This window comes from Cryptomeria japonica, chromosome 10 (genome assembly GCF_030272615.1).
Source record: "Cryptomeria japonica chromosome 10, Sugi_1.0, whole genome shotgun sequence".
NCBI lineage: Eukaryota > Viridiplantae > Streptophyta > Pinopsida > Cupressales > Cupressaceae > Cryptomeria > Cryptomeria japonica.
This window is the reverse complement of record NC_081414.1, coordinates 309403089-309691446: the sequence shown is the minus strand read 5'-3', so window position 1 is coordinate 309691446 and position 288358 is coordinate 309403089. Positions and strand designations below refer to the sequence as shown.

The 288358-nt window shown below is 37.1% G+C and overlaps 2 protein-coding genes across 2 annotated transcripts; one reads left to right on the top strand and one right to left on the bottom strand.

Annotated features, from left to right (window-relative positions):
* Positions 1–28836: 28836 nt before the first annotated feature.
* LOC131858947 (uncharacterized) lies at positions 28837–29493 on the bottom strand. The gene has a single exon (XM_059212444.1). It carries the CDS (start codon positions 29491–29493, stop codon positions 28837–28839), a length of 657 nt encoding a protein of 218 aa, XP_059068427.1.
* A 76435-nt stretch (positions 29494–105928) lies between these two features.
* LOC131078956 (uncharacterized) lies at positions 105929–235468 on the top strand. Its single transcript, XM_058016809.2, has 14 exons — positions 105929–106250; positions 110296–110364; positions 110597–110645; positions 141614–141765; positions 150463–150564; positions 150676–150735; positions 150857–150960; positions 151107–151188; positions 212313–212405; positions 213882–213946; positions 218328–218340; positions 218543–218623; positions 234563–234671; positions 234968–235468. The coding sequence occupies exons 1-14, from the start codon at positions 106131–106133 to the stop codon at positions 235063–235065; spliced, it is 1197 nt and encodes a 398-aa protein (XP_057872792.2). The 5' UTR covers positions 105929–106130; the 3' UTR covers positions 235066–235468.
* Positions 235469–288358: the final 52890 nt, after the last annotated feature.

Genomic DNA, 288358 nt, shown 5'->3' with positions numbered 1-288358 from the left:
GGGTCACCTAACATAGCACAATTTGCTAGACTGTCGATTCCATGACCTCTCTCTTCTTCTCATGGCATCCATGTTCTTCCCTTTCTCTTCCCCATGACCTCAGAGCTTTTTTATTTGTGGATCATCATCTGATGCATGTTCTTGCTCTTTTTATGTGATTGCTTGTGTTCTTATAATATCCTTTTGAGAATGATATTAGTGGCTAAGACATTTTATATTGAGGTCTCTTCAACTAGTTGACTTAGAGCCTTTTTTTTTAGTAATAACCCCTTGTGTTGTATTTATTTTTTCTTTGTTTGTCTTTGTTTGACTTTTTTGTGTTTGTCTTTTTTTGTATGTCCTTGCATGTGATTATATGAGTTAATATCCTAACATTGTGGGATTGGTTCCTCAAAATTAATAATGTCTTATGTCCTTGTGATCCTACTCTGAATTGCTCCTCTCTCTCATCTTTTTAATTTATTGTGAGTATTTTCATAAGCTCATACTCTTGTTAAAGTGGGGGCTAAATGTAGTGTCATAAATTATAATTGGTCCAATTTACACCTCATGTTTGTGCTCCTATTTTAGTGTGTCATATCCCCATCCCCTCTTTGAACACCATTGAGTGGACCCCATCTTGGAGGTCCCTTACCTATTTACAAGTTGGTAGGTCCTATTTGTTGGAAGACCAAAGCATGGAGCGCGTTGTTTTGGACTAGGGTTCCCCAAAACACCTTGGTCCCTCTTAAGTAGGCCCCAATTTGAAATGGAGTAGGTTCTTTATCTCCTCGATGGCATTTGGTCCCTGTTCCTACACTTGACCATTGGAGGTTGGCTTAATCGATAATTCACCTAGGGAACACTATATAAAGACATCCTATCAATTCATTTTGACATCCATCACATACTTAAAGTATTTTTGCATTCGCAAAGCATTCATCATCAAGAATTTTCAAATATTGAAGGCTACATTTCATCTTTCGAGAATCATGGAGCAAAGTTACATCAATATTCATGGAAGCCCGGTGCTTCACCTCTATGAGCATCACCTAGATGCAATGAATTGTAAGTGGAAAATTCATTCTCATGATAGATGGGTTCTTTTGAACCACTACCCATGAAAAATGGGTTAATGAGTTTGACTCAAAAACTACATAGTTGAAACATGGGTTATTGTGTTTGCCTTAACACTATCTGTCCTTTATCAAGATACTATTAACATTGTGTCTAGATCAAAAATTTAAACATCTTTGGCAAGAAACATTTGTGGCACGAGGATTTCATTGACTGGTGGTTTTAGGTCTTTGGTTTTTCTTTGATTTTATCTTTTGGTGACATGGTTTCTATGCATCTCAAGGATGTCTATAGACTAGAGTGGTCAGGATGGGACATTATCACTTGTTTGTTGCTTATGGATTATTCTCTAGTAACACTATGGGTTGTTAGAGGATATGGTGGCATATGATTATCGAGGACATCATGAATCTATTATGAACAAGAACATTCCTTATTTGTAAGTGTCTTTTTTCCATGCAAATGGTATGCCGACTATCTAGGTCTAAATCATATCTAGATTGTCACAATCATTTGCCATAATAAGCTCAATGATGATAAATGCATAAGAGCTCATCAACCTCATATCTTCTACATTCTGCAATTTCCATAGATTGCCTCCCTTTAGCCTTCATTTCATGTAGTTATACATTATTTTACTGAGTATAATGACACACCAAAAATACTAGGGGCATGCATCACATTAGCGTGCATCCCGCATCATCACATGCCAGTCATGCATATATAAACATATTATATAAATCCTACATCCACATAGTTTAGCACTTAATTATCATATTGCATCATCACCATCCATACATATTGCACATAGAATCATCATATGTCAATACATACGCATCCACATAAGATCATTATGCATCCATCATGATAGTACATATATGTAGATATCATACATTACATAAAATCATCATGTACAATCACAACAAAAATGCATCTTATCACAAAATTAGAAAACAAATCATAATTGCATCACAGAGTACATCATGCATAATATATCTTATAATCACATAAACATCATAGGAAGCACATAGAATCATCGCATCATATAAAACATAATATAAAGCATCGCATATTACAAATGTATTTAGTCATTGCCAAGACTAGATCTCATTTCATATATATATAAAAAAAACAATGTGTTGTATACAATGATGTCAAAATAATAATGGCTACTAGGAGCCCCAAAATCACCCTATGTGTATGCATATCATCATACAAAACTGATACAAAATCTGGACTGAATAGAGCTATGATGAGTTCCCACCCTTAGAATTAGTTATTCTTGAAGGTCTCTAGGCCCTAGAAGTTCTTGTGCCTCCTATCTTAAGGGGTGGTGGTCTCCCTCCTAATCCTCCTAATGTTCTCTAGGTCTCCCCATAACCCTCCACTATTGGTCTACTATCTTGGTGACCTACCCTATGAGCTCATGGTGAAGCTCCTTGCCCTCTACCTAGTCGATAATGTAGCCTCATATAATTGCCTCTAGTTACTTATCTCCTAAGATTCCTTGAACACAAAATATATCCTTGAGTTGATATCTCCCCTATGTATGCTCTCACTTGCTTCATTACCTCCTCTACCTTATTATATTGCTAAATAGTGACATCTCTCTCCCCCAAAAAATTCTCCACCTGTTGTCTTAAGGATACTTTCTATGTGGCCTATGCATGTATCTAGGAATCTCTCATTTGTACCTATATCCATAGTGTTTCCATATCCTAATCTTGTAGTACTTGTCCCCCAACACCCTTTGGTCTTTTTCCCTACCCATCTCCTCCTCCTTGAGGATCCTATTGTCTCGGTTCCTATAATGGTACTTATACCAAACCTGGTATTTGTACCTATCTTTGCCTCTACACCTAAGCATCTTATGCTCCCCTATCCTATCCTTCTCTCCCCTTACATGGTCATCCTCGTCTAACTCTATCCCCCTCATCATTTCTCTCCCCTACATCTCCTCCTCTTTTGTGGAGCCTCTCCATTAGTGTTATCATCTATATGTGGGTGTAGCTCACCCGTACCTGTCAATTGTGGGAAGGGCGTGCTTAAAAGTAAGCCTAAAACTCAAATGTAATCTCGGTCTCTGCCACATCTTTGCACAAGTCCCACCATACTAGGACTAGAGCCTTGAAATTTATGACCACCATCTCATAAGAGTGCCAACCCCCATAAAGGTACCTCTTGTCATTTCCTCGCGAACTTGGTTGATCCCACTAGTTGTCCATGTATGTGGCCAAATTGTCTGGATACCTTATCAAATAAGTGTCTCTCAATAAAATATCGTATCCGCATAATCAAACATTGGGTTTGATAATAGTAAGGTAGTACCTCCATGTCCTCCTCTCACTTCTCACAGTCATGGTACTATCTTCATATAATGGTTTCTATATCATCTATCACTTGTCTCTTGTAGTCCATCTTCCCTACCATGGTTGGGAGATGATCATGCTATACATGTGAGCATATGACTATCCTACACCACAAAACTTGTAAAACTCTATCATGGTCACTATAATATGCTCATAGGGCCACACATAGAATAGTGTAATTGCTACAGATAATCCACATTCTCCTAGGTACACAAACTAATGAAGATCATGATATAGGTGAACGACTAGGCATGAACCCCATGCGTACCGTGTCTCCTTAGTGAGCATCATCTCCATCACTTGTCCCTATCTAACTGACAAAAAATGTGTCATCCTATCTGGGTAGATGTATCCACTGATCACCTCCCCCACAACTGCTTATAGTACTACACCTGAGTCAACAATCTTATGCCAACTATCATGCACTCCTCAAATCTCTAGATCATCATCATCGAATACTAATGGTAGAGAATCTGCATCCTCGTCCCTATCATAAACAACTAGCTCTCCATGTATAAGAAGGTGAAAAATCTGATAGACATCCTCGAGTGTCATTGACATCTCTCCTATGGGTAGGTGGAAGGAGCTAATGTAGGAGCATCAATGGTTCTTAGCAATCTTGCATCACCCAAAAAAGAATTTACATTCTAGTTTGTTTTCTATTTTGTTTAGTTTGGATTTGCAGTTTCAGCATTCCACTCTGCATTTTACCACATTTTTTCATCGAATGTTGTGGAGATGGATTTTGTTTGTGGACATGTTCATATACCCTATCCTAAGTTCTCGAGGTATTTTGATCTTTTTCTGGAAAGTTATCACTTCCGGAATGTGAGACATTTTTATAACTCAGAGAATTGGAATCGCTTGGACCTATCTGCTAATGGAGAATCTTGTGGATCATTTTTGTGGCTTGTGAAGCCTCATTTAATAGTCTTTGATGTTCCTTGGCTTATGGTCGAGCTTCCCTTAGGTCTACACCTCATTCTATGTATTTTTCAGAGGGATTCTTTTGGCGGAGGCCAACCTAGTTGTTCTACATATTACACCTTCTTCATCGGCAATTATTTTTCATCTTGGGTCAATGTGGATCATCCTAAAGCTATGAATATCATATAAATCAATGTAACCAAGCATTTTGGAGGAAAAGGGAGAACATGGAAGATTAATCAGAAGATTAGGAAATCCAAAGTTGGCTCGCATTCTTGTTTGAGCCCGAATATTGTATTTTTAGCATTTTACTAATCAAGCCTGGGTGCCAAATCTGCAAGCCCGCATATTGGCAATTGATTTGTATTTGAATTTCTTGATATAATAAAAGTCTGAACCCAATTCTACCATCCAAAAGGTCTTCAATCTGGTTCAGTACCTTCTGGGGTATCTGCTTCTCTAAGTCTGTTGCATTGTCTTCACTAAATTCCACCTTGTGATACTGATGTAGATCTGCAATGTTGAATATAGGTGAAATATCCAAGGTATCAGGTAACTCCACTTCATATGCATTTCTGGAACTAAATTTCCTCAAGATTTTACAAGGTCCAAATTTCCTCGTCTTCAACTTATTTAGGTACCAACTGGAAATCTTTCTTTTCTCAGATACACCATCACTTCATCTCCAACTTCAAATTCCTTGTGTTTCCTCTTTTCATCTACTTTCTCTTTATACTTATTGTTCATGTCCTCCAAATGTTGTTTGACCTGATTATGTACTACCTTCATATGTTATGCAAGTTCTTTCGCTTCTGTACTCCTTTTATACTCATTACTAATGTCTCTTAACTCTGATATGCCTCTAGGGTGTGCTCCGGTAACAATCTCAAAGGGTGTTTTGTTGGTACTCCTATTCACTAAATTGTTGTAGGCGAACTCTTCTTGTACAAAAACCAAGTCCCAACTTTTGGTTTTCTCTCCAACTAAGCATCTCAACAAATTTCCCAAACTCTTATTTACTACTTTTGTTTTCCCATCAACCTATGGGTGAAAAGTAGAATTGAATTTCAAATCCGACTTCATCTTCTTCCAAAGTGTTCTAAAAAAATACCCAATAAATTTAGTGTCTCTATCAGAAATTATGCTCTTAGGTAATCCATGTAGTCTCACCACCTCCTTAAAAAATAGGTTAGTTATATGCATGACATATGTTGTCTTTTTACAAGGTATGAAATGTGCCATCTTTGAGAATCTATCCACCACCACACATATAAAATCATTTCCTCTTTGTGTCCTAGGCAATCCAAGTATAAAGTCCATGCTTATATCCACCCAAGGTCTCTCCAGAACTGTCAAAGGCTTATACAATCCAACATCCTGGTTGCTACCTTTTGCAAGTTGATAAATTCTACAACTTTGAACAAATTTCCTAACATCCTTATGAATCTAAGGCCAAAATTAATTCTCACTAATTGTCTTATCAACACCAAAGTGTCTTGCTAGTCCTCCACTATGCTTCTCTTTTATTAGGTTCTCCCTCATAGATCTCCTAGGTATACACAACTAGATTTCTCTAAACAATATCTCATTTTGAATGAAATAATATAGCCACCTACTCCTATCCACCACAACAGGTTCCTTACAAGATTTCCATGGTTTTTCAAAATCAAGGTCATTCTCATACAAGTTCTTTAATTCCTCAAAACCAAATACCTCCACTCTCATCTATGTCAACAAGTTCCTCCTTCTACTCAAGGCATCAACAACTTTATTTGACTTCCCACTTCTATGCTTCAAAACAAAGGTATAACTCTGCAAGAACTCCACCCATCTCATCTGTCTTTGATTCAACTTACCTTGACAGTTCAAATATTGCAAAGCTTGATGATTGGTATACAACACAAACTCTGTAGGTAGTAAATAATGTCTTCACTTCTTCAATGCTTGAATTATTGCATAAAACTCTTGATCATACATAGGATATCTCCTTATGCATCATTCAAATTTTCACTGAAATAAGCTACTAGTCTTCCCTCCTGACTTAACACTACCCCAATTGCATTCCCACTTGCATCACAATCCACTTGAAATACTTTGCTAAAATCTGGTAAAGCCAACACAGGTTTCTTTGTCACCTTTTGCTTCAACAACTTGAATTCCTTGATATAATAAAGGTTTGATTTTGCATCGCCTCCATCACATTGTTTTGCTTCTATTGTGTTGCATGGTCTGAAGTGTTCTCTTTAAAGACTCTCCCCTGTCATGACTGCACCAAGAGCTCATCTCATTGTACCATCGCTTGGCTAGTGCAAAAAGTAATCCTAGATTTTCCCTAATATCGAGCATCAATGTTGCATACCATAGTCCAAGAGACCCTGGAATAGCGTGATCATCATCATTCCTAGTCATCCTACTTGTTGCAATTGTTTATCACATTTGCAGCGTTCGTAGCCCCTAGACTACACTTTGACCATATATGCATTGATATTTGTCATACACATATCATTAATCCATATACGTAGCTTTACACTGCACATAAGTGACAACAACCCTTTATGCACTAGCATTGACCACATACGTGCTCAAAATGATATACATGTCAAAAAAATGCGTACACACTTTTGCATGCCCTATACATGCACTAAAGACCATATATGCACCTATATTTTCCATATACACGTTGTCACACCATATACATAGTTTTACCTACCATATACACAGTTGTAGCATAATCCTATCTTGTCGTGTTTTTGGTTACCTAATTTTTGACCCCAATTTATGATACATTAAAATGCAGACCAATAGGAAAGTGAAGGTGTACTTACGTTCTCTTTGTACTCCTATGACCGCTCATGCCTTTATACCAGCTCAAACCTATGGAATCACTTTGCCATCTTTCTATATGCTCTATACTCCTCTACTTTTCTCTGCGCCTTGATCTCTAAATCTGATTGACTCAAATGAAGAGATCGTTCCCCCAAGTTGCTATTTATAGACACTGTAACCCTAATTTCTTGTGTTACACCTTTGTGATCCCTGTGATCCACTACAACCTATTATTGGTCTATTTTTCACCAAACTAACCTTGTATTTACCTTTTTTCATCTAACCTATCCTCTCTCTTGTCGAGATTGTCTACCCTTGCCTTGGAGCGTCTTTTCACCAAATCTCTCAAGGGGGAATACCACCTTTGTACTGAGGCAAATCTTGTGTCGATTAATTTTCTTCTTTGAAACAACGTGATAAACTACATTGTCTCAAACAGGGGCAAAATGTAGACACCTAAAATTGTCCTAGCCTATTTAAATAAATACTTTTATTTATTTAATTATCCCCTTTTTCTACTATTAATTAAATGAATATTTATTTGTTCAATTAATTCACTGATCCTTTTCTAAGCCCTTTTTATATCCTATTTTAAATAAATATTTTGATTTATTTAAATTCTCTTTTTTCCAAATTAAATAAATATTTTATTTATTTAAATTATGTGGCCCTTCTTCTATTAATTAAGTAAATTCTTTAATTTATGTAATTAGTTAATTTACCTTTTTCCCTTTCATTTATCCAAATAACAAGTGGACCCTTATCCATCTTAACCACTTTATTTTACTATTTCCTCTATCTACCCTTCAATCTTAGTCGACCATCTATTGTTTCACCTCTTAATCTCAACCCTCCATTTCTAGGATGTTTTCTATAAAAAGAGCCTTCCTCCTCTCTTTTCCATAGTCGGATCTTGGAGCATAGTTACATTCTATTGGATTGAGTTTTGCTTATATCATCACAACCAAATCCATTCTTCATTGAGCTCTTGCACAAGCAATTAATATTTGAGAGAAATCATATAAAATACAAGATCAATTTAGATAAGAGAATAGTGAAGATCAAACCCATTTGAATTTGTGAAGGTATCATTTGATTTATTTTATCCTTTTGCATGTTTGATGGTTCTTCATTGATGTGTTATTGAATTTTATTGTAGATCTAGGATTTTATGGTTGGAACTAGGGTTTGCAATATTAAGGTTCAAATTTGGCATATACACCACCATATATTGTTAGATGTCACCTCAAACTCTTAGCACCATTACTTAGTGCATGCTCTTTTGGCTTCTTGACATAAAATTCACTAGTCTTGTTTAGGACTATGCTAGTCTTTTTTTTTAAAGATATTTGCTTTACTTGAGATGAATCTTCACTTGATTTCTATATACTATTATCTTTCTACTCGTTACCTTTGCCACTATGCATGAAACCAATCTCTTAGGGTATAATCCCCTTGGAATGTCATAAATAGTCTATCATAGAACTTGCTATGACACTATTTGCATGATATGATTGTCCCCTTTTCAAATGTCCTATTGGTCACTACACTATCCATTTCTAGCATTGTATGAGTATCCTTTATGCAAGTGACCTTGCCATTGTTGGAATTTTGATAATGTTTGTAATTAGTTGATGTGGTTGTTGGCATGTTTAGTTGTGATTTGTCATTAATGGACACACACTTATTTTATGTATGAGTTATTCTCAATCAGTAGTATGTGTTGTATTGTTCAAACCGGTATTATATGCCACTATATGTATAGTCTTTGTTTGTAGAAGACTTTCGGTGTTTTGCAGAAGAAGCCTACCAGTCATAGCATGACTGAAGACCTCAAGCAGAATGAGGATCCCTAGCGGCAGTTAATCTTTTTGATCAGAACACTATGTTGCAGTTTACCAGTCTTTGTTCGTTAAATGGTATATTGTGTTAAAACAGTAAAATTGTAAAGTGTGATGAGTTATCATCTACCGATACCGATAGGGTGATTCAACCGGTAAAACTATATAGTGTGATGAGCTATCATCCACCGACACTTTGGCAATGTTTTTGTGTCGTGTTACCAAATGTGTCTAGATGCTTTGAACCTAGGAAATTGTAATCCAATCTTATTGGACCGACATGAAATCAGCTTCCTATTTAAGGACATCAAGTCTAGGGTTTTAACGCGTGTGTATGGATGTTGTAGAGTGAATTTGTTATAGAAGCATCATGCGATAGAGATTGAACATGCAAAGGATAGAAGACTGAAGTAATGGTGCAATGCATTAACAAAAGAGAAGTCAAGGGTCTAATCAAGCATTATGTGCTACTTTATAGATCATTCACTTGTTGATTACTAATCTCTTCGTCAAGTCTAAAACCCTTAACCGGGTAGGCCCAGTCAATCCTATTGTAAATCCTCTAACAAGGTGGTTCATAGGTTGTGGATCTGAAATCCTTTAACAGGGTAGTCTTTAACAAGACTTATCTCCTAACAGAGATCTGGATTCCTAACAGAATCTGTTCTGGTGAAGAACATTGTAAGGCCTTAACCGGTCTTACCTTATCCGGTCTGGTTACTATTCTGTAGATAGTTGACTTGTGAGTTTTACTCACCGTGGTTTTTCCCATTTGGGTTTCAACATCAAAAATCTTGTGTTATGGTGATTGTGCTTGTGTGGGTGAATGCTTTATTTGCTATTTGTCTTATTTGTGTTTTAACTGGTTTGTTGTTTAAACTAATATACCGGTCTACAATAAAATTGCTTAAGTGTTCAGTCAAGTTTTTGAGCATACTAACTCACCCCCCCCTCTTAGTATTCATCAATTGGTATCAGAGCCAACCTTTCTCTAAGTCTAACCACTTGAAAGGAGATATGGGGGAATACAACATGAGGGAACTCACTCACCATTTGGCTGAATCTAAGAGAGCCTATGATGAATTTAAGGTCAAGTATAAAGCCTCTTTAGCCAAAAGAAGAGAGCTTGCTGAGAAAATGATGGAAATTACTGAGAACAACTCTTCTGATGAAGCAGACATGGATGCCCTAGTCCAAGAAGTGGAGAAACTGAATGAGTCTAAAGCTAACCTAAGAAGGGAGCTAGAAGGACTAACTATCAGGATGAGTCAGGAGCTAGAAAATAGAAGAAAATTTGAAGATCTAGTGAAGGACAAGGAGCGCAAGATCTCTAAGCTGAAACAAGAGATTGGTACCATCACCGCTTATCTATAAGAGAGTAAGGAAGAGAAAGAAGAAATGCAAGCAAAACTGAATGCAACCATTTCTTAGAATGAAACCTTGATGAAGACCAATGATGATCTTTCCAAGGAACTTGTTGAGACAAAGGAGATACTTGCAAAGTTCAACCGGAGTGTTGTGAAGTTGGACCAAAAGCTAGAATCAATGAAGCCATCAAAGGATACCTCTGGACTTAGTTTCTCTGCATATGAGGAAGGTGAAACCTCTGGAACCAAGACTGATGCACCAAAGGAGAAATCAACGCCTAAGATCAACCAAACCAAAGGTAAGCCCAAGTTCAAACCTATATGCTTTAACTTCCACAAGGAAGCACATACTGCCAATGTGTGTAGGAGTAAGACTTACAATAATTTTCCCTACATGCAAAACAATGCTAGAACCGGTAGATTTAATGGTCATTGTTATGCATGCAACAAGTTTAGGCATAGATATTTTGAGTGTAGATCAGTTATGAACAGCCCTGGAAGTTATGCACCAAGATCTAAAGGAGCTGTCCTGGAACCTCCTATGAACCAGAACCCAAACCAATACAGAACCTATGACAACCGGTCAAATGGTTATGGAGCAGCAAATAGTTGGAGAGCAACCTATTTGATCTGTCATGGTAGTGGTCACACTGTTGCAACATGCAGGAGGAAGAATGGAAATGTGAACACCAAACCATGGAGAGAACCTGGTATGGTATGCTATCATTGTCACAAACTGGGACATATTGCCAGAACCTATAGATTGAAAAAGAATCCATCGGGAGACATACGGGTCGACCCAGAAGGAAAGGTCGATGTTGAAACCGTTCAGGCCGATATGGATAAAATCTAAAGAGAAGCCACAAGATCTACCAGTTTCTGCACCCAGTGTGGAGACCCCTGAATTGACAAATTAAGCTTTGAAAAGCTTAAGGAGGAACATATCAGTAACAATGTTTCGGACCCCCGGTGTATATTGGTAAATTGTTTTTATCAATATTGGTTACCTGTCAACCGACAAAAGAAATGAAGTGGTAAAGTTAGGGTTTGTACCCTATCGGTGATGCATTTATTATGGTAGGTAGGAGCATGTTTAAAAGTGACTCTTGTCGTCATTTTTACTTATCAATTTTCGAAGAAGAATTTTTCTAGCTTGTGCAGTGCAACAAGAGCAATTCATCTTGCATTCGAAAGAATCTAGAAGGAAATATTGGACAAGATTTTGCAGCCATTTCAAGATATCAATGTGGAAGTCAGATCGGTAAAGTAAGCTCTTGGAAAAGTGTGTTGTGCTCAACATCGGAAAACCCTAGTTCAGAGTGAAAAGGTATTTTTCGTCGATTCACTCTTATCATTCAAAATTATTTAGACACGGCTTCTCCATCCAAAGCCTCTCCTAGTTCTACTGAACCTGAAGAGTAATCCGAGTTTCTTAGGAAGAAGGTGAAATATAATGCCCTATCTCAAATTCCCGTCAGTGTCATTGTCTAAGGGGATATTTTTAGTTATATTGATTGCAAACTAGAAGACCTAAGGTCTCTAGTGATTCACTCCCATTTAAGTTTGTTCTATGGGAAAGACAAGAAGATTAAACAATAATATAGTGTGATCGAGAAAAAGAAATTTCACAATTTAGTGTATTTTCTCGAAGAATTCACAGATGATCAAATAAGAATCATTCTTAGCAGGGTTCATGGTGATAAAATGTATCTTGAACGAACTCATGATATCACACCGGAGGCAATCTATGTTGTGACCAGTTTCTGCAATGTTGGAGAAGTCCATGTTCTTCGTAAGATCACCAAATCCAAAGTGATAGAGCTCACCGGTTCTATGAGTGACAAGCGGGCAATGATTGTTAACACCATAAGAGATGACTTGGTGAAGTATGCGTGCATGGTGATCGGTTACAGAGTATTTTATGCTAGCAGGATGAACTTTGTTCCTACAGTTGCGATGCATGCTGCTTATTGGATGATCCAAGGATGATGTTGAGTATGACTTGTGTACCTGTATGCAAAAACAACTCATGGAGAATTTGAAATCTATCAAAGAGGGTAATTCTCTAAAATTCAAATTCGGTCAACTACTGGTTGGGTTGTTTTTCTACTTTCAAGGGTATTTTCTGGGAGTTGGTGATGTTCAATGGTCAAGTGACCTACCGGTTTCAAGGCAAATCAAGGAGAGACTACAAGCAGTAGAACCTACTTATTCAGAGACTCTGAATAGGTATTTTGATGAGTTTAAATTGAATATGAAGTAGAGAGTAAGGATATCAGGTGAACTGGTCAATAAGTATGAAGATGACATTTGTTTCATGATCAAAGTGGATCACTGCATAATGAAAGTGATTGATCCCAGAGAAGAGGAACTTGAGCCTATGGGCTATGAAGTGGTGAATGATATACTTACTGGGTATGCCTCTACCCTACTTGCTTTACCGTTGGATCCAAAGAAGAAGAGGATCGGTACTTACTTAGAGAGGATCAAACCTACTGAAGTACCAAAGTAGAAGAAGGGGAAAGTTGTGCCATCGGCATCAACACCGGTTACATCTGATGCCAGTCCTAAAGTGACTAGGAGGTCACCATCCAAAAAGAAATCAGAGGCTATTCTGCCAAAGGTATTGGAAACGAAGAGGAAAACTAAGAATGAAGCACGGGATTTAGGAGACACTAAATCAGAAGAAGAAATAAAGAAGACAAGGCAACCGGTTAAGAAGACCAAGCTTACCAGCAATGTATCTGCAACTTCTACACCAGTAAATATAGATATTTCTTTTTACAACCCTATGACACATTGTCAAAGGACCATAAAGAATATTAGAAGGAAAGTTCTTGATGATTTAAAAGAATATTTTGATGATTTCAATGATAGTGAAAAGGAGGATGTTGAACAAGAACTTATCAAATACTTATGTGATAATGATAGGTCACCTACCTATATTAAATCAATTACTTCTAAATCTTTGTATGATTCTTTGGACAATAAATGTCGCATTGCCATTGAAAAGGAACAAGAAATCAGGGAGAAATATTTTGCTCAATATTTTCTTGATGCTTCTAATTCAAAATTGTTTGAGATTCTTAATCGGTACAAAGGCATCTTTTTCATACGAAGAAGAAGACTTCAATTACTCGGAGGTAAAACCTCTGAAGTGGAAAAAGACACCCATCTATAGGCTAAAGCAGTTATCAAAATGCAGAAAGTATCTGAAGGTAATCGACCGGCTGAGCAAGAGCCTGACCTATCTACATCTAAACTAGATGAAACCTTCAACAATCAGAGTGAAAGACAAGTTGAGGAAATTGTTCCTATTGATGTAGATTCATTAGTTATTGCACCCGTGGATACTGCACTTAACATTCAAGCAGAGAAAGAAAAGAAGCAAGAAGAAGAAAAAAGGAAAGCGGAGAAAGAAAAGAAGGAAGGAGAAGAAAAGAGGAAAGCAAAGAAAGAAAAGAAGGAAGAAGAAGAAAAGCAGAAAGCAGAGAAAGAAAAGAAGGATAAGGAGGAAGAAGAGAAGAAGAGAGTGGAGAAGAAAGAAGAAGAGAAGAAGAAAGCGCAGGAGAAGGAAGAAGAAAAGAAGAAGGAAGAAGAGAAGAAGAAGGAAGAAGACGATTAAGGAAGAAGAGAGGAAGCAAGAAGAAGAGAAGAAGAGAGTGGAGAAGGTGAAAGAGGAGAAAGAGAAGGCTAACAAGGAAGCCCAAGAAAAGAAGAGCAGGAGAAGAAAAGACAAGAGGAGATCAAGGAAAAGGAAGGAGGACAAACTCCTAAGACAACCGGAGATCAAGCTAAGCAGGTTGATCCCAACGGTCAGACCAATTTGACTCTTGCCTATCTTACCCAATTAGTAGATGAAAAGGAGCTACTAAGGAGCATTCAACTAGCTCAAGAAAGATAGGAAGAACTAAGGAAAAAGAAAGAACAGGATGTCATTCAACTTGCTGTTGACACTCTTTCCAATGTAATCCCTGGTACGAACCTCCCTAGTACCGATTCCTCGCTTGCCAAGCTAAAACTATTATGCACAGTAGTGGATGATCAAGTTCAATCACTAGAAGATGTTGCCCATGCCACTGCAAATAAAAACCATGAAAAGGAACTGAATGTTGCATTGGTAAAGAAAATTGAGGAGGCTAGAACTATGTTGATCCATCAGAAAGATGATATCAGTCTAGCAATGGTTGAAGGAAAAAATCTTTTGAGCAAGATATGCCAGCGTGATCTATTCTATGATGATGCTTTGAAGAAGAAGGGTCAACTCCAATCAAAACTGAAGTAGTATGTGGAGACCTTTAAAGTACCATATGATTCTTTCACAGTGTATGGGTAGACCATTCAAAATCACCGACAACAGATTGCAAAGATTGAAGCAGAGATATGCAAGCAAACTCTAAATCTACAGGAGCTATAGCTACTCCTATTACCTAAGTTGTAGGTTATTTAGAAGTGCTTTCTGAACTTGGAGGCTATTACTATCACATAGGAGATGAGCACTATTGATGCCATGGAATAATTAGGCTTCCAGATGAAGACCGAGAGTGAAATTGCTGCCTCACTTCTCGATTCCTGGTCTTCGAACATGAAGGATTTTATGAAAAACTTTAAATTCCTTTTTGAGAAGTTTTACTCTATTGTCATGACCATATACTCTGTTTTTATGTTATGCAATAAAAATTTGGTAAATTTCTATGAAAGAGGGAGTGTTTGCATTACTTTGGTAGATCTCAGTCCATATAGTCTAGAAAACAAGTCCTCTAGTTTGTAGTTCATCACTAATTCTCAAACGAGGGCACGTACAACACCTTGGTCCTACTAGTCCAAGCTTATTTTTTTATTACAAGTGCACATCAAAATTCTATTCTCATATCTATACTTGTTGTCTCGGTTCTATTGATTATCAGTCTACTATTTTGTTGTTTTAATCACTTGTAGTGTTTTTTTTGCTTAGTAAAAGGCCTAAGCCATATTTTATTAATAAATAGTATTACAATCTCCGCTCAGTGCGAGCACGGGTAGGAAAGAGCGGAGAGGAGAAAACCTTTGGCCTTTCCTGGGACCATAGGTCCAGTCAGTGACTAATAATATTTAATGATTTACATATAATCTTTTACAAATTTTACATTCTGGCTGATCAAAAGCCCTTCATAGGTAGCATCTATGATTTACATGAAGTAGTATATTTCTGCCAAACTTCCTAGTTCATTGTTGCCATATTTGCCATCTTCTGATTATCCTGCAAAACAAATTTTCAAAACAATCCCTCTACAAAACCACTTTGTTAAGTGTTAGTGCCAAAGAGAAGAATAAGATCCAATATTATCTCTACATACTTACCCCTGTTGTTATTATAGACTAGGTTTCTTTCATATTAAGTCAGCATCAAAAATTGTTGGCTATACTATGAAAGATTACCCAGTCTACAATAATATTAGGGGTATAAACACTGGTCAACAAAGGATTGATACTAACACAACCTATCTAGCTTGTACTTTAGGCTCTTGCCATGATATTCGAGACTTATATATGTTTAAATATAAATGCTAAAGTAAACCAATATGCCATAATTACTAAAGTACTCCTTGTTACTGTATTTTAGTATATGCCTGATTCAAAAAATATCTTCATTCTAAACTTCACTTAATTAGTATAACTATATGTTTTGAAATTATCATCAAGTGAGTATCTTACCCTTCGCTATTTATGCTATATCAAAGTATTTAATAAAAAGTTCAATATGTGCCTTGTACTAACTGCAAATCCTATATCTCTATGTATAAGATTAGTTACAGTAGTAATAGCAAACAAAACTATGTAATGAAAACTTATTCTTCCTCCTTGTCATATGTGGCTTCCATGCCAGAGGCCTGTGTTTCACTGGGATTGTCAGCCTGGAATGGGGTCCACCCCTCTTCTACCATATAACTCACCCACCATTCCCCTTTTGGTTCTTTTACCACTCCAAGCCATTGCTTAAGGAATGCAATGCTCCTTTCAATCTTTGTTTGTCTTTGACGATAGAGTTTCTGATCATTGCTACTCAGAATAGGCCTTGTGAACTCTATATTGAGCACCTCTTCCTTATCTATAGCTTCTGCAACTTTGGAGTAATCTTTCGGGCAAGGTATTTGAATCTTCTCATGCACACATTTTATCACCATTTCCAGGTTGACCAAGTATTCTTCTTTGAAAATCAACCTGCATAGTGTGATTGTGACTACTTTTTCTTCTCCCATTGTGAGTAGTATTGTTGCAAACCTTGTTGGGATGCTGCTATTAACTCATTTCCTGTGTTTCGAGAGTATAATCTCATCACCCAAAATCCTTTTGGTCACATGTATGACCAAATCATCTTCAAATCTCAAAATAACCGACCAACGTTTGTTAGAGATCTCTCCGATGAAGGATATTTCACACTTCTCAGGGCAGAGACAAATACCGAAATCCACTTTTAAACAAAGCTAAGTGTTGAGTGCCTATACTTAGATATACTGGTTATGTCAACCGATATTGTCGGTAATACAAGTTGTGACCCCAGTTGTGCCAGGCTAATCTCATGATGTTTTCCTATCCGCCTCTTTGTGTGTGTGTGTGTGTTATATATCTCTGTGTAAGTATATATTTACTCTATTAAATTTATGTCCATGTACGTTAATAGAGTAAATATATACTTACACGGAGATATAGATATATATGCCCACACACACACAGATATATATGTGTGTGCACGCCTTTATGCATATATATCTATATACATATTTATATATCTCTGTATACATGCATGTATATGTGTATATATGTATATTTATGTATACATATATGCACCTATATGCATATATCTATATATACATACACATATATGCATATATATACTGTAGCGTCCTAAAATTGTGACACTTGCAATTTCGACTGCATTTTGGTCTTCACGATGGCGATGCAACACGCAACCTGAATGGAGACCCTGAAACTTGCTCACAACACTGAAAACTGCATTTTTCAAGCACCCTGGCCTGAACCTCCTTGCACCCTGCTGTCCCGGGAGGTGGGACCAGAGCGCCCAGCGCCCTGGTCCCCAGGACCATGGCCCTGGGTCCTATTTTGGGCCCGGTCTCCTAAGGGGTCTCGGGTCTTTTTGTTTGCAAATTGGAAATTAACTTTCCTGGTCGGCCTAAGGTTGGGAAAATCAGTCTATCAGCCCTAAATGACAAGTATATAAACTACATTTTTCTCTCTCATTTGGGAGGAGGAGGATGAAGAGGATATGTATGCAAGCGTGGAAACTATACTCAAGCATTCAAGCATTCAAGCATTCAAGCATTCAAGCATTCAAGCATTCCTTCAAGTAATTGATCATTTCAAGTCTCCATTCAAGGCTAAGTGTTGCATTCAAGACAAGGATTCGACCATTGAAGAGGAGATCACATACTTCATGCTATAACATACAACATACAACATCTAAACCTTCGCACATAAGGATACAAACATCCTTAGAACAAGGTATTAGTACTTGTTTTACATACATTTACATTTACAACACTTGCTCATTTCTTGGTTAATTCCAAAACTGGGGTTTGACCTAAAGGCAAACCCCTAATCCCTAACCCCCCAATCGTCTTCACTTTTCTATGTGTAGGTTGCAGGTACGCGGCTGAAATTGAAGATCTGGAATCCTTGTGCAGAGACGAACAGATCCCCCTTCGTTTCGCAGATTTTTCGGAGGACCGTGGCGCCGGGCGCCATCGTCCCGACAACTTTTGCTCAAATTTGCAGGACAGCGCCGTATCGACATTTTACTGCTAATTCCAGGTCCGCAGCTTCATACTGTATTCCTAGCTCAGTTTATAAGCGAATCTTTATCACTTTCTATGCATGCTTAGCTTAATTCTCCTATCAACATTCTTTACGAAAGAGGGTAGCCTTGCTGTCTTAACCCTTGAAACACATTTAGCATCCAATCTTGCATTGCGTGGGATTGGATCTTGTGGGTTTCAACCCCTCTTTTGAATGTAAAGTCTCTCCCCTAAGTGAAAACCATCGAATCCTAGCGAACCTCCCTTCTCTCTCCTCGGAGTTGGAAGAGGGGAGTGCAACTAGGGTTCGATTGCGATTTTCCGCTTTACATTTTGGTGAACCCGACGTGAACATCCTTTCTGATTTTTCATGCTTAGATCTGAAAAAAAAAAAAATTGATTACATTTCCATGTTTGATCTTTTGCAAAATTTTATAGGTGATTGCATAAAAACCCTAAATTTTCTTTTTAGTAATTGAACCTGCGAAATGTCTAAATGTTAATGCCTGTTTCAGATCTGCCCTTCTATTACAAATTTTTAATTCATATTTGTGCTTTAATTCTGAAAATTAAGTGGTTAAGTGTCAAAACCCTAATTTTTGAAACCCTCTTGATTCAACCTTTGTCCGACAATTTCACTGATCAAAACATCTCCAAATTAGCTGTAACTTTGGATTCCGCAATAAAATCACAATATCTTTCATCCCTGAAAATTTGGAAAAAAGTTGCGAGGACCGTGGCGCCGAGCGCCATCGTCCCCGACATTTTTCCCGAAATTTCGGGAGCGAGATCTTACTGTATTTTCCTGCTAAAATCCAGAATTTTGGTTGATTTTATCAATTTTAACACCTTCAAAATAACAGTCAAAGTTGGTCTTGTGATTTCTTGGATTAAGGCTTCTAAACATTTAAAAATCATTGAAATTGAAATTTTGTGTCAAAATTGTGTTCTTACTGTCCTAAATCTGAAAAGTGTGTTATCATTCATTAAAAATTTCAGTGCTTTATTCAAATTCTTGCATTTTGTGACTTTGGAAATTAAGTGCTTAATTACAACAACTTTGATTTCCGCTTTCAAAATTGAATTTTGCATGAAATTGAGTCAATTTTTAAATTTCAAAATTTGCATTGCTCTTGACATTCCCTCTAAAATCATAACATTCAAAATTTTAGTTTCCCTCTCTTTTTCAAAAATTCAAATTTTGCATTTTTCGACAATCTTGATAGGGTTCAATTTCGAGATTACAACTTTAATTTGGCCTATCTACAGATCGTAAAATCACTCAATTTTTTCAGATTAGCTCTAAAATCATCATACCTTTCATCCCTGCAAATTTCGAAAAAAGTTGCAAGGACCGTGTTGCACTCTGAGCGCCACAGTCCCGGACATTTTTTCCGAAATTTCGAGAGACTGTTGTGATTGCATTTAACAACTTAAATCCAGAAGATTGGCTGATTTTATTGAAAATTGCTACCTCTAAATTCAAAATCTTCTCTCTCTTTCTAGTGCATGAGTTTTACAACAATAAGCCCTACTTACACTATTCCCGTTAGACGAAGCCGTAGAATTAAGTCTTTCCAAGGTTTAACTACTGAGGAGATGGAACCTAATTTGAATAGCCTTTTTAACGAGGACATGGGTAATTCCTCTAATCCTCCTAATGATGAAGAAGCTCTCCATGAGGTTTCTGAAGAACAACTTTCGAAATTGGATAACCAATTTGACGATTTTCGACAATGGATGTCTCAAGAATACCCTGATAGTCAAGCTCTTCATTTAATTCAGGGTCTAAAACGTATGCTTCAAAGTGATAAGAATGGAATTGATATTTTGCGTGGTATTGCACACATTGTGGATTCGAATGTGATGCCTATGAAAAGTTGTGCTGAAAATTTAGGTTATACACAACCTCCTACTCAAGTCAATCATTCTATTCCTTTGACAACTCCTATTGCTAGTATACCTACCTTTACATCAAACATCATGGCTACTTCTATACAAGACATTCCTCCTGTGATTACTAGTCATGGGGGCAACCCTTCTTCTTCAATTAACCCTCTTCCTTCATTCAATCCGACTTCTTCATTCATTCCTTCAATGAGTGTCCCTATTATATCTCCACAAATGAACATGACGCAAGGGGGCAATTCATTTAACCATTCCATTCCTCCTTGTAGTATTCCTCTTGTCCAATCATCTCCTATGACTAATTATCATAGAGTCCCACCACCTTACTCTTTACCTTCTTTCAATAACATAACACCTCCATCTCAATCTAACACATCTAATATGAACTCTTCGACTGAAGCGACCATTAACAATCTTGCACAAACTGTCTCTTCTTTACAGCAACAAATTGCCTCTATGAATCAATCTAAGTTTAGTGTGCCCACATTTGATGTTGCGAGCCCACTTTCTCTTGACATTGTTCGAGCTATCCCTCCTAAACATGTTGAAATCCCGCATTTGGAACTTTATAATGGTAAAGGAGATCCTCTAACACATGTTAAGACTTTTCAAACAATATGTACCGATTTTGCTTATGACCAAAGGTTGCTTGCAAAACTGTTTACTAGAACATTAAGAGACAAAGCCCTACAATGGTATTGCTCGTTGCCTTCTTATTCTATTACTTCTTTTGAACAACTTGCAAATGCTTTCATTCAACAATTTCAAAACAATATAAGTCCTAAAGTTACTTTGATTGATTTAATGCATTGTAAACAAGGTGTTAAAGAAAAAGTGACTGATTTCATTGGTAGATATAAGCATTTGTATGCTCAAATTTCTTTTCCAGTGCCTGACAATGATATTCAAAGAATCTTTATTTCTAATTTACAAAAAGATATTCGAGACAAACTTCTATTTTCTGAGTTTACTTCTTTCCAACAGTTGTGTGCAACTCTTCACAATTATCAACTGACTGTGAGTCAAATGGAACAATCACATCCTATGGCTCCGAGTGATAAGGGTGATACCAGTCAACAACCATTTGGGAAGTTTAAACCGAACAGAGATTCCATCAAATTCAATGAAAACATCATCAACAACAATGTGAATGCAGCATCAGGTGTGCCTCCTATTTCTAAATTTTTCAAGAAAGAAAGAAAGTATACTCCTTTGAATGAATCATTGCATAGTATTATGAATAAGTTATTGGAACAAAAAGTGCTTACTCTTCCTCCTATAAGACAAATTGATCCTGCAAAGATTACTTCACCTTATTTCGATAATAAATCTTTTTGTCAATTTCACCGTCAGCCTGGGCATGATACTGAAAAATGTTTTTCTTTAAAGGGTAAAATTCAAGATTTGATTGATAACAATACTATCTCTGTTTCTGGAGTGAATGATAAAGGCAACACATCTGTAGCTCCTCCTAACCAAAATCTTCAGATTTTTACTGATCCATTGCCTTCTCATACCTCTAATGCAATTGAGGCTAATGATTCCTCTCTCTCATCTGATGGTCTTGTGTCTATGACTCTGAATGTGATTAACTTTGTAGAGCAGCAAGAAATCCCTAAAGAACCTTCCATCACATTTGATTCCAATGAAACCATTAGGGCACCTGATGGTCCTTTATACATAGTTACAAAAGTTAAGAATACACCTTGCCATGGAGTGCTTATTGATCCTTCGTGCATGATTAATGTTATTACTGAAGAATTCCTTTTTACTTTGCAATTGAATCAAGTGATATATGACAAAACAGATGTGATTGTGAAATTATTTGATGCATTTTCTTCTCCTGCAATTGGTTCTATTACCTTGCCTATTGAGGTCCATAACAAATCTCTTGATGTGAACTTTGCTATTATTCCATCTTCCGAACAATTTCGTGTGAAGCTTGGCTATCCTTGGCTATCTTCCATGAAAGCTATTGCTTCTCCTATTCATAAGTGTTTGAAATTTCCCCATAATGGTGAAGTTGTTACTGTCAATCATAGTCTCTTTAAACCAGCTGAAAGAACTTCTAGCGTTCCTCTTGATTACTTTTGGCCTAAACAATTCCAATCTCTTCCTCCGCGAAGTGATCATCTTTTCAAATCTTATCAAAAGTGGAAAACAGATATGATCCTATCTCTAAATGAACCTAGAGCACCTAAACTTGATATTCCTATCATTCTTGAGAAGGAAGTTCTTCCTTTGAAAGATAAAACTAATGTCTTTCCTCAAGAACATTCTCAACCCATCCCTATGGATGTGACTATGTCTATGCCTAATAAACTTCCTAAGAGTGGACCTATACCTCCTCGTCATGATGGACTTGGTCTTCTCCCTAAACCAAAAATTCCTCCTTTATATGGAGCAGTTCCTCCTCCTTCTTTTTATAGAGAGAAGAGACCTTCTTCTTCTCCTATTATCCAGCCTAAGAGACCACAACCTAAACACCCAAGTGCTAAGGATGAGAACATTCCTCCTCCTTAGTCTTCTCCACTTCCTACTAAGACTAGACGAAATCGTTCTGCACGTGAACGCCGACGAAAGCGTCGTCTTAGAGCTCAGGCAGCTGCTTCTCAAACTTTGCAATCTCCAAAAACATCTTCAACAAGCATTATTCCATTTTCTCCTCAGCCGGACATTGAGCCTAAATCTCCTAAACATAAGATGCATGATGGTCTTGATCCTGTGCGAGTTAAAGATCCTATTTTTATAAATCTTGATGATGATATAGATGAAAATGTTATTCATGATGAAAATATTACTTCTCTTGCTTCTGATAATGAATATGAACTTGTTGATATTGATAACCATTTATCTAATGAATTTTCTAAAGCACTTATCCTAGCTCCTAGACAAGAACAACGTGGCTCGGAACATGAACATAGCCCTTGTTTGGATCTTGTGATAGCTCCATCTACTGTGTTGAATGTTCCTCCTCTAGCGTGTTCCCTGCCTTCCCGAAACATTGATCAGCAAGATCGGGGGGTAGATGACGTGCTAGACTAGTTACATTAGCATAGCAGATTCTCTCCTCCTCTCTTGTGTTACTTCTTCTATATGTTATTCTCATTCTTCTATTTGTTGTCCTTAGTGTTGTCTACTTGAGGACGATGCAAAGCATTGAGATCTCTTGATCTCTCTCATGTTGACTCAAAAGACACATGTGTTCCCTTCTTCTAGGTGACCTTCCTTGATTGGGGAATGAAGAACAATTATGCATACATACATATGATATATATACATGAATTATCATACAGCATACTGACCCCGAGGAAAGCGAAGTCACCTCGTGCTTTGTGTTTTGTGTCTATTATCCTTGGGCTTATCTCACACTTGGGGGCTAAATCCTGGCGATAACGTGCTCCTTTCTCATTTCTTATATGTATCACTACATTAAAACAATCACCCCCGGTGAGGCGTGTGCGATCGCTTTAACGTAGGGGGGCATACATCCCGTTCATATCTTTTCAAGATACTTGAAAATTTCTTGGCAAATTTAGCCTTGCCTTGAAAATTTTTGATATCTTTCTTGCATGACTCATAGTGAGGGAGCCTTACTACTGACAGTCATGGTTCTCCCTCGTGATCTTCCCTTTTACTTTGTCAATCGAAGTCGTAAGATCCTTAGTCCACTGGGGGCTTGGTGTATCTTGCCTCCTTGACGTGGTGAAAGTCTTTCAATGTTGTTTCCTTGTACTTTACCGGAAGTATGAGCATACATACTCCCGCTAAAGTGGGGGCTAAATGTAGCGTCCTAAAATTGCGACACTTGCAATTTGGACTACATTTTGGTCTTCACGATGGCGATGCAACACGCAACCTGAATGGAGACCCTGAAACTTGCTCACGACACTGAAAACTACATTTTTCAAGCACCCTGGCCTGAACCTCCTTGCACCCTGCTGTCCCGGGAGGTGGGACCAGAGCAGGACCAGGGCGCCCAGCACCCTGGTCCCTGGGTCCTATTTTGGGCCCGGTCTCCTAAGGGGTCTCGGGTCTTTTTGTTTGCAAATTGTAAATTAACTTTCCTGGTCGGCCTAAGGTCGGGAAAATCAGTCTATCAGCCCTAAATGACAAGTATATAAACTACATTTTTCTCTCTCATTTGGGAGGAGGAGGATGAAGAGGATATGTATGCAAGCGTGGAAACTATACTCAAGCATTCAAGCATTCAAGCATTCAAGCATTCCTTCAAGCAATTGATCATTTCAAGTCTCCATTCAAGGCTAAGTGTTGCATTCAAGACAAGGATTCGACCATTGAAGAGGAGATCACATACTACATGCTACAACATACAACATACAACATCTAAACCTTCGCACATAAGGATACAAACATCCTTAGAACAAGGTATTAGTACTTGTTTTACATACATTTACATTTACAGCACTTGCTCATTTCTTGGTTAATTCCAAAACCGGGGTTTGACCTAAAGGCAAACCCCTAATCCCTAACCCCCCAATCGTCTTCGCTTTTCTGTGTGTAGGTTGCAGGTATGCGGCTGAAATTGAAGATCTGGAATCCTTGTGCAGAGATGAACAGATCCCCCTTCGTTTCGCGGATTTTTCGGAGGACCGTGGCGCCGGGTGCCATCGTCCTGACAACTTTTGCTCAAATTTGCAGGACAGTGCCGTATCGACATTTTACTGCTAATTCCAGGTCCGCAGCTTCATACTATATTCCTAGCTCAGTTTATAAGCGAATCTTTATCACTTTCTATGCATGCTTAGCTTAATTCTCCTATCAACATTCTTTACGAAAGAGGGTAGCCTTGCTGTCTTAACCCTTGAAACACATTTAGCATCCAATCTTGCATTGCGTGGGATTGGATCTTGTGGGTTTCAACCCCTCTTTTGAATGTAAAGTCTCTCCCCTAAGTGAAAACCATCGAATCCTAGCGAACCTCCCTTCTCTCTCCTCGGAGTTGGAAGAGGGGAGTGCAACTAGGGTTCGATTGTGATTTTCCGCTTTACATATACATATATACAAGTATGGATATATATATATATATATATATATATATATATATATATATATGTATGTATGTATGTATGTATGTATGTATGTATGTATGTATGTATCCATACTTATATATTTGTATATATATGCATATATGTGTATGTATATATAGATTTGAGTATATAATCCTATTGTATGTGTCCAGATGAGTATATGTATTTCTGTCACATCTGTGAAAGTTCCAACCCTATTCTATCTTGTCATATCGATTGTGAGATTGTTGATTGTTCTTTCATTTATTCTTTGTTTGTCTTATATCCTAGTATCTCTAGCTTGCTAAGGGTTCGAACCATGTCTAAATGATAATGTCTTGTCATATGATGATGTCTATGCATATCTATATATTATATAGATCTATCTATATATAGGTATGCATATATGTCTATATGTATGTTTGCATATTTCGGCCTCTCTCTATATATATGTCTATATATACAGATATTTATGTATATCTCTATGTATGTATGAAATATGTATATGTCTATGTATGTATATACATGTATACTTGTATTTTTTTTTTTATAAATGCATATACTTGTATGTATATAACCCTATATGCCTACCAACATACTTTGTGTATATTCGTTTGCATCTATAAAAGGGAGTAAGCTCTCCTCTAAGAATACTATTGATAGGTATATATATATATATATATGATTATATGAACATATATGTGTATATGTGCTCATGTATATCTGTATATATAGTTATATATGTATACGTGCATCTATATATGTCTCTGCTACCATATATATGCACGTGTACGCATATAATTATATAACTACAAATATATACGTACATATATACCGCTATCTGTGCATATACATATGTATACCTTCCAATATGTATGTGAATGTGATGTGAATGTGTTGTTTTTAGGATTATGTCTAAATCTTTGCCTACCTATGAGTATCCTAGTCTAATTTCCTATATGTTAATGATGTGGTTCTATTTGTTTCATCTGCCCCTAAATTGGCTAGCTTATCTGCCAATGTGTTAGCTTCTCTATATATGTGATTGAGCATGTAATCTGAGAAACTTTCCATTAGAGAGAGGGCTCTATCCAATAAAATTTTGAGCTCCCATTTTGGCATTATCCTGGTCCTCATTGCATTAGCTATGATGGCAGAGTCCCCTTCTATTTCCAATCTGGATATTTTTAATTGTTTGCATAGGTTTAAACCTTCTATTAGGCTCAACAATTCTGCCTTATTGTTAGTGCAATGCCCTAGATATCGGGATCTCGATACAATACATATCCCTTCATGTGAATGGATTATACATCCTACCCCTGCCTCCCCTAGGTTGCATCTGGATACTCCATCAAAATTCAGTTTGCACCATCCAGTCTCTGGGGGCACCCATTTGCATGCTTTTCTACCCCTAGTCTTATCTTTGTTCCCCTTCCCAAAGAAAGGAGGGATTTTAATCCCCTTCCACTATTTTCTGATGTACTTATCCCAGTCTATAAATGTCTTATCATATTGTGGAATGGTCGTATTCCTATTATTGGAGGTTTTTGTGATGGAGGCTTCTATTTTTTCCGTCAAATTCTCTACCTTCATTTCTGTCTCTTGGAAGATTCTCCTGTTCCTCTCCTTCCAAACCTCCCAGATTACTATTGTTGGGCTACATATCCATGAATTATGGAAGATGCTATTCCTTTTGATGATTGGCCAATTTTTGAGCCAATCCTTTAGTTAAGGGATGAGGGCACTTGACCAACCTAATTGTGCCATCAGCCAATACCAACATTTATGTGTGTAGTTACAGGTTGTGAATATGTGATCATTTGTTTCCTAATCTTTCTTGCATAAGACATAATTGAGGGTCCTTCGTAACCTCTATGTTTAAATTGCTCTGCAGTTAGGACCTTCCCCTGAAATGTCACCCAGGCAAAGAAGCCAGATTTTGGGAGACCGAATTTGTCCCAATAAATTGTGTTAGGGATATAGTCCTTGATATTGTTTGCCTCATCATATATGGTTATGAAACCATCTTTGCAATTGTATTGTCCATCCTTTGATCTTGACCATATAAGCTCATATGGCCCAGGTCTAAGTGTTATTATTCTTCCCTCAAGAATTTACAACAATTCTTGGTCTTTGTTGTCCACCAAGAATGGGAGCATGTTTTTCTATTTCCATCCCATTGTCGATTCTGGTGCCAATGTCGTATAATCCCTTATATGATTACCCTATAAAGATTTCATTTCATTTTTTATGTCGGTTGTTCATTACACTATCTATTGAGGGGTAACCCTCCTAGGAATCCTTCCAGAACAAGGCGGTTTTACCATCGTGAATATCCCAAGATAGATGGTTCACTATGAGCGATCAACTTTCTTTTATAAAGTTCCAGATTCTAGATCCCTTGGGTGGGTTTGTTTCCCTAAATAATGCCTCTCTTTGATTTTGTGATATGTATTTGCTCCTAAGGATTCTGGCCCATTTGGCTTCTGAGGATGTGTACATTCTCCATGCCGATTTTGCCCCTAAAGCCTTATTTTGCCATAGTAATTTTCTTATTCCCGTGCCTCCATCACTCTTTTCTCGACATATTTTTTCCCATGATATCAGTTTCATTTTATTTTTATCCTTTGTACCATTCCAATAGAAGTCTCTAATTATTTGAGTTAGTTTCTTATAGGCCCCTTTTGGAAGTGGTATACATGATAGACAATAGATAGGCATTGCCGCTAATACTATTTTTATGAGGGTTGATCTTCCTGTCCCTGTCAGCCATAAGGCTTTCCAAGATGACAGCTACTTCCTTACTTTTTCAATCAGGGGATCCCAAAGTTTATTGGTTCTGATACCTTTGTCCAGAGGCATCCCTAAATACGTGAATGGTAGATGCCCTATTTTGTACCCTAGATACGAAGCTATCTTGTATTCCTTCTGTGCTTCCATATTAAAGAAGAATATTTTTTATTTCTCCTTGTTTGCCATCTCTCCTAAAACCAGCCTATAAGATTGTAATATGTTCTTGATTTCCTTAGCTTCCTTTAATTGTCCTTTCCCCAAAATCATTGTATCATCAGCAAACTATTTATGGGTGCATGGTTCTACCCCACCAGTCATATGAATCCCTGTCAGTCTGCTAGACCTCCATGATGCATCCAGGCTTCTACCTAAGGCTTTAGACATAATTATAAATAAGAATGGGGACAAAGGGTCACCCTGTCTGAGTCCCCTGGATACTTCAAATAAACCTTCTGGTTTCCCATTTAGTAAGATAGAGAACCTAGGGTTTGATATGTAGAAGTAAACCCAATTGATCCATTGTTTGTTAAAGCCAAAGGCCTTCATGCAACTACAAAGGAAGTACCAATCCACTTTGTCATAAGCCTTTTTTATATCTAATTTTATCATCATATTAGGCTTGTCATAAGCCTTTTTTATATCTAATTTTATCATCATATTAGGCTGCCCTTGGAACTGACAGGAGTGGATGACTTCCTGAACAATAATAATTCCATCCAAAATTGATCTATTGGGTACAAAGCCTATTTGTTCTTTTGATCTTATGGTGGGCAGTAATTTTTTTAGTCTATTCGCCATGACTTTAGCTAGTAGTTTATAAGTCATGTTACATAGAGAAATGGGTCTGAACTCTTCCCACTTTGAGGGGTTCTCCTTCTTTGGAATTAAGGCCAAAAAGGTGTTATTGATCTCTTTTAGGAATTTCCCTACATTGTGACGGATTCCAAGGCATTAGTAACCTCGTCCCCTAAGATGTGCCAGTATTTCTGAAAAAACCTAGCAGGGAAGCCATTCGGTCCAAGGGCTTTATCTCCCTGAAATTGTGCCAAAGCCGTTTTAACTTCTTCATGGGTGATTTTAGAGTTTAACATTTTATTATCACCCTCTGTTATCAGTTTGGGCATGTTATTTAATAAGATTCTATTGTTAGGGAGGTCTGAGTGTTCCCAATTGTTGAGGATATTTTCAAAATACTTGATTGCATCTTTTGCTATCAGATCTTGATCCGTTATGATCTGATCACTGTCATTGGTGATTTGAGTAATCTTATTTGCTACCCTTTTCATTTCGACACTGTTGTGAAAAAAATTGGTGTTTCTATCACCATCTTCTAACCATGTCTCTAGAGATTTATGTTTCCAGTATATCTCTTCTCTGGCCATAATGCCTTCATATTCAAATAAAAGCATTTTCTCAGCCTCGTATGTTTCAGAGGTCATCCTGTTTTGCATCACATCAGTGTTTATTGTCTCCAGCCCTTTCTCAATTCTTGACTTTTCCTCAAAGATGTTTTTAAATTTCTTTTTGTTCCAATCTAATAATTTGTGCTTAATCTCTTTCAGTTTAGAGACCAGACAATACATTTTTTATCCTACAAAGACACTATCCTTCCACCATTTTTGTATGTTGGGGAGGAAGTCTTCATGTGTAAACCACATTCTTTCAAACTTGAAGGGACACCCAGTTTTCTTTGTTTCCCCCATAAGTTCTAAACATACCGGGTAATGATCAGAGCCTGACCAAGGTAATACTGTAGTTTTTAGTTTTGTTTGAAGACCGATTAGATCTCCTTTAAATAAAAATCGATCAAGTGTTTCTGCAATGTTGGAGAAATCTTTTTTTATATTATTCAATGTGTGAAAACCCGTTTCAGTTCTGATTTCAAGTAAGTTATTGTTATTTATCCAGTTTGTGAAGTCTCTTTGTGGTTGTTTAATGGTTTTTATACCACCACTTTTATCAGATGAGTATAAGATGGCATTGAATTCACCACCTATGATGATATGTTTTTCATCTTGAGTATTTAAGTAGTGTTCAATTTCCTGCCACACTAATCTCTTTTTATCTGTTGGAATTGGGCCATATACATTAATAATAATAAACTCAAGATTTAGACTAAGGGCTCTTACTTTGCTAGCCATCCAATTTTGCATCTTGGTTTGACATGTGAATGCAATTGCATTTTTTCTCCACATTATACCCAGTCCCCCTAATGCCCCTGTAGACTCCACTGCTTCCATCTGCCATTGGGTGAGCTTTTTGCTAAAATTATTCATACCAGTATTGCCTAGTTTTATTTCTTGTATCATAACTATATCCATAGCAGATTTTAGTATGCTTCACTTAATCAGTCTATGTTTGTTAGGGGCTCCCAAACCCCTAACATTCCATGTAAGTATGTTTATACCTCTAGGAGGGGGTGGGGAGATTTTCCTTGCCCCAACAATGTTGTGATTTTGGCCTACCCCTCTGCATCCCCGTCCATCTTCCTTTTGTCTAAAAAAGACTTCCGACCTCTTTTGTTGCTCATGGATTTGCCACAATCAGGAGTTGATTTCTCACCTCCCATCTGGAGGATACCTCTATTTTGTGGGTTGATTGGGCTATTGTCTAATACTACGTTATTTTTCATTTCCTGCATATATCAATTCATTGATAATGAATTCTCTTTCCTCATTTGCATTCAATCCTTCCACAACAAGGGATTCCTCCAGAGTGGGAGAGGTTGTGGTTGTATCCTCTTGAGCCACCTCAGTTGGGTTGATGATTAGTGAGGATTTTTTTTATTTTTATTTTTTGGGGGGGTCTAAACCTGTTCTATATTGGAGATGTTGACATTAGCTGCCATATTTGTCAAAGTATCAAGGAGTACCTCCTCGACACATTCTTCTGCTAGTTTCCCCATTATCTTTTCTATAACATTGTTCAATTCTGCTTGGATTCAATCCTCATTATCATAAACCTGAGTATCTATGATGTTATCAACTCTATCTGGACTATTACTCAAAACCGGGAAAGGAGGCGGGGTTGGGATAATATCAACCTCTTGTTGACCAGTGTTTATAATGAAGCCGCCCCTGTCATTATTAAATTGGATGTTTATTTTATCATTTGAAGCTCTATGGTTGGAATTTGTTATTTCCTGTGGCTTCTACAGATTAGGGTTTGGCCTTTTGCAGAAAGCTAAATCTTTTGCTACCAGGCCAGTATACCAGACCGGTTTTAGGATGTAACTACCATCTATTGTTTCTATGATAACGTTTTTCAGGTCTTCCATGCCCTTGTTTACTTCTATTAGCAGTTTTATGTCAGAATTATCCAACCAATTTTTTTCTCTACGGCTATGAATTTACCCAATTTATCCCCAATTTCTATAAGAATTTTAGCATGTATTAATTCTACAGGATCATTGGGGATTTCTATCCATTTTGATACCCTTTTAAATTCATATCCATTAGCATCAAATTTAGGTTGCCAATCAATGAAATTGAAATTTGCACCTTTGTAAAAAACATATTCTTCATGCAATAGTTTGGCCTTCAAAGATTTTTTGTAGAATTCAATGTATAGGAAATTATTTGCTAGGGTTGTGATACTTACCTGGTTGTGGAATGTAGTTTTCCACCAATCCATTATTACGGCGAGTGGTTGATTATTCCCTCTCCATTCTGCAAAGAGCTTATGCCCTCTACAATATTTATTTAAATCCATGGCTTCTCTAGGGTTTGAAATTTTGATGAACTTCGGGTTCGGTTTTGTCATTGCTAGGGAACCCTCTCTCCTTGCACCATGATGGAGTGAGACCCCCAACTTTGAGACCGACATGTAATTGGCTGATTTATGGCCATGATATAGCAATGCCCTTCCTCCATCCTTAGTGGGTCTTCTATAACCCTCTGCTCTAAAGTTATGTGGATAGGAATTATGTTGTGGCTTTTGAAGGGGACGTCGAGGCTTGGAGAATTCGCTCGAAAACCCAATGGTATGCAGTTTGCTTTGGTGGCGCAGTTGGGGTTTCAAGAAGTGATGGGGATCACCCACATGCTTTCCAGAGAAGCCCTAGCTTCCCTCTTCTCTTCCATAGCAGCTCTTTTGCCCAATACTAATTACCATAGGTGGTTAAGTAAAGGAGTTTCCCTTTCAGATGGAGGCTTGCCAACCATGTCGCCATTCCTGCCATGGTGTGGAAGAAGATCGCCAAAATGTCGATGTGGAGAGCTCCTCATTATTCGTAGTTATTCTTTTTTATTTTTAATCACTTGTATTTATCTTCTTTAGATAGTTTCACATTCTCTCATATTTTTCACATTCCCTTCATAAAGATTAAGGAATAGAAACCCTAAAAGTATCCCTTAACTCTCTTTCACAAGAGTTAGTCAAAGAAGATCACTTCTTTATGTGCTTTTGTATTTTAATGTATGAATAGAACTGGAGTTAGGTCCTAACACTACCCGATTCCATTTTCCATCTGTTACACTCTTCTTGTCATATATCCTTATAAAAACCCTTGTATAATGGTTAGAAGACTGTCATACTATCATTGCAATTTTTAATGGAGATATGTTTTCTCATTATCATCCTTATGATTGTGGGATCTATGAAACTCAGGTATACATGATGAATTGTCCTCTTAGGAATATTTTTAAAATATATCCTCATTGTCCATGTTTGACATACAAGTATATTGACCACTTCCTTTTTTTATTAATCTAATAAATATCATAATATTGAGTGAGATAACATTATGATTTATACAAGGTAATGGTTGACTGAAGGTAGGGGTATCCATTCTCAAGGAGGTTGTTGTCAGCCTGGCCAATTAGAACAATAACTAGACTTACAGTCTTAACTCAAGGATTGGCCATCCATTCTTAGTAGCTATCATTTCCATGACTGAGGTTCATTTACTTGTCAACCCAGGGATGTATTACTTGAAATGGGCATACATTTTATATGCACTAAGTTCATGTAAGAGTCACTCTGTACTACTACAACAACTAAGTCTAACTAAAATAAACAAGTGGAAATATGAAAACTGAATGGCTATAGGAAATCTTAACATTAACAGATGATCCCAGATAAATAATTGTTAACTAAGTTAAAAGCTAACAAATAGGGATTACTATGTTTGCTTTGGTTGCAGGAACAATCACGGGATCTGGTTCCAGTGGTTGCTGGAACAGTCAGTTGCTAGAACATCTACTGTAGCAAAAGAAAACTTAATCTAACAATCACACATGAATACTTACCAAGTGGGCCCCCTTGGTTGAGTATATCCAAACTTCAAAATGGTTCTATATGCTCAAAATAACATAGCCTTTACTGATTATTTCCAAAAATTGATACAATGCATAAAAATAAGAGAAATGCTTCTAATTATGGAAAATGTTGTCTAACCTCTACGAAGAGGTGCAAGCCTTTATTTATAAGAAATTTAAAACAAAATTTCAACTACTTAGATCATGCCCATGAAATTAGGCGGAAACTTTTATTATAGCAAGAAGAAGAAGTCAATCCACTGAGAATGTGGGACTTTACTAACACGCAACCAAGAATATAGCATGGCAGTTTTTACTAGATCGATGCTTGCCGGAGACAACCATAAATGAGTCTGGTACTGCCTTGCTATTACTTTGTTGCTTCAATCGAACAACCTCTTCTCCACTATTATAAATGCTCAACCGCCCCGAAATATCTCCAACTATTTGCATGGTGTGATTCTCCATTTGGCTCTACTCAACCGCTTTTACAACAACTTATTTAATCTTGCATTAAAGGTTAGAACATACAAGCATATATATATATATATATATATATATATATATATATATATATATATATATATATATATATATCCACACATGATATTACCATAATAATCCGCATAGCTATAGTAATATTAAGTCAAAACAATATAGAGTTCAATCGGTTTAGCTATCATTCAAAATGCACATAATCAAAACTCTGATACATCACATGACCTTCACATTATTCCAATATGGAACTTAAAACACGGGAAAAACTTATCAGTCATAGAAATAAAAGAGCTATTATCACTTTTCTTCTCATGAAGTCATTACTCATTCAATAGTGACCCTCACTATCTTCCTCTTTTCATACTCACTTTCCTAGCCTTAGGTCTATTTATCCATGTATTATGCCTCAAGGATCACTCGCTATCTTATTATTCTAATAGCTTAAAACCTTATCACCTCCCTTTTAATGAATTTGCATTGTATTACTAGGGTTGTCCCTATACTTGCATTTCACAAAATGACCATTTATCTTCGATGTTGTGTCATCAAGACTATCTTTTTAGGTCCTATGGAAGATGTAATTAACATAACATTGAACCCCAAGACTATCTCCGTGTCTTCTATCTATTTTTTGTTCTCTTTGGAGTAGATCTTTGACATCTTCAATGACTAAATTTTGCTCTTAATACCTCTTATTTGGTACTTCGTCTTCCTTGTCCTTACCTTACCCTCTACAAAGACTAAAGTTTCTCCTTGTTCTTTGTGGACAATATACTTGAGATCATTTTCACATGCCGAGGAATTAAAGCTAAATATTCATTGTTTCATGGCCATGCCTATTGCTTTTTATATTGTGATGGACTCAAACTTTTAAGAATACTCTTCTTTGACATTGTAGATTTTCTATCATGGGCTTCATGAGTCATGCATTCCTTCCCAAAATACTAATATGTTTGTGCTTTCCCAATGATTGCATTATATTTTTTATACCATCTTTAGTGTCCTTGCATTCATTATCCATGGCAAAGAATATCCTACTATTTCTATGATTGTCCATGCATTTGATAAATTTTATTCTTGAAAACTCATAACAAGATAATATTATCCCTCACACGGTCAACAACATTTTCACGTGACAATGATTTCATGAAAGAACTTATATCATTTGGTTTCCTATCTTGCTTGAAGATCTTTGTTTTTTTAAAACTAAACCCATTTATGTGTCACACATTCCCTTACTCTTTGACAATCTCAAGGTCTTTTATCAAAGACTTAGACAAGATCTGGTTCTTAGTACCACCATAGATTAACACAAATGCATGGTTAAGATGATAAAAACCTCATGAACCTTCATGAAATGTATCCTTTTAACTTATTGTAGAGGGAGGAAAGTGAACCACTCTAACAGGTGGATATCAACCTCTTGGGGACTCACTAACCAACCTCTCCTTTCGAGATAAGCACAAAGCACAAGGGTTATCAAGTGCAAGTAGATAACAGTGAATGTGTTGTAGAAATCTGTTAGGGTTTCAAGCAGATCCGAAGCAAATATGAACTAACAATTATATGCAGATTTAAATACAAAAGATAAAGAAATAAAACAAGACACAGATAACACAGAGATTTAATGTGGTTCACCCAGAATGGGTTACGTCCACCATACACAGCCGTCCAATCTTTCTTATTATCCAGCAAAAAAAAGTACATCAACCTTACAATGCCTTAAGCATCCCAGCCGCTTATAACATGTGTTTTTAGGGCAACAAACAAAGTTGGCCTTTTTAGGGTTTTATTACAATATCAGTTTTCATCAACGAAAAATGGCAAAAAAAAATTTCTCGGGGGCTGCCGCCCCCGAACCCGTACCCGGGGCCCGGCCCGGCCCCGGACCCCAGCGAGGATACATGCTGAGTGTACAGTACTTTGCTGATCAGTCACCACATTTCAACAATCTCCCACTTGGAGACTGATCAGGCTCCACACCAAACAATCTCCCACTTGGAGACTGATACTACACGACACCATTGTGCATGCAACATCCGCTGGATAAAACACTAAGACTTGACTGGTATAAATTCCACAATTATCAATCAAGAAGACCAACAGAAACTGATGAAGAAATTAGCTTCTCCTGTGGAACTGCCTTTGTGAACATATCGGTAGGATTCCCACTTGTGTGAATCTTCTCAAGCCGTAACTGACCCTCCTCCAAAATAGTCCAGATGAAGTGGAACCTGAGCTGAATGTGCTTTGTCCTTGAATGAAAAGTAGAGTTCTTCGCAAGATGAATGACACTCTGGCTATCAGTATACAATGGGCGATCCTCCTATGTCTAACCCAATTCCTCCAGAAAACATTGTAACCAAATCATCTCCTTGTTGGCTTCTGTAGCAACAACATACTCAGCTTCAGTGGTTGAAAGTGCAACAACCTTTTGTAGCTTAGAAACCCAACTGACTGCAGTTCCCCCTATAGTAAAAACATACCCTGTAGTACTCCTCTGTGAATCAATATCACCCGCCAGATCAGAGTCAACAAATTCACTTAGAGCAGCATTAGATCCTTTGAAACATAATGCCTTCATAGTAGTTCCTTTCAAATACTGAAGAATCCATTTCACAGCATTCCAATGTTCCATACCCGGATTACTCATAAACCTGCTCACAACTCCCACTGCATGTGCAATATCTGGCCTTGTACATACCATTGCATACATCAAACTGCCAACAGCTGATGAATACGGGATGTTAGACATTTTATTAACCTCTTCCTGTGCCTTTGGGCACATCTCCTTAGTCAATTTGAAATGACTAGCCAAAGGTGTACTAACTGCTTTTGCATCCTGCATGTTAAATCTTTTCAACACCTTCTTTATATACTCACTTTGGGACAAATTCAAGGTTCTATTTTTCCTATCCCGTGTAATCCTCATACCGAGAATTTGCTTAGCTTCACCCAAATCCTTCATAGCAAATGACCTGGCTAATTTTTGTTTAAGATCATTTATATGTTGCATGTTAGACCCAGCAACAAGCATGTCATCAACATAAAGCAACAGGATGATATAATTGCCATTATCAAATCTCTTAAAATATACACAATGATCAAAATGACATCTATGATAACCGTGTTCAGCCATGAAACTATCAAATTTTAAATACCATTGTCGGGGTGCTTGCTTTAGGCCATACAGACTTTTCTTCAACCTGCACACCAAGTTCTCCTTACCTTTGACCTCATATCACTGTGGTTGCAACATGTAAATTTCCTCCTCCAAATCTCCATGGAGAAAAGTTGTTCTGACATCTAATTGTTCAAGATGTAAATCATCTGCAGCCACAAGACTAAGTACAGTTCTAATTGAAGTCATTTTTACAACTGGAGAAAATATTTCATCATAATCTATACCCTTTTTCTGTGCAAAACCTTTTACCACAAGTTTGGCCTTATATCTTTTTTGACCTCCTTCCTCCTCCTTCAGCCGATAAACCCATTTGTTAGGCAAGGCTCTTTTTTCTGCAAGTAAAGGGACTAAGTCCCAAGTCTTATTTTTCATCAAGGAGTCCATCTCCTCTTTCATGCCTAGCTCCCACTGTTGTTTGGCATCTACCTGCATTGCTTCTTCATATTCTTCTGGTTCACCAGAATCCGTTAATAAAATAGAATACAAAGAAGGAGAAAATCTTTCAGGGGGTCTACTTGTCCTCGTAGAATGTCTAACACTTGTAGGAGTTTGTGGGACAATCTGTTGTTGCTGAGCATTAGGTACCTGTGGCATTTCATTTTCAGGAATCTCATCCAACACCACATATTCTTGTTTGTCCTGTTCATGCTTCTTTTCCTGCATCTGTTCTTTATACATAACCTTCTCATTGAATATAACATCTCTACTTCTAATTATTTTCTTATTTTCAAAATCCCATAACCGATAGCCATATTCATCTATCCCATATCCAATGAAGGTACATTTCTGAGATTTAGCATCAAGCTTGGTTATGTTTTCTTTATCAACATGGACAAAAGCTTCGCAACCAAAAGTTTTTAGAAAAGAATAATTTACCTTTTTACTAGTCCATGCCTCCTCTGGAATACCACTGTCCAAAAGGGGTTGAAGGTCCTCTATTTATCAAATAGACAGTAGTATGTACAACATCTGCCCAAAAATGTAAGGGCAATCCAACATGCAATCTCCTACTCCTCGCACGTTCCATGATGGTCCTATTCATTCTCTCTGACACACCATTTTCTTGTGGAGTTCCTGGAACTATCTTCTGCTTTCGAATCCCATTTAAGGAATAGTAATCTTCAAATGCTTTGCTGCAATACTCACCTCCATTATCCGATCTGAGACACTTCAACTTTTTTCCTGTCTCATTCTCAACCAAAGCTTTCCATTTCTTAAAAGTTTCAAAAACATCTAATTTTTGTTTTAGGAAATATACCCATGTTTTTTTGGTTGAGTCATCAATAAAAATAACATAATAACAAGAGCCACCAAGAGATGATACCTGAGCCGGTCCCTATACATCTGAACGTACAAGCTCTAACTTCTCACTCTTCTTCTCTTTCCCAACCTTGAGAAATCTAACTCTTTTTTGTTTACCATAAACACAGTTTTCACAGAACTCTAAATCAATCTTCTTTAGTCCTAGCAATAGATTTTTGGAGTGAAGGATTTTCATCCCTTTCTCACTCATGTGCCCAAGCCTATGGTGCCACATTATCGAATCTGTTCTTGCAACATTTATTGTTGTTGTCCCTGCAGTAACTTTATCTATAGCAGCTAAGGTAGAGTAAGTGTTACCAGTACACAGATATAATATGCCTACCTTCGCACCTTTAGCTACTACTAATGATCCTTTAGTGACCTTCCACATACTGTCTGAGAAGGTAACTATGCAACCTTCACTACCTAGTTGCCCTGCAGAAATTAAATTTCTTCTTAAATTAGGAACATGTCTTACCTCCTGCAGAAACCAATCATTACCATTCTGCAACTTGATCTTTATCTTTCCTTTTCCAACAGTTTGACAGGGCTCATCATCACCCAAATATACCTGTCCAAAATCACCTTGAACATAATCTAGAAAATATTTTCTATGGGGTGTAGCATGAAATGAAGCCCCATAATCTATTACCCAGGAATCATTAACATTATCCAAACATAAGATTAAAGCATCTTGTAAAGTATTACTTGCAATATTAGCTTCCTTACTATCATTTTCATTTTTGTCTCCTTCTTTGTTTTTCCGAGACCAACAGTCTTTCTTTAGATGACCAGGCTTTCCACAATACCAGCAATCTTTCTTTCCTCTAGATTGAGAGCGTCCTTTCTTTGACTTCCCTCGTGACTTCTCATTCCCAGGGCCTTTTCCTCTTTCCTTTGATCTTCCTCTGTTCTCCACATTCAAAACACTACCCGATGATGTTGGAGTCTCACCTATGCTTTTCCTTCGCATTTCCTCGCTTAGGATAACACCAACAATATCATCAATTACCAAAGTATTTTTACCAGAGACAAAGTTACTTACAGCCATAACCAAGCTATTCCAACTTTCTGGCAAAGAACATAAAACCAAGAGAGCCCTAACCTCTTCTGCAAAGGTAATTTTTACCGAAGACAATTGACTGGTAATTGTATTAAATTCATTTAAGTGCTCTGCTACAGATCCTCCCTCACTCATTTTCAAATTAAACAAACGCTTCATAAGAAATACCTTATTCTAAGCCGAGGGTTTCTCATACAACTTAGCCAATGTTGCCATCAAATCTATAGTTGTTTTTGCTTCTGTTATATTGAATGCTACAGACGACGCAAGGCACAATCGAATGGATCCCAGTGCCTTTCTATCTAAAATGTCCCACTCTTCATCTAATATTGTGGTCGGTTTCTTTGCCTTTCCTTCCAATGGCCGCCACAAATCCTTTTGATACAGGTAATCCTCCATCTACATTTTCCATAACTAATAATTCTAGCCATTAAACTTTTCGACCTTGAATTTGGAATCCTCCATTGCTCCCACTCAAATCTGAAAGTCCTACCAATTTACAGAAAACCTCGCTCTGATACCAATTGTTAGGGTTTCAAGCAGATCTGAAGCAAATATGAACTAACAATTATATGCAGATTTAAATACAAAAGATAAAGAAATAAAAAAGACACAGATAACACAAAGATTTAACATGGTTCACCCAGAATGGGTTACGTCCACCATACATAGCCGTCCAATCTTTCTTATTATCCAGCAAAAAAAAAGTACATCAACCTTACAATGCCTTAAGCATCCCAGCCGCTTATAACATGCATTTTTAGGGCAACAAACAAAGTCGGCCTTTTTAGGGTTTTATTACAATGTCGGTTTTCATCAACGAAAAACGGCAAAAAAAAATTTCTCGGGGGCTGCCGCCCCCGAACCCCTGCCCAGGGCCCGGCCTGGCCCCGAACCCCAACGAGGATACGTGCTGAGTGTACAGTACTTTGCTAATCAGTCACCACATTTCAACAAAATCTTCTAATGACCTCTACCAATACTCTACTTGAGGATGCATACGCAGGTCATGGATGATAGCGTGACGCGTTGGCATCCTATACAAACATAGTACAAAGTTTCATACAAAAAATTTAGTGTGATAGGATGGGTGTTTTTCGATGAAATACACTAATGCATTTGACTCCAATTCCGATGAAAGTTCGTCTAAATTTCGATGAACGTTTGTCTCTTTTTGACGAAACACCCAAAAAAAATTCATCGCATTTTTTTCATCGCTTCTTTCGACGAAATTTGTTTCGTCAGATAGTGGCACTATGTTTTCATCGATAAATCGATAAAAATTCTATCCAAAATAATCACAAAATATTGTCATTTATTTAGTCATTAATTGTTGTTAACTGGTCATTTATTTAGTCATGCAAGTCATTGATTGAGTTTTGGGTTTGTGGGTTTGTGTTATATATTTCTTGATTAATATCTTCTTTCTCTTTTAGATGGATAGAAGCTAAGCTTTGGATTGTGTATATATATGTATGTTTTTAAAAAAATTAAATTTTAAATAAGTTTCAACTTAAACTATTGAAATTTAATATAAAAAATTAGACTTCAAATTTTAAATTTGAATTTGAATTTGAATAAAATATGCTTGTTGTAATAAAGAAAGCACCTGTTCATCTAGAGAAATTTTGACCTTCAACATGTGAATATGAATGCTTATAACATCAAACTCATAGATAAATTTAAAACACACACACACACATATGCAAATAATTTTTTTTGAATTTTGATCTAGTTATTGTGTATATGCATATATAGTACATATACATATATACAAACATATATATATATATATACATATATACAAACATATACATATATACAAACATATATATATATATATATATATATATATATATATATATATATATATATATATATATATATATATATATATATATATATATTGTAGTGTCATAAAATTGTGACCCCTGCAATTTTAGCCATATTTTGGGTCCTCACCTTGGCGACAACATCTCCTTCCCTAATCGAGACCTATTTTTGCATTCTCACCCCTTCACGCTTCCTCCTTCATGTCCTATGTCTGCTCTAGACCCTGTCCAGGCCCCAAAATAGGGCAACACAGGGGCATGGCGCCCCTATCCCCCTTTCCTCACCCCTTAGGATGGCCCTATGTCAGCTCTGCCTGATCTCCTATGTACAATTTGTCTTCGGGGTTTGCAATTCCTCTTTGTCGGCCTTCAGTGGTTGAAAATTCATCCTTGAGGCATGTATAAAAAGAAATTCAATTCCCGACAAATGGACAATGCATAAACGAATGATAAGGGACAAAGAGCATAAGGAGGAGATACAATATTTCAAGGTCATCATCAAGCATTCAAGAATTCAAGTCTTCTTCATTCATCCATTGGAGCAACATTACAATATTTATTTGCAAGCATGTGTGTGTGTGTTAGGGTTTTGTCATGCTACATGCCATTTCATATGACACTTGTGATTACATTAAAGAAGCAAAGCAATCATTATCAACAAGTTGCAGATCTACAAGGTATTCATCTCCATTGTTTACATTCAAGCATTTGCAATTACTTTCTTTCAAGGTTGATTCCTCAACCAAGGTTTGACTGAGGCAAACCCCTATCCACAACCATTCTCCCTCTCTTTTCTATGTGTAGGTTGTAGGTGTGCAACTGTAATTGTAGGTTTGGGCTTCATTTGTAGAGACAGAAGAACCCTTTTCATTTCGCGGATTTTGTGGAGGACCATGTTTGTTCCCGCCACGATCCTAACTACTTTTCTCCAAATTTCCAGGGCATATCCGTATCAGTCTAATTGGCTCAGATACAAAGTTCTAGTGCGATCCCGAACTGTTAGCTCCTCATTTTACTTACTTCCCCTCTCTTTTCCACATAGTCAACAAGTCAACTTTCTCATTTACAAAAGAGGGTAAATCACACATCAACCGCTTGCATTTACTCAAAATTCACATCCTTGTTTCCCTCGAATTTGGATCTAGCGGATTCAAGCCCCTCTTTTGAATGTAAAGTTTCATTCCAAGTGAAAATCATCCTAGTGGCTTCCTTCCTCTCTCCTAAGTGGGGAGTCACTAGGATCCAATTTTCCACTTTACAAATATTAAATATAATAATATTGTATATTGTATATTATTATATGTAATATTATAAATAATATTATTTATATTATATAATATTATGTTTTATATATTATATAATATTATATGTAATATTATATATAATATTATTTATTAAAAAAATTAAAAATAAATTAAAAATAAAAAATATTTTAATTTTTTTGCAAACGATGGACTGCGGCACCCCCATGGGGATGTCATAGCTCCCATGGGCTGCAACACCCCCATGGGGGATGTCGCAGCCTCCATGGGACTACGACACCCCCATGGGGGATGTCGTAGCCTCCATGGGACTGCGGCACCCCCATGGGGATGTCACAACCCTTTCAAAATAGAAAAAAAAAATGAAAATAAGTAAATAGCTACCATTTTTTTGCAGATCTCATTTCTTCCATTATTTTTTCTTCAGATCTCATTTCTTTTGGATCTATACTTGGATGCATGTAAAAACAAAATAAAACAAAAAGAAGAGACACATTAGATCTAGGGTTTTCTTTGAGAAAAGGAAATAAGAAGAAAACCGCATGCTTCATACGAAATAAAAAGAAAACTACAACTAATAAGAGGAAAACAAGAATATTCAAACTGCAAACAAAACCCTAGAAAGAGGGAAAGCAACCTGCAAACAAAATCCTAAAAAAAATTATTAGCATATGCATTTGAAAATAAATTATGAAAAAACAATCTCCAATGAACTTTGCATGAGCAAAAAATTACCATGACTCTCTTCTTAGATCAATCCCTCTTCAAAACCCCAATCATGCCTCCAAGGAGAGGAATGTTGCTACAACCTGCAAAAATAAAGTTAGGTTTTGAACTCCTTTCCCTTTTTGTTGTTTGATTTTAAGTTTCTTTGTAGCCCTAGAATCCAACGGTGGAGATTGAATTCATCCTATAGAATGCACATCCCATTAGTGGGAAAATTTAGCGGGAAAATTGAATGCTAACTTTTGTAATTTTTAGTGGGAACATTTAATGAAAAAATTAGTGGGAAAAGTCAATCCTAACTTTTTTGTAATTTAAAAAAAAAAATAGTGAAAAATTTGTTAAAAGCATAATGTATTTGAAACAATAAAATGTAACCTTTGAGACAATTATATATATAGATTAAATATGTATATTTAATTAATTTATATATAAATTAAATATGTATGTATGTATGTGTATATATAAACATATATATACATGTATTAGTTAAATAGATATATATATTTAATTAATATATATTAATTAAATATATATATATATATATATATATATATATATATATATTTAATTAATATATATTTACTTAATACATACATACATACATATTGAACTTGTGACATCTCTTTTAAGAGCACAAGTTCTCTACCACTAGGCCAACTCAGGTTATACAATCTTTTTAATTTTTTTTATTTTTTTTTAATTATTTTATAAAAGCATTGAGAGTTTTTTTATTTTATATATATATATATATATATATATATATATATATATATATATATATATATATATATATGCCATCGAATTAAAAAACTCTCAATGCTTTTATAAAATAATTTAAAAAAATTAAAAAAAATTAAAAAGATTGTATAACCTGAGTTGGCCTAGTGGTAGAGAACTTGTGCTCTTAAAAGAGATGTCACAAGTTCAAATCCCAAAAGGGGGGTGAGGTATGTACAAAAAAAGAAAAAAAATTTATTAAAAAACTTTTCCGACGAAAGTTCATCGAAATTTCGACGAACTTTCGTCGGAAATGTTTGTCAAAAAATTTCGTCGAGAAATTCATGCTTAAATTTAAAAAAATTAAAAGGAATCCGACAAAATAGTAAATTCATTCACTTTCGTCGGATTTTGAGCTCAAATGAGCTAGTGAGCAATTAGCAACTCATCTTGGATATTGAACCTAAGACCACCAAGGTACCTAGCCACCTTTTCAACTTCATCTTCATCCCTTCCTACTCTTATAATCAACTTATAAAATTCATCAGTATAAGTTTTCACATCTAAATTCCTCTATTTTAAACTTTGCATTCTTTTAAACATTTGAACCTCATAGTCTCTAGGGAGAAACTTACCTTTATATGCTTAACAGGAATTAAATTAACTGTAACTAGAAAATAGAAAGATAATGAAGGGGGAGAAAATACTCACAATGGGTCCATGATTGAAGCCTGCAACAATGATTGACATTCTTAGTAACCTTCACACAAAATAGAAAGCAAAATTTTGGGGTTCTATTCTAGAGGTCTACCACAATTAGACCCCCTTTTTGGTGTTTCCACCTCCTCAGATAACCAAATAGATAGATAGATAAACCAATAGATGAAATACAAAATAAAAAGAGACAATAGATATGCTATGAAAATAAATAAAATGGTGAGTGAAAAATAAGAAGAGAAGAACTTTGCTTCCACACCCAAAACTGAAGAGCTTGCCAAATGGGAAAAGAAATATGGTATCCTCCATGTAACAATGAGAGTCGCAAACATGAAGTATATCAATGAGAGCCAAGAGAATGCTTCATAGATTGCTTAGAATGTTGGAAAGAGTGTTTAGAGGGCTAACAAAGTTTCTAGAAGGTTAGAGAGACTCATTCAATTCGTTATAAAGGCAAAATGAAGCTAGAAAGGCAAGATATTTAGCCTAGAAGAAAAACTGATGCTGGTGTGCACGATAGGAGGTATTACAAACTCTACCAATCATAGTCATATTGCTTGAATGACCACCTTCAGACTGCATATTCATGGGATACTAATGTGGTGTGTTGGTATCCACGAGTCAGACAATTAATAGAGTTGAGAAAAGAACAAAAGCAAGGGTGATGGGGCAAGCCAAGTGGATAAAAGGACAAGAAGATGAAGGAATTATCCAATTGACTTTAAACAAATGCACATATGTAGTGTGGAATTGTATGGGGTTCAATTTATGATGTTATACTTATGAATGGAAAAGACCATTCAAATATAAAATATAATAAAGGATTCATAAAACTTCCATACAACAACGAGAGTTCAAAAGAACATAGTAACCTAAATTTTGTTGGTTTATCCCACATGGGTATCCCTGTATACTATGGTGTGATCTTGAAAGACATGTTGTACAAGATTTTTCAACCTTCTCTGTGTGCTTGTAGCCTCCCATGTTGTCTTATTAATGCCTTGGCCACCATTTTAGATTAGTAAAAGGTAAGGGAGTACATAAAGCATACAACCTTGACAATAGTAGACCTAGTCAAGAGAAAACTTAGACTTTTTCTCAGAAGTTATGCACATAATATTTGGAGACACAAATGAACGTTGAACACCTTGTTGATATGGAAAGACCCTTTCAAAGGAAAATTATTCATACAAGATCCTAGGAAAAATGTAAGAATAACTTTTAATTATAATTAATCATTTGTTTAAAAAGTTATTTTAGACAAAAAGGGGAAAAATAAACTACAATAATATTAGAAGTGTTCAAATATTTTAATGCCTATTATTTAAATACCAAATTTTAATATATTTCTATCTATATTTTAGTAATTAATAGATATCTAGTATTACATAAAGAATATGACATTTAATTTAAACATGGAAAAATATTTTAATATCCATTGTTTTGCATCCCAATACCAAAAAAGCCTCACATAGATACCTATAATGTTAAAGTAAATGTCAAAACATGTAAAAGACTACAACAATTTATTACTAGTCAATCATCTCAAGATTCTAGTACAACGATTTTTATTCAAATCATTAATTATATTATTTGATCCATTTATGTACATTTTAAATTTTGTGTCCACTATAAATGAATTAAAATATATTAAAGAAAAAAATAATATCAGAACTTTTTTATTATTATTTTATTATAACATTATTTCTCATTAATATCATATATTATTTTTTATCGGTCTCATTAATATCATATATAATTATTAATAAATTTGCTAAATTTAAGGACAATCCTTTCTATTTTACCCTTACGATTAGTCCCAAACTATATTTCCTTTCAAAACCATGAGTTGTAACAAAAAACAAAATTTATTCACTTTTGAAACAAATCAAAACATAAATAATTTCCTGATAATAATAATTGAAAATAGTTATTATGCAACACATGAATAACAATTCAAAAATCAATTTGCATCTTTTGAATGTAATCAATTCCTTATCTTGCCATAACACAAGATTAAATGTTTCCTTTAATTTTGAATATTTGAACATTTGATAACTTAAAGTCTTTCAAATCAATATGATAAAAATTTATTCAAGCATTATCCTCGGTAGGGAAAATATCCATTTTTTCATCCTCCTTATCTTAAACTGGAGATGAATTTGGGACTAGGGATTGTGACACCTATGCAAGGACTCTAGCCTTATAAGCACAAATTGCCTTTACAATAGCACCCAGTTTCATGATGTTTGTGGATAATGACATTGCTAGTCCTTAGCTTCCAAATTGCTTTCTTATTTTGAATATTTTCTATTTATACTCGATTGGGACATGGCCAACATAATTCATCAAAGAGAAATCATTTTATTTCTTCTACATTGAACATTTGCTTATCCAAAGATATTTTCATCATTGTCTTTAAATTATCTTTGATACGCTATTCATCAATAATTTAATAGTCATCCTCAAAGTACATGTATGAGTTAGCAGATATGAAATCGTTCTCTATATCTACCTTCATCTTCCCATATTCCTTTGATAACCTACTCTATTTTTGGAAACTATGTCTAACAACCACCATTTTTCATTCAATCATTTTTCTCCACTTGATACACTAATTTTTGTTGGTGTCTTGAAAGATTTGTTTTGTAATGAGCTTATTGTTCCCCATTTTAATAATCTATTTGATATTATTATCCACTCTTAACCAATTTTTCTCTTCCTATTTTAATACATTTATTTCATCATCAATTTCCTTCTTCTTGCTATAGATCTTGTAGTCACATAAATCTGTCCATTTAATTAAATGAATATTTACTATTTATTTGATTAATAAACCCACTAGCCAACAGTTAATTAAATTAACATTTAATTAAATCATCTTCAAACATTCTCCTATTAATTAAATAAATTACTCAATTTATTTTAATTAATTCATTAAACCAAATTCACAATCAATTAAATGATTAAATCATATTTATTTAATCTAAAACCCCCTTTTCTCTTTTAAATAAATAATTAAAACATCTATTTAAATCACTAAACTACCCCCCACTTGCATTCTCTTACAAATGCAAGTTGCAACTACAATTGAAATAAATTAATTTTATTTTAATTTAAATCATATTTTCCCTCACCAACCAAACCCACTTGCAATCCTAAATCCCCTTCTAGACCCTTATAACCACTTTCTAATCATTCCTAATTAGCTGGTGCAGGAGCACCTAGTTTTGCTTATACTCTCCATTTTTGGTATTTTTCATGCTTAAGTGTCGTGTTAGTTTTAAAATGTTGTCATATGTTGTGTTTTAGTCATTTCATAAGTGTTTGATCTCATTTTGTGCTGGAGAGATAAAGTTTTGCTTCTTAGGGCTTGAATTGTCAATTTTGTGCTTCTAGGCCAAAAGGGCTAAAAAGGGGAAAATCACCTTATAGGATTAGCAATGCTTTGGAAAGAATTGGAACATGTTTAGAAAGTGTTTTTAGTCATTCCTAAGTGATTTTGGAAGGTTGGTTGAGTTAGGTTGCTCAAATTATCACTTGGAGCAACAAAAGTTGTCATTTTTGCTTGTAAAAGTTGTCATTTTGGACACTTTTTGTAAAAAGAAGTCAAAAAAATGCCTTATGTTTGTACAGGACTTGATAACCACTTTCAAATTATATATATATGCCTCCCTATTCTTGGTATAGGGTTGGATTTTGTACTTTCTATCATAATTAATCAAAAGGGCAGCAATTTTATGTTTTTCTCATGTTTTGAGCTTCATTTTGTACAACAGTCCGTACTGCGCTTATCATTTCTGAACTGTACCTTTTGGAAAGTTATCTTGGTGTATATTCAAGTATATTCAATGCACTTTATGTAATTTCTTTGCAGGGTGTGCATTTGGAAGTTGGTTTTGTAAAATTATTTCATTTTTGCTCTTGGGCTGCCCTATCAAGGGTTTTAGCCTCCAAAATGCATCAACTTGTCTAATTCCAGGTTTGGGCTCCCATGGATGGAATTAGACAAGTTTTATTGCTCATGTATAGTGTAAATAATTCATTTTTTTGCCAGGGTTGTGCAAAAGAAGTGCTTTTGAGTTCGTGCTAGGCAAGTTGGAGATGGATTTGGCTAGCAATGTGAACAAAGACTCAAACAAGTTTGTGCTCAAAGGTCAATTGAGTGAACAAACTTAAGGAAGAGGTCTACACTAGTTTCCTTGGAGTTTTATAAGTATTTGGAGCTCCAAACAATGTGTATTTCACCTTGCAAGTGTGTTGAGTTATAGTTGGCAGCAAGTACCCAGTTTTGGGGAATTTGATGTATTTTTCATTCTAAAGTTGATTGATGAACATAACCATGCTTGGGAATCTTGTAACAGGAGCTAAAAATATTTTTTATAGGTTTATACATGCATTGGTGAAGTTTCCATGAAAATCTAACCTTTCAAAGTGCAGAAAAACAATGAATTAGAAGCGAAAGTGAATAAAACAGTCATGTTTCAGTTTGCATAGCAAGTGTTTGATGAAATGTCATGTAGGGCAGAGTTGGAGTATTGTTCTAAATGATGGGGCAGAGGTTCTACAAGAATTTAGAATCTTGGTTTGTGGTGTAAGAGTGGGTTCCTTTGTTACATGAGTAAAACCCTCTCAAAACCCTCCTTTCTTGCCTAAAATTGTGGACAATCATTAAACCACCTTCTCAGGAGCTAAGACCTCAAAAATCTTTGATTTTGGACCTATTAGACACCTTCCAAATCAGGTTCCAAGGTTGGTTTAGCCATCATTTCCCTATTCAAGCAAAATCCATCCAATTAGGCCTCCACGAGCTAGTAGCCTTTTAGCCCTGTTTTACTAAAAAGTGAACCCAATTGCCTTGATGATGTTAGAACCTTCCAAACTCTTGAATGATAGTTTAAATACACCTAATGGACCTAATTAAATCACTAATGATATTCAAGACACCATTTTTGGGGTGTGGACCTATGGTGGAGGATTTGAGTAACTTTGAGGAATAGAAGCTTGAACAAAGTTGTATAACACACAATAGGGTGGTTGTTTGAGGAGAGGTGTGGGTGTTGAAGTTTGATGTTTCCAAACACTAATTGAACACAAAATAAAAGCATATCCTTGGGTCCACTTGACAAATTAAACCAATTTAGGCTTATTGAGTAACTTCTCACTCAATCTCCCTATCATTAGCCTAATCCATCTTCTAAATATTGTCACATTCCTAAGCAACTTGAAGTCACTTCTCAAAGCCTTCAAAGTCTTTGAAAAGCATTTAATGCTTTATATGTTCAACAAGCTAACCTCTAAAGTCTTTCAAACCACTAATGGCTCTTACATGACCATTAATGGCTATTACATAACCATTTATGGTTAAATCCACTTGCCCCTATGGTTAGAGACTTTACCTCTAACTCAACCCTCATTTAACCCATGGGTCTTTTCAAGCATTTATTGCTTTGACCATGGTTATCCTCACTAACTCTTGAACAAGATTTTATCCATTGGATAAAGACATTATTTATTGGATAATGGCTTTATTCTTTCAACTCAACATTAACCTTACTTCCCAAGTTAACCCTCAAGTCATGTCAAGCATTTAAACCTTATTCCCTCTCCTCTCAACCCATCTCTTGTTGAAAATTTTCATTCTGGGATTGGGTTGAAAGCCCCCACATGGATTATAAACCCATCAATCTTGGCCCTTGTTGAGATTACTCAATCTCAACCATCCATTGCTCCATTTTACCTATAAATAGAGCTCATTTCTTCACAATCCAGATCCTGAAATCTTGTATGCATCTAATTTATAGTAAAATTTAGAGAGCATTTAGCATAATCATCTACATTTGTCTTTTTGAGCTAAAATTAACATTAGATAATTAGATAATATCTTGTTTTAGCTTGTTCACATTTGCATTCTCATAATCATCCATTTTACAATATTGAACTTTCATAAGACATCCAAAATAGTGCAAAAAGCTACTGAGAGCTACACTCATTTGGGAACTTGGAGAGGTGAGGAACAAGGGAGGAGTAGCTACAAACATGGTGGAGGGCATTTTGAGATGCCTTATTTCATTTCTTAGATTTATCAAGCTTTCTATTTTATGTTTTTTGTCTCTCTTGATATGCTTGCTTAGGATAGTGTTTGATTTGTGATTTCTAACACTAACACTTGGTTTGTTGCTTGTTGTTTTGTGTTTGTCTTGACAATATCCTAACCATCCTTTTTGCAGAGCATCAGATCTCATTATACATTTCTCTTGTTATTTTAGTGAGATTTGGCCCTTCTGATACAAATTTATTCATCCAATCTTCAATTACTCTACCATAACATTATTGCATGTATATCATCTCAATCACTTCCTTCAAACTTCCTAAACTAGGTTTGAAAGAGAAATTAATCTTCTCCAATTGTTGAATTGAGCTATCCATTATTGACTTAAGACAAGCAATCAATGTTCTTACTTAACTTTTTATTCTTGTCTTTCTCCATTCTTGTGACAAATACTAACAATCAAAACTTGGAGGTTATGAGCATCTTCATTGTGAAATGGGGGCCTAAATTAATCCTTGGATATGAACAAAATACATGGTATCTACTATATTAGACTCATCGTCATCTATGTTCTGGATATCTTGATTTATTTGATTTTTATTCATTTGTTTTTTTATTGGTGAGTTATGGGGTGAGAGCCCAATCCCTTTTATTAATCATATCCAAATACAAGAGGATTTAGACCTACCAAGCAGGGAGCAAAGTGAAAAGAGAAAAGAGGAGGCATTAAGAACTCATGAAGGGGAAGTGTGGTTTAGAAAGAATTAATAAGAAGAGACAAAAAGACTCAAACCCATAAGATGAGTTTTAAAGCTACAAATATTAGCTAAAGGCCAATCAATATAATCTCTTTTGCTTCATTGTAAATGGAGAGCATCCATAGTCCACTACGAACCCTCTTACACAACTTCACTTCCTCCAATATGGTTTTTCTTTTGACTTATGTCCTATCTTCTTGTTTGAAGAGCCACAATATGGTTTAGATTTTTTGCTCATTATTTATGCAATTGAACATTTTCTTAGAGGATCCAACACTAAATTGTTATCAAATAAATTAGATGACACATTATCAACATCCTCCATAAAAACAAAGTTTCCTTCATAATCATAACCTTCATCCTTTGCCTTATCAATCATATTATCTTTGACAAGAATCGTAGGGGTAAGAATGGATTCTGAGGGCATTACTAGATTAGGGCTAAATTCATTTTGAGAAACCATGAAATTGTCATGATTACACAAAATGAAATCAACATCTAGAGACCCAAGATTCTTGATCCAATTTTAAGACTAATACTCCTAGTACTAGGCAATGTTTTAGAAGTGCAAGCCTTTATTTTCTATCCCATATTGTTGTAGGAAAAATAACTAAAATGAAGGCCTTCAAAGTTTAAATATTGAGTCCAAGTGTTGAAAGAAGAATGAATTCTAATGTTGTGAGGGAGAGGTGAAGTGTCCCTCTTAGACTTGCATTTTGATTTGCATACTGATAAACTTATTTAGACTTATGATGGTTATTTGGATGGTTGTTTATGACTCTTTTGTTATTTAGAGATGGTATCTGTGATACTAGGACCTTATGTGGATTCATGGTATTTTCTATGACTCTTTATGATTGGATACTTTTATGATTGATGATTCGAGACATATTATATGATATTTGATTCTTGTGGATGTTGATTTGGTATCTCCTAGATGGATGGATTTATGACTCATGGATTTACATATGGTTATTGTTTATATGGATTATGAGATCAATGATGATAGTAACCGTATTTCATGGTGATGATTCTATGCATTGTTTTGATATTATATTGCATCATTGTCTTTGTGAGTAGAGACAATGCCATATCACTCATTGCGAGCGGGATATGTCATTGTGATTCTCTATCACTTGTCTATTTATTGTAAGGTATATGCATTGTATATGTCATGTTGGCTTTTGATGCAGGTTTGTAGGTACCAGACATCGACTACACCTAGCTCCACAAGTCTGAGCGTGTCTCTATCCCAATGCCAAGTTGTCGGAGATGACATAGTTTCCCTCACACACTCTTGGTCTAAGATGTATACCTTGTTAGCTTATCTTGATGTTCTTTTGTGGTTGATCTTCCTTTAGGGTTCACTAAGAGATGTGGTGTATTGGTTAAGTCTTTTCCACCTTGTTTCATAGGTCTTGAGGTCAAATCTCGCATGATTGGATTATTTATTTTAATTAAGTATCTAATTAAGTAATTAATCTATTTAATTTTATTTATTGAGATTTAATTCAGCTTTATTTATTGTTTAATTATTTTATTTATTTTATTTACTATTGAAAATAACTTTCATTTATTTATTGTTTTTAATTTAATTATTTATTTGAGATTTTTTTATTTTATTTTATTCTATTTATTTATTGGTTTTGATATTAATAATGATAATTAATTATAAATCATAACGTGGGAAATTATTTAATTAAAATATGGAATATTATTTGTAAATAATATTATTTTTACCTACCGTCTAATTTTGAGGAAATATTTGTATTTCCCAATTAATTGTCATATCTGTACTAAAGTAATTGAATTTGATTTATTTCTACCTACCTTTATTTTTGATTGGTTGGCATGATTGAGTAGGTAAGAAATATATATTTATATTATGCCTTCTTCGAACTTTGTAAAGGTAAGTAAGATATATGTTTTTTGGAATTTTTCTATTGGTCAGTTGAACTATGGTTTATGAGTTTAACTTTTTTTGTATTTATTGGGCTTCCTGGACTGTTGTCGGGTTAATCCTCCCGCAAATTATGGAAGTAGTTTTTGGGGAATTCGATTGAATATTTGGCTTGAGGATTTTGGATTGTTTGAAGATTATTCTTCTTCAGATTTCTACACCATTTTGGAATGTGATTGCAGGTTGGTGGATTTCTCTCTTTGAAGTTTTGTTTTCCGGAAAGATTGTCTTCCCTATGACTGTGCAATTTGGATTCCTAGATGATTTTAGGGGATTGAAATGAGTGACGTTAATTGTGTTGGTATATTTTTAACTAGTTTTGATAATGAATTTGGGAAAAAGGGAAATGCATATCACTATTTGCAAGTTTTGGAATGAAATCTACCATATATGTTTTCTTGTTCATCCCTGTGAATGTTTGTTTTATTTTTCCTCTGAATAGAGATGATGGTATTTATGTTTTAGAGTTTTATGGCTTCCTTTTTTGGTCCCTTTGTATCTCCTTTGTCTCAGTATGCCTATTGTGAGTTTTGGGCTTCCTGTAGCTTGTCAGGAGCCTTTTCCAACTCTCTATGTTATTTGGATATGACCCGTTGCGAAGAGTTTACTCTCATTATTGTTTGGTCCTTTGGCTTTTGATATTTTTTGCATATATAATTGTAGTGTTTCCAATATCATTAGTGGTCTCTATGATTTTCTAGCCTTGTCACAAGTTTTGTCGTCTACCGCCATCTGGTATCGTACTAGTCTACCATACTAGTATCGCACTAGTCTATCATACTGGTATCGTAATAGTATCGTTTTGGTATCATACTAGTATCGTACTATCCTACCATCTGGTACAGTACCTATCTACCATTGTACCACCTAGTACATCCTGAATGTTTGTCGTCTAGCAAGTCAGTTTTAAGCTTGTTTGAGTGCAACTTTGGTCTATTTGAGTACTCCAGAGTCTTGTGCAGTATGTATTGACTTTTTTAAAGTTTATTATGATGTTTTTTGATCCCTTATGTTTTTTCATGTTCTCCGATAAGAATGCTCATGCCTTACTGATAAGGTGATTCCTATGCAATTTGACGCTTCGACGAGAGGGAGAAGGCCTCGCTGTTGAGGGATTGAGTTTATGACTCTAGTGGGATGTGATATGCCTCACTATTGAGGATTTGATGTTAGTTGGACCTCTTTTATTTTTTGCATCCATTATTGGCTTATGTTGATGTTTCATTTGTGAAGGTCTCCTTCTTTGAGTTGACCCTTGAGCCCTTGTTGCTCAGTTTGTATTTAGTTGTTGTTGTGGCTATTGTACCTTCATGATATTTCATGATGGTGTTATTTGTTCATTTGATTTGTATCTTTACCCTATGGCCTTGGTTCATGGATGGGGGAGTGGGCTCTTGCATGTGTTGGTTTTAGGTTGTGAGTACTAGACCTCTAGGAGGGGGGGTCTAAACCTAGGATACCACATGAAGAGTTGATGGTGTAATTGCAAGTGATAACATAATAATAATTGATTAGAGAGTTGGGTATTAGGAATACATCTAATCAAGATAAATAATATGATTTTGTATGCCCCAATTAGACGGACCCAAGGAGATATTTTGGGATCCTAGATTGGGAAGACCATTGGAGTGGTATACCCGATATCCCTTGAGTTACTCCAAGGTGGAGAAGGATGCCACATGAGGTTAGCATGTGATGACACTCTACCCCACATCTATCCATTGTCCATATTCCTTGTTTTATTGATTTGCCTCTAGAGGATGATTATATTGATTTAGCCACTTATACTTTCATATTGTATCCTTGTGTTTGGATCTTGTGGAGTCATGTTGTATCCTTTGGTTGATAGGTGTCATCTTAGGTCTCGAGTGTGAGTTGGAATCTTTGTCATCTCCTAGCACAGGGGTGGTTCCTTCATTGGTTGCACATGGTCAGGTGGTTGATTGTATTCTTCCATTAGGATACTCTCCTTGGTGATGCGTGCATGGATTGGATTCTTCATGAGATTGCGCTATTGGATTCTTATGTTCATGAAAAGAAGACATTGTATCATGATGTAATCTTATGTTGTACTATCATGTATTTGAGAAGAAAATTGTATTAGGACTTGATGTTAGATTTAGGTAAAGACCTATGGTTATTTCATGATGTAAAAAGGTGCTTGTTATGAGCTTAAATAATTATGGGAATGCATTGGTTTGTTTTTAGTTGAGTTGTATTACATTCGTGCAGTGGATGATATTATGATAAGCTATGGAATGATTGATAGATGAGTGAAATGGTTAGCATTGATCTTTATTTGAGTAACTAGGTGATCATGGACCCTTAAGGTTAAATGATTTGTATAATTCTCTAATATGCCATATTATATGTTTGGGACTTTGTATAAGATAATAATGATGATTTGATTATGTAAGAGATTATGCATTCTTGGTGTTAGGTTTCTATATATAAATGTGGAAGGATATGTTGTAGAGGTTAGGAAGAATGCTTTGATGTGTCCTTAATGCATAGAATGATGAATATGTAAAAAGTGCTTATGGAATCTATGTGTTTGTGAAATGGAATAGACATATGATTTTGGGTTGTATTTATATTCATGCTTGGGCTTTGAGTTACGTTATGCCTTAGGATGATAGATGGAAAGAATATAATAATTGCATTGAAGCTTTACTTGAGTAGTGGGAATTTGATCTTCTTGATAAATGGATGTTATGATATAATGTTGCTAGGTAGTGACATTAAGATACCCTAGGGAATAATAGTGTTGCAAGAGTATATTTAAAATATGATAATGTTAGAAGGTTTAATCCGCTTGCATATAATGGATTTATGATGTTTCTACTCAATGTTCATGTGTTCTCGCAATTGAATAATGTTGTTTTGATATATGTTGATGTTGGAATAATGTAATGGATGTTATTTAAAAAAAAAATTGTTAGTAGTTTTTAGGTTATTTCTCTAGGGTATTTTGGCGGGCATCACATCTAGTATCAAAGCCCATGTTCATACACTGGGTACTCTGGTTTCACATGAGCCCATTATGTGAGTTAGCATATGTCACAATGGGGTAGCCTAGCGGTGTATCCCTGCTTGTTATTCTTTTGCTTATTTGCCCTAGATTTCAGCTCATAGACTCTTTTGCACCTTGGATAGACAAGATGTCTGCTAGATGTAGAGGTCATGGTCAGGTTCATGGTGGTTGCATGGTACTTGTTGTAATCCTCATCTCGAGGTTTTTGAAGAGGCACAACATGAGGAGCGGCAACAGGATCAACCCCACAAGAAAGAGCAGTAATAGGATCATGGAGGTGGTGATGCAATTCCACAACAAGTTATGACACTTCAGAATCTTCTTGATCGTCTAGGTCCAATGCAGCAGGAGAATCTTTAGGAGGAATCTCATCATTTGGGTCATGAGAATAGAGTTGTGTATCAAGAGCGTGAGAGGGAGCGTTCATGATCACCTCATAGGAGAGCAGATATTATAGTGGATCAAAATGTAGCCACTGTTGGTCATATAAGATATCTCCTTAGGGCTCATCCCCCTACTTTTGATGATTTTGGTGGTGGATTGGAGGCAGAGACTTGGTTGCTTGACTTGGGTAGGTTCTTTTCCATGCATCTATATGGTAGTAACACCAAGGCCAAGTGTACGATTATGCATCTTCAAGATTTTGCTTCCACTTGGTGGCGTACAGAGGAGCAGAAGCTCCATTTGGATATTGCGACAATTTCATGGGAGTTATTTCTTGAGCATTTTTGTGCTCGTTTTCTATCAGATCTTTGGAGACAACATAGGGTTGATGAGTTCCATGATTTGAGGTAGTGGGGTATGACAGTTGAGTAGTATGAGAAGAAATTCTTTGAGCTTAAATAGTACTCTAGGATTGCAGATGATGATGTGATTCTTGTGCAACATTTTATCAAAGGTCTTAATGACCTCATTGGTGGTGATGTTCGGGTTTTCAAACCAAATACTATGGAGATGGCAGTGGAGAAGACACGATTGGTTGAGGAGAAGTTGTCAGCAGGAGGATCAACAGTTGAGAGGTTTGTCAGTACTCCTGTTGCACGAGCAGATGTGAGAGGTGCTCAAACATAAGATCTAGGTTTTGCTAGGAGTTATCCTTTGACTTTTGAGGGTAGACAACGATCTTGGAAGAAGTTTGTTCGGAGTTAGAGTGTCTCTCAAGGTGCTAGATCTCAACAGAACCAAGATCACGCTAGATAGTGTGATAGGTGATCAGTTCTTGATAGGCAACCAGTTTCCTCCTAGCTAGCTCAGAGTGTTCAACAGTCTAGTAGAGGTAGTGTGCAACATTCTAGTGCCCCACCAGTTGCATGAGGTTTCACATGAGGGAGTTGTTTCACTTGTGGCCAGTTGGATCACTATGCATCTTAGTGTCCTCAAAGGCCCACACAGATGTCTAGATAGAGACCCGCAGCTTCAAAGCCCAGATTTGGTGATGCAGGTATATCCCATCGTGTGTTTGTGGTGGTTGATAACCATCAGGATAAGCATCAGAGCACCGTTGTTGAGACTACAAGTGAGATAGGTGGTATCTCTTGCTCATTATTGTTTGATTCTGGTGCTACTGATTATTTTATTTCCTCTTCTTTAGTAGAGAGATGCAGGCTTGTTGTGGCAAAGCAGGCTGATAGGTGGCAAGTTGAGTTGGCCATGGGATCCAAGGTGGTTGTGGATTCCCTTATGCATGGTTGTGTTTTGGAGTTAGGTGTGCCCTCTACCACTATGGATCTTCATGTGATATCTTTCAAATCCTATGGAGTGGTGTTAGATATGGATTGGCTTGAGTTCTATTAGGATAGGATTGATTGTCAAGGTAAGAGAGTGTAGTGTTTGGACGATAACAGGAAGAGTGTAGAGATAGTAGGCATTCAACGATCTATCTCTCTTCGCATGATTTCAATGATGCAGATGAAGCATTGTGTGTGCAAGGGTTGTCATTTCTTTGCAGTTAGATTTGATGAGTTGGATGAGGGTGAGGGTAAGGATGATGTCTTTTCTCATCATCCTATTTTGCAGGAGTTTGTAGATGTGTTCCCAGGTGAGATTCTAGGTATGCTGCCTAAGCGCGACATTGATTTTAGGGTTGATTTGATTCCAGGAGTAGAGCCTATATCTAAGGCTCCTTATCAGATTACCACTCAAGAGTTGAGTGAGTTGAGATTGTGGCTTGAGGAGTTATTGGTAAAGGGATTCATTCATTCTAGTGTTTCGCCTTGTGGTGCACCAATTTTTTTTGTGAAGAAGAAGAAGGATGGGTCTCTTCGGTTGTGCATCGACTATAGACAGTTGAATAAGGTGACAGTGAAGAACTGTTATCCTTTGCTGAGGATCGATGATTTGTTTGACCATATTAAGGATGCGAAGGTTTTCTCTGAGATAGACCTCAAATCTGGGTATCATCAGTTACAGATTCATGAGGCAAACATTCATCGCAAAATTTTTTGCATGAGGTATGGCTGATATGAGTTCACAGTGGTGCCTTTTGGGTTGACGAATGCTCCATTGCTTTTCATGAGCTTGATGAATGAAGTGTTCAGGACCTATCTTGATAGATTTGTTCTCATGTTCCTAGATGATATTTTGATTTATTTGAGGACAAAGGAGGAGAATGAGGAGCATATGCAGCTATTTTTACAGTGTCTCTGTGAGAATCAGTTGTATGCCAATGCGGCAAAGTGTGAATTCTTCCAGACCGAGGTGAAATACCTTGGCCATGTCATTTCAAGAGAGGGTATCACAGTGGATCCCTCTAAGATTCAAGCGTTTGTGGAATGTCTAACACCCACTAATGTGGGTGAGGTACGCAGTTTTATGGGTCTTGCAGGCTATTATCGGCGGTTTGTTCAAGATTTCTCCAAGATTGCATATCCTATCACTTCTCTTTAGAGGAAAGGGAAGAATTTTATTTGGTCATAGTGATGTGAGACAACTATTCAGATTCTAAAGGATCGGTTGACCAGTGCACCCATCTTAGCAGTTCCAGATCCCTTGGGTGACTTTGTGGTTTGCACAGATGTGTCTTTGGAGGGCCTTGGATGAGTTCTCATGCAAAATGGACGTTTGATTTCCTATGAGTCACATAAACTCAAAGATCATGAGTTGAACTACCCTACTCACGATCTAGAGTTAGCGGAAATTATTCATGCATTGGTTAGATGGAAACATTTCCTTCTTGGGCATCGATTTGAATTGCACAGTGATCATCACAGTTTATAGTATATCTTCACGCAACCGAATCTAAATCTTAGGCGGCGACGTTGGATGAATTTATTGTGTGAGTATGACTTCGAGGTGAGGTACATACATGGTAAGGAGAATGTGGTAGTAGATGCATTAAACGACAGGAGACATGAGGTATCAGCAGTGGTTCTTAGTGTTGATTTGAGGAGTCATATTCTTAGTGCACTTCTAGCAGATGCTTGGTATCAGGAGGTTAGAGAGGATATTGCTTCAGGGAGGCCTATGGATGGCAGGTATGCAGGATATTTGCTAGAGTTCGATAGCCTTCTTCATCATTTGGGACATGTCTATGTTCCACCATTGGATGGTCTTCAAGCATTGATTCTATCAGAGGCTCATCGTGCACCTTACTCGACACATCTAGGTGTGAAGAAGATGCACGCAGATTTGTGACAACTATATCATTGTGTAAGCATGAGGAGAGACATAGCGAATTACGTATCATGTTTCTTAGAGTATCAGTGGGTGAATGCAAAGCACCGACATCCAGTAGGTTTGTTGCAGTCAAACCTGATTCCAGAGTGGAAATGGGACATCATATCTATAGACTTCATCGTTAGTTTGCCTATGCCTTCATGAAATCATGATGTTATTATGGTCACTGTTGATAGGTTGACCAAGGTAGCTCATTTCTTGCTAGTCAGATCTTCCTAGACAGTAGAGACAATGACACATATCTTCATGGAGCAGATAGTGAGACTACATGGTATTCCTCGACTGATCATATCAGATCGAGATCTGGTGTTCACTTCAGCATTCTGGAGAGCCCTTCAACATGATTTGGGAGCATAGCTAAACTTTAGTTCAATGTATCATCCAAAGACAGATGGTCAGACGTAGAGGGTTAACCAGTGTTGGAGGACATGTCGAGGATGTATGTCATGGATCAATAGTATAGATGGGAGGAGTACATTCATTTGGTTGATTTTGCCTATAATAATGGGTATCACAGTTTGATTGGTATGTCTCCCTTCCAGGCATTATATGGTTGCCTGTGTCATACACCCTTGAGTTGGGATAGATTAGAGGATAGAGTGCTCCTTGGATCAGAGATGTTGCAGGATTTGGAGTAGCAGGTGCAGCATATTAGAGAGCATATGGTAGCAACATAGCATAGACAAAAGAAATATGTGGATGCTCGTTAGTTTTTAGTAGGTGACAAGGTGTTTTTGAGAGTGCGTCCATGAAAGAGCCCTATCCGTTATGGGAAAGGCTTTAAGTTGGCGCATTGCTTTGTCGAACCTTTTGAGATTTTGGAGCGGATTGGCCCTGTAGCTTATCGCCTAGCCTTGCCACCCAACTTGTCCCGCATCCATGATGTGTTTCATGTATCAGTTTTTAGACCTTATTATCTTGATGTGACACATGTTTTAGATTGAAATTCCTTGCAGGTAGAGGATGGACAACTTTCTCTGGAGCCCATATGCATTCTTTAGTGTCGGGGATTAACCCTCAGGGGTCGCGACATAGAGCAGGTAAGGGTCCTATGGAACCCGAACAATGATTCTTCAGTGACTTGGGAGGATGTTGCGCGAATGAGAGAGTTATACCCCTATTTGTCCTCAGGCTTCCAGGAGTAAGCCTAGGTAATGGGGGGGAAGATGTAGTGTCCCTCCTAGACTTTCATTTTGATTTGCATACTGATAGACTTATTTAGACTTATGATGATTATTTGGATGGTTGTTTATGATTCTTCTATTATTTAGAGATGGTATCTATGATACTAGAACCTTATGTGGATTCATGGCATTTTCTATGACTCTTTATGATTGGATACTTTTATGATTGATGATGCAAGACATATTAAATGATATTTGATTCTTATGGATGTTGATTTGGTATCTCCTAGATGGATGGATTTATGACTAATGGATTTACACATGGTTATTGTTTATATGGATTATGAGATCGATTATGATACTAACCATACTTCATGGTGATGATTCTATGCGTTGTTTTGATATTATAGTGCATGAATATCTTCGTGAGTAGAGACGATGCCATATCACTCATTGCGAGCGAGATATGTCGTCATGATTCTCTATCACTTGTTTGTTTATTATAAGGTATATGCATTGTATATATAGTGTTGTCTTTTGATGCAGGTTTGCAGGTACCAAACATCAACTCCACCTCGCTCCATAGGTCTGAGCGTGTCTCTATCCCAATGGCAAGTTGTCGGAGATGACATAGTTTCCCCCACACACTCTTAGAAAGAATAGAATAATTGAATCAAATTTTTACTTGAGTAGTGGGAATTTGATCTTCTTGATAAATGGATGTTATGATAAAATTTTGCTAGGTAGTGACATTAAGATACCCTAGGGAATAATTGTGTTGCAAGAGTATATTTGAAATATGATAATGTTAGAAGGTTTAATCCGCTTGCATAGAATGAATTTATGATGTTTTTATTCAATGTTCATGTGCTCTTGCAATCGAATAATGTTGTTTCGATATATGTTGATGTTGGAATAATGTAATGGATGTTTTTAAAAAAATAAAAAAATTGTTAGTAGTTTTTAGGTTATTTCTCTAGGGTATTTTGGTGGGCATTAAAAGAGGTTTAGAAATGTCTAACATGGCACAAGCCCTGATGTATCTACATGAAGAAACCACCTCTTCCATGTCTAGCCTGACAAAGATACCCACTTGGTTGATCAAGTTGTTGATAAGATTTGTATCCCCCATAACCAAAGAAATATTATATCACTTGATCCAAATACAAATGATTGCAATTTTGGAGGGGCTAGATCAAAAAGGGGTCCATGGAGTGAGGAAGATACTTGATTTCCCATAGAACCAAGGACCATTATACACCACAAATTTACTATCTATAATATATTTGAAACAAATAAAAAAGAAGCCAAAATCCATAGTTTCAATTACATGGGTAGTCAAGTTACTCCAAGTAGACTTAGACTTAATCAAGAATCTAATCATAAGACAAGTGTTTCTGCATAAATATGAGAATTTGAGAATGACACTCAATTTCAACATAAATAACATTAGCACACTCATCTAAAATGTCAAAATCCATGGGCTCATCCAATGAACAACCTCCGAATCTACAACCAAGAAGAAAGTTCTTCTAGGAGAAGGGGTAGACTCCTTAGTCGAAGAAGGTGGAACTAGCGATGAATTGGGAGGGATAGATAATGGCTTTGCTCATCGCATCTTTTCCAAAAAAAACTCTTTACATCCATGACAAGGGTTGGCTTTGTTCTTACATGCTAATAGGGTTTGAGGATCAGAGTTAGGAGAGATTAGCCCAACCATTTGCACAACATCAAGAGCCCTCCTTAGTGGATCAAAAGAAAGCACTAGTACATTTGGGGTTGAATTCTGACGGTAATTCGTTGGATTTTTTTACTACATTTCGTTGGACAACCAACCAAAATCATCATCAAAAACTTGTTGTCGGATGTTCCGACATTACTCTAGGCCATTGAAATTCCGATGGAAACCAAGACATGTCCGACAGTGAACGTGATCGCCATTTTGACAAGACAATGTCGTCGGGCATCGCCCGTCAAACGTGTTACTCTTTGCCATCAAAATTCCTACAGTATTCTGCCACCCATCCAATGAGCCAATATTATTGGGCATATAGCACGCCCATCAGACGTGTCGGTCCTTACCATCAGAATTACAATGGTATCTGCCACCCATCCGACAAGCCAATGTCATCGAGAATATAACACGCTCGTCGGACATGTCAGTCTTTACCGTCATAATTCCAATAATGTTCAAATTATTTATTAAAAAAAAAAGAAAACTACTAGATTGACACCCATTTTTTCATGGATTATCCTAGATGAGATTCTAGTGCATAGGGGTTCAATGAGGAGTAGAGAATCAACAAGAAGGGGAATCTAGTAGAGGAGAAGCCTAGATTATAACCTAGATTAATAGCACTATCTATATTGGCAAACATGTTAACCTAGATGGAGAGAGGGGGGGTCAAGTGGTATGACCATTGTGAGATCCTCTACTCTATCATCCATGACTACCATTGTAGCTCTTTTGAGGCCACCTTTTACTCAAGTTCCAAACTCTTAGATCAAGGAACTATGTGATATACCATTTATGATGTTTTTGTTTACATACATGGTATGTTTTGAATATAATTTCTTTCATGCATTGTTCTTCTGATACATGATAATATACTGATACAAATATTTATTTACATTTTATAATTAGGACATGAGAGTGACTCAGGTTTATCAATTGACTCATCACTAAGATGGTCACCATTATATAGTTGAAGAGAGCAGTGCAACTTGAATATACGTCACAACAAATTGTTGGTCGATACCTAGAGATTTTTGAACCCATCTCACATATTTGAGTGACATATGCGGAGTCTAGGGTGTGATAAAGTCAAAGGACTATAAATCTATCTACACTCATTTCTAAAAAAGATCAAAGAGTATCAAATGTGTAGGCAATGACTACATACAAATATCATCTCACGGTGAAAGTTATTACATTCAAGGGAGAGTGAGACCAAGTCATGATGAGAGTAGAGATTGTTGAGATGACACATGAAATTATATAGAGCCAGTTTGATTAGATGTGTGGATATTTTTAGAGAGCATAGATTGCTATCCCCACTTACCTCAATCTTCCTAAAGTATAGGAGTTGATAGATCATGTTGCAACTTTTAGAGAGTAGGAACTAGGCCCTAAAGAAAATATCAGATTGCTATCCCCACTTACCTCGATTTTTAGAGATCGCAACCTCTCTACTAATGAATTATAGATTTGTTTGAAGAATAAAGAGTATTCATTCTTTTAATGAAGTTAGAGAGTCTACGCCTTTATGGTAGAGGCAAGATGAAAGTCCTCTAGAGCCTTTCCTTCAAGATCCTATGCTTCCACTCCAACCTCCATGGGGTCCTTTTATTCTTTGTTGCTCCAAAGGACTTGGACTAGGATGAAAGTCCTCTAGAGCCTTTCCTTCAAGCTCCTATGCTTCCACTCCAACCTCCATGGGGTCCTTTTATTCTTTGTTGCTCCAAAGGACTTGGACTAGGATACTTGCTTGATAGTTCCCTACATGCATTGCCTCAAAAAGTATACTCCTATGCACTCTTAAACTTGTTGGCTTCAAGCCTTCACAACCACTTTGGTCACGCTCTTTAGTGAAACACCTCCTCCAATAGTTTTGCGACCATCTACTCCCACTTTTGCATTCATTCCTTACCTCTACATGATCTCCCCTCTTAGATATCCCTCTATCCTTTTGCTACACCACCACACAACATCCTCTTCATGAAATTTTACTTTCTTTGTGTCTGTGACCCCTTCTTGAACAAAGTTATTCCCCATTACCAATACCAACTTCATCAACTCCTCAAGTCCCCCCCCAAAGTTATTCCCCATTACCATTACCAATACCAATACCAACTTGACTATCTCAAATAAATTATTTTACCTAACTATCCCAAATCAGGAATTTTGCCAATCCATCTCAATTCAACAATTCTACCAATCTTCCTCGACTCAACAATTCTGCCAATGCCCTCTCTGCAACCTCTCACACACGTGCCAAATTGCCTCCCATTGATATTTTTGTCATCACCTCCTACTCGAGCAAAAGAGCATATAAGATAATTTTCATGCATACAAATGCACCATGACATAACTATAGACCCATTATTTCAAGAGATGAATGATAATTGATCAAATAGTTTCTTATATAAGCAAACTAGGAACAATCTTGCATATTTAATTGCTAACTTCCCAAGACTATGAACAAAGATCAATCATAAACAGTCCTAAAAGATATACACAACATCAAAGTTACTATGAGTTGGTAATAAAGACTGAGTTAGTGAATATTCTACTGCAAATATGAATTTTAAGGCATCATTTATTTCATAAAGTTAATATTAAACATAAATATCACCAATTTATTAATGTATAGGAGGTATTATTATGATATTTACAGATGCTAAAAAACAAACTAGATTCAATAAAAAGTATAGGACTTCCCACCTATAATCCAAGATACTCTTCTTATTAGGTTCAACGATTACTGAAATAGATCCCATCCCTAGATAAGCTCTAGAGAGCTCAATCAATAACCATTGAAAAACATAGGTACTATCATATAAATGCAAGCTTATACACCAATGTGTACCAATAAGAATACTATACAATCCCATAGGCAACACAATCTAACAACTATGCAAGAGGATTTTATAATAACATCATATTAACAAACCACATAGTAACAATCATTTAACTCCCCTTTTGATGACTAACATACCATATTATATCTAACCTAATGTTTATTCAATTTATAATTAACCTCAAGAATCATTACCTACTCAAGAGTTTTCATATTCATAACAATTATAGATCCTTTAAGGATCTCATATCTAGTATGAGTCAACCAATATTCAAATCTTTGATTCTTTAGTTATGTAATGCACAAATTTACTTAATTTTTCTTAAATCTAATGATCATAATTGCATGTCATTTGCACCAAGGGATGTCATGAAGCATTAAAATAAGTATAGTTTATGGAGATTTGGATAATATAAGCATTATCGACACTATGCACCCAATATTACGTTAATTTATCTATAAATAAAGTATACTGCTATATTCAACATACTATATGTATCTATACTTTTTCTTTATGACTATAATTTCATATATAAAAATAGCAATTATATAATATACTTTGAATCGCCTCAATTTTATGAGAATAAAGCATCCTACTCCATTATTCTTTCTAATATTGATCTTAAAACTCTCTATATGTGTATTTATAAAATGATTGCTTTAGTCAATCGATATGTATTAAAAGAAATGAAAGTAGATAAGACAGTATCATCTGATAAACAATGAACTCTATAATAAACGTTGCAAAAGGATTCCCTTGGTGGTCATACATCTACTTCACCATTATAAGCTATTTATAACTAACAGTCATAAGCAATGTGCCAAGGCCAATAAAGTCAACTAGGGGATGGAGGAAAAGGTACAAATCCGAACAGTAATTGCAAATGAAATGGTTTCCTAAATAACTAGATTTCATCTAATTTCCCTCTAAGCTATTATGAGAAACAATCTTAATATCATTAACACTGATAAAGGGATCCAGACACTGGTATGCATGCAAAATATGATAACAAGGAGAGCAAGTGTGAATTGTTTGACAATATTCCTCAAGCTAATGTGATCGTCGGTCATGCATAAAATGAATTTGTTGAAAAGGCTTTAGAAATTTCAAGAAAATAGATTTTCCAATAACCATAATATAGAATGAAGCATGAGGATTCAGAAAAGGCATAGATCTAAGTTATAGACTCTTATTAGTTCTAAGAATTATAGTTTAAGATGGGTAATGACCAGTATCAAAGACATGGAAAAGAACTAAGTTCATGGAGCAATTATAACATCATCAAGGATGACCATACTTATCTCATTCGAACTGAGATCGCTCTTTATCTTACTTTGGATCTCTTCTCTCTCCCCTCACGTCCTTGCATTCTTATTTACTTCCTTTCTTCCCATGTTGAAGGATCAACTCCACTGATCTGTAACATATTCTTCTCATCTTACCGCCAAAATAATAATGAACCCCAAGCCTTCTCCCAAAATCATTGTTGAGGTCCCCTACAATCCTCCCCCCTATTCACATGATATCGTTGCCCTTTTATTTCCTCCCTTCACTACTAATATTGGCTTCTTATCTCTCTTATCGTCTTAACACAAGATTCACTTGTTTCAAAGTTCAAGCTTTTGTAAGTCTAGTAAGTCAGGTTTCTAACCAGATTTGTTGTGTTCATAATGGTGTTATCCTACATTGAATATTACAAGATATTTATGGTTTTCTTTTCCAAATTGTACTCTCAAGGAATGCTCTCACAGTCCTAAGGATAGCATATTGTACTCTTGTGGGTAAACTTGTTCAAGGTAGGTTTTAACCTTGTGTGTCAATGTGGTTTAATACCAAATTAGTAGATTAAAAATTCCCAAGAGTAAGGTGGTATGAGGTCATTGTTTCATTACACTCTTATCCCTTTGTTGTAAAAACTCTTATCCTTGCAAACACTGTCCATATTAGTATTCATCAAGACCTATCATAGTCATGTATTGAGTTCAATTAGGCGATGTTCCACCAAACCATTGGAGTTGAGTATTTATGAAATTCATTGGTTCAAGTCACTCAAGGAGAGGTAGAGGCCTAATCTCACCCTTATGCCTACCTACTTATGTGATGAAAGACACTTGGGGTCATCCTTTATCAAAATTTCAGACCTCCTAATGTTGTCTTTGGTTGAATCAAGGATTGGAGTCACCAAAATTGTCCTATCTTGTTATTATTGAATATTGCCCTGTCATGAAGAGTTGAGTATTACACCTATCTTTTCATCACTAAGGCATCAAGTTTGCGACCAACCCATCTGGGAACTACATCATGATACCTTGAAAACACAATACGCATACCAAGCCACGGTAGTTAAGGACAAATATAATAAATCTTGGAGCAGCTAAGAATTTGTTTGGCCTTCAAAGCTAGAGCAGTCTTCAAGGGAGATAATAAGGCTCATATAATTTGATCATTGTCTTTCACAATTCCAAATAATGAATAAGAGTACTATTGTATTAAAGAAATCATTAGCAAGAAAAGATAAAATTGTGTGGTGAGAAGATTTTGATAATGGAAGAAGAAATATTCTCAAACCTTCACAATGACAAATATAATCATGAGCCTTTCACCAGTGAAGAGACATCCCACACAAAAACTAACCCCCTTCACAAGGCATGATTAGGACATATTGATAGGAACACTTCACATAAAGAGTTCCCAAAGAGAAGACTTGATGATAGCAATAGTGATAGCATAATCCATTCTCCATTTTGAGTACAAGGATACACATATACACAGTGAGAAACATCGAACATAGTAAGCCATAGGAAGATAAAGGTTCATAGTACTAGGTCTAGACATGTTTGATTAGAGGTAGATTTGAAATTATTTGCCAGTATTAGAGTAGAGGTTACAAGAATTTAAGGGCATAAACAACTCAAAATGAAATAGTATTAGAGCAACATCAAATGCAAATCTTCAAGGCTTCAAATAAAGTGACAAGATCGAAGAAATAAGATTTTGTTATCGACCATCAAAAGACTAGTAATCAACCATTAAAATATTAGTGATCGACCATCAAAAGACTATTTTGTGGCTCTAGTACCAAGGAATTTTCTAGTAAAACAATCTTGTCAGTGGTTCCTACTATGAAAGTATGGTTTCTTTTAACAACACCAAGCTTGGTGATTGGTGTACAAGCAAAGGCAGGTCAGTGGCTTTTACTAGCAATGATTGATAACATATAGGACAACATCAAGCATTATATTAAATAGGTAGCAATCAAGAATCACTATTATATACAAGAAAGAAACTTATCAGCAAGAGCTAGATTCAATAGGTAGCAATCATAAATGGTCATCAACAACACAATGATGTTTGTGATTGAAGAGAATCATTATAAGGATCATTTATAGAGCTAGAGATCAACAATCACATTGGATGGAAATGAAATGAACCATCAAACACAAGAAATAACTAATGAACACCATTTGTAGACAAACATAAGATAGTGATTGAGGTTATTTCAACATAAGAGAAAACATAGTTTGCTACAACGTATCTAGAATAGTAATGAGGTGCTAAAGCCATTTGGAACAATCAATTGAGAGCAGTCCCTCATTGGTATCATTGAAGATAATATTCAATAGGACTATTAAGGTCATGTGAGCATAGAGAATAAATCAAATACAATGCCATAGAATGCAGTGGCAAATAAAATGATAAGGAAAATTAAAAAATGCTAAAGAAAATGTTAACTAATAATTTGTTTTACAAAGGATGAGGCATATTCACAACTTTTTCACTCGCACCATGGCCGATATCAACACTAGAAGTAACATCATGGTGCTTGTATATGTATAGTTACCTCATTACAGATATCCAAGAGTACCACATCATAGATCAACTCACCTTTGAAGAATTTGATAAAATAGGATAGATAACACTATCAACTTCCATAAATGTCTCTTCCTTGACTCACCCATCTAATGACATATGGATGCAAATGAGGTATTGTTTGCAACTTCAACCTCTCGGTTGTCTCAACAAAGATCATAATCTTCTAATTTTCACTATTAATGATGAAACATGGGGCCTTCCCATCTACCCAATTTTGCAGGTGGAATAAGTGTTCATTTTCCTCTAGTGGCGGGACCTTTGCAATGGCATGTGAACCTATATCAATGATTTGCTTTGCTTATCTCTACTCAAATGGATCTACAAGTAATGATGTAAAAATATGTGTCCAACTCTTGTGACTATGCTAAGCCAACCTTCTTCCTATAGCAAGTCAGAATTATGCATGGGCTCTTTTTAGTCCTGCACTACTTGTATGTGTCCTTTTGGGTCTTCTTATCAATCTTCTTTTATGATTGTTGTTGTGACAAGACATCCTTACTCTATGGCTCGACTACAAACCCATTGTTGTTGTCTCCCTTTGCCTTGACACCCACAAAAGGGCCTTTCTTACCTTTGGGGTTGAGTTTATCTTCAATCAATATTTTGAGGTTTAAAGATGTCATTTTCATCTAGATGTACTGATGACAGATGCTAGACATTACAATTTGTAAAGAACCAATGATTCTTAGAGTTCTTGATGCCAAGTTTTGAACACAGTGTGTGTTAATTATTGATGTAGTCAAATACAATTTTTCTCTCATAGTTGCCACAAAATTTACTTTTCTTCATTTGTATCTTTTGAAAAAATCTTCCTTGATGACCTCCATGAAACCACCCAAACTGAAATCCACCTTCATCACTAAATCAAGTGGAGTTCCTTCAACTCCTCCTTGGCTAGCAAGATAGCAATCCAACATTGTTGAATTGGAATTCTAATTTAAGTAGGGCAGAAATAATTTTCTCTAATCTAAGAAATTACAAAGAAATACATCTCCAATTTAGAAATATAATCATCAACAACATCTACATCAATTTCCCTGTCAAACTTAGGGATGTCACAACTTACCTAGGCTCTAAAGGGAGTCTAATTGACAAATGACCTTTCCAATGGGGCCCACTACTTATTTTGGTTACTTCGAAGCATCAGCACAAATTGGTTCATCATCCTTGATCTTTATTTTCCTCAAGCCACCTAGATCAACAACTTGAAGGAATTCGAGGAGTTAGTAGCTAGTTCTTCAATATCATTGAATCTCATCTTTAATTCAAATATCCAATATCTGAAAACATTTGATGGTACATGCAAGAGCAACTAGGTTGTGATATCACTTATCTAAATTAGGCTAGTAATTTGGGGAACAATACAATAGTTGAGAAATTTATTGTACCAAAAGTAAAAATTGAACAAAATAAAACACAAAATTGATAATTACAATATAGCTGAACAAAATGATCTTTATTTTAATCGAGTGTGTTTACAAAATGGGTAAACTTTGTAGTAGAGATTAATGCCTTCTATTCTTGTTACATGATTCAAATTCAACCACTATATAGCTTTCAAAAAAAAGGAAAACTTACTAAAAGTAGTTTATTAGGGATCTTGGTGGAACCAAAGAATCATCACACCTAGTACTAACTAGTGTCCTTGGAAGTTGAAATGAGCATTCAAATAAGGACAAACCTAATGGAAAATTGAAAATGTTTGTTGGAAAATTATTTATTTGGCACCCCCATTTGTCAAGGCCATAACTCTTGTCTATAACTAGCATTAAGATGACTTGAGATGTTTTCTACATTGCAACACCACTTCCACTTTAAGCTATCTCTAGAATAGTTCTACTAATGATTGTGGATCGTTTTGTAGAAAGAATTAAAAGAAAATCCAAATTAACATGAAACCAATAGATAATGTCTATAGAATGATCAATAGATCTCTGGCTGAGACAAATGCCTTGGTCAGTCCTATGATAAGTAGGGACCCTCTCCATAGCAATATGGATATTCTCAGCAATTGATTGAATCTCTTGAGCTTGGTGAATAAGACACTAGTGGTCCAAAAGAGAGAATAGGGTCAAGTGAATTCCTTCTCCAATGGATAATTTAATTTTAACATTTGATAGAACATCTAAGAGGGTTGTTAATTGCATTTTAAGCTCAATGTCTCAAGGGAAGGAGCACATATGTAACCTATAATTACTCCTTTGTCCAATTCTTTTACGCATTTGTAACCTTGAATGATGCTTTTGCACTATTTTTCTACACTTTTGTGCAATCTAGTTGTGCTTTTGTTCAATATCATTCATTTTTAGAAAAATTCCAAATCAGACATACAATCATGACTTCACACCTATAAAATAGGAAACTTTTGGATAAACTAGACTTGAAACGACACTTGGAAACAAACTTCAAACTTGCAAACTTGAAATTTATACTTGATGACCACACAATTAAAACATAAGAAAAACTTGGAGGTAAGTCAAGAGGAATTTAAGTGTGGAATGCCTTCACATTTACTATCTCTAGAGGAATCTCAAAATATTTTGTTTTCATCTTCAAAGGTGTTGATAAAAGATCTTCGTCAAGTTGCTATATTGGAAGACATATATGAATTTGTACAATATACTAAAGGGATGCAAGTAATTAAAATGGTCCTTGATTCAAATCCTAATTATTATCTTCAGTCTCTACTTACCAAGGGTGACAAGTTACCTCTAGTTTTACTCTCCCTATCCACAAGGAACAAGATCTCATATATTTTAGTACATCTAGCCAACCAAATTTAGTTAGTGTGTCCATCCCAAGCACACCATTGTTTGACATATTGACTCTGCAATATAACACCACATTTCAATGACAATCATATAGAGAAACACATGATCAATTTTATGAGCCTATTTTAATGACTCTTTTATTTGGCTTAATAGAATTTTATACTCTAGTTACTACAAATCTAAAACCATGATACTTTCTAACCGATAAGAATATTTTATAAGTACTAAAGTATGCCATCTTATGAATTATAGATAGTATACACTTGCATAGTTATGTGTGAAAATGTGTTGTAATTTTATGGTTATCATTATGGAGAGTGTTTTTGTGTACTAATATGTTATTGTAAAAAAAATAGTTGAAACTCCCTTTGTGGGTTGCTTGTTGTTGTTTGAGTAGAGCCAACAACAATTCTTGCAGTCAACCCAATGATCTCTTGACTATATTTCTTTGTGAACTTCTATGGTTTGTCTAGGTATAGGAATTTATCATGCACGTGGCTTAGAAACAAGCGGACTCACTCATATCCTTGGGTGAAGTCCAAGAAATACTTTAAGACATCAATCTTCTTCTCTACAACCCTTGCATATTTTGGCTTATACTAATTATTTCTCTTTAAGAGCTCTCCTCGGAGTGGCTCAAAACTATTGTGGTTGATTTTCTCCAATGGTGCATGTATATATCCCTCGATATTTTTGTGTAGATCACATCTCCTGAGACCTTCGACAAAGATTCACCTAGGTCTATTTGTAGGGATTTGTTATGTAGGGATTTGTTAGGAAATTTGGAAAATATAAGTTGTGGTTTGGCAGAGGCATCTATTAAGGTGGGTGTATCAGAGGAAGCCATGGTAGGTGGATGTAGCTAGATTGACTAAATTGGGCACCAGGGTTTGTATATTCAAGATAGAAATCTTAAGGCATACGAAGATTTAATTTAAAATGAAAATTTGTATGAAGTAGAGCCTAACCTTTTAGGAGATCGCACCCAGTGTTGCCAGAGGTCGACGCCAAGCTTGCGCTGGATTGCTTTGGGTTAAAATGAATTGCGGTGGTTTTTTGTTTTTTTTAAGCAATGCCCGTGTTCATCGGGATTTCGATGAATGCGGGCATTTTTTTTCAAAAAAATCAAATTTCATTAGTAATTCCTTCTCCATCGAAACCAAATGTGAAATTATCATTGGAATTTCGACGATAATTCGGGCATTTTTAAAAAAAAAATCAATTTTGGTCACAATATACCTTCTCCTTCGGAAACCTCTGTCGAAATTTTAGGCCAAATGTATTAGTGAAGAGTGGGACTAGGAGTGGATGATAGGCCCTATAGCACAAATGGAGACCTACCTGGGTAGGAGTGAAGAGAAGACTACTTCCTCCCTTTGTCATCTTCAACATAATCCACACCCTTCTTTTCCCCCACACTCTTTTTGACCTTTTTTGTGTCATGATCTATCACATCATTGTTCAAAACCTTCACACCCATGCCAAAAACTTTTGTGTTGCTATGGTTCTTCACACCATCACTCCCTACACGCATCATAATTTATTGTTTTTTCTTGAATTATTGTAATCATTACCTCACCTGCTTCCTTTTTCTCATCTCAATTCATTATTACAATCAAACCAATTATATTCTAATGCCAAAAGATGATAGAAACTAGATCCCAATTGTAGATTGTTTCTGATATAAATTTTGCCAGAAAAAAGATTTGTCTCATCTCAAATAATCTCATGATATATTTGACTATGTCTTTTTCAATATTTGGTATATCAAAAAATAAATTGTATGAATAGTGAGCTGGACCAATTGATAAAGGAAACCCTTCCTTCTTTATTTCCTTTCACCTTTTAAAAACCTAAACTATTTGTCTACAAACCTCAATTGGAACAAATATGTCACTTACATAAAGGTAATTTCAATGAGAATCTATCAAAGTATGCAATTTGGATATAGGCGAATCTTTAAAATTGAATGATATATCTCACATATCTATTAATTAATTGGTTAGCTTATATAGACATTCTCATGCCTGGATATCATCATATAGTGCCTAAACCACATGCATTGTGAACACATCATTCATCCACATGAAGCTTCTATAAATGTTCTCCATTTGCAACTATGGGTAATGATTATATATTTGAGGAACCTCATCATAATTACCATCTGCAACTACCCTTGGTCAGGCTCTCATACCAACAATAGCTAAAGATAAATACGACATGTAAAAAGACTTACCTAAATGAAATTGGGCTATATGCCAGTAAATTTGTTTTATTGATTATAGTTCCCCAATCTCTCAATTTCTCTTTATATGCTAGTGGACTTATTTTATTGATTTTGGTTCTTCCTTTTTTATGGTTAATTTCAAATGGAATTGTTTAAGTTTGAGTAAATATTGATTCACACCTCACCTAGTATTTTTGTTGTGTTCAACAATTGGCATTAGAGCAAGGTTCCTTGATAATAGTTTAACAATCGAAGTAGATCTGACACTTGAACACATGGGAACTGAAGTAGTGTTTAATAATATGGTTTCTATAAAACCAAATCTAGAGTCAATGGAATTAGAGGGCACATGGGACATTAATCTAAATAAGTAGATCTTGAGGAGAAATCCAGTATGCTCCTGAAGACATGAATATTGCAAGGTCGGAGTGCCAAGAATACAAAATCAAATTCAATAAGATGGAGAAGATAATTGTCAAACTGAAAGATCAAATTGAAGGAAGCAAAGAATGTGAAGACAAACTCAAGTAGGAAAAAGATGAAATTGTCAACCTAAAATTTAAATTTGAAGAGGGCAAGAAGATGTTGACTGTTTGGATTCCAAGATTTATAGGAAATTTGTTGAAAGCACTATTTTTAAAGAGGTTTTTTCCCTAGGTAAAGAATTAAAAGAGATCAAACCTTAGGTGAACGAAGATATACAATTTAAAAAGAGCACTGACATGCTTACATTTTATGTAGGGAAACTAGGGCAAATGTTTAAAATATGTAAGCCCTGCTTGATCAAATCAGATCTGATTTGAAATATATCAAGTATGTGCAAGAGCTAAGGAAGAGAAGAAGTTTTTTAAAGAGGTGTGTAAACCCTAACAGTGTATTCATAGGTCTTTTCAATTTCTCTTGTAAATACCATCGTTTTAAAAAAAATTATCATACCAGCACCAAGGGTTATTGGTAATATTGATAATCCAATGCACAAGTTCAAGAAACTTTCATATAAATCTACTAAGGTTGACAAGGATGATGCATTCTCCTAAATACTAATCAATGTGCTACATACTGAAGATATTCGGATCTATATTCACTCACATGTAAATTAGTTCAACCATATGAAGTTGCAAGAGTTTACAAGGAATCAGTTGTTGGATGACAATTTTCTGCTTAAGTCGAAGTATGCAAATGTAGAGGAAAAATGATTAGACATGTGGAATGAATTTCCTAACTTCTTCTATTAAGATGAATAGGTTAGAATAATTTTGAGCCAGATTCATGAATATTTTATATACCTTGATCAACCCTATAGAATCACGATTTTTAATAAATTATATATCGGCTTTGACCTTTTACTAAAAAAACAAAACAAAACAAAAAACCCTATAGAATCACAAAGGAAGAAATTAGAGATATGACTAGGTTGTGCTCTACCATACTTGTACTTGCACTAAAGGCCATGAAAAATGATGAGGTTATAAGGCTTATTGGAGCAAGATTTGACAAGAGAACCCTAACTATGGATGACATCACTAACCTAGGAGTTTGGTATGCAACAATGGACATTACTTACAAGATTTATTATACAAATAGAGAAGGGTTTTCTACCACCATTTCCATCTATACTGCTCATCAAATGGTGAAGGAAGGAAAGGACTATGACCTTTTCGAGTTCATGTGGCAATAGTTGATGGATAATCTACTAAAAATGAAGGAGACATGCCACAACTTTTGATATGGTACTTTAATCATTTGTCTTAAGTTCTATTTCTTGAAGAAATTACCTGGTTTCAAGGGTGTGGTCTCGAAAAGACACATTCTAGTTACCACTCATATTAAGAGTCACATGCAGAGGTTTCTTGATAATGAACAATGTAGCACTATGCAATAGAGATTCTTTAATACCTTCCAAATGATATAAAAACAAGGTATAGTATACCTTCCAAAGTGGTGGAGAACTATAAGAGTGTTATTACTGTCATGGTGGATATAGATAATTGTTATATGGAGGCAGTCGAACCTAGGATAGTGTGGATTCCTAAGTTTCCTTATGAGGTTTCTAGACCAGATTGGATTGCATATGTTGATATCTTGCTCAATAAATCCAAGGATACCATTTCTAAGAGGTTTGGAACTTATGATAAGATTATTCAGAAGCCAAACAAGAAGTGTGTAGAGGAAAATGTTGAGAAAAATAGGAAAAAGTTGCAAAAAGAATTGAGCATTCTATCAAAATTCACATTTGAGGGCCTTGTGATAGTACCGTAAGCCACTTTTACCACTCTACAAACACCACAAGGACCTATAAGGACAAGTAGGTCCACCTATGCCACCACTATAACTCAGTCTTCTAGACCTTCAAAAATACCTCCCAGTAGAAGAAGGGCAGCTATTAAAGTATCGACATAGACTAAGACTAAAAAAAAATAAGAAAAGGCCTAAGTAGTAGGCTAAAAGTGATGAATAATGATGAACAAATAATACCCTAACTGGTATTGAGAGGGGGGGGTGAATAAGTACAGACAAAAACTTTCTCAACACTTTATCATATTAAAACAATGCTGACTAGTTTTCTTCACCACTGAACTTAACCATGGGTATACCATTTAAACATAGATACTTCAGACAACATTTGACAAATCTCAAATCTTGATGACTACTTCCTGATACAATCAAGCATGAGCTGTATCAACAATACCATAATCATTTAGCACTGCATGCATAACTAACTTAATCGACATCTACTCAATCATCACATGAAAACTCACAACCCATAACACAATTTTTTTCACGTGGAAACCCAAATGGGAAAAACCACGGTGGGGATGAATACCCACAAGCTTGTTTTGAACTCTTTCGAAGTTCGCTATGTTAGGAGCCTAGTCCGGTTAAAGACTTTACAATAAGGTTATGTTAGGAACTGATCCTGTTAGAGATCACCCGGTTAAGGATTGGCTATAAACCCTGTTAAAGGTTACCTCGCTAGAGGATTTAAAGAACTCAATGAGCTTGATTCACCTGGTTAGAGGATTTTCAACAAGCCTATTAAAGCTACCTGGTCAAGGGATTTTCCTTCTGTTGAAATGGTTAGAAGTCAACAGGTAAATCTTTGATCTGATAACAACACTACTTGCTTAGGCAGATCCTTTTCAGCTCCTCTCCTCTGCAATCACACTCTACAAATTCCACACTCTGGTTTGGCAGGTATCTCAACATGTAGACACAAACACGTCATTTGTCAACAACCTACAATAACAAACATCATCGACCTTATAGACAACAATTAGGTTGGTAGCATAAACCCTAAACCCTCAACATTTTAGGTTTACAATTACAAGCGGTCCAATCCTGATCGTTAGCTCCATTGCATAGAATGAAGCAATCTAAAATAGATCTTAAGTCATTCTGCATCATCCATTCTTCATCGCATCTAGAAGTTAGTAACCCATCACGCACACTTCATACATCGCTCAGAACATCGTGCATTCTCAAGGTAGACATTCAAATGCATTCGATCTTCATGCTCACAAGCACATAGCTGACGTGACACCACGATCTCATCCTTATCTCTTAACTAACTCATCACAGAATGTCATTGGTTGCACTACATAGGCCAAACCGGAAACCCTAGAGCTAAACAGGGACTACCAACCAGTAGTCACACTTAGTGAACCTCGACACCGATCCACTCCATCCCAGTTGACCATAACCGCTTCCAATATTCATATGAGTTCATACCGATTCAACTATTGACATCAATGACAACATACATTGTCACTGCTTCATCATATGCCAACAATCTCCCCCTTTGGCATTGATGGCAATACTCAGTGTATCTTTGCTTAGTAACATCCGGTTCAGTTTCAAATGATCACTACCACCACCATCTAGATTGGTCACTGTGTACATGCTCAATATCTTCTCCCCAAACAATATATCTTCTTCATTAGATATATTTTCTCCCTTTGACAACAATGCCAAAGTGAAGGCACAAGCTTCCAGTCTCCACTATGCTGCTCCCCCTGTGGAGTAGCATCCTTCAACACATCAATCCTGTAAGATCTGACAAGGTAGTACCTGACTGATGTGGAGCACACAACTTTAGTTTACTTGATGAAGGGGTAGAACCCCTAATTCACCTCTCAAATAGGTAAATGTAGTCTTCGGTAAGGGCTTAGTGAATATGTTTGCAAGTTGCTCCTTACCGGAAACATGTTCTAATACAACCTCTTTATTCTGAACCTTTTCTCTCAAGAAATGATACTTGATTTCAATGTGCTTTGTCCTAGCATGCAATACCAAATTTTTGGAAATATTGATTGCACTAGTATTATCACAGAAAATACTCACTGGTTCAGATATAGGCACTTTCAAGTCATTCAGTACATGCTTCATCCAGATTGCCTAAGTGCAATTCATAAAAGCTGCCACATACTTTGCTTCAGCTGTAGACTAGGAAATAAAGCTCTACTTCTTGCTCGTCCATGAGACTAGTCTTCCACCAAGGAAGAACGCTCCATGGGTTGTGCTCTTCCGGTCATCCACATTACCTGCCCAATCTGCATCGGTAAACACTTTGAGACCAAAGTCGCCATTGTATGGATACTGTAGACATAAATCTATCCATTTTAATTAAATGAATATTTTCTATTTATTTGATTAAAAATCCACTAGCCATCAGTTAATTAAATTAACATTTAATTAATTCTCCTTCAAAACATTCTCCTATTAATTAAATAAATTATTCGATTTATTTTAATTAATTCATTAAGCCAAAATCACAATCAATTAAATGAATAAATCTTATTTATTCAATTTAATCCCCTTTCCTCTTTTAAATATATTAAATAAAACATTTATTTAAATCATTAAAATCCACCCCACTTGCATTCTCCTAAAAATGCAACTTGCACCTATTTGTTGAAATAAATGAATTTTATTTTAAATAAAAATCCTATTTTCCCTCACCCACCAAACCCACTTGCAATCCTAATCCCATTCTAGATTCCTCTAAACCCTTCCTAATTAGCCTAATCCATCCCCTAAATATTGTCACATTCCTAAGCAACTTGGAGTCACTTCTCAAAGACCTCAAAGTCTTTGAAAAGCATTAAATGCTTTGTGTGTTCAACAATTTAACCTCTAAAGTCTTCCAAACCACTAATGGCTCTTACATAACCATTTATGGTTAAATCCACTTGCACCCATGGTTAGGACTTTGACACCTAACTCAACCCTCATATAACCCATGTGTCCTCAAGCATTTATTGCTTTGACCATGGTTATCCTCACTAACTCTTGCACAAGAGTTTATCCATTGAATAAAAGAATTATTCTTTGGATAATGAATTTATTCACTCAACCCAACCTTAACCTTAACTCCCAAGTTAACTCTCAGGTCATGTCAAGCATTTAATGCTTCTTCCCTCTCCTCTCAACCCATCTCATGTTGACACTTGTCATCCTGGGATTGGATTGAAAGTCCTCACATGGATTGAATATCATTCAATCCTGACCCTTGTTGAGATTACTCAATCTCAACCATCCATTGCTCCATTTTACCTATAAATAGAGCTCACATTCCTTATTTTCAAATCCTCAAGCATTCTCAAGCATTTAGCAATCATAGTCATAATTCTGAAACTTGTATGCATTTACATTATAGTGAATTTTAGAGAAGAGCATTTAGCATAAATCACGTACATTGTTATTTTGGTCTAAAATAAATAATTCTCATTTCATAGCATCTAATATTAGTTTTTGTTCACATTTGCATATCATTTTGAGAACAATCATATTTCATCTTGAATCTCCATAAGGCATCCATAGTGCAAAAAGCTGCTGAGAGCTACACTAATTTGGAACTTGGAGAGGAGAGGAACAAGGGAGGAGGAGCTATAAGCATGGTAGAAGACATTTGGAGATGTCTTCTTGCATTTATATTCATAGTTAAATGCTTTACTTTGTTTTTAGTGTCTCTCTTGGTATGCCTACTTAGACTAGTTTTTGGTTGATTAACACTAACTCTTCTTTGTTTCGTGTGTTTCTTATGTGTTATACGACCACAGGTTTTAGTCTAAACATTAACCCCATTTTGCAGAGCATCAGATACCATAATCTATAATCAACTGTCCCTTTCAGGTATCTAAGAGTCCTCTTTACCGCTACCAAGTGGGATTCTCTTGGACTCTTCTGAAAACGGGCTACTATGCCCACTGCATGAGCAATATCCGGTCTACTGTGCACCACATAGTGCAGCTTACCGATCATCGACTAGTACTCCTTATCATCCACCAACACTGTATCATCCTCCTTTGTCAGTTTGCAACCGGTCACCATCAGTGTTCCAACCGGTTTGCTCTCCTCCATGCAAAAGGTCTTCAATACCTCTTTGATATACTTGGACTGGGTAATGAAGATACCCTCCTTCATCTACTGAATCTGTATACCAATGAAGAACTTTATCTCTCCAATCAGAGAGTCTCAAACTCTTTCTTCATTTCATCTGCAAATGCATGGCTCATTTCATCATCTCCTCTGCAGATTGTCATCTACAAATACTTCACAAATCGGAATTTGATCGCCTTTAGATTTCAGGTAGATGTTGTTGTCCTCACTCATTCTCTAAAATTCAATCTTCACAAGATGAGAGTGTAACCATTCATACCATGCCCTTGGTGCTTGTTTCAATCCATACATGGCCTTGTGTAATCTACACACCATGTTACTATCTTCTGACAAAGCAAATCCATCTGGTTGCTCAATATACACTTCTTCTAGGATTCCATTCAGGAATGCAGACTTCATATCCATCTGGTATACCTTAAATCCCTTGATTGCTGCAAATGCAAGTAGCATTCGAACACCTTCTAGCCATTGGGGCAAAGGTTTCTCCATAGTCTTCTCCCTCTTCCTGAGCATATCCCTTGCATACAAGTCTTGCCTTGCTCCTTACCACAGTGCCTTGTTCATTCATCTTATTCCTGAAGACCCATTTGGTACCTATTACATTCTTGTGTTCTGGTTTGGGTACCAAGGACCATGTTACATTCTTTTCTATCTGGTCCAGCTCCTCTTCCATTTCCTTTATCCAGTCTTCATCGGTAAGTGCCTCTCTAGTGGTCTTAGGCTCAAAATCAGAAATCATGCAAGAGTTTTCTTTCACCTTTCTCCTTGTGAGTATCCATGCATCTTTATCTCCTATTATCTGCTTTAGATCATGGTGTAGTTTCACATACCTAGGAATGACCCTACCTAGTTCTACTTGCTTTTTCTCTTCTTCTTCCACTTCATCTTCTTCTTCACCTGTTGCAGCTTCTACCAGTATAGGAACACTTAGGTCTTTCTGGTGTTTGCAACTTGTTTCCTTCTTAACTGGTTCCCAGAAGGCTACACCTGGTTCATCTTCCGCTTGCTTGCTCCAGGTTTCCTCGGGCTCCTTAGGGGATTCATCAACCCTGACATTGGTACTCTCAACAATTTTATGAGTCCTATTGTTGTAGCATTTGAGAGCTTTTCTTTTAGTGGAATATCGTAGAAATATTCCTTCATCACATTTAGCATCAAACTTACTCAGATGCTCACCTCTCCTGATATAGCACTTACTGCTAAACACTTTGAAATAACTCACATTAGGAGTTCTCCCATTCCAGTACTCATAGGGGGTTTTGTCTTTACCTTTCTTGATGAGTACCCGGTTCATGGTATAGACTGCAGTGCTCACCGCTTCTCTCCAAAAAGTGTGAGCAACCTTTCCTTGGATCAGCATAGTTATGGTCGCTTCAACTATAGTCTTGTTATTCCTTTCTGCTATGCCATTCTATTGTGGTGTCCTTGGGGCAGACAACTGCCTCTTGATGTCATTCTCTTCATAGTACTTGTTGAATTCATCAGAAGTGAATTCACCTCCCTGATTAATTCTTGGGCATTTTATTCTTCTATCGCTCTCCTTTTCCACCAATGCTCTGAAGGCTTTGAACTTTCCAGACGCCTCGGACTTGTCTTTCAAGAATATGACCCACATCATTCTTGAGAAGTCATCAATAAGAATCATGAAGTACCAATCTCCCTGAATGCTTCTAGTTTTCATTGGACCACACAAATCGGTGTGCACTAGATTAAGTAGGTTCTCTGTTGAAAAAGACTTACCTTTGAATGTTGAGGAAGACATCTTCCCAAGTTGACATTCTCTGCATAAAGCATTCTTCAGTTTGTTTAGCAAAGGCAATCCTCTTACTGCCTTGATCTTACTTGCCTTTACAATATTATCAAAATTCACATGACAAAGTCTCCTATGCTATATCCAACTGTCATCAAAATTTTCCATCGGGCACTGACTAATCTTGGCATTCAGCTAAAACAGGTTTCCTCTGGTCTACTTACCGGTGGCAATAAGTTCACCACTCTTTCCAATTATTCTGCAGACTCCACCTTTGAACTCCAGAATGAGTCCTTTGTCATTTAGCTGAGCAACACTCAAAAGGTTGTGCTTAAGGCCTTCCATCCAGTAGACATCATTTGCATTGCTTTTTCCATTAAGTGAGATGGATCCTTTTCCTTTCACCATGCAAGGTGCATCGTTGCCAAACCTGACAACACCTCCATCATATTCTTCCAGAGACAAAAAATTTCTCTGGTCACCATTCATGTGGTGAGAACACCCGCTATCAATGATCCACTCATTAGAGTTGTCAATGTGAGAGACAAGGGCTTTCTGATTAGACACCTCTTCCTTTACAACTACAAACACTATGTCCTCATTCTCTTCATCCTCAGATTCTTCATCGGTAACACCTTCATCTACTGCAACAAGACAATTTCTCCTACCTCCGCCTTTATACTTTCTAAACCTTTCCGATTTATCCTTATTGTCATTGTTAAGATAGTTAACAGCTATATGTCCGATCTTATTGTAGGAAAAGCATTTTAGAGGAAGCTTACCTCTGTCATTTCTGGTGCCTTTTGGAAGTCTCTTGGCAAGAAGAGCTTCAAACTCCATCAGAATATCTTCATCATCCATGTCTCTGTTTGGCCTGGATTCATAACTTGTGCCGACTTCTTTTCCTTTTCTGGTTGGTGTGGAGGAAATAGACGCTCTAAAGGTTGACTCTATCTTCTGAACACTACCATCATAGCCATTCAATTCATATGCAGTCAACTTTGCAATGATAGAGTCTAGAGATACCTTTGTCTTGTCAATAGACCTTAACTCCTGAATAGTGGCAATCCTGATTGCATAGACCGGTAACAATGATCTCATAACTTTACTACAATGGTGGCATCATCAATTGTTCCACCAGTGCTCTTGATATCTCCAACCACAGTCTTGATCCTTATGCCATATTGTTGAATGGTCTCACCTTCAACCATCCTCATGTCTTCAAAATTTCCTCCAAGGCTTTCCTCCTTAGCCTGCTTGACATGCTCATCACCGCCATAAATGGTTTCCAGTGTGTCCCATACATCCTTAGGAGTGTCCTTATCTTGTATATCAATGAACTCAATATCAGACAGACTACTAATAAGGGCTTCCATGACTTGCCCATTTTCTTGAATCTCTCTTTTCTGATCATCGGTTAGAGTGCTAGTGGGGATTACATAGGCATTCTCAACATAGATCCAATGTTTAGCACCCAAACTCTTGATATAAATCTTCATTCTATCCTTCCATATTTTGACGTTATCCCTATTGAACTTAGGACCTTCCCTCTTCAACATTAAAGCATAATATTTTGCCTCAAGCGGTTAAGCTTATATCACTGAGGACCTGGATTCACTCTGATACCAATTGATGAATAATGATGAACAAATATTAACCTAATTGGTACTGAGAGGGGGGGTGAATCAGTACAGACAAAAACTTTCTCAATACTTTATCATATTAAAACAATGCTAATCGATTGTCTTCACCACTGAACTTAACCATGGGTATACCAATTAAACACAGATACTTCAGACAACATTTGACAGATCTCAAATCTTGATGACTACTTCTTGATATAATCAAGCATGAGTTTTATCAACAATACCACAATCATTTAGCACTGCATGCATAACTAACTTAATCAACATCTACTCAATCATCACATAAAAACTCACAACCCATAACACACAAATTTTTTCATGTGGAAACCCAAATGGGAAAAACCACGGTGGGGATGAATACCCACAATCTTGTTTTGAACTCTTTCAAAGTCCACTATGTTAGGAGCCTAGTCTGGTGAAAGACTTTACAATAAGGTTCTGATAGGAACCGATCCTGTTAGAGATCACCTGGTTAAGGAATGGCTATAAACCCTGTTAAAGTTTACCTCGCTAGAGGATTTAAAGAGCTCAATGAACTTGAGTCACCTAGTTAGAGGATTTGCAACAAGCCTATTAAAGCTACCCGATCAAGGGATTTTCCTTCTGTTGAAATTGTTAGAAGTCAACAAGTAAAGCTTTGATCTTATAACAACACTACTTGCTAAGGCAGATCCTTTTCAACTCCTCTCCTCTATAATCACACTCTGCAAATTCCACACTCTAGTTTGGCAAGTATCTCAACATGTGGACACAAACACATCCTTTTCAAACAACCTACAATAACAAACATCATTGACCTTATAGACAACAATTAGGTCGGTAGCATAAACCCTAAACCCTGAACATTTTAGGTTTACAATTACAAGTGGTCCAATCCTGACTGTTAGATCCATTGCATAGAATGAAGCGATCTAAAATAGATCTTAAGTCATTCTGCATCGTCCATTATTCACCGCATCTAGAAGTCAGTAACCCATCACGCGCACTTCATACACCGCTCAGAACATCGTGCATTCTTGAGATAGACATTCAAATGCATTTGATCTTCATGCTCACAAGCCAATAGCTGACATGGCACCATGATCTCATCCTTATCTCTTAACTAACCCATCACAGAATGTCATCGATTTCACCGCATAGGCCAAACTGGAAACCCTAGAGTTGAACAGGGACTACCAACCGGTAGTCACACTTAGTGAACCCCAACACTGATCCACTCCATCCCGGTTGACCATAACCACTTCCTATCTTCATACCAGCTCACCTATTGACATCAATGACAACATGCATTGTCACCGCTTCATCATATGCCAACAAAAAGGGAGAAGATTAAACCAATGGTTGTAGAAGGATGAGGAAGAGGAGAAGGAGAAGAAGCATTTGATATAAGGTGTTGATATAGTTGAAGAGGTTGAGGAATAATGTAGGACCAACATGATTGAGAGAGATGGTTTCACATAAATGAAAACATGGAATTAATATTCTTGATGACCATAAGACTGTTGGAAATAATACAACAAACTAAGAGGGGGGGTGAATCAGTTTGCACAAAACTTACTGCAACTTAAACCACAAAATATATCTGATAATTTACAGTTAAAGCATGAAACAACACCACATCAATAACACACATAACACCAAGATTTGGACATGAAAAACTCGGTTAAGGGAAAAACCACAGTGGGAACCTACCCACAATGAGATAATACCCTATTAGGAGTAAATGGAAATATTACAATGGGAAATGCACTTGCAATGAGGCACACTACCTAGAGCTCACTGCTCAAAATAATAAACCCGGAAAGGCTAGAACCTTAAGGGAAGGCTCACTGCCTTATTGGGAGTCTCACTAACTTACAAAAGCATTCAGACAACAATCCATATTACATGAACTATGAAAATAACATCTCCATATGCCTGAGTACAATTTTGGTTAAGCACACAGTCTGCTCTACAATAATTCTCTTCTTCACACTTCCAACTCGACCACACACTGGCAAATACAACACATACATACATCTTACATGATTATTATATTTATTTATACAAACCCTCAACCTATGAAATAGAGGTCGATTAAACCCTTAATACAGATTTCAAAATAATATCCTCACATGCTACAACAATAGATGTGGACCAAAACAATATTGGCTAAGACATAATTTGGACCCAAATCAATACCGCAAATACGCAACACCTCTAACAATTGTGCCTCGATCTTTCACAACACGCTATAACCACCAAGAGTGTCACATAACATGAAGAACACCATTGAACAAAGAAAATATCCAATAACGCAAGCAATAATCAATGCAAACCACCAATACACATAAAACATGATCTAGAGACATTCACAAGCAATGTGAATTGCACCACAATAACCGCAACAACTCAAATCACAAGAATCATCATCATCTTTCTACTGGAGCTCAAGAACACCATCACAACTAACTGTCAACCTGAAAGATTTGCTTGTGGATTTCCAAATCATGAACCAAACGAACTGAGGGCACACATCAACATCTAGAACACATCCCACACATCCACTATTAAAGCTATAGCAATTCCAAAGTAGTATGGAGCACAAACCAGAATATTGAATAACATGAACAATTACATAACATCCTCAATAACAGATCACCAAAATCGATCAAAACATCATGCAGACCTCTACAAATGGGAATGAACCATCTACAGACAATGTACCAGAAACCCTTTAATCCGCATCAACTCATCTGCAACACACGGGCTAAACCAACTCATTCCATCAAACTGCAATACTGGAATACATAGAAGAATATGTTAACAAAATTTACCAACAATATCCTCATAAAAAATCTCCACATATGTTTACATCAATGACAACATATCAACCAATATCCAACAAAGACAGCCTAAAAGACCAAGCAAATGCAATCATGACATAAGATGATAATAAGATAGTCTAAGAGCATGGTATGCACATAGTTAAGTTTGTAACACATTGTTCATACTTTGAATTAGGAATGAAATCAAATAGATTGGGAACTATGTGTTTCAAAGAGTCAAATGAATGACAATTGAATCCCTATTCATACTTGTGTATTGTTCCAAGGCATAAACAATGTATTTCCTAAAGACAAAGTCTTTGTGTTTTGGTTTGCATTCCTTTGATTTGCAAGATATAGTCTTGCAATTTTGGAGTTAATTTTTTTCAATAACCGAGGAGGTTATTTTCAGATTTTCATGTTATAAACATTTCTGAAGTAAGAGTTAGAAATGAGCGTTCACTGAATTGCACTATAATAGAGCTGAGTGCCTCAAATGTTCACCTAATTGCTTCATATTCCTTTAGATGGATAGACATGCTTATTCAGACTTGGGGATACGATTAGAGAGATATAATATTTCATCTATGCAAGTTTTAGATGATATGATGTACCACGGTACAATATCCAAATAGTCAATGAGTTACAATCAATTAGGGATGCTTTGTTTTCATCAGTTGAATATGTTTCTCTCTGTGGCATCACATAATGGTTAGATACTTCAAAATAAGGTTGTAGGGATACTGTGCATAGACTATGATGCTCGTATATTGGTCTACATGGTGTTCTTGGTCTCTCCTCAAGGGCACAAAGGTGTACGATTGATAGTTTTTGTGAAGTTATTGCTATTAGGTTGACAATATCTTTTTCCTTCTCTTGCTTTTGATCCTGATCGATTCTATTTTCTTTGGAGGACGTGTTGTAATGTTTTTGGGCTCGATCATACTTTGATATGATTTGCAACTCATTCTATTTCATTTTGCATGTGTTTGGTGTTGACCTATATAGTATCACACGTTTCATCTAAAGATCAAGCTAACCTAGTTGAAGTTTTAGGATGTTGCAAAGGATATATATAGAATTAAAATTAGTTTGTGATGGGGTTAGTTAGTTAAAGGGAGTTAGAGTGAGAAAATTAGACTACAACATCCACATATGATAGATGCATCTTTACAGAAATTCAAGTTCATTGTAATTCAAACTATCATGTATCTTGCCCCGAGATAGTGAATCTTTGCAACAAGTAATTATAATATTTACTCATATGTGAGATTACTCTCACCGTGTTTTTTTCCTTATTAGGTTTTCCACGTAAAAATATTGTTCTTGTGTGGAATGTTGCGGTGCATTCTTTATTTTCAGTTCTTCCTTTCTGATGGTTAATTTTCAAATGGAATTGTTTAAGTGTAAGTAAATACCGATTCAACCCCCTCTTGGTATTTATGATGTGTTCAATAATTCCACCATGAGAAATATAGCTATTTGCAACAAACCACTATCTAGTAGCTTTTACATAATTGGGGACATACTCTCAACATTCATTCTTCTTCATAATTAGTTGAGATTGATATGCTCTAGTTTTGTATCCCCAATTTTAAGCATCATTATCTCTAAATTGGACAAATCCTTGTATTTGAGGTATTTGTATTTCATTTTATATAAGATAAGATCATGAAGAAGGCAAACCAAATTCTAAAATAAACACCTAAACAAATCCAAAGGAATATTAATTCTCAACATATAGTTTTGCAATGCAATTTTTTTCATGAAACTAGTCTAAATGACCAAAATTTTCCCACTACAATTCATGAGAGAAAAATAACAATGTACCTTTACCTTTAAAAAGCTCCTCTACATTATATGGGACATTAGATCCTTTTTGCATTGCGCATCGGATCCACCCTATAATTTCACCTTCATACTTTTATTAACTCTCAAGAATTGCCCCTTGCAATATTTTCTTAACATTTCACTTTTGCTTTATATTGGTTGGAATTCAATGTTCTCAACGTTTAGGAGTATGTGAATGTTGGTGGATGCAAAATTCCTTTATATAAATAATACTTGGCTTCTTTTTAAATCTTGTTAAAAAACCTACTTGTCAAAAGTTTCAAAGGTATTCAAAAGCTAATTGGCCTTTGATTTTGTTTTGAAACAACTTGTGAGTTGAAACACATGGTCATAGTCATGGTTATCTATACCTTATCGAATATCCACGAGGTTGTGATAATCTTCTTTTTTTTGGCAATCTTATCGAGCCTTGAAATGGGTTTTGAAACCTTTTACTTGCATCAAGCACCTTATGAATGAATGAAGGAAGGAATTTAATGACTTCCATGAGACCCAGTGGTCTAAGGGACCAAGAACCAAAATTAGCCCATTTCCAAGTTCTTTTCCATGTTGTTTCTTATGTTATGAATCTTGAGTAAGAAACTCATTGTTTTGTGAAGCTTTGTCTCTTCAAAAAGTTCATTCAAACTGTCCACCTTTAACTCCTCCTTAAACTGATTGTGAATATCCTCATATGTTGCACACTCCTTGATGAAATGCCATTCTATTTCCACCTCCCTCTTGCTATAGAAAATGTACATCATCTCTTCCCACTCTTCTTTGGGAACCTTCCACCTGCCAGTTTCACATCTCAAATGATGAGATCTAGTCCTCAACTGAGCAAATAAAATTTTGGCCTTTTTGTTGATCATAGATCTCAAGTACACTTTTTCATCATGTTCCCCAGTATGGTTAAATTCTTTAATATAGTATGCTTTTTTTCTGCCTAATTATTTTGTCCACGTGGCATTCCTAAATTTTTCTAATACCCACTTTTTAATCTCTTCTTTAGTGCTAGGAAATTCATGCAGATTTATTTCCTCTTGTTCATCCACTTGTTGTTTTATTTCATTCATGTATTTTTCCTACGTCTTAGCTCCTCTTCAACAATCATTTTGGGCTAGAAATGCTTATCCATATTTTCAAACTTTTTTAAGTAGCATAGCAACCAAATTACCGTTGAGGCCTCAATTGGGAACATACCAACTTCTACTAAATGAATCTCATAATGTATCATTGATTTGACTTTGAGACTGTTAGTGATTAGATACTTTTGAATCCTTTCTATTTGTTGCCATTTGTAGTTTGACATGTCATTCCCCCAAACTTCACATTCATAAAGGATAACTAGCACTACTAACAAATCAAAAAGAGTTTTCTTAGTCTTCCAATCCCACAACTCAACTTTCCTACATCTATTTTGAAGAAGGTATAAGGCTCTCCATCCCCCTTGGATCCTCTTTGATCTACATGTCTCCTAATTCAACCTATTATGAAAATAAATTCCTAGGTAATTGTATTCCACTACTACCTCCAAGGGGGTGCTCTTGAAAATAAAATTAACCTGCTACTTCTTCCTTTTCAAGGAAAAAATCATGACTTTTGTTTTGCTAGTATTCACTTGCATGCCAACCTCCTGACAATAGAGCTCAAGAGCCTTCAAATAATCTCTCAAACCTTGTGTTGATTTTGTAATAAGAATAAGGTCATCAACATATAGGTCCTAGGAGCAACTTTACCACATATTTCACCAATTGGATACCTTCTCCATTGGTATTGTTTAACCACTCTTCAATTTTATCAATATATAAACCGAACAAAGTGGGAGATAGAGGACACTCCTATTTGACCTTGATGTCACTGCCAAAGAATTCAAACATAAAATCTTTAGTTTTGATTTTGGCTTTAACCTACTCATAAAGTTTGTGGATAGCAACTCTAAACTCCTCTAGTACCTCGAGTTCTTCCATTCTATGCCAAATCTTATCCCTAGAGACAGTGTCAAAAGCTTTTTTGAAATCAACAAAGTAGCAAAAGGCCTCTCCCCCTTAACTGTCCCAAAATTTTTCAATGAAGTACCTTAAAGTGATGTATTGGTTAATGGTGGAGTGTTTAGGCCAAAAACTAGTTTGGCTTCTTGCCCTTTTTCCCTCTTTTTCTACTCATTTGCTAATTCTATGCTCTATAATGCTCCCAAAAAGCTTCTTAAAGAGAGGGTTGACCATAATAGTGTGATAGTTTGAGGGGTTATTAATGTCTCCACTTTTGTGAAGAGGAATAATGACACTAGTTGTCCATTTAATCGAAAAGATGTTTTGAGTAGCTCCATTAAAGATCTTCTTGATATTTGGAGCTAGGAGATCCACTCCCCACTTAAAATTTTTTGCCTATAAACCATCAACATCTTGTGCTTTACTAGTTTCCAAATTCTTTATACCTTTTTCAATGTCTATTACTAAGAAAAGCTTAGCTAAAGTGTTAATTGTGGGTGGGTTGCTTTTCTCATTTGTTCATTCATATAGGAGTTTTGTATATTCTAACCATTGGGCATCTGTGATATTATTTTCTATTTGTTTTCTCTTAAGTTGTAGCTCCCTCCAAAATCGTTTGGGATTGTGTTTCCCCAAAGCAATTAATTCCTTCCTCCTTGAAATTATATATCTTTAAAAAAAAAAAATCAATTATTTGTATATTCTCTTGTTTTCCCTGTTTGAGTCCTTCTCTTTAAGATATTTTTTAGAAACCTTGCACTCTTCATCATACCAAGGATTAGCTAGAAAGGTATTTGAAAATTTCTTCAAAGGTTCAGATTGCTTACACACCTACAAAGCCTTATGAATTAAAGGGATCAGCATGCTACTGCAAACATATTATTTTTTCTCTCTTGTTACCCTTGCCCTCTACACTGTTTTTTGCTGACTATAGGTGCTTTTCTAGAGAAACCTTGAATATCTCATGGTTTTCTTTATTTATAAGGATTTTACCTTGTTTAACAATCTTCTTGTGAGATTGTTGATTCTGCTCTACATGCAGACCCTTGTCTTTTATGTCAAACTTAATAAAAAGAGGCATATGATCAAAGTTCAACTCTATGGGACAACTCTAAATATTGAAGTTCATCAAACTAGAAATAAAGCTCTGAGAGTATTTTACATAGTCTACTACACTCTACCTATTGTAAGTCTTGCAAATAATACTATTAGATCTTGGGCAATTCTTCATGCTATTACATATAACCATTATATATAAGCTGCAAAGGCCTAACAACTCTACTCCAAACTGTGAAACACTCCCATTCTCATCCTGAGAATTTTGTTTCCAAAGATGATCCTTATTTTCCCCTAACCACGAGGGGTTGTTGTCTTCTCCCACATCAGTGTTGAGCTGAATAGATTGATTATTTGTTGTCCTAGTGTTGAAGTCTCCAATCAAGATAATTTCACCTGCGATGCTATAAGTTGAAATGTCTTTTTTAATGTAGCATAAGGGTCTTCATTATCCAAATTTCTCTTCTTGTAGAATTTTGAGCTTTTTGGGGCAAAATAGCAACCCACCACCCAAATTGTATCCTCAAAGTCTATTATTTTAAGCCATATAAACTATTTATTGGGGTGCTCTTTCTCTAATTTTATAATATCTTGCCACATTTCTTTTATTAGGATTGTTATCCTTCCATGTCTTTTACCTATTTTTGTCTCTTCATTCCAAATAGAGATTTTAATGTATCCTTCGATGTTTGGAACCCTGCATCCATCACGCTCATGTGTTTCCATAAAAAAATAAATATCTTTCCCCTCTATTATGGGCCCCAAATCCGGTCCTCTTCTCCATGGGTAGCCTATACAATTCCAACTTACCATGTTTATATACTCCTGTGGGGCCCCAAATCCCTATTTCTTGTGTGTCCATTGATTTTTGATTTGAGCTTTCCCATTTTTCAACCATGGCCATTTTCTTTCATCTCTAGTTGATTTCACTTTCTCCCACTCTTTCCTTCGCTCTTCTTGTTGTGCAAAAGTCAAATCTTCATCCAAGTAAATATAAGTACCTCTAAGCACCCCCTATTTTTTAGGATAATAGATTTATCCTCCAAGTTTCTTAAAGAAACTCTTACATGCCTATCCCTTCCTTCTCCTATTTTCTTTCCAATCATATCCACTTGTTGAATACAACTTGTCCACTTTAGCTCATCCTTGAAAAAATCTCTTGCTAGAATATTCATTCTTTCCTTCTCTCCAAAGTCCTTCAAACCTTTGATAATGATATTTATCTCCTTGCCTTGTTTATCTTTTTATTCTCTTCTTTATCTTTGAATTTGTTTTTCTATGCTTTCCTTTTGTTCTCTTGTTGGTTCATTGACGACTTCAACCCAAGATTTGGCTTCATTTATCTGCTCCTTTAGTTTGTTTTCCACTATCGATTGAAACTCCTTCAACTGTGACATGATATCAATTTTTATTGACTATGAATTATCTTTCTCTATTGTTTTTGCTCGTTCTATTATTTGTTTTACATTATTTAACTCTTGCTACCCCCTCTCTACACTATTTTGCAAATTCATTATCTGCTATTTTAACATCTTGTTCTCCCTTTCAAGGTTCCATCCGACTTCTGTAATTTCTCTTATTTTATTGTCTTCTTGTTGCCTCTTTGCCTCCATAACATACAGTTCTAACAACCACAACAAAGGAGAGGTCATGGAGCTGTATAATTCTTTATTGCCTTGAAACCATCCTCCTTTGCCTCTTTGTTTAGAGAAAAAGTTTTAGTCTTGGCTTATTCTGTCTCATATGTCTCCTTGAAAGAGAAAACCTCTCTTTTTTTGTCTTTGACCCATCCATGGCATATTTGATCATTTGCTAAATCACACATCTTAATAGCTAGAGTGAGGTTTTGTTTAGTTGATTTTGGTAGAATCATAATGAGCCTCTGTTTCTGCAGTTGTCTCCTCTTATGGATTTGTCTATGCCTTAAAATTCCCAAATATTGTTTTTTATTTACAAAAACTAGTTTATCACTTATGTTGACCCCATTAGACTAGTGGAGGTCTGGTAAAAATGATTTCCAAGATCTAACAAAGTCACCATATTTTGAGCCTAGATATGGTTTTGTAACCCCTTTTGTTGGTTCAAAACAGTTTGGACTCCATTTTACCATCCCTACGGTTTCTGAACCCATACTTGCACCTGAGAAGAGGTTTTTAATAGTAGGCCATTGAGCCTCTATTTTTATTGATAATTGAGACCCAACAATAGTGGGTCCCTGACATGACGGGTCTAGGTTTTTAGTTACACATTTTTTATGATCTTCCATGATGAAGTTTCTTATGGGTTTTTCTGAGTTTACCAATTTTGATCTATTATAAAAAATGATACAATGTAAAGTAAAATAAACAGATACCAAAGAAGGCGATAGAAAGATCTATTGGAATGCAGCCTGGGGCCCACATTTTTGTCACTTTTTGTATTACCTATGATCAACCCAAATCTTTCCTGACTGACACAATTATCTCCAACAAACTTGGGCTTCATAATAGGCACTGCCCCAATAGTCTCTCACATTTTTTCTCATAGCACACGACCTCGAGCGTGTAGTCTCCAACCTCAAAAAATCTAACAAAATCTCCAGAGAGCCCCAAGACAACTAATCATTCTCGTCAGAGATCCCCAATGCAACTAATCATTCCAACAGAGCTAATCATTCTCCTTAGAGAGCCCCAAAACAACTTATCATTCTCCTCAGAGAACCCCATAGTAACATATTTCATTTTACTTTACAATCGAAGTCACAAATCGATGCTCTCACCAAAACCTTGTTAGGGATCAATGAGCGTGACTATGATTGAGGAAGATATTTTAGAACTTGTGATGTGAGAGACTAGCACACTACAAGAAAAATATGCCACTTGTCACCATAGGGTTTCACTACAAACTAATTCCTCAACACTTTGTCACAAAATATGCTACAAACAACTAGTGTGATATATAATCACTAATTGACACATAAACACAAGCAGGACCCACTAATGTGATGTAGACTCATAATTAGATAACCGCACACTGTATTTATTTTAGGGAAAAGGCTTGAATAGTAATGTAAAGTTATGGGCCAAAACAACAACAAAGCCCAACACATAAATAACATGTAATCCTACCAACTCAAGAATCCTTTTGTAGGTTAATCAAAACCAATTGTTTAAGAAATAATCATCTTTTTGCTTAATGTTCAATTTTGAATAAAAAATTGTAAATTATTTAGTTCAAATATTTACAGATGTATCTACTAAATATTCAAAAAAGATCTCAATTAATATCATTGTTCTTAAGATCTTTCAATTAATATTTACTAAATTTTTGACATAAACTTTATCTTTCAAATAAAAGAGGTTGCCAAAGAATAGTCAGGCTCCAACAAGGTTTTCGAGACCTTGTCGAAGGTTGATGGGATTGTCAGAAATTCTTGCCAAGGCCATAAAGGTTTTGAAAATCAACCATTTTGCTCATGAATCAACAATTAGACAAAATTTGCACAAAAATTTACAACAAAAGGTTGTGAATTGCCAATGTGGAAAAAAAGAGCAGATGAAGACTAAAACCAATAAATTTAACTAAAAATTTAAATATTCATATGTATCAATTTTAATATATTTATATTTACATTTCAATTAATAATGTGTATTTAATATTACACAAATAAATATTAATAAATATGAATATCAAACAATGATAAAACATATCTTATATAGTACTATAGAGGCAAATAGTTGACACTTGAACTCTTCTATCAAGAGGTTGGAATGCAAGTAAACACTAGCAAGATTGAAGTCGTGATTTTTTCTTTGAAAAGAAATAAACAACAAATAAACTATATATTTGAAGTGTTGGCATATGATGAACCAGTATGATGATTATGATGATAATGTATGTTGTCATTGATGTCAATAAGTACAGGTGAACCGGTATGAAGATTGGAAGAAGTTGTTATTGATGTTCAAGTTGGAGAACCGGTATGAAGAGATGTAGTGAACCAGTGTCAGGGTTTCACTAAGTGTGACTACCGGTTGGTAGTCTCAGCTCTAGGGTTTCCGGTTTGGCAATCTAACTTGTGCGATACAACCGGTGACACTTTGTGATGAGTTAGCTAAGAGATGAGGATTAGATCAAGGTACCACGTCAGTTTTGTGCACGTGAAGGATTTTCTTGAGGATCTTGCATGTGAAGATCAATTGCATTAAATGTTTACCTCAGGAATGAACATTCTTCTTAGCGGTATGAGAAGAAAGCGTGATGGGTTACTGATTTCTATGTGCGGTGAAGAATGGACGATGCATAATGACTTATGATCTATTTGAGATTGTTTTATTCTATGTAATGTATTTGGACGGTCATGATTGGACCGATTGTAATTGTAAACCTAAATTGATTAGGGTTTAGGGTTTATGATACTGACCTAATTGTTGTCTATAAGGTCGATGAGTTTTGATATTGTAATTGTTGGCAAATGTTGTGTTTGTATCCGAGTGATGAGATACTTGCCAGACCAGTGATTGGAAAATTGCAGAGTGTGATTGCAGAGTAGAGGAACTGAAAAGGATCTACCTTAGCATATAGTGCTATTATCAGATCAAAGCTTTACCTGTTGTCTTCTAATCATTTAAACAGTAGGAAAACCCCTTGACTGGGTAGCTTTAATAGGCTTATTGTAAAATCTCTAACCAGGTGACTCAAGTTCATTGAGTTCTTCAAATCCTCTAGTAAGGTAACCTTTAACAGGGTTTCAACCTTTAACAAGGTATATAGCCATCCCTTTACCAAGGGATCTTTAATAGGATCGGTTCCTAGCATAACCTTATTGTAAAGTCTTTAACCAGACTAGGCTCCTAACAGAGCGAGCTTCAAAAGATTTCAAAACACACTTGTGGGTATTCATCCCCACCGTGGTTTTTCCCATTTGGGTTTCCACGTGAAAAATCTGTGTGTCATGAGTTGTGCATTTTTCATGTGATGATTGAGTATTCTTTGTTTAGGTGATTATGCATGCAGAGCTAATGGTTATGGTATTATTGATACAACACATGCATATGTATATGGGTGAAGTAGTTATCAAGTGTTGAATGATATTTGAAGTATTTAGTTTTACTGGTTTAGTTGTTTGAAGTCTTACTGTGTTTAACCGGTATTGCCATGGTTAAGTTCAGTGATGAAGAAAATCGGTTATCATTGTTTTAACTTGATAAGTTGTTGAGAAGTTTTTGTATATACCGATTCACCCCCCCCCCCCCCCCCTCTCAGTACCAGTTAGGGTATTTGTTGTTCATCATTATTCATCATGAAGGTTGCTTGTTGGAGATAGTGGAAGAATACAAGTACTTGAGAAAATATTTCCACAATAAGATTAGTTGGGAGACTTTAGGTAAAAAAGGATTCAAGGAGGGTGGAAAGCTTCTTACCTTTTACAAAAAAGGTGTAGGAAAGTGGAGTTATGGGATTGAACAAGCAAGAAAACCCTCTTTAGTTTGTTGGTTATGCCAATTGTCCTCTATGGTTGTGAGATTTGGGGGAGTAGCATGTCAAACCATAATTGGAGGCAATTAGAAAGAAAAGCATCTAATCATTTATAGTCTCAAGGTCAAGTCAATAGTTCCGTATGAGATTCTCTTAGTGAAAATTGATATTTCCCAATTGAAGCATCAACAATATTTACTTTAGTAAGTTATTTAAAAAAATTTAAAGACATGGACAAGCAATGTTGGCCTAAAACTATTATTGAGGAGGAATTAAATTGAAGGAAGAAAACTTGGATGGAGTACAACAAAAATGGATGAGCAAGTGGAACATTGATTTGCAAGATTACGCCAACACTAATGAGGAGATAAAAAGAGTTTTTGTTAGAAAAAATTAGGATTTCCATGTGGGCAAAACAAGTTGGTCAAAATAAAAGCACATGGTATCAAAGAGTTCAACCCCCTAGGAGAGCATGATGAAAAAGACTACCTAAGGGCTATAATTGAGGGAAAGGCTAGACTTCTAGTTGCACAGTTGAGAACTGGTTCTCACCATCTTAGACATGAGATGGTAGATCGATAGTCCCAAGGAAGACTGATATGAAAGAACTTGTCTTTTTTGCAATAAAGGGGTGGTTGATGGAATGCCACTTCATCATTGGGTGTGCAATATCTGAGGACATTCATATATTGAATAACAACAACAACTAGAGGAACAAGTGGGACATCAATCTGCAAGAGTTTCCTTGCACCAATAGTGAAATAAAAAGTTATGTGATTGAAAAATTTAGAATTGCCATGTAGACAAAACAAATTGGGAGAAAAAAAGCATACTACATCAAAGAGTTTAGCCCACCAAAGGATCATGGTATTCAAAAACTTATTTAGGTGCAAATATTAAAGAGAAAGCAAGGTTGTTAGTTGCACAATTGAGGATGAGATCAGATCATCTTAGGTGTGAGAATGGTAGGTGGAAGATACCTAGGAAAACTTGGGAAGAAAGAACGTGCATATTTTGCAATAAGGGGGCGATGAAAACTGATAAAAAAACCAAAACCCATGATTTGTTTTTGAAAAATCATGTGAAAACACTTGTTGAAGCAAACCTAGGTCAAGTAAAAAATATTTTTTTTTACAAAAATGAGTAGTAAGAAACCGCAATTTAACAAAAAATTGGAAAGCCAAGATTTTGTCTAATAATTGTAAAAAATTTACTCCAAAACAACACAACAATTTTGTGGAAAAATCATCAAACCCTCGATGCAGCTTTAAAACCCTAGTCACAGATGAATAAATCCCACAATTTTGAACATAAAATGTCAAAAAAATATATCTAAAATCTCACCACACCAAAACCCTAGGTGCTTTGGAAATTAACACAAAGAAAATGCAAGCGGAAAAAGGTCAAATATAAAAACCCATGATTTTTTTTTACTAAAAATCTTTCAAAAAACAATTAGAGAATTCATAGAAGAAAAAAGAAGACTCCTAGATGTTGTAAGTAAAAACTAATTACATGGGCAAGGAACACATTCAAATAGGAAGAAAAAAAGAGAACCAAACATGTGCAGGGAAACTCTTAGAATACCCACGCTATAAAAAACATTGGAAAACTTGCAATTGTTGTATAAAACAACCCAAGATTCATAGAGGAAGCCAAATGATTTGTGATGAACAAACCCATAATTTCAAAGACACGAATCATGAAACAACTCAATTTCAAACAAACCATTACGATCTGGAAAAAAATTTAGTGGTTGCATGATCTCATACACCCTTCACGACTTGACACAACCTCAAAAACATGTGTTTTTTGAGAAAGAAATCAATCCACAATTTTTATAGTAAGAGAAAAACCCTCTCATTGTGATTTCTAGTTTGATCAGAAAATTCTCAGTAGAAGAAACCCTTGAAAAATCCCATAATTTTATCTCGCATTTAAAAAAAACCATTCAAAAAATCTTTTAAATGTTTCTCAAGAAATTATTAGGAAAAAACCACAAATTTAAATTAAGAAAATTTATCAAAAACCCACGATTTTATTGAAAAAAAACTTTTTGAAGTTTCCTCGAAATTTCTAGGTAAATGAACCACGTATTTTCTATTAAAAAACTCACCAAAAAAAGAAGCTAGGTTCTGATACCATGAAATGATAAGTGATTGTTCAATATTAACAAAGGAGAGGAATACTCCTTATATAAGAAAATACAAAAGATCTTTCCATAATGAAAATAATGGAGAACTAAAGATATAACAAAAAGATACTAAATACTAACTAATTGGCTTACAAAATACAAAGTTATTCAAAACTAACTAAACTACTTAAATGGCCATTATAAGCTAAATATTACAATGTTAGTTTAATAGAAATTGAATGAAACTTCATCATGGATTACATGACTTATGAGGATATATATACTTAGTATGAAAATAGTTTGAAGGTTGACAATATGCACCAGTTATTTTAAGAAGATAGTATTAGCTAGCAATTGCACCTTGGTGTGCAATGGGCATGTCGAAGAAGTTTGGAAGATCAATTCTGACATAAATTGATGTATTTTTGCATACAATTGTGCAATACATGAGGTCAATGGATGGGTAATTTAGAAAAAGATGCTTTTTGTGAAACAAAGGTCTAGATCGAGGATAACCATTGAAGTAGGAAGATAATCAACCTCCACTGACAAGATCATGTTATGTCTACAATAAGAAGAGAGAGATAGCGAAATAGGCTTATAAAAAAGGATAGATAGAGGGGGAAGATAGAGAGAGAGATGGAGAGGGGGAAGAGTGAGAGAGATAGGGGATAGAGATAAAGATAGAGATGGAGATGGAGATGGAGAAAAGGGATATGGAGAGGAGAGGGATAGACAAAGAGAGAGAAAGGAGAGAGATGGATAAATATAGATGGGGGAGATAAATATATAAAGAGAGAAGGAGATAGAAAGATAAAGATACAAAGTGATGTATGAAGAGGTAGAGAGAGGGAGATAGTGAGAGAGAGAGAGAGAGAGAGAGAGAGAGAGAGAGAGAGAGAGAGAGAGAGAGAGAGAGAGAGAGAGAGAGAGAGAGAGAGAGAGAGAGAGAGAGAGAGAGAGAGAGAGAGAGAGAGAGAGAGAGAGAGACAGAGAGAGAGAGATGGAGAGGAGATATAGGGAGTATGTGTACGTATGAGTGAGAGGGAGATGGAGATGGATATATAGAGAGAGGGGGGAGGGAGAGAAATATAGAAAGGATTGATACAAATATAGAGAGGTAGAGAGAGAGATATATAACTTTGGAAAGATAGAGTGGGTGAGGGAGTGATAGGAGAGGTGAAGGAGAGGGATAAATAGAGATAAAAAGAAATGAAAAAGGGGAAAATGGAGAGATACAAATATAATGATATAGTTTAAGTTATTTATAGAGTGGAGATAGGGATATAGAGAGAGAAGGAGAGATAGAGTAGGAAGAGATAGAGAGGTAATGATAGGGAGAGTGAAACATGAATTTAGAGTGTGTGTGTGTGTGTGTGTGTGTGTGTGTGTGAGAGAGAGAGTGTGTGTGTGTGTGAGAGAGAGAGAGAGAGAGAGAGAGAGAGAGAGAGAGAGAGAGAGAGAGAGAGAGAGAGAGAGAGAGAGAGAGAGAGAGAGAGAGAGAGAGAGAGAGAGAGAGAGAGAGAGAGAGAGAGAGAGAGAGAGAGAGAGAGAGAGAGAGAGAGAGATGGAGAGGAAGAGAAATCTAGAGAAGGACAATAATAGAGAGAGGGTAGAGGATAGTTAGATATATATAAACATATGGAGTGATAGGGAGAGAAATACATGGAGAGGTAAGAAGATAGAGATAGTGAGAGAGACACAGAGGAAAATATGGAGATGTATATGGAGAGGGCGAGGGGAGAGGGAGAGATAAATAGAGAGAGAGGAGAAGAAGATAGAAGTATTTATTTACTTAACTCATGTTTCTCATATCATATGGCTCTTTTGAAGGAGAAACTATCTTCTTACCATTCTTATGATGAAGGAGAAATGTATCTAGGTGATAATAGTTGCATCAGATTGTTGGTTGTAGGAAAATGCAATTGTTATTATTCTTGGTGGGTAAAAATGTTTCATGGAACATTATTATTACAATCACACTAACACACTGACCAATTACAACTAAATGCACTTTTTAGACAAAGGATCAAGATAGCTTCAATTGACTGTCTTGCATGACTAAAAATGGCTATCAATCATAGATCTTGAATACCTTGTATATAATAAATTGATTAAAAATATTCATATAAATTTATTTATTATCAATCGTAGATCCTGAATACCTTAGATATAATAAATTGATTAAAAATAATCATATAAATTTATTTATTGAAAAAGATTCATCATTAATAATACAAAAGAATATAATTAGATGTTTAATCCTTCTTTCCTACAAACTATAATGTTGATTTCAAGTTAAAATATGATAATATTGTTCTTCTCAATATGCCTTTCCTTGTTCTTTAAAATGTAAGTAATAATATATTAGATAAATATTTAAATTCATTTTAAAAACACTATAAGAAAAGGATAAAGTCTTGGACACTAAAATCATTGACACCTGATAAAGATTTTACTTTTCCTTGACCATTTCACACCTCTATTTGTTATAAACAAAATATTCTCAAATTGTTGATGTTTTGATGATTCAAGTTCCCTAGCAAGTGATGATGTCAATGGATGGAGAGAATCCCACTGGCAATTGAATGTATTTCTACTCTATAAGATGGTCTATGGAGTTTTATTTTATGCATTGTCAAGTTAGGGGCTATTATAGAATGAAATAACTAACATAAGGAAAAAAAATTGCTCTATGTGGGGTTTACATTGAAATGTAGAATATGCTTGTAGTTATACTCATTATTGTACATCATAAATTTGGATGCAAAGTAGTGTAGAGTCAAGGTAAACTATGTGTTGAGCAACCTTTGTTGTTGGAAGAAAAAAAAGAATTACTTTGTTTAAACATATAAACCTAATTTAAATTTTTTTGACTATCAAACAAATGAATTCTTCTAAAAAAAACCTTTTGAAGACATAATTTATTATGCTTTATCCTTTTTAGATAGTATAGTTTAAATCATGTTTGACCAATGTTTGAGAGCCATTATTATGCTTCAACATGTGTTCAATGTGTATGGTCATGTCACATGTATGAATAATATGTTACATATATCAAACTCATAGGGTGATAATTACATTTGGGATAGGTGCTACTATATATTTTATGTGTATGTTACAAATTGTCAAACATGATTTACTATGAAACCTACCCTAATTTCTTTGGTGTGCTTCATGACATGACCTCATGTCTTTCATAGATTCTATGTTCTATGTAGTGTACTAGTGGATTGTGACCTAGCATTGTCATGTTATTCGATCATTGTAGACCTTCCAATTATTAGGACTAATTCCATCTATTTAGGATATGTGTAATTTTTGTTGATTAGAAATTACTAGTACCAAATAAAATCTCAAGAAAGCAATGTTCATTAAAGTAGATCCGAGTTGTTCTTTTGAAGGGGTGTCATGTGTTGTCCATTTAGTGTGAGAGAAGAATTCGTCAATTCTCAAATATTATATTCATTCTATAAAATAAAATTACATATTTTTTTTTAATAAAGTAAATTATCTTAGTTATGCGAGGGATGCATAACCTAAGTGAAAAAAATCTCGTGTAATTTAAATGTTGGATTCAAATGATTAAATGTACAACTGAAAATACATAGTTGTATTAGTTGGGCTCTGATCTAGAGCAACTAGTTTAACTTGATGACTTGTCATAAGCATTTAGTTTGTGTTGCCTTGCTTTCTCATTACCAATATGTAGCAGTGTACATTGCAATAATCGTGTTCCTTGAGATGTCATCTCATTCTTCTTTCATTCATATGATCACACATCAATAGGTGCCCACCAAATTTTTAACCTTGACATATTCGTAGACGTGCTTATTTTTAACAAATTACTATTACTTTTTCATTTATTTATAATTTGTTCATTTTGTTGTGATGGAAGATAACCTAATTGGAAGGATTGGAGTCTTTACCATGACAACATTATAATAAAATTCTATATATTGTTTAATTTTATTTATAATTTGTCTTTGTGTTGTCTTAGGGCTCTTAACAAAATCACCATTATGTTTAACAATATCTTTTGTGTGCCATGTATTGATGACCTTCTTGACTAAAATAAAAATATGTTTGCATGACAAGGCTAGCTCTATTTCAATAGTTGTTTATGCTATTTGGGATCAAAAGTGCATATACATATTCATACACATTTGATAAATGTGACTTAAAATATGTTTATTTTGATAACTTTGTCAACAACTACTTTAATAACATTCTCATATACCCAAAGTCTTGTACTAATAATTAGTAACACACAATTTTTTGACATTATGAGCAAATGTATGCCAAAGAGCAAAGCTTAGAAGCTACTTGATGGGGGATACAAATTCAAGATTTTCCATTTTTAAAGAGGTGAAGTATTTTAAATGTCATAAAATAGGAATATTAAATTTCAAATATCATAAAATTATATTGAATTTTTCTATCTTATTATGGGTTTCATCCTTTACCATGGTTGCATCCCTTACATTTTCCTCTACATCATGCTACAAATGGAAAAAAATGACGACTATCTACGTGGTGGTAAAAACATAGAAAACAACAACTAAGTTGAGTAGTCTTTTCCTCTTTGGTAGCCATTGGTATTTTCCTTTTCAAAATTCTTAGCCCTATGTGACATGGTGACTTTGACATTTTACATTTTGTGACATAGTGACTTTGACATTTTGCATTTGGAATCTAATATATTTCACACATAGTTCGATACATATGCTTTCATTCATTATTCCCTATAGAAGATAGTTTCTTAGTAGAATTGAGATAATATCATCAATTAAACAAATGGAATTTGAGGATGAAGATATGAGTGTTCCAATATAGGAATAGTGGGATGTCCAACCACTTCCATAGAATGATGTTCCAAATCAAAAAAATTGTATCGTCTAGACCAATTTAAAGAAAGGCTTTAAATGCTAACTATTAAACATAGTCTAAACTATTCCTAAGTGGCATGAGAATGTTTATGAATGCTTTTCAAGCATGCATATCTTGTCATCTCTTAGATGACCAATTTATATGACTAATCATTTCTCTACGACCATTCTCTCATTATGCCGATTATGCCGAGAGACATCTACAATGACATCAACATGTCCGTAAACAAAAATTCAATTTTGAAACAATTTGACATGCAAATGACGGGTAAATGCATGAAATATGCCATCTTTTGGTTTTTGTGGAGGTGTTATTTTATTACTCCAAATAAAATATAACTCTTGCCACTTGTCTCCAACTATATGAAACCATTACATTTAAATGACAGTGGAAGAGTGCCATAATATATGAAAGGGAACAATCAATAAAATCAACTCTATTATTATCCATATTTTTGAAACTCTTGTATAATACTAATATTGTTGCAATCCTCAAATTCCCTTCGATTATAAGATATCTCTCGACATAATTTATTTATATTTTTAAATATAGATATACTAGTTTATATTTCAGCAATAATTATAAGGTAAGGGAGTCTCATGAGTTAAACAACAGTTGTAGTCAATGACTTCATAGTTAAGGTGCGTGTGCCATTTTTTTAGATGGTTGCGATTATCATGGATGGTGGGCAATTAATACAAATTGTGGCACAATTTTCTCCTTTAATCATTATAGTGCTTTTCTTTATGTTTTTCTGAGCTACAGATGTGTTAATGACAACCATTGGAAGAGAAAGAAAGTGTCCGCCGGACAAAGAACAAAGTGCCCACTCTATTTATTTATATTTTGGAATCCAAAATCAGGATGTTCCCCATTGCTTGTGAATGGGTAAATGGCAGGTGGAAACGAGAAAATCATATAATCTGCTATCAATAGTATAGAAATAGGCAAGTTGCAAGCAATAATTATCTGGATTACTATACAAAAATAGGCTTCAACTCAAGCCCGAAATGGAGGAAAAAATTACGAAATCGAACAGTAAAAAATGCTTGGATCGTCTTGCATGCCTCTCCAACGTTATGAACCCTTGATTTGCAAGTTCAACTCGTCCATCTCATATAAAGAGACGCTTTCGGTGTAACAAGATGGCTAACCTCCTAGTCAAAATTAATAGTAGGAGATCCCACTTGGAAATGAATATGGAGACAAATTAAGGTTGTTTGTTTTGGTCTTATAGACTACTTAGTCTTATAGACTACTTAGTCTCATAGACATCATTAACTTTTCTTTCTTTCTATACAATATAAAAACAATTTGAAGATGTGCGATCTAAATAAATTATTTGAAAAAACAAGACTTCATAAAACCAAAAATTTCCTTAATTAGATGAATGATGATGTCGTAGACCTCCGAAAATTTCCTTAAATATATGAATGATGGTCTCGTAGGCCTCATTAATACTCGCTCCTCCATTCCTTTCAAAGATTGATTTACAAGAGTGATATTTTGTGGGACACAACATTTTCATTTACTAGTGCTCCAACTCTTTTGGCCAACACGTCGAGTAGAGATCCATGATACTTCTCCAGAAGGTGGTCTAACCTTTTAAAGCCTAACCATTCTGCAGTATATCAGAAATTTGAAACATGGAAGCTCTCCAACGACTGGAAAGGGATCAGGCAATATTGGGATTAATGCGTAAGCACTCACTATCTGGGCCAGATGCAGCCTCGGATCGGTTCCTCGCACAATTCATGGTTTTCATGGTAGCATTTGCTTTTTTTCCCTTGTCATTTAATTCTTGAATTTGATTCACAGTTGATTTTATTTTTGCATTTTTAAGAAGATGGTACTTGCTGAGAGCTTTTAGACAACAAGTCTTTTTTTTTGTTTTTGTATGGTTGTTTCCTGTGAGTGTGAATCGAACCTGAGTATTTTCTCTAAAACCCAAATTTTTACTTGCCATTTACAGTAAAACAGATAATGTACTCAAGAACTCTTGGAGACAGCACTCTACAATAAAACAAGATAGATATATGTAGGTGAATTGACAAGGTCTATATTGGACACCAGGTAGAAATCCAGTGGTGCACAACTGAAAAACAAAACAAAACAAAAAAACTCCTCTGTAGTGAGTTTCACATGTCAACTTGGTATTTTACTTAGTGATGACCTGAACAATAAACCTTTTTAACTATAGAATTCAGTTTTTAAAGTCATTCTTAGGTGATGCCAGCAAGAGACGGCGACTGCAGGAGATTTATCAGAAGCACGACACTTAGGGCGAGTTTTTTTGACTCCCTGGACGTGTCTCTTCTTGCATTTCATGTACCTGGAATGTCTTTCTATCTTGATATGTGTTCCAGGGATTAGGAACGTAGTTTTGTGATTCGAACTCTGTTCTATCTGCACAGGCGTATTTTGTGTTAGGACCTAGACTTGGCAAAAAACCATGGCAAGTCTTACCAAATTAACAATCGTCTATTTTAATATATATTTCTTGATAGGTAAATGAGGGGTTTTGTTAGGGACCCTCACCTGAAAACATGAAAGATCACCTAAAACGGTTCCTCTGGTCGCAACCTAGACACACGGCTGACGAGAAATGGCAACTGAGAGTTGCCCTTGAAAATAATTGTCATCACACTCAAAAAATTGCATATACTCCACAAATTTGGCCACCCTAGAATATTACATAAGAACTCTTGATCAATACCAATCAAAACTAGATTATCAATCGAAGGCCATCCTGCCTAAAATTGAAATCGTTGTAGGCAAGAAGCATGACCAAACCAAAAATCAAGTCAGGGATCTAGTCCTTGGCGGTGAAGGAAGGACCTGCTTCTCCTGCTGTAGCAGATGGACCACCCCCAGCAGCATTGAAATTGCCATCCAATGCAACATTGACTCCCATTCCCCCCAAACATCTTGCAGCCAGTATTACTCGACCATGCCCTTGGTTCCCACCACCTGACTGTAACTACCATGCACAAGAGAGAACATTTGAAGCATGAGAGCTTTACACCACCTGCCTTAGCCAGGAAATTGATTTTTCTCTTGTTTCACTTTATGAGATCCCATTGGATGGCTAGAATATGAACCGTCTTAGCTGCCAATCCTGTATCCAAACCTATGGTCTACAATTCTTCTATGGTTTTCGTAGGGCATGAGGAGCTCCATGATGTTTGCAAGACCCTTGTGGCCTCCTGGTTGAATCACAGGGGATAACCACAACTCTCCTATCTTGCTTCACTTTGATGATCAAAACCAAATCAGGTGTATTTCTATAGGAAGTTGCTTGAAAAATAGGTAAGGGAATGAGATTACTAACCTATGGTTGCCATTTTCTCCAATTACAATATCATGACCCACATTGCACTTCAAGAATTTTATGTATTGTGAGTGTAGAGTTTCAAGCCTATGCCTGATGGATAACAATCGATTTCATTTCGATGCCTTAGAGCTATCCACTTGGTGGTTAGTGGTAGCCATTCCACTCCCAATCTCAATAGGTTGTTGATCCACTAAATTTTTCAGCTATAATTTGAGCTCTATGTAAGCAAGGAGAAGTCGGTCAACCAACAAAGTAGAGAGATATCCATAACTATTCTACCCAATTTTTATACGAAGCTATCAATAATCATTGATTTTGTGTGCTTTAATATAGTAATTGGTCTATCGCTTCAACAACAAAAATGTTGTGCACTAAATCCAAATTGCTTTTGTTGTGAATACATGATTAATATTAATATAATGATATAATAAAGTGTATGTTTACACCTGTATTTAATAAATTAGGTGGTTAGTTGTAGGTCATTAATAATGTTGTTATAAGGTGCTTGCAATAAGATGTTTCTTGAGGCTGTATAATATGACACTTCATGACTTGCATGCCTCTTCTCTCATCTCGTTCTTTTGTTCAGAGCAAAGTTTAGTTTTGTGAAATAAGTTGGGAAGAGAAGGTTAAGCGTGTAGAAAGTTGTTGAAAAATATGAGTTTTTAGAAGAGTCATGGATTGTGATATCCCCAAACAGGACTCTGTCATGTATCATTAATATTGAGAAAGCTCCTTGTATTATCTTTAAGGATTGTTGGAATTGTTTGTCATTGATGTCAAAGCAACGTAAGAATAGTTGTTATGCATTATCAATGAAGAGAGTTGGTGAAATAAGAAGACTAATATAGAGATATTTTGATAAGACATATGATTCAAAGAGCAGTGATTTGTATCATTGACAGTGACTTCATAGTCTAAAAGAATATTTAAAGATGACAGTCAAATTAACATAGCCGACTCTACATTAATAGAGCAATAATGAAAAGAAGGAAATAAACTTAAGGAAAATTTCTATCAAGCTGGTCAATGAATCTCCTTGGCCAACTTCAGATTAATCGTCTAAGTCAAAAGAATATTAATTTGTTTATGTGAAAGATGGGAGTGGTTGAGATAAGAATAACAGAAATCCATGTTATGGAATGCAACAAATATATTAAAAAGAAAAGCATCGATTTGAATTATAGAAGAACAATGTGAGATAAAGATGAGCAACAATTTGCATATCCATGCTCACAGGAACTTCTAATATGCTGGCAGCGCCTTGTATTAAAAAGAACAAGTTGAAGTAGCGATTAAGTAATGGAGCAACGACTTTACCAAGACAGCAATTGATCAGCGATTGGAGTAAGATTTTTAAGAAGACTTTGATGATTGACTACAGCGAACAAAAAGATAATGCACAAGTTATGCAGCAATTATTAGATTGCAGTTATTAATATGCTTTAAGAGATGCGATTTGTAGTGATTAGTCTAAAACAAGAATTGTTTATGTTCATTATAAATGAACAACAAAGGGTGCGATTAAGGAAAGAAGGTCACATCGATTTGAAAGGACATCATCCTTCAAAAGAGGTGCATCTCTCTATTAGAAATACAAAGATATAAAAAGAGACGATTCATTTTGGGAAGGCAATCAGGTAATACACTTTAGATCACCCCAGCATGATAACAATGATGTTATGAAGACGCAGTAATATGATGTCATGCAGCTTTCTTTTGCATCACAAGAATATCTATAGATAATGAAGATTTCTAGTCTTATTACATCCATATTTTCAAAGGCCTTGGAAAGCCTCCTATGAATTTATAGATAAGGGCTTTTCCTTGAGTAGTCAGAGACTTTGCATTTCATCCATGGAAAATTTCACCTTTGTCACGGTTTCCATTCTAAGTTAACATCCATTTTGCTTTTTTGATGGGGAAAGAAGCCTTGATAATCTTCTTATGGACGTGTTGCTAAATGGATTGTTGGATACAAGTTATTTGAAATTGCAATTTGGTTTTAATGGGGAGCACTTTGTGAGGAGACCATCCCGTTTCTTTGAAGGGGCAGATCTTTGCTCCAATCAGCCTAGGGCTGAGCTGCTTGTGGTCGTGATTGTTTAGGGTGAGAGGAGATGGCTGGTTTAAATGTGGAGTGGGGATGGACCTTGAAGTGCTAGGTGGGAGTTTTTGTAATCCATATGTTTAATCAGGCCATTGAATAATTGAAGTGCAATATTGATCTCAAAAGAATGATTCTTCTTCATATTGCCAGTGAATGCTTGCATGTATGAGTATCCAAGTTGACATATCTTTGATAGGTTTCTTTAGAAATGTGATAAATGCTTCTTCATCTTGATGTAGACTTATTTCACATCTCTTTTCCATTCGTATGAATGCATGTCTAGATGATTTTAAAACATTTTGTTATCCACATTTTGCATGAATGGTACATATTAAATTATTAATCATTTGAATTTTTTTGGATAAAGGTCCAATCATGTAGTAGTGCACATGAAATGAGGGGCAGGTGCAGCCTGTTAGCTGAGCAATTACCAAAGGTTTGATATTTTTCTTTGTAATTTAGTTTCTTTTGTCATACTTTGTTTCCGCAGCCTTACACTTTTTTGAAATGTTGAGATATTCCTAGGACAAGCCAAATACGTGAATTTCTTTTGAGCTTTTAAACTTTTGAACATGTTAATTATTAACAAGAGATTGTAACTTTTTATCCAATTATGATATTGAGACAAGCAAGTGGAATTAACTATAATATGCACTTATTTTTGCCAGATGTCATTGATTCTTCTAGAAGAGGCATTGTGCTGGAAAACCAAACAAGGTAATGTCTTAGCATCTTTATCCCAAATAGAATGTTAATATTGCCTCTTTAACATGGTGTGATTATTGCTCTGTTTGTATTGGCATTCAATAGTTTGCATGATATGCTTGTTAAATACTTATAGAGAAAATTGGTTCAATTATTCACTTCCACCACAAATAAGTTCACTTCAACGAGAGGTTGGGAAATACAAAATTGTACATATCTTACTCCAGGAGCAATTTTGTAAGAGATCATGCTATTGAACTATATCAGATAAATCATCTATTAATATGGTCACTTAAGTAGTATACTTTTCACCCATGTCTTGTTAACTGAGTGGCAATGTCAAGCTCTTATATAATAACATTGATGCTATGCAATTGATTAAATTCATAGCGACCAGCCACTTCTCTACAATTGAACATACCCAAATCAGTCAATTTTGATAGTATATTTGTAATTTTCTTAAAGTAGCTATGAGGTTTCCATTGATTGATTGGTTACTATTTTAAGTGCATCATTAAAGGAGCAGAAAAATTGGCTATATACAAGTAATTGGCTGACATGATTATCTAGATGCTAGTAGGTTTTTCTAGATATTTGATACTTCCACAAGCTTGCTTACCATTTTGAAGAATGAAGTTAACTTTTATGACAATTTGCCCTCTCATGGAACAGATCATTCTTTAGGGTTTTGAATCCTTATTGAATTCCCTTTGTCTAGTGCTACCAGCTAGATTCTTCATAGGCACCAATGGACAATCTTTCATATGTTGTAGGATAGTATATTAGTATTAGCTATGTGTTAGTACTGTTTGAAGTAAAATATCTGGCCTAAATGATCATGCTATGGGTTAATGTATTACTATCTGACATTTTAGATCATTGGAACTTCCACAAGAATTTTTACAAGGTTGCTTGCACGTTTAGCATAGATCATCATTTAAGGTCTCTTCCTCCAAATGTAACCATTCTAGGTTAGTCTTGGATGCATCCATTGCAATGTAACAAAGTTCTAATGGTGATCTAAGTTGTCTAAAATCTATTTCTCCCTTATGAAATTAAAAAAAAAATACTGTATAGTGATATGAAAGAGTTGAATGTCTAAATGAGGCGTGACAACTATTTTAAATTATTTGTTATTATTAGAATATTAGGATAATATTAATAATATAGTAGCGTAACTGCTACTACACTTGTTAGTTGTAGCCATATGTATGTATCTGTCTTTATTAAGGCTATTGTAACTGCCATCATTATGCCCTGTGTAATTGTCATGTACTATTAAACATTTTTCAATAATATAAGGCAGCCATGCCTCCCTGAGATAGACTTGCCAATTTCTCTAAATCTTATTTCTTCAGCTTTTACCAACATGAATGGCCCTTGTTGACACCATTAAATATTTGTGTGAGCATAAAAAAACAATTGCTTAGTGATGGATAAGGAGTGCTTTCAATTTAACTTGAGCATGCTAAACGATGCTTTGAATCTGGGTATGAATTTTGGTCATCTTTTTCGCTAAGGAAGAAAATTCGTCTTGGTCCTTTGGGAGGTGGGACATATCTAAAGGTGGAAGAATTTCTAGAATCTAATAAGGCGCCGAATGTTGGAATCCATAATTGAGTTTGGCTTGTAACAAGGCTGCTGCATGATAAACCGCTATATGTCTTCCTTGCTTGAGTAGCATGCCTATGCCAAATTTTGGGATGTTGATCTCAAGCTCTAATTGTTGTTACCAATTTGGGGAGATAAGGCATTTTAGTAAGGAGTTTCAATATGATATTTGATTACTTGGGGTGCGATTGTGCCACATTATTTGCCTTAACTTTTCCAAATGATAACATTATAAAACTTGAATTGGTTAAGTGCTGACCTGTTGGTGAGTAAAGTACTAATAGAAGTCAATCTATACACTTTACCATTCTTGTGCAGTGATTCAGTCTTTTGGAAGCCATCAATACAAAAGGACTAGTAGAAGTCAATTTATACACTTTACCATTCTCATGTGTTGAGTTGGTATTTAGGATGCCATTAAATATAATCTTGTAACTATGTTCCTTGGGGATGTGGCCCCTGGATTTTTGAAGGGGTACATATACCAGGGATGTCCTGACATTGTGGGGGCGGTTTAAGGATGCCTCCTAGCTGTTTTGATTTAATACTTTTTGTAGGAAATGTCCCGGGGATGTGGAGATAGGTAGGGGACGACTGGATGTCCTTGGAACGATTGACCATCCCCTATGGTTGTATATGAGTTTTATTAAAAAAAGCCTGCACGTTTCATATAAATGATTTGTTATTGTTGTTTGTGGTCCCCTCATGCCTCTTAACCCTAAAATAACAAAAGGAGGCCTCCATGTCTTATTTTATTTCTTTTCTAAATGCCAAAAATAATTGCAGCCAAGTTGGAGCCCCAAAAAATCGTTTTGAGTAGGGTTTGAAGGTTCAGTTGGAAAAACTAAAATTGGTGAGTAGTGAGGAGTAAGGTAGCAAGAGAAGTGAAAGAAGTAGGTGGATCTTACATTTTTTTTTCAATTCTTTCCAAAGTTTAAAGGAAGAAATGTGTGTTTTTATTTTTATTTATTCATTTTCCACTTGCATATTGTTTCACAAAACAAAACAACATGAGCAACATCAATGAGAGTAGTGGGCATGATGAGATGGAAAAAAAAAATGAAAATCAAAATGTGAGAGTTTTAAGTTCACTTAGGGGTTGATCAAGGTGTGGGATGGGTGAAAGGGGACAATCACAAAGTCCATTTGATTTCCCTTTCAAAGTTTTAAAGCCTTATGCAAAAGGCCCCTTCAATTCAAAAAAATCTCTTCTTCAATTTGTGACAGCCCTTGACAAAGGTTAAACCAACTTTTCTGGGGGACTAGCGTGTGGTTGTGTAACATTTGTAGAACAGATTTTAGAGGGACCTATGCAAGAGTTTATTGTCACCCATTGGGCTATACAGGACAAAGGGTGAAGGTTTTTAAAGAGATAAAGGAGGATGAGAAGGTAGAGGTTCATAGATTGCATATGGAGGTGCAATCAAGGTCTACGAGTGTGCCAATGCCAACACAATCCACACAATCAGCTATGCATATGCTTTCTATGGTTGTTAGTGGTAGTGGTGATGGTCCACGAGAAGAAATAGGAAGATTATTGCTAGTGAGAAGGTGGGGATACTTGCAGGTGTATTGTCCCCTTTTGTGAATTCCTAGGGTTTTGTGTAAATTCTTAAATTGCAGGAGACTTCTTTCTATTTTGATGATTAATGATGACGGTTCTGTAAGGAATATATTGCTAAACAATAATTCTGATATAAAATGGATATTATTGTTATAATATATTGATCAAATATAGAATTTATATTGATCTGAAAGTTTTATATATATGGGTTGCTGTTTCTGATATCTTCCTTTATGTGAATGTGATATGTTGGCTGCCGATCGGTCTGTAAAGATCTTGAAGAATTCTCTGATCGCTTGTCTGATGTGATATCTTTTGTAGTTGCGATACTTGGCCCTGTCTCTGATTTAAGTTGCTAATATTTTGCGTCCTTGGCTTTGCTATGAGTGGTAGAAAGCCATCCCCACTTGGCTGCTATTTGCTCTGTAAGAGCGATACAATTCTGGACTGAATAAAAAAAAATGTTCAATCCATCCCTTTTGAAATGATGGTTGATATCCCTTTAATATGGCATGAAGAGATATGAATGTGAAAGTTGCAACTCTTCATTATATTTAGCAGCTTGCATCATTTGGCTAATGATTATTTAAATCTTGGTGATCGCCCCTTCCCCTCCTAACTAATCGCTACATTAGTTAATCTTTGTTTTCTCAGGCAATGACAAAAGAATAGTAAGTCAATACTAAAGCGATCACAATGATCACTCAACATAACATACTTCTCACTGCTGCATATTTCATTGTAATGAATCACTGCTGTAAAGAATATATAATAGACGTCACTGCTTTTATTGTACCATAATTGCTATCTCTTTATTTCCTCCCATATAATGCTCTCATCTTGGAATCAATGCCATTGTTTATAAACCATTATGTTTTACGAGTGTTATAGTGTTTTTGAAGTTGCTGTTGTTGTCTAATCGTTGCCCATTATAATGTTAACAAAAGTCGCTCTAACTGTGTAATTAGATGTCTCTTTAACCAAACTCATCTTCTTCTTTAATGTCTTCTTTTATTGCTATTTAAGGAGGCGCTATTTCATCATTATCTCCAATATCATTGCTGATGTGTTTATCTGCCTTTTCTTAGTCTGTAACACTGCTTTGCTCTTATTAGACACCGACCCCTTAGCTGGGCAATTGTATGAATCGCATATGCCTTGGTTTCCTAGTTTGCTATTGTTATCGAGTTCCTTAGCTTACTGGCCATCTGCAAACTACCTGCAAGTCCTTCAAATATATATCTTTGTCTTAAGTATATGAATCGGCCAAACTATGAGCAATGAGTCAACCAGCATTAAGACTTTAAATTAGCTCATCACTTGATCAACACATCCTTGCCCTTTTATGATCATTGTCTACCCGTTGCTGCTTTATGAAGACATCTATTGCCTAAAACATTAGTTCCTACAGAAAATTGTGAAGTCTTATTAATAAGACAATTTTCTGAGTATTGATTCCCTTTTCATTCTTCTTTCAGGGCAGGGGCATGACAGCAGGTTTGTTCAATATGTAGGCATGGGATGTGGTAGAGTTTACCATTGCCATATTTCTCTGTGCTCATTACATCCCATGCCATGTAGGTTGTTCTCCTTAAAACAAATGTTCAAAGATTTAGCTTTTGTTGGTCCTTCATTCACCCCCTAGGAGAACATAAATTAGTGTTGATATGGTTAAAGTCATTTCGCCAACTCCTTCCGGTCAACACAAAATAGAATTCGTGAGCAATCCCATTCTCTCTTGCATAAGGAAGTTCCAGTGCTGTTTTAAATGATCACTGCGAGACAACCTCAAGGTTCACTTTGTCAGCTCTTGACTACGGGATAGCTCGATGGTTAATGTGTCTTGCAGCTTGCTAATAGACACAAGGGGACTTACGTTTTGGATAGAATAAGCTTTTGGCTTGCACAAGGTCTCTATGACTCTACAGGTCTTAACTTCATCAGATAAAGCATGATGCTGTTTTTGCAGTTTCAACTTTCAGATTTAAAAAAAAAGGAAAAAAAGGGAGATAAGGCAAGAGAGAAACTAATTATTCTGTCTAAAATAACACATTCAGGTAAATAGACTAAAATCTTATGATAACCAGATTTAACTTTGCTAGTAATTTTTACACAACTACTTAATATCTGATGCAATCTTCAAAGGAAACTAGATTTTCAAATTATTAAACGCAAATGTTGAATCCAGAAATTTGCCCATCTAGTATTTAACAACCAAACTAAGATTATAAACAAGTTCAGACTAACCATGCAGGGGGAATGACAATCAGCCATTCCTTAATGGTATGAACTAAATATTCCTATCAAATATAAACCTGAATATATTACTTGAAAACAAAATACATGACATAAATTTAAATGGTGAAGGAGACCATGCACTCACATGAAATAACAACAGCTTTAAACTCCATTAATTCTATACGTATTTCGACAGAGTTTCTGTAACAATTCAAGAACTTCGTCCAATAAAAAGGGAAAACCAATCCCTTTAAATAGGTTTCCAAAACTGGATGAATGGCCCAGATTTAATCATACAAGTGACCCAGGTTCATCTTGAAAGGCATGGCTGCCCATACCTAGTAAATAGGGAACTTACTTACCAACTACTAACTAACTAATAACTATCAACCATAAAGCTGTCCCCTAAAAAGTGCAATTTACGGAACCCAAAAAGTGAAAAAGCACTTTAGTGGTTGGGGAGAAATAACTAACTTTGGGAATACACTTTTTATGATTCCAAAGTAGATTCTTTCCCCCAAAAGTTATTTTCTCCATCCAAATATTCTGTCTAGATATCCCAGTCTACTGCCTGCTCTGCCTGAACGTACTCCTGAAATTGTTGTTGTCAGGAATAATCATTATGTTATGTTGTCGTCGGTAATTATGGGTTACAGCAGTCAGATAGTCTTCCCGAAGGGCAGTTGGACGCGACGGTTGGTCGCACCCCTTCGGGTATTATATATTGCATACCTTTCCTTCTTAGTAGCATCATCATAGTCGTATCTGGGTGTGATGTTATAAGCACTTGATGTACATGGACTGTTGAATTAATACAGGGACTGGTTCTTAAATATATTCTCATTATGTTCTGTGCATTTACTTTCTGCATTTAATCGTTTACCCATATGTGGCAAACATCTGGCGCCGTTGCCTAGACATACCCAGGAAAGGAAGGAGCGGATGGCGTACAGACATGATCGGCCTACCCGTTGGTGAGATTAACCCAGAGGCCGACGACGCGCAAACGGAGCTCTACGACGGAGAAGACACTGCAACGAGGGAATTCTCAATTCTGCTTCAGGTGGCCATTGAGACCTACGTTCGAAGAGAGGCCACGAAGGCTGATGTCCCAATAAGTGCCGTGTGGACCGCACTAGAAGTTAGCCCCGCAGCGAATCAGTTGATGAACCACCTCCCCCGGTTGCTTGCACAGGCATCACTGGCACAACGAACTCGCCTGGAGGAGATTGCCCATGAGGAGCGACGCCAACAGGTCCTCCAACAGTACGAAGAAAATAGTCGTCGCTGGGAAGCAGAGAGTGATGGCAAGAGGCCAAGGGGAAATTGAACCCTAAACCTCTAGGGGGAATAAAGAACATTCCATATTATAATAATGGTGTCGTACTATTGACACAAATTGTATCCGACAGGATGAATTAATAAAGAAGTGTTCTATTTTTATGTGTTGTTGCAATTTATGAAGATGTACGGGAATTAATGCCCAACTTATTAAATAAGGATAGAAATAAGAAGGCACAAAGTGAGGAGTGGGAGGCCGCACAGAGGGCCTTGATTCTGGAACAAGAAGTAGAACGTAGACGGACGCTGAGGCAACTTGCCGAAGGATGACCTGCCGAAGGGAACTAAGGAGGTGTCACGGAGAGTGCAGGAGCAGAAGCCGAAGGAGATTTCTGCATGTCGCCAGAACATCATAGGGTGAGAAACTACGAAGAATTTTTGGAAGAAACAAGGCTACGAAGAAATCTGGTCGAAGAGACCCGAGATTAGTTCAGGAACTTATCCCCTATGCCACGCACGGAGGACCACCGAAGGGAGCGAGCAAAGAATGAGGGTGAGAACGGGGGAGAGGGCAACCGTACGACCGTAGGTGCGGAGGAGGCACAAGCACACGACAGACATGACCCCCTCTTGGGACCCATCACACCAAGCACGCGGGTACAAAACACCGTACCCCCATTCACTCAAACAGGAAACACCACCGACGCGGGAGGGAGTGGCGCGGGTGCACGACAGACACAACCACCTCTGGGGACACGACCCCCATCAATGGCCAATAGGTAGAAGCTGCCAAAATTCACCGGCGACGGGAAGGAGGATCTTGTAAGGCACTACAAAACCTGCGAAACCATATGGGCGGCCAATGGTGTCACAAACCAAGACGAATGGACGACGCAATTCCCAGTGACATTACGAGGAGTTGCCATCGACTGGTACTCGGATATTGATAAAACTGGAGTGGCCACATGGGACACGCTGCGGAAAGCCTTCGAGAAGGAGTTCTGCCTACTCCGGGATGATAATGGAATAGTGGTAGAGATATACAGTACGAAACAAGGACAAAAGGAATTAGTTCGTGCCTACGGAAGGCACCTAAAGGAGCTAATTGGGAAAATGGAGAGTCAGCCGACCGACGGACTCAAGAAGAGGTGGTTCGTAGAAGGCCTAAAACCTAGTTTGAAGAAGAAAATGAAGATAGTCCCTCCTTCGTCATACGATGATGCATACAATAGGGCTATGGACTTAGAAAGTGAATACAAAACGTCCAAGAAAAAGGGGAAGTTCTCCAAGGAAAATGACTCTTCTTCTGATGAGAGTGGTAACGAGGAGTCGAAAAAGAAAGTGACGGCCCTGCAGAGGGACATGGAGTGTATGATGAGGGAATTTAAAGCAATGAAAGGCTCTACTAGCCAGACCGAAGGAGACGTGTGGTGCACGGACTGCAAGGAGGAAGGACATGCGAAGGGTACATGCCCGAAGAAGGCCTTTTGCGAAATTTGCCAAGTAATGGGACACTCCATCAAGGAGTGCCCATACAATATGAAGACTCGAAATACGCAAGTGCTGTTCACTGAGCAGGCCACAACATCCGCACCAGCGGGTACGACCCAGCAAACCAACACATCGGCATCATCTGGGGGTTACCGAGACAACAGACGCGGCGGTGGAAGGAATAACAACAACAATAACAATACCCAAAGCCGTGTCCAATATGATGCCAAGGGCTGACCAATGATCCAATGTAGGGCCTACAATCAGTGGGGGCACTTCGCCCGGGTTTGCACGAAGGAAGCCACCCCTCAGCACCTCTGTCGATGGTGTGGGCCAGGCGACCATGAGGATGCAAATTGCTTGAAGCCAGGAGTAAACCTTTTGAACATCGAACATACAAAGGCAGAAGTGTTGGCAATCACAAGGGCACAGGCCAAAAAGGCTGCATACCCAGATCCTTGCACGAAGACCGAGAGAGTGCGGGAAGCAAGGGTTGAGATCACAAAGGAAATGGCGGCACAAGGACAAAACAGCCATGAGGCCACAAGCCCGTCACGGACGAGGGGAGAAGAGAGAATCCTACGACAATTATTGCAAATAGAGGTACCCGTGAAGATTCAAGACCTCCTTGAAACCATGCCGCAGTTGAAAATGGCTATATTACCCACATAAGTGAAGACGAGGGAGGTCGTAAGCCCCACGGTCAACCCTATGTTGTTAGTAGTCAACAGCGGACGCCAACCGGCGGTGGTAGAAATGGGCATCCTGGGGACTACCTTGACGGACACCATTGTGGACAGAGGGTCAGGAGTAAATGTGCTCCCAGAAGAGACATGGAAAAAACTGGGAAAGCCTACTTTGTGGCCTCCCATGTTCAACCTACTAGGGGCAGATCAACACGGGATTAAACCCCTTGGTACCCTCATGGGCCAGTAGGTGATGATTGGCACACAGCCATTCGTGCTAGATTTTGTAGTGATTCCACTGAAGCAGAAAGGGTACGACGCCATTCTCGGACGTGGGTGGCTCATTGCAGCAAAGGCGAATAATAACTGGAAGCAGAATACGCTTTCCTTGGAAAATGTGGGGAGGAAGTACGTGATTGATCTTCGTACGCAGATAGTGAGCGAGGAGTTAGCATCCTCCTCCGACTCGGAATCTGAGGGAGACCAATTGGGTGAGGATAGAGATGGACGCCGCATGGAGCCCAGTGACAGAGGGGTGTTAGAATTGGCAGCATGCTTGGGGGATGACGGGGACTCCTTGAATGGCCTCTTCCACTGGCAAATGGGAGATTATGAATTGTTTACACCCTCGTGCAATGTATTGAGTATCGAGGAAGAACTAGATATATTTCCTCTTGAATACGAAGAGTACAAGGAAAGGGAGGCCTTTGTGAATGATACTCCTGCACACTAGTTCCCGAAGGGCGAACCTATTAAATATCAGGAAGCCAATTTGTGAAGGAGACAAATCTTGGGGGGACGAGTGACCCCAAGATCATCCTTGTCGGAGATGACTGGAATCCAGTGCGGAAGGCCGTAGCCTTCAAAATTTTCCTCGAATACAAGGATGTTTTGCATGGACATACAAGGACCCGAAGGGTGTGCCCCCAGAGCTGTGTACACCACATAACATTGGTACTGGGAGCCCAACCAGTAACAAAGCGGCCTTACCGTATGAACAAAAATTATGTTGCACGGGTGAATGACGAAATTGAGCGGATGTTGGGAGCGGGCATAATCTTCAAAGTGCAGACAAGCGAATGTGTGTCTCCCATTGTGATTTCCCTCAAGAAAGAGGCCAATCAGATCCGGATCTGTGTCGACTTCCCGTGTCTGAACGGTGTCACTATTAAAGACCCGTTTCCCATACCCTTCACCGACAACATCCTTGAGGAAGTGGCTAGACATGAAATCTATTCCTTCATGGATGGGTTCTCTGGGTACAACCAGATATCCATCGCTGAGGAGGATAAGTTGAAAACGACCTTTGTGGTGGAGGACAGTGTGTATGCATACAACCGAATGCCCTTCGGCCTATGTAATGCATCGACGACCTTTCAGCGCATCATCTTGCACATCTTCGACAAGATGTCCGTAGGCAACTTCAAAGCTTTCCTGGACGATTGGTCTATTTACAACGGACATGACATCCACCTAAAGGCCCTCGAGGAGTGCCTGGAGAGATGTCGAGGGCACGGTTGGCCCATAATCTGAAGAAATGTAGATTGTACCACAGGGAAGATTGCTTGGACACATTGTGTGCAAAGAAGGATTGAAAACGGACCCTGACAAGATTCGGGTCATAGTAGAAATGGAAGCTCCTACAGACGTCACTGGGGTAAAGTCTTTCCTTGGTCATGTAGGGTATTACAGGAGGTTCATCAAGAACTTCGCTGAGGTGTCCCACCCATTGGATAGTTTGACACGGAAAGGGGAGCCATACATCTGGACAAAGCCACAGAGCGACGCATTTGAAGAGCTGAAAATGAGATTGATGGGAGCACCCATACTGGCATACCCGAACTGGGTTAAGGAATTCCACGTTCACGTGGATGCTTCAAATTATGCCATTGGGGCTACACTAGCCCAGGTAGGAGGACACGGGTTGGACCATCCGATTTATTTTGCGAGCAGGTTGCTCTCCAAGGCTAAGAAGAACTACAGTACCACGGAACGCGAAGCCCTCGGCATGGTCTATGCCGTACAGAAATTCCGACATTACCTACTCGCTACACCATTCACATTTTACGTAGACCACCAGGGACTAATGTACTTGGTAAACAAGCCTATTATCCAAGGGGAGGATAAGCCGTTGGCTATTGCTACTACAGGAGTTCACGTTTACAATTGTGGTAAGACTAGGGCGAAGCCATGTCATAGCCGATCAGCTGTCTCGGATCAAGTCGGGGGAACCTCCGGAGGGAGCAAATGATGATTTCTTGGATGCGCACTTGTTCCAAATAGCCGTACTCCCTTCGTGGTACAAGAAGATTGGAGAGTACCTGTCTACGTCCCGATTCCTGCAGGACATGCCCCTAGGGGAACAGAGGAAGCTAGTATTAAGGAGCAGGACCTTTTCACTGATCAATGGCTTACTCTACAAAATGGGACCAGATCAGATACTAAGGCATTGTGTCATGGAGGAGGAAGTCCGTAGTGTATTGAGGGAGGCACACGAAGGACTTGTAGGCGGACATATGGGCCCGGACACTACGGCCCGCAAGGTGTTGCTAGCAGGGCTGTGGTGGCCAACTGTACACAACGACGCCAGGGAGTGGGTCGTGGGGTGCGACACTTGCCAACGGGTGGGCAAACCTTTGAAGCGGGACTTCATGCCCCTCAACCCTTCGAACGTGCAAGAACTCTTCGAATGATGGGGACTCGACTGTGTAGGGCCTCTTAAGGCTAGCCGTACATGACGGTGTTGTTACATTGTGGTCACGACAGAATACTTGACTAAGTGGGTGGAGGCGAGGGCCCTCCCGGATAACTCTGCAGTAAGTACGACTAAATTTATCTATGAACAAATTATTACGAGATATGGCATACCTATTCAGTTGACAAGTTATCAAGGGGGGCACTTTGTGAATCATGTCATACAGCTGTTGACCACCAAGTTTAAGATTTTCCACTCATTATCGAGCCTGTACTACCCACGCGTGAATGGGCAAGCTGAGGCCACTAATAAAATATTGGTGTCGGTAATCTACAAGTCCTGCGGGGTAGAAAAGGAAGACTGGGAGGAGAAGTTACCCTCCGTATTATGGGCCTACAAAACGACTTACAAGGTGACCACCGGTCAAACTCCATTTCAACTGATGTATGGTCAGGAAGCAGTGGTGCCTGTCGAATTCATGGTGCCGAGTCTGTGAATAGCAATTGAAAATAGATTCGGAGACATGGAAAGCCTACGGGAGAGGCTTACAACTTGAACAAGTTGGACGAGCGTCGAATGGTGGCGCAGTGGGCCACAGAGGCCGCACAAGCTAGAAGAAAAGTATGGCATGACAAACATTAAAAATGGGTAAGATTCACCTTGGGACAGCTGGTTTTGAAATACAACGGGAAAAACGAGATCAAACCAGGGAAGTTTAAGGTGAGATGGCTAGGACCCTTCTGAATTCGCAAAGTCGGGGCCAACAGGGCCATCTGGCTGACAACGTTGGACGGAAAACAGGTGCCCGAGGTTGTGAACGGCTCCAAATTGAAACCGTACCATGAGCGACAGCTGCACCATCAAGTCCTCAGGGAAAAAAATAATTGAAAAATAAATAAATAGAAAATTGATGAAACAAAAAAAATATAATATGGAAAAAAATATAAAAAATTAAAAAAAGAAAAAAAAGCCACTGTGGAACCACCGTACGGTGGGACCACCCATCGTGGAACCACCGAATGGTAGGAACCCCGTGCGGTGGAACCACCGCACAAACCACCGCCTCAACAGACCACGACGGCATAAATAAGACGCAGCCCGCACAAACACGCACACGCAGCCGCACATAGTCGCACAAAGCCGCCACGCACACACACAACCCGTGCTAAGCCACGCACACACAGCCGTAGGCCTTCTACCTGAAGAGAAAGGCGACGGTCCTGTGGAAGAAGGGATTCTTGGCATATTCGTCGTGGCAGAAAGGGGCCGTTGCAACCACATGGGTACGCAACCATTGCCGCAGGGAAGGGGAAGTGGTGTAATGGTTCCATGGTTAGCCATATCTCAGCTAGCACATTAAAGAGAGGCAAACTACAGGGAATGCATTCAGCCGACAAAGGCCATTGGCGAGCAAAGTTGCAGACAAACATGGACAAGACCGTGAGGGTTTTACCATCTGGAGTTCGAGTTGCAGGAGGCACCGATACAAGCACCAGCTCTAGCAAACAGAAACATAGGCCAAAGATAGCCACAACCACAGCCACGAGAAAGGTCACCGCTGACACTATTGTGTTCGAGGGTGTGAATGGAGCCGAGTGCCGCAAGTGGTGGCAAGAGAATGCTGTTGATCACGAAGTGAAAAAGAATTTACAGCGAGTAGGAGTTCATTGGGCTATCCAGATGCCTGTTTTCCCCATAAATAAATTTGAGGTACCACTGCGAATGATGGTCGACGTGTTTGATGCCACCTCTAGAACTAGTACGTTCGACTACGACAACCATAGGCTAAGGGTTTCCTTCACAGCAGCCGACTTTGCAAGGGTATTTGGCATACCAGGCTGCAATGGGAAGAAAGTGGAGTTAAAAGCTAAGAAAATGAATAAGGACACGAAGGAGCACCGGGTGAAGATGGTTTCCCACAACCTTACATCGGCTGAACTTGCCTCTGTGACCAACGCCACAAAAAATAGGGGAATGAAAAAGTCATTTGTAGCCGAAGGGTCGTGGCGCTGTATCATGGATGTCGTGAAGAGACGACTTATTGGGTCCAGCCGTGCATCAGATATCGCCCTACCTGAGATTATTTTGATGAATGGACTTATGAATGGGGTGCAGTACGATTGGGCTACAGTACTTGCTGACAAGATGTATGAGTTCATGATTCTACACCACCGCACCTTCTACATGCCGCACTATGCCATTGGGTTGTTCTTGGAGGCCATGTGTTCCCAGTTGCCGGAGGACGAAGTAGACATCAAATTGGTAGGTAGTCTGGCACCAGGGGAGCCACCCATCCTCTATTTGCGACATATGGATGTAGGGTTGACACCTACGACAGGACAAAAGAGGTGAAGGCAGGATGTTTTTGAGTCTGACGACTTCGACAACGGGCGGGAAGAAACCTCAGAAGCCTCGAGTGATTCAGACGGAGATAGTGGGGCAAGCTTAGTCGAGGCCGTACCAGCATCCACACCCCCACCCCAAGTCTTGTTCGCCACACCCATGCTGACCGCCTTAGCACATTTGAGTCTGTCTACGGGGGGCATTGCATCCATCCCGGCCTTCGGGGAGCAGAGGCCGCCGATAGTAATGGGGCTGCCATCAGGGACCAAGGAAGGGAGGACAAAGATAATTCCATCAGAAGAAGTGGGTGAATCCGTACCCACAGGGAAAGTGCAGGGGCATGATCAGACAGCGACAACAACAACACTAGGCAGGGGGATACTACACCCCTTCGAGGAGGACAGTTGGTTGAGTAGGGAGTTCGAGATGACACCCATGTTGCCTAGGCCGGTTACTACCATTTCTCCCTCACTGGCTACCCCCATGCGCGGTGACCCTCGGGAGGACTTAGATGGAGAGGTTGTGGACTTAGATAGCAAAGGTTCTCCTAGGGATGTGACACACTTGGCGGAGGTACAGGGCAGGGAGTTGGCACAGGAGCAGATGGCGGAGGTCCACGTGGACAACGAGCGAGGCAGGGTAGAGAGCCACACGGAGAGCAAGCAGCCAGGCCGGGTAGACGTGGAGGCGTACCTCCAAGATATGGTGGGCCGAGGGTAGACTTACTTTCAGGAACTGGTATAGACTTATCTGCAGGAGGAGGTCCGCCGAGGGCGGGAGGTTATCGCCTCCCTTCAATTAGAGGGCCTCGGCAACACCGTTCAAGAGTTGGAGCGGCTGCTCAGGTTTATGCGGGAGGGTTGTCCGCAGGCATTTGCTGCCTGTTTTGAGAGAGGCAGATGGCCAGAAACAGAGACGACAGAGATGTTGGCCGCATGGGCAGTGAGCACACCAATAGTGGAGAGTAGAGTGGAGTGTCTCGGGAGGCAGATTGAGCAGACCTTCAAGGAAGTGTATCACACTCTTCGCTGAAGGGAATTTGTATTTGCAGGACATCTGATTGCAAGGGTGGCCGAAGAGAGAGTTCAGGAGGAGTTGGCCACCCAGGTTGACGTCGTGCAGAGAGACTTGGATCGCCGGGAGGCGGCGTGGGAAGCCAAGAGGGCCCAGTTCGCTGCCGAGAAGGCATGGTTAGCTGCAGATTTGGAGGACGCAAGGGTAGAGCAGGTGACCTTGAGCACTAGTTTGGTACAGGCGCGAGAGACGGTGGATGCCAAGGAGAGAAAGCTCCTGGAGGCTGCTCGGATGGTTAAGTCTGCAATTGAACACAAAAAGGTTGCTGAGCAAGACCTGCAGGTGTGAACACAACAGGTGTACGATCTACGCGCACGATTGACACCATCATCATCATCAACCCTACCACCTGTTGCTCCAGGGACGCCCCCTCCGCCCCCTTCTTCTTCTATACCTTGATTCTGTTTAATGTATGAACATCATCTCTATTTTGTATTAAGTCGTCGGGAGACGACTTCTTTTCTTGGGGGGGATGATGTTGTCGGGAATAATCATTATGTTATGTTGTCGTTGGTAATTATGGGTTACGACAGTCAATTAGTCTTCCCGAAGGGTAGTTGGACGCGACGGTTAGTCGCACCCTTTCGGGTATTATATATTGCATACCTTTCCTTCTTAGTAGCATCATCATAGTCGTCTCTGGGTGTGATGTTATAAGCACTTGATGCAAATGGACTGTTGAATTAATATAGGGACTGGTTCTTAAATATATTCTCATTATGTTCTGTGCATTTACTTTCTGCATTAAATCGTTTACCTGTATGTGGCAAACAATTGTATGCACACACTACACAATTGCTTAAGGGGAGGAGTAGGAGGATTAAGCATTCTGAAGATGACACCCTCACTTTGACTACCCAGTCCTCTTAGTTGCTCGAACCAACCTATTTGATAGGTTTCAAAATGTAGTATGTCTGCGTGCAACTTGCTAGCTTGTTGGTGAATTCAATGTCACCTGTGGAGTATGTGGTCTTATCACTTTTCAACGGGCCATTCCAATGCAATTTCATTTCGTCACACTCCATGTTATCTTTCTAGTCGCTGAGTAATGCCTTGAGGGCATCCTCACATAAAGTCCTGATATTAGTCGAGGTTTCCCTGTACTCGTGCCATCCTTTGTTGATGGTATCTGCCATGTCATTCTTCATGTTAAAAATCCAGTACCATTTCTTAAAAGTGCCAATGTCATGGGGATCAAGGATTTTCTGTAGCATGGGAATTCGGGTATGAGTCTAGAACAAAGCTCTCATGATGAGTAGAGCCTTTGCAATAGCCTTCTAGAATTCGTTGTAATCTTTCTTGACATCCAACAACTTTTGGCGGGTCCGTTCTAGATCCATTATCATGTTGGCCACATCCTCGATCACTTGGTTTCCCCTTGCCTTGATTCCTTCGATCCATTGTTTGATTGCCTTGGCCGTGTTGCACACTCCCTCAAACTCAGCAGTGGTTTTCTGTGCCAGTGCCAATGGAGGAACATGGGTCTTGGTGGCATGCTGTAATGACTTCAGTAGATGATCTATGTAGCCCTTAACTTGCTCAGCACGTGCTCTATATATATTACGTTCAACAGTAATTTCATCTAGCTGTCTAAGTATATTTTGCACAGAGTCCTTGAACTCTTCCTTTTCCTGCTCTTTGGTTGCTTTACCCAACAAGATAGATGTAATGCTGCTATTAACCAAAGCGACCTCTTCTGTTGGTTTGCCTTCAAGTGGAGCAGCAATATGAATTGTCCTATTTCTCTGTTCATCTTTAGTATTCCTCGAATAGGTTCTTGACTTCTTCTTTCCTTTGGCCTGAGGTTCTCCTATTCGAGAGAATATGTCTTCCAGATTGATTGGCGGCTTGACAGTTGCCTTCCGCTGGGCTTGGGCTAGTAACCACTCATGAAGAATAGTCTATCCTGAGGTGACTACTAACTCCCTGCCTTGTTTTCTAGATGCCTCAGCGGATTCACTACATACCCGTGGCTAATCGGATGTGGAAGAAGGCAGATTAGGTGTTGTATCTTAACCTTTGCTTATAGTTGAATTTTCGCCCACCTCACTGAGCAACTGCTGAGTAGTTTCCAATGCTTGTCGCTCTTCAGTCTCGTGGGGCTCCTCATTTTTATCATCTTCTTTCTCTCCTTCAATTGTAGTATTATCTCCTGCATCACCTTCTTCTTGTTTTTCCTCATGCCCGTCTTCTTGTTGTTCCTCACACTTGCTTTCTTGCGTGTGCTCTTGCTTGTTTGCTTCCTCATTCGGCACAAATTCTCCCTCCTTGACTTGATTTTTAGGCCTATCCAAATTAATGATTTGCGTATCTGCTCCTTGCTCATTACTCTGTTGTGGATCATTTGTCTCTTGCAAGTTGCAGATCATTTGTCTCTTGGGAAACTGGATCATTCTGTGGAGGAGGGGTAGGTAGATGATCAATTTCGACTACCTTATTGTTTGAGTTAGGGTCCTTCGATGATGTGGCGACCACTGGCCTTCTTATTGGTATCTTTTCTCGCACGTAAGCTTTGGGTGATTGGTTGGGATTTCTCTTTATCCTCTTGGATACTCGCGTTCCCTTGCTAGCCTTTGCCTTTTTTCTTTTCTTTTCGGGCATTGGACGCTTCTTCGTCTTTTGAAGACTGGGACTCAAAGCCTCCCATTAGATTATATGTAAACTGGATCCCTTCATGGGTTAGTCTCAATCTGCTGGAATAACCAGGCATCCATGTACTTCTTGGGACCTTCCATTATAGCTTCTAAATTTGTGATTGGGTCCTAGGTCCAGTTGATAGATGGTGGGAGGTCCTTGACTGCCTCATAGTTCTAGGTTTGCAAGCAATCCCCATAATCAGCTATCTAGTCCGGGACTTGGTAGTACTCAAAAGTTCTGATTTGTTGAACAGTTAGCCTTGAGTATTCCCGCTGACAGACTTCCAAGTCGTCTAGGTAGTTAGTCCAATAGTCTTCTATGGTCGTCTTGTACTCGAAGTGTTTGCCATATGCCTTATTCCCTAATCTCGTGTTGTCAAAGTACTTCCTAGGGCAGTGTTCTTGTAGGCAGTATGATGCCAATTCTTCAAAGGATTGCTCGGCCTGATTGAAGGTCTTGAAGTATACGTCGTTGTCCCCTATGGCCATTGGGAACGCGACTCCTACTATCCTCTTTTCCCTGAGTATGTGCCTGACTAGATGCGCTTGTCTGGCAACCTCTAAGAGGATCATTCTATCTGACGGATAGCATGGAAGTTTGAAAGGGGCTCCCTCAAAGCTTGAGATCCTGAGATAGGAGAAACGAGGGAATTGAATGAACCATGCCCCGTACTTCCATATCAATGCATTGGCTTGCTTTGACAACCGTATATGCAACCCTCCTTACATCATTTTGACCATGCGCATTGGGAATGCATCATTTATTCTCTCATACTGGCCTACTGCATAGGCGATGTTGTTCTTTTCCCTCTGTGATATGTTATAATAATGCAACTGAGGGTAACAATCGTACACCTTCACCCGATTTGGCCCATTCCCAATCTCGCCCGTGCGGATCAATCTTGGCAGCCTTTGATGTCTGGTGAAAATGTAGCCTAGGTAGGAGGACATGGTGAAATACTTCTTCTCCGCGAGTTGGACCAGCTGTGTATGGATGTTATCACTTATAATCTATGCCCAATCAAATTTAACATTCCCGTTGAAGACCTGTTCTATGTAGTAAAACATCCACTCCTCAAACAGGTTGGAGTGGGGGAGCCCCATGACTCAGCTAAGCAGTGTGATCATGTCCCTGTATTCTTCAATAAAGTCACTTCTATAGGTCTTCGTGGTGATCCTAGTGCTCAGGGGTCTCCTCACTTTAAACCATTCCTCATTTACCATCCCCCTGCACCTATTGGGGTTCATATCATAAGCTAGCTGGGCTTCATCCATAGTTACTGCGACATCACTCTCAGGAAATGGGATATCAAATGCTTCCCCAATGACCTCTGGAGAGATCGACCATCACCATTCTGTTTGCAACTACCACCCTTCTCTTCGGCTGATAATGCTTTGCGGCCTCAACCACAAGCTCATAGTTTTGGATTGCCGGTGGGAAATCTGCAGCTTGTGCTATGCCACTCTACACCATTCGTTTCGGTCTCCCATATGCGTTTGGAGCATATACCCCGTCCTTGAAGTTTTGAAGGTCCACATGCCCGACATTTGTGTCTCCAACATTTTCCCAATTGCTCAGGACTGTTGACTCCTTTACCACCACTTGATATTGGTATTTCATCTTATCTAGCTTGCGAGGAATGTCTGTTTTGGATGCCTGCGATGTCCCTAGTGCGTCAGGTGCTTTGGAAGATTATGCCGCCTAACGAGGCATCTACCCTGCACACCCGGACATGAATTACTACGAGGCAGGTTTAAGGGTGAAAAATGCGGGTTAGCAGTGCCGGAAGACAACGTTAGCATTGAAGTCAATCAAAATAGCATGATAACCAAAACTTGAAAATATTGCAACGTTATGATGTTTGAACAATTTGAATTCTAAGGTGCGGCTGGGAATGGGAATTGTGCGTGTTTGAATTTTGGGGGATCTGAAACTTGAAAATTTGGTTGGTTGTTGATTTTGAGCGAGCTTTTAAAATAGTGCTGCTTCCTATGTAGCTGGTGAAAATTGCAAACGTCTTAGTTTAAATGCATTTGTTTCCAAACTTGTTTGCATCGTTGGATATTGGAGGGAGATTCAAATGCTTTGATATTTCGGTGAGCATTTGGAAAAGACGGTTTTAGTGTTTTCAGTTTGAGCTTAGAATCTTCAAAATTTGCCCAAGTTTGAAATTTTCCGCTGGAGGCCGAATTTGGTAAATGATAGCTTCTTGGTGTTAAAGTTTTAAAGTTTACTTTGCTTTTATTTTGCATTCAAACCCTAGTTCACAACATTCTTATTATTTAAATGGAAATTTTAAAACCAGTTTAAGGGCAATTCGAACCTACCTAGCAGGCACTGAAAGCTTGTTAGCTGCAAATGTTGAACCTGGCATTTTGAGAGCAAAACTAAAAGTTTTGACTCCTTCCTTGCAACACTTCGTCCTTTTGAGGTGATTTGCGAACTTGGGTTGGGCGCTCTCACTCTTGAATCTTGCAAGTCACCCAAAACTGCCAAGCCCTAAGGAAGAATTTCAGCGAATTTCAATCAGGCTGCGTGGCCTTTGCTGGAGCAATTTAACTTGCAACAAGACCTAAAAACATTGATTTTGCATCAAACTCGCATCTTTACGAAGAAATGTGAACTTTGAATGCCAAGTTTTGCCCTTTGCAATTTTAAATGAAATGTCGAACTTTGGTTCTAACCTTAAAATCACTTGTTTGCCTTCTCTTTGCTGAGCTCGGGATTTCTTAATGGGATGTGCAACTTTGGCTTTGATTTTAAAATGCCCTTTTGCCAAACACCAAAACTTGGCGACTTTAGAAGATTTGGGTGAAATTTTGGTTTTGCCTCATAAATGCCTCTTGACACGAAATTTGGCCTTTTACTGAGAATGGGTGACTTTATTTAAAGCACCCCCTTTGCTTTGATGAGAAACTCGGGCTTTTTAGGTGTTTTATGCGATTTTGGTTTTGATTCGGGCAATCTTCTTCTTGCAAAATGATGAAATAGGCCGAGTTTGGTAAATGATTTTAAACGCCCAATGTCTTTTGAATCAAAGTCGGGGTTTTGATCAAAGGGTGTGATTTTATTCAAGGATTTGGACGAAAAGGAGTGACTTTGGCTTTTAATTTAGAACGCCCCTTTTGCAAAACACCAAAACTCGGTGACTTTAGAAGTTTTGGGTGAAATTTTGGTTTTACCTCATAAACGCCTCTTGACACGAAATTTGGCTTTTTAACACAAAATGTGCGATTTCAGGTCTATGTTTTAAAATGCCCTTTCTACTTTTTGAATGAAACTCGGGCATTTCGATGGAAAGGAGAGGACTTTATTTCGCCCTTAAGCCTTGAAATGTTCGAATTTCATTTTAAAGTTAGACGCATCTTTTAGTTGCAACCTCGGGATTAATTCGCCTAACTTACCACTTGGATCAAACTCGGCTTTTTCAATCAAAAGGAGCAAACTTTATTTGCCTTTTGATTTGCAATTTTAAACAAATATGCTAATCCTTACCTATAAACCTCCTTTTTTTTTCTTTATCACTAAACTCGGCCATTTAGTTAAAAATGTGTGAACTTTACTCCTTGGTTTTAAATGCCTATTATGAAATTCGGCTATTACCCTTGAGGTGAGCAAACTTTTTCTTAAATCGCCCCCTTGAATGAAATTCGGGCTTTTGTCTTGAAATGAGTGAACTTCCTCTTTAAGTTTTAATTTGCAAAGTTTGAACATGGGGTGAGTTTTGCCATTTTGTCGGCAATTTCGGGCTACTAGGCGAGTTTGCAATTCCTTATTCAAAAGCATGATTTTAACCTGGCAATTTTATCTCCTTTGTCATCTCCCCTAGGTGAAATTTTGGTTTTCAACACTCTGATGCATCTCCCTTCATCATTTTATTCTTTAAAAGGAAAATTTTTCTTTGAGGGACTGGAATGCATTTATTTCAAATTTCCCTCCTGAAATCTCCAACTCTTCCTGGAATCAAAACCCTCAACATTGCGAAATTGAGAACATAAGTATTTCATTAATCTCCAAGGCATACTTGGATCAGCTCATTCTATATTGCGCTTAACTTTGCATACTCACAAAAACTCCTATTTAGGACCTCAAAGAGGCAGGCAAGAAGAGGGACCCTATCGACGACGGGGAGCGTGTGCAAGGCACAACAATTAGCACTACCCTCCTTGACAAAGAATATTCCAGGGTGAGTTTGGTGATGCACGACATGAGATAGTTGCATAACAACGACTGCTCTATTGTCATGGGTGGGTGGACCGATATTAGACATCGACCACTTATCAACATCATAGTCACATGTTCAACTAATTCTTATTTTCTTAGAGCTATTGATTGTTTTAGGAAGTGCAAGGATGCAAAATTCCAATTTCATATCTTGAGAGATACCATAGAGGAGGTTGGGGTCTCCAATGTTGTATAGGTGGTCGCTCATTTGGCATGTGTGTGCAAATTAGTTGGCATAATGGTGGAAGGTGCTTACAAGCACATCTTTTAGACCCCATGTTGTGTTCATGCATTGGATAATAGAGTGAGAGACATAAGGAAGATAGATTGGGTGTAGCAGCTGGTGGCAAAAGTTACAGATATTGAGATGTTTATTTGCAACCACCACACCTCACTTGCTCTTTTTAAGACTTTTTCAAAGATGAAATTCCTCAAACTTATGGATACAAGGTATGCTAGTTATTATATTTTGTTAGAAAGGATGCTTGAGGTGGAGGAGGCTTTACAATTGATGATGGTTAATTCAAAGTGGAGTAGATGGTCTACTACAAACATTGCGGATGAAAATGTATTAAAATAAAATTCATAATGATGATTGGTGGTCCACTATGAGGTAAGAGATTGTTGTTTTTTAATAACTTGCAGATTTTGTTAATAAAAGTATAATTTAATTGCTGATTTTATTATTAAATTTTTTATTCTAATTTTCTAACTTGTTTTTCAAAATTTTATTTGTGGATACATTTCTTCGTTCATCGCACCTATTGTAGATGTCATTAGATATGTTGATAAATACTCTCCTAGTCTTGGAGAGATTTATGAGACATTTAGCAGCATACTTGGAAAAATGAAGCAAGTAATTTGTAAGAGCTAACCTGATTTGGGATTAGAAGAGCAAAATATTAAGTCCATTGTGATGTGGTGATGGAATATTATAAACACCCTGCTTTATATGGTAGCCTTTGCTCCAAATTGCAAATAGTATGCACCAAAGGTTGGTAGGTTGCCTCCTTGTGATGACAAAGAGTTGAAAGAAGGGTTAGAAGGCCCTTTGAAAGATGTATTCAGTTGTGGAGTCGAGTTCACTTTGTGCACAATCGCTTGCCTTCACTAATTTTCATGGTACAACATTCAGCAAATGAGAAATGAAGATTGATAGAACTATATTAGCTCAAATTGATCCTATTGGATGGTGGACAGGGCACAACATGGATACGTTAGAGTTGAGGACACTTGCTATTCACCTTCTCTTAGGTTGCTAGTTCCTTTGCTGTAGAAAGGAATTGGTCAACATACAACTTCATTTACTTTATCAAGAGGAATAGATTGACCTCTAGAGGAGATATAAGTTGGTGGTTGTGCATAGTGCTTTGCAACTCTAGGATCATCAAACTTTAGAGCATTGAGAGATGCTAATTTTATGGTCAGTTGTTGATCTAGAATACATTGCGTAGATTGACGAGGAGGCACAAGAGGGATAAGTTGGAGTTCCATTAGATGAGGCGGTGTCTCATAGTTGTATTGATTTAGAGTTAGACTTTGATTTTGATTTAGTGTTGGCAAAATCCAATTACAAGAAGCCTCATACTTTCTATCACTATTTTTTGTGACTTTGTTATTTTTGACATTTGTAATTCAAACTTGCAGCCTTTGGGTACTTTGTTGTATTCCTATTTTTTGATTTTATATCATATGCATATCAACAATGAATAGTGGAAGCAATTAAATTTTAAGCTTTGACATTTGATATTTTAATTTATATTAAATTTGTTCGACTCTCATGTGAACTCTATTGTTGTTTATTAAGGATTCTATAATGTATGTGTCAATATGATGAATGCCTTGTCATTGTTATCAACATAATCATATGAATGTTTCAAATTTGAAATTTTCCTATATTTGAAATTATTTTTCCTTATTTTTATATAGCTGCCCAATTTGTCGCCCCCTACCATCGCTAAAAATGGCCTTAAAAAAATCTGGCCTGGAAATGTGGTGGACCATAGTCTTGTAATCATATTGATAATAGGTTTCAAGTATCAAACTACAACAGTGAAGTGGAGTGACATCATAGTCACTTTTAAAGTAGAACGACTAAATGAAATATTTTGACAATACACTTGCGATACACAATGATGGAATGTAGGTTCTTTGTGATTCATCTCGAATGGTATGGATGCACATATGTTGGTAGTTGAAATTTACCCACCAAATATTGTGAGCTCAAGTTCTTTTAGCTGCTATTGTCAAGGATTAGTTCCATTGATCATTGTTGGTAGAATAATCATTGGCCATGAGGATGAAATGAGGTTTAGAATTGTGGTATCTTTAGTCTATGACTATTGTTTATCTAGAAGGGTGTTTGCCTTCTTTGATTGCCAGGAACACAAATTTCTAATAGCTGTCTTTGGTTACTACTAATTTAAAAAAAATTATTTCTACTATAATTTTCATTCCACCTTGAACACAATTTTAATTAACCAAGCAACATATTGGATTGTCCACTTTAAATTGTGGCAGCAAGTTATTTCTACAAATCAATAATTTATTCCAATTTAGAAGTGCTAGCTACGTAACTTTACGAAACACACTTCCAATCATTACGAAACACACTTCCAATCAATCTCTTCCTATCCGTCTACTTCTGGGCAGTATTATCATAGATAGTGGGATGGACCTGCCCCCTCCCTAGAGATTTGTGTGCTAATGAAGTGATAGTGTTCTTATGGATCAAGTTTTTGTTGTTAGGGGCATGGCATAGCCTAGGGTATAGCAACAATGGTAGTATCTCTATGTCATAAATTCACCTTATTGCATTGAATAGGGTAAGCTCTCTATATTGGGCAAATCCTTAGACCTAGGTCTATTCCTTGGAAGTTCATTCGAAATGGCCTTGCCTATGTATCCCTTTTGAGAATTAGAGACTCCATAGTTCATACATCAATAATAGGAAGGTTTCATCCTCACAATTTGGGATGAGTTTCCATCCTCTCTATTGGCTCATAACCTTTAATTAAGCATTGCCAACATTAAACTATGAATACAAAACCACACAACAACCAGCTCATATGCACATCACATTTACACAATGACTAGTCCATGCACAAACATCACATGTACATAGTGATCAGCTCATACATACATCACATATACACATAGTAATTAGCTTGTACTTACATCATTTGTACATAGAATAACTAGTTGGCAAAAAGAAAGTGATTGTGACCCTATTGCATGCATCTTCCCCTTTACCTGTTGTGCATCCAATGCTACACCATGCATGTATCCTTATCCTGTTACACAGCCAGCTATGATGACGAGACAAGCATCTCATACTAATTGTTGCCATCACTAGCAATAGCATAACTATAACAACACAACACGTGGCCAGTAAAATATTTCCACAACCTGTTGAACCTTTTGAGTTGGTGGATTTTGATATCCATTGCCTACATGCTATTGGCAAAAGTCAGTCCAACCTAGTATGGTGTTGCTCTTGACATCTATTGGTTGCACATTACTAGTGAAAGCTAGTTAGGCCCTGTCATATTGTGGGCAACTTTTGACATCCATCACTTGTGTGTTATTGGTGAAAGTTGGCTAGAGTCTAGGATATGATGGTTAGTTCCTGGCATCCATCACCTACACGCTACTGGTGGCAATTGGATAGATCACACTAAAATCAGAATTAGTTCCCACATGTAGAGTCGTTTTATAGCCAAGTAAAAATAATTTGTGTCTTAAGAATTTACACGTAGATTGGTTAATCTAGTAACAATACCACTAAGTGATCTATAAACCTATGCACATGATTCTATAGGTTCTTGGGGTTAAATTATCAAAATAATAAAATTCAACCCACATGAGTTGGCTTCTAATTGATCACATATACTTAAAACTAATACAAATTTGTAAAATAAGTAATCTTAAAGGCCATTCATTTGCTTATAGTTCCGCAAGAAAAATAACTCAATTTTAGTACATCTATCACAAGGATTGATGTTAATATGACCTTTATCATGCATCCATACTATGTATGGGGAACCCTGAAATTCACAATCTGACAAGGTCGAATAAAGAGAGAATTAGTTGTACCCCTTTCATTCTTTTTAAACCATTAGGAGGACTGTAGAAATTTAGATGCGCAAATTCCAAAATTTGTATCTAATCATTCATAAACCAATAGTAACTTCTCTTTCCAGCCATTGGGAAACTCCGTATACTAACATATAGGCTAATGATGCAAATAAATGTTACGTAGATCAACTTTTCTTCATATTGTAGCAATTCATACAATAATACTAATGAGGCAAACGTATAACACGAGGTCAAGCATAGGGACAACCCCAAACTCTAGATCTAGTCTTCAAACTTCTCCTTTACAAACTTGGGTCATAGGGGCATCTTTTGCCCAAAGATTGCTTACATACGCACTTCCAAATAGGATAAAAGTCACATGTAGTTCTCCTCACATATTAATCTCTTAAGGAACCTACATTTTGATTCATATACCTAGAGCAAGTTATCACAGTCATAATGCTTGAAGCGAAAGTCAGGGGTTCAAGTTTTCTTATTGTCAATTTAATCATATCTATTGATTTGTACAAATTTTCAACAACACCAAAGAATACATAACACATTCGTATGCAACCGATAGAGACCATGGACATCTTATGGACATGAGGATAAAGATCGATAGGAAAACAATAAGAATATCACTAATGGGAATCAGCAATTTAAAACAAAATTCCTAGGTAGTCATGAAACTTCCATGACTTTCTCATTTCTCCATAGTGTTTGTTAGATTCTTCCCCATGATTTTCATTTCTATGTGATAGTCCTCCCTTCTTTTCTTCGAGTTTCAATTCGAAGGTCACCCTTTCATTTTTATTTTCCCTTTTCAGTTGTATTTTTCCTCCCTTTGAACTCAAATCATTGAACCTTCCCTTAGTTCAAAGTTCAAGTTCAAAGCGCACTTTAAAGATAGTTGTCTTCACGGCTTTGTTTCATGGTAAAGGTGAGCGCTTTGTTGAAAATTCATATTGAACTTGAACCTTTGAACCTTTCAAGTTCAAGGGTCAAAGTTGATCATGCGTCAGTTATGTCTTTGCTCGTTCGTTGTCCTTTGGTTGTTATGCCGTGGAGATTGTTTTATGTTCTATTTTGTGTTATTCCTCAAAGTTGAATTTGAACCTTTGAACCTTTTGGTTCTTGGTTCATGGTTCAAAGTTTGAAATTCATAGTCCGAGGCTTCTTTTAGAAGTGGTGCGTGTATCATGGAGGGAAAATGGCAGCGGGAAAGGGGAATATTCCGGGTATTTCAAAATTTTAGTTTCTAATTATGGCAAATAATCGTGGTAATTCGTGTGTCGTGTGATGGAATGACCTGAAATTAAATGCATGCCGGTTATCCATCAAATCAGGTGTCAATTCACACGAGCTTACTTAGCCAATGATCTTTTTGTTCTCTTGACCACTCATCCTTATAGTCTCACATATTTTATAGTGTCAGAGAGGATCCTCAGACCCATCTCCTGTAAACTTTGGGAGTTTCTTTTTTCAATGCTTGGAATCGTTGAGGGAGTCACCATTTTTCTTACTTGATGTGTTCCTTGTTCCTTGGACTTGATTTGATTGTTTTGACCTTTATGTTCCAGTGCCTGCCTTGCACTTTTGACCACGTACGAGTCCTCTACACGTCCTCCTCTAGTGTTGCTCGCACTCTAGTTATCTTTAGAACTGTTTTTGCACTCCTTTTATTCAAGTGTCTTTGGCTCAGTTCCTCCAATTCTTGGTTCTTTTGAAATGAATAGCTCTTTGATGCGACATATGTTATTCTCAAATGTTTCATTTAATTTGTTTTTGGGGTCTCCTTCTCCCTCCTCTTCGTTTGATGTTGACTGTACAGACAAACTTCTTGCTTGGTTAGTGGGGTCTTTATATGCTTCGTTAGGGAGCAATAGGTGTTTGGCTATCTCCTTCCGCTCTCCCATCATATGTTCTTTGGTGAAAGTTTTCCTCTCCAGTTGACTACAACTTTGGTTGACGCTTTGGCTTTTTCTTTTGATAGGCTTGGACTTTTTATCAGAGTTACTTGGATTTCTTCAGTGATTCTCCTTAGTCTCCTTTGTTGTTCTTCTTGCTCTGTTAGCTGTAGGGATCTTCTCATCGATCCTTTTGTCACTTCATGACCGCTTGGAATTCATTTCATGTCTTTGTTAGGCCGCATGAGCATTAATTCTTGGGGATACGTCCTCCACTAGTGTCACATTTCTCTTCCTCCGTTTGGTTCCTCTCTTTGTATCGTTGTAGTATTTGTTGCCTACATTGTTCTTGATCCCTCTCAACTTGAAGTTCTTGCAAGATGATGAAATGGTGTGCAATGAGCCTTGACAATTTGTGCAACAGATGACTAACCTCTTCATTGACGGTTAGGTTGTCCCACATGGTGTCTTTAGGGACCTCTCTTTTGAGAGCTTCTTGTAATGTCCCCACTTCTCTAGTTGCTATCCAGATGCTTAAATTCACCTGTCACCCATCTTCACAGGTGAAGTTCAGTGTTGGGAGATGATGGGTTAGCCAAAGGGGATCTATACTTAGACAAGTTTTAATTTGGTGGGCCATTTAAAATAAAACTTTATAATATTAAGTTATAAAGTTACTTTTTCTAAATTTAGAAAAAGTTAATAAAAAGTAAATAAGTTACTTTATGATGAAATAAGTAACTTTATATTTAAAATTACATTGCACTTTTCCCTAGGAGGTGAATAACTTAAAAAGTGGTCAAAATTTCATGATGAAATAACCCTCTTGCTGGGCGTACCTTTTTAAGAGAAGAAGATTCTTTTGGAATCTTGAAAAGATGCTTTTAGGGGTTTGATTTGGGGTTTTAGAGAGAAAAGGACTTGTACGTGCATTTTGGGCATTCATTGTTTATGTTGAATTTTTGGAGAAATCATATTTTTCAGGTCTGCAACGAAATTGCAGAGTGCTGGAGCAAGTTTGGAGACGTAATCCTCCAACAACTTGATGATAGGACGAAAACCCTTCATCAAACATCACCCAATTTGCAAGAGAAGTCTATATTTGGTCCTCAAAAGGGTTCGGACCAGGTAAATGAAGGTAGCAGCAGCATTAAAGGATACTGATTTTCAGATCTGAGTGAGGAGGAGTTCCAATTTGATGAGTATTGTGCATATTCTAGCCAGTCGTACTTCCTACACCTAGCCGTACCTCTCCAATCTGCCTGTGGAAGCCAATAAAATAATTGAGAGGGTTTCAGCTTGGTCTTACTGCTCAGAATTCATTGTCAGCAGCCTATAAGAGGAAGCCATGTGTTTATTTGGATGAATTCACCAAATCGGAGCTACATCAGCAAATTAGAGGGAAATATTGGGACAAATTGTTGCTCTCCTGGCAAGGTTTCAGAATAAGCATCAGGATTGCCTATTATTCATTCATTTGTTTTTGTTAATTATTGTGTAGAAGAATAAAGTGTATTGGAGCTGTTCCTGCGCATTGGAAGCACCTGTAGCAGTACATTCATTCAATAAAGTCAATTCAGGAGCTTCTAGGCAAGGCGTTGGATCACTGGTAGGCCAAATTTGGCATCTAGATTTAATAATTCATTAATCTCTCACATTTGTTAGTTGCTGATAATAAATCAGTTATTCTCAAACTTTAATTCAGTAGATGTATTTGCAATTGTTAGTGATTCCTATTTGCATTGTTCATTATATCAACCAAAAAACCAAAAAAAAAAAGTATAAAACTTCAAAATACACCAAAAGAAGCAAAATACCCTTCGCTGATCAGGAAAATCAGATTCAGAAACCTAGACAGTTTGAGTTAAATTATAGTTGGCATCTTTCACTTCCTTCCGAATGTGTTCCTTTAATGAGATGTACCGCAACTTCACAAGTCCTGTGTAAGTTGGTCTTCCCTTTCTTCGTTGGCTTGTATAGGTTCATCTTTGGGCTGTCCATTACATTGCCATGATTCCCTTTATAAGTTATACTTTGCCAGGGTTCGAAGAGGCAACAACACCAAATGTTTACTCGTTAACTCTACTTGAATGACTAGCAAGAAGTAAACAAAATAACAGAATATAAAAATCATCCACAACAATGTTCTAGAAAGATATGTTGTTCCATTCATTCATTCATCAGATATGCAATAGATACAAGAGTTAATACATGCTGTCCCCGACTATATGTACAATGAGAATTATATAGCATAGCCAATGATGGTTGAAAATGGGAACCGTCAGTAACTACCAACTGACAACAAATTGTCGGGGACTAACTTTTTAATTACAAAACAACTTATTTTAATTTATTTACAAACTATGGTTTTCTTTAGAAAAATGGCGGCATAATTATGACTTGACCAAAAATTCGCCCAGACTACTATTTGATTTTTTTCACGACCTTCCAAAATTGTGTCTTGATATATCTTTGCAACTTGGCTTGGATAACTTCTGAAATTGTGTTAAATAACCTGCATGAGCTGCCTTTAATTCCTCAAACTCATGACTCCTCCAAAACATGGCTCTCTTAAAACCTACGCAAAATTAGTTCTCATTTCCTTTTATGATGATTAACATCAAGGAAATCTTATTGGAGATAACGGTTGAGGTAAATCTGTATAATATCGGCCAAACATCTTGAATGACCTTTATACAATTGACTAGAAGTAAATAGAATGATTCAGATGGAACACATAATGAAACTATACCACAAAACCTAAGATATTTGGAGTATTTTCCCTTTTGATGCTCAACTTGACTGTCTAAAATTGAAGTCTTCAATTACAATTTCAAACTGCAAAATCTTTCAGCACAACAGGAATTCTTGAATGTAATCGCACAATTAGCTAGGTGGGTTTCTGTCCACAAAATTGATTACATTTAGCATCAAAGGTGATCCTTAAATGGAATCAATGTTAACGAAATGAGGGTATTCTTCTCCATTTCAGAATCCTTCATTACCAATTTTATAAGTTAACTTTTGATATAATATTAGGATCGTGCTAATGCCACTGGTGTTTTTATTCTCTTGATGATATTTTGTTTCTTAATATATAAAATTTAAATATTTGATTCTATAGGACTGAAATTTGCTATTGTTTGATACAGGCTATGAGGAACTGCAATACAAGGATAGAGATAAAGAAAGCAAGATTGCTACAAATGAGATTATCCCTCTTGTTCAAAACACTAAGGTAGATAATACACCTTTGGTTGGACTGAATGCCATGGAGCGCGCAAAGTCTACTCTAGAAGACTTTGTAAGTTTGAATGCTTTGCCAGATGCAGACTCAGTTTTTGCTTTGTCCTTATATTGTGTAATACAAACCAAATATCGAGCAATCAAAAGCATTTAATGTAACAATTGTAAATTTATTATTATAGCAAAAGTTCCCAATATGATTGAGATATATGTTGTGAATGATGTTCTAAAGTATTTTAATTATGTTCTTTGACTTTTTCGATTCATCTTTGGAAATTTTCTGCTTTGCATTTTGTATTTTCCAACAGCCAAAATACTCTTTTGTTGGTAGTCCAAACTGCTACTTTCCAAGCAATTAATCTTAGCTTGCCATTCTCTCCATAGTATAGCTTTGAAATCTTATTCCTTTGTATTAATTATGTGGTTGAGAAATCTTTGATGCTTACTTTTGTTCTATTGTATGAGGGTTGATTTGTGTGATTTTGAAAGATTTTTCTAGTCCTAATGGTGGTGAATAATAGTTTTCTATGCTTTTTTGCAAAGATTGCTTCTTATTGATCCATCCTAACCTATCATTTTCTCTTGTCAACAAGGAGAACTTGAGTTTTGGTCTTCGTCTTCATATATTGTCCAATCCTATCCTTTTGTATTTTGGATCAACAAGGATTTGTAGTTTTTGAATTGCATTGATGTTACCATTTTTTATGAGGTCCTTTTGTGAACCAATTAACTTCTTTGTTTTGTGAATCTTTTCAGTTTGAGTAGGATGACATATCTTGGTGATGTTTCCTCTCTGAGTAGTACATATTTTTTTAATTGGGGGTTTGGTAATGGGGCCTACAAACTTTGCCATCAACCTGCAGGGATGTCACTTTTTAGTGCCAAAATTGGTACCCGTACGAAACTTAACATGCAGTAAGATTGTAGTCAGGAATTATGTCATTCTTGTCATATTATCAATGCCAATTAAGTTCTCCTTGTTGAATTGCCAAGTCATTAAGTGTTGGTTTATTTTTGTCAAGCTAACGTTGTTTGCAGATTGCTGGTGGATGAGGAATTCCAACTGAAAGAGATGCAGGTTTCAATGGTTCAGGAGCTCCAGCATAGGAAGAAGGATGGATGGAAGGGGGTTTGGAGCTGAAGGAAGACTGGCAGTGATTGGTAAAGTCACAGGAGGGAAGAAACAAGCCCAAATTGCGTAAAAGGAAGAAATAAAGATCGAGTGTCAATAAGTTGCACTTTTTAGTGACTCAAGGTAGGGAATTTCATGTCAAGATTGGCAAAGAATACCTAAAGCTGCACCCATGGAAAGGAAGACACATAAGTGATGAGTGCCATTCGTGAGTTGTAAAGCCGCAGAAAAATGCAATTGCAATGGTGAAGCTTGATAAAGAGCATGACGAACATGGATGAAGATGCATGGGTTTATGTGTGCTAGCTTAAAAGTGCAATGTGGGTGGTAAGTTGTTATTGAAAACATGCCAAACTTGAAACATGAAACAAAGTCACACTTTTTCATAGGTCGAGCCAGTTAAAAATGGTGAAATAGGTGGCAGGAGATGATCAAAAGTGTGACCAGCATGAAGACAGGTTAAAATAGAAGTCACTGTTTTTTAATGGTTGGGCTAGTCTAAATCAACAGCTAAGATGACAGAAGAAGCACAAAATTATGCTCCAAAGTATAATCCAGTTATGTTGCTACTTCTAAGTGGCAGTGCCAACATGAAACCATGCCAAGGGGGGAAACAAGTCTAGTGAATCATGCCACAAAAGAAACATTAAAAAAACATAAGTGCAATGGCTAATTTTAAGTGGCAAAGCCAATAGAAAGTTGCACTCCAAGTGGCAATTGATAACTGAAATCACAACCAGTGAATAAGGGCTAAGAGATAGAAAAAGAAAATCACACTTTATCTCTAGCATAACCACTCTAAAAACACAACTCAACTGATGAAGGAACAGTAAAAGTGGGATGACGCAGTAAATTAAAAAATTTAAGTGATTAGCACTGATCCTTAGAGGCAAAACTAGTTAAAGATGCAATTATGGTGGTGAAGTTCATCTAAAACAGCTACTTGACCGAAGGAGAACCCAAAGTAAAGTATAGTGCAGTTTTTAAGTGGCATTACAACTTGGAAAAAGCGACTTAGATGGTAAATATGGAAATAAACTATGGTTAGTTCAGATACAATTCTAGAGAGGAAATCACATTTTTTTTGTTTAGCATTGCCACAAAAATATAGTGTGATAAAAAATAAGTAATTGCCCAAGTAGAATACCAATGGCAAGTTGAATATTTTAAAGCAAAAGGCATTGAATCATGGCCATTCATTGACATAGGTGACCTATTTAAGAAAGGAAGTAAATTTTGAAGTAGATGAAAGCCTATTTCTGCCTATTTTAAGTGTCGATTGTGTTTGTTAAAAAAGATAGGGATTAGGGCTGATTTACAGGCATCTTTGAAGCATTATTTTATTATTATTATTATCCTCAGAAGCTTCTTTTAGAGACTTGTAACTAAGTGCTTTGAGCACATAGAAAGTTATGAGAATTTGTGTTAGACTTATGCTGCAGAAGTTTTCATTTAGCTTCAGAGTTGTTTTATTGTGTTAAGATTGAGAAGTAATAAGAAGATTTGTGTTCAATTTTTCTTAACACTTGCCATCTATTCTTGATGAGTAGCCTTGATGCAGATAAGGTTGGAGAGTAGTGAAAGGCCACCAATTCTAGCAGATCCATTCAAACTTCAGTTTATAAATGCATTAAGACCAATAACAATATATATTAACAAGTCAATTTCAAAGTTCATAATTCACATTACAAGTTCTTAAATGCACACAACCTAGCAACAAAAACTCATTAGTAACTCAGAAATTAGATTACCCTATTACAGGCATGCAGCTTAGCCTAAAAGGCATTACAAGCAGCTTAGAGATTATTTGAAGACATTCCCTATTGACAGTTACATGGGGCCAGCTAGAATAATACTTAGCTTCTATCTTTTTCCATAATCCCTCTGCCAGATATCTGTTCTTTCTTTGGGTCAATCCACCTGCAAATGCTTGCCTCCCTACAAGAAACAATCACCTGATATTTATTGGAATTTGTTGCCTTGTCAATTAAACAATTGGTAGCAAGATAAAGCTACTACCCAAGAAAGACTGTTGAAATTATTGAAGTAACACAATCTGGGATAAGGTAACGCCTGAGAGGAATAAACAAGATTGTAGCGAGAGGATGAAACATTTGACAGAGATTCATCCACATGAACACCTAGATCGCGAACATAGGAAAAGGCATTAGTCAAAAATAACAATGATAGTAATTGCTGATCATAATTGCTGTATTTAAGATTCCACAACTTCACTAAGTCATCTAGCATGGAAAGAAACATATGTCAGCCACAATCCAAATTATCCAGCATAAATCGAGCTCCAGTCTCCAGTCAAGTGGTCCCCAACACACAAGATAACGCTTTGAGGAATAGTCACGTCCAAGATATGCAGGAAACCAAAACGAAGTGCCCATTAATAAGTCTAGCCTATGTCCAAGCACAAGACAACAAAATTGACTCAAGAAAAACAAAGAATCGGCAAACACAAAATAATTAGAACAAAGCCAAAATCGATAGCAGGATTGCAGGTGACCTGGATGCTCCTGCATCAAGCTAAACTCATATTCTTTGTGGAATGGTTCTTATGTTAAATCAATCCTATTGTTAATACTAATTCATTGGTCTTTGATTTAACCATTGAATAGTGTTTTGTTTTCAATTTATATTTTTATTTAATTACAAAATAGAAAATCTTGTGGTGAGATAAGTAATTTTAGTCTTATGTTTCTTCCTCCAAGACCAAAAAGATTGGTCTCGATTGTTTTCAAGCATTTTGTTTATATGTGAAAAACCCCAGAAGATAATTTGTATAGTGTGCATAACTAACACTCTAGTTTGTTGTTTTAGATTTTAGAAATATATTAGATCGGGGAGCTTCCCTTGCAAATTTGAAGAGAGGATTTCCCACATGCTATTTCAGTTTTGATTGTCCTAAAAAGGACAAATGAAAATGCTAACACTGCTTTTTACTACTGCTCTACTAGCAGGAATACCACTGCCTTACAATTCAACTGGTGGGAATTTTGCTTTCTTACAATTCAAGTTGCAGGGATAGTGTGCAACTTCTTCTGTGGGGTATACTACTCTCATCATCTCTTGCCTTCTCCAGCATCTCTTGCAGCCCAGCTTCTCTTTCCTCCAATTTCTCCTTTGCTTCTTTGCACTCCATTTTTTGTGCTCCAACTTTTTCATCACTTGTAGGGATATCACTTTTTTCCTCCATCCTCCAATTTCTCCTTCGCTTTTCCTATGCTCTATCTCTTGCACACCTGAAAATCCTATGTCACTTGTGGGGATATTGTAAAGGCCCCTGACCTTCTGAACTAAATAACTCAGTTTACTTGGTTTAGCATTTTGTCAAACAGTTGACAGGCTGTCAATGAAGGTCGGATTTTTCTTCTTTTCTGTAGTTTTCTGTGGTTTAGTTGTCCCTGTTGCATTTTGATGTAGATAGGTTTTCTTTCATAGGCATTTCCAACATTCAAGTCACAATACATTGTCATACATGAACATATTTTATTCTTTCATTATGCACCAAACTGGAAATTACAAAGAACTAGATCACTAATTTTCTTTTCAGAATTTACTGTTTGCATACAATTTTCAATTATTGATAATTTGATATTACCACCAATTTCCAAATTACAATATGCTAATCAAAATTTTCAGACTGAATCAATAAAGAACCTGGCTTAATATAAGTCTCCACGCCCAAAAGTCAATGTCCCACAAGCTCGACCTGCTGCAACCTACTCATCCTCCATGTGCCAACTCACAAGTGAACCCAGAATTGCTTTCTTCAGTTCGAAACCTTCAACAGCAGCTAAATATTTGTTCCCAGCACATTACGGCTCAGCGAAAAGTGCACCCCATGCTTCTCACAACTCAGAAAATCTCCTTTGGAGGTGCGGCAGCAGTAATCTTTATTCCCAGTATAAAGTTCAATGCCCAGTTTATAACTTAATGCCCCAGTCAAGGTCAAATTCACGCCCAGCAAATGTTTCTTTTATGTATAGCTAGTTAATGTCTTCATCCAGCATGAAGGTTTAATTCGCCCAGCAGAGAGTAATCGCTCTATTTGCAGAATAGGGAATTTCTGAATTGCATTAAGTGTTTGCAGACTTTGTGAACTTAATTATTCGCTTGTGCCCTGGCGGCCCCTGTACGTTGTCTTTCTTATTTGCTGAAGCTATGTCGCTCAATACCCACGACTATGCTGTGATGTGCCCTGCATGCTTAACCATAGTCTTTTCTGCAACTAGAACATTCAATGCCAAGTATTACAGTGCTAATAATAAATTCTTTCCACTTCAACGTGTTCTGCAATGTAAGACAATCCCAGTCTGAAAAAAATTGAACTTTTCCTTCAATGCCAAATTTATCTTAAAGAGATTTCCCAAACCTGGTCTCTCACAGGCAAGAGAAATGCCACACTTGAGGGATTTCGTCCCCAAATGCCCAGAAAATTTCCAGAATTAAATCCAGAAACACAAATCCCAAGAATACACAATTTCCAAGATGTCTTTTCCAGCATTAAATGCCCTTATTTAAGACCTCGTTTGGGCTCCAATCCCAATGCACCAAGAATGTGGGATAAATAACTTCCTTTTAAAATACCACTTCTCACTAAGTGAATAAAATGTACCTTTTTAAAATAAAGCGACTTTATAAATAAATGTACTTTAATTTAATAGTCACTTTATTAATTTAAACTCCCTTTTTCCTCTGAAAATACCTCTTTCAATAATATAATAATATTTTGACACTTATGGTCACTGTCTTATGCGCCCAAGAATTAAAACCTTTTGCCCCGGTTCCAACGAGCTATAACACTAAGGTTGGAATTAAATATTTTTATTAAATTTAAGCAACCTTTGTAAAATAATTAAAATAACTCATTAATGCACCAAATTTGCGAAAACTTGTCAGAAAACATCGGAATCAAGTTCCGATCACACCAGAGTGATCCTGATGACAAATAATAGCAACGAGGTCGATCGGTGACTTACTAAAAATAGACGGCTTCTCCAAGATTCTTGGAGACCAATCCAGAGGTCAGAAATCACTTCGGAAAGTGGCGTATAACTCCAATAAACCAATTGAGCTCATCGGAAACATCAAATTACTCATCTGAACAAGCTAACGTGAACCCAGAGTGTTAGCTATTACAACTTGCTAGAGAACCTGAAAAATTGGGGACATTACAGATATCACTCTACCTCCATCCTCTAGCTTGCCGTGCACTTCATCTCTAGTCCTTTGTTATGCTCCTCCATATCTTCTCCTCTTGTGCTTCTCCAACTCTAGCGTGCTCTTCTAGCTTCACTTGTGGGGATATTGCTCTACCTCCAGTGGGATACCACTCAATGAATTAGGAATATTGCTTCAAGACACTCACAGGTGCTAAATCAAAATGCCGCTCGGGGAGATTTGGACTTTGGTCTCCAACATGGAACCAAGTGCCCCTACCACTTGACCACATCCCTCCTGGCATAAACAAAAGTACATTTTGCTAGCATTCTCTGGTCTAATATTTCATGTGTTTGCATAGACTCTTTTCATTCACTCTCTATCCGATTTTAATTTACTATGCTTTCTGTCGTTATGTCCGATTGATGGTGCATTTATTAATAACAAAGCTATATCTTCTTGTTGTTAAACACTTTCTGTTTCTCTTGTTTTGATCTTTTAGTTTAATATCTGGTTGGTTCTTACCAACGAAAGAGTAAAATTCAAGTGCTCCCCCTATGCAATAATTTCCTTTATTAAATTTGTTGAATAATAGTTGTTGTGCTTCCTATTATTATAAACTTTGCAATGTTCACTATTTTCCAAACATGTAAAATCAATGTTGATATTCTTTTGAATTCTTGTCAACAAATTTCTAAATACTATTTCCTTTTCTAGGGCTGCATATAGTTTTGATACAATTTTGTAGCTTCACGTGGCTCACTTTTTCAGTTTCTATTTCTGGGGTGTGGGATTCTAGGAGTTTTGTTAGAAGAGCACTTAGAATGGATTTAACAATGATCACACTTCTTGCTTTGGAGAGTCCTTCATCATTCGTCAAGTTATAATAATCCTTTTCTTAATTTTTTTGAGATATAGTTTCAGTCCCTTTCCTGCTTTTGTTGACAACATACAGCCTCCATATATTTTTTGATTGGCTTTTCAAGTTCTTACGGTATATTAGGGCTTTGGGGAGAGATTTTCCATTATTTATTTCTTTCTTTACTATGTGATCTTATAGGAAGCTAGTATTCTCACCATTTTTTTATTGGTGGGTGATATTGTATGTTTTTCTAGTTATGTAAAAATAAGGCTATCTTCTGATTTCTGTCTCCTGATTTTGGCTAAGAGAATTGCTTCTTGGAATACACATCAAAATGGCTTTTGTCTTTTGTTGCAAATACTGTGGGCAACACTTTGATAAATATGGAGGCAAATCCCTTTGAACTTCTCAATGCATTTTGGTTTACCCCTAGGGGAGGATGTATGTTGCTCAGTTTACTATTAATTATCAGATGGACATTCCTCAATTGTCCTTTCTTAAAACTCAAGCTTTTTTTGGTTATAGCTTGTTAGGCTCTGGTTATACATGAAGGGTACAATTAGGGCTGATAGCTATAATAGGTATTATATGTTTCTCTTGCATGTTGGAGTGTGATATAATTGTAAGGCAACTCTTAATGGATTATGAGGACATTAGTTTTAAAACTAGGAAAATATATATTTCTGTAAGTTCAAACAAACATAAATATGTTTTGTATTGTCAGTAATGATCTGTTATTGCATTGAGCGTTGAGAAAGAAAGAAAGAAATTATATAATGTCCATGAGTGAGGAAAATAGGCCAATGGGACTAGAATGTACAACTGTAACAATAGCAAAGTACCTAGGCAAATCAGACCCTAGACTCAAAGTAAACACAATTAAGCAAAGTAACAATGCTTTAAATTGGATGCCCTAGGTTCATGAGTATTTGAAAATTTGAATGATCACAAACATGAGACTGTGAGGGGCATAAAAAAACTCATTGTGTACGGGGCATACCAGTAGCAAAAACACCCTCATGGAAACCTTGACTGCCATTGCTAACATTAGATTTGGCGTCCTTTATTTTTCTGGATGGCAGTAGAAGTGGATGTCCCCAGTACCTGTATGCCCATAATGATCACGATGAGGATACTTTCTGTTTTTATTTGTCTTATTCTCTTGATACCAAAGCCTAGAAACTCCATCATTAATAGTTATTTACTATCTTAAAAGTTTAATTAACATCTTTAAGGACAGTATTCACTGTGTAGGCATTGATTACTGTTTTAAAGACTGATAATTGTGGTTGTATTTAGTATCCATTGGGTGTCATATATATTTGTGCACATCAGCTAGGCTATAGCCACTTTAATTTGTTCACATATTGCTTTATGGATGTGAGTTATTCATGAGATTCTAATTTCTGTTTCAAACAGCATTTTCTTTTCTTCTTTAAATAATTGACTCAAAATGTTCTGCCATCCATCATTATTATTTATTTTAATATTGAGAGGTGCTTTTTTTAATTAAAAAAAAGAGTATTAGAAGATGTGGATTCTGCTAATCATGGCAAACATGCTGACATGTTCTTGTATTCTCTACTCAGTGCAGATCATATTTTATGTTCCATGATCTGGATGTGCATAGACTTGAAACACTGTTCAAATATCTTCCAATCCTCACATTTGTTGAAAGTTATATCTATCAGGTGTTTGCAGATTTAGTTTTCATTAGTTTAATTTTTAATCTAGATGTATGGAATATGATTACTCAAATAGCTTTCTCCAATGGCTAATTCTTTCTTCACTTTGTCTTAAAGTTGGATGGGCTGAATGAAGAAACTTTGCATCCATCTGTGAAGGGGAGATTTATTTGTCAGGTAACTATTAAAAATTCTCATGATGCATGGAAGATACAACAAGTGGTTGTAATGGTTTAGAATTTAAGCTCAAAAGGATTTTGTCCAAAAATGTAAAAGTTCAAAATCGGGGATTTTCCAGGAGTCTTTTAAAACAGGACAATTTTCTCCATTGATTGCCCTAGAGACTGACCCTTTTAGGCCATTGCGCTCTGTCTTGGAAGTAAGAGGGTTAATGACAGAGAGGTAAGGGTTTAAATACTTCACTTTTTCATATTGAATGGATTGTATTCTTCTATATACAAGGTCAAGGAATTGAATATTTTACCTATACTCCTAGCTGTAGGACTTATTTATTTTGTTATAAACATCTGTGTCCCAACATGGTTCAGGATTGACAAGGAGTTGAGAGATGGTGTACAATATTGGACTCTTGAAAGGTTTCTATGCAACTCTGTTTTAGAAAATAAAGAGGTACATTTATATTGATTGCAGAAATTGTTAAGTTATTATTTGGGGAGTTATACAAAGTGTAAATGTATGCCACTTTTCCCCTGTTTTTATAGGCACTGTTTATCTTCAAAGTGATTGACTTGCATCTTTTATTCAACAATTGATAGAAACTTAAGAATTAAGTCATTAATGGATGCATGTGATGATAACTTGCTTTAGATGCTTGCTCATTTATGGATATTGATTAGACAATGATGGAATTGTCTGAAAGGTGTTGTTCTGAACTGCTTATAGGGTTAATGAGTTGTATGCTGCAACTTGAATTGGAAATAAGCCAGATCTAGGTCTAAATTGACCTATTTTGGATGTATTCTCCTAGTTATTAATTGGTTTTTTGTTGTTTTTATCCGAGCAGCAAAGATTGTTCTTGGGAATAAATTGGCAAGCAATTTTATTTTTTTCAAAAATTCATGAATTTATAGGGGAAAACCAGGTGAGGTTTTCAGAGGAAAAGAAAAAAAATATGGTTACTGTTTTCAGGGAAAATAATTGCTGCACAGTAAAAAATGAGAAAAAATTAGAATAAAATGTAGCAAATGTGATTTTTGAATGTTTAATTGGTTATAAAATCGAAAAATATCACCTGCATGGGTTGGTTTGAAAGAAATCATGATTTTTTGAGTGAAAAACTGAGGAAATGGCTGAGCAGCAAGAAATTGTGATTTTCTCATGATTTCTGCTTCTAGGGTTTTAACATGTGTGTGGGCATGTGAGCGAGTGCGCGTGTATGTGAAGAAACATTTGTATGCATGTAAGTACACTTATTTTATGTGTGTGTGTGCTCTAGTAAGTAATCCGTTTTTGTGTTTTTAGGAAATTTGCAGTGTTCATGTATTTTCTGAATTAAAGAAATGACTGAAAACAAATGTGGAATTATATTAGCAAACCCTAAACAAACTATAATTTGACAGCAGCTGAAAGTAAAATGCAGCTTTGAATTATATTTAATTTATGAAAAACTGAAAGCAATGTTTATCAAAAACTGTCATTTTGTTCCCAACTGTGCTCAATGTTTACTTCCGAAGGGAACTGGTTTAGAGTATGCAGAGTAAACAGTAGACAAAAATGTATCACATAGCAATATAACATAACAGTAATGAGCATCAGAACATGTCCAGAAAGATGTATCTTTTATTCCAAAATGTAATGTGTACAACCAATAATGTTTTCCAAGACAACCATGAAGTACATATAGTATCTGGGAGTTAGTTAAGAGTACCAACCGTCGACAACTACCAACAGCTACTCGAAAACAAATGTCATTACATCGCCAATTATTACCTAACAAAACATTTTTTATTCACTATGGCAAAACTGCCGACTTCTAGATGACGAAAAACAAAATTGGGGCTATGTAAAATAACAATTTACTGGGGAGCAGGGTGAGAGGACGTCCTTGGATCAATAGAGGATGCTGAAATGGATGTAGTCCTGGAGGTGGAAAGCCTCTCGCGAAGACGTTGCACTAGCCCCATACAGAGCTTCAGATCGCATTCTGCCACCAGCTCTCGTTCTTGTGATCTGTTCACCATTTGCACTACCTCCCTTAAATCCTTCTTGGACTTCTCCAACTCTTAGGCCATGACATTCTGGTGCTCCTCCAGTTTTGCCAACCTGACATCCTTCCCTGCCAAGACAATTTGCTGCTGCTTGTTTACTGCTATATCTGGTAATTAATTAGGGAAGTAATAATACATATGACAATGTATACTAGACATAAGAGTAAAATATATCTTTATTCCCAAATGAAATTATTACAAAGGAAGACAAGAGATGGTCGGCTAAGGATTACAATTAATCTGACTCTATCTTACTACCTTCCTTGACGATACACAACATATATAAAGGACCCGACGGTTGCCAAGAGGAGCACAACCATCAACAAGTTGACACTTATAACTACCCGAGAGTGACAATCTACTTAATAAAAACAATTAATACATTGGCAGATAACCAATATTATCGAACATAACAATAGGCATTTTATGTTGAATACATCATTCCCCCAAAAGAAAAAGTCGTCTTCCAGATGACAAGTATAGTTCAAGTAATATTCGGGAAAACTAAAGACAAGAGTGTAGACAATGACTTATATTGGACAACCCCAACTTGAAGTGTACTTGCCAAATCAAATGTGGGTTTGGGGGCAATGCCCCAAGCAGGGTCAAGGGGTAGCGCCCCTTGCGAAGTGTAGACGACAAGTATGCCGCATTAAATAACACTTTGTTATGTTAGTTTTAAATAAATGGCAATGTAATGTTCATGTAGGGGTTAGTTGGTAGTTGTCGACGATTGGTATCTCAGCCAACCGCCGGGTGGTATATATATGTCATATTGTATCGGGAACGAGATCATTGTTGTATCCATTACATGCTGGAAATACAAATATATCATTTTGCCACATGTTGTTGTGAGTTCTATATATTGTGTTGTCCTTTTGACCCTTTACTGCCATGCTTCGCCTCTGGATGTACCTCTGTGGCCACCCCTCCCCCTTCTTGCTGCCAATCCTCTCCAACATGACCACCCTCAACTGTACGTGGTGAGGGAGGTGGGGGTGCGTTTGGTGCCACGACGAACTTGCCCAGCCAATTGTCCAAGGATACATCCACATCTTTTGCTGGTCAATCCCTTGGTACTGTTTCAGTAGATGCAACTAGAATGGTAACTGCTGGTGCGGCCAATACTGCAACTGATACAGGGAGTGCGATAGGTACAGGAGATGCATGTATGATGCCAGTCATTGGTATGGGTACGCTAGCCACTATAAATCCATTGGTTGGTACGACGCTAGTATGAACATGTTTACTCCCCCATGCAATGGTCATGGGGGTGGTCTCCTCCAAACCCTCTGATGTAGTGACTCTCAAGACGGTTGCACGAGGTGATATCAAATGTGTTGTTGCGGAGAGCTGCGTAGGTGCAAACATAACGCGGCTCCCACATCCCTTGGGTGCCGTAGGGACTCTCTCTAGTACAATCCCCCCATTGTGGCTGCCCACTCCCTTCGGCAACATCATCTCCACTCTCAGCCAATATGTCCTCTGATTCCATAGCTTCACCTTCCAGCTGCGGCGGTCCTCTTTCCTCTCAATGCATGGCTACTCGAAAAGAATTGTCCTCACTGTCACTTTTGGTCGATGCCACTTTGGCCGTATCTTGTTCTTCTTCACCTGCACTTCCTCTTTTGCGCCGATCTCTTCACACGTCCTGCAAGTCTTGCCATTCTAGCCGTCTCTTTTTGCTTAGTTGGTCCTCCCCTGAAAGGTGTATCCATATGCATCCAATAGAACACTGGAGGTTTATTGGGTTCTAATTTGCTAAGGGGTTGGAACTGTCCCCAGCCATCCAAAGGTACTTGCATACGCATGACCTCTAGAAATAACCTGATGGCATGGTGGCCCATGTAGGTGGTCTTATGCTCGAGAGTTAGAAATTCCTTAATCCTCTCTGAAAGCACAGTCGCCCAGTCATAGACAATGCCCAATGTAATGCCATTCATCAAGCGGATCATCTATACTGCGATGTCCAAAGCTCTACTTGCACCCATTAGCTTACTTTTGATTAGGTCCAGAATGCATCTCCATTCGGCTGTGGCAATGTAGCTTTTCTTAATGTCTCGGCTGAATGTATTGCTCCAAAGCCCCTTCCATTGTTCGCCCGTGAGGTCACTTTGACACACTAACTGTAGCAGTCTGCGCTTTTCTTGTTCATCTTGCTAGCCAACTTTGCTACATTCACTCCTTTGGCTGGAATGCCAAATACTCTGGCACGTAGATGGAATACTTGCATAGTACTCGGAAAACTCGCGAGTGTTTTTGCTTTGCGAGTATTTATGACTTTAATTCGCACAAAAAATTGCAATGTTTTTGGGAAAAGCTCGCCGAGTTTTTGGTGAGTTTTTCACAAAAACTCGGGGAGTCTTTGGAAAAAACTCGCTTGCATTAAAAAAAAGACCCAAACATATCAAAAAATTATCTAATTTTTTTTTTTTCCAGTCACTCTCATTCTCTTCATTAGAATATATACATGAAATATAACATTCAAGTATAAGTGAGGACTTATACTTTAAGTTATATTTCATGTATATATTGGCAGGATGTTTGAGAGTGGTTTCAGATCTGTAGGAGTTATAATGCAAATTCTAGGTTTAGAAGATCTTTTAAATTTTCAAACAGTCAAATTTCAATAACTAGTAGGCTCCTATCAGCATAAGTGACATTTCAAAATGTCTTTTTCCTTTCTTATACTTTAAGTTATATTTCATGTATATATTGGCAGAATGTTTGAGAGTGGTTTCAGATCTGTAGGAGTTATAATGGAAATTCTAGGTTTTAGGTCTTTTAAATTTTCACACAGTCAAATTTCAGTAACCAGTAGGCTCCTATCAGCATAAGTGATATCTCAATATGTCATTTTCCTATCTTATACTTTAAGTTATATTTCATGTATATATTGACAAGATGTTTGAGAGTGGTTTCAGATCTGTAGGAGTTATAATGCAAATTCTAGGTTTTAGAAGATCTTTAAATTTTCAGACAGTCAAATTTTAGTAATCAGTAGGCTCCTATCAGTATTCTCTCGCTCTCTCTACCTCACTTTATCTGCCTCGATCCAAAAAGAGTTGAGGCTATATCCAAGATAAACCTCCTGAGCAGTAAGAAAGAATTGAAGTCCTTTGGTAAGATCAATTTTGTGAGGAAATTTATCCCCGGATTTGTTGAGATAATATGACCACTGAATGAAATGTTGAAGAAAGATGCTAAGATGGAATGGACAACATAAGCAAAGAAATCATTTGAAGAAATCAAGTCCACCATCGTTGAGGCTCCTGTTTTGGTCAGTCCAGATTATGCGAGACCTTTTTTATGTGTATTCATTCGCCTCAGAACATAGTTGTGTTGCAGTCCTTACACAGAAGAATGAAGATAAAGATGAACATCCCATAGCATTTATGAGCGCGCCGTTGAAAGATGCGGAGCTGAGATATCCGAACGTAGAAAAACAAGCTTATGCTTTGGTGAAAGCAATAAAGAAATTTAGACATTACATTTTGAGGGCAAAACTCATGCCATTGTCCTAGATGCAGCAGTTAAGACACTCCTTATGCAGAATGAATTAGGAGAAAGGAGAGGAAAGTGGGTTGCCACTATCCAGGAGTACGACATTGAGATCCAACCAATGAGACTTGTTCAAGGTCAAGCCTTAGCGCAAACTTTAGCAGTTGATGGACTCGGATTAGTCCAACAAGTCTATGCAATTGAGGATGTCGGTCCAAATGAATGGTATAAAGATATTGTTTGCTATTTATTGAACCAGAAATGCCTCGCGCATATGAGCCCTGCTCAGAAGAGAGCATTAAGATTGAAATGTCAACATTTTATGTTACAAGGCTCGGTTTTATACCGAAGAAATTATGAAGGAATATATTTGAGATGTGTTGGAAAGAATGAAGCTAAATAGATTGTGGAGCATTTTCACAATAGATTTGGGACAGGTCATGGTGCAAGCTTGGCTATTGCGCACCAAATTTTGAGAGCAGGCTATTATTGGCCTTCCTTGTTCCGAAATACTCATGAACATGTGAAGACGTGTCACACATGCCAGGTTGCTACCGTTTGAGAGAAGAATCCAGCTATGTTGTTGCAGCCCGTGATCGAGTCCAGACCTTTTTCTATGTGGGGTATCGACTTCATTGGTATGATCAATCTGCCTTCCTCTGCACAACACAGGTACATTCTAACTGTGATTGATTACTGTACTCGGTGGTCAGAAGCTCAAGCTTTGAAGCTATGTACTACTGACACTGTGATTAAATATTTAGAAGAGAACATCATTACCAGGTTTGGTTGTCCACATGCTATTGTTTGTGATAATGGTTCTGCCTTTACATCATTAAAATTTTCGAATTGGGCTTTTGAATATGGTATAACCCTTAAGTTTTCATCGAATTATTATCCTCAGGGTAATGGGTTAGCCGAATCAAAGAATAAGAATTTGTTGAGTGTGATTAAGAAATTGTTAGAGAAAAATCCAAAAGACTAGCACACACAATTGAGATTTGCCCTTTGGGCAGATAGAACAAGAGTGAAGAATTCATTGGGGACTTCCCATATTTTCTGGTATATGGCCAAGAGCTTGTCTTCCCCATACAACTAAGAATTCCTACACTGAGATTCATACAAGATTACATGGAGGGCGAAGATAGAGTGCAAACGAGATTGACACAGTTGATGAACTTAGAAGAAAAGAGAGATAAAGCATTAGAGAATTTCAGCAAACACCAGGGCGTAATTAAGAGATGGTTTGACAGACAAGCACGGGTAAAAGCCTTTAGGATTTCTGACCTAGTACTATATTGGGATAAAGCCCATGAAAGAAGGGGAGATCACGACAGATTTGACAAACTATGGAAAGGCCCCTATTAGATTGCTGAGATATTGGGAGAGAATGCATTCAAGTTGAGAACCTTAACTAGTGAGGAGGTTCTGTTGCCCATCAATGGACAAATCCTCAAGCATTACTTCCAACCTTAGGTTTCTTTTGAAGCCTACCCCTTGTATCATAGTTAGAATAGGTCTGCTTTGGTTTGCCTTAGTTTAGGTTTGCTTCCAGTTTTGCTTTAGGTTTTAGGCCAGCTTTGCATAGGTGTTAGTTCCGAGGGATATCCGCTTGTGATGTGGGAGTTGTTGTCAAGACACACTCTGCGTTTCACCAGGTTTTGTTTAGTCCATTTCTTGAGTGATACCTCATGAAGTTCTTTGAATTAGATATTATTTTTGTATAGTGTATCATAGGTTGAATCCATATTTGATAGGATTGGAAAACTTTTATTGTATTTTGACGCGGACATCATTTGATTATTATATTTTACACATTAATTTTATCCGAGTTATTATAGATTCTCAAGTGAAGCTGTGACTAGTGAAAAATCTTATATCCTGCTTCAGTGCCATTGTAATTCTCGAACCCTAGTAAGTTCATTACTTACGAGCCAAAGGAATTGACGGAATTTGAAAGTACGAGAAAAGGAAATATCAAAAGAAATGTTCGAAAAAAGAAAGAAAAGAAAGAAATGCAAAGAAATGAAATATCTAAATTGGCTAAAGGGAATATGCGAGTAACTCCATCGGGGCTATAAACGCTTGGCTGACAGTGGAGCAACATTCGTGAGGTTATAATTGGCCGCTCGCGAAGTATGGACATCTTACGTAGCTAGTCTCATTGGATCCTTTGACTGTACAATATTCTCGTGAAGGTAATGAATGCAATTTCACACACTTGGATAATCAATGACTAAGTAACTTGATACAATTCTTGGATTCCATCTTTTCAAATGTGTTTTCTGACCTTTGGCTATGTTATGCAAGGATTAATTGAAGATTCTAAGAGTTGGATTGAGCTTTGTTCTTGAAATGTTCTGGAACATTTCCTCAGTGGAGTCGCCAGATGTTGTGACGTTTTCACACATCGCCCCATTGCTAACGGGGACCCCCTCTTTTCTTGCTTTCCGCGTTGTTAGGTTAGGGTTTTGGCTGCTTAGTGGGCAATTTTGTGTTTTGATTAATTAAAAACAGGTTTTTGAAAGGAACCCGGAACCTTATTACATGGCAGGAGAAAGATAAAGCATTCAAGAAGCATAAAACAACAATGCTTGATCACCCATAGAACAGTTCCCAGTCAAAACAAAAAGGGAACACAAGACAAAGGGGGCAACTAGACAGCCAAAGGAAAGCACAAAGACAACATAGAGACAGGTTAAGGACAACTAAATGTTTCTCACGAGTTCTTCAGCATGAACCACCATCTGCTTCATATTGATCGCATAATTTTTCATTTCTCCCAGCTCTTTTTCCTTGATATCAACCTATTTCCGAGTGTTGGCCCTTGTTCTTTTTTCGCGACCCTTCTTCTCCATCTGATCCTTATCCTCCTCCTTGCCTTTAATCTATTCAAATTTGTTAATCAGGATGTCAACATGGGCAACAATGGCCTTAAGGATCTGGAAGTTTTGCTCAGCAATCCTCTTCACAGTAAGTTCCATCCTATCCACTCTGTTGACCAGATTGTTAAGGTTAGTATTCAGACCCTTATCATCTCTGATCCCTTCCAGCTCCTTCACCTTCTTTTCCGTTTCCAGAATTTTACTAACCATAGCCTCAATTGCTTCAGCCTTGTTAATAGCAACCATTAATTCTTTAACGTTTTCAGAGAGAGGCTTCTCACCCATAGTAGCCTTTTTGATCATATCGAGGTCAGTCTTCAAGTCACTAATCTCTTTCGCCATTTTGCTAATGACCTCACAAAAACCCTTGATGCTGTCATTACCAATGGCTTCATGATTGTCATTTTGATTTCCCATGTTGTTCTCCTGACCCTCATTCCGCATTCTCTGTGTGCTCAGGTTCTCCCCATGATCACCCTCCAGCATTTCATCTTCCTCCTTACCCTTATTATTGTCAGTTTTTTCAACCTCAGTATCCTCATCAGAAGAAATAATAATCTTCCTTTTCACCTTGTTTATCCCCTTACTTGTCTTCTTGGTCCTTTGGGTTTGCTTACCCATACCCTTTCTCTTCTTGCTTTTTATGAATTTATTATCAAAAGACTCGTCCTCAGAGTCTGAAATATCAGAATCCACAGCAATCCCCTTGCTCTTTCCCTTGGTCTTCCCCTTGTTGCTGAAGTCCTCAGACTCACCTTCAGTTTCAGAATAGAGATTTAACCCACTATTCTCACTTTCAGTATCATCATCCCTAATTTGTTTGCCTTTATTTATGGGTTTCTCAATAGTTTTCCCCTTCAACATCTTATAAACTAAAACCATTAAACCCTGGTGGAGGGCATGGTCTCTTTGAAAGTCTTTCTGCACTGCATGAGTAGTATGATCCATAGAGCATGCAAGATAGTAAGGTAGACTAACCTTTTCCCCATGGCGAAAGTGATTGAGCAACACAAAATGATGCCTATAAGCCCTTGTGAATCTCCCGTCCAAAGTTATGTAGCTGATGGTGGCAAACAACACAAACCTCCATGGCCTGCAAATACGTTTAGGGGAATGGAAAGGATTATCTGCCTTCACTAGTTTCCTTTTTTCACCATCAGTGACGGGAAACCTATCCGCAACCTTGTCAGACACACTTCGATCTCTGTAAAATTTAATACCTTCATTAACCATACCCGTAGCTTCAGCAATGACATGGGTACTGTTGTGACCATTTCATACATTGCCCCATTAAAATGGGGACCCCCTCTTTTTGCTTTTGTTTTGCCTGTTCTTCTCTCTGCTCTTAGGGTTTTGTGTGAGTGAGTGAGTTGTTTGGGCTAGGGTTAAGCCTTAGGGGTTTCTCTTGGATTTTTTCAAGCCGAGTCTAGTCAAATTTTGAAGGTTATTAAGCATCCTCCCGAAGATTGCGATTTTTGAAATAAGATGAGCCTGTCAGGAAGTCAGATATGTCTCAGGTTAGGTCCAGTCAGGGTTTTTTGAGGGAAAATTCAAATTTTGTCTAAGTGTTAGCATTTTGAAAGATAAAATTGCACATTTTTGCCTAGGTAAATTTTGATCAAATTTTGGAGGCGAGATGATGCCTGAAACATTGCAAATTCGCCCCTGTCCTTCACTGGAGGCTCAGGGCGAATTTCATTCTAAGTGCAATTTCTTGTTTGCGAAGGCTTGCTAACTGGTTCCCGGCCTTAAAGATGACCTAATTATGCCTTGTGAAATGATTGAAGATCTAAATTGTGGATATTTTAGCTTAGAAAGGTGAAATCGCTCCTGTCCCTCTCCCAGGGACCAAGGCGAAAATGTTTTTTAGTGCATTTTGGTCTCTAACTTTTTTAATTTGTTTTGTGCAGGGTCTCCAGGGGAGCTAATTGGACGTGACTTGACGATTTTAAGGATTTTGAAGGTTTAAAAATGATGAAATTTGAAGGTTTAGGAAGAATTCGCCCCTGTCCTTCCCTGAAGGACCAGAGCGATTTTCTTTATACATACCTTTTTGGACCTTTTTCGGACTTGAACTCTTATTCATAGCTTGTAAGAGGGTGATATCTTCCCCAGCAAAGGATTTTCGAGATGAAAAGTGAAACGATTTGGCCTAGAGGGCAAAATTCGCCCCTGTCCCTCACTGAAGGACCGGAGCTTGAATTTCAAAATTGCATTTTCCTTGGAAAATCAAAGTGATTTTACGATTTGAGGAGGCCAAGGGAAGTGTGTTCTGTCCGTTGAATATAATTTGAGTGAGCCACAAAGGAAGGAATCAACCCAAAAGGCAACAATCGCTCTTGTACCTCACCAAAGAACCAGAGCGATTTTCTAACAAGGCAAATCTCTTGAAAAGGTAAGGCAAGTTTCATATTTGAAATGAATGAAAGAGGGCGTAATTGGTCCATTGAAGATAATTTCGAAGGATAGCAAAGCACAGATAAGTTCATAATTGCAAAATCGCTCCTGTCCCTCTCCAGGGGACCAGGGCGAAAGATCTAAAAGACTATCTCTTTTCTCCAAATTGGGACGAACCTAGGCCAAGGCACAAGTTTGGAATGATACTTAAAATGTTTTAGGGTGGAATGGACTTGCCAGGACCACAAACTTCGATGACAATTGGCTAAGGCGCTCCTGTCCCTCACCAAGGGACCAGGGTGAAATCCCCACATATGCCTATTTGCCTAACAGTTTGAAATGCTATTTTTTGTTTTCAAGACTCAAGAGCGAGTGGGGAATGATGCTTTATGCTTGGAAGGCAATTGGAGGTTGATGTGATCGAGAGTTTGTGCAATGAACTAAAGGGCGCTCCTGGTCCCTCGGATTCTTATAAAACCAACAAATTTTCCTCCAGAATCACGCCAAGACAAGGTGGTGCAAGATGAGATATACCTTTTTAAAAATGGTGAACAAGGAGTTGCTTCAAAAAGTTGACAATCCTAGGCTCAAATGCAAAAAACGCTCCTGTCCTTCACTGGAGGACCAGGGCGAAAATCTTGGGAGAGCCTATTTTGCCTTGAGGAAACGAGTTAAGCATGCACTGAAGGGACGAAAGGGATCATTGCTAGCCCCACAATGTGAATTGGCAATTAAAAAATGAAAGATCAAGGGCAAAAGTGAAAAATCGCTCTTGTCCTTAACCAAGGGACCAGGGCGAAAATATCCTAAGGCATGTTCCTTCTAAAAGCCAAGTGAATTAAACTCGAGACTCCTATAAAAAATGCCATTTTGGACACCTAGGATGAAGTTTTGAACGTGGAAACAAAAGATGCAAGGCTTAAAATACAAGAGCGCTCCTGTCCCTCTCCAAGGGACCAGAGCGAAGTTATCAACATTCATTATTTTTTGCCTTATTTTAGCAAATCGCACTAGATGCCAAGTTCGCTAAAAAACTTTGAAATATTTTAGAAATTTTAATTAAATTGGCATTTAATGAAAAGCGCATAGCATTTAATAATTAATTTTGAGCCTTGGAAAATCGTTTTTTTATTAATTGGGGCATTTCGAAATTAATTATTATTAAATTAAAATTTAAAAGAAGAGCGCTTGAGGTATCATTTTCATTACTTAATTAAGTTGGCCTTCTTCTTTTTGTTTATTTTGGCCTATTTTTCACCAAGTCGGCCTATGGGAAAATGAAGTGGTGAGCGCCTATATAATAGGGGTGTGTTGAGCGATTTTAATCAATCATTCATTCATTGTATCAAGTGCGATTTGGAGAAGCTATGAAGAAGTGCGAAATCTGGTCTAGCTGGAGCGAACTTTGTTGGAGGCTAGAAGTGGTGGAATTGATGCTCGTGAGGACTAGAAGAAGGCGCATTTTGCTAAAGGAAGGACTTCAATCTACATTTTGCCTAGCGAATTCTCCTTATTTTTGCATCGTTTTTTAGAATTAATTCTCAAGTGGAGGTATGACGAGATCATCCTTGTCCCAATGTTAAAATTTTGAATTTTGAACTTCAAGTTTTTTCGGAATTGCATAGTTAATTAGGAAATGATAACTCAAAGATTTATCATGAAGTTTCCTAATTAAAAGCTTAAATCTTCCTTTCCAATCTATATTTCTACGTTGAAAAATATATTGCTCATTATGAAATGTTGTGTAGGTGTCAGGATGGCGACCCCAAAGGCAGGAGCATCCACTAGTCGTCCAGCTCTCATGAAGGAAGATCAGAGGAATGAAGAATTGGAGACCAAGATCGTGTCAAAGTGGAGCAACATTGGAGATACCAACTTGGGAAACTTCAGTATGAAGAAGTTTCGAGAGGTCCCTTATATTGGAAAACCATCACCTGTCGCAAAGAGAATAATTGAAAGTGGCATCATCAAGGCGGCCGGATTCCCTCCAGCAGTCCAGTGCCATGAGCTGATGATCGAGTGTGCCCGCCATTATGACCCACAATCAAGATCAATCGTGTCCAAGGAAGGGAACACTTTGGCTTACCTTTCAGAAGAGGCTATAAGTGAGGCTCTCCATCTTCCAGAACATAAAGATATGATTTACAAAAGCCTAGAAGGAGCTAGGTCCATGTATGAAGATATCCAGACACTTGCTTGAGCATCATCAATAAGAATTGGTTACTCAAAAGTCGTCCTCGCCTGAGCAAGATTCCCAACACACCACATAGGATCGACTTCCAGGAGGAGTACAGAGATTTGATAACTTTGCTCAATCGAGTTACAGGGGCTCCTCAGGCCTTCTATTTTGAGAAGTGGATGTTCTACTTCATTCAAATGATAGTTCAAGGAAAAGGAACAATTCATTGGGCTAGAATTATTAGCCATTGCTTGGACGTGCAGTTGAGAAGACTAAAGGCTACCAAGTCCTTCCACATGAGTTCATACATCATATATGCCTTGGTCAGGAGTTTCGAATATGCAGGACTACCTCACAGAGGAGTGATCGGAAGAGGGCCCGGGGAAGTCAGAGTTTGTGAGTCTTATGTTCATTTGCATCACCCACCAGGAAGTGACTACAAGTTAGTCAATGATACCTTTACGATGAATATCACCAGGATATTGCAAGGCGGGATTCACAATCGGTTATCTCAAGATGCACAAGAGCTTGTAAAGAGGTATGGTGCTTGGTTCATCCAATTTCAAAAGTTTACATATATTAGAGTTCATGGGTGTCCTTCACCTCCCTGTATGTTGCCAAGATATCTGACAGACAGGATAGTGCTACTTGAGGTGACTAGGCAGTTGGCGGCTTATGCGAAGGCATTCAGACATAGGCATGGAAATGGAATTCCTGTGCCTATCATACTAGGGAATTCAGTGGAGGTATGTCCTAATGCTCTAGCCTTGGATGATGCAGAAAAGGAGTTAGCCTTATATTCATTTTCATTCTTTGCTTTGAGGGAGAATTTTGATCCTTATGGGTATATAGAAGAAACAGTTGGTAGAAAGTACAAGCACGAATGTCAGGTAGAAGACTTTTGGATGAATCTCTCAAGTGCTCTAGAAGTAAAAAGAAAGATGCATTCCAGATTGCCTTTAGATTTCATCAGGAAATGCAAAGTTTACAGAGTGGCTGATCAAGCTCAGGACAGTGGCAGACATCTCCAATCATCTTATGACCGAGAAGACAACGTAGTGAGGATAGATTGGAATGAGCTTGAGGTTTTGGACTTAAAAGCTTTGATGGCTCCAGTTTTGTCATATACTCGCAAATGGGTAGATATACAACATCAAAAGTTGAGAGATCAGAACGTACCAATAACTTTTACTCTGGAGGAAAAGCCAGGAGAAGGAGGAGCAAGTGTAAGTGAAGGCAATCCTCATCCTAGAAGTGCAAATGAAGGCAATCCTCATCCCAGAAGCGCAAGTGAAGGCAATCCTCATCCTAGAGGCGCGAAGAGGAAAGAAAGGCCTGAGAAAAGGGAACCCTCCAAGAAGAAGCAAGAGGCCAATCGAGATCGCTCATCCGGTACATCTTCTCAACATGAAAAAAGGACGAGTCAAGTTGTAGGACAAGAGAAGAGGGTACCTGAAGTCGAGGAATCTATGGAATCAATGGTACAAAATGATACACACGAAGAAGAGCAGGCATCTCAACGTTCATCAAGTCAATCTCCTCAAGTTAATGAGCTACATGAAGACAAGAATGATGATGAAGTGACATCTCCTCTCCGAGAAGAAGAACCATTGCCTAAAGAGATACAAGTTAGAGAGACAAGATCCGCCATTCCAGATTGGTTGAAGGAGAGGCTAACAAGGGTGATTGTGATCGAAGATGAAGATAATGTAATTGACTTAGAGAGCCTTGTAGGAAATTCTCAGGGAGTGACAGAGAAGAGGAAGGCCACCAAGATGTCCAAGATGATCAGAGATGAGACAGGGTCTAGGAAGTTGCAGATAGCTACACCAGCAGTGGACAAATATGAAGGCGAAATCCTTGCAGAGGAGTATGATGTAGAAACATTTGAGCTTGGTCCACTCACAGCCGAGCAGACACTGGATGAGGCAACTGATTCATTTGAGGCACTTAAAGACAAGCTTAAAGAAGAAATGGAAAAGAATAGAAAGATTGAGCGAGAGGTCGGTGCTTGGAGAGGCTACTTTAGCCATCTCAATCAGCCTTTGGGACGTCAGGATCCAGTAGTGTCTCCCGTGCAAGCACTTCCCCTTGAATCAGTTGGCGAGGCAGAAAGAGTCAAGAGCTTGGTTCAGCTTATGAGCTCTTGGATTGACAAATCCCATACCGTAGCCGTTGAATTCGCATCAAGAATGATGCAGACCACCCATCGAGCTATCCAGGTCTTTGAGATCATTCACAACCTAATGATAACAGTAGCCGCCTTTGCCCACACTAGAGATGTTATTATTCCTGTTCTACAAGTAATTAGGCAAACACCAAGGAAGATCCTAGCGCAAGAAAAGATAATGGATGGAGGAGCTCATAATTTACTCCAGTGGTCAACTCTACTCCAGATGAAGGAAGTTCTTTTCGAAGACATCAGCACCAAATGCAATCAAGTTGAGGAGGTCATCCATCCAATTCAGGACAAGGTGTTTGAGGTGTTATGTTCTATTCTTGGCAGAAGGATTGAAGATGAGACAGATGTGAATCTTCAAGAGTTGGAAGAAAAGGTCAAGGTCATCTTTTGCAAAGATGAGAATGTTATCACAGATGAGCAAAGTGATCAAATGTTCGCTACTATGCTCCTGATTGAGAAAATCAAGGAACTCGAACCTGGATGGGATACAGCTCTTCTCAAGGCCTTCGATCAAGTTATCCACTTGGAAGAACGAATGAGGAATCTTCCCGAGATTCCTATTGCTGAGATTGAAGGAATTGTGTCCAGATTCATTGCATATGCTAAGAAAGAGCATTGGAAAGGGAACAAGGTTCTAGAAGAGAGGTTGTTATAGATGATGTGGCACCTTAATTATCATTGGTCTATGTTTCTTAGATTTTTGTGCCAATTAAATATTTGGCTATGCATTTAATATTGTTCAATAAAAGGGGAACTTTTTGTAATAAACCCTAATTAGGGTTTAGGTGTCAGTATCTCAGCCGTTGATCTTCTTTTGATCTGGGCCGTTCATTGTAATTGAGGATGCTATATATACCCTCACTCATTTTCATTTTGGGGAAATTAGATTAGAATTAGAGATTAAGAGGAGAAATAGATACTAGAGTCAGATAGTTAGAAGTCATTTTGTAGCAAGATTGAGCATTGAAGAGAGAATTTCAAGCAATTGTTGTCTATCTTGGCTTTGAGATCAATAAAATATTGAAGTTATGGTGTTTTATTGTAATTCTTGTGGCTATTTTCATGGTTGCTTACTTTCTTGAATCATTCTTGGTTGAAGTAGTATTTAAATTTGAAGGACTAAGCGTTGAGCTTGATCTTTGGTGAGATTCACGTTCCAAACCACTAGCTTCTTGCTGATTGTAAGGACGCCTTTTGTGGTCAACTGGAGATATTTGGATTGCTTAAACCTTCAATCATCATTGAACTATTGATATGTACTTTCATGGTAGTGTCTATGATTCTTGATGAATTGAAAAATCATTAGTCACCTTAGAAGATCGCATCAATTTCAGTAGAGTCGTTATTCCTTGGCAATACTGAAATTGGTAGAATCTTACCAAGTCTAGCCTACATTGAATCATTCTTCGGATTAGATTAGAATTCATCTCTTGCAAACCCTACCTTTTGATCTTTTGAGAACTTGTTAGTTTTAGGAAATTCTGTTCCTACAATTCGGAAACGTAAGGCCCCTTGATGAAACAGCATTCACAACGACCACTGGTGCTTATCCACACATAGAGACCCTACATCAAAGAACCTTGGAGTCATCCTGATTGATCCTTTTTGCGACATCTTCAGCAATCAGAGGCTTTATTCAAGAGAGGATAAGGTACCCTTGGGTATTTTATTCTGTGTTTGATTGTGTACAACATACACGTCAATAGGTACCAACAAGAACGTTACCATTCTTCCAGTTTTTTATGAAATGCTTAGTGACAGTAGGGTCTTTGCCGCAAAGCCTTTCCATAAAAACACTCAAACCTCCCTCTTGAAGAATCTCCCAGACTTCATTGTTTTTCTTCCAGTCCGAGCAAGAAGCCGGTTCAAACCTCTTTTTATTACCTCCCATATTACCCTTAATTTCACAATTCCTCCTTATCTCAGCTCTGTTATTTTCTCTGTGATTTCTGTGAAGAAACTTAGCAATTCTGTTATTGTTATGAAGAGCCACTCAGAATCCGTGCCGAGTAAATATGATATAACAAATAATAAAACAAGCCTCACCGCCGTAGTGATCAATCATAGGAAAATGAGGAAAAGGCATTAGAAGTTGTGATTAGCAAAGACACGTTGCTTCATCTGGATACGGTCTAGTTCAACCAAAGATTTCGCCTCACACTTGAGATTACTCTCACCATAAAGGGCAATGATTTTGTCAGAGCGGCAAGCCAGGTTGGCAGTCCAATCAACACACATGTTGGCTTCTCTATATGCATGTATGAAAATACACATTTCAAAAGTTTCACTAATTTCCTTCGCAATTTTGATGGCATTGTGTATAGACCATGAAGGAGGGAAAACATTATTTAGGCAATTAATAATGTTCAAAGAATCGCCTTTAACCCACACTTTAGTGCAATTTGAATCTTTAGCAAGAACCAACCCCTGATAAGCAGCAATGGCCTTGACAACATGGTTGGTTTGATTACCTATAGGAATACATTTGATAGCTTTGCATATTCCCCATTCATCCCTTAAAATCACACCACACCCTGCATTGCCAGGGTTACCCTTGGAAGCACCATTGAAGTTAATTTTCATCCATCCATGAGGGGGGCCTTCCCATCTCGCCTCTTCTATAGGATTAGCATGTATGATGTCACTCCCCTTTATTCCCCAATTCTTGAAAATGATGTTATCACCTTGATGCCTAGTGCCGTTTAGGGTTTTTGAAGTTATAGGATCAAGTTGCAAATGTTGGAATTTTAATGATCCTAATTTTTGTCTAAGTGTTGACCTTCTTGAGCGTTAACGTGTTTTTTAACATGTGTGTCGGTGATTTTAAATTGCCAAGGTATTTTCTGACCTTTTGGAGTTGTTTTCTCGCTCCTAGGTATTATTCAAGTTGATTTTGCACTTTATCCCGACAAATTTCCTTGTGTTTCGCTCAATATTTTTGGAAAATTTGCCTAAGTCTAGTCTAGTTTTGAAGTTTTCTAGCGATTTTGAGTGGTTAAATTGTCAAATTCCTAAGGGAAATCCATATTCCAAGGGTTGGAAGGTCAAATTCCATGCTAGAGGTGCTTTTCCCCTCATATTCCAGACTACCCATCCTTTTCCCCCACTCAAAATCCACACTACACATGGGTTTCCCCTGAAATCCATATTGGCTATGATTTTCCACCATTGTTTATCCATGCTTGGGTCGTTTTTCCCATGGAAGCAACAAATTTGACTAAGTGTCAGGATTTTGTCTTGACTGCCTTCGTTTTTTCCACCGGTACTGTGGATGAAGTTGAGGAGGATTCCATGCTTGGGTCGATTTTCCACCAGGTATTTGTGACAATTTAATGCGGATTTTTGTGTAGACTCTCAGTCCATGCCCAAGTCAATTTTCCACTGAGAGCAATCTGATGAGTTTTGAGTCCAGATTTTCATCCAGACTGAGGTCGAAATTCCACTAGGGAGTGTTTTTTGCAAATGAAGTGAATTTTTGTGTGGATTATCTATCCATGCACATATCGATTTTCCCCTGGCCTGTTTTGTATGCATTTTGATGAATTTTTGCATGGACTTTTATCCGTACTGACATCAATTTTCCCTTGTGGGGAATATTTTGGCGTTTTAAATGATTTTTAATGGGATTTTTTAATCCCTACCTATATTGATTTTCTCCCAGAGGCTCAATTTTGACTTAAATTGAAATATTTAATAAATGAGGCCCTATTTTAATTGTTTTTAAATAATGATTGACGATTATTTAAAATTTTTAAAACAAAATTAAATAACTTGCAATGAACATTTAATGTTTTTACCTTTCTAGAAGCAAGTTAGTTTTACCAAACAAGTATATAAGCAAGTGTTTTATCCCACATTGCTTGTGTGGTGAAAGTGAGAGGGAAAAACAAGTATAAGAGAGGTGTCTCCAACAATATTTTATTATTAAGTTTGCCAGGTGTCTCCATGTTTGGCGATTTTTCTCTCTTATTGGCGAATTTTGGCGAAGTGTTGAAGTGAAGTCTTCGATTGAAGGCCTCCATTTTTTTTTCAGCTTGGTAATCCTTTCCATTGCTGCCATTGAAGATGATTTCCAAATTTTCGATTTTTTGGGTGAGGTTCGCCATTTTTGGTGAAAATCACGATTTGGTGGAAATTGGCGATTCTTGGTGTTTTGATGACTTTGGCGATTTACTCCACCATTATTGCTGGCTGTCCCGGACCTTCATTGCAGATTGTGTTGCAGATTCGAGCTTGATTGAAGACATTTTTCAGAATTTTCTAAAATGGCACCAGCTGGAAATTTTGATTTTATTTTGGCAAGTGTTTGTGCCATTGTTTGGGGTGGATTCCTTCACACTTGGTGGCTGCCATCATTCCTAGCTTGCTGATAGGTTGCAGATCTGAGTTTGTCCTCCATTATTGCAGCTTGTTCAACCTCCATAGCTGGCTGGAAAATCTATTTTCAGACTTATACCTTGTTCCCAGCTATTTTGTGCCTTTAAGAGATTTTATCCAAGGAGCCGATTGGAGGCATTTTCAATCAATTTTCAGAGATATCTTCCATTGTTGCAGACCTGAAACTCCATTGTAGGGGTGCTGTCCTCAAAAAACAAATTTTTCCAGCCACCTACCTACCTTGCAATTTCACTTGGGAAGCATTTTTGCTTCATTCCGGAGTTTATTTCTGAGTATTTTATCATTCCTAAGGGTGCTGGTAAGTTTGAAAACTTCATTTCCAGATTTGTCTTCAGACTTAGTTTTCATTTCCAGCCCTACATACATGCTCAGATTTTCTTGTGTTTGCCTTGGAAGGTTGATTCTCGTTAATTTATGCATATCTAGATGCTTACAACATGTTTTAAAAGTTTAATTTTCAGGTTGTCTTCAGATTTTGTTGACCTCCATTGTTGACTGCGGAAGGTGTCCTCATACATACTTTGTGTGAAAACACGACCTTTCACACCTTTTGTTAGTCATCGTTGATCCAGTATACTCCTTTGCACTTTAGTTTGCATAATTTCTAAGTATAAGGAGGTATTAATGAATTTTATAGAGGGTTTCCATGCCCTAGCGTTGTCACATTTTGAATCTAATTGTCAAGATCTACCAAGAGTGTGGACTATTTTCCTGACTTTATGCTCTAATTAGCTTAAAATCTTTAGAAACTCAGTAATTTAATTTATTTTCCTAAGTTCTAACTTCAAGCTTCGTATAGGTGCGATGTCGAAGTCTGGATTTAAGGAAAGGAAAGAACAACTGAAGATGCTGGAGACTGGATTTTATCCAGAGCCCAAGATTTTATCTAGATGGAAGGAGATCACAGATACAAACATGCATTTCCTGGACATGAACCAGATGCGACAGCGGATGTTCTGAGTCGGAAATTAGATTCCGTCCCCAGCATATGTGAACATTATGAAGAGTGGTATTTTTTATGTCGCTGGATTTCCACAGTCCATACAGTCCAGTGAGCTTATCTTGGAGTGTGCACGATATTATGATCCTCTCACGCGAATGATCAAAACTCTTAAGGGCATTATCATTGCCTACCTTGTTGAGGATGCTATTGCTGAGGTGTTCGAAATTCCATGTGGAACAGATATGAAGGATGCGACCAAGGATGAATATAAAGAGCGGTACACAAAGAATATGATAAACAAAGAATGGATGATTGAGCCTAGGCTTCATCATTCCAAGGCTCCCAAGACACTCATGTGCACAGACTTCAAAGAGGAGTATAGTGACTTAATATTCCTACTCAACAGTGTGATGGGGATGCCACAGTGAGCAATATTCGATGGATGGATGTTCTACTTCATCCAGGATTGTCTTAGAGGGACATTAGTAAATTGGTCTAAGATTATAAGTGACAATCTAGACTTTCAGCTGAGGAATGTAGAGCGGTCCAAGTCATTCGCCATGACTTCCTACCTGGTATACATGCTTGCACGATTCATTGCATATAGAGGATTGATATGCAAGGGTGAAGTCGGGAATGGGCAAGGACAATTCAGGAGTCATGAATGCTAACCCCAGCTGAGCATGTACATAATTGAAGACTATAAGAGAGTGAATGATGTATTCACTATGCGCATCACGCAAATGTTGCAAGGCGGAATGCACAAAAGATTATCCAAGGAGGCAATAGAGCTAATAGATAAATATGGATCGTGGTATATTCAGTTTCCCACTTTCACGTACCTTAGGATTCATGGGTTTCAATGCGAACCCTACAGGCTTCCTAGGTATCCGTCCGACATAATGATCTTGTTGGCAGTGGTGAGACAACTTCTAGAATTTGATGCCATTCAGAGAGAGAAGCATAGGACAGGCATGACATTCCCTATTTAAGTTGGGAAGACATCAAAGGTTTGCCAGTCTGCCTTAGCCACCAGCATTGCAAGTGAGGAGCTTGCATTCTATCGATTTGCAACCTTCAAGAAAAGAGAAATATTTGATCTAGATAAGAAAGTTGGAAGGATCAGGGGAGAGAAGTTCATCCACAAAGTAGACATAGAAGATTATTGGGCCAACCTGATGGACGAGCAAGTAGTGAAGAGATGAATGTGGTCCATAATGTCAATAGATTTCATGAGGAAGTGCGGACTTTTCCTCATTCCTGATCAGGTGTTAGATGACAGGGATCATACGCATCCATAGTATGAGAATGAAATGAAGAAGGCAATCTTATTGCCTAATTGGTCAGAATTAGAAGAGATTGATTTAAATGTATTGATGAAAGAGGTCTTGAGTTTCTCCCGCACATGGGTAGATATATAAATGAATAAGTTAGTTGATATGGGTGTTCCCTTCACTTATGAAAAGATGAAGCCGGAAGAGTCTGCTTCCGAAGATGATTAGAGGACTATCAGTGATGTTAGGATACATGCAGACGAAGAGAGTCAAACTCCCAAGAGAAGGAAGAACATGCCAGGAGAAGTCAGGGCCAGAGGGAAGAAGATTGAGGAGGTGAAGAAGAAGAAACAAAAGACTATCATTCCTCCACCTATCACTCCTTCACCACCTCTTAGTGTCTCATCAGTTAAGGTGATTGAAATAACAGAACAAAACAAGGAAACCCAGTAGTGTTCCAACACAGGGATACTACCAGAGAATGATGATCAAACAGGATCCCCTACTGTCCTTTTGGAAGTTAGTTTGGGAAATGAGATATACGATTTGACCAGGAATAATCCTAATGATGATGATGATGATGTTATCTCGGCATTGAGAGGACTTGATCGAGAAATGTGTCTCGATGATGGTATGGAGATGGTTGCTATTCTTGATTGGCTGATGAGAAGTATGGAGAAAAGTAAGAAAATGATAGAGGTACAACCTATTGATAACATTGATGACTACCTAGCTAGGAGTGCTAAGGAGAAGGAACCCAAGAGAGCGTAGATTTTGTCGCACATAGCTAGAGATGAGACAGGAATGCAGATTGCGTAGGTTGCTGTTCCTATTGCAGGCGTGACAACGGACATTGCTACTCCTATGGATTTCCAGATCACTTCAGTTGCCCTTGGCCGTACATCAAGAGAGCAAGAGTTTCAGGAGGTTGGTGAAAACCTCAAGGCGATTGACGCAAGGTTAGACAGAGAGATTGCGGAGAAAGAAAGGTACAGAGAAGAGAAAATCAGACTTAGAGAGTATATTGCAGGGATAAGGCGTGAAAATCCCACCCTTATTTCCCCTATTGCAGTTGACCATGGAATACATTCACACTATGAGGCAGTGAGAGAGACACTCTCAGAGGTGGAAAAGTGGATTGAGAGTACAAGAAAGCAGGCAGATGATTTCCTTAGTTAGTTTGTCTAGGCATATGACAGGACAACAGGGCTCGCGTTTAGAATCCAATATTTGGAGGGAGTTTGGGAAGAATTCCGGCTTATTCAGGAGAAGACTATTCCACGCCTCCAGGCTTTGAAGAATATTCCTAATTCCACCTTGGCCAGCGAGAACATTGTGCACAGTGTAGACAAATACGATTTCCATGGCTAGTATTGTTCATTAGCCATGAAGAGATCAACTTATGAGAATGCCCAGTCGAGTTGTATGGAGATGGAGGGATTGATTCAGGACATTCAGATGAAGATACTTGCGTCAACTGAGGAATTATTGGGTGTTGATGTTAGTGATGCTAGTGGTTTACACTTAGCCGAATTAAGAGACAGGATGAAATTTATGTATTTTTGCCAGTTGGACTCTTTGAAGAAGAGTCAGATAGACGACTTGGTCTCTTTGTTGATTCATGTTCATAGTTCGCAGAAGCTCATGCCAGATTGGGTGAACACTTTGGACGCTTGCTCGGATTCATTGGACGTGATTGATTTGCAACATGATACCTTGCCTAGCATTTCCATGGAGGAGTTAGATTCAGTATTGGCTAGATTCTTGGAATATTCTAGGAGAGAGAGAGATGCAAGGAGGAATCTTCTAGAAGATTCCCTATTTGATGACTAGGTATCTTTTTATTGGGCTATATGTTGGTGGCTCCATTTTTTATGTAAACCCTAATTAAGGCAATTCTAGGGTTTTGTTGGCATGATCTTGGTCATTGATCTTGGATCAATCTTGGCCATCCATTTTGTAAGAGACTCTATATATACCTCCTTGTCTCTCATTTGTAAGAGAGTTTTTGTAGAATTGTTGGTATATGCTGTAGCCTGCAGCTATTTGAATCATAATCATTGTTCAATTGTTGGTGATTTTGCTCTTCAAGTGTTGTTTTTGCATTTATGGTTCTCAATTCCTCCAAGTTAGATTAGAATTTTAGTTTAGAATTTATTTTCATGTATGTCAGATTGAGTGAAAGATTTGTTGAATATATTTGTGTGGAATCCTTAATCCATACCACTAGCCTCTTGTCACTAGTAAGTGTGCCTTGCGTGGTCAACTGGGAATTTGAGTAAGCTTAACTTCAACTATTACGCGTCCCTTGACAAACATCAATTTGGATGGTGTCAACGTTTGATGGTGATAGCTTGAAAATCCTTAAGTATACCTTAGACAATTGCACTAAGCTTGTGTCAATACCTGTTTGTGAGACCTTGCCTAGTTTGAGTCCACTAGATTTGTTCATCATTTCCTACATTCCTAGGCTTAGAATAGATTAACTAAACCCTATTCCTTTTGCCCATTTTTTAGTAAGAATTAAGTCCAGAGCTTCATTGATAAATCCTAAGTTGTCAGCACACCTATTCCGCATCTTCATGATTGAAGAAGATAATCCAAACATTTGTGTAAGTCCCCAAGTGAACACAACATTCACATCGACCATTGAGTTACCCACTCGTCAAGACCTGACATGTAGAAACCTTGGAATCATTTTAGTTGATCTTATCCTTAGCATTTGAGGTGATTTTGTTCAAGAGAGGGTAAATTACCTTTGGTATTTTATTCTGTAATGTTATGTGCGTAAAACACACATCAACACTGCTGTTGGCCATGTTGGAAATTTTCAAATTGAAACCCTTCTGTCCTTTATATACCGAGTGCTGACCGTTATTGGTCTCCTTTCTTGGCCTGGCTTGGATTGATCACACTTGTCCTCACCATATTAAATTCTTTTTGTACCAGTCTGTGCCTGCAGGTCGTGTGATTTCTTCTTTACCACATGGTATAGCTTGTATCCCTTTGCCGACGTATGGTATTATCTCCTCGCTGTATGGTTGTGTTTGTACGACATACGACGTGATTGTCCCTACTGTCCGATCTGCGCCTACCATATGGACTCTTAATGTATGCACTTTGTAACTCTCCTCTGATTTTCCATACGAGCTTCTACCTCCTCTGCCATATGGAATCTCCATGTACGAACTTCCTCCTTCCATCGTGGTGTACGTATATCTTCCGTACGAGCTTTTACTCCTCCCTTGTACAGCCTGCACTTGCCATATGTTTCGCCAACTTCCCATCATATGATGTACAACCTGCAATTTCCATACAATTTTGCTTTTGGAAGTTTTCTATATGGTTAGTGGATGTTCTCTGTACAATGTATAATCTTCGTACTGATTTCTGCTTCTGAATGCATCCCTCGTACGGAATGATCTCCTGATGAGTGTCCGACGTCACCTCCATATAGATAACTTCTTCTTTTGTTGATAATTCCCTTTGATGTACGATCGTATAGTGTCATGTGAATTTCGTACGGTACAAGATTCCACCCTTTGACTCCCTTCAAACCTTCGTGGATTTCGTACGACGTACATATGGCCTCCCGATTCGTCTAGACAAACTTGCAAATTCTGTACAGAGGCAAATCCGTATGTGACTTCTTTCTTCTATGAAATCCTGCCAATTCTGTACGATGTGTAGGCTAAGCCTTCTGAAATCCGTACTTCAATGTTTTCCTTTGCCTCTCACCACTTGAATGAATTTGGATGGCAAGGTAGTAATATTTATAATGATCTTTTGCCTTAAGGGTTAGGGTTAGGAATTGATATTTTATCAGCTTTTTATAAAACCCCTTTTTATTTTATTTAATTTTTCTCCCATTAACTTTATTATTTCTCTTATTTGCTTTAATATTTCCATCAATTCTAACCCTTTCTTTTTAATATTTACAATCACCCTTACTTTTTCTAATTTTAGCATTTTTTCCAAAAAATATTTCCTCCAATATTTTTTTACACTAGAATATTTAAATTTCATTTTTGTATCTTCAACATTCCTTGGTAATTTTTGGCCTTGACTTTCCTTGTATTGTGCCTTCCTAGTACACGTGGTAAATTTTTTGCCTCCTGTCCGACAATGGTTTTTTTAATTTTTTAGTTTCTCTCCTTATTTTCTTCCCCAGCCGTCTTTTCACTATCCACTTACCGACTTCTTGCCTATGCTTTTTATTACTTCCCTCATCATTGCCAATTTCTATGCTCCATTTTCTCCCAGTGGGCTCTGTGTGGGGTCACATTTTTATTTCCGAGTCATATTGCCACTGGGAAGTGAATGGAAGCCGCTTGTAGTTCTGCTTGCAGCACTTACCAATATATTCCAAGTCAAAAATCTTATCTAGTAAGGGTGTCGGGCTGACCCCTTTATATCGCCCATCGATGTACCGTCCACCATATTGTTGGTACCATGTCACCTTTTCCCCACCAATTTGTGGTGGGTCGATCGGGTTGGGAATCACTCACCATTGTGAGTTGGAAGAGGCTTCGTTGTTTCCAGGATGCATTTCTGCAATGAAACAATCTTTTGCCTTAACCGCCATTTTTAGGCATGGACTGAGAGTCACTCCGTACTCGGCAAGGTCAATCTCCTTTTCCAGATCTTCCTCGGCCTCCTCTAGTTCCTTCCTTTTAGCAACTTCCTCCTATCGTCTTGCTTCAGCTTCTTTATCAATCGCGTAGGCTAGATACCCTTGGTGTAGTCCTTCGTATGGTGACTCTGGTTTCTAGTTTCCAGTTGCCACTGAATCCTACCCATATAGCGGGGGTGCCAAAATAGGCATTTGTCAGGTGCTTGTGTTCTCAAGGAATTGCCACACCTTCTACCTACTTCTGCACCATCCTCTCTTTTAGGAAGGTTACAAGATCAACCCAGTCCTCATTGGCCTGATATGCGTCTCCTTTGATCACTGGATCTTCTTCGAGCACGTTGCTCCTTCCAATTGTCCAATCACCTCTCGTGGCGTAGCCCAACATATTGATGGCCATATTAGGGTGCTCTCGTTCTTTGTAAATTTTCAACTTCGAGCCGTTCATCGGATCACGGATAGGATTATCATCCAATGTTGATAGTTTTATTGCACCATTCTTGCCAACTTCCTTGATTTTATACGGGCCCAACCAACAAACTTTGAACTTCCCAGGTTGAAGTTCATTATGGCCATTATATTTTAGTACCAACTGTCTCGCTGAAAAGTTCATCTGCTGGAGGTGTTTGTCGTGCCAAAACTTCCGTCACCGTTGGGGCACCTCAGTTGCCCATTGTGTCGTCATTCTCCATTCATCTAGCTTGGTAAGGTTTAGGAGTCGTTCGTTCAAGCTCTTGACACTACCCATATAGTACGCTACTGCAATTTGAAGGCTCGGTATGGTGTACTTTGTTGGTACCACCGCTTCCTTCCTGTACATGAGTTGGGAGGGTGTGTGACCTGTGGTCACCTTGTACGTAGTATGGAACGCCCAAAGTACAACTGGAAGCCGCTCCTTCCAATCATCTTGTTCCACCCCACATGACTTGTTGATAATTGATACTAGAACCTTGTTGGTTGATTCTGCTTGGCTGTTCGCCTAGGGGTAGTACGGACTTGACAAATTGTGGAATATTTTAAATTTAGCCATCATAGTCTTGATTACATGGTTCACCAAATTTACCTTGCAGACACTGGTAATCTGAATTGGGATGCAAGACCTTGTGACAATTTGTTCGTAGAGGAATCTTGTCGTAGTGATGGCGGTATTATCCGGGAGTGCCGTTGCCTCTGCCCACTTCGTGAGGTACTGTTGATGTGTATTTTGTACACGACCAAACACAGAATAAAATACCTAAAGGTACCTTATCCTCTCTTGAATAAAGTCTCCGAATGCTGAAGATGTCGCGAAAAGGATCAATCGGGATGACTTCAAGGTTCTTTGCTGTAGGATCTCTACGTGTGGATAAGCTCTCTATGGTATGATGTGATTTGCTGGGATCACAAGGGGACTTACACTTGACGACCTAAACGTCTGATTTGCTGGAATCACAAGATTTTACCGGCTTAGATTTGGGAAAAAAAAAAAGGAAAAAGGACGAGGGCGAGGAAAGGATCTAATTCTGATACTAAGAATGTAGGAGCAATGAATGATCTTTGATGAAATTCTAACTAAGTCTTGTTTTGACATCCCAGGACCATCTCCACAAGGTTAGTGTGATCTTCGAAGGAAAGCTTTATGATGTTCAGATCATCACTACAGGCATAGACACCATTAGGCTGATGTATATCAATGAAGAAGTGACAATTGAAGTTAAGCTTAAGCTAAATGATTCCAGTTGACTACACAAGGCAAGTCTGCAATCAACAAACTGCTAGTAGTATGGATATACGAATTTCACCATCAATCAAACACATTTCTTCCACTCATCTAATAACATGAAATCAAATATGAGAAGTATAGAGACCATGCAAATTGTTGAATCGACCCATAAATTTCACCATTTCTTCAATGAAGTTTTACAAGTCTTTTACAACAACATCTTGGCAACAATCTTTGCCTTCTCTCTCTACTCTACTCTAATTGCTATACTATTAACTGACTAATTCACTATTCTAGCTATTCACTCCCTACTTTCTATTATTTTCTAACTACTCTCTATTAACCTTTACAAATGAAGAGCCGGGGCTTATATAGTGCCCTTAATACAATTCAATGGCTAAGATCAATTTGAGATCAATGGCCAAGATTCTACAATGAAAACCCTAATTAAGGTTTGTTACAACAAACTCAATTCTGACCAATGAAATAATTGTATTAATTGGACACATGTCTTCTCTGGAAAATTCGACCAATGGATAGCTGGGGTAGGTACATTGAAGTTTGTGCCACCTTTAATGAGTCAGGTACATTGAATCTGGACATGCTGAGGTGGACCAACCCGACTGGAGGAGTGATGACTAGGATGCCACCTTGTCTGATACTTGCAACTTGGTAGATATCCAATTCGATGATGCTGAGAAGCTAGCTGTAATTAATTCATCTGAAACTATCTGCTTCTTCAACGAACCCTTGCTCTAACTTCTTTTGTCTTTGATGTGCAGGATGATGATGTACCTCGCCTTGGAATGCTGGATTGGAAGAGGTTATTCCTGATGATGCTTGACCGAAGAAGGCCGTCCTTGTCGATGCTAGACGAGAGGAGGTTGTCATTTGATGCCTACACAAAAGATTAAAGTTAGTCTTTGAGCATCAAACCTTAAAGCATAGAATTCCAGACCTTTCAAAGGAATAGTTTAAGATATTAATTTGAAAAAGACATGATAGATCAAGAATTACACATTTTCAAATTAATTATGAATGGAAATTGGATTTTCAAGACTTAGACTTTACAAAATTGCTACGAAATCACAATAAGTCTTGAATAAGAACTTTAAAAAAAATGATTCTTCATACCTCCTCCTTGAATGCTTAACTACAAAACCTTGAAAAATGATGAAAGAAGACCGGATTTTGATGGACAAGGCTTAGATTATAGTCCTCCCTTGAATGAATTACGCCTCCATTAGCCTTCAAAATGAATTTCACCTTCTTTAGTCTCCACACTTAGCAAAAAATCACCTTCAAACATCTTCCAAAATCTGGAAATTATCCTCCAGCTTGCCCAATTTCGCACCTCCAAATATGCTCTTTGAATTCGCATAAGAGATAATGCAAGAATGATTTGAATTTTCTAAAGAACCTCTCCCATTATATAGAGCGCTCACCTTGATTCTTGTTGAGGCCGACTTGACAAAAAGAAAATAAAAATGAAATAAAACCCCCCTTTTTGAAGGATGGCTGACTTGGCAAATTAGCTTTAAAATAAGATAAAATCCCACTTAAAAGGAGGCCGACTTGCTTGTAAAAGCAAAAAAATGTATTTGAGCGCTCACCTTCATTTAAAATTTGAAAATTAATTTCAAGGCTTCAAAGGTGGGTTTTTTCATTTGTTTTAAGGCTTAGAATTTAAATAATCAAATTATGAATGCCTTAATTTATGCGAACTTGCTTTAGTTTTCCAAATGTCTTGAAATAGGCAAATTTAATGAAAGGCTATAGGCTAGCTTAGGAATGTTAAAGCTTGATCAAGACTCCTTAAGCATCAAGATATCCATAGTGATGGTTTGAACCCCTTGTCTAGACTTGCTCACTAGATAAAATTGAAATTTTGTCAACCAATATTTGCAAATTTCCATGCCTTTTTATTTTCAATCTTGTAATTTGCCTTAGATTCAATCAAACAAGGTTGAAAAATAGATTTTTTGATATTTTCTCCCTGGACCCTCTGGAAGGGTCAGGAGCGATTTTTTGCTTTTTGTAGCTCATTTTTGATCATTCCAACTTCAGCCCACCTCTCAATGCTAGGAAATATCTTTCTTCTTTCCCCCAATCCATGTTTGATTTCGTTTTGCAAGGCAAAATGGGAGATTTTAGGATTTTCGCCCTGGACCCTCAGTAAGGGTCAGGAGCGAATTTTGAGTTTTAGGCATATTTCTTCATTCTTTTAACTTGACATCACTTCTAAGGCAAAGAACATCATGCCTCCCTCCCATCCAAATCATGAATAGCAAGATCTTGTCTTAATTGTGCAAAAAAAAGGGGAGAACTTGGAAATTTCGCCCTGGATCCTCAGGAATGGTCAGGAGCGATTTTCCTCCTTATCCTTAAAACTTTCATTCTTAACAATCCCTTTTTACTTTAAATCAATTCAAACATCATTTCAAGGTTATCCCTAGGCCTAACTTCGCTCAATTCTTGGAGGAAAAGTCCAATTTTAGGTTTTTCGCCCTGGGCCCTCAGCAAGGGTCAGGGGCGATTTTCCTTATTTAGCTTGATTGCTCCTTTGTTGGCCATCCAAATTGTCTTCACAGGATAAAACATACCTTTTTACCTTCACTCCAACCATAAAATCATTTTGTCTTTGCAAGAAAGAGGTGTTTTTGAGAATTTCGCTTTGGACCTCCTGAGAGGGTCAGGAGCGAATTTTGCAATTTTAACCAAAATGTTCCATTTTTCACTTTGAAACCTCTTTGTCAAGTAAGATCTCACCCTGTGATATGCTATGAATATGATTTCATGTCCAAGAGAGGTAAAATACTGTGCTTATAAAGAATTTCGCCCTGGACCCTCAGCAAGGGTCAGGAGCGAATTTCCTCTTCTTGGCAAAATTCCTTCATCTTCAAGCGAATTAAGGGCTCTATTAAGTTCATCTCACTATTCATCATACCTTTGGCATTTCAATTCAACCAAAACTGAGGAAAAAACATCTCCCACAAGATTTTCGCCCTGGACCCTCAGCAAGGGTCAGGATCGAATTTTAAGTTTTCAACAAAATCCTCCACTTTTTCAAATTGACACTTTCTCAGGTGGGTAAAGGGAGATGTCTTTATTTCACTCATGTTTTAAGACTTGTTCTTTCTCACTACAAAATAAGGGAAATTCAAAATTTCGCCCTGGGCCTTCAGCAAGGGTCAGGAGCGAATTTACCTTTGTTGCCCAAAATTCACCATTTTTCATGCTTTCAAACCCCCAAATGCATCAAGTGACATCCAATCTTCCTTCCAGGAGACCCTGCACATAAAAATTTAGCCAAAATTAGTGACAAATAAGGTCAAATAAGATTTTCGCTCTGGACCCTCTGGAAGGGTCAAGAGCGAAATCTTCATCCCAGGCTAAACTGCTCAATGTTCAAGTTTCAAACCACTTCACAAGGCAAGGTTAGATCATTCTCCAAGTTAGGAACAAGGTTTCAAGCTCAAACAAGGTGGCAAATGAAGTTTATGATGAATTTCGCTCTGGACCCTTTGGAAGGGTCAGGAGCGAAATTCCTAATCTTGGCCAAAATCCTGACTTCATTATCACATTTTTCCATCCAAACAAGTGTTTTGCCCTCAAAGATGCCTGGGAACGAGTTCGTTCTAAGTTTGGGTCAAACTAGAATGTCCTATGGAGATTTTCGCTTTGGACCCTTTGGAAGGGTCAGGAGCGAAATTCGCTTTGGACCCTCTGGAAGGGTCAGGAGCGAAATTTGACTTTTTGAACTCTCCGTCAGGATCATTTTATGGAATATAACATTTAAGTATAAGTGACTTTAAGTTATATTCCATATATACTTTCAGGATGTTTGAGAGTGGTTTCAGACCTCGAGGAGCTATATTGCAAAATCTAGTTTTTGGAGGATTTTCAGTTTTCCAGACTTAGTCAAATTTTAGGATCAGGACATTCCAGACTTAGCCAAATTTCAGGATCAGGACATTCCAGACTTCATCACTCACCAACTTGACCTAATTCAAGCAGAACCTGCTATCCAGGTGATCCCCTTGGCGACACTCGAAAGTTAAAGGCTAACAGACAAAACCCTAAAAGACCTAAAAAAACAAACCCTAGAAAGCAAAAAGCAGGGGTCCCCATTTGCAATGGGGCGATGTGTGAAATGGTCACAACAGGTACTCAGTGGCGACTATGATGTATCGACATCTATGCATATTGCTCGCCTTCAGTGGGTTGACGAAGTCGAGACCCCACCTTTCAAACAACTCTTGCAGCTGGGATGGGAAAAAGGGCATGAAATCCCTCTTCAACGGCTTACTCCCTCTTTGGCATGTATCGCAACCCACAACCCATTCCGAAGAATTTGTGTGGAGGGTTGCACACCATAACCCCGCTAGTAACACTTTCCATGCGGTGGCATCCGACAAGCCCTTCGTGTGTGCTTCCTTCAGTACGTCGGAATTTCTTCCTGCATCACATATCTCCCCAGGATCTGGCCGGGTCCCATCTTGTACAGTAAGCCATTGATCAATTGAAATGTTTTTCTTTTCAATGCCAACTTCCATTGTTCACTTAGCGACATATTCCTTGGAAATGTAGAGGTGGACAAGTACTTGCCAATTTTTTTATACCATGGAGGCAACACTGCTATTTGGAATAAGTGTGCATCTGGGAATTCCTCATTCACCTCCTCTGGAGGTTCTCCGAACTTGATTCTCGAGAGTTGGTCTGCAATGACATGACTCTTCTCGGGCCATACGATGATGGTGAAGGTGAACTCCTGTAGGAGTAGCCACCTGCTCACCCTTCCTTTAATGATTGACTAATTTACTAGGTACATGAGCGCTTGATGGTCCACATAAAATGTGAATGGTGTTGCCAGTAGGTAGTGTCGAAACTTCTGCAGAACGTACACCATGCCAAGTGCCTTCCTCTCGGTCCTACTGGTGGTTCCGCTTTGCCTTGGAGAGTAGCCGGCTAGCAAAGAAGATTGGATGGTCTAACCCTTGTACACCCACTTGTGCCAAAGTGGCATCGATGGCATAATTGGAAGCATCCACATATACGTGGAACTCCTTGTCCCAATTGGGGTACGCGAGGATAGGTGCACTTACCAATCGGGACTTGAGTTCTCTGAAGGCCTCTTCTTGTTCACTTCCCCACACGAATAGCTCTCCCTTCCATGTCGACAAATTGTCGAGAGGATAGGAGATTTGTGCAAAATTCTTAATGAATCTTCAGTAGTAGTCCACGTGTCCAGGGAAGGATTTCACTCTAGTCATGTCCTCAGAACTCTCCATTGTAATGATGACCCCTACTTTGTCGGGATCCATCTTCAATCCTTTCTTACATACAATGTGGCCAAGTAGCTTCCCTTGGGGTACCATGAACCGACACTTCTTTGGGTTTAGGGCCAACCGTGCCCTTCGACACCTCTCCATACATTCTTTGAGTGTCGTGAGGTGAGTTTCTTGTGAGCTGTAGATGGACCAATCGTCCAAGAAGGCCTTAAAATTCCCTATCGACATTTTGTCAAAAATATGCAATATAATCCGTTGGAAGGTGGTTGGGGCAATGCACAGGTCAAATGGCATTCTATTGTATGCTTACACCCCATCTCCTACCATGAACGTGGTTTTCAACTTGTCTTCCTGTCCAATACTAATTTGGTTATAGCCCAAAAACTCGTCCAGGAATGAATACATTTCATGGCCTGCCACCTCTTCTAGGATGTTGTCAATGAATGATATTGGAAAGGGTCTTTGATGCTAACTGCATTTAGGAACCTGGAATCTACACAGATTTGGATCTGGTTTGCCTCCTTTTTAGGGAAATAACAATTGGTGACACCCACTCGCTTGTTTCCACCTTGAAGATAATGCCAACTTCTAACATTTTCTCGGTCTCCTCATTCACCTTGGCAGCATAGTTCTTGTTCATTCTGTAGGGCCTCTTCCGTACGGGTTGTGCACCCAATATGAGAGGGATTCTGTGTATGCAGAGTTCTACAGTCACTCCTTTTAAATCTTTGTAAGTCCATGCGAAGGTATCTTTGTACTCAAGAAATATCTTGAATGCTACCGCTTTGAGTATAGGGTTCCAGTCGTCCCCTAGCAAGATCACCTTCGGATTATCCTCCTCCCCCAAGTTTACTTTTTTAATGTTTGGTTCCTCGTACTTGACGGCCTTATCTCTTTCAAACCGATGGGCTGGGGTATCATCCACCTTCACCACTCCTTCCTTTTACTCTCCGTACTCTAGCGGAAAGTTGGTACTTTCTATACGTTGACCAACCTCTTCAATTTTGCTAATTTGCAACATGTTGCATTCTTGGTGGAAGACTTTATAATCCTTCATTTGCCAGTGAAATAGCCCGTTGAGAGAGCTTGTCTCATCCTTCGAGCAACCTTCTAGTTCCAGTAGCCCCTCATCATTAGATTCCATCCTTCTCTTTTCGTCCTCAGAACCCCATTTATAGTCATTAGTGATTGGAGTCCGAGTCAGAGGACGACAACTCTTCACTTACAGCCTGATTCTTCAGATCAATGACATACTTCTGTCCTTCGCTCTTGATGGAGAGTGTATTTCTTTTCCAATTATGGTTTGCCTTGGCAGCGATCAGCCAGCCCCTTCCGAGGAGGGCATCATATGCCTTCTTCTCGAGTGAAATAACCACGAAGTTGAGGAAGAAGTGTTGAGTGCCAATGCAGACCTTTTGTGCCATGAGTATCCAAAGTGGCGTAATGTCATTTCCAATTGTGGGTTGATTTCATTTTGAGGATTATTAGAAATATTTCTGTTATATCATTGCTGCAATATTTTATCTCTCTTTTATCTATTTGCATTGTGTTTCCATCCAAAACATCTGCAAGCAAACAGAAAACCGACTCAGAAAAAACAATGGTGTATATTACAAATGCCTAGGGTGTGGGACATTGAATTTCACAAGTTTTTGACAAAGGAATCAGTTTCAAGTCACCAAGAGTGTTTGGTGTCATCAATGTTATTAGATTTTCATGACTTCTTTAGAGGATTTGCCATGGTCAGAATGAAGAATTTTAATCATAATTATTGACAAGTGCCAAGTATAAGGCTGCTATTTCTAGCTAATGCTGTTTTTTGGAGATAACACTTTTGAGACGGTCTTTTGGAAGATTTATCTATAGATGTTCTATTTTTAGACAACCTTAAGAAGGTCTATTTATAGAGATATTTGTTCTTATCAGAAACCATTTTGAATATTTCTTGATTTATATATTACATTTGTGGTTCAAATCATATATTGAGCTTGCTTTTTGTGGAAACAAACTATTGATAGTGTAGGAACTTTAGTTAACTTTTTTATTCATTTTTCATGCAAAACTTTGTAATACATAAATAAGTGCCATTGCGGCTAGTTTTTAAAGTTAATTTTGTTGCCTATTTTCCACTAAGATTATTGTTCAAGCTTGCTTGTATAATCTAGTGTTTATTTATTTGTCAAATTAAATAGTCTTTCTTGAGAAGGCAGGCTTTTTATTGCTGGTTTCGCTGAAGATATTATTGTATCTTTCTGTATGATAACATCTAATTGATTTTTCAAATCAATTTATGTTTTTTCTCAATGTGATTCTTATGTTGTGGTAACACTTTTTAGTATTTATTTTTAACTAAATGTCTCATTTGTTTGTTAGCTATTGTAGGTGTTTACTTTCAAGAAAATATATAAAAATATTGTCTTGAATAGAAGTGGTTAGAAGCCTTGTTTCTTTCCTTGAGAACCAAAAAGATAGGCAATTTCTTTTGTTTGTTCACAATGAATGTCCAAAATCTTGATATTTAACTTGTACATTTTGTAGAAAGCTAGGGGTTGTTTCCCTAGGTTCTAGGGTTAAATTTTGTTTTTAGTTACCAGGGGTTCCCCTATTGAATTCAATACAAGGTTTTGTACTTTATCCTTGTATGCTTTTCCATTTTGTGTTGTACTGAAATGTGCAAGTTAAAATTCTCTCTCACACAGACCAACTACTTTGCACTTTTTATAGCCAATTGATTGTCTTAATTGAGTATTGGTGTCGTTTTCTTTAACAATCAAAGCAATGATTGGGATGGACAAGCAACATACTCTTTGTGGGAAGAAAAGAACTTATTTCCCTCTATTTTCCTAACAATCTATGTGCTTATGGCTAAATCTTCCACAACAATCACAATTTTTCCTTGAAAAAAAATGAGATGTACCATGTTTCTGCTCTTGTCAAGAAGTACCTTGACTTCAATGTCTTTCCTTTTCCATTTTTGTTTCCTTTTGTAGGTGAGCTGGTCCTTGGACTTGTTGGTGTACTTTTTATCGTATACTGAACATTAGAATAAAATATCCAAGGATATTGTATCCTCTCCCGAACAAAATCACTACTTGTGCCAAGATTGCGAGAAAGACCACAAGGCGACTCCATGGTCTATATGTGCGAACGGGCGACTTTGTGTTGGATAGCTACCTTGGTTATGTATGCTGAAATACAAGGGGGACTTATGCTTGGCTCGTTCAATTCACAATGGAGATTTATCGTTTGAGTTTTGGATCATGGATTTCAAGAAAACTGAAAAGGAGATTAGGGTTTAGAAATTCTAATCTATTCCTAAGAATTCGAGAGACGGTAAAGACTGGGTGAAACTAATAAACAACACTTTGTTTCGCCACTCTTGGACAACTACGCAAAGCATGTGCAATCTTCTAAGGTTGTGCTCAAGATTTTCATACTTATGAATAATATCGACAATTGTACAATATTACTCAAAGTAGAAGTTAAGCATCCACATCAAAAGCTCAGGCTAACTTTACACATTGAATGAAAATCATCCATCCAACAAAAGTATGAGCAAAAGTTTCACCAATCTAAACTATCAAATCCTTCATTCATCTAACAACCTGAAATAAAATCTAAACTATGATGAGGGATAAGAACCATGTAGACTCCAAAATAAGGGAAATAATCACCATCAATTCGAACAATGTATTACTTATTATTTTGGCAATCCTAAGCAACAATTGCTTATCTCAACATATTTTGCAACATGCTCCCATGATTTACAAATGAGGGGTGAGCTCAATTTATAGGCTCCCCAATTACAATTCAATGGCTAGGATTAATTTTTAATCAACGGTCGAGATTACAAAATAAAACCCTAATTAGGGTTTGTTACAACTGACTGCCTTTCGACCAATGAGAAAATTACATTTGAGGACACTTGTCCTTCTTGCTAAATATAAACCAATAATAAAATAGAAGGTTGTTGCATTGTGAAGTGTGCCTTCTAAAAGCTTCTAGACAAGTCAGGTTCATTGAACCTAGACATGTTGATCTTGATTGTTGAATGTCCTTCTTGAATTCTCCAATTTGTGCCGAAAAATTGCCTAAGTATGGAAATTTGTTTGGAATAGTCTTCTTGCCACCATCTGATCTTGATTGGGAGCTTGTCTTTAATTCTTTTAGAGATGAAATCCTTCAAGAAGTCTGGAATTTCTTTGTATATTTTCACCAAGTCTGAAGATTTTTCTTTCTTGATGCCTGGAAACTCTTTTAAGTGTCTTGAATTTGGAGAAGAATGCTACTGTGCCTATGATAATGGAGGAAATTGGAACTTTTTCTGTGAAGTGTTTCCCATACTTAGCCAAATTTTGGCTAGTCAATTTTATTTTGTGATACCTTCATGTGGATCCTTCAACACCTAGCAAAGATTTTGGCCATTTCTATGCCTGAATGAACTTTGTCTGTGGTTTTGCCTTCACTTCTGAATCTGGCTTGTGCTAAATAGAACAAACTCTGCCTTTGGACAAGAATTTTTTATTTTCCTCTTTGTTCTTCTTTCTTCTTGTTTCCTCTCCAACACTTCGTCAAAATTTGATTCTTTTGGTTGTGGAAAATTCCACACAGCCATTTTTCATGTGTCAAACTTTTATTTTCCATCCCGTTCGTTTGTTTGACCCTTGATTTCATATGCTACTTTGTTCAATTTATTTTTCCCTTTAGCCGAAATTTTCCTTTGCCATGGCAAGTTGATCATCTTCATGTCTTATCCTTGAGCCATAAGCGATTTTTTTATGTCTTTCTCAGACATCTTCGCATATTCCATTTATGCCTAGGCAAACTTGGAATGTCCTTGTCTATCTATCTTGGCAAATTTTCTTTTCTTTTATCATGCCAAACCCCCACCTCTCCTTGCCTAGGCAGACTTTGTCTTTATTTGGACAATTTTCTTTTCAAATTTATCCTTGCCAACCTCCTCCCATCATGGGCAAACTTTGAAAGCTCTTTGCCATGTTCTTTGGTGGACTTGGAAGATTTATTGCCACCTTGTTTTAATGTGTTTTGTTCTTTGGACAATGCTTTTTCTTTATTTGATTTCATCTTTCAAACCTTTGCTAACTTTCTTTTCCATGTTTTCCTTCTTATGCTTTTTCCAGTTGGGCGGAGTTCGTAGATCTTTAGGCATGCTAAGGCGAGCTTGATGGACAACTTGCTTGTCTTGATGGTTTCCTTGCCAAGGCGGACTTGGCACATGCTTTGATAGGGCGGAGTTTGAAGATGCTTTGCCATTTTATCTGCTTCTTCCTTGGCGGACTTTGCGCAAGTGTGGACATCTCCTTGGGGTGGACTTGGAAGGGTCCTGGACAAGTTTGTCTTGCTTTAGGAGGGACAGACTTGGAAGACCATGTGCCAACTTTGTCGTAGCTGTTGTGCATCATGCTCACTGCAGGTCGGAGTTTAGTTAACTCTTGCCATGGGTTAGTTGACCTAAGGTAGGAGTTTGACATGCGCTTGCCAACCTTGTTTGTGCATGGGCGGACTTCAAGCATTCTTTGCCACCTTCCAACATGCCTAGGCGGACTTGAGGGTGCCTTGACATGGGCGGACTTGACTGCTGATCAGCAAAGGCGGACTTAATGTTGTTTGTGCCATGTTCATGCTTCCTTCCTTGGCTGGGGCCGACTTAAGAGGTCATCTGCCATGGGCAAATTTGATGAAGCTTAGACAACCATGGGCAAATTTTGCTCTTGATTTCAGTTTTCCTTCCAAACACATTTATTTGGGCTGCTACATCCATATATGATCTGCCATGGCCGAACTTGATTCATCTGGAACAAAACCCTAGGTTCTTGCTTTTTTGACTTGAAGACATGATTTTTCAATTCAGAGGACATGGGTACTGATCATATGACTTGGGGAATGCTTTTTTGGAACAAAACCCTAATTAGGGTTTCCATCTTGCTTTTACCCTTAGAGACCAAAATTTTCAATTCTAAGAACATGGGCAGTAATGATATGGCCCGAGGATCAAAACCCTAATCTCAAAAAAAAGCAGAAAAATCATACCCTTGTTTTTTGTACTTAGAGGCAAAAATTTTCAAATTTGAAGACATGAGCACTGATAATATGGCTAAAAGAACAAAACCCTAATCCTAGAAAAAAGCAAAAATTTCAAAGCTTTGCTTTTTATACCTAGAGACAAGATTTTCAAATTTTGAGAACATGGGAAGAGATGAAATGACTCGAGGAACAAAACCCATATGCTACTTTCAAAAAGCAAAAAAACATAAATTTCTAAAAATAGCAAGTTGTCAGAAATGACCAAAGAAACGAAACTCGGACTCGGCTCGGACTCGGCTCGGACTCGACAAGGCCAAATCGGACTCGGACTCGGGACTCGGCGTCAGACTCGGCTCCAGACTCGGCTGGACTCGGGAAAGTGAAAAACTCAAAAAATTTAGAGATTTTTTAAGATTTAAAACTTGTTTCATGCACCCTTTATTGAATGCACCTTAAAGACACAATAACATCATCAAACTCGGCTCATTTGATTACATACACAAGTATACATCAATCACATAAGCATAAACGCAAATTGTAGCTGAAGAAAATAACAAACATAGATATATAAATATTGTCAAATGTATACAATATTACAAAACTCATGGAATAAAAAATCCATGTCATCATATGATCATCATCAAATGTTTCATACAAATACCAAAGGTAAATACAACTACAAGTCTATGGCTCAGAGGAGCCTGCACCATCCGGCCCCAGCCCCCTGCGAAGGCGTCTAAGGTAGTTCCTGGATGATTCGACTGCCATAGCCGCTCCCCGTGACACCATGCCATGCTCACCAACATTAGGAACATCCGTGTCACTATCTGCCTCTGAATCTCCTGTCTGTGCTCGTGCTCTCCGCTCCTCCTCTGCCATGGCTACAGTCTCAACCTCTATATCTACCTGGTCGATCCAATCAATGTCAGACTCGGAGGTTAAATTTTCTCTACTTCTATCGACACAGTTTCCCCCATATTTTTCGACGAGGGTTTGGGGGCAGCGCCCCCAAGGTGGGGTCAAGGGGCAGCGCCCCTTGCGCGCTTCCTGTCGCGATACAGGGCGAGGTCGAGGGGCAGCGCCCCGCGAGGCCAAAAAAATTTATTACAAGTCTGAATTAGGGTTTCTTTGAGAGTCTTCCTTAGGGCCTGGTTTTGCACTTGTTGCTAATTGGGTCTTGCTTGGTGAATATCATTCTTGAAGGTCCAAGCTAGGTCAAGTTGGTGAGTGATAAAGTCTGGAATGTCATCCTGATCTTCAAATGCCCTGAAATTTGGCTAAGTCTGGAATGTCCTGATCCTGAAATTTGACTATGTCTGGAAAACTGAAGAATCCTCCAAAAACTAGATTTTGCAATATAACTCCTGGAGGCCCGAAACCACTCTCAAACATCCTGACAGTATATATGGAATATAACTTAAAGTATAAGAAAGAAGAAAGATATAAGGAAATGTCACTTATACTTAAATGTTATATTCCATAAAATAATCCTGACGGAGAGACCAAAATGTCAAATTTCGCCCTTCCAAAAAAACTTATTACTTTTTAAAAAAACTTTTTAAAATGTTTTTTTTTTGTCATTTTATTAACCCAGCCAGTAGCCGAGTCTGGGGCTTAGGACTCGGCGAGTCTGGCGATTTTGAGCCAAAATCGCCAACTCGGCGAGTCTAGCGAGTTTACTCTCCAGACTCGGCCGAGTCCGAGTCCGAGCCCCTGGGACTCGTTTGGCCTGACTCGGACTCGGACTCGCCGAGTTTGGGCGATTTCGGGCGATTTTCGTTTCTCTGGAAATGACCCAAAGCAATTGCGATCCTCATCCTTCAGACCTTGTAAGTACTTTGACAACATTCATACATGACTTGTGAGCATGATTTCTCAACTTGGATTTGGATGAATTCTCAAAAACTCTAACTCCTCTGTAATGCCCCCTTCTCAGTGAGGAGTAAGCAGTGATCCATTGGCCTATTTTAGAGACCCGTAAGCTGATTGGAATGGAGAATTAGTGTTTCCTATTTTTGTGGAGTTCTGCACAAGCCATTTGAGGACTATCCGGTGGGAATTCTACATTTTTGTTTGTGGATTCCTTCTGGGTTTTTCGAGAACTTCGCAGTGGTATGACATGCAATCCATTCAGGGGAATTTGCACAACTTACTATTTTTAGTAGGTTGGTGGCAGCTGTTAGGGTTTTGAGATTATTCTGAGTTCTTTGAGCTTCCTCTCATGGTTCGAAAATCAGGCTGTTTGGAGTTGTTTTCGGGACTTACTATTTTTAGTTAGTGCCATTTTAGACAGTTCGATTTTTAGTAGGGCAGTTTAGGACTCTAGTTCAGTCCAGCTGTTGGTTCAACACTTTAATCCTCCATCCAATTGGTATTGATCAGTTTTTGACTTGCAAAATGATATATTAAATATTAACACTGCATTCTAAAATTAATATTTAATTATTTGGATGAATTTGGAAAGTTAATATTTAATGGTTATTTGGACAACTTTGGAGATATAAAGCAAGTTTTATTTAAAGGATTTTTATTGCTCTCCTAAGTTAGGCACGTTAATGAAATAATGCTTTAAGTCATCAAGTGTGGACCTTGCAAAATGGGCGAACTTGTCTAGATGGTACGAACTTCTCCTTGGGTGCCCATGTGGTGAAATGAAATGGAAATGCAACGCCATTTTGAAATGAGATGAAATGTAATTTGATTTGGGCGAATTTGGGAGCAGTTGAATTTGAATTTGGTGGAGCAAATGTTATAAATAAGAGCCTTGGGCTCTCATTTTGGGCATCTTGAGAATTTACACCTTTATGTTGCCAGAATGGTTAGTGACTGAACTTCGAAGTTGGAAGAGCTTCCTAGTTACTTCAGTTTCGTACTTGAGACTGTACCTAGTTGGATAGATGATTTTTGGGTGACCTTCTTGAAGTGTTTGATTCAGTTTCAGTTTGTTTTTGGAGTTTCTTGGTTGCTGCTGTGATTTTGGTGTTGCTGGACGCGGTGGCTGAAGCAATCTTTTGTTCATATCTCCTTGCCTATTGATCATATCATTCTAGGTATCGGCTCTTTCCATCCACACTCCCGGGGCGATAAGGTTCACCAATTTGCAGATTGGGATTTGGAGATTCCGATTTTTAGTTGCAGATCAAAGTTTACAGCTTGGACGTACCTTTTGGGAGGTGTCTCGGTTTGCGTGCATCACATTTGAGGCTTCCAAGTTGCAGGTTTGAGGTTTGGGATTGGTCGCCTATGTTTTATGTTTCATTTGTCTTTGATTTGGTGTGATTCCGTGTTGATTTGAGTGAGTTGTGAGCTTTTTGGTGTTGCCGAGTGTGGCTGGTTCTGTGTGTTATTGGTTTTCAGATTCAGAACAGCAAGTTGTGCTTAGTGTTGTGTGATTTTGACAGTGGATTGCTTGAGATCAGTATTAAGCTTCTTATCTAATCTCATATCTCTATTTTGTAAGATTGTTTCAATAGTACTGATCAATCATTCTTGTTGCATCTTACTTGTAATCCCCACTGTGCAAGTGGAAGAGGATGGCTTGGCCACCTTCTATGTTTGTAATCAGGAAATGATGTAAGTCCTCCCACTGAAATATTGCGGTAGAGTAGATTTGTTGTAATAAGTCCTCTTGCTGAAATACTGCGGTTGAGTTGATTTTTTTGTGTTGAGTCCTCCTGCTGAAATACTGCGGTTGAGTTGATTTTGTTTGTAATGAGTCCTCCTGCTGAAATACTGCGGTAGAGTTGATTTGTTTTGTGTGTTGGAGTTTTCTCCTTGACTAGTTTACTGCCAAGTCTTTTAGTTTTCTATCCCGCTGAAAAGTGGAAGGGGCTGGCTTGCTAATCAATTTCAGTTTTTCAAGCTCCTAACGATCCCCTCAGCACTGTATGCTCTCACCCTCCCAGGTTGGGCTCTCGGTGATCAGAAAGTGGAGGGTTACTTTCAGCAGCATTTGCTTTTCATTTCCGAACATTAAAAAGTGTTTTGTTGAATGTAACTTAGTAAAAAACAAAAAAAAATTAAGGGGAATATTACATCCTCATTGTAAAAAGACTGGTGATTAGTAGTTGCGATGCCAAAGCAAAACCCTAAAAAGCAAAAACAGGGGGGGTCCCCATTTGCAATGGGGCAATGTGTGAAATAGGTCACAACAGGACTCCATATATTTGATGATCTTATTTGCATTATTGGTCGAGAGCATGTGTATGCAAATATGTTATCTTTGACCAAATTTTGACTATACTATTTTAAAATGAGGTTAACCTCAAATTCAAGAAATCATACCCCACATGAATTTTCTTGAGATCCAAAATATAAAAAAGTAAGACAAATTCCGAAAACTAAGGCTCATAGAGTGAATTTATGAATTTTTTTGTAAAAGTGTAATAAGTTGATAAAAAATAAGCAAAGAAAGCTGTAATTTGGATCAACGATTGCTTATTTGGATCTCAAACTTCTCTTCTAATGCATGAGCATCATGGGGGCAACACCAATTGATCTTGCATCACTTTGAAAAGAACATACAAGCTCTCGACTTCCCATATTTTGGATAGGGAAATTAAAAGTTTAAGCTTAGTTTTTAAAAAAAAGAAAGAAAGAATAAAGAAATGAGAAATGAGCAGTGTCTGAAAATGGTGAGATGAAGTGTATGAGACAAAGTAGGAGAGCATTGGAGAACAGTTAGCTTGGACAGGAAGACCAAGGGGTGCATAGAAGTTGGAGAGGCACAATTTGCATAGGGAGTCGAGGCCTTGGTCTTAGATTTTATAATATACAGTAAAAAGAGGAAAGAGCAATGTGTACATTACCTTTGATAGCGCTGGAAAAAGAAGAATAACTGAAGCGCTAAACATAGAGGAGAAATTAGTGTGCAAGGTGGGTGTGGGTGCACAAAAGAGAGATGGTGCATTTGCAGACAAGAGAATTTAGTGAGATAGTGTGGAGGTGAGAAGACAAAGGAGAATTTCTTTGTTTTTATTGTGCATGGAAAAAAATCAAAAATAAAAAGTTGCAGATTGCCAGTGACTATGTAGAAGGTGAGAATTAAGGTAGGGGCGTCGCAGATGGGGAAGAGGTGTATCATGATAAAAAGGAATTGATCACATGATTTGAGCCTTCACACACATGCTGAGAAAAGAAAGTTTAGGTTGCAGATTAAAACCCAAGAACAAAGTGCTCAATAAAGAGAGTAGAACTGCTAAGTGAAGGAGTAGGTGGAAATGAGTGGAGAAAGAACAAAGTTAAAACACAATAGTAGAAGACAAAATGGTATTCCTTTGGAGGTGAACAGGTAGAGAGGAGGCATTGGTTTTCGTCTTCATCTGAGAGAAATGAAAGATTGAAAGTGAAAAGGAGGATACGTGGGCAGGAGGTGCATAGACAAGAGTGGCACAAAGTAAAGTGTTTTTTTTTAAGTTGCAGAAATAAGAAGTGTGTGCACAAAGGAAGGCATACACAACATAGTGGAATAAGAGGAGAAATGAAATGAATGAGTGGGAAATGAATGAAGAAATGGATGTGCTTAGAAGTATAGAACGCAGGTGAGATAAAATGCACTGGAATGAGTAGAGGTAGTTGGCAAACAAGATAACAACTAGAGAAATCGTAATTTGCAAATTGGAGTGTGTTAGTGGGGCCAAGAGAAGATTTTGATTTGATTACAATAGAAGGATGTACAAGAGGGTGAGATAGAAGATAGTCTTTGAAGAAAATAATAGAGCATGAGAGTTTTAAGGTGTAGATTTGGATACAATAAGTTAATCACTAATTTGAAATTTGGTAAGAATTGAGTATTTGTGAAATTTGTAGAATCTGTATCATTGAAATTGTGCTTCCATTGTTTTGGTTTGTTATTGGTTGCCTGCCCAAGAAAATCCCCAGGCTCTCTTACATCATTTGGTATCGGAGCCACAAGACCCTAAGAGTGGAGAGGACCCACTAGGACCTACGGGTAGAGGAAGCTTGAAAGCATCTCAAGAAAACCTTGGAAAGAGTTTGTTGTAGAAAGAGGATTTTGTAACTGCAGAGGATTTGAGTTGTAGAAGATTTTGTTGCAGGTGAGAGGAGACCTATAACTGCAGAGGGCTTGAGTCCTAGAGGGATTTGTTGCAAGGAGGATTTGTGACTACAAATAGTAGAGAAGGAGGCACACAAGCTTTAAATGAGATTGTGAAAGAATGTTTGTTTGCAGAGGGATGTGAGAGTCTCTAAAGAAGATGAGTTCGAATAGGAGGATGAGCTGGGCATGAGGAGACCCATGATAATCCCATTTTGTGAAGAATATTGGAAAGAAGTGGAGAATAGGAAGCTTCATTAAGAATTGAAAAAGATTGAAATTAGAATAGATGCCTTGGAAAAGAATTATTTTCCTAATAATGTTGTGATTGTAGGAAATGAAAACGAAGTAGAAGATAATGAGTTTGCAGTAAAGACATGTCTGTTGGAAGGCATGAAATAAAAGAATGAAGATGGGGAGATAAGTGCAGTAGTGGCCGAAAACAAAGATGAGAAGAACAAGATTGCAGCAATAGAGAAGTTGATATGATAGAGTTAGAAGGCCCCAAATGTGACAAGCGATTGGGCAAAGAGGAGAATGAGCTTTAGTGGAAAGAAGAGATGAAGAACATTGATAGATTGTTATAAGGAAATTGGATAGATGAACTTGAGGAGTTGAAAGGTGCAGTGAAAAATGAAGGAAAGGAAGTTGGAGCAGCGAAAGGAAATATGGTAAAACCTGAGAGTTTTGAGTTTGATTCTTTTGAGATGATAAGAGTTGAAGAGTGTGAAGACGAGCATGGAATAGTAAGTGTAGATTTATATAAGGATGCAACATATTTTGATGTAGTTGAAGGAAAGTTGGTAATGGTGGAGGAGTGTGAAGAAGATATGGAAATCTCTAATTTCCACAAAGTCTTTCATATCGACTTGTGTGTGGATGAGTGGGTAGGAAGATTTTTGTGGAGGTGGCCGGTTTATAGTGGGTTAGACTCCATGAAGGAGAAGAGGAGATGAGAGGAGAAAGAATTTGGCAGAGGAGGACAATAAATAGTGGATGCAAATCCACAAGAGGGGAGAAGAGTAGTCAGTAGAGTTGTGGGAGAAGGATGACAGTTAATTTGGTGTGATGTTGGAAGAGGAGGAAAAAGAAATGACTTCGTATGCACTTGTCATAGTGATGGAGCTCGTTGTAGTTTGTTCACAATCTCGAAGGGTGATTCTATCACTTAACTCCAGTTTTGTGAGCCTATGCTCACAGACTTTTTACTAAGGGCGTTTGATGTAGGAGCATTCTAAGGGCAACACCAATTGATCTTGCATCACTTTGAAAGGAACAGACAAGCTCTTGACTCTCCATAGTTTGCATAGGGCAATTAAAAGTTTTATAAAGAGAAAGAACAAAGAAATGAGAAATGAGCAGTGTGAAAATGAGGAGATGAAGTGTATGAGACAACGTAGAACATTGGAGAGCAGTTAGTATTGACACGAAGACCAAGGGGTGCATAGAAGCTAGAGGCACGATTTGCATAGGGAGCTGAGGCCTTGGTCTGAGTGGTCTGAGTACAATACCTTTGGTAGCACTGGAAAATGAAGAATAATTGAAGCACTAAACATAGAGGAGAAATTAGTAACGTGGGTATGGGTGCGCAAAAGAGAGATAGTGGTGCATTTGCAAACAAGAGAATTCTATGAGATAGTGTGGAGGTGAGAAGACGAAGGAGAATTTCTTTGTTTGTATTTTAAGTGGAGAAAAAAAAACAAAAATAAAAAGTTGCAGGTTCCAGTGACTATGTAGAAGAAGTTGAGAATTAAGGCAAGGTAGTAGTAGATGGAGAAGAGGTATATCAGGATAAAAAGAAATCAATCACATGATTTGAGCCTTAACACACATGCAAAGAAAAGAAAGTTTGGGTTGCATATTAAAACTCAAGAATAGAGTGCTCAATAAAGAGAGAGTAGAACTGCTAAGTGAAGGAATCGGTGGAAATGAGTTGAGAAAGAACAGAGAGAAAACACGACGATAGAAGACAAGACAACATTCCTTTGTATGTGAATAGTTAGAGACGAGGCATTGTTTTTTTTCTTCATTTTAGAACAATGAAAGATTGAAAGTAAAAAGGAGGATGCATGAGCAAGAGGTGCGTAGAAAAGCAAAGAGTTTTTAAAAAAAGTTGCAAAAATAAGAAGTGTTTGCGCAAAGGAAGGCATACACTAGAGAAAAATAAGGGGAGGAATGAAATGAATGAGTGGGAAATGAATGAAGAAATGGATGTGCTTAGAAGTAAAGAATGTAGGTGAACTAGAATGCGTTGGATTGAGTAGAGGCAGTTGGAATATAAGATAACAACCAGAGAAATCGTAATTTGCCAATTAGAGTGTGTTAGTGGCGTAAATGAAGATTTTGATTTATTACAATAGACGGATGTACAAGAGGGTGAGACAAAACATAGACTTCGGAGAAAATGACAAAGCACATTTACTGCTATATCTAATAAATTAAATACAGGAAATAATTATATACATGAAAATTCATACCGGACATGACAGTAAAATATCTTTTTTCGCACATAAAATTATTATAGAGAAGACTAGAGATGGTCGGCCAAGGATTACAATTGATCTGACAATACCATACCCGCTTAAATTTGTACATCACAACATATTTAAAGGACTTGACAGTTGTCGAGAGGAACACAACCGCCAATGGACACATAACTACTCGAGTGACAATTCACCTACTACAAATAATAAATATATTGCCAGATAACAAATATTATCAAATATAACAATACGCATTTTATGCCAACTACATCATCCCCTCGAAAATAAAAAAGTTGTCTTCCAGATGACAAGTAAACATCAAGTAATATTCAGAAAGACTAATGATAGACAATGACTTGAATTGGACGACCCCAACTTGTAGTGTACCTACCAAATCAAATGGGGGTTGGGGGCAATGCCCTCAACGAGGGTCTGGGGGCAGTGCCCCTAGTGGGGTCAAGGGGCAATGCCCCTTGTGGGGTTGAGGGCAATGGATTAAGACCTTCAGAACCACACGAAACTCCACGACGCACATCAATTTTCTGATTTTTTGAGACGTTGGAAGCAATGTTGATGAAGCCAAAAAGTAGCGATTCCACATGAAAGAAATGATCTAGTTGTGCCGATTGCCCTAGAATTCGTATGATAAGTTGTGTCGTACTGTGCCAATAATGAGATTAAAGTTGTACATAAAAATTGTGCCAAATTTGTCGTATGACCAAGAGTTGCCTAAAGAGATGATGTCATACTAAACATTGTCGAGGTTGCTAGGAGTGTCTCACATGGTAAGATATTGCCTGTTGTATGACTACGGGGAAATTGCTCAGTTGTCGTAACCAGAGTGCTTCCCATACCAATCCAACAAACCTTGTTTGAACCAATGAGACAGCTACTACCCGTACGGATGATGGTCGTACTGTGTGAGAATATTGTAATCGATGCAATCTATGATGTCGTACGGTAATATTTGACCAAGGAAGTCGTACAGTATTCCAGAGCCACACATGTTGTGGAGGACTTTGATGTCGTACGGTCTCAATGGCCAACTTTCTTTGTCGTACATGGTGTGGACTTTGTATGGTACCAAGGATTCCTTGTTGTACGGAATGGAGCAAAAATAGCCATTCGTTGAAGTTGCAAGGAGTCGTATGGGTTGGCAAAATTCTCGTATGGGGTAGGGAAAAAGATGTTGTACTTGATGGTGCTTTCGTAACCCGAACTAAACACTACCATGGCGTACATGAGAACTTGTCCAGCAATGTTCCTACAGTACTTATGAGCCAAACAGAAGGAGCATGAAGGCGTCCTACGAGAAAGAAACAACTACTACCAATGAAAGAAATGATCTAGTTGGAAGCAATGTTGATGAATCCAAAAAATAGCGATTCCACATGAAAGAAATGATCTAGTTGGAAGCAATGTTGATGAAGCCAAAAAATAGCGATTTCACATGAAAGAAATAATCTAGTTGTGCGAACTACCCTAGAATTCGTATGATAAGTTGTGTCATACTATGCCAATAATGAGATTAAAGCTATACATAAAAATTGTGCCAAATCTGTCGTATGACCAAGAGTTGCCTAAAGAGATGATGTCATACTAAACATTGTCAAGGTTGCTAGGAGTGTCTCACAAGGTAAGATTGCAATGACCCTCGATCAATGTAAATATGATATCCTGATACCTTATTCTTGTCAAATACACAACAATTTTTAATTATTAATAAATAAATAATTATTAATTATTATTTAATTATTATTCATTTTTATATAATATATATAATCACCTTTTAATCAAATTCTACAAATAACATAAGGGGCAAATAATAATTAATTATTATTTAATTATTATTCATTTCTTTATATATATATCACCTTTTAATTAAATGCTACAACTAACATGAGGGACAAATAATAATTAATAAAGAATAAATCTTAGTAAATATAAATTAATAATGATGAAACAAATAAATAAGAAAGTAACCCATAAATCATTAAGGATAAAATAATGTTAAGGAGCATTGGAGCGGGTAATGAATTAAAATAAAGAAATGAAACCTTAAGTCACGAAAAGATTAAACATAGGCAAACAAAAATACAATAGTCACGCACAGGAGTCACGCACGGGAGTCACGCATAGGAGTCACGCCCCTTGACGGGAACCAAGCAGAATACATAAGGACCATGAGGTTGCATTGAGGAAGGAAAAAGGATAGGAAGTATAATAGCAGGTTGGAAGCAAATCGTGGGAAGAGGGAAGCATTCCCAACATATCCAGGATACACCTCCAGCAAGTAATCTGTAAGTGGTTCACCCTAAGCTATAGCAAATATCTCATAAATAATATCGTATAAATTCGAATCATAGCAAGATAGACCTAAATAAAATAGCCTATCAAAAACAGAGATGCATTCTAAAATAACAGAGATGCATTTAGAATCAACGTTGTAGGGATATATTCAGAATTAGCAACATAGAGATGCACCCAGAATTATAATAACATTTCTAGAAACAGGGATACTTTCAGGATTACATTATAATAGTAATATAATAGTAATGTTAAATTAAAAAAAATAAAAAAAAATTACCATAAGACTGTAGAGATACACTCAGAATTAAAACAGAGGAAATAGAGATTACTTCAGAGGAAATTTACAGAGCTAGGAATCATTGAGGCATTTCAGAGCAGGGTTGAATGCCAAGATTCCCAGAGGAATCCAAAGAGAGATTCATAGAGAATCTCTTAGAGACGATATATATCGTAGAGATTAAACCATATGCATATGTTAGAGCTAGAGGGGCTTGAGCAGGGGTGGGATCTCTGCTAAGCTTGAGAGCATTAATGATTTCACTCATTAATAGAGATCCCAAAATAGAGACCTTAGGAGGACGACATCTTGGATTGCTCCTAACTGAGAAGTGTTTCTCAATAGAGGGTTGGGTCAATCCAGGTAAGGTCCAACTAAGTATTGTATCCTTTTTATAGATAACAATAAATTAGTTTAACATTATTTGTTGAATAGGTAGAATAATGTATCACATTCTTTCTAGTATAATTACACAAATAAATATATATGTTTAATTACCTTCCATATTGTTTGTACACTAACGTTTGTTTGCAGGACTTGGACACCAAATAACCCAATCCCCAACTGGGAACATTACAAAGATATTGGCTGTTGTATGATTACGGGGAAATTGCTCAGTTGTCGTAACCAAAGTGCTTCCCATACCAATCCAACAAACCTTGTTCGAACCAATGAAACAACAACTACCTGTACGGATGATGGTCGTACTGTGTGAGAATATTGTACTCGATGCAATCTATGATGTCGTACAGTAATATTTGACCAAGGAAGTGGTACGGTATTCCAAAGCCACACGTGTTCTGGAGGACTTTGATGTCGTTCAGTCTCAATGGCCAACTTTCTTTGTTGTACGTGGTGTGGACTTCATATGGTACCAAGGATTCCTTGTCGTACAGAGTGGAGCAAAAATAGCCATGCGTTGAAATTGCCAAGGAGTCGTATGGGTTGGCGAAATTCTCATATGGGGTAGGGAAAAAGATGTTGTACTTGATGGTGCTTTCATAACCCAAACTAAACACTACCATGGTGTACATGAGAATTTGTCCAGCAATGTTCCTACAGTACTTATGGGCCAAACAGAAGGAGCATGAAGGCGTCGTACGAGAAGCGAAAAGGACTGTCCTACGATAGGCAAATTAACATGCCATATAGAAAACACAAAGGACTGTCATATGGTATGAAATGGAGACCGCATGTGAGCAAGATCATGTCACCGTATGGTGCAAAATGTGAAATGATACTTCCACACTTGGGGTGTCGTACGGTGATGCACTGAAGGCGTATGGTCTTTAGAAGCTATCGTATGGTTTGGAAAGTACTCCCTACGCGGCATGAATTGTACAAAAAGCCTTACAATATGCAATGAAAGCCATCTTTGCAATTGTGGAGCCCTTACGAGACAACACTCTTTAAGCCATACGGTAGAGAATGGAGGTCGTATGAAAAGAATAGTAGGCTTCCTTGACAAAGATATTGGCGTACGAGGAAGAACCTATAATATATATACACAATGTCCATTATCTTTCTCACTCGCCAGCTCCCCTTTAAATTTGATAATTTTCCCCACTCCATTATTTTTTGCTGTCTTTTTTTCATCCCTCTTCCTTTTCCTTCGAGTTTCTAATGAATTTGATTTCCCTTGGCAATTATTTATATGCTCCACAATACATATTCTGCTCTTCGTACTACCAATTGTATCGTTCATAACTTTATGTGCTTTCCTTGGTTGCTCTTCACCAAGAGCTGTATCTTCAAGAAAATTACACATGGGTGAAAATATCTCGTAGTCCTCCATCAGCCAATGGAATAGTCCATTCAAGGAACTCGTGTCATCTTCTGAACAATCTTCCAACTCAAGCACCCCTTCATTGTTGGGTTCCATGCCTTTCCTCCCTTCATCCATACCTAACTCTCCACCCTCAAACTTTGAGTCAGAGGGTGCCAGTTCTTTACTCACGACTTGGTTCCTCGGGTCAATGACGTACTTCCTCTTGTCACTCTTGATCAAGAGTGTGTTCTGCTTCCAATTATGATTCGCCTTGGCAATAATCAACCATCCCCTCCCAAGGAGTGCGTTGTACGCCTTTTGCAACGGGATGACTACGAAGTCCAAGAAAAATTGCTGCATCCCAATCTTTACATTTTGTGTCATCAATGTGCCCAACGACTTGATGCCATGTTGGTCGACATCTACTAAGTGGAAGGTTGGCGACCAGAGTGTCGACTTTCCCAGACATTTCCAAGTGTCCTCTACCAACACATTAACTCCCGAGCCCTTGTTGACGATGGTGTTTGTCAATTTTTGGCCCATTATTTCCATCTCGATGACAACCGGCTTCCTCCCAATGCTCACCGTCAACAACATTGGATCACTGGCCTCATTCCCTTCACATGGTAGTTTCCCCCTCAATTCCTTCCATTGTCGCTTACATTGTTTTTGGATGACTGTGTCATCATTGACCATGTTGGTAATTGCCACTCTCAGTTGTGGCATAGTTTGAAGGTGGTTTGTCACCTTGATGGGTATGGTTGTCTGTAGCATCTGCCGAACTATGTACTTCTTTGACTTCGATTGCAGTGACGTACTTGCAGTTCTATTGGAGGTTATTTGTTCCTTCGCTAACACTTGTTCTACTCCTGCTTTGGCTGCTCGGAGTTGTTCCTTCTCCATACATGGGTTTGAGTACACTGCCTTCTTCATTTGTGCTCTCATGATTGCCAGAATTGCCTCGTTTTGTTCTGCTACGTCCAGCATATTAATACCCTTTTTGCTTTGGGCAGTTGGTGTCTTCATGATTGCCCGGTCCACACTATTTGCACAATAATTGTATGTTGTCTTTCTTATTATGGCAGTCTCTCGCAAAGTGTCCCCATTCACTACATTGTCGGCACTGTATGATAGGATGTCCTTTGGAGTCATACTCTATTAGGATTTGGCCCTCATTGATTTCCATTGCCACTAGGCAATACATTCTGTGGTTTAGATGGGCTAGACTCTCCCTGTGTAAAGAGTACTTGCGTACTTCTAGTCTTTAAATTATATGGACACTCCTTTATTGAATGGCCCATCAATTGGCAAATCTCACAAAACATCTTTTTAAGACAATTACCTTTCATGTGCCCCTCAATTTTGCACTTAGTAAACCATAGTTCATTACTTTCTTTATTGATTCTTTTCTCGGCCTTCAGTTCTTTCATCATTCTTAACATATCCCGTCGAAGGGCCTGAATCGTTTTGGATTCTTCATCACTGCTACCTTCGCTGCTCTCGTCATTGTCAGTTTTCCTCTTCCCTTGGGAGGATGTTTTGTTTTCACTCTCAATGTCCATCGCCCAATTGTAAGCATCGGCGTAGGAGGACGGAGGCAATACTTTCATCTTCTTACGTGGCGAGGGGATCAATCCCTCAGTGAACCACCTCTTCCTCAACCCTTCGGCTGGCTGGTTCTCCATCATGTTTAGCAATTTTTTGAGCGTATGATTGTATGCTCGCACGTTCTCGTTCTTCTCTTGCCTAGTGTTGTAAATTTCTGCAACAATTTCATTGTCGTCTCTTAGCAGTTTAAACTCTTCTTGAAATGCCTTCTTCAGTTCGTTCCATGATGATTTGTATTGAGCCGCTAGGTTTGTATACCAGTCGATGGAATTCGTTTTAGGGTGGCAGAGATTGCCTTCAACTAGTAATCCTGGTTGTCTTCATCATTCACTTCTCATATTGTCATGTGGGTCTTGCAATGGTGTACGGGATCCTCCAATCCATCCCCTATAAATTTAGGGAGTTTCCACTTCTCTGGGGTGTTCATCATTGTTTTCACTCTAAAGGTACCGTGTGTATTTGACCAGATTGGACCGTCTCACTCTTGTTGTGTTCCTATGCCTCTCTTGCACTCTCGTCCACACGAGAGCTCTTTACGCGTCCACCTTTTGTGTTTTCTACATTTTGGTCACCTTCGTTTCTATACTTTTTCCTCCCCAAAGTCTTCAGCTTAGGCCCCCTTATTCTTGGTTCCTCGGTGAGGGACAAGTTTCCAATAGGATGCAAGTTGGTTTTTCGCCTGCTTACTCTCTTTTATGTCAGACCTAGTTGGATTGTTCCGACCGCTACGTTTTGGTGCTTTCCTTGCACTCTCGGCCATGCACGTGTCCTCTACACGTCCACCTCCAACATCCCCAACACTTTGAGTACTTTCAAGCTCTAGCTTGTTCGTATGCTCCCTCTGGCCGAGGGTTAGCGGTTCAGATTCTCCAAATCTCAATTCCCCTGAGATGGATAGACAATGGAACATGTCCATGAGTTCAAGTTTTCCCTCTTTGTACTCATTCAACGTTGACTATGGACGTATGGTCTAATCATTCAATTCGGTTTTCTTCGAATTTTTCTCATAATCTTCTTCTTCGTTCTCTTTGTTCTACAATCCTTAAAGATCACTTGGTCTTGACCACCCTATGCCCTCTTCTCACCTTTATTGGGGTCTAAGGGCATGAATCACTCAGGGCTAACCTGATTTCTTTTAAGCCAAGGGTGCCAAATGTTTACTGCTTTATCTGATAAGTTAAGTATAGGAAATAATAATATACATGACAATGCATACCAGACCCAACAGTAAAATATTTCTTTATTTGCACATAAAATTATTACAAAGAAGAAGACTAGAGATGGTCGACCAAGGATTACAATTGATTTGACAATATCATACCCTTTCTTGGCGGTACACAACATATTTACAGAGTTACCCGGGGACGCGTCCCCGACCTGAAAACCCCCGTCCCCGTCTCGGGGACTTGGGGACGGCCAGGGGACGTTTCCCCCCATCCCCAAATTGCCCTATATTTTTAGGGGACGTCCCTGAAACGGGGGGACGCCTGCCCTAGCCTTGGGGGACGTCCGTACGTCCCGGGGACGGCTGGGGACGGCTGGGACGTCCCCAATCCGTCCCAGGGATGGCTAGACGTCCCCCTTATCTAAGGCCATTAAAAAATATTAAAAAACTAAAAAAAGTTGTATTTTCAAATTTTTTAAAATTTTTTCTAATATAGGCCCCTTATTAATTCAAATTGTTAGTAAAAATAAAAAAATTAAAAGATAACATTAATTTAATTCATAATTTTGACAATGAAACTATATGGCAGCAGTGTAGCCTTTGGGCATTTTGACACAGAGATTAGAAAATCGCCCAAAAATCGCCAAACTCGGCTGCCCCTTGACCCCGCAAGGGGCGATGCCCCTTGACCCCACCTTGGGGGCGCTGCCCCCAAACCCCCGTTGAAAAATATGGGGGGAAACTGCGTCGATAGAAGTAGGGAAAATTTAACCTCTTTGTTTTGACATTTTGTATGTTATTTCTTTAATATCTATTATGATATGCATATTGACAATGTGAATGAATTGAAATTCTGATTTATGAATGCATAATTGCATATTGTCTATTGAGTATTAACAATGTTGTATGTTCAGAATTTACATTCTAAAATGTCTTCAACTTTTCATAGTATCATACACATGCCATTTCCATGTTTTATTGTTTTCATATGAATATAATGTATGTATGCATGCTTTATCCATGTTTTCATATGAACATTTAGAATTTTGAAATTTTCCTATATATTTTAAATATTTCCTATATTTTAATAGCCGTCCCCTTTGCCGTTCCCTGCCGTCCCCAAATTTGGCAAAAAAATTTGCCGTCCCGGAAACTCAGGGTAACATTGCATATTTAAAGGACCCGACGGTTGCTGAGAGGAACCCAACTATCAACCAACGGAAACATAACTACCTGAGTGACAACCCACTTGCTACAAATAATAAATACATTGCCAGATAACAAATATTATCAAATATAACAATACGCATTTTATGCCAACTACAAAGCATGAGAGTTTTAAGATGTAGATTTGGATTCAATATAGTTAATAAATAATTTGAAATTTGGTAAGAATTGAGCATTTGTGAAATTTGTAGAATCCGTATCATTGAAATAGTGCTTCGATTGTTTTTGGTTTGTTATTGGCTGCTTGCCTAGGCATATGCCTGGGCTCTCTTGCATCATATACAAAATCATGAGAAAATTCACGATGGTTTGTGAGAGACTAGTGATTTTTGAAAATTAGTTTTCATGGCAAACATCCTTTAGATAGCTTGAAAGAAAATCTTGGTTGCTTTGATATCATGCAGAAATCAGCAAGTATACACCCTTATGAACAAAAAGACTAAGCTTTAACAAGAAAAGAACAATGTGAAAAGAAGACAAAAACATATGATGGTGCCTGAAAGGCTATAATTTTTTATAAAACTTGACTAAAACAATGGTTTAGGAAGTGTATAGATACACATTAATTTACATATCAAAGGAGGCCCACGTGACGCATATCAAAAGGAGGTTGACCCACGTAGGGCACTTTGCTCAAAATACATCAGATGGCTTTTAGACAAGATTACAATCTCCAACAAGAATGCTGAAGATCAATCCCCCCAAATGTACAAAAATCCTCAAGTCTTTTGTTCACATATTCCCTTCCATTATCTGTACGAAGAATCTTGACCACTTTCTCGGATTGCTTCTCCACACGAGTCTTGAAGTCCTAAAATCTGTCAAATACTTCACTCTTATGAATGAGAAAGTAGACCCAAGTGAAGCGGGAGTAGTCATCAATGAAGGTGAGGACATAGCGGGCCTTGCTAAATGAAGGTGCTGGAAATGGACCTGCTACATCACTGTGAACAAGTTGAAGAACTTCCAAAGCTCTCCAATCTTTCCCCTTATCAAACTTCTCCTCGGGATGCTTGCCCATGGAACAACCTGAGCATACACCCTCTGAAAAACTGATTCGAGGTAGACCTGTGACCGTGTCTTTAGTGCTGAGCTGCTGAAGATAGCGGTAGTTGAGGTGACCAAACCGCTCATGCCATAGCTTACTTTCTGAATTTGAATGAGTAAGCAAGGCCCTAGAAGGAGAACTTGGCACAAAGTGGGAGAATGAATAAAGCCTTGAGTTGTCATTGACTTGTCCCACTGCTACCAAGGCATCATCATTAAGTTCGTTTACCACAACTGAATCAGGTGTAAACTCAACCTTTTTCCCATTCCCATAGTGAGTGATTTGGTAGATAGAGAGAAGGTTGGTGGACAAGTTAGGAACATAAAGAACATTCTCAAATGTTCCATCATCCATGTCAACTGAACCTTTCCCTTCAACCTCTACTTGTGTATCATCACCTATGTAAATGTGAGGTACCTTAGATGGCTCCAATGAAGAAAACTACTCCTTTGTAGAACCCATGTGATAAGAGGCACCCGAGTCAAGTATCCACTGCTGTGAAGAACCTGTTGTAGCCACAAATGCTTGCCCTTTTCCCTTAGACTGTGAGGAAGAGGAAGGAGATGAATCCTTCTTTGTGTAGGCGGATGGCAAGTTGATGTTGTTTTTCTTAAGAAGATTTGTCAACTCATCAACTTGCTTGGTGTGGCATTGATGCTCATCATGACCATACTTCTTGAAATATGCACAAGTTGGTTTATCCTTCTTTGGTGGAGTCCCCTTTTTGAAAGAGGATGAAAAATCACCTTGCGATGGAGAGGATGATTGCCCTTTTTCCTGCTGTGGCTTTGACTTAGATTGCTTCTTGTTGTTGTTGGAATCTTTGCCTTGACTCCCTTGACTCCCTTGATTAGCCACCAAAGCCTTGGACTTTGAAGACTTGAGAAGCCCCATGTTCAACAACTTAGATTGTTCCAATATCAACATTTCTGTGAAAGCATCAAATGAAGGCATAATGTAGGAACTCCCAACTGTCAAACGATGAGTTTGGAAGCTAGACACAAATGCTGCATATTCTGGTGCAAGCTTGTCCAACAAGTTGAATATCAACTGAGCATCCTTTTTGTCAATTCCACAATCCTTAAGCTTTGCTCTTAGCTCATTTGCTTTGGTGACATAATCTTGGATTGTATCAAAACTCTTGGGATCCAAATTGGTGAGCTCATTGTCAATCTTGTAACCTTTGATTTCATCAACTTGACCATACAACTTCTGAAACATATCCCAAGCCTCTTTGATTGTAGTACACTTCTCAATGTGAAAAATGAGGTCATTTGATACATACTTACGCAAGGTTCCAAGAGCCATGCAATTCTTAGTGAGCCATTCTAATTGAGCATTAGGATCAGCCTTAGGATCAGGTGGTGTTGCTATTGTTCCATCTATGTAATGCGTGAGACTTCTTTCCATTAATTTGCTCCATACTTTAATTTTCCATGATGCATAATTATGTGGAGTTAAAGGTGGAAATTTATGAGGACTCATTGCAACAAAAATGAAAGAGCACAAAGAAAGAGAGGCACAATCACACAAGACACCCCCCCAAATTCACTCAATCAAAGAACCCCCCCACCCCCCCACCCCAAAAATGATGATTTGGCACTTTATACTGAGTGCATGTACAATTGCAAAATGGCAAAGTGGACTTCTGATTTCAACTTTACAACTGCCTTAATAAGGTCAAAGAAGACTCAAACTAATAAATGCAAGAGATCTAAACTAAGATCCAAGCAAATTACAAGTACCAAGTTGGCCAAAGAAGACCAATATCTGAAAGTACAATTTCCACTCAAAATCTTTGAAATCCGATCATAGATTATGAAAGTAGACGAAAAAATATGCATTTAAAAAAAAAACGGCGCCTGAAAAGGAGGTCGAATGAGCTCAAATGAAGCCTTTGAAGTTGCAAAATTGAGGATTGGACAGGTACAGCTGAGAGAATCCAAAAATTCCGAAAAACCTGTGCACCAAAATCAGAAAATAACCACACCACTGCGAAGAGCACGAAAAGTTAGCCCAAATAAAAAAAAATTGCACCCAGAAAGGAGCAAAATTGAGCAAGTTATGAGCCTCATAAGTTGACTCAAAAATCTAAACTGCTCAACGGAGAGAGGTCTAAAAATTTTCAAAAAAATGCTAACTGGGCGTTGATTGTGCACTGCTGACTGGGTAGAAGGTACGGACCCGCAAAAAAAATTTAATTTTTTTTCAAAAAAATCTTTTTCAAAACTGGAAAAATAAAATTCAGAAATTTTTTTCTTTTTTTTAGATCCGAAAATTCCGTACCGTACTGCTCGAATTGGGCAAAAAATCCTCCAACACCCAAAATTCGATTTTCGCCAAAATAGGTCGAGTTTATACTCGATTTTTATGGAAACGGCCTCCCGGATGCAATGGTGAGGTCGAAAACACTCTAAGATGCCTCCAAAAAACGCTGCCCCTCAGATCCGAAAATAGAAGCCTTCCAAGATGTCTCCAAAAACCAATCAATTGAAGCCCTAATGCCTCTGATACCATGTGAGATTTTGCCAAGATCAAGGGCACAATGAAAAGTATAAAAGAGAAACAAAAGAATGACAAGAACAAACTGTATTCCCATCAATATGCAAATGATCAACTGGATTAACCAATACAATGAATATGGGCCTGCTTATATAGGCAAGGCCATATGGATGTACGAGCACACAATCATGACATGTGACTCAATGAGAAACAAGGGTAGGTAGGAAATAGTAGGGGTAGGTAGGAGAAATAATATAATATTCCACAAGAAGTGGATGACCCACCGAATGTGGAGTGTAACAGCAAAATAAGACCACAAAAGATGGAATTTCTCCTACAAGCTATATCCCTATGTGCACACTTCCCTAAGTGTCTCAAATCCAAACTATGAAGAGATGCATTATCCTAAGTTAACTTAAATAAAGTATAATAATATCCATAATGAATATTTATTTACACCAACACCTCCTTTAAAAGAATAACTTCTTGATCCTCCTATAATGATGGATCTCAACCCACTTGAATACTTTGTGATACCATGATTGGCACAAAATTTTACTTCCTTGATCCCTTTGTGGAAGCAGAATTTCCAATCAAACTTTAAATTTGGACAGAAAAGTCTTTGCTTCTCTTTGAACATGATTTAAATGCCAATCACATCCCCACCATTGTTTGTTGCTTTAATGATCACTTGAATGTCACCTTCAACAATCATCTTTTTAATGTCTTGACATTTTGCTAATTGCAAACCTTCTAGAATGTCTGCAACCTTGGCTCTGTTGAGAGAATCCAGCTCCAGTGGAAGGAAGAAAAGCTCAAATACAAGATCATAGAGGACAATGAATTAGGCCTCCTGCTTTACCTGGACCTAGGTTACCTTAGTCTGCATCATTTCAAAACAAAGTGGGGAGAGGCGAGTTGGAGTTTCCCATGTGATTTAAGATTGGTCTATCTTGTTGTAACTATTTTCTTTATTATGTGTAGAATGATATATATTAATATAATTGAATTTATTATTTTTTAAATGTTTCTTTCATGTGTAGCATTTAAATATAGTTTAATGTGAAACCCTTGTATTGTACATACCCTACGTTTGATTGTGATCATATTAGAGAATCTAACAGTATTGTGAACAAATTTTTCCTAGTCATAAAGCAATAGTAAATGTAATAAAGAAGACTGTTAAATGCACCAGAAGCAAAGCTTAACAATATATATCACATTCTGTGATTGTTTTTTTTTAATATTCAAACTCCATATCTAGATTTGACAATTTAACAAAAATACAAGTGTGGAAATGACCTAAGTGTGGAAATGACCTAGTTGATGGTGCAAAGACCTCATTCTTAATTGGAAACTATTCCTTACGCATGTTTACCAACACTTTAAACAGCATTAAACACTTATATCTGATCGTAGACCCACAAATTGTTATTTCTTAGATATACTGGCACTATATTGGAAAAATCCAAATTTTTCTATTTCATAACACACACAAATTAGTTAGAGGGGTTTCTAAGTTGTCTATGATCCATTAAGAGTAGCCTTCAAAAATATTTAAATCTTATCGCATAACACAAATCAAATAAATATCCAATTTGTTGGATTCTAAACATTCTTTAATATTTTGAAGTTTGGATTAATTTTTTTTTTCAGGTTTCCGTTCAGGATGTTATGAGAGCATTACAATTCAAATCTTTTGATTATCGAGTTTTGAACCTTCTATTGTATGCATTGACGAATCAGCAGGTAACCTAAGTTGTATAAGGCTAAGGTTGATTTATATATTCCTTCGTTCATGGCATTGCCATTTCAGCTCAAATTGCATTGAGAAACTCATTTTGAAAATCTGTCAGTTGATACAAGGCTTGGATTAATATTAATCAAAGATGAATTCTGGCATCTGCAAAACATTGATATAGTTTACAGACTATCTTTACTAAGTTTTCCTTTCATTATATTAGTTTTTACTTCAAGGTATGAGATCTTAGAATACATTTAATCAGGGTCCAATTGTCAAGCTTCTCAACAGTTTCATACTATTGGCACTTAAAATGGTTCAACAGTGTTATTTTTCTTTTCTATCCACCACTTCATATTTATTTCTTTAATTTGAAGAATTAGATACGCATTCAATTTTTTGAAGAAATGGATTACTAGTAAAGAAGGATACCCTAAATGAAGTATAAATTTTTGGTGCTTTCTATTCTTAAGACTATTTCATTTTGATACAATGTGGTAAAAGCAAAAGTATGGTTGAAGATTACTTTGTGTTCAAGAAAAAATACAGGTAAAATAATTACTTATAAAACTAAATGTAGTGCAAGCGAACAAAAATCAAGGTCTTTAATCCTTAATAAACAGGTCAGTAGAACAAAGAAGGCAATAGATGCAAGTAAGAAAAAATTAGATATTTTTTTGAGGTGCAACAATTCCTCAGGTTTTTGTTGCATATTAAATTATCGGCATGGGTATATGGGTTTGCCATTTTATTTGGACCTTGGGTAGGATATGGCTTGGGTATATCCAAAGAACTAACATAAAAATTATAGACAATAAACATAATAAACTATAATATTAATGTTATATGCATAAAATAAATAGAAAATTAACAAAATGCTATTGATAGTTGGTAGAGTAAAATATTGAATAAGTCATGATTTATGATAAAACATATGCATTATATTATCTATTCAATTAAAAGAAAAACCTCAATTGTTCTAGTCAAATTAAACAGCTGTGTGAACAAATATTGCATTCTCATTCTTCATTGAGAACACAGAACTCACCAATTAGTTCATTAAAATCTATGCAGCATGAGTAGCAGCAGTTTAGCCATGTTTTTCATTTGTGCTTTTATTTTCGTTATTGTCATTATTGTACCCTGACCAGCAATGCTTTTTGAGTTCTGTTTTATTATGATGGCCAGTATTGAAAACAATATAAACTGGAACATTCCTGGACCAATACCAGTACCAGAACAATAACAGTAGGGTATGGGGGCCTCTATGGCCGTACCACTAATTAGGGGTTGAGTTTTCGTAATAATAATATGGTAAGAAGAATTTATGGGTATGCACTTGCAGCATTAGATGGCTATACATCATAACATGCATGGTTATGAGTTTTCTATTCCTGGTATATTTTATATTAAATGCTTTTTCATGTTTTAGAGCTTAATATCCAAAACAATGATCCTCTTGTTTGTATGTTGTACAACTGCAGATTGATGAATGCCATTGGAGCTTCTTGTCCATGTCAGAGCTCCTTGTTGAGATTTCAGATGACTTGTAAGCTCATTTTGGGTTTCCCTAGAATGGCACTATGTTCTTTTGCTTCTTTTAGTGCTTTATACAGATTTGTAGGAAAAATTAAACTCTATTTAAAGATCTTGAATTTTTAGATATCAAACCACAAAGGATACCCAAAATTATAAAATTTAGAAAAAGCCATGTGCCAAGTTTATGTGTTTGTTAAACATTTTTGTAGAAATGGAGGAAGGGAAAACAAGCTGTGATAGCAAACGGAATAAACAAATTGAATGGAAAAGAAGGGTATGCATGTCACCAACTTCAGAGAGGATTGTTAACATTTTAATTTTCATCTTTTAGTGCAACACAAGACAAAACATATTGCTGTAGAACTGCTCTTTGAATTAGAAGGGGAAGCTCTAAACAAAAAAGCTATCTTAAAAGCCCGTTTTCAACAGTATGCACTTGCTATTTACATGTGTTTTTTTGGAGTGTTTTAAGCACAATGAACAAAATAGAAGGTATGTTTTTAAGCATGCAATGCAAACTTAAAATAAAACCCATATTTTTGGTTGGTAGGCTAGGGAAAATAGTACTTTTGTTGAAGTCAAGATGCTGCTTTTATATTAATAGCTATGAGACACTCACTCATTCTAGCTAAAATAGAGATTGAAAAGATGTGAGTAAAACACAAGGATTGAATAGGCTTAAACATAAGGACACCAACAATTTGGCAAATTGAATTAAGGATTCACATGTAAAGCCACAATCTCCAACTTTGAGTAACTTACAATACAAAGATTGAAATGATGTGAGTAAAACACAAGGATTGAACTAGCTTAAACACAAGGACACCAACAATTTGGTAAATTGAATTAAGGATGGCTTGATAAAGTATCACTAAATTTGCCACATAGTGCAACAATGAGGCCCCAAAAGTGATCAATGCCATCAACCTTGAGAAGGTGACATGACACATTGCCTCTCAGAAAATTCCATTTCAAATTCCTAAATTGCTCAAGTAATAGCAACAAGAATAAGAAAAACTAGTTCTATGAAACAACTAAAAAAGCTAATTGATTGTGCAACTAGATAAAATTTAAAAGTGTGCATTCTTCTCCATTCTAACTCTTCATAGATTCTACATGTTTGTAAGTTGCATTTGATACCACATGTTAAATTCATTATAAAAAGATAGATGAAGAATTAAGAGGCTAACACAGCCATCTTTAATTGTATTAATGTGAGGAAAATACTTATTATATAGCTTTACCACCTCCTTCTATCTCCTAGGAGATACTAAGGGTCATATTTTATCTTTAACTTTCCAATCTTCTAGAGAATATGTTTGATAGTTATGATTCATTCTTTGGAGCGATTCCTAACATTTTCCTTGATTTGAGTTGTTAATGTGTTTTAATTTCTTTTACTTGTGAAAAGGTTGTTTAGATTCTCTTTAATGTTGATTTTTCAGTTTCACAATTGTTGCTCCTGATTCCAATAGAATGTGTTTACTAGTTACCCTTTTGATAGTGTGTCGTAAACACTTGTAAGAGGAAAAGTATGGTTAATGTGAATGCCAAATATTCAATTCTTATTATTGTTTATGTAAATATTTCAACTTGAAAAGATCTAAAATTAAGATATGCTCCTAATGGCTTGCATGCCATGAGTCGTGAGAATGCATATATATTGTATGACTATGAAGTGACCGAGTTACATAATTTGTCAATGCTTAATGTTAAAATGGAGATAGAAAAATAAAGGATAATATGATCCTTTGGTTAAAATGGAGATATAAAATGAAGAATATATGAGAATTCTTTTAAAAGGGAGGAATAATTATGTTTATTAAATTATAATTAAAGGAAACCTTTGTGAAAGGGTGTGATGGTTTGAAAATCAACCCTTAAGGCTTATATAAATATGTGAGACTTGGAAAGGGTATCAAGAACACTCAAGGTAAAAGGTAGTTTGGTGGGCTATGGGCATTAGGGAGGGGCACACAAAAGTGTCCAACTCGGGGTACAAAGTTGTCATGTCCCCTCGATCATTATATATATATATATATCCTAAACGAAGTAATTATTAATATTAATTAATATAGTAATTACCATCGAATGATTATTTGAAATTTATTTATTAAATATTATTATTTAATTAATAAATTATTACTAATATTGAAATATTCAAATAAAAACAAAATTAATATTATAGCATAAAAATAAATTATATATTAGATTATAAACATAGTTTACATAAACAAAATTTATATATTTAATAATAAATATACATTAAAAAAATATATAATTTATATATATAATAATGAGAATAATAATAAAATTAACATACATAACGGATAAATATAAAGATTATTTAAGAATTGTTAGACAAAGATTTATTAAGAGCAATCACAATAGTCAATGCAAATTATCATTATAGTTGTGCTGGGAGGAAGGTTAACTAATTGGCTCGATCAACAACATATCTTGCAATCATAAGGAATTAATAGGTAATCCATATATCGAGAAGTCAACAAAGCATATTGGAATCGATCAAGTAAAGACATATTACCGATTTCCTAATCAATAAGGAAGACTAATAGAATAGACTAAATAAATATCCATCAAGGAAATTGGCTAAGGTGGAGATAACAAATGCAGTGGGTTATTAAAGACAACTATTAGTAAGACTTCTTAATCATGAAGAAACGCCATTAGCATATTATGAAGAGTCGCAATTAGTATGTTGGAGACCAACGATTATAATATGCAATATTTAATATGTGAGAGGTAGCGGTTACTTAAGATCAGTCATTTTGGTTTACAAGGGAGGGCCATATTGATAGAGCAGCGATTATGTTAAGATGGGACCATTTGATCAGATTAGAACAGAACTGTTATTAATTTACAGGCAGTAACATCTTTGTTCTTGGTGGTATGCATGGGGATGTGCTTAATATGCATGCTTAATATGGAAGCCCGATAATGTTTTGATGCAGAGTTTAATAACAATATTAATATAGGCTGCAAACAGTGGCAGACCAGATCTGACATGTGTTAGATCTGTCTCCTTTACCAGCCATTGATAATTAATGTTTATATACTTGGTAATATATATATATATATATATAGAGAGAGAGAGAGAGAGAGAGAGAGAGAGAGAGAGAGAGAGAGAGAGTCTTGATCAGGAAAAATAATAATATTAGATAGAAAAGAATCCAAAAGAACTCTTAGGAAATAGTCAATAATAGAGACTCACACGTAGAGCAAGGGAATACAACAAGATAAAGTCAGCAGTCAAATGGACTGTTAGAAACAACACAGTATGGTCATTGGGACAGTGATAAGTATATAGGGCACTGCATTATTAATTTAGTATAAGTATTAATAACACAACTAACAATAGTAATAAAGACGGACTTATTAATATTGTTAATGTTATCATAATTAAATATGGTTAATAAGATAAATATAATATGGTACTATTAAAAATGCAATAAGATAAATGTAATAAGATGTCGTTAATAATAAAAATAATATTATATAATACTATCAATAGAATATAATTGTAATATGATATAGTATAATGTTGTTAATATAATGATCTTAATATAATATAATGTTGACAATACCCTTGATAATGTAATACAACCTAATGACAGTGTAGGTTCCAGACCAAGCTTTATTTGACATGAATGTCCTTCTATTGTGATTCTAGGACAGAATATAAGAGGGTCCCATTAGGGGACATTACAAAAGTACACCCAACCTCGTCTTGGCCAAGATTTTGTGCGAGTTGGCATGGTGCGATGCAGGCACACCTTTTTGTGTGAGTAGGCACATACTATGTTTTTACACAAGTCTTCTAAGTGTGCCACAGTGAGGCTCAATATTATTGAAATCTTCCTAGGCATAAGAGTGGCCTTTCCAAGTGCTGTGATTCAAATAAATATGGAAAACCATTGATGCTAAAATATATTGGGAATATTATATATTTGTTTTTAATGTTAATTTGATTAAATTATATGGATGCGTTAGTCAATTTACTGTGTTAATTATTTAGTTTGGAATTCTTACTAAATTATCACATGTTGTATTTTACATTGGTTACTCATGTCTCTTTTAATAGCATTACATCTTGTATGTTATTTTAATTCTAATATTTAATCCATTAAATCTGCTGTTAATACGTAAATTACTTTGGGAGAAAAGTGACATTACACTTAAAGCAGGGTGAAAATTCTATTTGTTATGTATTATTGTAATTGGTTTTTTATCATTAGGAAAACTATTTTACTTGGTTCTCCACAATTGCAATTTTTTAACTTCAAATTAGATGGTAATCATTAATGTCTCATTAGACTCAACAATAACTTATTTATATTTGATCAATAACTTACAGATATTTGATATCACAGGTACGATTATGAGGTTGGTGATATGTACTATTTGGACTCCAAGTTATTTTCTGAAATATTGGGAGCTATCTCATCTTTTTATGGATGATAAGACTTGTTTTTCTCCATGAAAAATTTCATTCTTTTAAAATCTGAATTGATATTGTCTAGTTCTGATTTTGATGATATAATTTTGGATTGGAAATATACTAAAACTAGCAATTGTCTAGTGACAGGAAGATGTCTTAAATAACACCTTCAATGTACTGCGCATGTTTGCAAAATTGTATGGACCATCAAAAGCCCCCAGTATGCTGGTAATTAAAGCATATCTGAGCCTTTTTAAATTTTTTTTCCCTTGCAAAGTTTACTTTCAAAATTTCGATTCATTCTATAGTTCATTGTAGGCTTGTGAAATACTTTACTGAGAATCATGTTTCACTTTGGCGGTTGACCTCTGAATTTCTTTTTCGTTAAAAACTCTGGAAATAACAAGAACTTGTACAATAATATTTATTGATGATTGTATACCCTCTTTTCAGTATTCATGGATACATGTCTTTACATCGGTTGTGAGTATCTATGAATATTCAAATCATTTTTAAATATGCAATTGTTAATTTTCTTTTTCTGTAATACATTTGATACTATTATTTGTTAGAACAATAGGGTGAATTTAGTATATGGAGAAAATATGGATATCATGTATCATGGAAGGATGTACAAAAAGAATTTGCATCTATATTTATTAAGATTGGCCATGGGTAATATTTATCATGGTTGAGTATTATTTAAAAAAAATGAAGCGAACTAATTAGGTACACAAACAAGGATAGTGTATCAAATGAATAACAGATTGACCTTGCAGCCATGTCCCAGGTTCCTTTAGTATATCCAAATCAGCCCAGAATACATTCTATAAATTTGGATTTCTCTATTAAGTATATCAAAGCTAAAACATGCTATAGGCAAACATTTGCCATCAGAATTGAATGTTACGGACAGAAGCTTTACTGCTGCAAAACAAATTGCTACATGTAGCTACAGAACATGTTACAACTACTATGGAACTTGCTATAAGCAGCTACAAAACCTACCACTAGGTGTTTGAACTGGGATAATATATGATAGGTGTACACTTTCAACGTCTTGTCAAGCAAATGCTAGTTGGATGTGTTCCTTAAGCAACTTAACTATGGCAAAAGCAAGCCAGATGCATGCTTCTAGATTTTCAGTTCTATTTAAGTGTTTATATTATGTGTCTTAAGGTGTTGGCAGAGTTTCTTGGTGGCACAGCCATACTAAGTGCATTTCTTTAGTGTTTGAACTGAGCAAAGGTCACTTATAGGCACCCCTTCAGGGACATAGTTATTTTTCACTTCTTTGTTGCTGCTGTAGTTTACCTCTTTCTGTTCTTTGAAATAATCCTACTCTTAGTATTCTGCTATTTGATGATGAGATCTCTTCCCTTCAATTTTCTAATTTTATGCCCTGGACTATGCCCAAAACCTTGCCCCTCTATTGTTCCAATGATCTTCTCTTTGTAAATTTTGCCATTTGTTTGTCATCCTACTATTCACTGCTGAACTGGGAATCTGTTGCGAACTGAGAAAGAGAAAAATGTTTGCAGCTGTTTATACATAAATAGTTTTACTTGCTAAGCACGTCAGCTCTAATTTAGGGAAAAACACATCAGCCTACCTTAGTTTTCTGTCTTTATTAGGTCAAGACCTTGAACCAAGAATTTTTCCTTGAAAAATCCACTTAGGTGCAACACTGTTCAAGGACTTACATGTGCCCATAAACACAGTCATAAAGACAACTGAATTTAACCATTTTGATGTGACAGATTAACCAAGGGTTGGAGGATGATGAATGGAACCCCGAAACCTTAGGCACAATTGAGATCTTACAATCTGATTTTGCAAGTTTTTACTGGAAACAACACCTTGCTGAAGATGAAACTCTTCCAAAACTAACACCTTTGATAAGAACATACATCTAGAATCAAACATTTTTGCTATAAAGTGATGATGAAAACCACTGTCAATGATAAAGAAGTCTTCTCAAATAATAAATGTCCCTTCTGTTTTGCTAATTTATTGTTGTCAAATGAATGAAGGCAGAATTATTTTAATCGGACATTACCACATATTCACGGCCTTAGAATTGTATATAATCTCAGGTCTTGTCTTAGCTATCATTTTCTATTTAAGATTGCTTTTCATTGTTGGGCACCCTGTTAGCTATACTTTGCCAATTCTGTTATATGGGTAGAGACTTAAGCAAACATGCCAATTTTTTATTACTCGGGTGAAGATATGTGATGGTTTAACCATGTTGAAAATTGTGCCTCTAAGCCTTAGCCATTCTCATACTCTCTCGTCTTCAATGCAGCCATCATCAACCTTGAACCTTGTCATGTCCCCTTTCTAGAGTGGACATCAGAGGCGGAGGAGTTGGCCTATCATTGGAGTCTCGTAGGCTAGCAGAGGTTGATGGGGACTCATTCAGTGCATATAGTGATTGGATTTTGGCTTTACAGGCAGTTTGGAGCCAATTTGGAATAGTTCCTAGATTTTAGGGGGTATCCCTAAATTTTAGGAGGTCGTGACAGTTGCCAGTTATTAATGACCTTTTAGATGGTTTCAGTTTTAGGAGCTTTGGGTGTGTTTCCTAGTTTCTAGGAGCATCCCTAGATTTTAGGGATGAGACTGCCAGTTGATCCATGATTTCCGACTTTAGTCACAGATAGGTGGCAGGTTCCGTTTCAGGCTTTTGGAGTCATTTGAGCCTTCTACAACTATTTGGGATATATTTTTAATATATTTAAATATTTCCTAAGTTAGCATTTAATTATTTAAATAAGGCTATGTTTATAGCCATTTTGGAGTAATAAGGGGTTTTTGGCCTCATCTGGATGTGTATCCCTTGGTGTAATAGCTTGTTGGAAAGGTCTTGGACTTTTCTAAATATTTCTCTCTTGACTCAGATCCTTTCAGTGAACGGATTTCTTTATATTTGAAAAAAAGGTCATTTTCTATGCACTTGGCAACTTAAAATGAGAAATATAACATTTTAACCCTAAACGCCCCATTGAGTCACTTTTAGGGTTCGAGCTAAGTGGGAAGGTGTTATAAGGAAGTTGAGACCTAATTCTTATTATCTTTTACACATTTTACATCTTGGATTTGAGATTTGGCTCTGGAAGAGCTTTTTAGCATCTGGGACACCAACCCCAATGCCTTGCCTGTTTGGGACGTAGCCCCCAATACAGTGGTTTGGATTTGTTTGCAGCTATTAGCATCTTGGAGATTGTACGGCATTCTTTCTGGAGGTTCAGTGATTCTGACAGAGTTCAGCGTGGGGTTTGGGGTTTCTAACCAGTTGGGTGTACTTGGCAGCCACTTTCCTTCTCACGTGTAGCACTTGGAGGGCTGGAATCTTGCCGCAGCTTCATTCCTGGTTATGTTATTCTTTCAGCATCTAGGTTGGGATTATTCCTGAAATTATTGGAAATCTTCATCTGGTCAAATATTTGATTCTATATTCAGAAATCTGCGATGAACTTCATTTTCAGTACTTTGTTCATGTACTTGTACTTCATTATTTACTTTTTGAAAAATCATCAAAATACAAAAAGAATCCAACCCTTCTGCAACTTCTGTCTATTTCTGAAAGAAAATATTAATAAGCAGGAAAAATCAATTTAAAATAATAAAAATTACAGCAGATTAGTAAAAGAGATCCATCAGGGATCTTTCAGTGGTATCAGAGCTTTGATCTTGCCAGCCTGTTGGGTGAAGATCAAGAGTTCTAATTCAGATTTGAGTTTAGTTTGGTTGAAAATCAAATTGGACATCATGACAGAGTTGTTTAGAAATAAACAAGCAAGGAAAGAATTTGAACAAACACCTTCAAGGAGTTCCAGACAGTCTAAGGGTACAACTCCTTCAACAAGTACAAGGAGAAGGTCTCCTGCCAAGACATTCAATGATACAGTTATGAACAACTATGATAAGTATTGCTCTCTTCCTAAAAAGATATGTGACCACCTTTCCTTCACACAATTCATTGGTGTACCAGTTGAAGATGACTTGATGTTTTCAAGTCCATGTCAGATTTTGAGAGACGTGGATCCAATTGGTGCCTCTTTGGTTGGTTACAACGCTGTCCCATCATTTTTGGTGGAAGATGTGAAGGAAGAGTTTGTAACTTCAAGCAATACACAAGACATTCATGAGAGGTTTGATGAGTTTTCAGATTGTCCAAAGACTGATTTTGAATCAGCAATTGATGAAGAACATGAGGTTGAAATGGACAATGTAAGTTTGGATTCATTTGTCACACTACTTCCTCTTCTCAATTGGGAAGACCATGAGGAAAGTCGAAATTTAATGGTGTGTAGTGAATCCAAAGATCTATCACCACGGTATGATCATAATTCTGAAGTCCATAACAGCAGTGACGTAACTTCTCTTCCTCAAGATATGACAGCCTTTGGTCATGAAGAGAATAAAGATTTGCATTCTACATCTGCGGGTGCTTATGGTACAAGCATGGGTTATGCTGATGCAAATAATACAACTCTACCATAAGTCTGATTTTGTGTACTTTGGGGCAGCTGGTATAAAACATTGCCAAAAGTTGAACGAAGATTGGTTACATAGAGCTGCCTAAGCAAAAACCCTTGCTGCCCAAGCAAGACACCACCTCCAAAGAGTCAAAGAGCGTCACAATCGGTTAGATGACGCAAGGATACAAAGAGAATCATCCATTAGATCTTTATTGCTTCCAAGGGAAGAAAAGGACAGCGAAGATATATTGAATGGAAATAGAAATCAGTTTGATTTTCTGAGTTTGATCAACAATTCTCCTTCATCTAATGAGTCAAATTTGAAACCTTGCATTGAGAACATTCAAGTTGGGAAGACTAGGTGTGAAGTTTATGAGTTGTTAGGTGGCATTCATAGTGGACCAGCCACTGAAGGTTTATCCATGTTGCAGAACAAAAACATCTACTATTCATTTGTGGACTTGTCACCTCTTTCATATGATAGGGCAGCGATGTACTTATTAATTGGTGACTCAGATTTCTTAGATGTGACAGTGGGCTATGAAGATTAGCGTGTAAGAGACTATATTTGGTGTATGGCTAAACAATATATTTATTTGGCATCCTCCAATGAAGACATACTAACTTGTGGAGAAATTGGGCAAGTTGCAGCCACTGATCAAAGGTTTTGGAGAGGTTTCCATCACACTTTGCTTGTTGGAAATTGTCTTATTGATGGGTCCATTTCAACATTGAAGATTGGTGGTATTTATGGTTTCACAGTGGCTGTAGAGAGACACGGTATCAAGGATGCCTCTTACTATCATTGTCTCTTCATGACAGATGGATGTGGATTTAGTTTTATTTGGGATCCAAGTGTTGATTCATTTGATACAGCATCTAATAGGGATTATAGTATGTTGTTCCAGATATTAAGATTATATGGCACTTATATCAGAGGAGAGCAGCAGGAGCAGTTTATGTCCTACAGGTGGTTTGTGTGGGATCATGGTATAGACATGTGTAGTACCTTTCTTTCGTGGATCCTACATGGGTCGCTTCACTTTAGATGTATAGATGTAGTCGTGGGTGTATAGTGGTTGTTGACACTTGGACGGTATGTTCGGAATATCACGAGGATGGAGCTGGAGTTTACCCACTATCCATCTCAGTTTATCAAACAGAGTGGGACGAAAGTTGATCCACAGGTTGATTGTCATCAGATAGCTGACGTGGATGAGTTATGTGATGTTACTCCTAGTGAGTACTTTGAGCCAGTTGATGTGGTAGTTTCACCTGATTCTCTAGACAGGGTGATTGTTTCATTGCTGGTTGGTGATTACATATTTTTAGATGCCAACTTGGATAGTGATGATTTTAGTCAGTATTATATATTGTCTAGTGAGTTGGCATTAGATCTTTCGGCACATCAGCAGCAGTGTGTGGCAGTTGTGTGTCACTTGTGTCAGAGGGGGTTAGATCACAGAGGGTCTTCCATGGATTGGCATTCATTGGATATTATGACAGATGTTGTGCATGTTGGTGATCACAGACACACTAGTGGTCTTGGCATTTATGGATATTTGATCTATGGAGATGATATAGTTTTCCATTGCTCACTTGAGGTATTCAGCGGGAGCTGTGCTTCGCTCTGGGACCCAGGCAGTGTTGATTTGACAGCACAGGTGCTTCAGCGTTTTGAGGAGCCATTCCAGACCGGGGTATTGCATGTTGTTTATATCAGAGATGAGCAACAGTTACATGCAATGATTTGCTTACGTATTATTTGGGATGGTGGAGGATTGGTGTTTAAGTTGCTTGTGGGCAAGCAACTCCGAGAGGGGAGGCTTGTCATGTCCCCTTTCTAGAGTGGACATCAGAGGGAGTTGGCCTATCATTGGAGTCTCGTAGGCTAGCAGAGGTTGATGGGGACTCATTCAGTGCATATAGTGATTGGATATTGGCTTTACAGGCAGTTTGGAACAGTTCCTAGATTTTAGGGTGTATCCCTAAATTTTAGGAGGTCGTGACAGTTGCTAGTCGTGAGGTTATTCATGACCTTTTAGATGGTTTCAGTTTCAAGAGATTTGGGTGTGTTTCCTAGTTTCTAGGAGCATCCCTAGATTTTAGGGATGAGACTGCCAGTTGATCCATGATTTCCGACTTCAGTCACAGACAGGTGGCAGGTTCCATTTTAGACTTTTGGAGTCATTTGAGCCTTCTACGGCTATTTGGGATATATTTTTAATATATTTAAATATTTCCTAAGTTAGTGTTTAATTATTTAAATAAGGCTATGTTTATAGCCATTTTGGAGTAATAAGGGGATTTTGGCCTCATCTGGATGCGTATCCCTTGGTGTAATAGCTCGTTGGAAAGGTCTTGGACTTTTCTAAATATTTCTCTCTTGACTTAGATCTTTTCGGTGAACGGATTTCTTTATATTTGAAAAAAAGGTCATTTTCTATGCACTTGGCAACTTAAAATGAGAAATATAACATTTTAACCCTAAATGCCCCATTGCGTCACTTTTAGGGTTTGAGCTAAGTGGGAAGGTGTTATAAGGAAGTTAGACCTAATCCTTATTATCTTTTACACATTTTACATCTTGGATTTGAGATTTGGCTCTGAAAGAGCTTTTCAGCATTTGGGGCGCCAACCCCAATGCCTTGCCTGTTTGGGACGTAGCCCCCAATACAGTGGTTTGGATTTGTTTGCAGCTATTAGCATCTTGGAGATTGTACGACATTCTTTCTGGAGGTTCAACAATTCTGACAGAGTTTAGCGTGGGGTTTGGGGTTTCTAACCAGTTGGGTGTACTTGGCAGCCGTACGGCTGTACCTGGCAGCCACTTTCCTTCCCACGTGCAACACTTGGAGGGCTGGAATCTTGCCGCAGCTTCATTCCTGGTTATGTTATTCTTTCAGCATCCAGGTTGGGATTATTCCTGATTGTAATCTTCTTGAAATTATTGGAAATCTTCATCTGGTCAAATATTTGATTTTATATTCATAAATCTACCTTGAATCGAATTTGTTTTGGCTGTATATGAACTTCATTTTCAGTACTTTGTTCATGTATTTGTACTTCATTATTTACTTGTTGAAAAATCATCAAAATACAAAAAGAATCCAACCCTTCTGCAACTTTTGTCTATTTCTGAAAGAAAATATTAATAAGCAGGAAAAATCAATTTAAAATAATAAAAATTACAGCAGATTAGTAAAAGAGATCCATCAGGGATCTTTCACACCTCATCATTATTTCATTTCAGAACAGCTGCAATCTTGATCGACCTAAGAAAGCTTGTTAGTTGAAAATTTGAAATAGACAAAAGTTAGTTGTCATAAGTTTTCCACAGTCCATAATATATTTACAAGAATGCTTCTCGAAGAAATTGTGTATTTTTTTTGAATCAACATAGACAAAAGGTAGTACAAATGTTGAGTTTTGTATGGACACCAACATACAACAACCTTTCTTTCAACATGGTAAATAGTCATGCTAGGAGTATTGGTCACAACATTGGTAGTTGCAGTGACAGGGTATAACATTCCCCCTTTACATGACTTAAGTGGGTGGTTGCTCCAATTTGTTGTAACAAATGTAAAATTAGTTTTGATGAAGAGAGAAAGTGATGGTGTAAACTTGGATGCAAAATTAGTTTTGGTATAAGGAAGCGGTGGCTTGTAATTTGTGAGATACTATTTTTGTAGTTCGTAGATGCCTCTAATAAAGTAAACAATGCAAAATAATTCAGTCTAATGTTAGAAGAGATTGCATTACTAATGGATTTTGAAAATGTGGTGCAAGTTGTAATCGATAATGTAACAATATACGTGGTTGTAGGGAGATTGTGTCAAGATGTAATCGATAATACAATACATGTTTGAGGGAGATTTTTTTAAAGAGAGGCATCCATCACTTTTTGGAACTCTTGCATTACCAATTGCCTTGACCTTCTTTTGGAGGAAATAGGAAAAACTGATTTGGTGAGACTAGTTGTAGAAGAAGTCGAGAATATCATAGAATACATTTAAATCACTCTTGGATTCTCAACTTGATGAGAAATCACATTGAGGGGAAAGAGCTCGTGCAAGAAAATGTAGTTGTTTGTGAGTCAAGCATAGCTATATTCATTATATTCAAAGAAGGTTGATGGAGAAAGTGTAGTAAAGACAATTTTGGATGATGTTCTTGTGAAGAGAGCTACAATGATCAAGGTAACTTCAATCTTCAATTTAAATTTCAATTTGAACCCATTAATTGTAATTTTTGAACTATTTATTGTAATTGTAACTGGGTATTGAAGCCTTTGGTGAGGGTTTTGTATTTTGTGGATGGGGAGCAAAACCTGATGAAATACATTTACGATTCTATCCAAAACTACAACAAGGGAGATAAACAAATTTGTTTTGACTTGGGAGATCATTGATTGGAGATGGAACAATCAATTCAGTCAACCCATTCATATAACATGGTAGTGTTGACGTGTTTTTTATGGCTACGTCGAACACAAAATAAAGTTGCCTAACAGTCACTTCACTCTCTCTTGATCAAAGTGCGAGTGCATGCTAAGATTGCAAGAAGTTCAAACAATCGACTCCAAGGTTCCTTTATGCTACGGACATGACTCGGTTGGCTGATGTGATTGCCAGTAATTCAAGGGGCCTTACGTTTGGATCATTCTTTCACTTCTTTGCTGTGGCGTGGAACTTCATCATCAAATATAGCAATTCTATGATGCTTTTGCTTCAAACGGACTGAACTGGAATGACTGGAAATAAGGGGGAAAGGGCTTAGAAGGATCTAAATCTACTCTTAAGGGCAGTGATATCAATAGCTAGTGCTCTAGTGGACGAACTACAAATAAACCAAGCTTTGCTTCGGCAAGATCAACTACAACTCCACAAGAACTAGTGCAATCTTCTGAGGATGTTGAAGGATTTTCACATTGAAAAGTGCATTTGAATACCCAACACGGCACAATCCAAACGACTATTCACAATCGAACTTAGCATAAATTTGGGGGTTCAAGCTAACTTTACATTGTAACTTACAATCAGCAAGATGCAAAAAGTATGAACCATGGGAATTCACCAAACACCATTACATTCTCCATTGAAATCAAAGCACTTTATCTAACAACTGAGAAAATAAAATTCTACTGTAAGTGAGGAAGATGAAACCATGCAAGTTTTGAAAAATAACTTAAGTGGACACCATCAGAGAACAATGTTTCACTGTTACTATTTCAAAAACTTATCGCAACAATTTCATACAAATCTCCCTTTTGTTACAAATTAGGGGGGTCACCCCTTTATATAGGCCTTAAGCTTTGATAAAATGCAAACCCTAATTAGGGTTTCCCCAAAAGATTCTCCACTCAAGATGCAACAAGGTGGGAATCAACAATAAATACCACATAAAGCCCATATACAACTAATTACAATCCTGCCAAAAATGGCACCCATAAAGCATTAATTAACCATTACATTCAAAAAGTGCCCACTATGCAATGAATGTACCCTCATGCAAAAATCGCCCATGATGTCATAAATGCACCATCATCTCCTGAACGTGGCGACTGCATGATGCAATAAATGTGACGGCTGCATGCAAAGAGATGCTTCATTAATTCAGCGTGCGTTGACTCGGCTGCCACTTGGCGAGAAAACCTTGGAGAGAGAAAACTTCAGGAGAGAAGAATTTGATCCATGAAGAATTTTCTTGAAGTTTCTCAAACTTTCCTTGCTCTGGAGGAGATTTTTAATGATTTTCCACCATCTCCTATTTTTTAGGAACTTTCCAAAAATAGGGTTCTAGGTTCCAGGAAAGAGAATTCTCCCAAGAATCCAAATCTCAAAGAATTTTGAAATTTGGATGTGATTTGATGCCCAAAAATGGATATTTCAATTTTTTTCCCAAGGGGAATTTTTTCATTCTGTTCATCTTCAATTCCTGCATTGCCTTGGAATTTTCATCTTCTTCCTTGGCAAAATTTTCATGTCATGGAGGAATTTCAACTTGGAAGGAAAATTCCTTCCTTACCTTCATTTGGCGCTCATTCCTTTCCCGGAGCACATTTTCTCCATGGTGAAGGAATTTTGATGTGGAGGAAAAATTCCTCCTTAACCTCATTTTGACCTTGATTCTACTTTACCCCTTGAGGAAGGAATTCCTTCATGCCTTAGCCAAATTTCACATTTCCTAAGAATTTTGTCTTGAAGGAAGGAATTTCCAACACTTAATCAATTTTTCCAGTTTCTTGGGATTTCTTCTTCTTGGGCGCAATTCTTCCCTGAGGAAGGATTTTTTTTGAATTTTGAATTTTTCTTCCTGAACCTTGATTTTTATGTCTTGTTTCCAACCTTGGGCACATTTTGGAACTGGAGAAGAAATTCTGGAAATTTGTTCCTTGAAGGAATTTTTGTGCTCTTTGATTTCATCATGTCCGCAGGGAGCTTTTTGACCAACTTTTCACATCTCCTATTTTTTAGGAACTTTCCTAAAATTTAGGTACCAGGTCTAAGAGATAGAAAATTCTCCTACGAATCCAAATCTTGCAAAAATTTTGAAATTAAGACAAGATTTGGTGTCTAGAAATTTCCCGACGGGATTTTCTGTTTTTTCAATCCATTCCTAACCTTCAATTTCCTCTTTGAACCTTGGATTTTTATGCCTTACACAAATTTTCAGTTTTCCACCTTAGGCATGGAATTCCCTATGTCTTGGAATTTCATCATTTCCTTGATTCTCTTTGACTTAGCCATTTCAACATTCTTCCTTGGCCAATGCACAATTCCTCAAGGAGGGAGGAATTCATGATTTTTTACATTTTCCATGTATTCTTCATTTTGGCGCCCCTTCACAGCCCTTGGGCGGATTTTGACCATGAAGGAGGATTTCACACTTCTTCCATTCCTCCCTCACTTCTCCATTTTGGCACCCTCTTGAGTAGGAGGGTGGATTTTTGCATAAGGGGAGGAATTCATGATTTGTTGGACTTTCCTTCATCCCTTGGATTTGGCGCCTTCCACAATGCTAGGGCGGAATTTTGCACAGGTGGAGGAATTCATCATCTTTCATCATCTTTCACACTTTCCATGCATTCTTCATTTTGGTGCCTTGACTCACTCATGGGTGGAGGAATTCATGATTCTTTCAATTCCTCCCCGACCACTCCACTTTGGTGCCCTCCTGAGGAGTAGGGCGGATTTTTTCATGTGTGGAGGAATTCATGATTTCCTTTCTTCTTCCTGACTTAGGTGAATTTGTGGGCCTCTTTCGGATCAGGCTACCATATATGGATTTGATGTGATTTCCCAGACAGACAAATTTCTTGAGCTTTCCACTTCAGGAATGGGCTTCCAATACTTAGCCAATTTTGACTGATTCTATCTACTTGTCAAACCTTCCGGATTTAGAAGTAGTCGTGAATGCTTGATCTTCATTGTTTGCTTGAATGGTCCTATCAAAAATAAACTTTCCAAAAATAGAAACTTTCAAAACGTCGGCGTTAGACCCCAAAATAGTAAGTTTGATTTTTGGCAAAATGAAAACATTCTGGGACTCGGTAAAATCCCTAAAAAATAGGAAAAATAGAAAGTTGCTCCGTTTTCGCTCAAATTTTACTGGGAAGCTCCTCGAAGGGTTCGGATTCTAGTTCCATGTTCAGTTTTTTCAAAACCCTAGCAGAAACCCCTAAAATCTAGGACTAAAGGAAAAAACCCTATAATTGACAAAACGAGTCCTAGACTTAGCCAAATTTGCTCAAATGAAAAGCAGACTTAATCAAAATGATCCCCAAACACTCGCAAACTGACAAGATTGCCACGAGAAGACCCAACAACAAAAAACCGAAAGACCGAGAAGGCCTAAAAAGTAGAGGGTCCCCATTTGCAATATGGAAGGCCTCACAATATGCCTTGAAAGGATGACACTAGAGGTTGATGTGAGGGACCTAATTATTCAAGAGTTGCAAGTTACAAGTAGGCTAGGGGGAGGCTCCTCTCTTTGGCACTAGCTAGCTAAGGGAGATCCACCCAAACACTATGTAAAAAAATGGTATCTTTATTTATTTCTTGCAATTATTGCTTGTTTGAAAATGTTTGAATATTTTATTTGCAAGTTCTTGGTGGGAAGATTAGGTTTGAAATACCTCATATCTGTCAAAATCTACCCCTTTGTGTTTTGTCTCAGCCTTGTAGTGCTTTTAGATGTGAGCACAATTGGAGTTTGTTTGAGGCCATTCACATGAAAAAGTTCAATAACTTGTCTCAAAGATGCCACAGTAATCTAGTTTTTGTGCAGTTCAACATTTGCCTTCACACAAGAAAGGTGGACACAAGTGATCAAGAGCCTATAGACTTGGATGAGACCAATTCATATAGAGACTAGATTGTACAAGATGAGGACACCCCTTCTTTTTATAGATGATGAAATTGTTAATTTAGAAAGGCAAGCTATGGAGAGTGTAGTTGCAACAAAAGTAAGAAACATTGGTGTAATGTCCCTTATATTATGTTTATATATATATATATATATATGGATTACTTTAATCATTTCAGTACATTATTATTATTAAAAAGAGTATTATTATTCCCAAATTAATATTAAAGAATTATCCACAATTTATTATTAACTAAATATATATTATTCATTTACAAAGTTATCCACAATTTACAATTAACTAAATATTGTATTACTTACAATTAATAAAATTATCCATTTTCTATTATTATTAATATCCTTGTTATGTGCATTACATAAACCTAAAGCCACCGATCTGTATTTGAAATGTAATGTCCCTTATATTATGTTTTTCTGATCAGTGTCCCTTATATTATGTTTATATATATATGGATTACTTTAATCATTTCAGTACATTATTATTATTAAAAAGATTATTATTATTCCCAAATTAATATTAAAGAATTATCCACAATTTATTATTAACTAAATATATATTATTCATTTACAAAGTTATCCACAATTTACAATTAACTAAATATTGTATTACTTGCAATTAATAAAACTATCCATTTTCTATTATTATTAATATCCTTGTTATGTACATTACATAAACCTAAAGCCACTGATCTGTATTTGAAATAATACGTGTGAACGGAAAAGTCACATCTGACCGAGGAGTCATGGATAGTCGGGGGTTTAAATACCATCAACTCCCCCCCCCCCACCCCTCCAGCACACACGGAAAACTAAGATAAAGAGAATACGGAAGGAAAGAAAAGAGATCTGCAGTCACTTTGGCTAGGAAACATTACAGGTATGAGGCTTGTTTACAATATCGCATGCTGCTGTTTCATTGTTAATGCAGTTTAGCATTGCTAACACAATTAATAATATGAACACAATTTAATATGGTTAATAAAATTTGATATTGTTTATACAATTAATACTAATAATACAATTTAATATTATTAATACAACATTCATTAACAATCATTTTAAGCTCATATAACATAAGAGTGTAAAAGTAATATGGATGTACTACTATAATAATAAAACATAAAGGGTGATTAATATAAATTCAATACTAGACAAAGCTGATTACATTAAAAAACTGTCAAATTGATAACATTCACTGCAATAAATGATAATACAACATAATGCTGTTAAGGAATATAATAGTGTTAAAACATTATCTAATGCAGTTAACAATAATTCATTAATATTCTAGCGAACATAAATATTTATTACAACATTTCTAAACATGGTGAAGGGTAGTGTGAGAATATTGTGAGAGGGGTACGATGTATGGACACTCTTCTAGATATGCCACCTCAAAGTGGGATGGGATGAGCTCATAGAGGCCAAAGGAGTACAAAGGGTACGGTCTTTCAGTCTAGGGAGAGTTGGTTTATAGGGCACCCTCCGCAATCTCTCATCTCTTCCCCACCATGGCTCACAAATACTAGAAGTAAAATCGTTAAGGTATTAGGATGATGACTAGATGAGGGTCAAAGGCACCTTATCGTAGCTTCCCTACTATATCCACATGGATCAATTGTTGAAGTGAATCAATCATAAGAGGTGACAGGTTGATATGATGGAGGGGAACGGTGTAAAGCCCTCACTAGGTATGCCACCTCATGATGATGGTTGAAGACCATCGTTTAAGGACCACATGAGGCTATAGAGGATAAGGTCTTGTTGTTGGACCTAGGGTAGAGGATACTTGGGGCACCTCATCATGTCTTCCAACTCAACCCTCGTTATGGTTGAGTTTCCATGTAATTGTTGATATCAGTTTATACATATCCCAACCCTAGAATTGGATGTATTTCATGAGTTATATCTACAGTGTTGTCTAATCTCATTGCGGGTTTCGAAAAATAGGCTTATCTCATCTTATTCTTAAATGAAGATTATATCCCTAACTATGTCTGCCCTTGTTTCATTCTGGATTTGTGATTTTAGGGCAAAAACTAGGGCATTTACAAAAAGGTACATTACAATTGGATTGGATGACATCATTGCAAATGCTATTAAACACAAGGTGGCGTCATTTCCATCTAGTTCCATAATGGAGCAATAACCTTCTACTACTGGTGGAACCACAACCAACTACAAGGAATAGTTCCTAGCCGGTAGCCCTCATTTGAATGGAGAAGAGAAAATTGTAATTTGTTATAACTCACATGGATATGGAGTTTATGATAATGATTTTTAACGACAATCATTATAAATTCATAATACATATCATAGTTGCCAATTGGCTATTGTATTTGCATGATGATGTGATATTGTACTCTTTTTGTATTCAAATCTAATAGAAAACAATCACCAACATTTCATAGACACAGTCGATACATTTTTTAATTGTATTTTGCATAAAATTTATGTTTTTTTACTGTTTTTTTGTTTTGTTTTGCGAGTTTTTGTTGTGTCCATTATTCAACCTATGAACCAAACAATGTAAGCTACAGATTCATTTCAATGAACATGGAGTGCATGTAAAGTGTCCCATACAAAAGTTTTTGAGCCTGTTTGGGGATTTTTTTTTTAATAGTCTCTTTTGGGGGTATATCTAAGGCATGGTCCAGAAAAACCCATAGTGAACCCATTCCCAATTCGGGACTTAGACCTTTTTAGGCCAAGCATGGGAACCTAGATAGAGAAACCCAACATCATAGATTTCATGAACATCTCTACCTACATGCTATAAACATTGGCTACAATGATGTATAAAATACTGTGTTTTCGCAATTATTATCATGGGGTCATAGTGATGAACTTGCACTAACATGGGTTCATATAAATTAGTAATCACTCATCCTGCCTACACTTTGTCTAAGACTTGCTTCTGTCTAACTTCTATATAGATGAATGCTTTGTAAACACCTCTGATAGAAGAAAATTTAAAATTATCTCACAATTATAATCTTAGCAAAAAAATCACATTAAAAAAGCTTATCAACTAAGCAATGCCTACAACATGGAATAGTTGAAAGTCCTTTATTCTATAAATTTTCTCCCTAAAAATGTAAACATATATTTTAAAGAAATCAAACGGTAGTTTTTTGTAAATTAAATAGAATACAATGTAAATTAATTTGAGATGTAATATCAGTGAAACACTATCATGTTAGTTATCTGGCACGATCCTGCACTATTGCGTGCTTGTATGGAGAGATGACTGACAAACCATACTTACTGCTTGCTTGAACTGTGCCAGGCAAAGTACATATCTGAAGCTGAAGATAAATATCAGCATCTATTAAATCAACTTAATCCTGTTCTTGCTTCTGCATACCAAAAGCGTTGTGAAGAAGCTGTCAATGAAGGTAAAACTAAATTCTCTGCAAGTACAAATTGGCTATTATCAATAGAACTAACTTTTACTTATTAAGAAATCTCTGATTTTTGTAAACAACTATCTAGTCTGTTTTGAGTTTCTAGTACAAACAACTGCTATAATGTAGGAAATTACGTTCACTTATGCAAGATAAATTTTTGGACTAGTGCTTTGTTATCATCAGGCTTCCTGAAAAATGGAGTTAAATGAAGAATGCTTCAAGTAGTTTGTATTTCACATTGGAGTTGAGAAGATTAATTAATAATATTTTGATGCTGCAATTAGGGGCGAAAGTATCTGCGCATTCCATGGGATCATGGAATATACCTCATGTTATTTCAGATGAGGAAATTTATAGATTGCAGCAGCAAGGCTTAAACTAGGATGCGTGTAAGAAGAAAAAATACCTCAATTGTATGTTTTCCTGCATGTTATGGTCATCCTATTTGAAATGAACTTTTTTGAGTGGCTCAGATATATTGTTTTTGTTGTTCTGGACAAATATACAACTCTCAAATTCATGAAATTCACTGACACTATACAAGCCTTGGATATGATAATAACTCTACAGAATTGTATAGAAGATTGGATCCCATCTTGTGTGGTTTGGTTTCCTTCCTTCAGGATAGTACCTGAATAAATTAATAGTTAGAACAGTACTTTTGTAAACATTTTTTTCCTGAGTGGCCGTACAAATATTGGCCCTTGGGTGTTAGCTATGAAACTCAGAAAGCTGCCACAATAATTCATTAATATCAAACCTTAAATTTCAAAGACTATAATGAACTTGGTTACAGAAAGTCTTTTTCCATAGAAAATTGTTTCTGTTATTAGTTTTCTTGGGCAACATGATCTCCTTAGTGCTACATCCAGTTTTATGTACAAAGACCAGGAACAAAATGCTTCATACGATTAATCTGCCTTTAAATTACTATCATATAATATACTTTGAAATTTTTTATTAGTAGCAGGCTCTTATGTTCTATAAAATCAGATACAAGTAGAAATTTAGGTAAGCTATCCAATATGGATATAAGTTACAACAGGGTTTTAGAAAACTTTGTGATACAAATGGTGTTCCTCCTCTAAAAGAATATCAGCCCATCTCATTGAGCCACTTTGTCAAACAAACGATCCTCCTTATTTGACAGATACCCACCACATTTAGCTAGAGGCAGTTTGGATTCAGCAACCAAATCTAGCAAAAATCTACTTCTGTTGACTCTTTAGTGAGGCTCTATGGTGTATTCAAAAGCTCCCTTTTTGGGGTTTAACTAAAATTATTGCAGGTCATGAATAGATCTGGTTAAATCATGTTGTCAAAACCTGCACAAACATCTGTCATTTTAATATTTGTCATTTGAGTCCATACAATTTTTTTAATGGAAGGAATTGAGCATTTCAAATCTTTGTGGTGCCTAGCGCAGACTTGTATGGGGTTCAGAAATATGGATGATTTATGGATTTGAAAAAAGCTATTCAGCTTGAAATAAATTCCTTGTGGATTAGAACCATGAAAACCTAAAAATAGAGTTTAGGCCACTCTAACTACCCAACATGCATGGCATGAGTTTGAACTATCATTCGTCTCAGCAGACACTTCCTAATTCTTGTAATCGAGAAAGACTATTTATTTTCCTCCTCTCCTTTAAATTCAGTAGCCCCTCTCTGTGTATTGACAACTTTCACAGTAGACAACTTAATCATTGCTTACTTTGTACGCTGTTCAGCCTCAATAAAATTGAGAAGGCCTTATTTTCCCTGGTTAATGTTTTTGTTCCTTAGTGAGGGGGTGACAAAAACATTCTTTCATTGTGACTTTTAGATCAAAAGATCTTATTAATAATACATAAATGTTGATCTACAAGAGTCACGATTGAAATGAAATGTTGAGTAACTGAGAACTAAGAAAAGAAATGTTGAATACACCAAGAAATGAGAGAGAGGGGGTAGAGAGATGCATGGGGGCAGAGAAGGCTTAGGGTTGCAGCAGATTATTGGAATTGACACTTGGGTCTAGAATTGACCTAGTTCTATCACACCATGTGACCTAGTTTGATTGGTGCAACCTAGTCTGTCGTGGATGTGACCACTTGTACTCATCTATGTCTTTTATTCTTATCATTGAGAAAGGGTTGTGTTGAAAAGCATAGTGAGGCATGTTGTAGGGTGGAGAGAAGATTCTCGTCACCGCTTCTGGTTTAGATTGTATGTTTGTTTACTTACATCGCAAACAATCTAAACCAGAAGCAGTAACTAGAACTATTATGGATTTTGGAAAACTAATATCTTTAATTGGAGAGAAGATTGTCAACTTCTCGATAGCAATCAAACACTTTTGAGTTGTGCAAAGCTAGAAAACACCAGGAAAAAATATAAATATCTATGCAACTAATGTAATTAAGATTGAGATCAACACAACTATAATTGAATGGCAGTGTTTGTCACAACCCTTATTCTCATTTATATTATTTACATTATTACATAATCATTATAGATGCTTAGTTGGCATTATGAAAAGGAAATTGAGATAACTATCCATCTACAAATAAATTAATCCTTAGAAATAATGCATTAGGGATTTGATTTATGAATAATGCTTTGAGATGAATTTTATGGAGTGCAATGCTAGCCATGATTTAAATTTTATAGGCTGAAATAATATTATTTGTGATTGAAATGATGATTGTAGTAATTATAAATGGTTGTTAGTTATCTATCATATGTGAACAAGTACGGAACCCATTTTATTTCTAGACCTATGAATCCATTTAATATAAATTGTATGTAATAATTAAATCTATGTGGTGTTATATGTACAAACTTATGATTATTAAAACTTATTTGATTTCATGATCATTTTGATGAAGTTTAAAGTAGTCATAAATAAAAATTATAATAGTATATCATTCTTTGTATTATTTATAAGTATGGCTATCTTATCTACAAATGTATAACGCGTTATATTCCCCATCTTATCTTTCCTGTATAACCTCTTTATTAGGAGCCATTAAGAAAACTAATAGCATTAGGGGCAACATATAGTCTAATGTGGAGTTAATGGATTTCTAATAAAAGAAAATTCTCATCAAGGAGGGGAATAGGGAAAATTTAAAACACCACAAGGAGAAAAAGGCTATATAATGGAGGGCAAAGGCAAATAATAGGGAGTTGATTCTCTAGAGATAGGTGTTAGCAATCACCCAATTGCAAGGCTTTCTTCTCAATGGGTTTGTTGACATTAATGAATTTAGAAAGTAGAACAAAGAAAAAATTGTAGGAGATTAAATACAAGTCAAAGGGATATTAGGCCACGAAAATACAGAGCAAGAGAAAATTGTGGGAAAAAAGCGAGAGGGCAGAATCATATGAGGCTACCAACTACTGCGTAGAGTACTCCAAACACCCATTAACGGTAGCAATGGATCTAGTTTCTATAGTAAGTTTACTTTTTTCACAATAAATATTTTTTTATGACATTACCTTTGATTTGCATGGCTTGGCATATGATTTCAATGATTGCATTGCTTTCCATTTTGCATTTCTCAATAGATTCTTGCATTGCCCTGTTAAACTCATTTGCATGGAATTTTTCTTTTCGGCGACCCATCTAGTGCATATTCTACAATCCATATGGTTGACAAGATCACATTTTAAAAAATAAATAAAAATTGTTTCAAACAACATGTGTGGCTTGTTGAAACTAATATGCATATCAACTTAGACCTCTACAACCCTATATCAACACCTTTGAAAGAACAGTGAAAAGACAACAAAATATAGGGAACCATACAAGCCAATGTGAAGCTTAAACAATAAAATAGGTTACTTAAGTCAGGTAATTGAATTGCAAAGCAGCATGGAGTTAGGACAGCAGGAGATTTTATCTCTAAAGCATTATATAAGCCAAGTTAAGAGCGAGAATATAAACTAAGAAGTTGAAAAAAGTAACATCTCGAATATCAAAGTGTTTTAGTCAGCTATAGCAAATATAGAGGTCAAAGAAATAGAGCTAAGGGAGAAATTAGAAGAGGTCAAGTCCTGGTCCCAAGTTGTAAAAGAACCAATAGAGACAAAAAAAAATATCTTATAAAGAAATAAATCAGGTTGCAAATGTGGGAAGAAACAAATTGACATAACAAGGTGGTGCTTGATGGCGAAAAGCTTGCACTTTCATTCAATGCAGAATAGAATGGTGAGTGTATCCTATCCTCTCTTGAATAAGGAAATCCCTAATGTTGTTCAAATTGATCATAGGGCATAACCTCAAGGTTCCAACTATCAGGTCTTGACCTACATAGGATAACTCATCAGTTGATGTGTATTGTTGGTAAACATGAGGGGACTTACGCATTTTAAGCTAGCCTACATCTGGTACAACTATCTGGTGATGCTTTACTTCTTGAATTGGAGAAAATAAATAGCAAAGAGATAGGAATTAGAGATCCTAGGGACAATGAAATTAGCAATTGGTGTTGTAGGTAGACAAATTTCAAATAGACTATTCCTTGCTCAGTCAGAGATAAACTCACGACCCTACAGGAATAGTGCAAGGTCCAAAGGGGATGAAACATTTTAAGACCACGAACATTCATTTGGATACCCAATTTTGGCACAATTCAAAATACTCAGTTGAAATAAAAGCAATAATAGGTTCAAACTAACCATGCACATAGATTTATAGTTAGTAAGCCTCCAATGGTATGAACCTGAAATCAAATCAAATACCCTCACACTTCACCATTAAGGTCACTGAACTTTACTAACTTGATGAAAAGAAACCATGAAAACAGGTTAGAGCAAATGGCAAAAACACCATTTGTCAATGCTTTATTCATTTGTTCTAGCCGATATTACAACAATTTTTGTCCAACAATTCTAGTTATATTTCTAATGTACTGCTTCTAAAATTCTAATCCTTTGCAATGAGAGAGGCATTGGCCTTTTATATGTTTTACATTTTGAATAAATGGCAAGAGTCCATGCATCCAATGGCTCTGATTTACATTCTAGAAGTTTTGATAGCTTTTTGGTTAATGGTCTCAACAACCATCAATCACCTTTTCAACTACCTACAATTGTTTTCAATTAATCCCACTAGAAAACAAAATTTCACTTGGTTCAAGGCACAAAAAGGTGAAGCTGGGAAATAACTAATTTGTGGCACTCTTTTGAATTGCATTAAACCAAACCCACAAGTAGTCATCTTACAATAAAGCAATTGTTGTTCTTTCTTTGTTTTTGCATATTGTGTAGCATTATGTGTTCTGTCATCTTCCTACAATCTCGCCCTGACTTTCAAATTGTTGCCATGTTGATGGTGGTAGGGGCACTTGCTTATCCAACCATTTGTTGTCTTTGGCTCCACTCGCTAACATCTTCAGGGTGTTGGCATGGAATTCATCCTTTGGTTTTATCTAGGGGATCCTCCAAGGGTAGCGTCACAGAGCCCTCTTTGTGTTCTTTATCTTGCATGACACATAGATCAAGGATTAATCATCATTTCACAATTCACTCATTCCCCGAAGGATTTGAACATTACTGTGCCTAGTAGGGTTTATTGGCTTGGAGGCAGTGATGAACTTCATAGACTTGGGATGGATGAGAGAAATACTTGAGGAATGAAGACTATCCCTAATTTCAAGCTTCAATCAATGCTGATTTTGAAATGCCTCTTAGTTGGTCTAGGAAAGGCCCTTGATATCCTCAATCTTACCTTCTGTGGTTGCAAAATCCAACCTTAGAAAGCAAACTTAGGAAAGAAGTTTTGGCATTTGAATGAGGCATTATAACATCATTAAATATTAGCACAAAATGAGGAAGTTTGGCCTTAATCTCGAGATTGGAAGGGTCATTGAAACCATGCCTTACTCCTACCTTAGTGAATCAATGGTAACTCAAAACTTGCACTTTCTAAAATATTAAAGCTCTAATAACAATGATCAAACATAGATGAGAAAAGACACTAAACAAATATGCACACACACAAAAGACAAGCCCACAAGACAAGATATACAAGGAAAACCCAAGATGGGAAAAACCTCGGTGATAAATGCTGCTAGAGTCTACTGCTCTAATCCAGCCCCACGGTAAAAAAGTTTGATTACAAAGTTTATGGGCGCTAACCCAAAGGAGCACCAACCCTTGATTTGAGCACCCACTTAGATGATTACAAAAGATTTATAACAGCTACAAATTGAATACCTCGTTACAAATGATGTTTTGTAACACTCTGTGTTTTGTTACAGGGTTTGTCTTCAACTCTCTGATCTCTGCAATAGATTTATGCTCTCTGCTTGTCTCTTACTCTGCTCCACACGGTGTGAAATACACACCATGTTTCTTACGCTTTGTTTTCTTGCTTCTGTTTCGTATGCAACAACACATTCTAGTTTTTCTTCAGCAACACTTTGCAATTTCTTTAACTAAAATTCATTTTATCACAATCCGTTTTACTGCTTAGAATTTTCCCTCCAAAAATTTTCTCTCCAAAGAAGAATTCAAAAAATTCTTATCGAGATCTAGAGCTTAATCTACCTTAATTTGTGCTTTATGATTTTTTGCCTTTCGTATCACATACTTTCTAAATCCATTCAGTTAACTCAGCATTTTGGAACGATTTTTGCATGCAACACTCATTCTCATAGATGAAACTCCTAATTGTCATTTCCTCAGCAACCACATCTAGTTAGCAATCTCTGATATGTCCCATACATGCCACGTCCTCCACATCTCTGATATGTTCGGGACTACACACTTTCTTACACTTAACTTGCCCCGTGAGATATTTTTTTATTCGGCTTCTTGGCTATGAGTTGGCGAGACATGGTGCAAAACACGTCATTCGATCTTATTCGGCAAACATTCCTTCCTTCTTCTTGCAAATCCACAGATGACTTGGAAGTCAAAGCGAGTTGACATGCGGGACTGTGGAGACGCTTACCTTTCTTCCTGCAATTCTGCATATGACTTTTTAGCGGTGGAGTTCAAGTTTGCGGAATTGCGGAGACCGTAGTGATAAACACGATGTGATATCTACTCTTCTTTTCGCCAGCCATCTTTGGTCAACACAAACAGGTTGATCTATGAAACAACAACCACACTTTGTTCTCTATCTGCGCATGAGGTGATAAACACGTTGAGTTTGCCACAGCCATTTATAGCAACCTTATCAACAAGACTCGATTGATCTTCCAGACAGTCAAGGTATCTTACAGAAATAAGATCTGTCATCAATAAACTCAGAGATGCAAAGAGTGGTGATAAACACAGTGTGTAATCTACATGAAAAAACTTCCATGCATTAGTGCCAAAGTTGAACCAACACTTCTCCCTTTGCATCTTGAACCTAAATCAACTCTACACTTGTGTATGTTGACATCAATGACAACTTAATGCCAACACTTGGTATAGAATGAGTTAACTGAAAATGGCAAAGGGCATGGTGGAGTGACAATTTTAGTAAAGGATTCATGGTAGAGAATCATAAAAATGCTACAAGACCCAAATAACCAGTTTACATGGTTGAAGATCACATATAAAGAGACTACTATTTTTCTAGTTGCTTACAAAGCTCTGAAAAGGAACATAGCTAATTACTACAAAATGGGTGACATCTTTCTCATAGGGGATTTTAATGCTAGAACATCAAATAATCAAGCAATATGCCTCAAGGAGGAAGAAAGATAGATTAGTAATATGTTATGGTTAGAAGAAGGGTTTCAAATGTTGGAGAAGGTCTCTAAAGAGAAACAAGTAGGTATTTCTCATTTTGGAGTCTAAGTTGTCAGGGTTATTCGGCCTTCACAATTTAATCATTTGTATCGGGTTGAGATTGTGGCCAAGATCAAGGAACATCACATGTCAAATGTACAATGGTCAAAATGTGGTATACTTGTATCATTTGTTTGTAGAACTTTGTTCCAAGGATAAGAGAGGTCGAAATTGGAAGTTGTTCTTTAGAAATGAAATCTGATAATAACGCTATTTATGCAAAGCTTAACATACAAACATTTGGCCAACAAAGAGTTAATCTTTAAATAAATAAAGAGGCAGCTTTGCAAGAAAAAATATACATGAACTAGGGAAACCAAGACACTTTCAAAGTTGTGCTTGAAAAACAAATCCAAGATAGAAAATCTACTAGTAGTCCCAACGAAGACAAAAGATTAATAGACAACAATAACCAAGTATGGCCTTAATCCACAATGCACTCTTGGCATGCAAAAGAGTGAGGGCCAGAATAAGTATAAAAAATAGTTTCTTAGCTATTCCTTGGTTTGATGAAGAGTGCAAGATTGCAAAAAGAATGCTTAGAACCTCATGAAAGGAAAAAGAGTTCAAAATAATGTATCAAAAGCTTGTAAGATCTAAAAAAGAAGATTACATGAAAATGGGAAGGAAAGAGTTGATCACTTTGAGTAAGCATAATCCTAGAAGTTTTGGGAAAGAGTTGTAACAGTCTAAAGCGAACATTGAAAATAACATCTGGAGTGTCCAATGGCTTGGATATGCCTAGGAATCGTATGAAAGAGGACAAAATATAGAATCTCCTCTAATTATTAACTTGAAGTCCAAACTCTTCTCTACTAAGTACATAAAGGTGGGAATTAAAAGGCTATCTAGGGGCAAAGCTCAAGACATAGATGGTATTTAGGCTAAATTCTTGAAGTGGGGCACAAAAACTCTTGCTTCATACCTTAAAAAATATTTAATCAAGTAATTTGGGATGGCTTTCCAACAAATTAGACAACTAGTATTGGCATCCCACCCTCAAAATTGGTGATGTGAACAATCCAACAAATTATTGCACAATAATAATCAATCCCCATTTTTGGTAAACCCTTTGGAAGTATGGTGGAACATAGGGTTATTTTTGGGGCTAAAAACGAAACGAAAAGGGCAAAAGGTCCAATTGGTTTCAAACCAAGGCACTCTATTATTGACCGCATCACCCTTAGACATTTGATTGTGAAGGTTTGGGAAAAATATGGTGAATAGGTTTTTTGTTGTTTCATAGATTTCAAAAAAGCTTTTGACATGATTCCTAGAAGCAAACCATAGCACAAAATAGAAGAATTGGGAGTTCCATATTACTATAGGACAACAGTTCATAGGTTATATGAGCAGTTTCAGGCCAAAATCACAACTAGGGATGGGCTCTCAAAGAATTTTGGGAATGACATTTGAGTCAAACAAGGGTGTCTATTGTCCTCTACTTTGTTTGGGCTCCTTATAGACAAAATAGAGGATTGGATAGTCATGTAATGTGGTGAGGATGTGAATTTGGCTACTTTTGTAACAAAGTTAATGCTATACAATGACGACCTCGCTCTATTAGCTAAAACACCTGCGGGTCTTCAAGAACACCTAAGAGCTCTAGAATCCCTTTGTCTAGAAGTGAGAATGCAAGTGAACATTGGAAAAACTAGAGTCGTGATTTTTACTTTGAGAAGAAAGAAGTAGGTAAATGAATACAATACTTGGGCCTCGATTTTCATAGAAACCTTAGTTGGGAGGCTTGTAAAGAAAGGAGTATACAAGGGGATTGAAAGAAATATACATGCTTCAAAATAGATCAAGATCAATTGAGCTATGGAATTAGAAATCTAAGAAGACGTTATTCAGGTTGCTTGTTATATCGTTGGTTTTGTATGATTGTGAGGTATGGGGCAGCAATACGTCAAGATCAAGATGGAGGCAAATATAAATATTACAAAGATATTTGATCACAAGGAACTTCAAAATTAAAACTATAGTCCCATACGAAATCATCTTAGTCAAAGTTCAAGCCTTCCTGATTGAAGCAGCTACAATGATCGAGTTATTGGGTTATTTGAAGAGAACAAAAAAAATGGTAGATCATTGTTGGCCCAAAATTGTGGTAGAGGAAAAGCTAAACACAAGAAAAAACACTTGGATGAAACAAAATATCAAGTGGTTGAGTAGATGGGGAATTAATTTGCATGAATGCCCAAATTTAAATGTTGAAATTCAGAGTTGTATGCGAGACAAAGTTAAAGTGGTGTTATGGTCAAAACAACTTGAGAGAAAAAGGGAATACTACGCCAAACATTCCAATCCCGCATTTGAACATCAACAAGAGCATTACATAGAGGTGGATATAAAATGGAAAGCAAAAATGCTAATAGCCTTGTTAAAAACTAGCTCACACCATCTTAGGTGCGAAACATGAAGGTGGAAAACACTCAAACTGGAATAGGCTAACAAGGTTTGTTTTCTTTGCAGGTCTGGGTCAATGAAAATAGAATGACATTACATCATGGACGTCTCAGCTTATGAGGACATTTAGAGAAAATATATGGATATGAGTCTCTAAATACTTTGTTTGAAGAGGAGTGGATTCTAAAGATGGTAGATTACCTAGTTAAAATTCACAACAAAAGAAACTTGATCAGCAAGGATTAGTGGTTGCTCAATGTTTTCTTTTGGGCTTTGTTGGTTGGTTGGTTGGTTGGTTCTTCAATGGTCATTGTGTTGTTCTCATTAGAGGGTCCCATAGACTACTTGATCTCATGGACATCATAAAAACTCTTCATTCATTCATTCTTTCTATATTTTGTTGCATGGTACTTACATATTCTATTGATGGATATTGTTTTGCCTTTTAGCATGTTTATGGCAAATAGCAAAAATTAAGGAATGCAATTTAGCATTTTCAGAGGCAAGAAAGAAGAATGTTGGTGAAAGGCGAGGGAAATAGCTATCACCTATTGCTTGCAATTTATTGAAATTTTATAAAGCCTTTTCAAAAAATAAATAAATTGATTTTATTCTTATCTGGTGGGATTTGAGACCGTATTTCTTTTAGGTACTTCATCAAATAATTTTGTGTACCTTGTTTATGCTACCTTATTGTTTGTACATGTCTACCAATGTAGTTGCGACTACAAATTCCTTTATCATTTTGATAATTGTCCATGTCCCATCTTTTAACTCGCATTTTGACATAGTTTAGGAGGATGTTTGTAACTATCATGGAATCTAGCTCCACAACTACCAATTGTGATTGCTTAAAAGTTTCTAAATCCTCTTTAATAAATCCATTTTGTGCATTTTCTATAATTGTTGTAGTATCTGTAACCACCTCTTTTAGGCATTCTACCAAGCTCTTTTATTACTTTGTAAATGCTTCGACATTTTGTATGCCTATTTATCATAAGTTTTTGACGATTTTTCTACTTGCATGAGTAGGTAGGGTGTAGAATTAGGTTGAGCAATATGATTTTTTCTATAAAGTTGTCTTAATGAATTCATCTTGTGTATATCACGCAACTGTCTCATTCTTTAAAAATCTATATTTTGTCAAATAGTCTGTAAGTCTTGTCTATGTTTAACATTTCGTCAAGCAGTTATGCAATCTACAATTGTTCTTGCCTTTTTGCCTGTATCCTTATACTATTGCCCTACCCTATTTTATGTAGTTAAGTCCATAATTCTTTTATTATCTCTTCATTTCAAATATGTAATATGCACTATGTTTTAAAGGTTGATTTAAACAAGTTCATTAAGTTATTTCAACATGTGTTTACTCTTTCAAAATAACAAAATCAATCCTTTGATTGTTAAGGACATTGAAAAGGTATTAAGATTATTAGCTAGTTTGTTATGAGAATATGATGGTCTTACTTGAGTCATTTGTTTACTCATGTGTTCTACTTTGACAGATTTATAGAGTAAACGAAAGTAATAGAATTACATAACAATAATATAAATTAATTGCAAACATATTTAGAAAGATATAGCTTTATTCTCATTTCATTGATATGTAATGTGTATAGGATATCATATGAGCTTACCTCGACTACATGTACAATATGAAATATATAAGCATGCCAATGTTGGTTGAGAATGACAATCATCAATAACTACCGATTAACCAATTGTCGGGAATACAAATTTAATTGCACTCATTTTTAATTTAATTTTATTTTATTTTAGTACTTGTTGATTGCATCAGCCCCCAACCCCCCAAAAAGAAAGTCGTCTTTCAGACGACAAGGACAAAAACAAGGACTGGAACAACATAGAATAAGACCAGTGAGATGAAAGGGGATGAGAGGACATCTCTAGATGAACATATGAGATAGGTGGATGTGGGTTAGCAGAGCAATCTCAGCCAATGAATCTCCTTAGTACACAACTTTAGATGTTGTAACCAATTCTTGTTCCTGCACTATCTTCACCATGTATGTCATGCCTACTTTTGCATCTTTTGGTCACCTAACTCTATGCTCAATGGATGGATGAAGGAATTTAGAGCTCTGGGATTCTACTACCTTTTATCGTTTCAAAGAAGGATCAAAAGCAGTTCCCTAGTCAGAGTCAGGTATTATCCCCATTTTCAGCTAAGGCACAAACGTGAGATAGCCCCTACAATTTTTTGTCCAAATTTGTAGCATGTGTTGTAAGCACGTAAATCAAGATGATTTTTCACTCCCCTTGTCCATATTTTAACCCTCGTGAAAATGCCTTGAATTGAGTCCAAGTTATTTTAAAAACTTTGATTTTACACCTATTTTAAAAGAGTTAGTTTTTATTTTTAGGTGTATCAAAATATACATCTTAGTGCATTTCAAGTTTATAACCCTGAAATGCACATTAATGTGGCACAAACTGCATTAAATGTTAAGAATTTGTATTAAAATCAATATTTTCTTTTGGTTTTTTCTTTTTGATTTCAATTTTTTGCATTCTTCTTCATCATGTTTCTTCGACGAAGTATGCCTTGCCCTCCCTTGTGATTCAAAGAAAGATCGAACATTCTTTCAAATGATTTTCTCAGCATTTTATTTATCGGGTAAGTTACGCCTTGTTTTTCATTTACATTTTTCATTGATGAAATTTGTGCCCTAATTTCAGTTTGAATATGATTATGGTTTTTTGTGTCATCAAATCATGTATTGATTTGTCTTTGATTGAATGACTTATCAAGATGATGTTGTTCAGGCTTATAAGCTTGAATGACATCATTGTGTTTGTATTACATATCATTTTGGTGTCATTCAGACTTATAAACCCGAACAACACCGTTATTTTATGCATATCCCATGTTAACATGTAGTTCGGTGTTATGAATCCGAACTAGAGCGATTAGCATGTAGTGCGGATTCATAACATCGAACTACATGCTTTTCGCTTTGATTACCATTGAACCTACAAATGGTTTGGTTCGGTGTTGCAACTCCGAACTACACTACCAAACCAAGGTATTTCCCAACACCATGGTGTAGTTTAGAGTTGTAACCCTAAATTACATCGAAATATTTCTATTGCAAAATACCACGGTGTAATTTAGAGCTACAACTTCGAACCACACTGAATTACCATTATACTTTACAATGTGTACCAAGTTTTCAAAATACATTAAATGTTACACCATTGTGTAGTTTGAGGTTATAACCCTGAACCACACCAAAAAATACTTCACAATGTGTAGTTCGGGTTTATAACTTGTAACTAGACCATGTCCATTTTCCACTTGTAAATAAGTGTAGTTTGGGTTTATAAACCCAAAATACACATTGTAATTAACTCGAACTACACCAAAACTTGTTATTCATAGTCCAAAGTGTAGTTTGGGGTTATAAACCCAAACTACACCTTTACACATTGTAATTCCAAAAAGAACTAAGTGTAAATCAGGGTTGTAACCTGATTTATACCATCGCACTTCCAAAGTGAAATTGGGGTTTTGAACCCAATTTTTGTCATAAATGATCCTCCTCAAGCCAGTTGTTTCAAGTGAAGAATGTTTCTCATGAGCTTCTTTTCAAGGCATGATGGTGATTTTCGTCTAACTCTAGAAGACTCTTTTCACCAAATGTTGCAGTTTCAGCTTCCTAACAAACGACGAAGCCATCTCCTAGCAAGAGAACCATGAAATTCAAAAAGCAAGATCCTCATTGCATTTTTTCGCCTTCTTCAGTGTCATCCAACATTGATAATATCATAGACACTGAAATAGGTCATGGGGACCTAGAGGAGTTTCTCAAAAGGATCAAAGAGTCGCCTCAGTACTATAAAATAGAGTCATTCATCAATAGCAGTATCCACTTGGTTTCAGCCTTTCCTATGTTTGCATAAAATCCAGAATTTGTGCTTGCAGTGGCCAGCCATTTTGATCCTAAAAGCAAAAGTGTCAAAGATGCAGATTGTAAGAAGGTCATTAGGTTGGATGAAGACCTCTTCAACACTATCTTCAAATGTCCAATCATAGGCAAGTATGTTGGCATTGACATGCAGACAACCCAAGCCTATTATGAGAAACACTCGGACAAGTGTCAAAGAAATATGAATGATAATTGGTTGAAGACTCCAAGGCCCACCATTGTTAGATGGCCTAAAACCTTTCATCGCAGTGACTTTATTGAGGTAAATGATTTGGTTACTCTTCTCAACAAAATAAAAGTCTTCCTATCTCCGACATAAAAACAAAATAGTTGTTTACCACTGATACATAGATAAGATATTAAATTATGATTAATTATTTGATCATTAAACTCAAAAATATATAATAATCAAATAAAATGCAAACACCATAACATATATATCATACTAAAATATAATATTTTCAAAAAATTCAATTATATATAAGACATCTTAAAGTAAACCAAAAATTAAAAAAATTTATCCAATTCAATAGTCACATTTCTTACCATAGATATATAATATTATTTAAATAAATCAAACATCATAACAAATATACCATAATGATATATTTTTTTTTTTTAAATCACTTATTCACAAAAAGAAAACTTATCCAATTTAATAACTACATTTTCTACAGATATATTTAAGCTTATCCAATTCAATAATGACATTGTCTACAAATATATTATTTTCTATAGTAGTAGACAACATTTATTAACACTAATTAATTGAACATCATTGTTTACAGCTTGGATGAGCTTTTGCCCTTCATTATTAATTAGTAAATAATTGTTGTCTTTTAAGTCAAGGAAGGAAAAATGTGAAAAAGCTCTAATTATACTCATTACATCTATAATTGTACCTTGCCTAATTATAATTAGCAATCATTTTTCATTATATGTGATAAAGTGACAATTATATCATGTAATCTTGCTGGACACACTAAAATCTCTCACATAATTATGATAAGAAGATCCTGAAAATATGGAGGAAGCATTTCTGCACCAAGTACATTGTCTTTTCAATTTTGCTCAAAATAGGTATGATTAAAAGTAGGTCAGTTTCATGAGTGTGTTCTAGTACAGCAGTTGATTAAGATTTTGGTTTTGGGGTTGACTGTTGATAATTGGCATGATAATATGCTAGCTGTTTATGTGAGGCAATTGTGTGATGACTTTCAAATAGTTGTATAGTTAGGTGTAAAAAAATATTAAAATCGTTATTAGTAAGAGATGTATTGCATTTAATTCTTATTGGTGATTTTGTAAATGTACAATTAGATTGTGAATTGTTCTATTTTTAAAAGAATGTAGTTCTTTGCATATGATTGGTTTTGCAAGAACGTAATTTTTGGTATGCAATTGGTTTTGCAAGAACGTGCTTCTTAGTATGCGATTTGGTTTGTTTTTTCGAAACGCGGAACAAGATATAGGTGAACATGCGTAGTTGTGGCTATTAGAAGACATAGAACATGGAACAAAATATAAGTGAACATATGTAGTTGTGGCTATTAGAAGACATAATAGAAATGCAATTAACAAGTCATTGTAGATTTTATCATGCCTGTAATAGCTATTATAGAAAACTAGTCTTATGTACTATTATATGTAATGGTTTTGAAACAATCAAAAGTTACTAGCAAATTTTAGAAGAAAATAATAGAAAGTTGGGATTATTAAATGTAGTACTTTATGCCTTGCATTATTCCTATGGACAACTAAAATTGACACATTGTCAATTACTTAATTAACCTGACTCTTTCCTTTATAATTAATTGAATATATCCATATTTATTTAAGTTCCATCCACGTATTAATTAAATAATATTATTTAATCAGTAGGTTATATTGTTTAACTTGTTCATTTGTGCTCAAAATTTTATGTTTAAATAAAAGAAATGTTGGTATCAATCACAATTCATCAGTGAGAGGAATATTTTTATAGAATTTGAAAGTCACAACCCTTGAAACTGTATAATAATCATAATATTGTGAATTTGTTTTCTTTATTATCACGTCACTTTGATGACTAACCCACTCTTCACTCTAAATTGTTATGACAATTGTAATTGTTCATGTTTATGTTTTGTTGGAAAGTAATGTGTTTAGCACTTTGCACTCCAATAAATCATGTAGTCTCATGCATTCAACGACATATTTTTTGAAAAATTAATCTATGTATAATCAACAAGTGTTTGCTCATGTAGATGTTCTTTGTATTGTATAACTAGAACTAGTATTTTGATTAGCCATCTCATTCACCCAAGGGGAGGTCCTTTAGCATGTCTCTACTTGCACTCACAACAATGACAATGTAAGGCATGTCTTTTGATTTGAAAGTAATGATCGAGATTGGGCAAGTAGTAGTACAATGTGAGCTCCCTAGGATTGGAAGTTACAAGCAAGATTGTTGAAGGTCAAGTGTAGCTTGCTAAGAATGGAGGAGGTTGCAATGGGCATTTGGGAGCAAGGTTGTGTTGAGGTGTACTAGAGTTTTCTCTAAGATTTCTTGTGATGGAAATTTTTGGATCTTGCAAGAATGAAAGATACACAATGCTTTTGTTGATTGATGTATGTGAGATTTTTTTATTGTTTATGTTGAAATCTTTTGTTAGTTTGCAACTATCTATGTTGGGTTCTATTTATTAATTACTTCGATGCTTTTGTTTATTAATCCTTGTCTAGAGTTGAACATTTTGGTTCAATATTTTTTTATTTTTTTTAATTAAATTTTTTTAATGCTTTTACTAGTACAAATTAATAGTTTGGAGCTTTTTTATTTGATTTTATTTGTCTGAAATCTTTTGTAAGCTCAAAACTCTTTCTAATCTATCTTAAATGTTAATTCAAAGCAACTTTTCTTTTTATATCATTTATAAATTTGGAGCTATATGTTTAATTCATGGTATATAAGCAAGTGGGCTCACTATAAACATCTTTAATACATGTTAAACTTGGTGATGAGCCAAAAGAATGGCTCTATTTTATCTGTGTATGTGTCATTTCTAGAGCATTAGGAGTCTAGTTATGTCTTTTGAGTTTAGAACCTTTGCTAAGTGATAATATTTTATGTCTTGATAATATGGTCATATGACATAAACTCATTTGATATATGTTTCTTTTTAATGTGATAGAATAGGTAATTATGCTATGAGGAATATCCATGGTAATGTTGCATGTAGATTTTGAATGTTACTCTAATAGGAATAATTAGGCCTATATATGTGTGTGTTAACACTTTCATGTAGAATTGAAGAAGAATGTTGAATCGGTCTAGGATGTTCAACAATAAAGATTATGGAGTTGCTGGCCGAGAAAGGGACAACAAGGATTGTTTTTGAAGAAGTCAGCTGACAGTTAGAAGTGGTTCATTATGACTTATCTGAAGACTTAATGATTTCCTTTATTGAAGGAGTATATTTAGGATTGAAGTTATGCTAGATTCTCTCTACTGTTCCAACAGACTTTGACTGATTCTTAGTATTTATAATTTCACCTTCTTTTTCTCTTTGTTCAATAAAAGCATCCTCCTTAAACTTTGGGAGTGGTATGCTAGTTAGTTAGGAATTTCATTCTTTAAATAACCTCCCACCTTCTCTTGTACAGTTGTTGAGAAGAAGATAGTTTCAGTTATAGTAATACAATTTTGAGGTAGAAAGAAGTAGACTTTCAGTAATTTGTTATGTTGTCAAGTACTTATAAATCAATAAAGATGATGCTTTAAGCTCCAGGCGTTTGATTCAGTTATCTGGATGCTTGCTAAGGGGGCCCACTTAGTGATTATTCCTTTGGCTTCTTTTATCAATCATTTCTTATTTTGTACTTAGCATTATCTTGATCATGGACTGTTCCTGTAGCCACTGGAATATTTCATGTGACTGTTCTTGCAACCACTATGAACTGAATAGAATCATGTTTGTTGATCATGGATAAGTTCTGTTTTTCTTAAATGTTTCTTAGAAGGTAGTTATCTTTCCTTAAAAGTATTCTAGTTATTTATTTCCAGCATTGTCTTAGAGCAACATTTCAATTCGAGCAATAGGAAAAGTGGTTGTTTTAGTCTTTCTAGTGCATATACCTTGCAGACCCACTTCAAGTATATGCCCCAGGTTGACAACTAAATGAACCTTCATGATGAGAGCTAATTACTTAGTTGGATGTTCAATCCTTGAAGTATGATTTCAAGGTCTAATTATTGAACTATTAAGTAGATTAGTCATTTTTGGCGCCGATGTCGGGGATGGTGTCAAACTATAAATATTTGCAGTCATTGATAGTTGTATTCTGTTTTCACTAGTTAAAAATTTGTGTCGATTTACCTTTATAGAGTAATGACCCATAATGCTACTGTATGCCTAGGAGAAGAGATGCTTTAAGGAGGTTTCTTCCTAATGACCCCTATCCTAGTAATAATTTTGAGCAAGCTTATAATTTATTTGAAGATGGAAACCAAGATATAAACCCATTGGTTGAGTTGTTTGCCAATGTTGACGAGCCTATAGACCAACAACTTGTTGAGAACCCATTTGCCTTGATACTTTATCAAGAAAGGATGACATCCCAAAATCCACCTAACCAAGCTACCTTTGAATTCCCTATCATTGATCAACACGATAATAATAACCTCAAGAATATCCCTGCTTCAGTTCTCCCTAAGTTTTATGGGCTTGTAACAGAAGATCCAAACACCTTTTTGTTTGAATTTGATATCCTTTGCCAGAGATATGATTATACTACTGATGCTCATAGACTCAAACTATTTCCTGCTACTCTAAAGGAAGGAGCCCTCAGATGGTTTATGAGTCTTGGGAGAGATGATGTTGACAACTGGGAAGCTATGCAAACCAAATTTCTTGAGAAATACAAAGAATATTGTAGAAGTGGTAATAGGGGAGATGACATTTTAGGATGCAACAAAAAGATGATGAAAATTTGGAAGACTATATTTTAAGGTTCTTGTTTAGTCTAAAGAAAAACTTAGATTATACTCTTAATGAAGAATCTCAAAAGTTGCTTTTTCTTAGAGAAATAAGTGACGACTATATTGAAGCTCTGGACTTGATAGGCGAGGGAGACATCTCTCAAGTCTCTTGGGAAGATTTAAAGAAGATATGTCAAAAACATTCCCGAGCAGTTGTGAAAAAGGAAAAAGGATATCAAGTTACCAAAGGAAAATCCTCCAATTGAGTTCCAAGGATGGAGATTACTCACTTACTATCTGACTTCAAGCAAGATATCATAAATAACATAGCCACACAAGTGGACACACTTCAGGCAAAAAGGAAGCATGAGGAAGCAGAGGCAATCCTAACTGAATTTTGCCCTCACTGGAGGTAGCAGAAAAGAGACTGCGGATGTAAGACAATAGTGAATATTGAAAACGATCATGCCTCATTAGAATTAAAACCTGTTGAAAGAGAAGAGGACCAAATCTTTTATATAGCTCAAAGAAGACCATGGGCTCCACGACAAGGTACGCCACTTGATCCTCTATCCTTTAATGGTCCCTATTCCAATTCATATAATTCTGGTAATCAATGACAAAATCAATATCCTCCCTATTGTGGGAGCTTTCCTCAGCAACATTGGAATAATTCCCAAAATGCATGGACCAATTACCAAAATTCCCCTCCTCCTTGGTAGCAAAATCAAGGAAATTGGCAGCCACCTCTAGATTTTCTTTTTCTTTTTCTGTATCTCTTATCTTATCCTCAGTTGTTCTCAATGCATCTAGATTTTCAGTCATCTGTGTGCTGAAATGCTTATGTTCTCTTTTCATTGCTTTTAGCTTTTCAATCAGTGCTTTGTTCTTTTCTTTCAATTCTCCAATCATCTCTTCAGTCTCTTCAGATATACTGTTCTCAGATGATGTCTCAATCTGTTCCACCAGCTCTTGAGAGTCCTGCAAATCATCAGACAATCTTCTTCTAACTTTTAGTGATCTTTGCATTTGTCTTTGCATGTCTGCAATCACTTGATTAGCATGATCCAACTCTTCTTGCAGATACATAATTCTCCATAATTGTTTATAGCCTTCCATTGATAATATCTTTTTCTTTAGGTTGTTAAACCCTTTTCCAAGATTGAAGCTTTGATACCAATTGTTAGGCCCAATATGGAAAGCCAATGTACTGAGAGGGGAGGGGTGAATCAGTACTTCAAATCTCTTCTTCAACAATAACTTTACTGTTAAGCATAAACCAAAAACTGATGTAACATAATATGATGCTAAAACAAATAAATAACAATCATACATGATTCACTCCATAACACATATATTTTTGTTACGCAGAAACTCTTGGTTAGAGAGAAAAACTGTTGTGGGGATGGCACCCACAACTTCACTACTGCAATAATAAAGAGTGCTCGGTTAGAGCTACATGTTTAGCTATTTCTGATAGCTTACCCTGTTAGGAGTATCAAGATCTTTAGATCTACCTTGCTAAAGGATTTTACAACACTTAAACTAAATGTTGCACCTGGTTAAAGGCTTTACAATTTATAGACTTTGTTAGAGTCTTTTACCTTGTTAAAGGTTTCTCTTACAACTCAAAATATTACAATAAAATCTTTACAAATATCTGCAACTTTACATCTGAAATGTTATAGCAGATTCTATGTGCTCAATATAATATTACCTTGCTCATAGCATACCTCGGTAATTGATAAATCAACTCGGTAAACCTTTCTATTTACTCTGTTCCTTGACTGTTCTCTGAAATCCTTCTCGGTGACCTCTGTGTATCTGTAACAGTCATAACACTCAGTGCTTTCCCATGATTTCGCTTTTCACATATGTCTGTCTTCACACTCATACACACATACACAGTTGATCCTCAATTCATGTTGTATAAATAGATTTCCTATGACGGTGATTATGTTCATGCATCGATCTTATAAACAAGATTCATCGAATGAATAACCATACAAATTATTTCATTGGATAGATGACCTCAAAATCATACACAATCTAGAAGTGCAATTTCCAATGTGATAACGGTTCTTTGTTCCTCGATCTTGTAACATGTTTCCACACATGTCTAGGTTCAATGAACTCGGTGTGTGTTCACTTGATAGATCATTTTTGTTGCTCAGTAGACATAGAGTGTTACTCGGTAGATAGCTCGGTGTATACTAGACTCTTTGACTTCTATCTTCTGTAACCAACTACTTTAGTGCTTACCGATTGAATGTTTTGGTAGTATTAACCGACTAGAGTATATAGGATGACTTTGGATATAAAACTAATGACAACTTAGTAAATAGTAACAATCTCCCCTTTTGACATTAGTTTTGAAATGTTTGACAAAACTCCTTTCAAAGTCATAACTCAAAATCTATATACTTACAAAATTTGACTAAACTGACAATATATACAATACTCAATAAATAGTATACTCAGATATACTCCCCTTATCAATATACTGTACATAATTCTGATTTTGCATGCTTGGTGATCAATGTTATTTGTTTACTGCACTTGTTCTTTGCTCTTCGATCACTGCTCGATGATTATTGCTCCCCTGTCAAATTCAACTGTGCATTTGGATACTTTGTTCTACTCGGTATACTCCCCCTGTATACTACACTCCCCCTTTTGATACTTTACTATACTCCCCCTTTTTGACAAACATCAAAACTAGTTACCATTTGGTGGAGGCAACTGGTCAAAAATGGATTTGTACTTTGTCTTTGCATTGGTGAGAGTTGTAGAGAGGGTTTCCTTGACACTATCCATGAGTGAATTCTGAGTTGTAATGTTAGCTAGGAGTGAGATCAAACCATCTAGTGTGCTTCCCTCTGGTTGAGTGGATAAATGAGTGGCTCAGTTGATCTGCTCTTGAACAGATGAAAGATGAGGAATGAATAATGTCTAAAGAGTCATTATATCCATCCTGATTTGTGCTCTTCATTTGGAAGTTCCAACTGTTGAGCCATAAGAGTTTGCAATTTGGTGTAGAAATTTTGAATAGAATTTGGCTCGATAGTCAATGTATTGGAGAGATTGGTGATGTCTTGTTCAATGACTTCGATTTTATTTCTGATATCCTTAATGAATGAAGAGAATGTACAGAGCTTTTGAAACAAATAAAGAATATGCTTAAGTTGAGGGGACAACTCAGCTATGAATCCAACAAGTTTAACTTTACCTACAACAATTGCTTTTTGTACCTCTTCAATCATTTTTTCAGTTAGCTCTTTATCCTTCAGCTTGCTGAGGTATTTAGATGCGTCTACTCATGATGCTTCTAATTGAGTGAGGAGTTCATCTAGTTGCATATGGATGGCAACATCTTTATTCACGGTAGCTTCAGGTAGCATGTCTGACAATAATGCCTTAACCTTCTAAAGTACACGGTTCTTTTTCTGAATAGCTATCTATCTTTTCTGTTCAGCTTTGGCTTTGCATAGCTCTTCGAATTCAATGAGTGCTTGCCCTTTCAGTTTAGAAATGTTAACATTTGGCAACACAATGGGCTTAGACATATCTATCTTGGAACTATGCCTTTTCATTTTCTTTTCTTTAGAGGAGGAGGCTTTCACTGGTTGAACTAATACAATGGCTTGGGAGGCTTGATTACCCTCTGTAGGTTGCTCGGTAGAGGCAACACTTTTGTCGGTTCCTGTAGCCTCTATTGTGTCCTTCGGTGCTTCTGTGCTTGGGGTCTCAGTGGCAACAATTTCTGTGCTTGCAGGTGCTTGAGAAGTCTGTTCCCCAGTGGTCTGAGAAGTAGATTCTCCTTTGGTAGACTGTTGACCCCCTTTCCCTTGATTAGTATCCTTAGGATGCTCGATTGGGACTTGTTGATTGACCGGAGGATATGACTTGACTTGTTCCAAAACTGATTCACTGGATACCAGTTTGGCATCGGCATTGCCTTCTATCATTTCTTGTCCCTGATCCTCAGAAGCCATGACATCCTCATCTAATTGAATAGTTTCAACAGGATCTTGTTCGGTGATGTCAACTATTTCAACTTCACGTTGAGGTTCAGCATGAGGTTCATCATTCTTGAGTTAGAATATTTCTTGCCACTTTTCCTTAGTTTCATTCTCGACTTCAAGATAAAGACCGTTCATCATTTTCAATGCTCTCTGCTTTACTTGAAAGTTTGTTTGTGAGGTCTTTAAATGTTCTTTAATGTCATCTACCGACATGTCCGGAAAGAGATGTACCAAAACTCTTTCTCTAACCTATTTCTCCGAGTCCATAGCATATTGCCACCTGGTGTCAATATGTGAATACAATGTTTTAGGAAGGAAATTAGTCACTTCCAATGGGACTATTCGGAATTTAAGTAGTGTACATACTACTGCTTCTTCTATTTGCCTCTTTTCATCTTCTTTTCTGGAATCATATTTCACATCTCTAAAAGCTCCAAATCCACCATATTGTTTCAGGTTAGCACAAAAATTATCAATGCTATGTACATCTTCCTTTTGTCTCTTAACAATCTGAAATTTGTTTGCGTCTTCAGACTCTATGTCACTTGACTCTTTGCTCAAAATGCATCTCCGAGGCGTTTTCTTATAAGTCCTTGTGACCTTAGGCATTGCGACATTTTTCTGCTTCTTACTCGGTGACACTATAGATGATCTAGTATTAGGTCACTTTGCTGGAAGAGTCGGTGATACTTGTGATGAGTCATGTTTCTTTCTTTTCAAAATTTTGCCTTTTGGCAACTCGGTGCTCAAAGTAACAGCAACTTCATGAGCTTCAGATTCTTCCTTAATTGCAAGTAGTTCACTCTTGACAGGAGTGGAGGAAGAACCTTCTCCAAATTTCTCAATTAACACTTTAATCATTTTAGTTGTTTTCCTTGTAGCCTTAGGTACTACAATACTCATCTTGACTTTTTCTTTAACCTCTTCATAGGTTCCATACTTGATTTATGTAGCATGCCTTGGAAGTGCAAGAAAGGCATCTATTTGTTGTTGTGAAATGTCAAAGTCAATCTCATAACCCATAGGTGACAAAGATTGAGTTCTTGGTTCCACTGCATTGACATAGCAGTAGTTGGTGTCTACTTCAAAGCATATATCATCCTTGTATTTCTCCACTAACTGAGGTGGGATCTTTTCTTGAAACTTGCTAAAATAATCATCCATAATCTCATTAAAGTTATCACCTAGCTATTTGATGAAGTCATTGATTTGATGGGTGATTGGTCAGTGTAGCTCCCAAACTACATTACCGATAGATGGAAAGAATTTATGAAAATACAAAAACATGTATACCAAGAGTGATCCAAACTTCAGCGTGTTATCCGAGTTATTCTTCTTCGGCTTTCTTATGGTGTTTAGATTTTCAAACAAATTCTTCACCAACACTTCACAAAGATCAATCTTCATTCCCTTCTTCACAATTTTATATGCTAAATCAACAGCTGCACATGGTACACTATTTTCTCTTGTCGATTGAAAGAAACAATAACCTATTACTCTAATGGCAAACTTCAACTTTACATCTGTGACATTATTCAATTTTAGACCTCTGCAATCGGATTCAACTCCGGTTAAAGTGATCAATTCCTTCTGTGAAATCATTTTCTGAGCTCGGGCATGGTCATAAATAGGGTATCCGGTTATCAAGTGAATGATTTCCTTGGTGATCTTGAATGGTTGCTCCTATAACCACATGAAATCATCATGAACTCTACTCAGAACAAACTTGACCCATTGGGGTTTGAAGACACGGGGATAGGTTAGGGCTTCGGTCAATCCCTTGACTTTAATGTGTTCAAACTTGTTATCTAGTTTTCCATCGGTACACAGTTCATCATATGTGTCCTTGATCTCAACATGACCTAGTTCCTCAACACGACATTTGGTGAAAAATCTAATATCCTCAACCAGCAGGACCCTATCCGGAATGAGTGAAAATGTCGTTTTATCATCTGGTTCAGATGCTACTTTGGAAGGTAGGGAATATTTCAATGAGGGCTTCTCAATGGTCTCAACAACAATGGGTTTCTGAATCTTTGGAGCCATTACAAACTCAGGATATCTACTAACGAAAAAGGCTTAGGGTTTGAAACTTAACCAGCAAACGCTTTCACTTAGTAAATATAAAACAGATAATCACACTGATATTTCCCCGTTAGCTAGCTCTTAGAAATGCTTGAGATCGATGTGTAAATACCTTGAAATTCGCTGGGGAGGTGTTTGATCGCCTTTGAATCGCTTAGCTCTGCTCTCTGAAAACTTGGTAAGTGTGAAATGACTATGCAAAGTGCTTTAAGTACACATTATACTTTGTCAGGCTCCGTGCGGTTAGGTCAAAAAACATTAAATGCACTCGGTTCCACTAAACCAATTTACCTTTCTTTTGTGCTTTTACCGAGTAGCCAGACTTCCTGTATTTACCGACTAGACAGGCTTCCAAAAGACTTGATAGAATTTCAAACTTGCTAATGCATCTTAGCTATGCAGATTTTGAATTAAGTACATGATAAAATAGGAACTGTTAAGATCTAACTTTGAGAGAATGCAGTCCCTTCATACCTTTACCAATTAATTCGAAGTAGATGCACCTAACTTGGTAGGTAAGGTGCTTTCTTCATTAGTTGATCCATTTTCCTTCTTTTTTCAAATCATCTGTAATTTGCTTTTTATTTCTTCAATATCTCCTCTAGGTTGATCTCTACAATCTCTAGCCAAGTGTCCAACTTTGTGACAATGAAAACATGCCATACCAGGATTTCTCCATGATCTTCGGTTGTTCATTCCAAACCTTATAAAACAGTTGGCACTTATATGTCCATATCTTCCACAACATTCACACCATATCCTTGTATTGTAATCCCATGGTACTGCAGCATATTGTCGGTTAAGATCTGTGTGAGTTCGGTAGCCTCTAGTATTTGCTCGGTGTGCAGACCATATATAATTCTTCTGCTTAAACCAACACTTCTCGGTACTGTGTCCATATCTATTGCAGTTTTTGCAATACCCTTTGAATTTTGCCTTCTGATAATTGCTAACAGACTTTGTCCTACATTGATTAGATGTGTGACCTTGATTTCCATAGTAGTTGCAAATAGGTTTCTTTCCTTTGATGTTTTTCTTGTTTCCAGCTTGCTTTGATGATTCTCCTCTCTCGGTAGTGTGGATTCCCTTCTCGGTAGAGTCTTTTCCTTTGTAACCGAGTCCTGCATCTTTGTTGGGTCTTCTTGTATTCAGTTGCTCATCCAACATCTTTGATGCTTCATAACTCTTCTTCAGTGTTTCTTTGGCTTTCTTCTCTGCTTCAAGTTCATCGGTCAATCTTGATAATTCAAGTTTCAATGCTTGATTCTCATTATCCTTCAGATTTGCTTCATGATGTGCATAACCTAATTGATTTGACAAATTACTTTGTATTCCAGTCATCCTAGTGATTTCATCATTCTTTTCAGACACTAATGCTTCAAGTTGATGTTTTTCTTTTTCTGTATCTCTTATCTTATCCTTAGTTGTTCTCAATGCATCTAGATTTCCAGTCATCTGTGTGCTGAAATGCTCATGTTCTCTTTTCATTGCTTTTAGCTTTTCAATCAGTGCTTTGTTCTTTTATTTCAATTCTCCAATCATCTCTTCAGTCTCTTCAGATATATTGTTCTCAGATGATGTCTCAATCTGTTCCACCAACTCTTGAGAGTCCTGCAAATCATCAGACAATCTTCTTCTAACTTTCAATGATCTTTGCATTTGTCTTTGCATGTCTGCAATCACTTGATTAGCATGATCCAACTCTTCTTGCAGATACATAATTCTCCATAATTGTTTATAGCCTTCCATTGATAAGATCTTTTTCTTTACGTTGTTAAACCCTTTTCCAAGATTGAAGCTCTGATACCAATTGTTAGGCCCAATATGGAAAGCTAATGTACTGAGAGGGGAGGGGTGAATCAGTACTTCAAATCTCTTCTTCAACAATAACTTTACTGTTAAGCATAAACCAAAAACTGTTGTAACATAATATGATGCTAAAACAAATAAATAACAATCATACATGATTCACTCCATAACACATATATTTTTGTTACGCAGAAACTCTTGGTTAGAGAGAAAAATTGCGTTGGGGATGGCACCCACAACTTCACTATTGCAATAATAAAGAGTTCTCGGTTAGAGCTACATGTTTAGCTATTTCTGATAGCTTACCCTGTTAGGAGTATCAAGATCTTTAAATCTACCTTGCTAAAGGATTTTACAACACTTAAACTAAATGATGCACCTGGTTAAAGGCTTTACATTTTATAGACTTTGTTAGAGTGTTTTACCCTGTTAAAGGTTTCTCTTACAACTCAAAATATTACAATAAAATCTTTACAAATATCTGCATCTTTACAACTAAAATGTTATAGCAGATTCTATGTGCTCAATATAATATTACCTTGCTCATAGCATACCTCGGTAATTGATAAATCAACTCGGTAAACCTTTCTGTTTACTTTGTTCCTTGACTGTTCTCTGAAATCCTTCTCAGTGACCTCTGTGTATCTGTAATAGTCATAACACTCAGTGCTTTCCCATGATTTTGCTTTTCACATATGTCTGTCTTCACACTCATACACACATACACATTTAATCCTCAATTCATGTTGTATAAATAGATTTCTTATTACGGTGATTATGTTCATGCATCAATCTTATAAACAAGATTCATCGAATGAATAACCATACAAATTATTTCATTGGATAGATGACCTCAAAATCAAACACAATCTAGAAGTGCAATTTCCAATGTGATAACAGTTCTTTGTTCCTCGATCTTGTAACACGTTTCTACACATGTCCAGGTTCAATGAATCTGGTAACATGTTTTCACTCGGTGTGTGTTCACTCGGTATATCATTTTTGCTGCTCGGTAGACATAGAGTGTTACTCGGTAGACAGCTCGGTGTATACTAGACTCTGTGACTTCTATCTTCTATAACTGATTGCTTTAGTGCTTACCGACTGAATGTTCTGGTAGTATTAACCGACTAGAGTATATAGGATGACTTTGGATATAAAACTAATGACAACTTAGTAAATAGTAACACTTATGTTTGGGAAATTTTGTGTCCTTAAGTATTCAGACCCAGGAAGTCCTCTTGTAGCAATAGTCATTAATGGAGTTCAAGTTTAGAATGCTCTTATTGATCTTGGGGCAACTATAAATGTTATGACAAAGGATGTGATGCAGAAACTCAACATCACTAACTTAAGGACTACAACTATTGTCGTACATCTTGCAGACAGTTCTATTGTCACACAAGATGATATGGTGGAAGACCTTGTAGTAACACATGATTCCTGAGAATATCTAGCTCACTTTGTCATCCTCTCACCTAAAGCAACTTTAGGAGGCTATCCTATTATCTTGGGTAGACCCTGGTTAGCTACAGCGGATGCTTTCATAGGATGTAGGTCGGGGGACATAACCATTTCTGATGGGACAAAAACTAAAACACTTGCATTATATTCACTTGCCCAACCTCAACTTGAAGAGGAGCACTTAGTTTGGCCAGATATAGAAGAAGAATCTAATAAAGTCAATACAATATAACAATTGATCATGATAAGAAGGGACCCCTTCTTGCAACTTCAAGAAGAAGAAGATGTGCTCTCTAATGTTTTGCAAAATCAATATGGAAATCTTGATCAAAATGGTGGCTATAATGCACAAAATGTATGTTCACTACAACCATTAATGTCAACCTCTTCTATAGAATCTCTTGCAGTTGTAGATTTACTACATACATTGTTGCCGCATGAAGTAACAGTTCCACATTTTCCTACAGCATCTATAATAGAGCTAGTCAATCAAGTTGAAGTGGCCCTAGAAAAATGGTTGAATGTCAATAGTCACCTTACTCAAGAACAAAGTATGTCTTTAACAAGAATGTTACAGTCCCATAAAGAAGCATTTGCTTGGGACTATACAAATATGAAAGGGTTGCATCCTAAATTTTGCACACACGGAATCTACATCAAAGAAGATTGTAAACAAGTAAGGCAGCCTCAAAGAAGAATCAACCCTGTATTAAGGGAAACAGTTAAGCAAGAATTGCAGAAGTTACTCAATGAAGGATTTATATATCCCATCTCTGACAGTGAATGGGTATGACCTCTAGTTATTGTTCCTAAGAAAAATGGAAAGTGGAGAATTTGTGTAGAATATAGGAAGCTTAATGTTGCAACCAAGAAAGTTCTTTTTCCTCTTCCTTTCATTGACCAAGTATTAGACTCTTTGGCGGGAAAGAAATATTTTTCATTCTTAGATGGTTTTAGTGGATACAACCAGATAAGAATAGCCCCTGAGGACCAGGAAAAGACAACATTTACATGCCCATGGGGGACCTATGCCTATTGAGTTCTTCCATTTGGTTTATGTAATGCCCCAGCCACTTTTCAAAGGACAGTTATAAGCATGTTCTCGGATATTTTTCACGACTACATGGAGATATACATGGATGGCTTCACTACCTATGGTGGTACTTTTGAAGAATCATTGAGTGACCTAGGAAAGACTTTATAGAGATGTGAGGATAACAATTTGTCTTTAAATAGTGAGAAGTGCTTTATGATGATGCAAGGTGTTGTTCTTGGCCACTATCTTTCTCATAAAGGAATTCAAGTAGAGCCAACAAAGATAGAAGTTATTTCTAATTTTGTTGTACCAACAAAACAAAAGGATGTTTGAGGTTTCTTAGGCCATGCAAGTTATTACAAAAGATTCATTAGAGATTTCAGTAAAATTGCAGCACCATTATATACACTCCTCACTAAATATGTAGAATTCTAGTGGACAGATTCATGCAACAAAACATTCTCTAAGTTGAAGGAAGCATTAACTCATGCACTGGTACTTCAAGGTCCTAAATAGGAACTTCCATTCCATATACACACCAATGCATTTAATCATGCAATTGGAGTTGTTCTAGGACAAAAAGAGACAATAGTGGAACATGCAATCTATTTTGTCAGCAAAAACTTGCAGGGTGTTGAATTTAACTACATAGTAATAGAGAAGGAAATGTTAGCAGTGTTGAGTGAATATTTTGTCACCAGCGTACTAATGACAAAATATATAATTCACACAACGCTATGCCGAGAAATTAATCTCTCCTCTCATCAAGGGGAGGCTCCCTATGAAATTTCTCCTCTAATTAATAGGAAATTAAATTTGTGGGTTGCTATTGGGCATATAACTCTCTTTTTTCAGAGTTTATGTATTTTCCCTTCACCTAGTTACAATTTCTCTACCTCTTTAGATACTTAAAGAAAAGAACTATTAATCTAACAAACTACACCAAGAGTTACTATTAAGCAGCACAAAGTTTCCTTTAAGGTAACACTAATTCACACTGATCGTTACAAATTAAACAATTAGAAACTTAGCTAAATCTCAAAGTCTTCAAGTATAGATTTCTAATCCATTAAACTACAAATAACTGCAGCAATACAAAGCTTACCACAAGTTACTTAATTTATCAGCAGATTTCTCAAGTATGCTAAGAGCACAAAGTCTACTTTGCAAGATTTGAGAGCTCTCTAACCACGTAGCAATATCTTAAAGATCAAAGAAGTAAAGATAATATAGATTCAATGGACATAGGAACATTAAATTATATAAATGATTTTCTTGATACAACACAAAGTTTGTAATCAACAAAACTATTTTCTTTATTCGTTTGATATGATTTTCACCACAAAAAGCCCAAAGTCTTAGTTGGGATAAAAAATTTGCTGAGTTTTGCTAAGGATGAAAAAGATAAAATATTTACAAATGAGGTCCTCCTTACATAGGAAAAGAATGGAGAAAAATGTGGGCACAGTTGACTAATTCAACTGCACAGTCCCACTTGACTACAACTACTGCATAAAGAAAACGTGCAGCTGCACACAAATTGAAAACATTTACCGGTGCAAACGCATGAAGAAAGGATGCCAGGAGGGGAAACTTCATTCTTGATTCCCCTCTTCATTGGATTTCTGGAAATCTTCGAATTTAGCAAGTATGGCTTTCATTTATGCTTCGTTTGGCATCAAGGTAGAACTTGTGATGATTTGGACGCGGGACATTGCATCTTGAATCTTCACCTGTTTATTTTTAACATCCTTCAGCATGGATGCGAGGACTTCAAAGCTGACCTGAATTTCTAACAGTTTATCAAATGTATCAAGAGAGAAATCTTGTCCTGTGCATTGATCCATCAAAGAAAGGAATTCTTGCGTGACAACTTCAGTAGTGACGAGATTTTGATCACTATCATATAAATAGCAAGGGAGATCACCAAATTTAGCAAAAATAAGGTCAACCTCGTCGTCACCTTCTTTCTTCTCCCAATCCAGCTCTGCAATCATTAACTTTATTGTCTCTTGCTTATGAGACAATAAAGAAAAGATCTTAATGTACTTCTCCCTTGTGGGAATTACCTTATTCTCAACCAGGACATCTATCCTGAAGTCCTCCATTTTGCTCCACAAGGTAGTACTTTTCACAACCTCCTCAATCTCTTGTGATAAAGAGGTTTTGAGTCCTTGAATTCGACTCTGGATTACTTCATAATCAGACAATAGTTCCACTGTTGAGCTCAGAAGATGAGAGCCTTCTGACCTTAGCCTTTAAATCCACTCATCCATCACTCTGCCTTTAGCTCCCACCTGTTCAATCTTCTTGAGAGCTTCGGTATCTATTGAAGATCCTATAGGTTCTATCTCTTAAGAAGATTGTGTGACCTTTAGAAGAACATTGGTCAGTTGTTCACACTTTTGCTTCAAGATATTTTTCTCATCCCTCTCTTGAACCAATCTTCTCAATAGAGAATTAAGGGTTGTCTGAGAATCTAATTTCACACTCTCGTGTGTTTCCACCCCGAGCTCTATGACCTGCATGGTATAATCTTTAGATTGTATGTTGCCTTTGTCCTTGTCTAACGATGGCACCATAACTTCGGCATATTTTCTTCCGGAAGCTGGGTCTACTACCACCCTAGATACCATCTTTGACTTTTTGTTCCCTTAGGCTTTGGAGGAACTAAAAGTTCAAAGTCAAACTCATCTGGGGATATCTCCTGTTTTTGCCTCTTAGGGACCACTACTTCCATCCAAGGGGGTAGTTCTAGATTGGTTGATGGAGTAGAAGCTCCTTGCTGACTTGGAGTTGAAACTTCAATAGGTTGACTGGAACTTGGAGCAGTTGTGAGTGGTACTAATGGTGTTGATATTGAGGCATCTAGTGGAACATTTGTTGTTGCTACCTCTTTAGTTACAGATGGGAGAGTGAAGGATGTTGTGAATGTAACTTCAGCACTTACCAATGGAGGAATTACTGTGGTGGTGGTAGTAGTGATGGGTAAATCTATTGAAACCTATTCTGTAAGTGCATCTTGCAAGGTCTCATTACAATCCATCATGGTGGATTCAAAAGTAGATGAAGGGATATCATCTAAATTAGAGAAGTTGGTTATTGTAAAAAAATAACCAACAGTCTCTGGTTGCGTCATACCCATACTTAGATCTCCATCTTCTTGAAAATCTTCATCTTCTTGGTCAGTGTCAGAGTCAGAGTCAATAGAATGGACGATTACATGTGAGGTAATCGGGGCATCAACTTCAGTTGGATGTGATACTTCTTCTGCCTGTACTTCCTCTTGTCGAGGAATTTCACCTTCTTCAACCTCCTTTCCTTTTCCAACTTCACTACTTGGCGGTTGTTCTGGCTCCTTTGCCATTGGTTCCTATGATGCGGATGATATTGATTCACCCTTCTTCGACCCTTTAACTATAAATTTGATTTTGGGTCCTTTACCCTTCGATTGTACCACAGGAGCCGAGGATAGTGCTTGTGAGTATGCCCTGCTCTTTGTTCTTGTTTCAGCTATAGTTGTCTTGCCCAATGGGCCATCATTGTTGTCATCATCTCCTGAACTAGCGGGAAGTTGTTTCATCCTAAGATTCTTTTTTAGCAACCAAGCATTGGTGTTTGCTAAGATAGGAGAGATCCTCCGTGTAATAGATTTGCTTTCTTTCTTCGACCATTGCACAAGTGGAATTGGGGAGTCAGCAATCTTTTTCTCGTAATAAACAGGGTCCACTATGTCATATGTGTCTTCCATGGTCATTGGGATCTTAGCTAGATCCAAATTTTCAATTTGTTCCAGAGTAAGGTGGCTGAAATCCATCCTTCTTATATCCTCCTCATTTTGACAATCTGCCCAAACATCCTCAAACCTATAAACATGAGTATAAGTCCTTTTGAGTTTGTTCTTTATACCACGAAAGTCAAAATCGGTTCGGGCCTTGAATCTTCTCATGGTATTCCACTGCATTTCTTCCTCCATATTTTTGGCCTTGGGATTGGTTAGCACTGAGTACCTGCCAATCGACTCTCGGAATTTCAGCCTAGTCTTATGTGCTTGTGATTGTTTCTCATGCACACTAATCAGTTGTCGGCATAGCTCCATAAGGACGATTTTGTCTAAAGGGAACATTGGAAGGATGTAGGGCTCACCTGAGAAACATCCAATTCGGATATAGGTGAATATGGGAAACTGCAGAAATACACATCCAAAATGAGACACCCTGTTGTAAGCGGCTTCTAATATTCTCCTCTTCTGCAGGCCTTTATCAAAAATACACTTCCATACAGCAAAGAAGGCGTCATTAACCCTCCTGTAATGATTACCTTGATTCTTGATAATTAGTTGATCATAGTACTCCCAAACGGGCACCAATCTTCTGTCACCATTGGTAGACAAGCCTGGATATTGCCTCATTGAAGAAGCTGCATAAACCAAGTACGAGGTCATGTAAAACTTTAGTGTCACCTTGACCTCCTTCAATTGAGCACAAAGCGCATCACTGATCTGCTCTCCCCAATCGATTCTTGCGGCTCCCTTTTTTATTATATTTATGTAATAAGACATCCAGTTTTGAAAATAATGAGTCTTTTAACCCTCTCACTCTAGATAACATGGTGACCATGTCGTTATATTCCTCATTAAAATCACTCTTGTGGAAGGACTTAGGCCATCATGTGGTGAGGGAACTTCTTGCAGCAAAGAGATAAACAATATTGATCACCTTTTTGCATTTATCCTCATGTTTCTCGTAGTACTCTTGAGCACTCTCTTGAGAAATATCAGCTACTTCTTCAACTAATGAACCTTTGAAGACACTATTGAAGAATACACTATCTAGGGTCATGATGGCATTCTGATCTTCATCTTTTACTTGCCTTGTGCTTGGATCAAAATGATCAGCTATTGCTAGTACAAATTCAATATCATGAGCCGCAACTGGAAAAGACGCATACTTATGTAGCTCAGATTTGATTAAACTGGTTAGATGTGCAGGAGCCTTTTGAACCCGGTCAACAAACTCTTGCATATCAACATGCCCAATTTCGGTGTCTCTGATCTCCTTAATATTTGAGTCTACTAAACTCTCTGGGTACAGATTCAAATATCTGTCGTACTTGTATTTCATCTTTCTTAATGATGCTTTACTTGGAGAAGGTTCCAACTGGCCTGAGGAAGACTCGAGCTTGTTGTGAGGGAGCTTTGACATTCGTGATGACTACATTCAACGCTGATGATTAGCTATTCATCATTATCAAAAATATTTTTTTCTCAAACGGATCGAAGAACGGGACTCAAAATAGGCTTAGGAGTAAAACTGCCAAAAACAGCAGGTCGGGGAAAAAAGTCCGATCTGCTCTTTTGAAAAGATAAATTGCACATCGGACTTTAAAGTCCGAAGTGAAATTTTAAAAAAAACTTGATCAACACATCAGACTTTAAAGTCCGATGTACAAGGGTAAATAATGTTGATTAGCACATCGGACTTTAAAGTACGATGTGCTTACTCGGGGTAGGTTATCAGCACATCGGACTTTAAAGTCCGATGTGCAAATAAAACCTTTTGTAAAAAACACTGCACATCTGACTGGTTAGGGAAAACCTCTGACTGACATGTCGAGTTTAAAAACCCGACATGTCAATCAGACCTTTACTTCTCTGCATATCGGACTTTAAAGTCCAATATGCGAAGGTTATGATCCCGCATATCGGACTTTAAAATCCGATATGTGGAGATTCCACCGTCTAACTGCATAACGAGCTTTAAAGCCCGATATGCAGAGACATTTAGGAAAAGGGAAGGATGAGAAGGAAGGAGAAATCAAGATTTTAAAATCCGATTGCTCCCTCGAGAGCAAAAATCCAAAAGGGAAAAAGACAAAACAAACCGAAAAAAAACAAAAGCAAACAAGAACGAAAAACCCGAAAAGATAACAAAACCCTACCTCTTCCGCTATGATGATCAAAAAATCCGACAATGGAGCGATCCAATCGATTCAAGGCGAGCAAAATCCGAGGAGGGCATGTAAAGGAGACAGAAGAAACAAACGATAATGCAAGAATTAACAAAATAAACCAAAAGAAGCTTTAAATAATAAAACCCTAATTAACAATAAATGCAAATTAATGCCAACTCGCAGTGCATGTCGGACTTTAAAGTCCGACATGCAGGCTAGAAAAACTTGCACGTCGGACTTTAAAGTCTGACATGCAAGCCATGGACAAACCACCTGCAGTTCGGGATTTAAAGTCCAAACTGTAGGCTAAGACAACAAGCAGTTCGAGCTTTAAATCACGAACTGCAGAGAAGAAAACCTACAAATACGCATCGGACTTTAAAGTTCGAAGTGTATTTAGCAAAAAAAAACCCTGCAGTTCGGATTTTAAAGTCCGAACTGTAGGTAAAACTGCAAACTTAAAGGAACTAAGAAAACAATAAAAATAGAAAACAAGGAACAAAATGAACTAACCGACAAAGTCGATTAAGCTCTCCCAAAGACCATAAGGTACGAAACGGACCGGTTTCGTAGGGTTTCCTGATTTTGGTCGTGCTGAAATCGAGGACAACAACTGGCTCTGACTGGGGAACAAGATACACCACTTGAAGCTTACAGAATCCAGAACTCTGAATGCCTGTATCCATTGGGTTATAGAGTCAGGCGACGAAAAAGACTAAAAATAAAAGGCTATACATATTTTTACAAAAAGTACAACTTCCTTTACATCGCTCTTTATTGAGTAAAGAGCTTAAAATGTTCTCCACTATGAGGTAGCGAGAACGGGGTACCATCTACATATGCAAGTAAGTAGCTATGCTCACCACATACTTCATGAATAGTGAAGGGACCTCTCCATATAGAATCAAACTTTCTATGCAAACCCTTTGGTTCCCTCCTCTTGTCCCATAACAAGACTTGATCACCAACTGAGAAGTCACGGGAAGTTTTTTCCTATCAAACAATGCCTTCACTTGGCTTTGGTGTGTAGCAATCCTATCTACCACTTCAGCCCTTGTTTCTTCTACCTGAGAAAGAAACATGATCCACTTATCTAGTGAATCTTGATATGTTTCGTCTTCAATGGCCTTGGCGAGCTTTAATGCTGGAAGTTCCACAATGATCAGAATCTTGGCATTCAACCCATACAAAAGTTGAAAAGGTGACATACCAATTGCTCTTTTTGGAGTTATACGATCCGCCCATAGCGCATCATAAAGAGCTTTATGCCAAGTCCGTTGTTTCTCATCAACAAGTTTTCTCATAATAGTAACCAGATTCTTGTTGCTTGACTCAGCCTGACAATTTCCTTGCGGATAATAGTCAGATGAGTGTGAAAGAGTAATACCATGATCAAAGCAAAATTCAATTATCTCATAAGATGAAAAACATGAAGCATTATCTGCTACTATCTTATGAGGGGCGTCAAACCTTGAGACGATGTTTTCCTTTAGGAATTGACAAACCACTGTCGAGGTAGATTGCTTGGTTGGGATTGCCTCCACCCACTTGGTGAAGTAATTTGTCGCCGTGAGGATATATATGTGACCCGCACTTGATGTTGGGTTGACAGGTCCAATGAAGTCCAATCCCCACTGTTGGAAAGGCTCTTCAATTATTACTAGCTTTAGTGGGAGCGCAGCTAATTTAGGCTTACCAACAAATTGCTGACATTGCTCACACTTGCGAACCCAACTGTATGTATCTTTAAACAATGTTGGCCAGTAATACCTAGCACACAAGATTTTATGTGCAGTAACAGGGGCAGAAAAATGTCCTCCACAAGCAAGATCATGAAAAGATTGAAATAATCTTACTTCTTGTTGTTTGTCCACGCAACACAGGAAATTGTCATCCAGACCCTTCTTGTACAAACCATTGTCCCATAGGACAAAATTCACTACTTTAAGCTTTAAGGTTCTCTTTTCTTTCCTTGACAGGTGTGCAGGACAATCTCCATATGTTAAGAGATATGTCAGGTCGGAATACCACTCATCAGTAGTGCTAACAAATAGAACATGAGGAAGATCTTGATTAATACCTTCATTTTCAAGCACCACTTCATCTATTGATTTGTTGTCAGCTATTCACTGACATAGACCTTTTCCATGAACCAACTTAGTGGGCTTGATTTCCATATCATATTCTTGAATCTTGGCAACCCAGTTTCCCCTTTTAGTTCCAAACTGTTGTTGTGTCAGAATCGACTTGACAACAGCATCAGGAACAAGAGCAATGACATGTGAATTCATAATATAAAACCTGAAATGTTTAACCGCTTTCACCACGGCAAAAGCATGCTTCTCCATTTCTAATTATTTCAACTCATGAGCCTTCAGCGGATAACTCATGAATGCAATAGGTGATTCCACACCTTCATTATTTCTCTGCATTAGTATAGCCGAACAAGTATGATCTGACGAATAGCTATACATAATGAACTCTTTGGTATAATTTGGGCATACTAAGACTGGAGCATTTGCCATGGCTTCCTTGATCTAATGTAAAGCTTTCTTTCCTTCGGGATTCCATTTGAAGAGAGAATTACCTTTCATCATATTAAATATATGACGAGTTTGTTCAGCAAAGTCTGGAATGAATCTTCGCAGGAAATTAACTTTACCGAAGAAAGAATGAACAACAGTCTTACTTGTTGGCAAGGAAAGGTCACGAATAGCTTTTACCCTTTCTGCATCAATTTTTATACCTTCCTTCGCAACAATATGCCCAAGCAATTTACCTTCAGTGACCCCAAAAATAGATTTCTTGGGATTGAGGGAAATTCCATGCTGACGACATTTTTCTAAGACTCGTTGCAGGTGGGAAAAATGATCTTGACGTTCCTTAGACTAAAGTGTCAAATTATCCAAATAGATCACAATGAACTTACCAAGAAAACTTCGGAAGGCCAAGTCCATTGCATGTTGGAAAGTTTCTCTCACATTTATTAATCCAAAAGGCATCCTGCGATATGCAAAGGTACCCCAAGGTGTAGTAAATGCGGTCTTATGTTGATCTTGCTCCAGAACTTCTACCTGGTTATAACCCGAAAATCCATCCAACATGGACATCATCTCTACTTCAGTAACAGCTTGTAGGACATGATCCATGACAGGTAAAGGATAATTATCCTTCAAGGATGCCTGATTCAAGTTTTGAAAATCTACACATATCCAAATTTCGTCATTCTTCTTACGTACAGGTACAATATTGGCTATCCAAGAAGAATGGTGGATGGGGAAGATTATCCTTGCTTTCAACATCTTTTGTACTTTAGCAAAGATAGTATCGAAGATCTTTTAGTTGTATTGCCTTTGCTTCTAACGGAAAGGCATAATACTTGGTTTCAATGGGATGTCATGACGGAGCTCTTCGAGACGAAAAGACTTTAGATCTTCATAGGAGTATGCCAAGACGTCAACATACTGCTGCAACAATGCAACAAATTTTTGCCTTTCTCCTTGTGAACAACACTTTCCAATGTTGATCATTTTTGGATTGTCTTCAGTCCCAGTGTTTACTTGTTCATATTCCATCGACCCTATAGTTGATCTTTGTTGCTTCTTAACATAACGATCATGCTTGTCAAAAAGCTTTTCCAGTGAAACTAGACCCTTGGGGATCTTGTTTCCTTTTATTTGCAAAAAGTTTTCTCCCATTTCTGCATCAATACTTTCAATTGCATGCTTTGAAGGGCAGTGACTACCTTGAAAGTGCAAGTCATCAAAATTGTCAGCGGTCTGCAAAAAATTTATTACATGATTATCATCATTAAATACTTGCCAATCATCAGAGTTGTTAGGAATGCTTGGCCAGAAAACTAACTCAACAGCATAAGTTGATCCTAAAAAATCTTTGTGAGGAACCAAAGAAGTTGTTGATACTGCTAATGAATCAGCCTTGTCATTGAATTCATGGGAAACCATAGATATATAAAAAGCATCAAATGTTTCTATTAGATCCCAGAAAAGGTTGCGATAGTGCCACATCCTTTTACTCCTTGTTTGATATATGTTCCTGACCTGACAGACTATTAATTCGGCATCTCCTTGAGCATGCAAGTTCTTGATTCCCTTCTTCTTAGCAACATTCATTCCCAGAAGGAGTGATTCGTACTCGACAGTGTTATTTGTGTTATCAAACTACAATTTGAAGGAGAAAGGGAAAAGATTACCCTCAGGAGAAACCAAAACAATACCGGCTCCTAATCTGGTAGAAGAACAGCTGCCATCAAACTCCAGTGTCCAAACATCATCTAGACTACCAATGCTGACGGTATCAAAATTGAGAATTTCTTGTTGTGAAGTTGAAGATCCTTCTGATTCCATAACACTACTTTCACAACTACTTTCATAATTAACTGGGAAATTATTGAGTGGAATGGCACCCTCACTCTCAGGAGTCACCTTTAAACCATCATCAGCATGCATGAAATAATTACCCATGCCTGATGATTCGAAAAGAATCTGGGCCCGCTGATCATCAGACTTGACAATGGTATATTTTGATTCTTTTTCTGGAAGTAACCTTTGGACAACTCCTTTAACAGGGATATGAGCCTCAGTCATATCCATGTTTAACTCACCCCCAACATCTCTACAGAAATTTCATCCCAACAATAGCCCATAGGAGGCCGGTACATCGGTTATTAGTATTGTCATCTTGATTTTCTTTTCTGGGAATGAAGCAAAGGCAAATTGTGCATCCTTGATTTGACCAATCAAAGGAACTTGTTTGTTATCCATAGAGAAACACCTTCCAAATGTTTTGGTCAAAGTTAAACCAAGGGCATTGGCAACTTTTGACGGCATAACATTATCAGATGCCCCAAAATCAATTACACAGTGACAAAGTTTATAACCATTTATTAACAAAGAGATGTAAAATGGTTCTATCTTCTCGACATGAGAAGGGGAAGTTACTAGGTTGTTTTGAAGCGAGTTTGATTTTGGAAGATTACTAGGGGTAGTATCTTTTTCTTTAACAAATTTGACCAAACGGTCAAATTGATCTAGGTTAGATCTCAAAAATTCAACTTCAAACATTTGTATTTAGGTTTTCTTTGCATGATCTAAAATATCAAATGACTGAAAGAAATTCATCACCAAAGATAGATTTGGATTCTCATTTTGAGAATTCAAAATATTTGGTACACTAGTCTTTGATGCATGTGTAGAAAAATTGACAGGTGCAGAAAAATTGACAGCAGTAGAAGAATCACTTACATTTTTATCCTTCGCGACGTCCATTGAGATAGTGTTGTCCTTTGCAGGATTTGGTATAGGATTCCCATGCTTTGCAATAGAAATTGGCAAACATTGAGAGTCCTTAATTTGAGTAGAATCATCACTCTTCGCAATGACAGGTGGTTGAGCTGCCTATGCTTGCGAACGGGTGAATACTGCAAAGACGTCTCCATCATGTGTATCTGGTGTGTCATCTTCTTAATATTGCATAAACATGATATTAGAGTTGTCAGCCAACTCTACATCACCTTCTTGATGCGAATTGGCATCTTCTTCACCAAAAGGAGGAAGATCATTTTTTTCATCTTCATAATATCCTGTAGCTGAACTTTGGGGTGGTGCTTCCAACGCAGGCCTTTCTGGAGCAGGAGGTAATTTATTTTGATTATGCATGGCATAATTGGAAGCATTGTTTGGATAAGTTCTTCTTGGAACATCTCAATAAGAAGTATTTCCTTGTGAGGAAATTTTCTTCTTAAGTGCCAACAACTCATTTGCTAGCTTCAGTATCATGGGATCAGCAGAACTAGTCAAAGAGAAAGATGCATCTACAACTTGATTACTCCTAACCTTGTTAGGATCTCTCCTTATCTTACCCGCAAGGATAAGATCATCTTCAACTGATATAGCCGTTTGTTAAGCAGTGGCCAAATCTGTAGGATTGTTCCTTTGCAAAAGAAAACTCACCTCTGGCAATTGAGCGTTGATGAAAAAACATTTCAATTTTTCAGCAGTGGGTCTTGAAGCAACTGGGATACGATTATGTAACTTGTCAATTTTTTCTACAAACTCACGCATGGGTTCCTAAGGCTCTTTCTTCAATTGAGTTAATTGTGCCAATAAAGCATGATCATCTTCGGCGGACTTGAATCTCACCTCAAGCAACGTTCTGAGAGTTGCCCAATTTGTGATACAAGCATTAGTAAGATGATAGAACCAATCAGCAGCTCTATGCAAAGTCTCAATGAATAATCTCACTGAAACATCTTCGTGCTCAACACCTAGGACTCCACATGTGATGTAGAAGGCAACAATGTGTTTGTCTGGGTGCTGAGAACCATCCCAAAAAAAATTGGGTAAATTTTTTCGCGTACCTTTGGGAAGTTCATGCAAAGGTGCAGTCAAGTTTAGAGGACCAAAAGAAGTGCCCCAAGGGCCAGCAGCGGCCATCCTTAATGGATTATAGGGTGGTATTACAAAATGATTTACAAGTGGAACAACTAAAACTTGCAAACTTGACGCCTCACTTGGTATGGGAGATCGACATGCAGATGGAGGAAAACTTTGTGTCCACTGCAAAGGAGAAAGCGTCCGTGGAGGTGTCACAAAGGGAAAATTAAATTGTTGCAATATTTAAATAGTAGGATCAACAATTCTTGCTAATCGTTGCCCACGAGGGTAACTTTGATCAGCCAAATTATGATTTGAAGAAAAACAACAATATGGAAATTACAATGAAAGCGCACTACAACCCAAAAGACAAACCGGTTGCACGTCGCTTCCCAGCAAAGTCGCCAAAAAACTGTTGGGTGAATATTTTGTCACCAGTGTACTAATGACAAAATATATAATTCACACAACGCTATGCCAAGAAATTAATCTCTCCTCTCATCAAGGGGATGTTCCCTATGAAATTTCTCCTCTAATTAATAGGAAATTAAATTGGTGGGTTGTTATTGGACATATAACTCTCTTTTTTCAGAGTTTATGTATTCTCCCTTCACCTAGTTACAATTTCTCTACCTCTTTAGATACTTAAAGAAAAGAATTATTAATCTAACAAACTACACCAAGAGTTACTATTAAGCAGCACAAAGTCTCCTTTAAGGTAACACTAATTAACACTTATCGTTATAAATTAAACAATTAGAAACTTAGCTTAAAGCTCAAAGTCTTCAAGTATAGATTTCTAATCCATTAAAATACAAATAACCGCAGCAATACAAAGCTTACCACAAGTTACTTAATTTATCAGCAGATTTCTCAAGTATGCTAAAAGCACAAAATCTACTTTGCAAGATTTGAAAGCTCTCTAACCACATAGCAATATCTTAAAGATCAAAGAAATAAAGATAGCATAGATTCAATGGACATAGGAACATTAAATTATATAAATGATTTTCTTGATACAACACAAAGTTTGTAATCAACAAAACTATTTTCTTTATTCGTTTGATAGGATTTTCACCACAAAAAGCCCAAAGTCTTAGTTGGGATAAAAAATCTACAAAGTTTTGCTAAGCATGAAAAAGATAAAATATTTACAAATGAGGTCCTCCTTAAATAGGAAAAGAATGCAGAAAAATGTGGGCACAGTTGACTAATTCAACTGCACAGTCCCACTTGACTAAAACTACTACATAAAGAAAACGTGCAGCTGCACAAAAATTGACAACATTTATCGGTGCAGCCGCATGAAGAAAGGATACCAGGAGGGGAAACTTCATTCTTGATTCCCCTCTTCATTGGATTTCTGAAAATCTTTGAATTTAGCAAGGATGTCTTTCATTTCTGCTTCGTTCGGCATCAAGGTAGAACTTGTGATGATTTGGACGCGGGACATTGCATCTTGAATCTTCACCTGTTTATTTTTAACATCCTTCAACATGGATGCGAGGACTTCAAAGCTGACTTGAATTTCTAACAGTTTATCAAATGTATCAAGAGAGAAATCTTGTCCTATGCATTGATCCATCAAAGAAAGGAATTCTTGCGTGACAACTTCAGCAATGACGAGATTTTGATCGCCATCATATAAATAGCAAGGGAGATCACCAACTTTAGCAAAAATAAGGTCAACCTCATCGTCACCTTCTTTCTTCTCCCAGTCCAGCTCTGCAATCATTAACTTCATTGTCTCTTTCTTATGAGACAATAAAGACAAGATCTGAATGTACTTCTCCCTTGTGGGAATTACTTTATTCTCAACCAGGACATCTATCCTGAAGTCCTCCATTTTCCTCCACAAGGTAGTACTTTTCACAACCTCCTCAATCTCCTGTGATAAAGAGGTTTTGAGTCCTTGCATCCGACTCTGGATTACTTCATAACTAGACAATAGTTCCACTGTTGAGCTCAGAAGATGAGAGCCTTCTGGCCTTAGCCTTGAAATCCACTCATCCATCACTCGGCCTTTAGCTCCCACCTGTTCAATCTTCTTGAGAGCTTCGGTATCTATTGAAGATCCTATAGGCTCTATCTCTTGAGAAGATTGTCTGACCTTTAGAAGAATGTTGGTCAGCTGTTCACACTTTTGCTTCAAGATATTTTTCTCATCCCTCTCTTGATCCAATCTTCTCAATAAAGAATTAAGGGTTGTCTGAGAATCTAATTTCACACTCTCATGTGTTTCCACCCTGAGCTCTACGACTTGCTTGGTATAATCTTCAGATTGTATATTGTCTTTATCCTTGTCTGATGATGGCACCATAACTTCGGCATATTTTCTTCTGGAAGTTGGGTTTACTACCACCTGAGATACCATATTTGGCTTTTTTGTTCCCTTAGGCTTTGGAGGAACTAAAAGTTCAAAGTCAAACTCATCTAGGGATATCACCTAATTTTTCCTCTTAGGGGCCACTACTTCCATCCAAGAGGGTAGTTTTGGATTGGCTCATAGAGTAGTAGCTCCTTGCTGACTTGGAGTTTAAACTTCAGAAGCAGGTTGACTGGAACTTTGAGCAGTTGTGAGTGTTACTAATGGTGCTGATATATAGGCATCTAGTGGAACATTTGTTACTGCTACCTCTTTAGTTACAGATGGGAGAGTGGAGGGTGCTATGAATATAACTTCAGCACTTACCAATGGAGGAATTGTTGTGGTGGTGGTAGTAGTGACGGGTAAATCTATTGAAACCTATTCTGTAAGTGCATCTTGCAAGGTCTCATTAAAATCCATCATGGTGGATTCAAAAGTAGATGAAGGGATATCATCTAAATTAGAGAAGTTGGGTATTGTAAAAAACTGACCAACGATCTCTGATTGCGTCATACCCATACTTAGATCTCCATCTTCTTGAAAATCTTCATCTTCTTGGTCAGAGTCAGAGTCAGAGTCAATAGAATGGATGATTACCTGTGAGGTAATCGGGGCATCAACTTCAGTTGGATGCGATACTTCTTCTGCCTGTACTTCCTCTTGTTGAGGAATTTCACCTTCTTCAATCTCCTTTCCTTTTCCAACTTCGCTGGCAGGAAGTTGTTCTGGCTCCTTCGCCACTGCTTCCTGTGATGCGGATGATATTGATTCACCCTTCTTCGACCCTTTAACTGTAAATTTGATTCTGGGTCCTTTACCCTTCGATTGTACCACTTGAGCTGAGGATAGTGCTTGTGAGTCTGCCCTGCTCTTTTCTCTTGTTTCAGCTGTAGTTGTCTTGCCCAATGGGCCATCATTGTTGTCATCATCTCCTGAACTAGTAGGAAGTTGTTTCATCCTAAGATTCATTTTTATCAACCAAGCATTGGTGTTTGCTAAGATAGGAGAGATCCTCTATGTAATAGATTTGCTTTCTTTCTTCGACCATTGCACAAGTGGAATTGGGGAGTCAACAATCTTCTTCTCGTAATAAACAGGGTCCACTATGTCATCTGTGTCTTCCATGGTCATTGGGATCTTAGCTAGATCCAAATTTTCAATTTGTTCCAGAGTAAGGCAGCTGAAATCCATCCTTCTTATATCCTCCTCATTCTGACAATCTGCCCAAACATCCTCAAACCTATAAACATGAGTATAAGTCCTTTTGAGTTTGTTCTTTATACCACAAAAGTCAAAATCGGTTCGGGCCTTGAATCTTCTCATGGTATTCCACTGCATTTCTTCCTGCATATTTTTGGCCTTGGGATTGGTTAGCACTGAATACCTGCCAATCGACTCTGGGAATTTCAACCCAGTCTTATGTGCTTGTGATTGTTTCTCATGCACACTAATCAGTTGTCTACACAGCTCCATAAGGACAATTTTGTCTGAAGGGAACCTTGGAAGGATGAAGGGCTCACCTGAGAAACATCCAATTCGGATATAGGTGAATGTGGAAAACTACGGAAATACACACCCAAAATGAGACACCCTACTGTAAGCGACTTCTGATATTCTCCTCTTCTACAGGCCTTTATCAAAAATACACTTCCATACAGCAAAGAAGGCATCATTAACCCTCCTGTAATGATTACCTTGATTCTTGATAGTTAGCCGATCATAGTACTCCCGAACAGGCACCAATCTTCTGTCACCCTTGGTAGACAAGCCTCAATATTGCCTCATTGGAGAAGCTGCATAAACCAGATATGAGGTCATGTAAAACTTCAGTGTCACCTTGACCTCCTTCAATTGAGCACAAAGAGCATCACTGATCTGCTCTCCCCAATCGATTCTTGCGGCTCCCTTTTTTATTATATTTATGTAATAAGACATCCAGTTTTGAAAATAATGAGTCTTTTAACCCTCTCACTCTGGATAACATGGTGACCATGTCGTTATATTCCTCATTAAAATCACTCCTATGGAAGGACTTCGGCCATCGTGTGGTGAGGGAACTTCTTGCAGCAAAGAGATAAATAGTATTGATCACCTTTTTGCATTTATCCTCATGTTTCTCGTAGTACTCTTGAGCACTCTCTTGAGAAATATCAGTTACTTCTTCAACTGATGAACCTTTGAAGACACTATTGAAGAATACACTATCTAGGGTCATGATGACATTCTGATCTTCATCTTTTACTTGCCTTGTGCTTGGATCAAAATGAGTAGCTACTGCTAATACAAATTCAGTATCATGAGCTGCAACTGGGAAAGACGCATACTTATGCAGCTCAGATTTGATTAAACTGGTTAAACATGCAGGAGCCTTTTGAACCAGGTCAACAAATTCTTGCATATCAACATGCCCAATTTCGGTGTCTCTGATCTCCTTAATATTTGAGTCTATTGAACTCTCTAGGTACAGATTCAAATACCTGTCATACTTGTATTTCATCTTTCTTGATGATGCTTTACTTGGAGAAGGTTCCAACTGACCTGAGGAAGACTCGGGCTTGTTTTGAGGGAGCTTTGACATTCGTGATGACTACATTCAACACTGATGATTAGCTATTCATCATTATCAAAAATCATTTTTTCTCAAACGGATCGAAGAACGGGACTCAAAATAGGGTTAGGAGTAAAACTGCCAAAAACAGCAGGTCGGGGAAAAAAGTCCGATCTGCTCTTTTGAAAAGATAAATTGCACATCAGACTTTAAAGTCCGAAGTGCAATTTTAAAAAAAAACTTGATCAACACATCGGACTTTAAAGTCCGATGTACAAGGGTAAATAATGTTGATTAGCACATCAGACTTTAAAGTTCGATGTGCTAACTCGGGGTAGGTTATCAGCACATCGAACTTTAAAGTCCGATGTGCAATCTGGGAAAAATCAACCTGCATATCTGACTTTAAAGTCCGATGTGCAAATAAAAACCTTTTGTAAAAAACACTGCATATCGGACTTTAAAGTTCGATGTGCAAGTTGGGGAAAACCTCTGACTGACATGTTGGGTTTAAAAACCCGACATGTCAGTCAGACCTTTACTTCTTCGTATATCAGACTTTAAAGTTCGATGTGCGAAGGTTATGATCCCGCATTTCGGACTTTAAAATCCGATATGCAGAGATTCCACCGTCTGACTGCATAACGGGCTTTAAAGCCCGGTATGCAAAGACATTTAGGAAAAGGGAAGGATGAGGAGGAAGGAGCAATCGGGATTTTAAAATCCGATTGCTCCCTTGACAGAAAAAATCCAAAAGGGAAAAAGACAAAACAAATGAAAAAAAAAAAAGCAAACAAGAACGAAAAACCTGAAAAAGATAACAAAACCCTACCTCTTCCGCTATGATGATCGAAAAATCCAACAATGGAGCAATCCGATCAAGTTAAGGCGAGCAAAATCTGAGGAGGGCACGCAGAGGAGACGGAAGAAACAAACGATAATGCAAGAATTAACAAAATAAACCAAAAGAAGCTTTAAATAATAAAGCCCTAATTAACAATAAATGTAAATTAATGCCAACTCGCAGTGCATGTCGGACTTTAAAGTCCGACATGCAGGCTAGAAAAACTTGCACGTCGGACTTTAAAGTCTGACATGCAAGCCATGGACAAACCACCTGCAGTTTGGGAGTTAAAGTCCGAACTACAGGCTAAGACATGCAGTTCGGACTTTAAATCCCGAACTGTAGAGAAGAAAACCTACAAATACGCATCAGACTTTAAAGTCCGAAGTGTATTTGGCAAAAAAAAACCCTGCAATTTGGACTTTAAAGTCCGAACTGTATGTAAAACTGCAAACTTAAAGGAACTAAGAAAACAATAAAAACAGAAAACAAGGAACAAAACGAACTAACCGACGAAGTTGATTAAGCTCTCCCGAAGACCATAAAGTACGAAACGGACCAGTTTTGTAGGGTTGCCTCACGATTTTGGTCGTGCTAAAATCGAGGACAACAAGCAGTTATCTATGCTCTCGATAAGTTCAGACAATATATAACTGGATATAAAGTCTATGTCCACATTGACCATGCAACAATCAAATATCTTATGAACAAACCTTCAATTTCAAGAAGGTTGGCTAGATGGATTCTTTTAATAGAAGAATTTGATATCACAATCATAGACAAACCAGGAAGAGAAAATGTAGTTGCAGATTTTCTTTCACGCTTAACAATAAACCCAGAATCACCCATTTTGGATGATTGCTTTCTAGATGAGCATCTATTCTCTATTGTTGTTCAAACACCATGGTATGTTGATATTGCCAACTATTTAGTTTCTCAAAAGGTACCTTCTCATTTTTCTCCAAAAGAAAGGAAATTACTTGTTAAGAAAAGTTTCAAAATCACCTGGATAACAAGATATTTATTTTACATAGGATCAGATCGGGTGATGTGAAGATGTGTGAGAGAAGATGAGACTTATGATATACTGCATGCATGCCATGATGAACCATGTGGAGGATATTTTGTAGCCAAGTGAATAACTATCAAAATACTTAACATGAGATATTATTGGCCAACCCTTCATAAAGATGCAGCTAGGTATATAGGGAAATGTGTCAGATGCCAAAGGATGGGAAGACCAACCAGATCAGATGAAATGCCCTTGCACCGTCAAGTGGTGGTAACACCATTTGACAAGTGGGGCCTTGATTTTGTAGGACCAATTGATCCACTTTCTAATGGTAAGTCTTACATTTTGGTTTGTATTGATTATGTCACCAAATGGGTAGAAGCTAAGGCAGTGACACATGCAAGAGCTAACAAGGTTGCTTAATTTTTGTATGAATAAATCTTCACAAGATATGGAGTTCCTAGAGAAATTGTCATAGACCAAGGAGCACAGTTCACATCTCAACTTGTTACAGCATTAATGAATGAATACAATAGCAGGCATAGAAAATCTACACCATACCATCCTCAAGCCAATGGACAAGCAGAAATTACAAACATGGAAATTGAAAGCATCCTGACCAAAACTGTTAATCTTCATAGGAAAGATTGGGCAGCTTGATTACCTGGAGCAGTTTGGTCATATAGAACATCATGGAAAACAACAATAGGGTTTACTCCTTTTGAGATGCTCTATGGAAAGAAAGCAATGATGCCAATTAAATTTGAGTTTAAAAATTTAATAACAGCAATTGAATTAGGGGTGGCTATTATTGATGCACTAAAAGAAAGAATTATGCAACTTAATGAGTTAGATGAAGTTAGAACAATTGCCCTGCAACACACAGAACTCCTCCAAAATCAACGAATCAAATGGTATGATAAATATATCAAAGACAAAAACTTTCAATCCGGAGATTGGGTTCTCCTATATGATTCCAAGTATCAAGATAATCTGGGTAAGCTTCACACTAGATGGCTAGGCCCATATGAGGTATCACAGGTATTTGACAATGGCGTTGTTCAACTCACAACAATTGATCCTGTCAGATTCAAGTTGTTAGTCAATGGACATAGATTGAAGTTATATCCTAAGCCCTTATCTAAAGGAGAGTTCATAGAACAATTTAATTCAAGCACCGGTTCTCCTGCAGATTCAAACTTGGAGTTTTTTGCAACCAATTAAGGTGGGCCTTTAGCCCTGCCTTTTGATTAATCATTTATACTGATTCATAATAAACACTTCCATGTTCCTGGAAATTATTTCTCTATTATAACATCCATACTTCACTCCATTTCACTCTCATGTCTTTTGTATCACTTCACCTCACTTCACATTCAACCGCTTTCCAGGGTTTTATCATTAAGTTAACTGCAGGTATGTGAAAAGGACTCTGACATGCATCACGTTGCATCACTCCAGGTACGTCACAAATTGACGCTTGTATTATTTCCTGTTAGATTCATTCATTACCTGAATTACAATTGCCATGTGCATTCCTCGTTGTCTTGCTATGATTTATCTTCTGCCATGTGAGGACACTTGGCCCATTTTAGGTTGGCGGGGCGTATACCATGATTTCATTCATTCCTATGTGTGATTTGACTTCTTACATGTGATTTGGTTTTTCCATGTCCTACGTCATCAATACTTTGTATCGCTTTTTATGACAACCAAATTTTAAGCAAATAAAGTGATTATGACGTTTTTTGCACACCATTTTTTTTAAGCCTTACAAGAGTTGCCTTTCTGGATTAATTATGCCACCTTTAAGAGTCATAATTGCACTGTCTTGTCACCCTTGTGATTGCCAATTGTCGTTCTCAGTTATTTTCGCTCAAGAAGGGTTTTCTTTCAAAATAACAAGTTTTGAGCTACAAGAGACTCTGGTAAGAAGATAAAATAGAAGGTTACAGAATAGTGTGTAAATCGTATTGAAAGAGCACAATGGGGGGATCTTTGATAAGGCATGAACCCACAGTTCATACCTCTGTTTTGCAGGATCAAGTATGTAGTCAGGATTTTGTTCAGAGCGGGTGGTTGAATTACTTTTTGAAGTTGGATGAATTTGATGAAGAAACAACTACCGAGTTTGCCATGACCTTCTCTAATGGAGAAGCAAATGTTAAAGGACTGAGAGTTTTGACCACTGAAGAAAGAATTGCAGAAGTGACTGGTTTACCTATTGAAAGAGCAAAGTATTTAGAATCAAAGGATTCCAGGAGTGCTCGAGCGGAGTTTACAAGCTCTCGAGATCATCCACTGATTGTTGATAAGCAGGGGGCCAAAAGAATTTCTTTACCAAATAAATGGATGGTAGTGGTTGTTAACATAATCAAGTATTTAACATGTGAAGGGAGGCAGTCCTGTTTGCACTCAATACACTTCAAGTTGCTTAGCCATCTCAGACATGGAGTTAGGATGAACATTCCAAATGTGTTGTATAACCTCTTGATGATCATGTCCTCTGGAACCTAAAAAGGTAGGTCAAATTCGGTCTCCTACCATTATTTAATTAAATTATTAGTAGAATGGTCATTGAGGGATGTTTCTTAGTTGTCTTGGGAGGAATTTGTATCACTATGTGAATTTAGGGCAGAAAATTATAAGGGTCGGAAAAGGGTTGCAGAAGTAAAGACTAGGGTTTACAAGAAGAAAAGGAAAACCACCCTTGGAGCCTCAAGTTCTAAGGATCTTCTCTGCTACAAAATTTCTTGTAGCAAAAGAAATCCCAAGCAATGTTGAGCCAGTTTCTGTAGTCACTAGTGAAGATATTTTAATGGACATTCCTAGAAAAACTAGGATTTCCACTCGAAGGGGAAAGGGTAAGCCAGTAAAGTCAACTGAAGTTGAAATTGAAAAAGAAAACCCTAGTATGGAGGTCCTTGTGAGATTCCAGTAGAAGCAAGGTGGATAACGGAAACTCGATGAGAAATTAGAAGAAGAAACTTCAGCCCGTGGAAGGAAGAAACAGGGAGTTGCAAAACCTCTTGTTGCAACTCTTCAATTTAAGGAAAATACAAAGAAATCTAAATTTGTTAGAACCCATAGAGGTGTTCCAACTAAGTTTCAAAGAATAAGTCATAGGCTTAAAGGGAAGCCCAAGAAAAACTCAAATATGAAATCCAGGGGACCTATTCAAGTTGATTTCTCAAACTCAACTTTTCAAACCCCTGAGTTTGAAGAAAAAGAAGAAAACGTTGGGCAGGAGGGGGAAATGAGTGAAGCTTCTGAAAAGAATCAGATTTCTAAAGAGGAACAAAACACTAAAGAACAATAGGAAATTCAGGAAGAACAATATTGTGGTGAGGAGAACATGAATGGGTTGGAAACTTTGGCAAAAAGTAGTGGAAAAGGTGATTGAACAAGAGAAAGGCACAGAGTCTACAACAACTATTTCTATGATAAGACAAGAGGGAGATCTTGCAGTAGAAAGATAAAACTCTGCCATTGAAGAAGAAACACAGCATGAACAAATGCAGCAAACCCCTGAAGTTGAGCAGGAAGTAAATTCTATAGAAGAACAAAAAAATAGGGTAAGGCAAATAGAAACTCTAGCTTAGGAACCAGTAAATGTACAAATGGCAGAGCAAGGAAAATCAACTGAGGAACAGAGGAAGAGTAAGAGGATTCTTCCAGTAGTTAGACATAGGCCTACTCCTTTCCTTTGGATGCCAGGATATGTTGGATAAGGAGGCAGAATGGGAAAATGAGAAGCATCAGCTACAGAAGGAAATTGAGAAGAAAGATAGGGAGATTGCTACTCTTAAAGGAAAAATAGATATTGTGGTGACTATGGTACCCAACATTCTTGAGTGTAGACCACCACCTAGGGTCTATGCCATGTACTTAAATAATCGCTTCCTCACTTTCAAGATGTCCAATGTTCTTTCAAATAGAGATCGTTCCTTGGAAACTGCCCAAGAATTTTATCAGGTTTATCACAACTCTCCTACTGTGATTTAAAATTTGCTTTGTGAATTTTATTTGCACAACCATGCAGTACCTAATGATAGGGAATGGAATCCTCTATTATATATTGGTGACATACATTTGAGGGTACTAATATCTTAGATCTAGAATGAACATGCAAGGGGTGAAGAAGCTAAAACCTATCAAGAAGAAGAACTTAGAATTCCCTTGCCAATAAGATTAGAGAGTGATAATCCCAGAAGATTGTATTATGATTAGCAGAAACTTTTGTATCATCTTGATTTTAATCCCAAAATATTAGTCGTGAGGGAAGAAGTATATAAGGAGTTTGAAGCAATGAGGCCCTCTGAGAAACAATCAGCTTTAGGTCGTGTAGAAAGAAGGTGGAACAATCTTATAGAAGAGCTACAGATGGCAGAGCTACACTCTTTGCAAAATTATTATGCAACTTTGAAAAGGACTTTATGATACCTTTAGTTGGGGCGAACAAAAATGAATAATTGGCTCCTTTTACTCTTTTAGCCACCTTTACTTTTATGGCTGATACTAGATTGTAACAGGTATGCCAATTCATTTGATGAGATAGCAGAAAAAGCTAGATGGGATAGGCTTGAAAGAACCAAGGGGTTTTATTGGAATATTGCTACAGGAGGCTCGGGACAAAATCAAGTCATTAATTACAGAGCTTAGGCAAGGGGAAGGAATGCAGCATCCTCATCTTTTGGAGGACCAACAAGATTCTAGGTTGGGGGGATGATGAGCCAAAAGAATGGCTCTATTTTATCTGTGTATGTGTCATTTATTGAACATTAGGAGTCTAGTTATGTCTTTTCAGTTTAGAACCTTTTCTAAGTGATAATATTTTATATGTCTTGATGATATGGTCATATGACATAAACTCATTTGATATATGTGCTTTTTTTATGTGATATAATAGGTAATTGTGCTATGAGGAATGTCCATGGTAATATTGCATGTAGATTTTGAATGTTACTCTAATAGGAATAATTAGGCCTATATCTATGTACGTTAATAATTTCATGCAGAATTGAAGAAGAATGTTGAACTAGTCTA

Coding starts and splice junctions, on each gene's coding strand:
- LOC131858947 (XM_059212444.1), bottom strand. CDS start 29,493: ATGTATTGTCTGGTCTCTAAACTGAAAGAGATTAAGCACAAATTATTA.
- LOC131078956 (XM_058016809.2), top strand. CDS start 106,131: ATGGAAGCTCTCCAACGACTGGAAAGGGATCAGGCAATATTGGGATTA. Junction 110,365..110,596: donor TAGCTGAGCAATTACCAAAG/GTTTGATATTTT, acceptor TATTTTTGCCAG/ATGTCATTGATTCTTCTAGA. Junction 212,406..213,881: donor ATGCATTGACGAATCAGCAG/GTAACCTAAGTT, acceptor GTACAACTGCAG/ATTGATGAATGCCATTGGAG.